A 280,505-nucleotide genomic window follows, 5' to 3' on the forward strand; every position below is an offset into this window, starting at 1 on the left:
TGGGTGCAACATCTCTCCTTGCTCCGAAGCAAGGAACCCTCTGTGCCCCATCACAGGCTGCTGCTGGGGGGCACGTCAGGGGTCCAGGGCCCCGCAGACCCCCTGCCTGCTCCGGGCCATGCAGAGGGGATGGGGACAGCTTGGGGTCCCCGGGCATGCATTGCTGCGGGGGCACCCACGGGAGGAGGATTTGGGGTGCAGACCCCCCCTGGGGACCTCTCCTCCCTCCCCAGGGGTCCTGCAGGGCCCTGCTCCTCCCGGAACCGAAGCTGGCAGGGAGAAGCCGGCAGGGAGAAGCCGGCAGGGCGAGGGGAGCTGGGGGCCCTGCCCCATGTGCAAACAGCCACGGCCACGTGCTGCCTGCGCAGGGTGCTCCCGGGATGGGCTCGGGACAGGCACCGGCACAACCCGAGCCCGGCTCATTTTTATTTTAAACGCATCTGCAGGGACAAGTGAGAAAACCCAAGCACAAGCGCAAGCGCTGGGTCGTGCTCGGGGCAGGTGTCCCTCACGTGGGGAGGCTGGGGACGTGCTGCGGGTGGCAGAACCATCTGCAAGCCCAGCAAACGGGCGCGTGGGCGGCAGGACAAGGGTCCCCGGTCGGTTTAACATCAATCTCTATTAGAAATTGCTGGCGGTGGGAGGGAGAGCTGCAGGACAGGCGTGTGGGGAGCTGGGTTTAGGATAGAGGGTCTTTTCTAACTCGTAAAGCTGGTGACTTTTTGGGGCTGGGGTTTGCAGCACTCAGCATAAGCAGGAGCGAGCCAGCTGCAATATCGTTACAGCTAAAGATGCGGCACGACGCGATTTTTTTTAGTAATACCCTGATATGGTAGAAATGTCCCTTTTCTTGATTGCTGCATTTCTCTGTCAGCCCAGAAGTCCTTCTGCTCACACGAGTGTCCGGAGGCGGTGGACGTGCCTGGGAAGGGCCATCCCATGCTTCAGGACAGCTGAGCCCGGTGCCGCGCTGCGGTGCCGTGACGCTTGGGGGGCTGCCGGCGCCGCGGGGAGCTTGGCCGAGCTGCCAGCTCCCAGGTCTGGCTCCCGCTCCGTGCCCTCCCGCGGCTGCCAGGTAGGAAGCTGTGTCTTCCTTAACTTAGCCCTGCCTTGGCCGTGCCCCAAAATAACCGTATGCTCCTTCCCTGCCCTGCGTTGTGCTCCATTAAACAAATGGGCCCTTTTTTATTGGTGCCGCAGCCGAAATCTGGGCTCTGCAGAGTGGCTGTAGCCAGCCTGCAGCCGGCGGAAGGGCTGAAGGCTGGGGATGCCGAGGGCCAGGGCTGCAGGGTGACTCAGAGCGGTCTCGCCTGCTCCTGCCTCGCAGCTCGCCCCGCTCGCCGGGTCCCCGCCAAGCTGCCGGCTCAGCAGCCCGGCCCGGCGCTCCCGCAGCCGCCCTCCACGCCCTGCAGCCCGGCCGGCTCCCATCCAGGAACGCAAACAGGATGGGCTGGTTTTCGGCACGGAGACGGGCTCGGAGATGGCAGGGCTCGGAGGCGGCGCTGCTGAACGTGGCTTCATCCCCGTGGCTGCTTCTCCAGCCAAATCTCTCTGGACAGCCTGGGCAGCAGTGTCAGCGTGGGGCACATTAACAATTGTACCCCGGGGGTTTTCGGTGCCCTACGGACTGTGCCAGTCCAGACTCTGACTGTCCATCTGGTCTGGATACGGGGAGGCGAGTTGGCTTGCTGCAAAGATGTGTCCCCTTTGCATAGTGCGGCTCCAGACTCGGACTTCGGGCAAACCTGCAACTTTGGGATGCTTGAACCCAAAGGCCCAGCCAGCCCCAGCTGCCCACGCTTGCAGGCAGGACACAGGCAGGGGCGCAGGCAGGGCAGGACACAGCCCCAGGCTCCGCTCGCTGTCATGGAAGGCCACGCCGATGGCTTTTCCCTGAAACACCCTAGTTTGCGGGCTGCTTTGGTGCATTTTCTAGGGGATGTTCGCGGGAGCGGTGCAGCGCTGGAGCACCCAGCGCGGCTCCAGCCCGGTCCCTGCAACCGGGGACAGGGACAGGTATCCAGGTTCCCGTGGGAGACCCCACCGGTGTCCCCAAATGCCTCTCAGGGGTGATACAACCCCGCGGCACCTGACCCCCCCCAGCAGCAAAGACCGCGGCTGCGTGTCGGTGGCTCGGAAACTGAGCTGCCCCATTGAAGGCAGCAGGGAAGGCACGGAGGGAATGCGACTCCCGATGCTGGACCTGCTGCTGGGAGCACAGGAACGTGCGGCCACGGGCTGCCCCACGCTTGGCTGCGAGCAGGGTTTAACGTATTCCCCTTCCTGACCTAGTCACGGGGCTGCAGCACGAACCCTTGCCAGCCTAAAAAAAAATACCATGGGCAAAAAAATCGGCATCTTTGCTTTTTTCCAGCCACATCACGGCCCTGATCCGGCTGCTGGTGCAGCGCCGTGGGTGGCTTGCCAGCACAGCGGCAGCGACGGCAGCGCGTGGGAGGCAGCAGCAGGCAGAAAGCGGCCGTGTCGGCTGCAGCCGAGCTGGGAACCTGCCCGTGGAAGCAGGAGGCAGTTTTAGCTAGCAGGGAGGAGCAGTTTTCTGCCCAGACAGTTACAGGCCGGCACAGCGGGTTTCACTTTGGCACGTCCCAGTCTTCCCAGTGCTGCTGCGCACGGCTGCTGTTGGCCGTTTCGCTAAGGCACCTTCGTTTTATCCCACTCTAATTTCTCCCAGTAATAACCCTGGGAAGAGCTGCCGTGGGTGCTGGCAGCGGCAGCCGGAGCTGCTCGGCGAGGGCCGGAGGGCTCGGTGCCCAGCTTGGGCTGAGCTCTTCGGTGCAGCGTTGCTGACCGCATCATTTAACCGGTGACGGGTGCTGGGGCGCAGAGGCTGCCCTCGGTCCCGCAGCACCCAGATCCCGGCGTCCCTGCGCTCTGCTGAGCCTTTTGGGAAGGGGAAACATTTTTTCCTCCCCTTTTCTTTCTCTGTCTTTTTGGATGAGGAAGGCTGCAAAGCCCCCTGTCCTCTGGGGCTGGTCCCGAGGGAGGTATTTGATGGTGGCTCCTTCCACAGCACCAGGGAGCCCCGGGGAAGGGGTGGGTAAAGGAGAGCCCACAGAAATAAACCACGCCGAGGCGATAAAAGCAGTGTTTGGTGTACCCGACCTTCTGCTTTGTAAAGTTCCAGCGCTGGTTTTCTCGGCTAAAAATACCTTTTACCTTGACTGCTGTTAAGGAAGAACGCTCACTTGGCAGGTTCTTTAAGGATTCAGGGGAAGAAAGTTCAGGCAGAGCTCAATTAGTCGGGCTTAATTTCCAAGCGAAGTTCTGTGTCGGCATGATTTGCTCCACTCGTCTGTTGCGCATTTTAATGCACAGAGCAGTACCGGGCTTTTTTATTTTTCAATGCACGTACCTAATGTAGAAACACTGTTGTTATTCACATGTTTACAGCCCTCCTCATAATGAAACTGCTGGGTTTTCTGCTATGAAAAAAAAAATAATCTAGTGCTGTGCCGAAATGAGCAGAATATGTGGGAGGATAAAGCTGTGTGGTGCAGATCGTGTGTCTTCTCGGGAGCTCTGCCTGACTTCTCCCGGTCGCTCCTGCTGTCCTGCCTAGCGCTGCTTAATTCCAGGAGCTCTTCCCACAAGGGATCCCCGCGCCACGAATGCGCTGATGCCCACAGCTCGGTAACAAGTGCTCTCGCTACCTGCTGTATTCATGGGGACGAGCAAGCCCCGGCAAGCATTAGGTACCGCTTAGCTAATGTACTTTGTTATTGTATTAGTAATGCAAAAACGCTGTTATTATATTAGTAATGCAAAGGAATAGCCAAAGTTACAGGTTTAGGTAGTCTGCTTGCTATCGTGCACTGACTGTCTGCTACTTCAGGCTCCCCAGCAGCGATATTTTTTGCTTATAAAAAGTGCCAGGAATAGGTCATCTGTCACACTTCACTCTGCTGAAGCCGTACGGTGGCTGTACAGCATCTCGGTTTGAAGGGTCGGTATCTCCACGCAGCAAATCAAAAATCCAATGAAAACAATTGCCAGAACAAACTGAGCAAGAAGTTACTAAATTTCTCTGTGGCACGCAACGATTATGTGACACTTGAAATTCTTTTACTGGTCAGAAGTCATGGCCATACTTGATTTTACTCATAAGCAAACATGATTCTTCCTGTACAAGAAATCACTGTATTTTGCATGGCATAGAAAAAGATTAATCCCCCAAAAAAAACCCCAGCACCTCCTCCTTGTCCATATAATGTACATTCCGACAGCAAAGTAACACATGCATACAGAGAAAACCGGCAAAACAGATTTATAAAGGTTCTGAAGTTAAAAATTAGGAAAGATGTTTTGGGAATGAAGCAAGGACCCAAACGAATCCTTCTCCCCCTGCCCTCAACTTGCTGCATTTCCTATTCTTGCTTGATAAGCAGATAACCGACAGCTGCTGGCAAAGCTTGAAAATAGCATAAGCGCGTAGCATGTCAGAAAGCGCTCCGTGCCTCTTTTGGTAAGCAGCGCAGGAGCGGCTCCCAAGGTAGGTTATCTATAGGCCGGCTTCGGCCAAGGAGCGCTGCGTGTCCCAGCCATAAATAGCACCAGCAACCCGCTTCTTCGGGGGGTGGAAATGTTGGTTTTACTCCAGTGCGAAACGATAACACAAGTGTGTGCTCCGCAGGAGAGCTGCATCAGCCTGCCCGGTCTTGGAAGTCTTCTGCGCGTGTTCGATTTAGCCCCGTGCTGTCTGCTAGCGACTAATGACTGCATCAGCAAGCAGCGTTAACAAGATGACCGTCCTGAGACCGACGTGTGCGGTTTCGGTGATTTGGAAGCCATAATATACAAGTTACATCCTTGATTAGAGGCAGAAGCGCCGAGTTAATAGTCCTTGGCTATTTAATTCCCAGGCAATGGTCGTCTGCGGTTCAGACCTCCAGGATTGATTGCAGTTCAGCGTCGCTGAGCGCGCAGGAATGTTTCCCTGGCAGGAAATTTTGCCGACATTCGGAGAGTAGCAAAGCCCCAGACCATGCCATCTGTCCTTCCCTCGTCTGGCTGCAGCGCGATCCGTGTCCTTATCCAGCACGGGCCGGGATGCGAGGAGGTGTGATGGCCCCGCGCAGCAGCCCTGCTAGCCAGGAGCCGGGGCACACGCTGTCCCTGCACAACGGAGAGCTTTGTCCCTAAACCGCATCCACAGTCAGCAGCCTGAGGTGTGGAAAGCCGTTGGAGCCGTTTCTCCCTGAAGCGGTGCACGGGAGGGCTTGGCTGCGGCTGGCTGCGGTTCTCCTGAGCCACCCTGTGTGGTGGCCGGGATGCTGCCCCTGCCAGCCGCGCTGGAGAGCAGAAACCAACCTCGGTGTCAGCAGCACCTCAGCCCAAACCAAACCGTGAAAGACGTTTTCTTCCCTGAGCCCTTTCTCCCCCTGGCCCTTCCTACCTGTAGCTCTGTCCACAAACGCAGTCCCAGTAGAAGACGCATTTTGGCCAAGCTTCCTAAGGAAGCAATGAGTGTGTAAAGCTGACAGCCCCCGCCATCCCCACAGTCACCTTTGGATTTGTTGGCCAGTGTCATTAACAGAGCAACAACAACTAGAAAGGCCTTATCTTCTTGTAAACCTTGTGAAAGGAGGCAGCTGGGTGCAGGGCAAGGACTTAGCTATTCCTCCTCCAGAAGGCAAGGAGGAACAGTGCTCCAGAAGGAAAGCAATGCTCCTCCAGTCTCTGCAAGGTATCGATGAACATGGTGGGACCCACCTGGAGCTCCCCAGGTGTAGGAAGCCAGGCTTTTTGCTCACGCTGCTCATGAAGTTTTGACTTGAACATTTTCTCCTCTTTGTCCCCAGAGAGAAGAGCAGGCTGCAGTCCTGCCGAGGAGTGGGCTGGAGGAACGAGCTGCCACGTCAGTGTTCAGGTTGGGATTCCTGCAAGGCTGCGCCTGCTGAGTGAGGCAAAAGTTATCAATTTGAACATGCCAATTAACGAGTTTGCTTTTCAAACAGGGCTTAAACCCAGGTAACTTCTCCTTTCCTGACCGTGATGGTCCTTTGCGGGACAGGAGAACTACAATGCTCGCGTGGGTACAGCGCTAGGACTCTCCCTCAGTGTAAAGGCTCCCTGTGAGTTTAAAAATTTTAAAACCCCTTTTTTAATGTTATGAATTGAAATGTTGTCTTGTGGCCAGAAGTGCCTGAAAACTGTGAATTATATTCGGCGGGCAACACTGTAATTTGGACCTTTGAACCCACGTGGCTAATTGTCGGGCCTCTTTATTGTAAATGCCAGCGCGCGAGCAGGCGGTGCGTGCCAAAGTGTGCGATGGTCACGAGAAGAGCCGGAGCTTCCTACCACGCACCTGCAACGCCTGGTTCTTGCTATGCAGAAGGAGTAAACCTGGGGTTTTGTGATTGTATCCACACGATGATCAATTTCCCGGTTTATATTAAAATACTTTGAATCCGGTTTGGGTATGTTTAATTCAAGGTGTGAGCCATAACCTATTATGCCATGTCTGCACTTGGAAAATTTTGGAATCCGGACTATACATCAGCTTACAATATAGCACAGGGGAGTTGCATATGCACAATCCTCGCAAAAGCAGCAAGAGAGATGATCTGGCTTCCCTTTGAGCGAATAATCCCAAGCCCCAAAGACAGGAGACTGAGTTTCTGTGAACAAATGCCCTCTTATAAACAAGAAGCCATCCACGCCATCTGGCGAGCAGCGCTCCAGCACTCCAAGTGAGAAACATTTGTATTTTGTTCATAAAAATGTATGCGATGCAGCGTGGCCTCGGTGTGTGCCACGGGACAGGAGGCTGAAATGGGTTCAAGGCTTTTCTTGGAAACATCTGCTATGTAAATACAAAGAGTTTTAATTGTGTGTTTCTTGGTGACGTTTGATTTGTCACAAAAGCAAAAGGCTTGTTTGAGGAAAACACTTTGAGTTCTGAGGATATAATTTACGGTGATGACTTGCCAATAACCCGAGAACAGGGTGAGCTGCTCGCGTGAGCGATGCGGTGCTTCGATCCCCCGCAGCCCCCGCAGTGGTACTGCGGGGAAAGCTGAAGAAGAAGAATAGATACAACCAAAATAATTTTCAGCTATTCTAGAAGCAACTAAACTGTGGACTTACTTTTCAAAACCAGTCGGTTTATGGAGTCTGCAGTTTATGAGCAAGGCACGTTCAAGAAAGAGCTGAGCAAATGTAATGAAATGACTTTCTAAAGCAATTATTTAAAGTGGTCTAACTTCTCGGAACTGGCAAGGCCGATATTAGGAGTATTGTCCTTGCTGAGGACAAACTTAATTATGCTAACAGGTAGCAAAACGTTCTGGCAACTTGTCTAAAGATATAAACTGTGAGCATAGAAAACAGTATTTTAGAAGGATGTGTCAAATCTATGCCAGTTCAATATGTTTTAATGTCTCAATATAACTCCCACTGGCTGTAACTAGAACTATAAAGACTAATTAATACTGCAAACATTTACCATTTTTACTTGATATTGTCTTCTAATTGTGTATATCTGCTAACTGGATGAGTATAAATGTTAATGGAAGAAGGAAATTTTATTATACACCCAAGAAAAAGGAGATACTCGGTACTTTCATGTATTTGTCCATTTACACGGACACATGAAAGCACAAATTCGTGACCAGGTCATGCTTTCATGCAGGCCTATCGGTATGCTCCTAAAGTGTTTTAACAGATAAATAAAAACTGTAACTTTGTTGTGGCCAGCCTGCATTATTTAATCCTTAAACTCTACACATGCCCTGGTGCTTTGTTGCACTTGGGAAATTTGCACTTGGTAGAATTGGTTAAAAAAAAGGAAAAAAGTCTATGGATTTTTTTCCCCTTTTTTTTTTTCCCTCAGCGTACCCTTGAGCTGACCAGTTTCTCCCCGAAGGAGAGCCGGGACGAGCAGGCCGTGCCGCCCCCACAGGCCAGGCGCCCGCCTCCTCCTGAGGAGAACGAGCGGGAACGGCGGCGAATGGCGCCTGCCGACAGGCTTCAGAAAGACGCTTAAAAAAAATACCCCAAACAACCCAGAGTCTCATGGCGTCAGGATTGATGTCACCGCTGCCGGCAAACCCTCTCCAGGGCCCCGGGCACCCCCCGGGCGGCCAGCCGGGGCGGCGGCGATGGCGGCCGCACACAATGGCGGCGCGAGGCATGCCGGGAGTTGTAGTCCGGCGGGCGGGTGCGGGCGGCGGCGGGCGGCGGCCGCCTACTGTTCCCATCGTGCCCCGCGCGGAGGGAGGGGAGGGGGGGGTGTGAGGTGCCCGGATGTGGCCGGCGCCGGAAGAGAAGCGGGTCTCTTCGGGGCCGGCCATCTTGTGCGGCAGCGAGCAGGGCGCGGGGGGCCCGGCAGCATCGGAGGAGGATCCCGCCGACGGGGGCCCATCATGCCCGGACACCTGCAGGAGGGCTTTGGCTGCGTCGTCACCAACCGCTTCGACCAGCTCTTTGATGACGAGTCCGACCCCTTCGAGGTGCTGCGGGCGGCCGAGACCCGGAGGAAAGAGAGCGGCGGCGGCGGCGGGAGCCAGGGGGGCGGCGGGGCCCGCGGCGGCCCGGCGGGCGCCCAGACCAACTCCTCCGGCGGGGCTGGAGGCGGCGGCCCAGGCCAGGCGGGCGCCGGCGGCGGCGTCGGCAGCGCGGCCAAGCAGCTGCGCAGGGAGTCCCAGAAGGAGCGCAAGAACCCGCTGCCCCCCTTCGCTGCCTCCGCCGGGGACCGCCGGGAGGAGGGCAGCGGCCAGCCCGGAGCCCCGCTGCGGAAGGAGGGTGAGCGGGGCGGCGGGGGACGGAGGGGAGGGGGCCGGGGGCCGCCGGGCCCGGCCCCGCCGAGGGGCCGCCCCTCGCCCCGCCGCGCACAAAGGAGGCGGCGGCGGGAAGGCCCCGGGCAGGGCCGAGGCGGCGGTGGCGGCGGCCCCGGGCCTCGCACCCACGTGCGGGAGCGCATGGCGGGAGGAGGCCCCGGGAGGCGGCGGGGCTCCGGGAGGAGCGGCCGCACGTGTCCCCGCCGCCCGGCCCGCGCAAAATGGAGTCGGGCCTGCCCGGGGTGCCCGGGAGCGGCCTCCGGGGGTGTCCGGGGCACGGCGGAGGGAGGGCTGCCCGCCGGAGAGCGGGAACGTGAAATCCCAGCGCCCCAGCCTAAACTGAAATCGTGTTTGGGGCGGCCGGACGGGTCTGACAGGGTGTCGGGCGGTCCCGGGGCTTTTCACAGTTCGCGTGGGTCGTTTTTCAAGGGAACGGTGCTGAGCCCCTGGCCCAGGTTGCCCAGAGAAGCTGTGGCTGCCCCATCCCTGGAGGGGTTCAAGGCCAGGTTGGCCGGGGCTTGGAGCAACCTGGGCTGGTGGGAGGTGTCCCTGCCCAGGGCAGGGGGTTGGAACTAGATGATCTTTAAGGTTTCTTCCAACCCAAACCATTCCGTGATAGGAATCACGTATGTATTTTAATAATAGGTTGTGTGAATTCTCAGCCGCGTTTGTGTAAACCCATAAGACATCCCACATGGGAAACTTTGTTGAAAAAAAGAAATCAAAGTATAAATAGGTGAAACGAATATGCTCTGGGCAAAGTAATTAGTAGGACGCACATGTCGTCCTGTGGCAGGCAGTTGTACCGTGCACGAACTTCAGCACATGTCAAATTGGTCAGAACTCTGATTAAATTGGAATCCTTGAAATGCATCAAAGCGTGGTGACAGCATTTGACTTGCGGGTGAGGGAGTCGCTTGCCAGCTACAGTTTGATTCTGAACGATCTTTTCAGAAACGCGGCCAGTTCCGAAGAGGGCAGTGCTACATGAAAGTGTCTTAATACTTCAGCATTTACTGCAGCGCGTGTTGCAAAATGATTCTCCGCCACGTTTTATGCTTTTTAAGAAAGAAAACGTTTTGCTTTACGGATTTTTTGGACTTTAACGCTTGAGAGCTTTTCCCTTGGTAGAATGCAATAACTTGTCCCAAGTGGCGATTTGTTAAGCCGGTGTCCTCTGGAAATATTAGTCAGAGACAGAATCGTGGTGGTGTCCCTCATGAGGTACGCCTGAAACGTGGGCAGTGTCTTTGGCCAACACAAGAGAACGCGAGGGGTTTTGGTAGGGCTAGCAGTTGTGTTTACCTCCTGATTTTCACATTCGTTTTGAAGAACAAGCACTGCTTGCTATGAAAAAAGTATTTCGTGGCTTATTATAGTAGTGAAACAGAGAAAGGCAGACCTACTTTTATAGCTGTGTGTATGGAGCACTGTAGTAAACAAAGTCACTTTCCACTTTGAAAACATCTATTTTCTTTGGGGGGATGGTATTTCTAACATTGTAAAGGCTTTTGATGCCATGGTATCAATGGGGTTTGTTGGCACATGCATACTATGAATATTGCAGTTTAAAACTATTCCACTACTGTGTAGAAGTGCAAATCATTTGACTGGTGAATTACCAGTTCAAAGCTTTGTGATGCTAAGAAAAAGAAATAACTTGTATTTTTGGTTAGGCTTCACCAGGAACCAGGTTTTTCTGAGCACGAGGTGTTGAACTCGAAATTCAAAAGCTGTGGATTATTCATTCCAGTTCTGCAGCATACCTCCTCTGTCACACTGGCCTGTTTGCTTTACCTCTTAAAACCTCTTTAAAAAAAAAATGGTCGTCCTTACTTTGAGAGTCCTGAGTCCTTTTCAAAGTCAATGTGAGTGAGTTTAACCCCTGTGTTTCCTCAGGGAGTAAGGATTATTTAGCAAGCAATGTATGTCATGCAAACTTCATGTTAAATACAGCTTGTAAGGTAAGGAGACGTTGTTCATTTGGGTGTGTTGGCTTGGATATCATTACAACTGTAGCTTCTTTAGCCCCACCCAAATGTGACATTGCTTGTTAGGCAGGAACTTCTTTTAAAAAAATTCAAAAATTGGCAGCTTTTAATTTAAAAGATAATCCAAATTTTCTTAAGTCAGCTTTAGTGTTTTTTCCCTAAACATTTTGGCAATAAAATAATATAACAAAGGAGTAATGTGTTTATCCAGATCTTTCTAAAGAAGCGTAAATGGGCCCTGTATTTAAGATCCTTAAGATGTCTTATGGAAGAATATAATGCCCGTGTGGAGTTATTATTTAAAAAAAACAACTTTCAGAAGGCATAGAGAGGGCGGGAAGAAGGCCAGCCTGTTCAGTGGCACAGTGTATTCTTAAGCTATTTTAAGTAAGTACACAACGAGGTGAGCCATTGTCAAGGAGCGTGTATTGGACTGGGAGGACTGGTGTGGATGAACACACCGTTTAGTCACTGACCAATAGCTGCCATCCTGGGCTGCCTGCTCATCGGGGTACAGGTGACACCTGCCTGGGTGAGGGTGGCCCCGGGTCGTACTGCTGGCCAAACAAACTTCCCAAGAAGAGCGCGGTGGGATGAAGCATGGTGGCTGTCGTAGGGACTTGGGTCCAGCGTGGTGAGGCTGACTTCGTTTTGGTGTGCATCAAAATAAAAACCACTTGTTTTTAAAGCACCTTTCAGAGAAAAAAAAAAATCTTGCTTACCTTGATCCTTCTTTGAAAGCTGAACCCTGTCATTTTAACATGGATTACTAATGCATTGTGCGGTCTGACAACTTTTGTGTCCTACAGTATTAATGCTGTGTAAAAATGTGAATGAGAATAGTCAAATGATCTACATTGACTTTTGTATAAAAGTATAGTTTCTCAGATTATCTAGTCCCAAGGCTAGAAGAAAAACTTTAATTCCACCTTGCCTTCAATATTGTTTTACGGTGTTAGAGTCAGTATCTCTCCTGGAGCCGCTCCACGTTCCGTTGATTTGTTTTGCCTAATGTTTCAGGGATAAGACGTATTGGCAGGAGGCCTGATCAGCAGCAGCAGCAGCAACAGCAGGGAGAAGGCAAGCCTATTGACAGGAGACCGGAGAGACGACCTCCTCGTGAGCGCCGCTTTGATAAACCTGCTGATGAGAAAGGCGAAGGAGGAGAATTTTCTGTTGACAAGTAAGAATTTTGTCTTGTCTGACAACTTTTCCTAGTTTAGATAGGAAGGGGCTGTTCTGCCTTTTGCTGTTTTTTGTTTGTTTTTTTTTTTTTTAAAAAAGCTGATTGAATCAAAATGAAATTGATTGAATTAAATTGTCAGTCACAAGAATAGTATACGTTGTGCAGAATATAACACTTTTCTTTTTGCGTGATTTTGATTACAAGTTTGACCAGGAGTGATCTAACATGAACAGTTCCATTGGTTTAGCTGAAAATATGGTTTAAATCAGTAAGATATCCACTATATCTCTTGATCCGTAGGAGGTAGCTCAGGAAGGGGACTCAAGTATAGCCATTGCCTGCAGGATGAGGTTTGTTTGCTGTTAGATCTGTTGTTGAAATCCATATAGCTGACTTCAAGCCAATAAAAGTTTGTCCGTGCAGGTGTTTACACCTTGGCTGCAGTGACTTCACATCTGGAAGCGGTGAAGCCATCTTGCACCTAGGCAAGATTTAAAGTGTCTTGAGTATCATGAGGGACCCCGAATTCAAGTGTTCTGGAAGTAATGTTCAAATATTAAAATTTTAGTAGCCAACATTAAAATCCTTTTAAAAGAAGTAAGTTGTGTTATGTAACACAGTCCAAACACTGAATTTTGGAATATAGTGCCAGAAGGTGCAAACAAACATTAGCCCTTCTGAGCATTTGTTTCCAAATTCTAAAATGCAGGCATTATATATGTGGAGTTTTTTCAGTGTAATGGTTTGGCATTGAAATTAGAGCCTTGACACAGTTACAAACACTAGTTATCAAAGGAGAAGTAAGTAAATAAAATTTGCAAAAGAGAAAAAGAAAATCTGAAAAGCCATGCTGTAAATCTTTGGAGGTGAAATATTCAAGTTTGGCTGTTCCATGCTAGACCCATTCTTGACCGACCTATGCGTGGACGTGGTGGACTTGGAAGAGGACGTGGACGCGGCCGTGGAATGGGCAGAGGAGATGGGTTTGACTCCCGTGGCAAACGTGAATTTGACAGACACAGTGGCAGCGATAGATCGTAAGTCTTTAACTTTTTCTATTGTTTTTTGGCTATTCTTTACAATTAATACATGTTTTAAAAATTTGCTTTTGAATTTCTGTATCTGGACACTATAATGTTAACTCAGTTTTGTTAGTTCTGTTTCACATTCACATTTCAGCGGCCTAAAGCATGAGGACAAGCGTGGTGGCAGTGGATCACACAACTGGGGAACCGTCAAAGACGAGCTAACGTTAGTAATCTGTAATTGCTTAGAAAACTATGACTAGCAGAATGTTAATAAATCTTAATTCTTACGGCTTGCAAAATACAAAGATTTAGCTGCCTTTTTTGCCTTTGATTTTTGATAATTTTTGCTATGCTATTAAAGAAGCTTTTGCAGAATTTAGAAAATTAACGATTTCTTGTAGCGTAACAGATGGCTTCACTGTTAAAGACAGAATTTTGGGGAAGTTTGGAATGGGAGGTGGGGTGGGGGGGTTGTGTGTCTTGTTCTGGTTTTTGAACATTAAAAAAATCAATTTAATTTTAACAATTTTGATCAGGTTAAGCATGCTTTTTTAGAAGTATTACACTGAAAACAATATTTTTAATAGCCAAGTCCGTTTTGTGTTGAGGTACAGTGGGACGCTCTTGGAAGGGGTACTAGTGAGCATTGGGGAAACAATGAGGAAGGTGGAAAGCATGGAATTAAAAGGCACAGGGAGCACCAATCCGTAATGAAATGGCTCTTTTTAAAGAAGACTGGGTTGTGTAAATCCACTATAGAACTTAGTCATTCATCTTATGTAGCTTTAAATGGGGATGAACCTTTAAAAAACAAAACTCCAAACATTATGTAATTGCAGTGAATTGGATCAGTCGGCTGTAACTGAGGAAACGCCAGAGGGAGAGGAACATCCGCCTGCTGATTCTGAAAATAAGTGAGTGCCACCCCTCTTCATGTTCTTTGATTGTTCCAGAGGTAGCATGACTTTGCCTTTAACCTCTGATAATTATTCCTACTGCAAACTCAGATTGTATTTTCTTCAGTAGATATGAAATTATCCACAGTGCTGCTGAAAGACTGTCTCTTTAAAAACTCCATGTCTAAAAATTGTTATCTTGAAACCATTCATTAGTGTCGTGCAGGCTCTTAGGTCACTTTCAGATTTAGTTATTAATAATCAGTTCTAATACGCTTAGGGTCTCGGGATTGCAGCTCATAAGTACCAAATCCAAAAGCATCTGTGCTGGTAACTAGGTAGAAACCAACAAACGAAAGGGACAAAATGGTCTTCTGCCAGTGGAAGGTAATTTTTTTCAAATTCTGTTTTTGAAAACAACTCTTGAGACTGTGACTAGCCCGTAGAGGAAGGGTGGTATCTCTCTTGTTCTGCGCCTTCCATGTATGCAGGCAATTTTCAAAGTTAACTTGATTGTTTGGCCACTGTTACAGAAGAAACCAGTGACTGGATAAATGAAATAGAGTAACTAGAGAAGCAGAATGAGCAGTAGTGGTACTCACCGTTGGTGTTAAAACATGATACAAATTTTTATGGTAGAGTAGTAGGATAACGTGTATTTTAAGGAGAAATGTGCTTTATGGTAGATTGAAAAAGTGGCAAATAGATAAGATAGAAATTTGACATACTTGTTTGCATAGGATTTCTAACATGGAGTTTGCTATAGCTTGATTCCTCATTAATAACTTTGGTTAGTGGTAAAGAGGGTACAATTACTGCGTAGAGAATGAAAAATGGATTTAGTTTACCTGAAAAGACTAAGTGCTGTTACTTCTCCAAGGTTAAGGTCATCTTCTATGCAGAAGCAGTGTGAGAATTCAGGAATCACAGCTTGAGCATTGGTCAGAAAATGCAAGCTAGCTGGTCCTTAGAAAAATTGTATGTATTGGAAATCTGGATATATTAAATTTGCTGTGTCTGCAGCATTTCCTGAATTTTTATTAGTCTTTATTATCCGGTGCTTGACCAGATACTGACCTGTCTGTGTGGAGATCAGTTATCTGCAAAATTCTGCAGGCTACTTCTGTTTTTTATCTTCTTCCTCGAATCTGCAGAAATGTGTACTCTTCCCAGTTTCAAGCATAACACATCTGTTGTAATCCGTGAGTTTTATAGAAAAACATCTTTACATGGGTTAGTTTTCAGGTTGGCTAGTTTGGAGTGGATCTTTAACCTAAATGTTTCAGCAGAACTGTAAGATGTTTTACTGCAGTAAAATGTGCAGAATGCCAAAGGGTAATATCTTTGCCTTGAAGGAAAAAAAAAGTGCTTCTGAATATATACCATGTAAAATCATTCTGTCCTACAGAATGAGGGGAAAAAAAAAAAGAAACACGGTAATTTTGGTGTATAACTTCTGCATTATTACATCAAAATTCATGGCTATAAAATGAAGACGTTTTTTCTTAAGTTGAGGCTTTCGTGATCTGTTTGCTGCACATATGTGGCACTATTTTTCTATAAATCAGAAATTTAGTTGCATAAACACACTGAAGAATGACTAAAGGATTGACTGCCTGTGTGGTTGGAACATGATCTGTTACTGAGCACAGTGGTTCTTTACAGTGAGGCGATACATCGCACAAGCAACTCAGTTGTATGCTGTTGTTTTTTCAAGTTAGCCAAAAGTAAAAATTGTTTCAGTTAGCTGGGACACTAATAATTGTCCTTGGTTCAATAAAGGAAGCAGAGTATCCAAAGCTGATTAAATTCTGTTTTTTAAAAAACTAACAAGTTTGAAAATTGTGGTAAGAACAAGCTCTCCTTCACTGCCTTAACTTGAACCTTTGGGAGAGAGGTATCTCAAAAGGTCGGGGGTGGAAGCTCCAAACAAGTCCATTGCAGAAATTAGGCTTTTGTATCTGTAAAAAATGTTGTTAATGTGGAGAATAGACAGCATGGTTCAGTTTTAATCTTAACAGTTTGCTACGCTCAGCTCACCATTTACTTGCTTAAAGGTGTCTGGCTGTGACTTTTTTTGGCTCTCTGGCTAAAGGAGATGAGTTTTCATGTGTACTTTGAGTGGTGGAATTGAGGGGGGTTTTATATATGCCTCTTAACTGCTAAATACTTGACAAACTTTTTTATAATCTGGTGCTGATTAACAACCGTTTCTGAATTTGTTGTATCTAGAATGTGAGTTCTAAGTCATGATCATAATATCCATGAATTTACTACAGAGAGAATGAGGTTGAAGAAGTTAAGGAAGAAGGTCCTAAGGAAATGACCCTGGATGAGTGGAAAGCTATTCAAAGTAAGGATCGTGCAAAAGTCGAGTTCAACATCCGTAAACCAAATGAGGGTGCTGATGGGCAGTGGAAAAAAGGATTTGTTCTTCACAAGTCAAAGAGCGAGGAGGTAAAGTGATTTTCAATACTTGCTGGTATCCAGATTGTATAGGTTTTTCTATTGATATGCATTTCTTGAAGTGGAAGCTCCATTCTTTGAGATGCTGACCTATATCTAAAGATTTATAAAGTGGGAACGTTTCTCTTCATAAAACTGAAGTTATGCAGTAGCATAAGTAGCCATTCTTAACTGTGGTTAGTTGTAGCAGTTGATCTGTACCCTTAGGCTGGTGTATATTTTGATACAATCTAGTCCTGAGCATGGAATACTGCTGCAGCTGGGCAGTAACTTCGTAAGGACTGTCTCTTGGTGAGCATTGCAGAAGTAGTTTGTCAATATCAAATTCATTTCTTTGCTTTTTTAAATAAAGCTTATGTTATTTAGCATCTTTGCTATTCTTGTGCAGGATGCAGATTTATGGTGCTTGCTAAACATGGTGTAAGATTGAAGAAACGTTGGTCGTGCCTCAGACACGTTAATACCTAAGCTGTGTATCTTAAGGTTGTAACATAGGTATCTTCTCATTTTGTAATATTATATAGACAACCATCCTTGAAGCTTTTGAGAAACCAGGTGAAATACATGTGTATGCTTCAGTGATACTCGACATAGTTGCTGTAGAATTATTTTAAAATTGCAGTTTCTCAAGCATACTCACTTCAGTCATTGCAAAAATTTAATTATTCTGTTCCAAGATAGTGATGGTGGCAAGAAGCGACGTACTCTTTCACTTCAGAAGGGAGCAAAGTGCTGAGACCTCTGTTTTCTAATGCAGGGCTGCATTAATCTTGGTTTTTAATCTTGGTTTTTAACACTAATATCTTAAGTGGCCTGCTTGGAGCTATTGGTGGTCTGCAACTTTGTATACCAGATGGTTCTGACACCCTTTGAAGTAACTAGCTAGTATGTAATATTCTGCTTGGTCTTCTAGTATGTATTTCTGCTATTTCACCCCTTGTCAGTGTTTTCTTGTGAGCTGGGGACTTAATACAGATGGGGAGGTGCTAGTCCGTGCTTTCCAATGAAAACTCCGTCTCTAATCTCACTGAACTCAGAATGAGTTTGGCTTTGCCACAGTCATGCTGTTTTCTTTTCTTGCTGTGCAAAGTAGTTCAGTTCTTTAAATGATTGTGTATCTTTTTATTTACCTTAAGCTGTTCAGTGTTTGAAGTGTTCATTAAATACTGTTTTTTCTGGCTTGTGTAGAAAAGGGAAACTGAGTTAATGTTGCTGTATATTAAGAGTATGTTTAAACAGAAGTATTTATGTACTTCACCAAGATTTACTGAACCTGTAGTCCTGAAGGTGTGTCAGCAAATACCCCCAAGCCCTAGTCTCTCCAAAGCAGTTTTATGTGACATATAATCAGATGAAGTTAGTCTTTTTTAAGATATCTGCATGTATGGTAGTATAATAAGATGGTGGTAGTCTTGAGTAATTTAGAATTGCAGGATTGTCTAGGTTGGAAGGGACCTTTCAGATCATCTAGTCCAACCATCAACCTAACACTGGCAAATTTACAAGCTAGAAAGATCCATACTGTATTTTCCACTTGAAAAATTAAATTGGTACTTAACTCAGAAAAAAACAAAACAAAACTAATGACAATAGCTAATCAAATTACTCTTATGGAAGAATGACATAATTAGTAGAATGTTCTATTGGAGAGGTGTTTTCAGTGAACTTCTCTTAAAAGAAATGAGTCAGATATTTTTAACACTATCACATGAAAAGAAGTTAACAGGGCCTTGCCGTATAAGCACAGAAGTGACATACTAACAAAATTGCCTTTAAATGTAGATGCTTTTAGCCTACTTTTATTGTATGTCCAGCAGGTGTCTCTCCCCATTTCACTTACTCATTGTTCACTGATCCCGTGGGAAGCAGCATGGGGTTTTTTGCTAAGTTTTACAGCAGAATAGCCCTATAATAGAGGCGTTAGGAAAGCCTTCACTGCAGCTCCTTTGTTAGCAGGTTTAGAAGGTGGAATATTTAGAAGTTATGAACAAAACCTACTGATCACCTGCTTTTCTTTATCTCGTTATCTTCTTGGACATGCTTGTGAGTCGTGACATGAAGGTTGATGTAAGGTTTTTGTGATTCCTATGGATAAGAAGGGAGTTGATGTGTGGAAGTGACTTGGGTTTGTAGGTAAATTCTGGGTTTTGGTCCTAAATCTTCTGTACTCTTACAGCTGAAAAATCAGAATGTGCCCCGGTAGATTTTCTCAGAAATTTGGATTGAAGCGTTGTGATGACTGCCATCATTCCTGTAGCTTGAAAACTACTGGGAGAATGTCCTAGGAGTCTGTGGGGAAAAGGAGTATGAGGATCTAGTACTGTTCATCTGCCTTAGTCTTATGAAAGAGCTGTCCTCCTCTTCCTCGCGTTCTTCACTGAGGGGTGAAACGCTTGACCCTATCTGAGGTCTTTCCTCTCTTTCACATTTGTTGTGCAATTACTAGGAAGTGGTACATTGTATAAAATGAACTCTTAATACTGTCTCAGATTCTTGCTGGTTTAATCTGAAATCCACGTGTATTGGCAGCCCTCATCTAATGAGACTCTTTCCAGGAGATGGGGTTAGACCATAGAATAGAGATCCTTGTTTTTCCTTCTCTGCAGCTGGTTTAGTGGCTTGAGTCTTTTCAGTTCTGCTGGTGCAGCTGAGCAAAAAATGGGAAGGAGTTGCGTTTTGGAGAGGCCTTAAGATTTGTTTTAAAAGTTGGATGCAAGTCTCCTGGAAAGACTGATGCACCAGTAGATCAGTTCCTACTCCATGTGTCTGCTGTGCTGTGCCGTCCCCCTTTCCTGTGCCTTCAAACTTTCTTGCTAATCTAATCGCTTCCTTAGAGGAGGTTGCAATGGGAGACTTGAGAAATAGGTTTTGGAAAATAATAGTCCATCTTCTCAAAACTTGGAGGAATAACTCTTGAATTGAGGCTATGCAGAAAGCTTTTCTCATTAACAGTAATTTTAAACATCCCACCCTCTTACCTGTCTCGTTCTGTACGCAGTGTGCCTGTGCGAGAGATCAGCTTGCATGCCTGATCTCTGCTAGAGTTTCCAGCAGCGTGCATTAAACTCTTCTGGTATCGATCTGAGATTTCTCTTGTCTCCACGCCTGTGGTATAGTCCATCTTCTAGTCTTTCTGGATGCTTGCACAGCTGTTGATCTCATCCTTTTGCTGCTTCGTGTGCTCAGTGACATCTGTATCTGGCAAGTTCATGTGACCTTATTACCTGTTGTTTCTGTATGTAGTTGAGTCTCATTTCTTCCTTTTGTTTTCTCCCTTTGTTCCTTTTGTCACTTTGGCGTGGACACGCAACTTTCATCAGACAAAGGCGATGACAGAAATGCAGGGGAGTCTGCTGGAGTCAAATGAGGTACTGATCCTTTATATCTAACTGGTAATACCTGTGTTTTGATATGAGCCCCTTCTGAAATGAAGGTCTGGATATTAAGAAGTCACAAAAATAGGGAGTACAAGTAGATACAATCTGGAGCTCTTCTGTCCATGCCTGTTGTCTAACTGTGCACCATATAGGACCCTTCGTAATTAGTACCCTTGCTCCTAACTGAGCTGAATTCAAACCCTATCGTAAATGCTTCTATCATGAGTCTTTATTTTTTGTTGTTGCTGCTGTTTTTCCATATCTTGCTGTCTGCTTTGGCTCCCTTCCTGTTAGTAGCTTGTTCTTAATTTTTGGCAGCCTTCCTCAGGACCCATCAGTGTAGCAATGCCTTCAAGAAGCTCTCCGTTATTAGATCAGAGCATTCTTGAGAGTTGCCAATACATATATATTAAATGCTTCCAAAGGTGATTCAGAATAAGCAATTTGTACCATATGTCTTTGACTCTTGCGATAGAAGAGGATGAGGAGAACATGCCAAGTCTTTTATTTGTATTTTAAATTAGCTTTAGTTACTCTGGATAAAGAAATCATCAGGTTATATATAGAATTTGCTATTTGTTGGGTTTAGTGGTTAAGCCAAAGTTAAGCTGGGAAATACAATGTTTTTGTTAAGACTGTAGTGTTTATTTTTTTTAAGCAATAACAGTGTAGGGAAGGAAATACACAGAATTGTACAAATCCACTTGTTACTACCTCTCAGTAAAGAAAATGCCATTTAGGTACCAGTAAGTTGAAAATACCATCTCAGTAGCTTGCAGTTATCAAAACTGTAGATAAAATATCAAGTAGTAAGAAGGGAATCAAAACCATAACAAAAGGTATTGTGTACTGTTTTACAGATCGTTGGTGTGCTTACATTTCAGTAATGTCAGGCCCGGATGTGAAATGAGTTTTCTCTGAGAACTGTTGAGGTTGCCTTCCCAAGTTTGGAAGAGAGATCTCTGAGGGAAGGGTGTACGATTCAAATCTATAAAATCAAGAGCAGGAGGGGGGCTGGTTGTTACATGGAATACATCCCAGGGAAATAGGTTTGAAATAAAGCAGCGTGGAGGCGTGTTTCTCATTGTGCCTAATTAAATTGCAGTGCCCTCCACTGCAGGACCTCATGGCGGCCAAACATACAGCTGGGCATGACAAAGGGTAATTAAATTACTGGGGGAGAAGGTTCGTTATGGCTCTGGACTTTATGGCGCTTGTGACTGACTCAAGGATTCCCTGAAAGCAGCTCTCAGCCTTTTGACTGCAGACCTCTGTGTATCCATTGCCTGCCTTACAAAGGATCCTCAAACTGTAATTAAAGAGTATAGGGCTTAATTGCACAACATGTTGCCTTTGAAAGTCAGCATATTGTGTAATTATGCCACCAGAAAAGTAAGTTATAGTCAGTAGGCTTAAGCTTGCACATGGCGCTTCTGTAGGAAAAAGCAAGCAAGCTGAAAATTGCTGCGCTAGAAATGAGGGGCTTACAGGAAAAGAAGGCGTTGGATGTCATGTTTCCAAAACGTGATGATTGGGCTGTGGAAGAGGCAGAGTGCTGGACTAGATAAACCCTTAGTCTGATGCAGTAGGGTCAGTTTTACATTTACTTGGGTTTTTTGTGTTCAGTGTGTAGTAATTTGAAATTCTCAGATGCGTGGAATTTATGGTGTTAGGTGTAACTCTTCGGTGCATACCTTGCTCCTGGAGACTCCAGTTTCTCACTGTGAATCCACTGGAAACCAGCTGGCTGTTAGAGAATATTGTATTGTGGCAAAGATGGTGGTGGAGAGTCACATTTTTCAGTGTAATTGGTGAGACTGGTTCTCTGTTTCAGCATTAATGTTTTGGCTACTGCAGTTAAGTTCTGCTTGAACTGTTTATGCCTCATTCGATGTTTGTTATGGCTATTACAAATCAATAAGGGATTGTTACCATCTCCCTTGTTTTAAATATTTACACAGGGCTAAGCAAATGAGAAAGTGTAAAGTACTCATTGAGCAAAATAAAGATGGGTTACCAAGTAAGTATTTGAAAAGAATGAAATGAATCGATAGACGCTGAAGACTTCTCAGGATACAAAGTAAGAAGAGAAATGCTAGAAAATGAGGTTCTGTACTGGCTTGGTGATAGCTTCATCTCAGATAAACCTGACCGTGTTCCTCTGAAGGAACTCCAGAGCTTCCCTGAATTACCTTGGAAATGCAAAATACCTTTGTTTGCTCAAGCCCTTACTTGATTTACCTGTATGTGGTTTTGTCATCTGCACAAGTGGTATAACTTGATTCCTAACAATTTGTGCACTGTCTTTTAACTTGAATCAATCAAGGTAATCGGCCCTCAATTTGGGAATGCATTTGGAGGTAAACACGCATGCTGTGGTGGTAAGAGCGATGAAAAAGATGACGTTTCTTGGGTGACTTTTCTTACTCATGGAGAAATGCTCATTTCAGGCTCACGCTGAGGACTCGGTAATGGATCATCACTTCCGCAAGCCAGCAAATGATATTACATCCCAGCTGGAGATCAACTTTGGAGACCTCGGCCGCCCCGGACGTGGTGGCAGAGGGGGACGGGGTGGCCGAGGACGTGGAGGCAGGGCCAGCCGTGGAGGCAGAACTGACAAGGTGAGCAGCTACAGCTTTCATCTGCGAAGAGGTTTAGTTTCATTTGTTAGGATTTTTATACAGATAGTTTTAGGTGTCGTCCTTATTTCTGGAGGAGTTGCCCTGACAACAAACACCATGTTTTAAAACCAAGTAAAGTGTCTATTCTTACAGATCTCCTTTTAAACGAGGTTACTGTTAGGACAAGGATGAATATTTTAGCGGTGCTCTTATTAAACACAAAAAAGGGAGGGTGGGGAGTAGGTTGGGTTAAAAAAAAGTGTCCATATTTGTATCTAAACCGGAAAAATGACTCTTCAGCGTGGCCAGATCTGAATGTACTGTGAGATGCTTCTGTTTGTGCCAGAGCAAAACCGCAAGTGCTAGAGCGGTTATTTTCAGACACAGTCAGGACAGTGTATCTGCTTTATGACCTGTTGGGGGTGAAAGACTGGTTTTACGGCCGCGTGTTATATCTTGAATTTGAGGAATTTAGGGTTTTCATGTGGAAATAGGACTCTTACTAGGTTGTTTTTTTTCTAATCTGTAGTAATTTTTTTCCTTCTCTAGTCCTAAAGCCCTAAGGAAATACTCAGGAAAAGTACTGAATGGAACTGGGGAGGGAACGTGTAAAGCTGAAGTATCGTAGTATAGCTACAGTAAAGACTTGATTTCATATGGATCACTTATTCCGCTTAAATGCATCGAATCAAATTGTTACTGACTAGAAAATGTGTTCAGTCTGTGTGGTGTGGCTTTCTTCATGTCAACCAGACTTTTGTCTCTTCTAGGACACTGACTTTGTGTTCTCTTTTACACTGGATCACTTTAAGTTTTAGGCTTATTAGTTGGAAAACTCTCTTGATATTAATATAAGAAAATTTTAAGGAATTGAAATTAAATAGCAGTGGTGTTTGCTCTGAGTTGTTTCACTGATGTAGCATCTTGCTTCTTCAAGAATGCTCTCGTAGTTAAAAACTTTTCTGTGGCTTATTTTATGTTGACTTTGTTTCTTTCCTTCCAGTTGGTTAAGGAGTTTGACGTGATCCACACACCCAACCAGGTTGGTGATCTCTGCTGGCACTTGCCTTATCTGTACACAAGGCTCTCCCGTTGCAGGGGCTGTAACTCCCTCCTGCAGCGGTGTGGCTTTTTGGGCTGGCTTTCTGCTTTTGTGTAACGAGCAACTGGAAATACTAAAGCTATAGGCTTAAGACCCTGCTATTACCTTTTAATTCTAGTTTGGGTACTTCTGCAGTGTCTTTGTCTTGCCTGTAGGTGCTGATGCAACTTCTATTGGAATGGTTTAAATACATCTTTTGATAAATGAGTATGTTCACAGGAAATTCCACTATCCTGGCTCTTCCTGCACTACTTCTCTTCCACGTCCCTCATGGACAAAGTGAAGAGTATTTTAAATTACTTCTGCATTTCATTGCAGCATTGGTTTTTAGGTGTGCAGAGCCTTTTAAAAAACGCATTTGGGAATTGCTGGGGAGATTCTTGGTTAACGTATGAATTTCTAGGGCTAGGTTGGCACAAAAATTCTTTTTATCAACAGCTAGTTTGTGACTGGGGAAAAATTAAACGTGTGAAACTTAATTTGTGCTACAAACAGGCCTTTCCTGTAACACTTCAGTTGTGTCCCTCAGTGAGAACTGATGGTTATAGCATAAGCCTGCATGTAGGGATCGCTTTAAGAATGGAAAAAGAGATGTACTTGTTAACCTCATGCTTGAATCATGTGCGAACGTGGTCTTTTTGCCTATAATGCCTCTTCAAATAGCTTTGATTCAATAAGTAGCATAGGAGACTTTCTGGTCCCTGGAATAAAAAAGTGTTGCTTATCATGGTGGGGGGGGAAGTTGCTTTTCTAGTAATTTTTCCAACGCTAGAGTGCTTACTCTGCTGTACTGTGTACCTCATTGAATCCCAGTATTTCCCTGTGGAATAGGGTTGAGGTTAAAGTAGTTTTAAAAAGGAGGAATTCCCACCCGTCTTTGGGGTGCAGGGAGTCCCCCTGCCTGTCCTTGCTCTATGCAAGTGCCACCCCGTCTGTGTGCACGGGGACAGAGGCTTAACCTTGTCCCTGTGACCGCTGGCTGGGTCCCAGCATGTGCCCACTGCCAAGCGGTGCCAACGTCTCACACTGCCCAGCTCTGTTTGCCGGGCGAATGAAGGACTCGGTAATGCGTGAAGAATTAGAAACGCGGTAGGGCTTGGTGCCGCTGGAGGGAAGGAATAACTTTCTGATGTTTCTCTTTCAGTCAAGTGCTTCTGCTCCTGATGTAGATGACCCAGAGGCTTTCCCAGCTCTGTCCTAAACTGGATGTCATAAGCCAACCCTGCCCTCGTCGGGCCTTCCTCTCCGAGGCTTGCATGCTTAAGGATCCTAAACAACTAAGAAATTTAAAAAAAAAAAAAAAAAAAGAGGAGACTGTCATTCATACCATTCACACCTAAAGACTGAATTTTATCTGTTTTGAAAATGAACTTCTCTCGCTACACAGAAGCAACAATATGGTAGTCAGTTTTGTATTTAGAAATGTAATGGTAGCAGGGATGTTTTCATAATTTTTTCAGAGATTATGCATTCTTCATGGATACTTTTTTGTATTGCTGCTTGAAAATATGCGTTTCCAAACTTGAAATATAGGTGTGAACAGTGTGTACCAGTTAAAAGCTTTCACTTCATTTGTGTTTTTTTTTTTTTTATTCAGGATTTTAGACTTTTTCCCCAAACTACAAACAGGGTTTTAATTATTGCAACACTCTTTCCGTTTCCTTAATTCCTGTTTAGCAGATTTTTATCAGCCCATGGTCTTTTGGAATATGTGAAGTTTTAATTTGGCAGACTGTTAGTGCTGTATGGAATACTAACTCCTGGAGTACTTTAGTTTTAATGCTTAATTTCAGACTTGGAAAAACAGTCATTTTTCATCTGTGTTTGGTAGTTTGTTTACACAAAACCTTTATACAAAATTGATGCCAGATACTTGAAAGAGATTCAAAGCACATTGGTTTATAGTTCAATACCTGTGTACTGATCCGGCAGTGATGTGTGGATAATTGGTCTAAGCAGTTTTTTAAAATTAATGTGTTACAACTTTCACTCACCCTTTATACCTTTATTCCCTCCTTCTCCCTTCAACAGAACAAGATGCTTTGTTGGCAAAAAAAAAAAAAAAGGAGATTTTAAATTTACCAATGCTTTTTCTTTGAGAGGGTATCCTGTAGATTGGAGTAACCTTTCCTGTTGCTGGAGCCGGGAGGCTGGGGAAGGCGGTAGCCGCTGCTGCGGAGTCTGGCTGGACTCTGGCTGGGATTTGGAATTGAGCAGCACAGGCTGACAAGAGCACGTCAGTTCCTGATGCATCCGCGGCGCTGCTCTGACAGCGCAGGTCTTCCAAAGAAAGCAACGGCAGGCCTCGGCTGGGTCTGGCAGGAGGGAGTTTTGGTTTACCGTTCCAGACGGGGGACACTGCGGTCTGTGCGCGGTACCACAAAAAGATGCAAAACAAAAACCCCAACACTCAGCCTCCCCGTCAAAGTTTTGTTCTGGATTTGTGCAGTGTTTGAGATCCGATTGCTAGCTGACAAATGAATGTTTTTCAGAGCGCGATTGTAAGAAACCCTTTCTACCCCCGTAGAAATTTGCCGTAGGTTTAATTTAATCCCTGGGAACAGGATTACCACTTCAGGACACAAAAGGAGTTGAGAGAATGACTAAGAAAGAGGGTTTCTTAGGGTTTTTATCTGCAGCATTTGTTAGGAGACTAGAAACAGGTTTCTCATTTTATTTAATGTTTTACACTTTGGACAGCTTATAACATATTTGTAGTTTCTTAACTAGGTAGATAGAAAACAAAAGGTAACGCCCTATTTTTTTAAAAGCTGTACAGGACAGGCAAAAAGTGTTGGAGACCTTTGAATATGAAATATCAAATTCCTTAACTGTGGTGTTTAGCTGGCTTGCTTTATCTGAACTATTTTCTACAAAAGTTTTTGTTGTAAACCACTGTTAATACCATTGGATTAGACTTTTTACTGCACTCACCTATAGTTTAAAGTTCCGGGCTGTGAGAAGGAGGCAAGTTTTCAAACGGCGGATGGTAAAACCTGTTGGTTGATTTCTCTGGACTCGAAGCAGGCCTTACACAGGTGCTCAGTGTGGGGCTGTTGGCGGCCCAGCACCGAGTTCTTCCTCTTCCCTCTCCCTTTGTGGTTTGGTTGACTGTGTTGCAGTTCTAGTGTTAGGGACACCTTGGATAACACCATTAAACAAATGCCTAGATACGCAGAAACACACGGAAAAGCTTTCTCTGTAACATAAGCTTTCCTCCCCTTATCCAAACTGTCTGTTTGCTGTTTCGGTTGCCACTCAGCTTTTTTTCCAGATGACTTCTGGGCCAGCCAGTCAGTTGTTTGGGGCCCTGCTAGCCGGACTTGGTCGGAAGCTTTCCCTTCTCCCGCTTTAGAGCGTAGAGCAGTTTCCCGAATGGCATGTCACGTCCGATTTTTCAAGACAGCTTGTACTTGCAATTGGTCCGTCTGCTGTTCTGATAGATGTAAATTTGCCTCTTTCAGTCCATTTGTGTCAAGAACTAAAACTGTGAACATATATCTTTAATATTGGTGGGTGTTAACTGAAATAAAGGTTTATTTTCATGCTCTTTTAAAAATGTCATGAAAACACATGGAGATGAAACCGCTTAGATTAATAGCGTCTCATCTGGGTTCTGCCCCAAGAGGTCCAGTCTGCCTGTGCCGATGGTGCCCAGGCGTTTCCATTGCCAGGAACGGACTTCGCCTTGGGAAAATGTCTCCCTCCGAGTAGCTTATTTACAATTAATGAGCTTGCTCTTTAGTAACATTTCCTGTCCTCTTGCTTGCTACTTGTGCTGTCACGCCAAATCCAGAGGACTAGACCTTTTAAAATCTGAACAATTTGAAAAAGATGGTCAGCAGAAAACGTTGGAGAGAAACAGAGAGAAGCACGTGGTGCAAATTGGCTTTTGAACGCAACGATGGCAAGGTTTGAGCATGAAAGTTCATCTTTCAGATTGAATGCCGCTGATGCTGGGAGGAAACAAGAGTGATTAATACATGCAAGTGTTAGCCGGGTGGGGAAGGACATAAATTCTTCTGAAACGTCAGAAGTGGGTGTGAATACGTGGTGTTTGCAGTTTGAGGAGCTGAGACTCTTACCTGTAATGACTCTTTGCCCATGGAGATTGGTTTGCGTAGCCACGCCTCTTGTTTTAATAAACGCAGGACATATGCCTAAAGCTGACACTTGCAGCATTTGCTAACCTGCTTCTTTTCTAAAATCACTGCAAGGACCACGCTGCCTTCCTCTTGTGCTCCTGTTCTGGTCTGCCTTCGCCGGGTCACAGCCTGCGCTCGAAAAGCTCGTCGTGTTCTTGCTGGGGGGGGAGTGGTTCATTTGCCCTTACTGGGAGACTTTCGGGTAAAAGTTAGGAGAATTTTAGTCCTTGTCCTACTAATGATGGTGTTTGTCTCTTGGAGTTGGAGTAAGTTTTCATGTCAAGAAGATAAATTGCCACGTGGCAATTTATCTAGAGACCTGAGAAAGGAGAGACTGCGCTCTGGTCTTCTGTTGTCCTTACGTTAAAGATCAATATGCACAAGTAGATGAATGACAAAAGTGTAGTTTTTTTGTCTCTTTTTTTTTTTTTTTTAAGAACAGTCCCTTTCTTTGGCAGTAGGTGTCTGATTTGGTTGTAGGAGGCTGACTTGAGGTACTGATTTGTCTGTGATGCCCAGCCAGAATCCTCTTGTCTGGGTGGTTGCCAGATGGGGTGTGGAGAGCACAAAAATGGAGTTCGCTTCTCTTGGGTGCCTGACCCAAGTCCGAGTGAAACCTTTGTCTTTGGGTGACGTGAGGCCATAGTCCCAGGCAGGAGATATCCGTGTACCAGGCTGGAGACCGAACCTCGGAACCAGCTGCTAGACCCAAAAAGCGAAATGGGGAGAGCTGGTATTTTGCAAAAAAAAAAAAAAATCTTGCAGGCTTTGTGTAGCTGATGGTGCGAGGGGCCCTGTGAGCTGCGCCGGCCTGGCGCCCGTTCAGTGGGAGCTGAAGCTGCTTTGGTTTGTCGGTTCCCTGCCGTAGTGTGTGAACTTGCCCGTAGTTACTGATAAACGTGCTTGAGCTGCTTCATCTTCACCCATGAGAGCTTGCTGCGGAGGTCTGTTGTCACCGAGAGGTGAGGGAGCTCTGTTTCACTTGTGCGTTCTTTACCAGCCAGAGGGAAGGGAGATCAGGTACGGGATCGGTTTTACTGCAGTATTTCACGTCAGCAGTTTGGATTAGCACAGGCCCAGCTGCGTTTGGGATTTGTACTCGACAAACTGCAGGATTTCCATTGTCTGTTGGACAAGGAGACGACTGGCTTCTGGCCTTTCTCCTAAGAAAGCGCCTGAAGGTCTGGCTGGGTGAGATGGCGTGGCACTTGAGGGCAGCAATGCAGAGCAGGAGGGAGGTGTGTCGTGACAAGGTGGCCATTGCTACTTATGTGCTTCTTTGCGCAGCAGTTACCTTCAGTGGTCCCCCACTGTTTACCTCTGTCAGGCTTGGATGAAGATGCCGAAAGGGGCAGCTGCTCTGCAGATCGCTGTGGACTGCTGTGAAAAGCCGTTTTTCAGTGAAAGTGCGTCTTCCCCTGCCGTCCTCAGCTGTGACCGTGAGCGTGGGGGTCCTGGGCCAGTTCAGAGGTGGTGGTGAGGATGCAAACAAGTCCCGGGGTTGAAATACTATCCCAAAATACAACTCAAAACTACGCTTAAGAGTCATAGAATGGTTTGGGTTGGAAGGGACTCTTACAGGCCACCCAGTGGCACCCCCTGCCCTGGGCAGGGACACCTCCCACCAGCCCAGGTTGCTCCAAGCCCCGTCCAACCTGGCCTTGAACCCCTCCAGCCACAGCTTCTCTGGGCAACCTGGGCCAGGGGCTCACCAGCTCAGGGCTGCTGTGCAGCCTCCTTGCCCGTGGTTTTGTTGTGAGCTTGTACATCAAAAAAATCCTGCCAGCTGTGACACCCCTGTTGAGCGTGTGGGTGGAAGGCGGGAGCGTGGATCGCTTGCAGTGGTACTGTAATGTGATGTGTCTTCATGAGTGCGTGCACCTCTCGAGCGAGAGGCTGTCGTGTGTGTTTATGGCACACCTGGGAATTGTTCTTCTTCAGAGCACAACTTCTGCTGTGAATTCCATGAGCTCGTTCATGCCAAGTGGTCGGGCAGTGGGGGTAAGTATTCTCATCCTCCAGCACTGCTGAGTTACCTGGCAGGAAGAATAAGCTCTGCTGCAGCCACGACACGAGAAGGATCCCTTGGCACGTCTGAGCGAGGCGGTGGGCCATGTCCTGCTGCAGAGGAGCCCTCAAGTGCACACCCCGAGATCGCCGGGTGCCCTCAGTGCTGCTCCTCCTGCCGCTCTCCTTCCCCGTGGCGCCATCCCCTCTGCTTGGGGAAAGCAGTTTGACTGTCATCAGCCTCTTGGTTCCTTCTCCCTGAGAAGTGACTTTCAGGTGGCCCCGGCTCCAACTGTGGGCTCCAGCCACTGAACGTGTCTTGGCCGGGGGGTCGTGCGGTGGGAGCTGGCAGCGAGCGGCGTGCTGGGTCCCGCTGGCTGCCGAGCTGCTCTGCCTTCGCCGGGATACGTCTCCTTCCTAGCGATCCCTGCGGCTGTGGGCTAACTACAGCGAAATCGTGGATGGTTTTATTTTGTTTTCAATACGCAGAAGACTGGAAAGCTAAGGCTTGAGAATAGCCAGCACACTTGCCGTCCCTTGTGCCCATCAAAGGGACACGCGCTGGGCATCGCGGGAAGCGCAGAGAGAAGTCACTGAGAGCTGACGACGAGGAGAGCTGGTGCCAGGGCTTGAATTTTGCGTTCCAAAAAAAAAAAGCTTAAAACTTGATGTGCGCATCATATTTTCATGTACTCCTGCCTGTGGCAGAGGTGTTTTCCCGGGGCGGGTGGCGGTGCAGACCCCGGCAAGCCGGGTGACGTGAGTGAGCCCAGCCTGTGGCAGCGGCTCCGTGTGCCGGGTTACGAACAGGCTTGTCCCGCAGTGCCTTGGAACTTGGGAGCGTGAGAGCGTATGGGCTTCCTGAGAGGGGATCCGGAATAAGAACGTGTGGAAAAAGCCAGCAGAGGTATCCCTAATGGCGGCACTTCGGTTTTGCGCTTCGCCTCAAGCGCGACGCAGCGGGGAAGCTGTGGCACTGCGGTGCGTCTGTCGCTGCTGTGGCAGGAGCTTGGCGGGGCTGCCGAGGGCCGTCTCCTCGCCGCGTTGGGCAGCAGCTCTTCGCGGCGGAGCCCCGAGGTGGTGGTTGGTACCACAGGAGGGTTTCATCACCAGCTTAACACCACTGCCCAACAGCTGCGCGTGGAGAGCAGCCGCCTGGTCCTGGGCAGGAGGAGGAGGAGGAGGATGCTCCAGGTAAGTTGAGATCCGGATTACCTCATCTCTGGCAGCAACACTTCAGCTTTTATTTTTTTTAAAGACACTTCATTCTGCCTCTAGCTGCAGTGTAGCGCTTGAGCTTGACGGGAGGAAACAACAGGAAACAAATTTCAGGTTTCCAACACTTTTATTTATCTCTACACACATATAGTAAACAAAGTCATTAAATGTGTAACACATACTTCAGACCTGTAATTAGAATACTTCAATAAATGATTTAAATTCTTCCCACCAGCCTATTTGACTTCACTGCCTCCGTGCGCTGCCGGGTCCTTTGATTTCTGGTGGGGATTTCTCCTCCCCTGACCTGATCCAGGACGACACCCTGGCCCCGGCCGAGCTGCCGGCCCTGTCCCTCGGTGCCCACGCGGGCTGGAGCGCCGGCGTCGCTGGGGACAATGCGACCTGGGGGCTGCAGCGTGGAATGCCACCCGTGAAACTCAGCACCGGTGGCTACTGATGTCCCTGTGCTCTATGGCCAACAGCTGTGCACATCTGGAGGAGCAAAGGCTGCACCCGGGGTCCTGCTGGGGCTGCCACGCCGAGGTCTGACCCTGGAGTAACATCTCGGGTTCCTGGGGTGGACGGAGCCAGGACTGAGGCAGCCCAGGCTGTGTGAAAGCATCCGAGTAACTAATGAACCTCTCCAAAAGGCAGCGCGTTCCTGCGGCCCCGGCATTCCTCATCTTCTGTCTTCAACTCCACCTGGGCGCGCGGGATTGACGAGCTGCTGTGTGGTACAGCACGCTGTGACTCGCGGCGGTGGAAGGCTTGGCCGGTTGGGTGTTTTTTATCTCTTAAAGGTGTCACTGGCTCAACTGAAGCATGCTGAAATACTTCAGGAAAGCGCAAAAAATCAGGCCGGGCTTATGTCGCCCTGTCCCCCTACCTCGTGAAAGAGCCGCGGTTTATTTTCACAGCATCCAGAGTAAGGTTCCCTTCGTAGGAAAGGACGGGCATCAGAAGAGCCATCGGGAAGATGGGGAGCGGATTGCACTCCAGTTCGGGGTGGTCCCCGGCAGTGCCCGGAACCGGTGGTGGGTACGTGGTGATGGGGTTGGCGATGTACTCGGAAACGGTCTGTGCGTGCTCCGTCACCTCCACCGCTATCCTCTGGTAGAGGTCGGGGAGCGGTTGCTCATACGGGTCTCCGTCGGCCGGGCCGGGCAGCGCCTCGTACTCCGGCTCCTGCCCAGAGCCGCTCGCCAGCGGCCAGTGGCTGGTTCCCTGGTGGCCAGTGCTGCCCGAGGGGAGCTGGTCCCCGAGGGCCGGGGGGTCTCTCTTCACAAAGGCTTCCTCTACTTGGCTTGTTTCGGGCTCTTCAAAGCTGGCAGTGCAGGGCGGGAACAGGCTGGAGGGCGAGCTCAGCTCGGCCTGCGGAGGAGACAGCGATAATTAATTATGTGATTGATATCCTGTGACCTCCCGCCCCCGGAAAGCAGGCATCCCTCTATGCTAGTACTGGTGGGAGCGAAAAATCTGTGCGTTTTTCTGGCGTTTAACTTGCTTTATACATCCTACAGTCTAAGAAGATGTGAGAACAGAGCTTATCCTAGCCTAAAATTGTATGAGAACGGGGTTTATCCACTCTCGGAGGCTGCTGGGTTTGCTGCATCAAGAGATGGCTGACTCACGTGGCTCCGGTCGCTTTTTCTGCTGAAAAAGGTGGGATTAGAAGAAAAGGGGAAGGGAAAAAAAAAAAAAAAAAAAAAAGTACAATTTACCTTCACAGACACGTAGTTCTTGGCCCACGTGGCGTTGGCGGGGTCGGGAATGGCTTTGCTCTGCCACTGCGGCACAAGCGCGGAGAGGAGCGAGTGCAACCTGCAGGTGGAATAAACGCTCTGTCAGGCCGTATTGTAACCTCGGTGGGTGTTCTTCTTGTCGTTTTGTCACTTATACTCTGAAACCTGTACTCAGAACAGTCCTCGCCGTTCCCCGAGGTGTCCCGAAAGGACGTGACCGTCCCTTCTGATAACAATTCCGCCTTTTGTTGGAACGTAACGGATGGATCCACTCACGCTTTCCTTGCCGGCGGCGCGGAGCAAACGCAGGCTGAGAGGAGGAAGAAGCTGCAGGTGAGCACAACAGTCAGCCAGTCCCCAGCACCTGAAACACAGAACACCCATCGTTCACCTTCATTTTTTAAAAGAAAAAAAAAAAAAAAAATTTGTTTTTTTATGAGCGGTGTTTGCGCTCATAAAACTGATCAAGAGGTTTGGGTTTAAAATCAGGAATGTGGATGGACTGTTGGGGGTAACGGGACTTTATAACATAAAGACGTTTCTCAGTGTCTCTTGAGATCCAGCCCACAACCCAAACCAGGCAACTGCTGACCTCATCCAGTAGCCAACCAAACACGGGCGAGCTCCCGGGGGGGTGCACGCAGCAGGGAGCCGTTAAGGAGAAAAGGCCTTACAAAATTCAGTGCATCGTTAGTAAACTCTCAGCGACTTGACTGTTTCTCAATGAACACCTTGGCTTTGCAGTGCTCGCGCTTAGTTGCTTGAAATGTAACTGTCGCAAAGCCAGATTTTATACCAGGGAACGTTTTTCTTTTAATGTGCCCGGATTGCTTTAATTTCTTCTCCTGCTCCCCTCCCTGGATTTCTCCCGCAGTCCCGGGGAGGAACCTGCCTCCCACGCCGCGGAGATGGATTTCCTAACGTAGGGGACTCGGGGGCTGACAGCTCATCCAGTGGCACCCCCTGCCCTGGGCAGGGACACCTCCCACCAGCCCAGGTTGCTCCAAGCCCCGGCCAACCTGGCCTTGAACCCCTCCAGGGATGGGGCAGCCACAGCTTCTCTGGGCAACCTGGGCCAGGGGCTCACCCCCCTCACAGCCAACAATTTCTTCCTGATACCTAATCTAAATCTCCCCTCTTGCAGTTTTAAACCATTCCCCCTCATCCCTCCCTGCTCCAGAGTCCCTCCCCAGCTTTCCTGGAGCCCCTTTAGGGCCTGGCAGGGGCTGGAAGGTCTCCCCGGAGCCTTCTCTTCTCCAGGCTGAACCCCCCCAGCTCTCTCAGCCTGTCCTCCCAGCAGAGGGGCTCCAGCCCTCCCAGCATCTCCGGGGCCTCCTCTGGCCCCGCTCCAACAGGCCAAAGCATTCCTGGTCTGTGGAATACAGGGGGGCCAAGGGCTGGGACTTCTCCTGGCCCCCAGCCCGGCAGAGACGCGTACCTTCCAAGCGGAGGAGCTCGCTGTTGCCCCGGGGCCCCTCTCCGGCGGCGGTGGAGGCCGTGCCCCACAGCGTGTAGTCCTGCCCGGGCTGCAGGTGGGCGATGAGCAGCGAGCGCTGGGCGCTGGCGTTGGAGGTGGACATGGCTGGAGGGAAGAGAGGGAGAAGGCAATGAAGCGCCTGGCACCCGTTTTTACTGCATTTAACTGGAATGAAGTGGGTTTCCAGTGCTTGGAGCATGGAGAGGTATCTGTTAATTTAAATTAACTTCCTTTTCCATATTAGTGAATGCCTGGCAGGGCAATAGAAGACCTTACGCTATAGGGGTGACCAGGGCAAAGTTGGGACCCCCAGGGCTGCATAGCCTGTCCCCTGGCCGCTGTTGATGTTTCAATCCAAAGGGAGGTTTGTACGGCGGAACTATGAAACACCCGGTAAAAACTGCGGCGCAACTTCCACCTAAAGTTTAAACAGAAGCGTTCCTTGGGTGGAAGGCCGGGCGGACGGGGTGCGAGAGGGCTGGGGCAGGAAAAGCGTTGGGGACGCAGTGGGTGCTGCCTGCCCGGCGCGTCTCTGTCGTGCAGGGCATGCCTTTGGTGGCCGGGGCTTTAGAAAGGTGGTTATTTTACCCCGCCGAGAGTTCTAAGGGCCTTGAAGTGGTTACGACTTCAGAAAAGAACTAGAAGAAAAAAAAAAAAAAAAAAAAAAAAAAAAACCGAAAACGGGGAAAAAATCTGATAGTTCCACATTCAAAATAAGTTTGCGTCATCTGGCCCGAAGCTGGAAGCCCTGAACGCGTGGTGCTGGTGATGGGCAGCTGTGGCAGAGGGACCTGGCTCTGAATCTTGCTGTGGACCCTCCCGACAGACCGGCTGCCGGGGCTCCCTGACGGCATCTCTCCCTCCCGCCCTCGGCCCTCCACACGCACGTCACCTCGGTCTCCACCAGCTACCCACCGTAGACGGCTGGGGCTCCCTCCCTCTCCTTGTCCTGCAGGTATATACGGTACCCCGTGATGCAGCCCCTTTGGTGGCGGGCAGGGATCGCCTCCCATGAAACCAAGATGCCGTTTGCCCGCGGTGTGGCGTACACCTGGGGCCCAGCCGACGGCGCTGCAAAACGTAAGGCTGGCTGTTAAAGCTGAGCTTAAGTCGGCTTAAAAATATCTGGAAGAGCCTTGCCGTGGTTTACCTTCTGCTCTTGAGTCTCCCCTAACGGATGCCCCTTGTCCAGCTCTGCCCCGATAGAGAGCAAACACGCTGATCTGGTAGCACACGTTATCTTTTATGTGCTCTAAAGGAAGAGATTAAAAGAGGGGGATAGTTACGGGTGGAAGTATTTACAGTCATGGCTAAGGTGTTTACATTAGCTGCTTAGATCTCAGATGAATATGCTGATTATTAACACATCTTTCAAAAAGAAGGAAAAAAAATGCTTCTCTGATCTCCTCTTCAGCTTGGCAGAGCCTTACTGTGCGTTAAGCAAGTGATGTTTGCACTCAGAAGGGGGAAATCCTTCATTTCCTCATGAAGCAACAGCTGCCGGCGGTTCCGTTCCCTTCCCGGGGAAACAGGGGACCACGGTGTGCTCCAGGGGAGGGCAGGAGGGGAATAGCCGTGACCCAGCTCATTGCAGGGATCACAGCATGGTTTGGGTTGGAAGGGACCTTAAAGCCCACCCAGTGTCACCCCCTGCCCTGGGCAGGGACACCTCCCACCAGCCCAGGTTGCTCCAAGCCCCGTCCAACCTGGCCTTGAACCCCTCCAGGGATGGGGCAGCCACAGCTTCTCTGGGCAACCTCCTATCCAGAAAGCTCTAAAAGCCGTCTTTTCTTACTAGTAAAAACTAGAATCTGACTTGTTCCTTAAAAAGCTTTCAAAACGAAACGGTGCCCCGAGGTGGCGGTTACCTGCGATGACCGTGGACAGGTTGGACGGCGGCAGCTTCACCCAGGCGGGACGGGGCTCCCGGTGCCCGTCCCTCCCCGGCTCTGCCCACTCCACCACGTACCCCCCGAGCGACGCCGACGCCGGGCCCGCGGGCGGCTTCCAGCTGACCAGGATGCTGCTGTTCCCCATGGCCACGGCGGAGACCTCCTGAGGAGCAGGTAGATCTTACAGGGGAGAAAGGGAAAAGACACCATCAGCACAAACTTGCCTTAACCTCCAGTGCGCTGGGGGAGGTTGATATAGGGCTTTTACTGTGCCTCATCCCGTTTGGCGTCGTGGAATGTTATAAAAATAAGCTGCCATTGAAAGAGGAGGCCTTTACACAAAGGTGATGTCTCTGCTGATGGGAAGAGCGCCGCGTTCTCGGCTTGTCTCGTGGTGCAGGAGTTTGAACACGCACGGTTTTGCTTGTTCATACCGTCCCCGAGCCCTGAGAAGCCGCTGTCACGGCACCTACCAGTGCTGGTGACAGAGCCACCAGCACGCGTCGGGTCCACAAGACCAAAGCTCTTGCTTTCACAGCTAGGGCTTCTTGCGGGAGAAAACGTTGGGAAAGTCACCAAATTTCCTTTGGTGGTATAAAAACACCGCCTTTACTGAGGGGTTTTGCCGACCAATACAACTGAACTGAGCCCAGCAAGCCGTTGGTGTCCTGCTGCCTCCAGATCAGACACCAGTGGTATCTCTGCACCAATCCTGTCTCTACCTAACGAAGGGCTCTCGTAACGAAGGCCGTCCGCAAGCCGAGGAGCCGCAGCCGAAGGAGGAGAGCATCCCGCTGGTGTGGGATGCAGCACTGGGAAAAACTGGGAAGAACCGGGGAAAAAAACATCGCTGGTTTGCTGAAGTTACAGCAGGACAAGGGCAAATAAAAAAACTGCCTCTTTGAGCAAAGCACCCGAGACCACGCGGCTCCGTCGTGGCTGGTACCGGCACAGAAAATTCGGGGAACTCTCGTTAATTTTGCCGCGTGGGTACAACAGATGGCAATGTCACAGGAGATAAAGCTTGCGTGACTTCCTCTCACCAACACCTTCCCTTCAGTCCTGCCACTTCTCTCGTGCAAAAAAAAAAAGAAAAAAAAAAAAAAAACCAACCAAACCCAAAACGCTTCTTTTTTTGGCACGGTTCATTTTCTGCTGTGTCAGGTGCCTGGGCAGTGGGCAGCGTGGCTCACGCCGGCCTCGGCAGAAGGGGCTGAGGTGAAGATGCAGCAGCACTAATGTGGGACAACTTAAGGTGTCATGAAACGGCACCCCTGCCCACATGGAAAACTGGACCTGCAGGTCCCTGAAGGTTCCTTGAGATGGACCTCGATGAGCAACAAGGTGGTGGGACCTCCGCACCTCCGTGGTGTGTAGCACAATGTAGAGCACTGGTGTTATCCCCAGTGGTCCAGAGCTATCACAGAATCCCAGACTGGCAGAGGTTGGAAGGGCCCTCTGGAGATCACCCAGTCCCACCCCTGCCAGAGCAGGGTCACCCAGAGCAGGTGGCACAGGAACGCGTCCAGGCGGGTTTGGGATGTCTCCAGAGACGGAGACTCCACCACCTCTCTGGGCAGCCTGTGCCAGGGCTCTGCCGCCCTCAAAGGAAAGAAGTTCCTCCTCGTGTTGAGGTGGAACCTTGTATGGTCAAGTTTGTGCCCGTTACCCCTTGTCCTGTCCCCGGGCACCACTGAGAAGAGCCTGGCCCCATCCTCCTGACACCCACCCTTGAAGTATTTATAAGTGTTGATAAGGTCCCCCCTCAGCCGTCTTTTTTCCAGACTGAAGAGACCCAAGTCCCTCAGCCTTTCTTCATAAGAGAGGTGTTCCAGTCCCCTCAGCACCTTGGCAGCCCTTTGCTGCACCCTCTCCAGCAGTTCCCCGTCCTTCTTGAACGGGGGAGCCCAGCGCTGGACACAGAAGCCCTTACCCTGGGTGTCCAGGTTGGTCACGATGGATGTGGGGGGGGACCTGCCCCTTGAGTTCTCAGCGGTGACCGTGATCTTGTAGCCCACCCTCGGCGTGACTCGGGCGTAGCTGGTTTGGTGGGTGAGGTGGGCTTCTGCCGGGGGGCTCCGCTGGCCCAGGGCTTCGAAGGTCACTCTGTACCGGAGGATTTTCCCTCTCGCCTCCGACTTGTTCAAAGCCTGCGAGGAAAGTCCATTCGTTATTCTCTGCCTCATCTGCTGAGCGAAGCCCGCGGAAAGCTGGTGGCACCGCGCCGGAGCCTGGCAGCCGGGGACGGCTTTTGGAGCATCCCCCTCACCCGGGCGCTCAACCCGCCCCGTTTAAGCGAGCAGCTTTCACTCAAAGGTAATTTTTTTTCTCTTCCTTTTCTGTTCTAATAATAAAGAGGGTTTGTTTTTTTTTTTTTTTAAATTAACTTGAGATCTGTTGGCCCGAAGCACAGCTAACGCGCGGTGAACGTGGCATAGTTTCCACACGGGTGCCAACCTAAGAATACACGCTCGTAAGCGAACACGCGCTTTTATTGCTAAAAATAAAACCTTTTTTCCTAAAGGAAGCCTAGTGTCCTGGCTGCAGAATTTCCCTTTTCCACCATGATTTGTGTAAAACCTCTACCAGCTAACCGCCTACTCTGATTGTTGCTGCTGCCCGGCCCTGTGATCCATGCGCTCCCTTCCCAAGCCTTATCCCAGCTCCATCACTGCTCTGCTCCGGAGAACCCGGGGCATCCAGCCGCACGAAATGCCTTCATTCCCTAACGGTAGGGCCAAGAGCGTGTGTTCACCCGAGAGTGTCTCTTAAGGCCGCGTATCTTTATTTCTTATTTATTTTTCCTCTTTAATTCCAGTTTAGTGGAGCCCTTTTGCTGGGAGCTGCCGGTTTTCGGAGCAGCGGCATAACGGCCGCTGCCTTGAGTCTGGATTCGAGCCGTGCTTTTAAAAAGGCGGTGTGGGGGGTGGAACAAAAGCGTATTAACTGCACACCTGGATGTGTAAAAATGAGCGATTTTTTGAGTTGGTGGGGGGGGGAAAAATCCGGATTTTTACCTAAAGCCGTGGAAACGAATTATTTAAATTCAAGGACGTAGACGCCGCGTCGTCTCGGAGGCGTGAGGCTGGGCTGTCCCCTCGAACGCCTCTGGCTGGTTTTTCCAGGCAGTTCCGATATACCCAGCCCCTTTTGTTTGGCGGGTAGGTTTTGTCATAACAAAACCCTTTCCCCCCGTCAAAAAAAAAAAAAAAAAACAAAAAGGAAGATGGGGGGAGGGTGAAAACTACTTTTAAAAATCGTAAAATATGTGCAGTTTCTCGGGACAAACCCTGGAAGCCTGCTGGAATTAAACTGGCGATGCTTTCTTTGAGGATTAGCGTGAAAATACGACAACAAGCGGCGGCAGGGCGTCGTGCTGAGTCTGAGGCTTTTGCTTTGTCGCTGTTGTGAAAACTCAAAAAAAAAAAAAAAAAAAAAAAAAAAAAAGGCGGCGTGTTGCCCCCGTTCTATGAATGGTGCCGCAGGAAGTCCGCTTCGATACAGAGAGCGTCGCCCGTTCGCTGCCGTAAGGTAAAGGGCTTCAAGTTAAATGTTTTAAAGCCGCAAGCGCTGGAGTCGCGTAACGACAGGAGAGTTTCTGCTTTCACTCGCAGCCTGTCGGTGTGGGGAGAAGACAGAGCAGTAACGGGAACGTCAGCGAGAGATCGCAGGCTGGAAGTCAGAGATAATTCATGCTTCAAAAATAAAAATTAAAAAAAAAAAAAAAATCTTAAAAAAAAAAAAATTAAATAATCTTATTGGCTTCAAAATAAAACCACTCCAGCGAAACGCCCCACAATCCAAAAAAAAAATTCCTCTCGGACCTGGCTTTAAGGGTTGATCCGGTAATACTGGGGAAGGCTGGCACCAGTAGCGGGGCTCGGTTTCACTGGGGATGCTGGGATAGCAGACCTGGCGTAAGGCTTCTCCCCTCAGCGGGGGGGTAACGTGGCATTTTTACCCTACGGCCGGGTTTTAATCGGAATTCTCTTTGAAATTTCCCTGGCAGGGTCTCAGCTCGCAGGAGCCGTTGCTCAGCAGACCCAAACAACCGAACGTTTGTCGACTATGAGTTTGCCCGGTTTGAGGTCTGCGGATTTGCTGTTGGCAAACCCTTTTGCCTGCGCTTTACCCACCCCCTGCTCCACACCCGGAGAGAAAACCAATTCCTTCCTGCGCTGCGGTGTGACAAGAGCCTCGTCCCACCGTCCAGCCCCACAGCAGGGACATGGGCAGGACCCTTCCCGTTGCCCAATCTACGTCCAGCTCTTCAGTTTTTGAGAGTTTGGTCACCTTGAAGGACTATGACAATAAATTGCCTCTTCTGCCTCCCTGATTCTTCATCTCTCTGTCCTTCACATAAGCAAAGCAGAGCAGAACCACCCCTGAAGGAAGCTCATATCCAAAGCAGGCACAGAAGGTACGTGCGTATGGAGAACGTGGGCCGCGGTGTCCTCCTAGCCTCCCAGAACTCCTCTCCTGACCGCCTGTGGCAACCACGGCAAGCAGCAGTGAGGCAGGGAACCAGGAGAGGGAGATATTAATTAGAAAACAAATTAGGAAGTCCATAAGGTTGTTATCTTTAGAGGTATCACCAGGGACATAGTTCTCCTAGTGGAAAGGAGGAGGGAAGGTGATGTGATGTGCTGGGAAAGTGAAGGTGACGGGATGTGCTGGGAACTTGTTATGTTTCCAGCACAACAACATTTGGGGAACGGCAAGAGGGAAATTGTAGGTAGAAAAGAGCTGCTGACTCTCCCAGGGGAGACAAGCCTTGGGTAGCAGAGCTGGTCCACGTCCCCGTCACCGGGCGCTGGTAAAGCCCTGTGCTCTCCTTGGGTTTGGTCCTTTCCTGCCGACGCAGAAACCAGAGCTCCTCCTCACCTGCTCAGGGTTCACCTAAACAACTTACCTTCCAAAAAAGAGAGATGTTCTGCCTCTGGGAGTCCACGTCCTGCTGCCGGTACCAGATGTCCAGGAGCCCGGTGGGTGCTGGTGTGGAAGGAAAAGGTGAGTGGAATTAATGGCTGTGTTTTGAAGCAAACAAACAAGACGTTGAATAAGCGGAGGAGGTAAAAATCCTGAGACAGTGAAAACTTAAGGTTTAAAAAGCCTCTGAAATGGTGCAGGATGTAACAGCCTGTATTTGCTGGTGTAGCTGGAGTTCAGCTGGGTGGATGGTGGAGCTTACGAAGAGAACATGCCAAAAACCCAAGAGAAGGTTTTGCTCTGTTGGTGATTTTATCCTGCCCTCGGGAATCGGGATGGCTCCCAAGGAAGCCTACACAGTATTAGCTCTCGTCTTTCATAGAAGTTGAGTCTAATTAAGGTCCTTGGGGTTGGCTACATCAATCCTAAAACAAGGGGCAGCCTCAGGTAACAGGGTTTGTTGGATCTGTAGGATTTTGCTCCCTGGCCCTAGGCAATCAATGTCTTCAACAGGTAGCCGGGTAGGACCTTGTCAGAGGGAGCTTAAAACCCTCGTTCTTACCACGATTCTCCTTACAGTCACAGAGTGACTGGACACCCTTGATGTTTTGAATAAACCTCCCAAAATAACATTAAAGCAAAGTTCTGGCTGCAGAAAGGAGTGAACAATGTGCTCCAGCAGTTCGGAATCACAGGCACGTAAAGAAAGCCGATGTGACAAAAAGGGAACAAAGCTTGGTTCCTCAAGGTTCCCGACCAAAATAAACCCATCAAATTCAAATAATAATTGATTCTAATAACCTGAGCAGCAGGCAGCTGTTGGACAAACCCAGCGGAATGGGGCTGCCTGCTATTTGCTAAGTTCAAAGGGAGAAACAATCCTTGGTGCCAGCAATGTTAGGAGCTATTTGTCCTGTATTTAACTGCAAATAGTGACTGTAAAAGAAACAAGAAGCGGGACCCACAGAAGCAATAAAACCAGGGCCCACTCGCTGGGAGGGAGGGAGGGAGGAAGGGGGCCAGCTCAAAGCAGGAAAAAATAAAATATAGGACTGCATCTGTTGGACTCCAGCCCGGATTTTAAAGTTCATTTCACACCTGAATCACACAAATTGGCTGGGGGAAGGAAAAAAAAAAACAACAAAAGCTCACGTATGAACAGTGCTTGCATAAAGCAAGTTTTGTGGCAGGTCAGGCTTAGAGAAACAGGAAAAGCGTTATCTCATTGAAGAGGTGAGCTCCTGAACGTGCAAAAGGCCAAACTCATCTGTAGAATCATAGAATCACAGCATGGTTTGGGTTGGAAGGGACCTTAAAGCCCACCCAGTGGCACCCCCTGCCCTGGGCAGGGACACCTCCCACCAGCCCAGGTTGCTCCAAGCCCCGTCCAACCTGGCCTTGAACCCCTCCAGGGATGGGGCAGCCACAGCTTCTCTGGGCAACCTGGGCCAGGGGCTCACCACCCTCAGAGTGAAAAATTTCTTCCTGAGATCTTATCTAAATCTCCCCTCTACAGTTTGAAGCCATTACCCCTTGTCCTATTGCTACATGCTCTTGTAAAAAATCCCTCTCCAGCTTTCTTGTAGGCCCTGTTCAGATACCACAAAGCTGTTCTAAGGTCCCCCTGGAGCCTTCTCTTCCCCAGGCTGAACCCCCCCAGCTCTCTCAGCCTGTCCTCCCAGCAGAGGGGCTCCAGCCCTCCCAGCAGCTCCGGGGCCTCCTCTGGAAGCTGGAACTTCAGCTGCTTCAAAGAAGACCAGCCGTGGTGTACCCAGAGCTTCTCGTTTGCAACCTCCCCTTGCTGTCACCATTCTGGGGACAGAAAATGCTCCTTGGTTATCTGAAAAGATTCTCATTTTATAGCAGCGGCTGTGGAGAGGGGTGGTGACCACAAATGCCGTAGCAAGCCAGGGTGCAGCGAGAAGGTTGAGAAAACTGTTGAGAGGAAGGTGGGGGAGGGAAGGAAAAGTTCACACCTTTTGCATCAATCAATGCTTCTTACAGAAACTGATGCTGTCAGTAGTGGTAAATAGCATGAGTAATAACGGCACCAGCCTGAAGAGCTTATAGTAATTCACAAAAAAGAGCAATGAAAGCCAAGTAGGAGATGAAAGGAGGGGATGCCAGAGCAGCTGACACATCTTTGTTGAAACACAAACTTCTGAGAAGCTTTCTTCTCTCGTAAGAGCTGCAACTTTTGCAGCATGTGAGTTTGTGCAGCTCAGGGTGAAGGCAGGCAGGCAGGTCCGGCCAAGGCAGCCAAAATGAACGGTGGCAGGAGCTAAATGGGATTGCCCTCAGGTTGCTGCCGCGTGTCCTTAGAGTCTGCTCTTTGCTCACCAAATTCCTGGTGGGAATCTCTCTCTCCCGAACGCCTGGCCGGGTTGTGCTCTGCTGCGGCTTCCCAGGTCTCCAGCCGCTCCACAGCATGGTGGAGGCGTCACCGAGGGAGACAATTTCTCTACTTGGGAAAAGATGACTTGGCAAAATTAAACTCTTTTGTTAAAACCTGCCAGCGTCAGCAGAACGGAGAGAGTCCAGGCAGTTTCCTGGCCAATTCACCCAACTTCTCAGCAAATTTTTGGGCGAGCTCAAGGACCCACAGCTTCTCACCCAAGCCGTGGTTTATCAGCACCAAAGGGTGAGGTGGCAGCCGTCCCAACCTGAGCATGGGGTTGTTGCAGGAATGCAGTAAAATGCTTAGATATGAACCAATACAGAAGGTTTTTCTTCCCCTGGCTGAGCTGCACAAACCCTCTCTGCCTTCTCCATCTGTGCCACGATGCGGCAGGCCACTACGGCTCCAGGCAACATGGGAAAAATTCCCCCAACCTTCAACATCAAAAAAAAAAAAAAAAAAAAATCCTTCAGACCTTCTCAGTGAACTCTCGAAATTCCTGTTTTACAAGAAACTTGGGCAGCTTCAGTTTTTTTTCATTAAAACGGCAATCCTCTTCCAGAAGTTACTCGCCCTTTGGCTCTGCGTCTGGATCTACGGAGACGCTGCAAACCGACCGGCAAATACCCGGCAGCGTTTTAACTTCGTCAGCCGAAGTTTCCCCTGGTAGGCAAAGGTTAGACACAGGGTTAGTGCAGGAGGTACCTGCTTCTGGAGTCCGGGTCTGGTAGGTCCGCCAGTTGCTCCACAGTCCTCGCTCGGGGTGAATTTTACAGCTGACCTGGAACTCGTAGGCTGTGTGAGGCTTCAGACCATGAAGAGCGCATTTCTCACTGCTTAAGCTTTCAACCTTTAGCGAAGGAAAAGGACATATGATGTTAAACTCACGAGGAAATAGAGGTTGAAGGCAGCGACAGGCTGAATCGCTAATGCCCAAAGGAAGCCCGGCCAGCCAAAACGCATCTTTAAAAACCAACGAGGAAACCCCTCACCCGGGGCAACTTTAATAACTCGAAGAACGACGCAACGAATCGTCAGGCTCGCGGTTCTTCCGCAGAAAAATCCCTCGTTGAATTATGTGACGATAACAGATTTTTCCGTTCACGCGTTTTACTCAACTTCAAGCCACACATTTCTTTTACCATTTAAAATAAGAGCGAAGATTTCCAATAGGCACGGGGGAAGGCACAAACATACGGAAATTCTAGCCTGGAGCCACAGGCTACAATGGGCAGGTACGCCCATATTCCAATAAAGTGGTGGGTCAAGCAGAACCTCTGATCCTTCAGTACATCACACAGACACTTGATGTAAGGGGAAATATCCACGCACGTGCGTTTTTACAGGATGAGCGTGTTACCTTCGTTCAGTTTTAGACCAATGGTCCGTTTTGACCAGTGGGCAATAGTTTTCCTTAAATGTGGTGTTAAAGAGCAGAGAAAGGCAAATTTGGACAACGGTGATTCTAGTAAGAAATAAGGATATTAAAGCAACCTCCAGGGATGGAAACTGCTCAGAAGAGGGTTACCGTGCTCCAGCTGTGCCTGCTGAGCGGGCGGTATCTCAGCCTGCAGTGCTGCGCCCCAGCTTCGGCGTCCCAGAAAAGGGTGCAGTTGGTCGCCGAATCTCCAAATGCCACCGAAAAGTTGGGAGGATGTGGTTTCACTAGCAGAAAAAAAAAAAACAACCAACCAAAAAGAAGCAAACAACGCTCAGATACGCAGAACAGCTCGGAACTGGGCGGTGGTTACGTGGAAAATAGAATTACTGGGTTAGACTTGGTGGATGCTTTTCCCGAGAGGTTTAACCCAGAAAGCGCTCAAAAGGTTTTCACCTCTTTCTAAAGGGCTGGGACTAACTGAAAGGCGGTAAGTCGTGCATTTACCTATGTCTATTAACATGAACACGAGCGGTTGCGAGAAAGCACTTCCTAGTTTGTTGGAGGCGGCAACCACAAGGGTGTAAGTAGAGTCAAAATTCAGCTTGCTCAGAGCCAACGAGCCAAACCCCTTACTCAAACCTTCTTCTGAAACACAGAAGACATCCGTCCCATTCGATAGCCTGGAACAGAAGGAAAATTCTTGGTTAGTAGTCTCCTCTACACCAAGAAACATAAACCCTGGGTGCGTCGGGACGTGGCTCAGGTCCCCGTACGCTCGTGCTCCTCCAGGTCCCTCGGGGGCTCTTCCAGCATCTCCCCTGCAGGTTGGCTTTAGCTTTCAAGGGAGGACGGCTGCACTGAAAGCCAGGCAGGTCATCTGCTCCTTGAAAGATCTGCTTAAATATGACTGTGGTAGGAAATAATCCTCTAGTCAATTTGGTAGTGAAGGTGTTACACTGCTTTTTCATAGAATTATAGAATCATAGAATTCTCTGGTTTGGAAAGGACCTTGCAGATCATCAAGTCCAACCATCAACCCAGCTCTGACAAGTCCACCATTACCCCACGTCCCTCAGCACCACGTCTGCCCGGCTTTTCAATCCCTCCAGGGATGGCGACTCCACCACTGCCCTGGGCAGCCTGGTCCAAGGCTTGACAGCCCTTTCCGTGAAGAAATTCTCCCCAATATCCATCCTAAACCTCCCCTGGCGCAACTTGAGGCCGTTTCCTCTTGTCCTAGCTCTTGTTACGTGGTTGTTCATAAACCACCTCCTTTGTGTGCTTTGATATGCATAAATATTCAAGAAATGGGATAAAAATTAAAAAAAAAAATAACTTGAAGATAGAATTATATGTATTAAAGAACCTGCTTTCCTGCGTTACTTACTGTATTACATACGTAGTGCTGATGTGGGTGAGCCTTCCTTTATCCCAGGTGCAGGTGGGATGGCCGTCTGTCCCATGCTGGATACACGACACATTTCTTGGCTCATCTGGAGGAACTTAAACAGATACCTTTATCAGTTTCTTCCTTTTCTTTTTTTTTTTTTTTTTTTTTTTTTTTTTTAAGAAATGCTAGGTTTGGCTTTTTGATTGTTTTGGGGTTTTTTTAAGAATTTCTAGGCAAAATATTCCAGCTAATACTTTTCATATAGGAAAACAGCTGGGTCTGTGATCTCTGCAGCCTGCTGAGACCTCTGAGGCCTGAGCGAAACTCCGGTGACTTCACAAGGGTGTCAGACCAATACAAGTGCTTAACAGCTCTCCAGATGGGCACCGCAAGCTCGGCTTGAAGCGATCAACCATTATTCTTATTAAAAATAAAAAGAAAAAAGCCAGCACTGCTGCAGCAGATGACCACTGCAACAGCGTCAGCTCATCGGGCTGGAAGAAAATCTAAAATTTAGAATTTTTCTTGCAAGTCCCCAGTGTCCTGGAGAGACTGGTGGGTGTCAGGAGCAGAGCAGGAGAGTATGATATTTGCTCTGAGCAGGCAGTTCTACTTAGCATCAATAACAGAGATGCACAGTCCCAGCCAGGAGTATTTTAAATACAAAGAGCCATTAGAAGACAGCACCCTTCCTGGAAAAGGCCACCCACTGCTAGTTTCTGACACACTTCTCGGAGGTACCGGAGGAAACGCCGAAGAACAAGAAATAATTGAATTCTCCTTACTTCCAGATTCTATCTCGATTCCACAAATGAGTTTTATCCCGGATTCACAAACTGTTTTGCACGTAAACGTGTGTTTGCCGTATGTCTGGACTAGAAACTCGGTGCTTACTGCGCTGCCGTAACTCTTAATTAGCTCAGAGCTGTTAAAGAAAATAGCTGTCCTGCAGTGCTGGGCTTTGAGATGGCAGGAGAGGGTGATGCTGGTTCCCCGCCGGACGGGAGAAGCCGGGTTAGCCGTCATGTTCCCTTTGTCACATATTTCTGCAGTGCCACGGGGAAGTTCGCGAGCCGTCACGTTGCCTTTAATGCACTCTTCTGCAAGAGAACGGGAAAACCTTTAATCCGGATACATCATGGTTGTACGACACGCTGTGCTGGAGGAAGAGTCTCCCCAAGGTCACAGCACAAGAGTTCCTGCCTCTGGCTGGCAACTCATGGGGTATTGCCGTGCCTGGTCTTCACCCATGCGATAACTGGGGCCAGAAACCACGGGCTGGCTACTGGGCATCATACAAAAAAGCAGAACCCCAGGCAAAACCAGTCAGAACTCCTTTTTTCATTGTGGTTTAAGGGAACAGCTGTGTCTCGGTGAGGCAGGGGCAGGCATGGCTCTACTGAAGAGACAAGCGAGATTTTCTCTGACTTGCAGAGACCTCCCCTTGCTCGTTACTCTCTTTTCCAAGTGGCACAGGACAGGCAGGGACAGGAGATCCTGCGCTCAGCGAAGGAGAGCAGACGCTCGCTGGCAGACTCCAGGACACCTGTGCGCTGGGCAAACAAGCTGAGCAACGGCAGAAGATATGGGAGAATGATGGAGCACCATTTCTGCTGACATGTGAGTTCTGACAGTCTTTGTGGAACGTAACTGTAGGGGTGGTTTCTCATGTGTCACAGGATGGTTTGGGTTGGAAGGGACCTTAAAGGCCACCCAGTGGCACCCCCTGCCCTGGGCAGGGACACCTCCCACCAGCCCAGGTTGCTCCAAGCCCCGGCCAACCTGGCCTTGAACCCCTCCAGGGATGGGGCAGCCACAGCTTCTCTGGGCAACCTGGGCCAGGGCCTCACCCCCCTCACAGCAAACAATTTCTGCCTCACATCTTATCTCAATCTCCCCTCTTGCAGTGTAAAACCCTTCCCCCTCGTCCCATGGCTCCCCTCCCTGCTCCAGAGTCCCTCCCCAGCTTTCCTGGAGCCCCTTTAGGGCCTGGCAGGGGCTGGAAGGTCTCCCCGGAGCCTTCTCTTCTCCAGGCTGAACCCCCCCAGCTCTCTCAGCCTGTCCCCACAGCAGAGGGGCTCCAGCCCTCCCAGCAGCTCCGGGGCCTCCTCTGGCCCCGCTCCAACAGCTCCGTGTCCTTCTGCTGTTGGTGCCCCAGGGCTGGAGGCAGCGCTGCAGGGGGGTCTCCCAGAGCGGAGCAGAGGGGCAGAATCCCCCCCTCGCCCTGCTGCCCACGCTGCTGGGGATGCAGCCCAGGCTGCGGGGGTTTCTGGGCTGACAGCGCACGTTGCCGGGGCGTGTGGAGCTTTTCACCCACCAACATCCCCAAGTCACCCCCATGAAACCGACAGCTCTACCTCGAGCTAAACCGAATAACCTCCCTGCGTGACGCAGCAGCAGCTGTTTGCTATACCCCGCCTTGAGCACACAAAGGGAAGAGGCTCGTGGTGCTGGTTGTGCACAGGCGGAGATGGGGCTGTGCCGAGGGCCGATGCCGTGCCCTGCCCGCGGTCCCTCCCGGAGCCCTGCCAGCCTGCCCAGGGCCATGGCGTGGGGACGAGCAGGACACTCGGCACCAGCAGCAGATCAAGGCGTTCTGACAGAAATCACAGCATAAACCTGATCGAGCATCAGATTTTGCTCTCCCTAATAAGAAAGATGTCTACTGGCACACCACACAGAAGCTGAAAAAAACCCAACTAATTAGCCCGAGTGCTTCTTTTAAGTGATAATTGCCATGTAGGAAAAAAAATTGTCTTACCTGCTGTGAAGTGCACCAACAACCAGAGTACTGTAGGCACAATCCATGCAAAGAGCATTTTTCTCCCTATAGAGAAACGAACACCTTTTACCAGTTCCTGAAAAGTAGGAAAATAATTTACACATGTTCGTATTTTACAACCTCAGAAAATCCAAACTCCTTATTTCATGAGACTTCTAGGATTAATATTCTCTGCTAACGCTGCTGAGTTGTGACTCTTGAGCCCCTGTACGAAGCAGCGGCTGATTTTTAGCTGGTTCTCCCTCGGGACAGGCAGAGGAGCCGGGGGAATGGCAGGGTGCTTTAAAACTCCCTGCTTTAAAACCAGACAATTCTGTGCTTTTAGGAAAATAAATATTTCCTCCCTTCCCTCCCAAATCCCAGAACCAAAGACCTTTCTGTGAAGAAGAACAAACCCTCAGTACCCCTCGTGCTCTTTCTTTCTCCTCAAGCCATGGTTTCTCCCCAAGCTCTAGTTTCTCCCCAAGCCATGGTTTCTCCCAAGCCATGGTTTCTCCCCAAGCTGTGGTTCCTCCTCAGGCTATGGTTTCTCCCCAAGCCGTGGTTTCTCCCCTGGCCATAGTTTCTCCCCAAGCCGTGGTTCCTCCCCAGGCCGTGGTTTCCCCCCAAGCCATGGTTTCTCCCCCGGCCATAGTTTCTCCCCAAGCTGTGGTTTCTCCCCAGGCCGTGGTTTCTCCCCAGGCTCTGGTTTCTATGCCCGGCTTTGGCACAGCCCACACGCTCCCAAAATCCCGCACCCTCTTTGGGCTGGAGCAGCCCCATTCCTGCCCCCCGAGAGCAGCCTCGTGTGCTCTTCATCAGGTCTGTGCTCCCACTTTGTCCAAGTGACCCCAAATCCAAACGAACTGTCCTCATCTCAGATGACTAATGCAGTCTCATGATTCCCAGACCTGAGCATCACACACAAAATCTTGGATAAGACTTTGGGAACTGGCAACCTTACAATTTCTTTCGACTGCTTTCCAAAAGGAACGCCATCCCACACAGCTTATTTCCGACTAATTAACTCTACCCTGACGGACGAAGCTGCGGTAAGCGCACTGTTAACGGCGCAACCAAACAAACCAGCTTTGAAATGTTTTAAACTCCACGGGATCGCTCGGAAATTCTGTTCGAATGGGAACCTATGCCATGTCTAGACTTACTAGGTAAAACCCACCCCCCGGTACTGGAAGCGATGAGTACGAAATTTCACACAAGTTATTCAAGCTCAGCCTGAACTAAGCTAAATATTTTCCCATACATTTTACAACCGGCATTAACAACTATTTCCTTTTTTTTTTTTACCCTTCCCCTGAAGAACTACAGGAGCTCTAAGAATATCTTTGATGCTTCAGAAGCGAACACAGCGACAATATTGTCTATAACTCCTGACCTGCCACAAATACCAGCTATTTTAATAACTTGGTGCCGTATTGGAAACGAACTGCTGTAAAGTGAAACTTTAAATCCGGATTATTTTTTTGTGCCGTCTTGGATGGAGGGACACTTTTATGGGGACGCATTGCACAATATCGTCTGTGCTGCAAGTATATTAATTTAACAACATCAAAGAAAGTTATTTCAGGTTGGTTTTATATATCAAGGTGGGATCCGTTGCATGTTTTTCAAGTGAAATGATATCCGAGGTGAATATGGAATACATAAGATTTGCCAAAATGCGTATTAACACCTTGTTTTATTTAAATCTAGATGGTTTTCAGCCCGAAATGTGAAGCCGTGCTGCAATGCCTCCGCTTTACACAAGACGCTTCACGCGGTGCCTTCCGTAGGTGATTAGTAACTGAAGGATGAGCAATCACAGCACCAAGGTTCTTCAAGTAAATGCTCTGCCTTCCAATAAACTGAAATTGCCTGGTGACGGCGTAAACATCCTTCAGACAGCTTGCTTTCTGACAGCAAAACTCGACCCAAAATACTTGAGTCAACGGACAAAAATAGTCTCCCTTCAAATAACTTCAATCGGTGGTTTACTTCGGTACGTGCTAGACAATTCCTGCAGCATCGTACGAGCGCAGCAGAGCATGAAAATAGTGACCAGAGTAAAATAAGAGAAAAGAATGAGAAATAACTTTCAGCTCAGAGCAAAGGCACGTGGGGAAAAAACAAAAATTTAAGAAGAAAAAATCCTCCAGATTGCACATCAATGAGGGAAAACGGCATCGCTGTGCGAGGGTTAAAGAAAATGAAAAGGACATTGTCCGGGTAAGTACGAGGGAGGGGAAGTACAGAAGGTGTTCACCGAGAGGAGACGGTGCATGTTTGTGCACACTTATCTCTCTGAAATCTCAGTTGAAAACACAGGGGCGACAGACCCTAGGTTTTGTTGGCCTATGGATTCGCCACCATGGCATCGGCTCAAGCTCTTAAATGAAATCCCTTGTAAAGCAGTAAAGCTCAGTAGCTCACTTTTAACCACTTCTTAACCAACTTTGATGCCCTTGCCCCCACTTCTCCCTAAACAAGCTCCCTGCGAAGCAACTGTCCGTTCTGAGGGAACACGGAAGCGGCAGGAACACCCGACCGAACGCCGGTGGAAAGAGGAACATTTCTCACTGTTACATTTCGCCCAGAAAAAAAAAAACCCACACTCTTTCTGCCTGAGCTGCGCTGTTGCTTACGTATCGCCAATAACACCAGCTGCATTTTTAGGGAAACTTCCCACTGTCAGCGTGCTCCTGGGGGCTGCTCCAGCTGCCACAGGCCCGGTGAGGACAGTGGCACCTACTCGGGCTGGGGAACCCCGGCTTGATGCCATCCCGCCCCAGGTCAGCAACTCTGCACCAGAGCTACCGAGCGCGAGGTGTTTAATGAGACCTCACCGTACGAAGGAAAGGGACGGCGGTATTTCTAGAGGCCCTTCAGCGCTGCGCTCCCTTAGGCAGCTCCATCCCAGTGTGCAGCGAGCATCCCAGGGCAGCAGGTATCCCAAGGCAGGCAGCATCCCGGGACACTGAGCACCCCGGGGCAGGGAGCATCCCAATGCAGGCAACATCTCAAAGCTGGCAGCATCCCAAGGCAGGCAGCATCCTGGGGCAGCGAGCATCCCGAGGCAGGGAGCATTCCAAAGCAGGGTGCATCCTGAGACAGGGAGCGTCCCAGGGCAGGGAGCACCCCGGGGAAGGTAGCATCCCAAGGCAGGCAGCATGTCAAGGAAGGGAGCATCCCGAGGTAGTGGGCATCCCACGGCAGCAAACATTCCAAAGCAGGGAACATCCCAAGGCAGGAAGCATTCTGGGGCAGGGAGCATCCCGAGGCCTGGAGCATCCCGAGGTAGCGGGCATCCCACGGCAGCAAACATTCCAAAGCAGGGAACATCCCAAGGCAGGAAGCATTCTGGGGCAGGGAGCATCCCGAGGCTTGGAGCACCCGAAGGCAGAGAGAACCCCGAGGCAGGGAGCATCCTGAGATAGTGGGCATCCCAGGGCAGCAAGCATCCCAGGGCAGGGAGCATCCCAAGGCAGGCAGCATCCTAGGGCAGAGAGCATCCCAAGGCAGGCAGCATCCCAGGGCAGAGAGCATTCCAGGGCAGGGAGCATCCCAAGCCAGGCAGCATCCCAGGGCAGGCAGCATCCCGAGGCAAGGAGTAACCCGGGGCAGGCAGCATCCCAATCAGGCAGCATCCCAAACCAGGGAGCCTCCCGGGACGCCCACCCGCCGGCTGATGCCTCTCCCCCAGCCCGCTCCGCTGCTGCCCGCGCCGCCAGCGCCCCGGCATCGCCGCTCAGCGCCCAAAAGCCGCGGTGTGTGAGCGTGGGGCGGGGGGATGCCCGTCCCCGCCGCCCCCCCGTCCCGAGCGGCAGGCGGAAGGCAGCCCCGGCTCCACCGACCACCCCACCACACCGTCCCCCGAGCCGGGGTTACTCACCCCGGAGCCCCGGCCGGCCGGGAGCTGCGAGCGGCGGCGGCTCCCGCCCGCCCCGGCCCGGCCCGCCCCCGCCGGCCCCGCTCCGCCGCTAGCCAGGGGCCACCGCGGAAGGGCAAGCCGGGCGGGCGGCAGCAGAAAGGCGACAGGGACATGGCTCCGGTCCCGCGTCCCCAGCCTCCGCCCTTCCTCCCCGGGAAGGTAAAGCAGGGGAAATTTCAGCGACATAAAGCTGAGAAAAAGATGATATTACCAGGAAAAAAAAAAAAAAAAAAGTGTGTGAAAGTCCAATCCTCACTACCTGCGTGGTGCCTCTTCGCCTGGGAAGGACAAGAAGCGCAATTAGAATAAAATAAGCGCCAACCTCCCCTATTAGCAGAAAGGGGCTTGTCCTGAGAGGCATCCACTCTGGCTTTTGTCATCTCTTTAATGGGATTCTTGCATCTCTTTAATGGGATTCTTGCTTTCTCTCATTTTCTTTCAGCCCTCCGACAAACTACCGCCATATTTAAAAGCTCTTTTAATGAAAAGGTCTCTTGTTACTAGCGTTGCTTCTCTTTTCTGGCCCCTTTTCTGCTTCTCTTTTTAGCACCTTATCGATAAGATAAACTCTGTTTTCCTGACAGCATCTCCCTGACGTGATTAGCTTTTCCCGGCTTGAAAATGTCTTTTAATTTTTTTTATTTTTTTTTTCGAAAATGTGAAATCGTTTGAAAATGTCAAAAATAGAACTTTTTCTTTCAATTTCCAGCAAAGCTATTTTGGGGGCCAGACATTCAAACAAACGCGTAGAGGGATCACCAGGTTTGCAGCCCCCAAGAATCCGGAGTTTTACCTTTGACCCTCCAGTCCACTCCGTCTCTCTTCCAAAGCCCAGCGTGACGTTTGTTCTTCTCTCTAGAGAGCTGACAAAGTTCATTGACAAATGTGTGAACCGTGCGAGTCTGTTCCCTACAAAACTCCGAATATCAACAGTTTCTTTTTAAGTATATGCCTTGTTTCCCCTCTGTCTTCGTTTAGTTCACGCTCCATTTTCACTTTTCACGACACCGCTTCCCAGCACTGGCTTGATTTACACGCTGCAAAACCAGGATGCATGGAAGTTTAAACCAGGACGCCGTTAGGAATTTATGTGGAATCTTATCTCCTGGTTCTTACTGAGCCTCGTTCATTGCTGCCCCTCGCTGAGAGTATTTTCTGCTCCTCCTAGGAAAAGGTACGGCGGCAGCCGTTACGCGATGTGCTCAACTGGCATTAGTGAAACCTGAGTGGTGTTTTAGTCATCGATGATACATTTAAGAGAAGATGCCCGTTGGGCGGCCCAAGTGATCAGAGTCTTCTGTTGTGGCGACAGAAAGCTAAGTTGAAAATCACTGATCCAGTACCTCTCATAAAGTGCAGTTTCTTTCTTCTTTTCTTTCTTTTTTCTTTTTTCTTTTCCTTTTTCTTTATTTCTCTTCTTTTTTCTTTTTTCTTTTTCTTCTTTTTTCTTTTTCTCTTTTTCTCTTTTTTCTTTTTTCTCTTTTCTTTTTTCTTTCCTCTTTTTCCTTTTTTTTTTGTTTTTCCTTTTCCCTTTTTTTCTTTTCTTTTTGCTTAACTTTTAGCACCAAAATCTGCTTCTCTATATGATCCTTTCTTCATTGACTTGTGTTAAGCACAAAGCTCCAGGAGAAAGCATGCGGTACTTACAACTCACGGAGGACACAGCGTGTTCCCTGCAGTCGGGTGTCCCACCAGAACCTCTGCCCCGTGCTGGTCTGCAACAGAAGAGCCGAAGCAGAAGGTCCTGCTGCAAACGGAGCTGCCAGTGCTGAGAGGACGTTGTGCCAACCTCCCTGCTCCACCGGGCAGGGGATGATGTCAAGGAAAGTACGGAGTCATCAGTTCTCTGAGAGGAGGGGGTGTCTGCAGTTCTGAAAATGAACCTCGGGAAAGCACCAGCAGCAGTTGACATGAGAACGTGTGATGTTTGCTGGTGACGGTGGTGACTGCTCCCGAGGAGCTCTTGTAGTGAAGCAGAGGAGAGCAATGGTGGAGGCTGTAACCGAATGCCCTCCGTGGGGGTAGCGTAACCCCATACCCCTCAGGAGAAGCTGAGCTGCCTGAGACCCGCGCCTGCCTGGTGCAAGCAGAAGATACTCTCTTCTGGTAGCCTGGCTTTCACAGGGTGAAGTCAATATGATCAAACTGAGCACATGCCAACGCGTAGATGGAAATGCAAGACCCAAGTGCACCTTGAGCGCGCATTCAGGGAATACCAGTCACCTGGAGTGGAGCTTGCTGCGGGAGGAGGACTATAGACCGTCTCCTCGCAGAGCTTTTCTGCCCAGAGCAGATGATGGTGGTTACAGCAAGGGAGGCGGGGAACGCTGCTCTCGCCCGTGGGACACAATGTACCAGTGCCTGCTGTTACCTCGCCGCCTTGTTTCTGCTGAGCTTCCAGGGAGACAAATCTGGAAGGAATCTCCACTGGAAGAGGCACTCAACATATGGAGGTCAAGACGCTTTCTGCTTCAACCCGCCCTCGTAACGCCATGAATGCTGGAATAAGGAAAAAGAGTCGAGAACATGGACTTAGAGATAGTGAAAATAAAGCGTGCAAATGATGTAATGAAATTTGAATGTACGCTATTGTGGCAGTTCATACTCACCTTCTGGAAATGAATTACAAAATATTTCATCTGGGGTGAAAAGTGGACATAAAAGGAGACTTCTAGAGCAAAACAAACCAAAAGAGAAGACCAGTAATGGCTTATTCAGCCATTGGGTTCATTTGCTTTGTAAAGAAAAAAAAAAGCTAAAAATGGAAGAAGTTTCAAATGCTGCAAAGCTGCCTTGTGTCCAACTATATGAACGGGAACCAGAGAAAGTTAAAGCTGATGATGGAAGAAGGCTGGAGCCCAGTCAGAAAATAGGCAAGAGCTAATGTTTAAAATATTACTGGAGGAAACACGATTCAAAGGCAATTCAAACTCAAAAGTGAAATCAGCAGGTGCAGCCCTTACACTCTCTGGTTGTGTCAGGTTGTAGGTCTGGAAATAACCTTGAGAAAGAAGACTTGTGAAGGAATGGTGGTGAGTCATCAGCGTTGAAGTAAGAGTGACAGAGCACTGGGAGTTAACTATTGGGCGCTTAAAAGCCCATGCAGGAGAATGTGAGTATATCCAAAAACCCTGGCGTGGTTGTCATCCGTGGTCAGTCAGGAAGGAGCAATGTTTGTTTATTTAATGTATTTCCTCCATGATATTCTCTGGAGTTCTTGATTTTACCACGTTGTCTAGGCCAGTTAGGAAGAGCTGTTGTGATGGTGTTTGCATCCCCACTCTTTCAAAGGCGTGCCGTGATTTTTTTGTCATCAGTTTGGGTTCAACATCATTCCATTTTCTTGTGTCAGCAAAGACAATTGTTAAAAAAAACCCCAAATATATTTTCTGCCTGCTTGAAGACCTCAGGCGTTCACAGACCGCTTTCAGACTGGCATCTCTTACCCTGGAGGAGGGTCACTCCTTCGGGCCTGCTCTTTTTTTTAAAATTTCTCTGAATATCTGGTGGTTTCTCGCTTTTTTTGGGTGACGAGGTTCCAGAAGACAGTACAGTTTCTAGATCTGATTGTACCAAGGACCACACAGGCAAGGCTGTACAGCAGCGCTGCACTAAATGAGCGGTCTCTGGCCATGCTGTGAGCACTGGTTGATCTTACTGTCAAACGGCAGTTACATTTTGTTGAAATTTCATATTTTGTCTGTGTTTTTTTGCAGTGCTGCCAACGCTCCGTCATCGGCCGCTCTCCCTGTGGTCGAGAAGGTCTCCAGTTCTTCAGTGTTGAGCTTTAGCTGCTGATTTCAACGGCTGGTAACCAGGGCAGCAAGGAAGAGCCTTCTCAACAGCAGGGCCACCGCGGACTGAGGACAGGGACTTCTGGAGCAGACAGAGCCAGCAACACCAACACGTGGCACACCAACCCCCTGCGGTCACCAACCCAGCGTGCAGCACCAACACCAAAGCCATCGTAACACTTGAGAAGCTGAAAGAAGGTAACATTAACTCAGTGTTGAATATAGGAATAAACAAAACCAAATCACAGATATTTTTATTTGGAATTATGATCAGTCCTTTGATCCAATTAGCTGCACAGGACCGTGACTCATGTCAGTGCCATGGAAGAGGTGGGACCACTAGACGTGGTTGAGGGAACACGACTGCTCAGGCTGCTGAATGTCAAACCACAGCCCAAGCAGATGCGGCTCGGCTTCCAGGAACCGAGCTTGTTCTGCTCATTCCTGCTGCCTTCCTTGCTGCCATGGCTTCAGCTGCTTTCAGCTGCTCGGATGTTCTGTTCCTTGCAACCCAGGCCGTGGAGTTTTGGTAACTGCTACAGCAATAGAATAGCCAATAATTCATGGCATAGAATCACAGAATGGTTTGGGCTGGAAGGGACCTTAAAGGCCACCCAGTGGCACCCCCTGCCCTGGGCAGGGACACCTCCCACCAGCCCAGGTTGCTCCAAGCCCCGTCCAACCTGGCCTTGAACCCCTCCAGGGATGGGGCAGCCACAGCTTCTCTGGGCAACCTGGGTCAGAGGCTCACCAGTTTTTGTTGAGCTTCTTGTCCACCAACACTCCCGAGTCCTTCTCCTCAGGGCTGCTCCCAATTCATTCTCCACCCAGCTTGGGTTTCCCTGACCCACGTGCAGGATCTTGCACTTGACCTGGTTGAACTTCATGGGATTCGCAAGGGCCCACCTCTCCAGCCTATCCAGGTCTCTCTGGAAGGCATCCCTTCCCTCCAGCATGTCGACCGCTCCACACAGCTTGGTGTTGTCAGCAAACTTGCTGAGGGTGCACTCGATCCCACTGTCCATGTCGCCAACAAAGATGTTAAACAGCTCCGGTCCCAGTACTGACCCCTGAGGAACACCACTTGTTATCGGGCACCATTTGGACATTGAGCCGTTGACCATCACTCTTGGAGTGTGACCATCCAGCCAATTCCTTATCCACCAGGTGGTCCATCCATCAAATCCATGTCTCTCCAATCTAGAGACAAGGATGTCATGCGGGACAGTGTCAAATGCTTTTCACAAGTCCGGGTTGCATGTTTGTTGGTCTTCAATATCACAGGCAGTCCGTGCGCTGGTTCCGTTAGTGTTACAGCCGCTGTGCCAGCGATTCTCACGGAATTTGCCTCAACCCAGCAGGATGAAATCGGTTATTTTGTTCGGTAAACGCAATTGTTCTGCCTCCTCTGGAGTGCGTAACCGAGCCGAGGAAGGCTGAATTCACGGGGAGGGCATGGCTCCAACCGTGCCAGTCTAGAAAATCATACAGCCGAGGTGCGAGGCACAGCATCACCCTGCATCCTTTGAGAGGTTAAGGATTGTGGGTTTTTCCAGTATTCTTGTGGCAAGATTAATTCCCCTCCCTTAAGGAAGGACTTGGCCGGTTTGGTAAGCAGCACTCCTGAAATCTCCTTTAATAGATCAATTCTATAGTTTGTTTTCTATCCATCGTGCTCAACGCTTGCTTTGGTCTTTTATCCGAACCCTGCTCCCGTTGCTTCACCAGTGGTATTTTCATGGGATTTGGCTCTGTGAAGCTGACGCTCAGTGAAGCCAGTCCTGACACAAACCACAGCCTCGCTGCTCACATCCTCTTCTACGAAATGCAGCTTTGGTTTCAGTCGCTGCCGCTGTGCTCAGCCCTTCTGCCCTGCGGGTACCTCCTCATCTGCCCTCTCAGAGAGTTAATCCTCCCGAAGGCTACGGAGTGTAAGAGGCTGTACCGAATAGCAGAATTTTTAGCGAATATTCCTACTTTGGTCGTGTGGCCGTTGCATCGGCTGTCATTTCTCCGTTGCGGCGTTTTCAGGCGGCTTTTGCTGATCCAGGCATTTATTCGCAGCTTTGCTCGCAAGTGTTGGTCACAACCTGGGCTTTGATCTTTTGCTTCTGCATTCAGAAATCCCCGGAGGCCTGCTGTTGTTATTTAGCTTTGTGAACCGTTAAAGTTTTTAATCCAATTTTAGTCTCTGCAGCATATTTATCTGCCGCTAAATCTCCTCCACAATTTACTGACAAACAAATGCTTGCAAACCTTTCAGCGTGGAGCAGCCCAGGAAGTGCCTGGGCAGAATGAAAACGAGCAGCGCAAGATTACTCGGAAAACATTTCTATTATCTTCATGATCTTGTGCTGTTCCTGTTCCCAAACGTTATACGGTGCTTTTGGACTTTAGGTGCGGAGGCTTTACCAGAGGTCGCAATTGTTATATCCAGATGCTGTGGATAAGGACCTTGGTGGAGGTCACGGGGCCGGTCCATGACTAAACAGAGAGTAAATCCCAGCTCTCCCCTGCTTCAAACACTAAACCAGAATGAATTCTGTGTCCTCCTGCAGAAGGCACGGTCACGGTGGCAGAGCAGCAGCATAAGGGGTTTAAAATTGGAGCTATTCATGCATAATCTATGATCTGTTAAGTTTTTTTCTTATGTATTTATTATGCGTTTTGTTTAATTAATTTTCAAGCCTCCTTTCTGAAGGGGGACGGTAGGCACCCAGACCCGCAGCGTCCCCGGCTGATCTGCACCGCGCTGATGGTAACTCCTCCAGCCCCGGCACGATGACGATCTCACACCTCATCCACCCCATCGTGCTGCAGTGGAAGGAAGAGACGGGCTCTGCTGCTCTGAAGACACCACGCCCCAGTTCTTATTTCTTTTTAATTTGTTCTCTCCTTCCATTTGTATAAAAAGACCCCTTTTGCTGAGGTTGTGTTAGACCCATTGCACACAGCAATGGGACACTGTCATGGTGCGTCTCGGTGGGTCATGAGCTGCCTGCTTTGCTGTTTAATGCCATTACCAGTAGATGAGTGGGTGGCTGCTGGCTTGCACCAGTGCTCCTCTCGCTGAGCTCCTCCTCAGGCTGGTGGGGACGTCTCTGAGGGCCCCCGGCTGTCTCCGTCAGGGACATCAAGCTCATGGGACATGGGGTCACCACTCCTTAACACCAAGGGACATGGGGTCACCACCCCTGTACATCAAGGGACATGGGGTCACCACCCCTTTACATCAAGGGAGATGGAATCACCACTCCTTTACGTGAAGGAACATGGAATCACCACTCCTTTACATCAAGGGAGGTGGAATCACCACTCCTTTACATCAAGGAACGTAGGGTCACCACTCCTTTACATCAAGGGAGATGGAGTCACCACTCCTTTACATTAAGGGACATGGGGTCACCACCCCTTTGCATCAAGGGAGGTGGATTCACCACTCCTTTACATCAAGGGACACGGCATCGCCACTTCTACACACCAAAAAAGCATCCCTTGTGCAAAGACCCCCACACTATAACTTCGACAGCAGCCACCTTCTCCGCATTACGCATTCGGCCTGAAAAAAGAAAATGTCTTGTCATAAAATTATTACGTACAGCTTTCACTGCGATAACGTACAGCTGGGTTTGCAATCCTGCGCAGGTGGAGGGAGAGGCACACGGGAGCTCAGTGCCTTTTGGTGCGCGTCTGTAGGTATAGACATTACTCAGCGTACACTTCCTTTACGTGCCTCCAAGGTGTACAACCGCATGGTGCAGTGAAGCTGAACAGCCCACGAAACTCATTGCCAAACTGATAAGTAACCTGTGGAAACTGCCGGCGCGAGATATGGCTGCCAAGAGTATAACCAAACTTAGCAAAAGTTTAGAAAACACTAATACCAAGAATTAGAGAGCATGTAGTATTTGAGGGAGGGAGAATAAAATGGCTTTGTGATTTGATTCAAAGCACTGGGCCGTCGACATGTTCAAGGGCTGCCCATGGGAGGATCTCGGTGGTGGGCCTGCACGCCTGTCGCTCAGTTCCCATCTCCCAGGTGGCTGGTTGACATCCCTGAACACCGCGCCTGGTGGAAGGCCGGCAGAGGCGGGATGCCAAGGGCTTTCCAAGGGCCCAGCAGCCAAAGACGGACAGCAGAGCGAAAAGCACATCTGAGAAGTAAAAATCTGAAACCGAGGACATGATGTGGCATCGGGATATTGGACTAGTATCAAAAATTCCTGCTGTCTTCACGCACCGGTTGATTTACCCATGGATGCGTTCGTTGCCAGAGGTAAGCATCACAGGTGTCCACCCCAGACCAAGCCTCTCACCTCTTTTAAACCATTGGTAGGTACAAACGCTGTCCAAATGGGTTAGAAGGGAGGGAGAGGGTTAACTGAGCTATATATTAGAATAGAATAGTTCAACCGGGGGGGGGGGAAATATATATACACATATGTATTTGTGCCCCTCTCCTTCCATTTGCCCTGGTAACGAGTCCGTATTTACCAGATGCATCCATGCGCAGGAGAATTATTTCCCTTGCCCCCCAGGAAACCAGCGGGAGCTTTGCCCGGTGAGAGCGGGGCAATGCTTCGCCCCGCGGGGCCGGGGGCTGAGAGCTGCTGAACGGGAGAGGAGCTGGGCAGGTCTCCGCGCGGGAGTGGGTTAGCGGGGCTGGAAATCCAACCAGCAGGCACCTGAAGCGTAAAACCAGGCTTTCAGCCTTGTTTTCTGACAAGACGAGCACTTTCACCCCCGGGGTTTGGTAGTTTCAGGCGATAGCAGCAGCACAAGTCTCAGGATGTGGACATTGAAAAAAAAAATACCTTCCCCATCTCACATTTGGGCTGCTGACAGTATGTGGCTGTTCTTTTACAATTTCCTTCCTGCACAGGCAGCAATCACTAATTTTAGACTCGCTTACATGTAAAAGTCACATTTCTGGCTTGGAAACGGTTTGCTGCTTCTAAAGAATAATCCTACTCCGTCTTGCCAGGTAACTACTACTGGGTACATTTAAGCGACACGTCTCTGGGGCTGGTAAAAGGCAACAAGTAGAGCACACAGCTGTGTTGGTTTCAAGGCGTCCATGAGGAAACGACAAAATTAATCCTTTTGTGCAACAGAAAGGCATACGGTGCCTAGCAAAAATTGAAAGAAAGATTAAAATATCCAGGTTTAGTGGTTCTACTGCAAAAAGTGGTTTCATAATAATAAAGTGGATAACTCCAGATAGGTAATTACATATAGGTTAGCATCTACATTAGCTTTGTAACTTTGAGGTCTTGCAAAAATTTGTCAGGTCTTGCTCTCGCTATTTTACAGGTTTTGGTTTGGCAGTGCCCAGCCAGACGATCGTTTTGCCTTTTAACATGCCGGTGTTAACGTCCTTCTCACCGGACACGTTCCCTGTGCTCAGCCCAGCCCCCAGACCCCACGCGCGGGGGGATCGGAGGCTCTTTGTGCTACTTATTGTAAATGCAGATTCAGAGCCGTGCATGAGCGGGATGGGACTCTTGCGAGCATGGGTGTCCATGGGTGTCCATGGGTGTGCATGATTGTCCATGGGTGTGCATGGGTGTCCATGGGCATGCATGAGTGTCCATGGGCATGCATGAATGTCCATGGGTGTCCATGGGTGTCCATGGGCATGCATGGGCGTGCATAAATGTCCATGGGCGTGCATGATTGTCCATGGGTGTGCATGGGTGTCCATGGGCGCGCATGATTGTCCATGGGTGTGCATGGGTGTCCACGGGCATGCATGAGTGTCCATGGGTGTGCATGGTTGTCCATGGGTGTCCATGGGCGTGCATGAGTGTCCATGGGTGTGCATGGGTGTCCATGGGTGTCCATGGGCGTGCATGAGTGTCCATGAGTGTGCATGGGTGTCCATGGGCACGCATGATTGTCCATGGATGTGCATGGCCATGCATGGGTGTCCATGGGCATGCATGGTTGTCCATGGCTGTCCGTGGGTGTGCATGGTTGTCCATGGCTGTCTGTGGGTGTGCACGGGTGTGCATGGGCACATGGCTCTGGCACCAGCACCCGTGCCCACCCCAGCCACACGCAGTGTCACCTCCGACGGCTGCAGCTCCAGATCAAAACCAGTCCCTGCTGGGACACAAGAGGTAGGAGAAGAGGAGCAGGAGACCAAACGTCGCTGAGAGCGCTGGCTGGTCAGGCATTTTAGAGGGTGTTGTAAACTTCTTTTATGCTTGTATTCCTTAAAAGCATTTGGAGTGTTTCCTTAAAAAGCTTTGGGTGATCGGCAAGTAGATAATCCAAACTCTCACATTTCCAGGGATTTTGTGGTTGCTCTAGGAGCATTTTGCAAGACCGCTTCTGAAGTCCCGGGCAAACTTGTAAATGATTTCACGACCCCTCAGTGGGAAGGGGACTCCTGTAGCTCATTTTCTGGATGTCAGAAGATCCAAATTCCCTGTCACGTGCCGAATAAACACCATTTCGCTGTACCACATTGTGCTTCACGCAGGATGGCAAGGCTGAGGCAGCGGCAAGCTGCTGGGAGATGATAAATCCCTCACTCAAAATGAAGAGTCTGCCCAGTGACCAATTCAGAGAGATTTTAAAGCAGCCTGGCAGATGGTGAAGGCTCGTTCCTACCTGAAGTAGTTTTTATTATTGAACGGGAGGGAAAATGAAATTGGGTTATTCCATCATACAGAAAAGATTTCCTGTTCCTGGTACCCGTGTCTGCTGTACGATATAGAAATCCTCCTCGGTGCCGTGGCTCTTCCTTAGGAGTGATCCCAAGGCATTTTTACATAATTCAGTCAGGATGTTTGAGGCATCGTTTTATCCATTTTAACTGCAATCAGCTCCAGGGATGAAATGCTCCAAACGAGAGAATTTAATACTTAACAAGAGAATGATTTTGAATAATAATTGAAGCGTATCGTGTCCTGCAAAAATCACCTGCTCTGTATTTCAGTTCTTAGGGGAATCCACTGCTTGTGACAGTGTGAGGTAAGTTTAAAACTGTGATTTACTGGCCGAAGCCTTCCAGGCAGCCACAAATATTTGTAGTCAATTAAAAAGGTGAATTTTCAGAGTTTTGCTCCAGTTCTGCTGTTTGCAGCCTCAAAGGCTGATATGTGCCATGGCCATCCCTTCGGGTTTTTTTAATCACAACTGCAATCCCTTTCAAAATAATCCTCCGATGCTTTGCGGGAAGCGGGTCTTCACATCCCCCGACTCCCCGTTCATGGCTCTCAGGCAGGAGACCAGCTCGTCTGGGACCAGCGTTTGCTCTTGGACATCGCCGGCCAGCGCGTGTCCCCAGGGGTTCTCCAGGAAGGAGCCGTGTCCCCCCTGGGCCGAGCTGAACACCTGGCTCTGCCCGCTCCGGCTGGTGTTTAAGATGAGGTTGATCTTCTCCAGCAGACAGACCTGGTGCCCCCCTGCCTCCCCGTCCCACAGCTGGGGAACGGGGCTCGTGTAGTCTCTGAAGAAGATGTTCGTCTCCAGTTCTGGGAGGGCTGCGGGGGGCTGTAGTTGGTAGAAGTTGGCAGCTACATACCCCAGCGCGTTCCCGTCGGATACCTGAGGTTTGTAGTCACAGATCTGCTCGGGGGCCGTGGTGCTGGTTGGGGCCATGCTGCCCGGGTGCTCCCTGTCCTCGGGCACCTCTCTGCTGGGCTTCCTTCTGGTGGCCACATTCTTGTACTTCTCGTGTACTGGCACCTCCTCAATTTCCATAACTGCGGGGTCACTGGTGTCCAAGAATGGCTCATGGAAACTGTTCCCTGTGAGATCGCTCTTGTCCTGGAAAAAAATTATGAGTGTAGTAACAAACTGGCACATTTTACCAACGAGACAGATATCACTAGAGCATCCCAAGGAAGAAATAGGTCAATGACTTGTCTTCATCTCCTCCTCCTTTCCACCTCATGTCATGAAAGAGACCACGGGGAGGTGGACAGAAGAAGACAGGGGAGCAGCTGTGCCTGTCTCCATGCTTCTGCACGCATTTCAAGGGTGGCTTGAGTCAACTGTGGCCACTTAATAAAGTGTATATTGAGGCAACTTTTAAAGACCTCAGCTCAGCTGGGCTCCCATCACCTTGCAACTGCATGGGAAATGATTCCTGACCAGTTCCTGGTCCCTTAGAGCTTAATCCCCTTCCCACACGTGTTTCTCACAGCTCTGGAGCAAGCTTTAATCTAAGGGGAGACAGGTGAAGAAAAGCTGGGAGATAATGGTGCCATTACCTGGAGTGACTTTACCACGTTGCTGTTTTCCATGTGGGGGAAGTCTTCAAACAGCCATTTGGGCAAGAGCGACACAATGGTGGCCTTAATTCTTTACCAAAAAGAAAAAATAAACCCCAAAATGTTAGTCCATTTTATTAGTGACTTGGTCGTGCTGGGTGAAGTTGTCTCCTGGCTGGAGGGGAAGACCCAAAGGGTGTCCATCCTTCATGGATGGCTTGGAAGCCCCAGGTTTACCCCGTATGGGTGGGTTTCCCTGTTTGAGCTCTATCTCTTCGTCTTTCAACCTTATTCCTCTGAGTTTGATTCTGGAAGCTAAATTACTCTAGTTAAATCCCTTGTGAAAAATTTGTCTGTACTTGAAAACGTTGCTAAACTGGGGGGTGGGGGGAGAACCAAACTATGGGCATGACCCTGAGGAGCCATGTGTGTCCTGAAGTGATGACATTGAACACACGGCAGTAACAAAAGCTGATTTTCCGACAGCCAAAGCTGCTGCAGAAACGAAAATCATTCACAATTTCGCTGAGCTTTGCTGTCGTTCCGGTGCATTGCTGTGCTCCTGGGAAAACACTCAGTGCCTGTTGCTGCTGAAACGCCCGTGTTTCACAATGACTTCGAGAGCAGAAGGATTAGGCCGGATTCAGGAACCGAAAGAGGCAGCCCCTCGACACCCGCGAGCCCCAGGTCTCCTCTCCCCTATTTCTAGGTTTGTCGGGAGGATCCAGCTGGGAGCTCTGAGCCACCGGGTTCACCCACTCCCATGGGATTGTGCCAACAGTGCCTGGACGGCTGGACATCCCTAAACGGCAGACTGGGACAGAAGGAGCGCTGGTTTGCCAGGGTGCCTAGCAAACGGCAGTCAGTGTTAAAAACCAGTATTAAGATTCTCCCCACTGAGTTTTTCCGCTGTTGTACTCTCCGGTGTCTCCTGTCCCCCGGCGTGAGGGGCCTCAGCATCCCCTCCTCGCTCAAAACTGGGAGCAGCAACTCCTCGGACAAAACTTACCCACAGAGGCTGTGTTTTCTCCTCTCTTTTTCTACCCCTGACGGCTGTGTAATAAGATATCACACGTCCCTAAGTCTGGCCTTGACAGAGGGGTCGTTTTTTACTATTTTTTGTTGGTGTCTGCCTTACTGTAGAGGGCATAGGTGTCTTTTCATACAGCATTATGATCAACGGGAGAAGCTGTCCTTAGTAAGAGCAGGTTTCTGTAGTTAATTTTAAACCATTCTGGAAGAAAGGCGGGAGGTGGAAATAAGGGGAAAAATTGTGAAGAAAGAAATACCTTTTTCTGGCTGACTTTTTAAACATCAGAATTAAAAAAACAACAGATAATACGATCACGCTGACGCCCAGTCCCAGGAAAACTCCAACGTCATCGTCTGGAAAAGGATAGAGAGGAAAAAGGTCAATGGGGTGGCCCTGCTCCACCGCCCCATCTGGAGCTGGCTGACAGAAAGGGCAGATCTTTGGCAAAGCAGCCTTCAGCATTTCTCTCGCCCTTTTGCTCCCCGCTGAACGAAGCGAAGCCACAACAAGAGCAAAACCAAAACTACTGTCCCATCCGCGTTCTCCTGTGACCGGAGCATCGCGGGCGATGGCCACGGACAGGGTGTTCGATCAAGTAATTCGAAGAAGTGTGGTCACTGTGTTTAACCATTTCCTACTCAGACTTGCCTTCCAGAAATGCTGAAGTGACTTCTTCAGCTTACGCTGGTTTTGCTTTTGGTTTAAGTACTGCAACAGATCATTAACGTAACCTTTACCAGAAGATGTGCGAACCAGAAGCACGACCGAAGTTACGTAAAATGGATGGGAAATGCTTAAATCATTCTCCGGTTCAAACTGCAAGGTCGAAACAGTCTATCACTGTTATGCTATACGTTAATGTTATCTTATATTTTTCTGGGCTTCTTATCTCTTATTTGCTGGAATGTACGTTATATTATAAGTCTCATAAGAAAGCAAAACTTAAGGGATGCGTTACGTAGGTGCTACTGAGCCATGAGAGCACTGCAGCCTTTCCTGCCATGCAGCTCACATCGCCACCAAGGGAAAAGTTGCTTTTCTGGCCTTGGTCTCTCCCAAGGGTAAGGGAAGCTCTCGTTTCCCCATCAGCAGATGCTGCAGGCGCTGCTCGGGCTATAATTTCCACTTCTGGTCAAGGAGAAAGTCTGGCTTACCAAGTCTGAGCTACTGTCCTCTTACCGTGGGAGATCTCGCTGTAGGTGCTGCCTGGGAGCAGGTCATCTGAAGGGACTTAAACAGAGAGCAGAGAAAAATGTCTGTAACTTCATTTAGAGAACAGCTGGTAACATGGAAGCGATGGCTTTTTGCAGTTTGTTAATATTATTTAGAAAAATAAATAATGGTATGGCGAGTAAAAGAAAGCCTCCTGAAGTAATCAGTAACTCCAGCTCTGGCCAGACTCTACACAATCTCCTGTTTCTCAGAGATCCAATTCGACGAGATGCTGATGAACACACAACACCAACGACAAAACGTCTTCCACGCACATCGCTCCCCTCAGTACCTGAAACACCAGTTTAGTCTTCCTGAGGAATTGTCCGTCATTTTTCATGAGCACCTACAGATTATTTCTCAAAGTGCCTGAACGCCCTGGGACTGAATTTTCGGACAATATCTGTTTGTGTGATGGGCTGTGCGGTGAGGGAAGACCTGCAGCCAAAGAGCCTGACACGGCAAGAAGCGTTTTTTTGCTAAAAGAAGCAGCAAGCTTTCTTCCCGGCCGTGTGGAGCAATTCCCTTGGGATCTCTTCTCCTTAACAAATGTGTGGTGATGTTGCTGCTACAGAAAAAGGGTGAAGGTCCAGGCCAAGGGCGAGCCCACCACTCGGCTGGGTGTTGGACTGCATCTGTAGCCTGGACCAGAACCACAGCTATGTGGTCAGGACAAGCCACCAACCTCATCTTCCCGGGGTCACCTCCCTGCACAGGGGCCTGGGCCACCACCCCAGGCCAGGCGTGAGCAGCGTGGTCCCCTGGAGAGGGAAGGAACCACCATGCCCTGCAGTCAGCCCTCAGCTGGAGTCATCTGCTGGGGTCGGGGCCACCCGGCAAGAAAAAGGGTCTCTCCTGGGACACGCACGGTATGCATGCCCGTCCTTGGGAGAACCTGCCCCACCAGAGCACCCCGGGCAGAGTATGCAGTGGGGTGGCAAATGAGCAACGCTACAAGGACAAGGATGGTAGTTGTCCCCTTTTCACCACGAGGAGGACAAGAGTCATCATCTTAAACTGCAGCAGTTAAAGCACAGGTCATGAAGGAGGACAACTGCTCTAGCAGCAAGGCTGAGGAGCACCAGGGCAGGTTGCTGTCATGGTTTCAGCTGGAATAGAATTGACTTTCTTGCTAGCAGCTGGTGAAGTGCTGTGTTTTGGATTTGGGAGGAGAGATGCTGTTGATAGCACACTGGTGGGTTTGGTTGCTGCTGAGCTCTCAAGGCCTTTTCTGCCCCTCACCCCAGCAGCGAGCAGGCTGGTGGGGCACAAGGAGCTGGGAGGGGACATGGCTGGGACAGCTGACTCCAACTGCCCAAAGGGATATTCCATGCCATAGGATGCCATGCTCAGTGTGTAAAGCTGGGGAAGAAGAAGGAAGGGAGGGACGTTTGGAGTGATGGCATTTGTCTTCACAATTAACAGTTACACGTGATGGAGCCCTGCTCTCCTGGGGATGGCTGAACCCCTGCCTGTGACGGGAAGCAGGGAATGAATTCCTTGTTTTGCTCTGCTTGGGTGCGCGGCTTTTGCTTTACTTATTAAACTGTTTCTATCTCAACCCACGAGTTTTCTCACTTTTACTCTTCTGATTCTCTTCCCCATCCCAACCCGGGGGAGTGAGCGGGCGGCTGCGTGGTCCCAGCTGCCGGCTGGGGTGAAACCACAGCAGCTGCCTTTTCCTGGAAATGCAAGAGCAGTTTTACCCAACGTCTGTCAGGAATGGAAGCCGTACAGCTGATCTTCCCTTGGGAACAGGTAGCCATCCTTCCCAGCCCTGCTCCCTGTGATTTTCCCATGTCTTTCAATCGCAGTGAATATTGCTGATGGTGTGGTTGTGGGTCTGTGTTGTGTTTGAAGGAAGGGAAATGCCCCCAGAGCTGCTGAAAATATAACGGGCCCCTTTTGCAGAGTCATCCGCACAAGCACAGCTCCCGCTGGCTGCAGGATTTTCCCAAGACAACAAATTGCCAATAGTGGGAAATTCAGGAAGGGCAAGACTCACAAGTGCATCTTTAGAAGTGCCAGGATCCAGGTGCTTTACGAAACCCCTCATTTGCACATCTGAAAAGCCCTCTGTACCCTTCAGCTGGCTGACTGCTTCAGGAAAAATCCCGCTGCTCCCCATGTTTGCCTCTCCATCCCCAAAGCCAGCTGTCCCAGCAGGGCAGGGACGAGGGGCCACCTCCTCCACAGAGTGGGACCTATGCAACCGCTAAGGACGAAGTCTCTATTTTCAAACATTTGACACATTTCTAAGCTGTTTGCTGGTGCAAAGGTTAGAGCATCCTCCTTTTGACACCCAGCTCTTCCCTTTTCCATGCAGATGGAGACCTGCTGCCGAAGTTTAAGCCCCACTTGAGGATCAGGATGCTGGAAGTTCATGTCACCAGAGCTGGTCACCAAACCCTGACCTGCCCAGAGACGAAGGCTGTCAGTGTGTCCGTAAGGATAACAGTTAATAGTCGGGGCTAGCAGCCGTGAACAGCCCAGGATGAACCAGCCGTGAATATTTGTTTCCATTTCTTGGGAAAAAATGGAATAACTGCTGTTCTCAAAGCCATGGGAGGTGCCAACCAGAAACACAGGGCTGGATCGTCGTAGGGAAAGTATCTGAGCAGCTTCGAATAATGCATCTAAAATTGTGTTACAGCGTGAGTCGGTGAACTGCTGACATTCCAAGGTGTTACCGTTGCATGTGGCTACAGCTGGATCCATGAGGACAATCAGGTCTTAATGGCCCTGACCAGCCCCACCTGGGACCTCCGCCCACAGCCCCTGCCCATGGGGCTATTTAAGTTCAGCCCTGGGCTATGAGCTATGCTGTAGGATCTCTGGAGGTTCTGACTTAGACCCATGGGCTGACTTCGTGACTTGACCTTGACTTGATTTCATCTCATCCCATCCCTCCCTTGTCTCTGTGGTCCTACACAGCTACTACTGGACACTGTGTGTAGTGTCCTTAAATGCAGATGTTTTGTCTGTGCTGTGGTGTCCATAGAGCAGGTATGGTGGTGCTGGGAGGTCTCCTCAGTGCTCAGATGCTGAGCTGTGCATGGCTTCTCCTGGCTCACCTGGGTGAGGACCAGCTCTTGAGGACAACCAGAGCCAACACAGACAGTAGTGGAGATGATGCACAGCCGGTCCTTACTTTCCTTTGTCAATCAGCCCATGCTTCGTCCTGTCTAAAAGTCTCCAGAACTGAAGCCCACCTGCTTCCAGCTCCAGGTAAGGAAGGGTGGGCTGCAGCTGGACCAGTTGGTTTCAGTAAGTTGTTTTCTTTGTTCTGGTTTCTCTATAACATTTGACTGTCCAATGTGCAAAGCAGCAACCTCATCTTTTCTGTCACAAAACAGGGACAATGAATCCATTGGTGTATCTTGCAGGGTAAGATGTGGTTCTCGTGTGCATTGGAGATGTGCAAGCAGGAGCAACGATCAGCTAGAGAAGGTCTTCATGCAGACGCATTGATAAAAATCTCTGTTTTCATGACCTGCAGCCAATGGGTTTCCAACAAGAGCCCTGTTTTCCTCTGGTCAGTGGGAGGGTTTTACATCTCATTTCTAAAAACTAAGTAATTCTGCAAAACTGGCCGATTGTGGGAATATGAAGCATGAAATAGCAAGCTGAGGTCTGTAGCCCCATTGCAGCAAGCAGTGACTTCTCCACCCAACTAGGCCTACCTTGGTTGGAGCTTGGTTTGCTGACTCCATCGGGGTAGACGGCGTACACTGACACGCTGATGTGACCTCCTGCTGCTGCCTCTTCTGGAAAGAAGTAAGATTTGCCTTGAAAATGTATTTATAGGCTGCTGTGAAAGCTCTAGGTTTGCTCAAGGGCTTGTTACTGAGTGGTGGAAGTAGATGGAGGTGCGGGGGGTCCCCAGCTCTAAGCCCACTTTCACCCTGGGGAAAGCCACCGCATGAGTGGCTCCCAGAAACACATGGGGAAGAGCAAAAGCCTGGTCAGGCAACTGGCTAGGGAGTACCCAAAAACCCAATAAGCACCAGAATTAATGGGGGAAGCAGGAATGGAGTGGGATGGGTCCTGAGGTGTTCCTGCTGCTGGGCTCAGGCCATGTTGGTGAGGACCCGCCGGCCTGTCTCTCTGGGCATGGCAGGGAGGAGAGGTGCTAAAGCAGCAACCATGGTGCATCAAATGTTGTGCCTTCTCCCTCTACTTCCTCTAAACACCTCCTGCGCTTGGGCAGGCCTCCATGTGTTCCCCCATGGCTTCCCTGCCTGCCAGCTCGCTTGTCACCTCTTCCCCTGTGCCCTTCACCTGGGGGACACGTTCCTGTGTAACCTGCTCTGGGTGACCCTGCTCTGGCAGGGAGGTTGGACTAGGTGATCTCCAGAGGTGCCTTCCAACCCTATGATTCTATGACCAAATCCCACCCACTGCCCTCATGTCTCCTATGGCTTCTCTCCTCCTCCTCCCTGAGGGCCCTCCACAGTCCCACTCTCCAAAACCAAGTGGGCAGGGGGCTCGATTTCAAAAACACCTCTGCCTTTCCTAATATATTTTGGCTTTACAACATCCTGGTGTAGGACGTTATAGCATCCTAGTAGCATCCGAGCACCAAGTAGCAGAAATCTCACCTGGGATGTACGTGTGTGTTTCCTCATAGGGGACTTTCTTCCAGAAATACTGATCCTCCTGGGCGGTGGAAACCCACTCCACTATGAACCAGAGCGGGGACCTCCTGCTGCGGCGGGGGCGCTGCCAGGCCACCGAGACCCTGCTCCCGTTCTCGGACTTGACCTCCACGGCCGCCGGCGCCGGGAACTCTGCGGAGAGAGGTGGCGAGGGGACTGTCACCTCCAGAGGCCGGGGGGGCTGGGAAGGGGCAGCTAAGCCCAGGAAAAATGTGGCTTTCCTGAAAGTTTTTAAGGACTGAAGAGGGAGCAAGAAATTCTAGAATGTGGTGGGGTTTTAAATATATATATATATATACATATAAAACCATATATTTTATATATAATATGTATATTTTTATATATATCTAAAAAATGTTTTTATCTATGTAGATATGTATGTGCTTATACACGTGTCACAAAAGCACATCTTTCAGCTTCATCATGTCTCATCTGAAATGCTTTACCTGTCATTTCTTATAAGAAAGGCGTGTGATTCTGATAAGTACGTGAGATTAGAGAATTTTTTCCGCCTTCTTTCTCTTTAGTTTCTTCTTAGTCATATATTTGTCCTCAATTTGAATGGGACTTTCCCCTCCTGTTGCTCATTAAAAAAGACGTCTTTCAAAAATAGGAAAGCGTGGTTGTGGGGAAAACCACAACTTGTGGCGCAGGGGACCTAAAGTGCCCTGGAAAGGATGGGTTTGTGTTTTTTTTTTTTTTTTTTTTTTCCCCTTCCTTTCTATTTGCAAGGACCGAACTCCCAGCAGGGACAGTCTCCCTGACCAGAGCTATTTTTGGGAGCACCGCTGCGCCGAGCCAATGCGGGCAGGATAAACTTATTTTTAAGCTTGTTGCTGTAAGCCCAAGGGCTGAGATAGGCAGCTGCGGAGCATCTCCATCCCTGGCGGATGCTGGCCTTGCCTGGAGGACGCCCTGTTCCTCGGCAGAGTGAGGTTTTTCCCTTGTTTTAGCATTTTTTTCCCTGCAATCCTGATAAAATCCAGGCTGCGGTTGGTGTGTGTGAGATCCCACCTTCCTGGCTGTTGGTGCCCCCGCTGAGGGCGATGCTGGCAGGGCTGGACGCCCCCTTGGAGTTGTGAGCGGTGACGTGGAGGACGTGGGTTCCCTGGGGCACTAGGACGGTGCAGGCAGTGCTGGAGGTGTTGCAGAGGAGCAGCTCTCCCCTGGGGCTCTCGGCAACCACGGCATAGCCCAGGATCCTCCCGCGGGCATCCCGCGGCAGCAGGGGCTGCGGACGGACAGACAGACAGCACTGTGGGGACGGGTGTGGGGTCCGGCACTGGGCAGCCTCAGTGCAGGACGGATGTCCCCTCAGTTGGGTGATTTTGCAAGGATGGAGAGATTTTGCCCCAAGGACACGTTGAGGTCTCCTCTTCCTCCCCCCCATCTCTTCGGTCAAGGGGCTCTTAAGGAAGAGCATCACATTGGGCAGGGACTCTGGAGCAGGGAGGGGAGCCATGGGACGAGGGGGAAGGGTTTTAAACTGGAAGAGGGGAGATTGAGATGAGATGTGAGGCAGAAATTGTTGGCTGTGAGGGGGGTGAGCCCCTGGCCCAGGTTGCCCAGAGAAGCTGTGGCTGCCCCATCCCTGGAGGGGTTCAAGGCCAGGTTGGCCGGGGCTTGGAGCAACCTGGGCTGGTGGGAGGTGTCCCTGCCCAGGGCAGGGGGTGCCACTGGGTGGGTTTTGAGATCCCTTCCAACCCAAACCAGTCTGTGATTCCCCTGCCTCTTGGCCGCTGCTGTTCTCGGGGAGGAGCTGAGAATTCGAAAACTTCACAGGAGCCGCCAAAAAAACCAGCCCTTACCTTGATCAAGACCGTCACCTCGTGGCTGCCGTTCGGGAAGGACGGGCCCAGGCGCCGCCAGACGTCGGGTGGCACGGCCGGGGCTGTGGGAGGAAGCGTGGGAGGTGGCAGGGGCTCCCAAAGGGCAACCAGCCGGGGCTCCCACCCAGGCGTGGGACTCCCACCCAGGCTCTGCAGAACATGCCACTTGGTTGGTGACTCCATGCCGGGACATCAGGCTGGTTCCCACGCGTCAGGCTCGCTGCTGCACGGCTCTGCCGCCGCGGGGAGGAAACAGCCCAGACTGCAAACAGCAGCAAACGCTGCTTTTTAGGACAAGAGCGTCCCCAGCTTCCTCGCTGCAACCGGGACCTAAAGGAAGGCATCGCTCCTCAGGCGTCTCAGCCCACTGCCGGCCGAGGTAACTGAGCCTCCATGCCTGAGCTCATCCTGGTGTCCATAACTGGGATGCAAAGCGGGGAAGCTGACCCAAGGTGACAGCTAGTTGTGGCTGGTGGGACACCTCGGCTGATGTGGCTTTTCCGCCTAGGCAAGAGGTGCTCCCGGCCGTCGGGGCTACCAAAGATGGATAATCACGTCCCATCCCTCTTTCTGCACAGAAAACCACATGCCCGCAAAGCCCCCCAGGTTTCTCTCCGGCTCCCGCCATACCGCAGCAGCCTCGGGAGTCTGCTAAAATCACCATGACCTGCAGCCTGCCGCGGGGTTTGGCGCTTGGAGGGCGTGAGATGAGCTGCCGGCTCCTGACAGCGCTCAGCCCTCGGCTGCGGCGTGGGCATGGTGGTGATGCCTCCCGGGCCTCCACAGCGTCATGCCCGATGTCTCTCAAAAGCGGTCTCCAGCAGCGTGAGGACATGCAGGCTCCTGTGCCATGTGCTTGCCGCGTGCATGCCACTGGCTAACCTTGGCTTGCCCAGCAGCCGGAGTTTGGGCCAGGTCCCTGCCGAGCATCTGAAGGAGCTGAGCTTACCTGCCTCGGGGGTGGTGTAGAGAAAGGGGGTGCTCCAGGCGCTCCAGGGGCTGCTGGGGGAGCTGAGCCGGCACCGGACCTGGAACACGTACTGGGTGTCACTCTGCAGGTTGTGCCGCGAGCGGGGCCCGTCCTGCGCCGTGCCGTCCCATGCCTCCACCTGCAAGGGAAGCAGGTGCTAGGGGGGAGTGGGACCCAGCCGCCCCCCCACTGGACCCCCTTCGTCATCTGCATGGATGGGGACAGCCACGGTCCTCTATGCGGATGGCTAAGCCTTGGGGCACAGCTACGGGGGTCCCCACCACCCCTCCCGTGGGGCTCCAGCGTGTTTTTTTGGGGTTGATGCCGTTGCAAGACACGGTGCCAACACATCCAATGTACTGGGCAAGCTGGGGGCGTGCAGTGAGAGCCCCCAGCCCACCCCCACACTGGGCTTCTGGCAGTTTCGGGGGCTCCCATGGGTGCTGGGATCCATCCTCAGCCCCTGCCAGCACCGGGAAGGTTTCCGAAACGGAGCCAGGGGGAGCTGCCCCGGGAGTCATTGTGTCTGCGAGCGTGCGGGGGGGCTCAGCAGCCCTAGAGGCTGCTTTGCCTTGCCCTTGTAGAGCCAGATAACCTTTGGAAATATTTATGATTTTGCCCTTTTTCTTAAAAAACGGAGATAACCCTGCCTGGCCTCAGCTGTCCTGCCCCAGTGGAGGTGGGGGGCTGCCCATGGCCGGGGTTGTGTGCCCCCCGCCAGTGCCAAGGCAAAGGGTAAGTGGGTGTTGAATGACCCCAGATGCTCCCGTTGCCCCTGGCTGCGCGGGGGGTCTCCGGCAGGACCAGGACTGGCCCGTCTCCTAAGTGGGGGGGCAGCTCGTGCCCATGGCTCTGCGTGGGGGGAGGTTTGGGGGGGTCCCAGGCTGTCTCACATGCCATGCCGGGGCGCCCGTGGCTTTGTGTCGTTCCTCGCAGCGCACGTTCTCCTGCAGCGTCTGTCTCCTCCAGTGGACGGTGGTGGTGGGAGGCGACGTCTCCGTCGTCTCGGCGCCGGTGACCAGGGGCAGAGCGGGCACCACTGTGGGGACAGCCGGGAAAGCGGGGGGCTGGCATGTCAAGGGGGGCTGCGTGTCCCAAAAGTGACGCCTTTAGGCACAGCCCCATCACGCGGTGCAGCGCACGGACGGATGGTCGGACAGACAAGACGTACCGAGCTCCTGCAGGTCGAGGCGCCGGGGGGCCGAGCGGGCCGTGCCCAGCGCGTTGGTGGCCTGCACCCACGCCGAGTAGCGGCTCCCACCGCGCAGCGCGCTCAGCAGCACCGGCGAGCCCGCGGGGAAGACCTCTTCCTCCTCCTTCTCATCATCCTCGGCATCCGTCGCCGTTCCCACGCTGGGAAGCAGAAGGCAGCCCCAGTCAGAGCCCCGGTCCCAGCATCACGCACCCGCTGGAAAGGCAACCCCAGCTCTCCAGGGGTCACAGCTGGCGGCGGGGGCACAGTCATCTCTGAAACCAGAGTTTGTCACTCTTGCAGCGCACTAGAAAGTAATCGCCTTCGCTTCTTGGCATTTCTGTAGGGCATTCGCGTTTTCGCTGCGGGAAGGCAACTTTCTCAGTCCTTTCTGGCTGCACGGTTCAAAGTTTGAACCCGAGCAAATTTAGGCAGGCGGTTAATCACGTCTCTTCACAAAGCCTATCTGTGATGGGATTTGAGGCGTTTACTTTAATAGCTGAGTCAGATTAACTTTGAAAGCCTGCCAGTCTTGTGTCGCGGGGGCTTCGGAGTCAGCCGTGGCAGGGAGCGTCCCGGGCCGGGTCGGAAGGGCTGCAACACGCCTCAGGTTCAAACTTTAGTACCCTGCGGGGGTTTCGGTTTCGGGGTTTGGGCAGCGTTAGGTGCACACCACCAGCTGCACCCTTTATCTTAGGGAGAATCGATGCCTCTGTGAGAAATGCACGGCTGTGACGGGCTGCAGCGTGATGCTGGGGGCACCGACGGCACGGGGTGGGGGGGTGTGCGGGGTCCCACCCTGCAGGATCAAACCCCCCCCTTTCATGTGAGGTTTGCAAGGAGGGGAGCGGGGAGACGTGCGCTTTAGGAAGTGTAACTGGGGCACCGGCAGCCCTGGTGTCACCCGGGTTTGTGGCCGCCGTGCCCCGACCACCGTGTGCCAGCTGTGCCGATTACTGCGCACCCCCCCAGCCCCCGTCCGGCTCCGTGCATCGCCCCGCAGCCCCCCCCGTCCCGCGGGGGCTTACCTGCGCAGGTGGAGGGTGTAGCGGGTGCTGAGGTGGGTGGGCTGCCCCGTGTCCCACGTGCACGCCAGGCGCCCCGAGTGCTCGCCGATGGAGCAGGTCAGGTTGCTGGGGGGGTCCGGAGGGTCTGCGGGGGCAAGGGCAGGCAGAGCATGCAGACAAACCCCGCCGCCAAGCAATGCAAAGCCCAGGATGCTGCGACTCCCCCCAACCCCCACCACCCCGGTGCTGGTGGCTTAAGAAAAGCCACGGAAACCCCAGAGGGATGGAGGACTCACAGCCGGCCAGGATGTCGGTGCCGCACACCAGCTCCAGCTTTCGGATGCCGGAACACTTGGCGAGGCAGAGGACGGGCCCCAAGGGCATCCGGAAATCCTGCAGCTGGAGCTGGAAGGTGGTGCTGTTGAGGGGACGCAGGGGACCGTCCACGCGGTTGTTGTTGAGGAAGATGAATAACTCGTCCCAGTTGCAGCCGAGGGTGGGGAGGCAGTTGATGGAGATGTTGGAGCCCATCCGCACCACCGGCGCGGGCTCGATCCAGACGTGCCCCAAGCACTTGATGTTTGCCGCAGCTGCGCCGACACCCACCGGGTCAGGATGGCTCCGGCTGGGTGTCCCATGGGGGAGGATGATGCCCATCGCTCCGCGCGGGCGGCTGCTTTGCTGGGATGCAGGCAGCAGCATGGCAGGACCCCACCTCGCTCCCCCCCTGGGGTGGGGATAAACCCCCCTGCCTTCAGCAGCGACCCAGCACCCGGTGACTCATCCCCTCAGGTCGAAAACAGCTAGTTTCACCAATTTTAGGTTTTGCTCTAAGGCTTAGATGACTGCAGGGAAATAACCCGCAGCCTTGAGAGCTCTGATCCCCCGAGATTAGGGCGGCAGCCCCCGCGCAGAGGCACGCTGCCCTGCGCTATCAGATGAGGGCTCTGCACCAGCCCCAGCAAACCCGTCTCGCAGCCGGTATCGGGCTCGATCTGGCCTTCCTGGAAAGGGCGCAGCTGCTTGCGGAGGCAGGATCACGCCGCTTCTCACAGCCGCTGAAACGCCAGCACCCTTCAGCGCCGCTGGATGCAGGCCCGCTCCCGGGATGCGGGAGGAGAGGGTGCTGCGGGGCGCGGGACACCCCCCACAATGCTACCAGAGCGCTGCCCCCAAAATCCATAGCGGTGGCATCGTAGTTTCCTCCCTCCGGCTCCAGTTCCCTGGCAGGGATGGGATGTTTGCTCTGGTGGTCCATGAGGGTGATGCTGCGGTGGCTGTGCTGAGCCGTGCCAAGCCGTACCGAGCCACGTCAAGCCATACCGAGACCGTGCCAAGCCATATCGAGCCATGCCAAGCCGTGCCGAGCCATGCTGAGCCGTGCCAAGCCTTATCAAGCCGTGTCAAGCCGTACCGAGCTGTGTCAAGCTGTGCCATGAGGCCACTTACCTCCACACAGGCAGCAGAGCAGGACGTGGAGCACCAAAGCCTCACCGGACCCCATGGCCTGGGCTGCGGCCGCTGCCCGCGCGTGGCTTAGTCTGGGGGGAGGAAAGGTGCGAGGTGTTCCCCCAGCCCCGTCGCTGCCCCACACCGCCGGGTCTGCCCTCGCCCGGCAGTGCTCAGGGACCAGGGGTGTCAGTGGGGATGGACGGCGAGGCTTTCGTGGGGATTTGGGGTCAGGGTGGGTCGTGCCAGCGGCGGGAGCACGGGGAGACGGGCCAGCGGGCACACGGGGCTTAGCATTTCAGGTCGCCCATCAGCAGATCCCGGTGCCCAGCCCCATCTAGTTTGGACTAGGTGACCTCCAGATGTCCCTTCCAACCCCTACCGTTCTGCGAGCAGCCCCGAGGCCACTTTCCCCGAGCCTCCACCTTGGGTGACATTTCTCTGAGTTTCCACATCTGCGAAATGTCCCCGATCCTTTCCTTACACGGGCGCGTATGCTCGTGCAGGTTTTGGCACCCCACAGGCGGGACAGGTGATGGAGCAAACCCTCCTGGAAATCGTTTGCCAGCACAGGCGGGAGGACCAGGAGGCGATGGGAGCGGGCAGCGCGGGTTCGCAAAAGGGAAATCACGCCCGAGCAGCCCGAGAGCCTTCCCCCGTGAGAGGACTGGCACGGTGGGCGAGGGGAGCGCGGGGGATGCTGCGCGTCTTCATCCTGCCCCTCTGCTCAGCCCCGGGGAGACCCATCTGGAGCGCTGGGTCCAGGGCTGGGCTCCCGCCGGGACAGGAGAGACAGGGACAGATCGGAGCGAGTCCAGCGAAGGCCGCAAAGATGCCGGAGGGTCCGGAGCAGCTGAGGTGTGAGGGAGGGCTGGGAGAGCCTGGAGAGGAGAGGGCTCAGGGGGTCTCGTCCCTGGGTAGAGATGTCTGATGAGGGAGTAGAGAGGAGGGAGCCAGAGCTCTCTCAGCGGTGCCCCGGGACAGGGCAGGAGGTGACGGGCTCACGTGGAAAATCAGGAAATTCCAGTTAAACACCAGAAAACGCACTCTAAGGGTGACCAAGCGTGGGGCCGGCTCCCCCGAGGGGTTGCCCTGGAGTCTCCATCCCCGGAGATGCTCAGACTCAACCGGACAGGGATTCCTGGGACAGAAACTTCCCCTGGTTCCGTAACGCCTTTCCCACCCTCGTGCGGCGGCGGGTCCTGCCCGAGCCGAGCAATGGCTCCTCCTGGCAGCGCTCCCCCCGCGACAGCCCCGCAATCCCGGGTAAAAGCTTCCCCTCCCTCTCCCTCCTCGTCTCCGCATCCCACAGGCCTGCCCGAATTTTTCCCCGCTCGCTCCACCTTCCTCCCCAGCCCCTTTGCTTCCCCCCCCTCTCCCCGGCCACCCCCGCCATGGGGAGGTGGGCGCTGAGCAGACCCTTACGCCCCCCCTCACCTGCTGAGAACCGAGCAAAGCCCCGGGGCCCCCGTAATTTTCTTTGTAAGCCAGAATAATTAAAATAACCCGACACGAAACGTGATGTTAGAAATGACAACTTGTCCTCGAGGGAGACGCTGAACCGGAGTCTGCTGTAAAAGCTTCAAAATGAGGTTTTTCAGCCCAAAGCAGGGTGCTAGCTACAGCTAATGCTTCTGTACTCCTCCTGCTGTGGGGGCTGACCTCGTTAGTTTTAAGGGCTGCTCAAGCTCATAATGAGTCAAACTTCAAGCGCCTTTGTCTTACCTGACCCACTAAGGGAACCTGAAGGCCTCCCGGTTGCCTGCGAACCTTCCGCAAGTTAAAACAAATGGAAAACAACAACAAAAAAACCCCTCACGGTCTGTGAAAAGAGCTGAAAATATAAGAATTCTGCCCAGCGGACGGCTCTAAAACAAGACCGTGAGTTCTGCCTCCTCCGGGGATCACTCGCGGTCGCATTTTTATTCCAACTTACAGGCGTTTGCAAACTCCAAAGCCAGGAGGAACGAGACGTTCCCCTCGTCGAGAGACACTGGGCTTTGATCTCACCCCTGTTAAAAAGTCGCCTCCTACATAATTGCTAAAAAAAATGCGAAGCAAATGAAGAAGGAAAAAGTCATCCCGGTTGTGCAAGCCCAAACCCTGCGAAATCTTTACCGGCAACATGTGTCAGAAGCGGATAACGCACACGAGCAGCAGCCGAAAAACATGAGATGGGATTTTTGGGGGGCTTTAAATCCAGGTGGGAGCTTGGGGTGGCGGGGGGGGTGTCCTCCTTACCTTGCCAGTCCTCAGGACATGTGGTGCCGGGGCCCCTCTTGCTGCCGCTGTGGCCGGGGCTGCCGAGCGCGGCGAGGAGCATCAGCAAGCGTCGGGGAGGCTGACCTAGATATCTGCGCCGAGAAAAACTGAGAGTTTCCAGTCTGAGTCAGTCCATGGGAAAACCCAGCATCCCTTAAACGAACAGCCTCGGGGGATGGGGGGGCTGAGGGTGCGGGGTTGGGGGGGGCGGAGGGGGGGCCGTGTTGTCTTCTTAGTCTTTAAGTTGGTAGAGGATTTGGAGTCGCCCCAGGAAATTCGAGTTCATCCCCAATGGATTTCGCTTGACGCCCCGCGTGGCTGCGCGGGGGGCGAGAGGAGCCCAGCGAGGGGGGGTCCTGGGGGAGCCGGGCTCAGCTCCAACAGCCAAAAAGCATTTTTTTTCTACCGACCCCAGGAGCCTGCAATAAAAAACTCCTGAAGGACTGAGGTTGTTTTCACCCGTACCGAGCGTCACCCCCTCTGCTTGTGCCCGTCCCTGGGATGCTATGGGGCAGCGGACCCCCAGGGCCGGGGGGCAGAAGGGGCTGAGGTCCCGGGGCTCCCCATCCCACTTTCCCCCCCCCGCTGCAGAGCCCGTGCCTTCCTTTTTCGTGTCGGTTGAAGAGTTAACCTCAATAACAGTGTTAACCTCATCAGAACGCTGCAACCACAGGAAATACCGCACCGCTCCCCCGCCTCTGCCCTCCCCAAAATCGGTGGGGAACATCATTTCCCAGGGCGGGGTGGGGGGGGGGGTGGGGGTGGCGGACAAGACAGATCCTTCCTCTGCCAGCGAGCCCCCCCTCCGCTCTGGGTTTTGACCGATCCAGGTTTTTGGTTTTTTTTTTGGTGAAAGTGAAGGGTGGGTGAAAGCAAGAGCATCAGCCTGGAGGGGGCGAGGCGGGGGGGGGGGGGGGGAAAGGCTCGCTGCAGGCTGAAACTATAGCGTGCAGTTACAGTAACATATCTCATACATGTAGTTAGACCCAGAAAAAGTGAGATCGGCAGGGTTTTGGTAAAAATACAGGTTTCAGCACATTGTAGTGTCTTTAATGTATTATTTAATGAAAGTATTTCTATTAATCGGGGGGGCTCTTGCCTTGCGGGCGGGCTTTGCTGCACCTCAGGGGTCCCGGAGTGGAGGGGAGCGAGTGAGGAGGGTCCTGGGGGAACCTCAGCCCCTTCTGTGGGGCTGACGGGGGCTGGGGGGGGGCCATCTGGCTACGGTGACAGAGCTGGGGCTGAGCGAGAAACGTGGGGTGGGACCTGCTGCGGGGCACACATCTGGGGCTGCACTCCTGGGGCCGGGCAGCCCTGCGGGCAGGGGTGCACATCTGGGGCAGGGGGTGCACATCTGGGGCCGGGGCAGCACCATGGGCCTTCACGTTTGGCGCGGGGCAGCAGGGCAAGCGTGCACACCTAGAGCCAAGCCCCGGCACCTGGATCCGGGGCAGCACTGCGGGCGTGCACATCTGGATCCGGGGCAGCACCGAGGGCAGGCACATCTGGGCCCCAGGCAGTACATCTGGAGCCAGGGCAGCGATACTGGGACACACATCTGGAGCCAGGGCAGCACATCTGGAGCCGGCACAGCACCTCTGGGTGCGGCGCACCGTGCCCCCAGCCCCGGCGCGTCGTGGCTGCTCCCCAGCACCCAGCCAGCCTCGGCTCCTCCCCGGGACGGGGGGCGCAGCCCCTCCGAGCTACTGGGCTCTGTAGTTCCCAAACCATCAGCTTTTTCTGGTGCCTGATAAACCCGTGTCTTCTCTCCTCCTGTGCAACCACCTCGGTGTCCGGCTGCAGCCAGCCCGGGGGCCGGAGGGGAGCAGCAGGAGCGCTCATGCCTGGCTCTTCCCCACTGCTTGTTCTTTGCCGTGCTCAGAACTCCCGGTAGCTTTGGCTTTCCTCCGAGGCCGGGTGTGCCCCCCAGCCTTTCCCAACCCCATCCTGCCTTCGGGGCTCTCTGTGATTTTCTTAGCTTTTTCCTTACAGCCCGATGTCCGGAGGTGGAAACACCTTGCCAGCATTTTGCTGCCACGGAGAGGGTCCCTCCAGAGGCTGGCATGGGGTGGCATGGCACGGCACGGCACGGTGTGGCGTGGCATGGCGTGGCATGGCGTGGCGTGGCGTGGCATGGCATGGCTTCTCCCGGTGCTCCCCAGGAGCACGCGGTGCCTGTTTCCCTTGGGACCCAGGGTGCTCCCCAGCCTTTTTCCAGCCCATCGTCTCCGTGTCACGCTCGCTGTGCCCAGCCCAGGGCTGGGGTCAGTCACCCCCTTCCCCGCCAGCGCTCTCTCCCGACCCCCAACCTGCCTCGGTCGCACCGAGCGCTTGCACCCCTTCTCCGCCGGCAGCACCCATGTTTTGGGGGGCCACCCGTCACCCTGAATTCAAGCAGCCAAGAAGGCGCCTGGGGGAGCGCGGGGGCCCCGCTCCTGCCTCTGCTCTAGCGTGACTTTCCCGGCCACCCCCGCGCAGGCGATTGCATCTCGCAGAGACTTCCTCGCTGGCTGCCGAGAACTGCCCCCCACCCGCCGCCCCCGCCGGATGCTGCCGGGTCCTGCCACCTCCTCCCAACCCCACCGACCTCCCGTCAGCCCTCCTCCCCTGGGGGTTGCCGGGGGGCAGGGGGGGAACAATCCTCTGCAAAACCTTTTCCCCCCGCCGCCCGGGATGTGCGCGCCGCCCCGGAGTCATCGCCAGTTTGGCACTGGGGAGAAACCTCTGGCTAAACTGGCGGCTAAATGAGATTAAGATTAAACCGGATTAATTGAACTTTTGTTATCTTTGGTGGGCTCGCTGCTGGTCAGGCACAGGAAAATTACTGCGGTGAGTCAGAGCCTTAGTTTAGCAGGAAGGAAAGGTCGGGTCAGAACGGGCTTTGGTGCCAAAAGCCAAGCACTTGTGTCATACCCAGAGCTGTGCTTGGCACGGGGGACACGGGGGACACGGGGGACACGGCCACCCCAAGCACATGGTCCTGCGGCAGACACCAGGCGTGTCCCCTTCTTGCCATGCCTGCAGCGCCGCAGCCGCACATTCCGCTGCCGACAAAACCCGTTCACCCACAGGGTACAAATATTTGGCCTTAAAACCGCGTGGTGGCATTTGTGCCACAGCAGCCGACAGGAGAACGGGGGGTGGGGGGGGTCCGCAGGGGTTCCCCAAGCGCCAGCAGGTCTGTCCATCACCGCGGGGTCACCGGTGCCACCGGGGGGGACACGGACGTGCCGGTGGGAGGGCAGGCCTGGGAATCGGGGCCGCTTGCGTCAATCCCGCTGGCACCAGAGCCCGGGCAGGATTAGGTTCCTTTCTGCTGTCGGAGGAGTAAATATTTCCAGGTCCAAGCCCGCACTTCGGCCTGATAAGGATGGACAGGACTTAGCGCAGGAACAAGGAAGGTGATGCCAGCGCGACAGCTTTTTTGATTGTGGGTTTTGGCCAGGCTAAAAGGGCATCCGAGATATGGGAAAGTCGCTCCCAGGTTTTACAGTCGGTCTGTCCTTCCTGCAGCGGGTGTGAGCCATGTCGGGGGACGGCCCCCGCTCCTCCTGTGCCCCTTCGGTGGGAGTGGGGGAGCGGCGGCGACATAAATCGGCCAGGGGGGAAAAAAAAAGGAAAGTTTGGGCAAAGAGTTTGCTTCTCCCCTGCAAGGCGGCGGGGGTGAGGGCGAGCGTGCCGGGGCGAGCAGCAGCTCGTGCCCGCGGGGCCACAACACCCTGTTTGACGCTGGAGGCTGCAGGGGTTTGGCTGTGCCCAGGCAGGTCTGGATGTGGCAGGGACATAATCGGGGATAAAGCTCTCAGAAAGGGGCCGCTTCCCCTGCAAAAACCCACCGTGGCCACGGGTAACAAACACCCCGCAGCTGCTTTATCTCCTCCTGCTGGGAATGACCCCAGAATGCTGCGGTGGCCAAGCTGGGGCTCATCCCTCCCAGCACCCAGCCTGCGAGACCCCCTGCCCACCCTCCATCTCCCCCCCCGCCGCCGCCACCCCCTGGGTGCAGCATCATCCATGCTGGCTCTGCCCCCCAGCCCTCTGCTGTCCCCGGCTCCCCCAGCTCCGAGGGGGCTGCAGGACAGGGACCCCCCCCCGCAGCAGGCACCCCATCCGGGTGGGAACGGGCTCCCCGGCCGGGAGCGGGATGCGTGGGTGATGGAAAGCAGATACCAGGGCAGTGAGTGCTCGAGGTGTATGTGTTAATTCTTGTCTTCCAGCGAAATCCTTAATAACGCTATTTTTTCTGATGTAACCTATAGCAGGGTGTGGTTTTTTTTTTTTTCTCTCCGAGCTGCTTTATTTGGGGATTTTTCCACTTGGCAGAAGGTGGCCCTGAGGGGAAGATTTAATCTCTGGAAGGGAAAGGCCCGGTGCCAAAATCCCGCCCGCAGGGTCACCCAAGGGCGACACCCCACCGGTGACAGTGGTGACAGTGTGGGTCTGCCCCCCCCGCCTGCGCCCCCCCGCCCCCGGTCCTGCTGCTGGGGCACCGCCATGCCCCCACCCGGAAAAAAACACGTGCCACAGTGTGTTTGGAGTCTGTGTCCCCTTGTCCCTGCCATGCCCCCCACCCAGTGCCATGCCCCACTGCCCTCCCCATGCAATGTCCCCCCCATTACTCCCCCATACCAGGCCCCTGCGCGATGCCCACATGCCAGGCCCCCCCGCACACTGCCCCCCCATGCCCTCACCCCACGAAATTCCCCCCACGCCACTCCTCTGTGCGATGCCCCCCATGCCAGACCCCTGTGCCATGCCTTGTGTGATGCCCCCCCCCCCTTTCCAGACCCCTCTGCCATCCCCTCGTGCAACGCCCCCCCCCACCAGACCCCTGTGCGTTGCCCCCCTACTCCACACCCCTGTGCAATGCCTTGCCCCCCCCAACAGTCCCCTGTGTGATGCCCCCCGAGAATGCCCCCCCACTCCAGACCCCTGTGCAATGCCGTGCCCCCTCCACCCCCCCGGCTCACCCCTGTGTGATGCCTTATTGCTCCACCAGACCCCTGTATGATCCCCCCACCGTGCAATGCCCCCCCACTCCAGACCCCCGTACAATGCCCCCCCAAGCCAGACCCCTGTGCGATCTCCCCCATGCAATGCCCCCCCCGCCAGACCCCTGTGTGATGCCCCTCCGTGTAATGCCCCCCCACTCCAGACCCCCGTGCAATGGCCCCCCCCGCCCGGTCCCTGTGCGATTCCCCCCGTGCAATGCCCCCCCCCCACGCTAGACCCCCGTGCAATGCCTTGCCCCCTCACCCCCGCCAGACCCCTGTATAATGCCTTGCCCCCCCATGCCCGACCCCTGTGCGATGCCCCCCGTGCAATGCCGTCCCCCCCGCCAGATCCCTCTGTGATGCCCCTCCGTGCAACGCCCCCCCACGCCAGACCCCCGTGCAATGTCCCCCCCCAGCCAGACCCCTGTGCGATGCCCCCCCGTGCAATGCCCCCCCCCTCCAGACCCCTGTGCCGTTCCCCCCCGATGCAATGTCTCCCCCGCCAGACCCCTGTACGATCCCCCCCCGTGCAATGCCCCCCCCTCCAGACCCCTGTGCGACCCCCCCCGTGCAACGCCCCTCCCTCCAGACCCCTGTGCCGTTCCCCCCCGATGCAATGTCCCCCCCGCCAGACCCCTATGCGATGCCCCCCCGTGCAATGCCCCCCCCCTCCAGACCCCTGTGCGATGTCCCCCGCTCCAGACCCCCGTGCAACGCCCGCCCCCCCCGCCAGACCCCTGTGTGATGCCCCTCCGTGCAGTGTCCCCCCCCGCCAGACCCTTGTGCGACCCCCCCCCCGTGCAATGCCCCCCCCCCAGACCCCTGTGCGATGTCCCCCACTCCAGACCCCCGCGCAATGCCCCCCCCTCCCCTCCAGACCCCTATGCGGTGCCCCCCGTGCGATGTCCCCCCCTGCGGCAGACCCCTGTCACCGCCCCCGTCACCGCCCCGCGGCTGTGCCCGCCCCCGGCCCCGCCCGGGCCCGCCCCCGCAGCCATGTCGTCTTCAGCGGCGGCGCGCAGCCGCCGGGCCGGGGCCGAGGGGGGAGCCCCCGCCGGAGCCCCCGCGCCCGGCGATGCGGAGCGGGGTATGGCGGCGCCGGGCCTTTCGCTCTGCCTCAAGCTGTTGGCGGCGGCCTTCTACGGGCTCAGCTCCTTCCTCATCGTCGTCGTCAACAAGAGCGTCCTCACCACCTACGGGTACGGCCTGCCGCGGCCTGCCGCCCTGGGCCTCACCGCCCCCCGAGCCGGGGCGGGGGGCTCTCGGCACCGCGGGCCCTCGGTGTGTCCCCCCCCGGCACCCCTCCCTTGGGCGCTGTGAGCCTGCACCTCCACGCCCAACCTCCCCCCGTGCATGCACCCCCACCCTTGGGTGCCATGCATGAGCCCCCCCCCCCCATCCCGGGGGCCAGGCACCCCTATGCATGCCCCCCCCCGCCTTGGGAGCCCATTGCACCCCCCTGCTGTGGGGCTGGGTCCCCCCCTCTATGCACACCCCTCTTTCTTCCCCCCACCCCCCCGCGAGGAGTGCTGCCAGCCCCCCGTGGGTGCTCCCCTCTTCCCTTGGGTGCTGTGTCCCCCCCCTCCCCCGTGCATGGACCCTCACCTTTGGGTGCTGTGTGCTAGCAGGCACACCCCCCCCCCCGTACCCCCCTATCCTTGGGGGCCAGGCACCCCTATGAATGCCCCCCCCTCCCTTGGGGGCCCTTTACAGCCCTCGGCACCTCTCTGCTGTGGGGCTGGGCACCCCCCTTATGCACACCCCCCCCCTCCTTCTGCTGCCAGCCCCCCATCCCGTGGTGGCTCTGCAGGTTTGGGGGGCTGGGGGCCGCCGCTGTCCCCCTCCCCGTGCTCACAGCGGGGGGGTGCGCGGCTGCTGGGCTCCCCCTGCCCCGCGCTATGGGTGCCCCCGCTGATCTCTGCTCTCTGCCCGCAGGTTCCCCTCCTCGCTGTGCGTGGGGCTGGGCCAGGTGAGTGGGGTCGCCATCCTGTTCCCCCCGACCCACCCCCCATGCCGGGGGGGGGGCTGTCGGGTTGACCCCCGCTTCCCTCTCTGCTCTCTTGTAGATGCTGGCGACGGTGGCGGTGCTCTGGGCGGGCAAGGCGCTGCGGGTGGTCAAGTTCCCCGACCTCGACCGGCACGTCCCCCGGCGGGTAAGCCCCCCTCCCCGTGGCCACTAAGCCCCCCTCCCCGTGGCCACCGGGGGCTGTTCGGCAGGGGGATGCCCATCCCGGTTGCCCCGGGAGTGGGGAGCCTGTGGCCACGGAGCCGCTCCAGGCTGAGGAGCTGGGACACGTGCGCATGGGACCGTTTCCGTGTCGGGGTGGAAATAGTTTCATTTATATCTATAAAATGGGGGTGCTGCTGGGGGGGCTCCCTGGCTTTCCCCGGTCACTCACCTGCTGCGTTATCCTCCTTATAATTTTCCAGACCTTTCCTCTACCTCTCCTGTATTTCGGGAACCAGATCACAGGACTGTTCAGCACAAAGAAACTGAAGTACGGATGGCTTTTCTCTACCGGGGGGTCCTTGGGGGGGCTGGGCTGGGGGTGTCCGGTGTTCATGGGGAGCTACTGATGGGCTCTGAGGCTTTGCGGGGGGGTGGGTGACCCGGGCAGGAGCTGCTCGGGGCGATGCGGTTCATCCTCCGCCCACGCCAAAACCAGCCACGTGCGTGTTTCCCAACGCTTTTCCCCCCGAAGTGGGGAGGGAGGGACGGGGGTCTGGCCCTCGCCCACTGTGGGTGAGGGTCTGAGGGTGTCCCCGGGTCCCCCACCCTGACACAAATGATTAATTTTCGGGTGTGGGGGCGATGCCATTCCCATAAGGAAACGAGCCAGCTCGCCCGTGGCTCTGTTCTCCGAGCTCTTATCCCGGGGGTGCCGCTCTGCGGGTGGCCACCGAGCCGGGGCGGGAGGAAGCCCTTCCACCCCGCTCAGCCTCCCTCCCCTCGCAGCCTGCCGATGTTCACCGTCCTGCGGAGGTTTTCCATCCTCTTCACGATGTTTGCCGAAGGATTCTTGCTCAAGTGAGTCTTCCCCGCGCCTTTTCCGCAGGGTGATACCGGTTAGAGTCGGGAATGGCTGAAGGGCTCGGGATGCCGCACGGCGTCGGGGTTTCGGTGTGTGTCGGAGTCCCCCTGTGGTCTGGGGGGGGCTTTGGGTCCCCCTTGTGATCCAGGGGCGCCTTTGGGTCCGGTCCCCTTGTTGTCCGGGGGCCTTTGGGTCTCATCCCCCCCCTTGTGGCCCGGGGGCTGGGGCAGGGGGGGCTTCTTTGGGTCTGGGTCCCCCCTTGTGGCCTGGAGCAGGGGGGGCTTTTGGGTCACTGGTCCCCTTGTGGCCAGGGGCAGGGGGGGGCTTTTGGGTCACTGGTCCCCTTGTGGCCCGTGTGGGGGGCTTTTGGGTCAGTGGTCCCCTTGTGGAGGGGGTGGGCTTTTGGGTCGGGTCCCCTTTGTGACCTGGGGGGGGCTTTGGGTTCCCTGTGGCCTGGGGGCTTTGGCTGTCGCTGGGTTTAGGAGGAGGTGAGAGTGCAGCAGCGTGTTGCGTATTCCCGTGCCGTGTTGCGTATTCCCGTGCCGTGCCCTGCGGAGCCGGTTCCCCGCTGCGTGCCCGGAGGAGCGGGGTGAGCCGAGGTGCCATGCCCGGCGGGGGGGGATGGATGGATGTGCTCTGTCTCCACTTGCCCAGCCATGCAGCGCAGTTTTGGCAGCGGAGGGGGCTGTGCCCTCTCTGTCCCTGACTCCCCTCCCTGTGAGGGCTTTTGGACCCCAAAACCACCCCTGCTGTGTGCCCGCAGCCCCCTCCCCAGGGCTGGCACCGCGGCGCTGCGCTGGTCCCATGGCTGCCCCGTGTCCAGCCGAACCCTCCGCCGCAACAGGCGGAATTACAGCACCCCATGAACTCGCACCTCATCGATGCCAAGCTGGGGTTTTTGGGGGCTTTTTTGTCTTGTGGTTTGTTTTTTGTTTTTTTTTTTTTTTTTGTTTTTTTTTAACTCAGAGATAATTGTCTGAAAACATCTTGCTTTTACTTGCTGCTTCCGCACGGGTGGGTTTGCTGGGGGTTTTCTCCCCCACCCGGTACGTGCTGGGAGGAAAGCGCCGCGGTGCTTCAGAGGAGATGCGGCGGTGGGTGACGGCGTGTCCTCCCGCCTCTCTTTGCAGGAAGAAGTTTTCCTGGAGCGTTCAGATGACGGTGTTCGCTATGATCATCGGTGCCTTCGTGGCTGCTAGGTGAGCTCCTGCTTTGCCGGGCCCTCTCCCCCGTCTCCAGGGTCCCAGCGAAGGTGAATCGAGTACCACGGCACATCCCAAGAAGAGAGTAAATGCTGAGTTTTTACCCTCAGACATGCTCTCTAGTAGGAAAGAATGTTTTGCCGGCCCAGTCCTTCCTCCCATGAGTAACTTTTTCTGACAACTTACTGGCTAAATGGACGCTGGAAGGAATCTCTGCACAGCTCGGAGCTTTAACTTACGGCTTGGTTTGTTGGTTTTTTTTTTTTTTTTCCCAGTGCCGACTTGGCGTTCGATCTGGAAGGATATATTTTTATCCTTATTAACGATGCCTTAACAGCTGCAAACGGTGCCTATGTGAAACAGAAGCTGGATTCTAAGGTAGGCTGAGCCGTCGGCGTCCTCCTGGCCATCGCAGCGTTGCGCCTGGTTGGGCATCTGAGGGGGCAAAGCAGAGATAGGTAGATAGATATAAAAAAATAAAATTAGAAATATATACATTTTCATATTATATATAAAAAATAGAAATATATACATTTTCATATTTTTTATATATATAAAAAAATAATAAACCCAAACCTTTCAACTCTTCTGTCTCTGCGAATCCCACAAGGATTTAGCTCGCACAGCCGGCCCTCAGTAGCAAGATGAATAAGGTTTTCTGTCCCCGTTCGGAAGCAGCCGAAGTACACAGACGTTTTTTATTTCTAGGAGCTGGGAAAATACGGTCTGCTCTATTACAATGCACTGTTCATGATCCTGCCCACCTTGACCATCGCCTACTTCACCGGAGACGCGCAGAAGGTAGGATTCCTGCCCCCAAAAGCCAAATCTTTTGGGGCACGGTACCTTGTGGGCGAAACGGGTTGCGTAGAAGAGCATTTTATTGTTATAATGCACTTTTCTGTAATGCTGAAGATGGGAAGCTATAAAGTAGTTCGTTATCCCCGGTTCGCAAGTACGAAGTGCGCGGGTCTGAGGGAAGAGGCTGGGGCGAAGGATGGGGTGAGGCCGGGTTTTGGGGGCAGGGAGCAGCAGAAAGTAACTGTAAGTCTTAACATTGGACTCTAAACCCACAGAATTGCTCCATTCGAGCGTTTTTGTAATGCTGGAGGAACAGGGAAGTGCGAGAGCGAGAAATAAGCGAAACCAATTATTATTTAAAACCAAGAAATCGAGTATTTTTAGAATAAATGGACTTCTTCAGACTTCTCTCCCTCCTTCCCTCTTGCCGAATTGCTCCGGAGGTCGCTTTGCCCCTGCTGCCCCATCAGGGCACCATCTGATTTACATGCGGCTCCGTCTACTTAAACTTTTATATTATTATTATTTATTCTTATGAGACTCACTTATGTGCAGCTCTGTACTGGGTTAACGCACCTCTCATCCCTCTCCGTGGGCAGGGAAGGCAAATGGTGAAGGTGTTGCCCACCCCGTGGGTGACAGCTGAGGGTGCTGGTGGCCCAGCAGACACCCCCGTCCCCTCCTGTCCCCCCCCAAGCCGTGCCCAGGCAGGGAGAACCTGCTGGGTTGGTGGTTTTTTTTTTTTTTTTTCCTCATTAGGGGCTTAATTCCCTATAAGCAGTCGCTAAGATAATGAGCTGCGATTAGCGAGGAGAAGCGATTGCGCGGGGTGAGGGGAGCTCAGACCCTGCCCTTCATAAAGGGCGACTCAGTGGGATGTATTTGGGGATAAAGTGCTCATTTAGAAGCAGGAGCTGGCGCATGGGGAGCAAAATGTTGCTCTGTTCAGCCCGTGAAGAAAATGGCTTTTTTTTTTTTTTTTTTTTGGTTGTGCGGTGGTGTTTTTTTGGTGGTTTGGGTTGTGTTGTTTTTTTTTTTTTTTTTTTTTTACCCCTGAATAAACTTCTTTTTCCCTGGCCGAGCTCCTGGCAGCCGGAGGCGGACAAGGATGCGCTGTGTTGGGGCCGCTGCCAGGAAATGCCACGTTTGCAGCCTGATGAAAAAGCCCCTTGTGCAGGGCGTGCAGCTGAACGCGCCTGGCGCGGGGACCGGGGGGGGGTCCGGGATGGGGCGAGGGGGGTTGCATAGGAAACCCTCCCACCCCGCTCCTGCATGTGGATGTGTTAAAGCTTGTAGCTCGTTAACAAGCATCAAAGGTAACGATGGTGCCTTGTCATGCCAGGCTTTGCCGGAGGCAGACATGGGTGTGCTGATGGCGGCGGGCGAAGCCCTGCGGAGAATTCCTGGGGCTGAAGGGGATGAACACGAGGAAAAACTACTGTGAGGGTGGCAGAGCCCTGGCGCAGGCTGGCACAGGTGGAGTCTCCGTCTCTGGAGATATTCCAAACCCACCTGCACGCGTTCCTGTCCAGCCTGCTCTGGGTGACCCTGCTCTGGGTGATGATCTCCAGAGGTGCCTTCTAACCCCCACCATTCTGTGGCCGCCTGCAGGAGGGTCCCCCCCAGGCTGGCAGTCCGTGTCCCTGGGGAAAGGCACCATCCCGGCTGCCTGGCGGGATCCCCGGGTGCTTGGCAGCTCTTCTCTCCCCTGCGCTGGTCACTGCCGGGCTGGGAGGGGAGGTGGGGGGACCGGCCGTCACCTTCTGCCCTCACCTCCTCACTGCACCACGGACTGGCTGGGGCTGGCAGGACCTCTGGAGCTCCTCTGGCCCAGCCCCTGGAGCAGGTGGCCCAGGACCGCGTCTGGTTGGGCTCCGGGTATCTCCAAGGATGGAGAGTCCACCACCCCCCTGGGCAACCTGTGCCAGCGCTCGGTTGCCCTCACAGGGAGGAGCATTCCCTGATGTCCAGGGACCTCCTGTGTGTCAGTTCATGCCCGTGGCCTCTGGTCCTGTCCCCGGGCACCCAGGACAAGCCCATCTCGGCCCCCTCCCTGCGGGGTCTGTGCCAGGGGTGAGACCCCCGAGCCTGCCCTGCTCCAGGAGCAGCCCCCGCTCGCCCGGCCTCTCCTCACGGGAGATGCTCCAGGCCCTTCGGAGCCCTGGTGGCCCTTCCTGGACTCCCCCCAGTCCGTCCATGTCTCTTTGCATTGGGGAGCCCAGCACTGACCCAGCACCCCGGGGGTGGCCTTGCCAGTGCTGAGCAGAAGCGAAGGATCCCCTCCCTCCACCTGCTGGTGGCATGTTGCTGGCTTATGGTCACCCTGGTGTCCCCCAGGACCCTGGGGGTGTTCTGCAGAGCTGCTTCCCAGTGGGGTGCCCCAGCATGTCCTGGGGCAGGGGGATGTTCCTCCCCAGGGACAGGACTTTGCGCATCTCCTTGCTGAGCTGTGTGAGGTTCCATCTGACCAGTGTCCCCAGCCTGGCCAGCAGCACCGCCCGCTGCAAACCATCTCCTGCTGCTGGAGCTTTGTCCTCGGAGTCATCCCTGGAGCTGCAGCTGGCACAAGCGTGGGTTCAGCTGTGTGGAGCGTAACTTTAAAACAAACAAAAAGCCCAGAAGAAGCCCTACTGTGAAATGCAGACTTCCTTTAGCCGTTTTGTCGGCACCGTCCCCAGAGGTTAAATCCCCCCAGGATGTGCTGTCTAAGCCTCGTGGTTTGCAATGGAGGAACTGCCAGGAGAGCAAACAGCCGGGTGGGTTCTGGTTCTTCCCACTTATAGAATCACAGCATGGTTTGGGTTGGAAGGGACCTTAGAGACCACCCAGTGGCACCCCCTGCCCTGGGCAGGGACACCTCCCACCAGCCCAGGTTGCTCCAAGCCCCGGCCAACCTGGCCTTGAACCCCTCCAGGGATGGGGCAGCCACAGCTTCTCTGGGCAACCTGGGCCAGGGGCTCACCGCCCTCACAGCCAACAATTTCTGCCTCACATCTCATCTCAGTCTCCCCTCTTGCAGTGTAAAACTGTTCCCCTCATCCCATGGCTCCCTCCCTGCTCCAGAGTCCCTCCCCAGCTTTCCCGGAGCCCCTTGAGGGCCTGGCAGGGGCTGGAAGGTCTCCCCGGAGCCTTCTCTTCTCCAGGCTGAACCCCCCCAGCTCTCTCAGCCTGTCCTCCCAGCAGAGGGGCTCCAGCCCTCCCGGTATCTTCCTGGCCCTCCTAGGGGCCACTTGTAGGACTGTTATTTCCCATTTTTTCCAGGATTGGTGCTGGCTGCTTCTGCGGGTTGGAAGTGATGCCACCATGGGCAGCCTTGCTTCCCCAGCCCCAGGGTGTCACGCTGCGGGGTGGGTTTTGGTTTGTTTTTTCCTGCTGTGACATGAAAGCCGGCATCGGGGGTTTGTTTCTTGTCTTGCTGTGAATTACTGCGTTTCCTCCCCTGAGGGCCGGGCTGTGTTTCTTGCAGGCGATGGCGTACCAGGGCTGGGCGGACACGCTCTTCATCGTGCAGTTCACGCTGTCGTGTGTCATGGGGTAAGGACGCACGGTGCTGCGGCGGGTGCTGCCCGTCTCCCGGGGCTGGGGACAGCCGTGAAGCTGGTGGTGGGGTGCTGGGGACGTGTCCCTGTTCCAGAACTAGTCCCTTTTGGTGGCCTGAGCCATTCTGGCTTAAAAAAAAATAAATATATAAATCTTTAGACCTGATGGGAACACCGTTTCAGGGAGTTGTGGCGTATGGAAATAACTTCTTACCCTGCTCCAGTGCAGGTTTAGCCAAAAAAAGTGGTATAAGTACTGCTCTAGAGAAAAGGGGGAGAGACGCTGGGATGAATGGCAGCACACGAAGCGTGTCCGGGAGCCTGACGTTGGACTCTTCCTCCTGCAGGTTTATTTTGATGTACTCCACGGTTCTTTGCACTCAGTATAATTCTGCGCTTACAACTACAATAGTTGGCTGCATTAAGGTAGGTGGTTTCTCTGCTCCCAGGGCCCGGCATCGCGGTGGCCGTCGCTTGGGGCTCGTATGAAGCTTCGGCTGTTGGCAGGGGGGCTCTGAGCACTCGGGACGTGCCTGGCACCACGGCTCTCCCCAGTTCCACGTGGCCGGAGTCATCTCGTACCCGGGATGTGCGGCTGGTGCTGCTGCCGGCAGGAGTTATTCCAGCAAAAGCCATGAACAGCTTCGGGGCATCCACAGCCTCCCTGCATCCCTCCTGGTGCCGGTCCGGATCCCCAGCTCTGCCCACACCGGCAGCGCTGTTGGCTCGGCAGCAGCACGGGAAGGGCTGGACGGAGGTTCCGGGGATTTTGCTGTGCTCTGCAATGGCTTGTTTTTTTTTTTAATTTAATATTTTTTTTTTGCTACTGTCTGGAGTAGAGAGAGACTTACAGAATACAATCACAGCATGGTTTGGGCTGGAAGGGACCTTAAAGGCCACCCAGTGGCACCCCCTGCCCTGGGCAGGGACACCTCCCACCAGCCCAGGTTGCTCCAAGCCCCGGCCAACCTGGCCTTGAACCCCTCCAGGGATGGGGCAGCCACAGCTTCTCTGGGCAACCTGGGCCAGGGGCTCACCGCCCTCACAGCCAACAATTTCTGCCTCACATCTCATCTCAGTCTCCCCTCTTCCAGTGTAAAACCCTTCCCCCTCGTCCCATGGCTCCCCTCCCTGCTCCAGAGTCCCTCCCCAGCTTTCCTGGAGCCCCTTGAGGGCCTGGCAGGGGCTGGAAGGTCTCCCCGGAGCCTTCTCTTCTCCAGGCTGAACCCCCCCAGCTCTCTCAGCCTGTCCTCCCAGCAGAGGGGCTCCAGCCCTCCCAGCAGCTCCGGGGCCTCCTCTGGCCCCGCTCCAGCAGCTCCATGTCCCTCTGCTGTGCGTGTCCCAGGGCAGTCACAGCGAGCAGCCGTGCGTGGCTGATTGCTGTCCCTGTATTTATCTTCCCTGGGGCTCATGATGTGCACAGTGCCCGGGAACAGCCGTGATCCTCTGGGTCACCTCGGCCCAGTGACCCCGTTGCAAAAAAAAAAAAAAAAAAAAAAAAAAAAAAAAAAAATAATAAGACGAGCGCTCCTGGGTGTTACTCTGGGTTTAGTGCTGGGCTGGAGAGGAGGGAGAGCATGGCAGCCCGGCGGTGGCACTGCCCCAGCAGCCGGAGTCGCCGTCCAGGTGTTCCTCAGCAGCTCTGAACCCCGAGTCCAGCATTTCCACCACTTGCCCATTCCACGCTCGCTGCGTCCGGGGTTTCCGTCTCTGTGGTGCTTCAATGCACAGAGCAGACGTTCATACATTGTCTCGGGCGTTATAGAAACTTATGCTCTTGTTCCTCGAATCCTGTTCCTTTGCAGAATATTTTAATAACCTATATTGGGATGTTTTTCGGAGGAGACTATATTTTTACATGGACGAACTTCATTGGTCTAAATATCAGGTAAGAACGTGGGGCACTTGCAGCCCTTATTTATGATTTACAAGTGAAAATTGCCGTGAAGCTGAGATGGTTTGACCGGGTACATGCTGCTTTCAAAAAAAACCCCTGTGGAATTGGTATTTCTGACACAGCAGAGGAGCGACACTGACCTGCATCTCGCAGCCGCTCACTCCCTGCGAACAGCCCGGGCCGTGGGGAGCTCCCAGACGGACGCGGGTTGTTTTAAAGCCGGGAGAACAAGCGAGCGTGTTCTAGCAGCAAACGTAGGTTGTTCTCACTATTGCATATCTGAATGGTGGAATCGCAGCCTGGTTAGAGTTGGAAGGGACCTTAAAGGCCACCCAGTGGCACCCCCTGCCCTGGGCAGGGACACCTCCCACCAGCCCAGGTTGCTCCAAGCCCCGGCCAACCTGGCCTTGAACCCCTCCAGGGATGGGGCAGCCACAGCTTCTCTGGGCAACCTGGGCCAGGGGCTCACCGCCCTCACAGCCAACAATTTCTGCCTCACATCTCATCTCAGTCTCCCCTCTTGCAGTGTAAAACCCTTCCCCCTCGTCCCATGGCTCCCCTCCCTGCTCCAGAGTCCCTCCCCAGCTTTCCTGGAGCCCCTTGAGGGCCTGGCAGGGGCTGGAAGGTCTCCGCGGAGCCTTCTCTTCTCCAGGCTGAACCCCCCCAGCTCTCTCAGCCTGTCCCCACAGCAGAGGGGCTCCAGCCCTCCCAGCAGCTCCGGGGCCTCCTCTGGCCCCGCTCCAACAGCTCCGTGTCCTTCTGCTGTTGGTGCCCCAGGGCTGGAGGCAGCGCTGCAGAGCTTGGCGGGGGGGCAGGTCTCACAAATCCTATAATTAAGGTAGCCAAAGAAGTATATTTTCATTTGTTTCTTTCACCTGGTATTTTAGCACAGCTTTTGGAAAAGTCTCCTCTCTGGTCTGGGGTGTATTTCAGTATCGTGAAAAGTCTCTGCTCTCCCCCTGTCCTTCAGTGGGATCCTCCAGTGGTGGAGCAGGTCCAGCATGATGCTAGGGACTCGGGCTCGTAAGCGCTTGGGCAGGAATTAAACAAAATATCTGTTTTTTGGGAGGAAAACAGAGAATTTTCTTGCGAACTGATGCTTGCAGTGGATCCTGGACCATTGGCATCCCTATTTTTTTTTTTTGACTTTCTTTCAGCCCGTGGTGGTTGCTGCTGCCCGGGGCAGGGCTGTGGGACCAGGAACGGTGGTTGGTGTCAGGGCAGTGTCTCCTCCGGGCTGCTGGTGGCAGGTTTGCCCTGTGCGGTGACAGTGACACTGACACTGGGCCTGAATGAGCTCCAAGTGAGCCATCGCTGAGCTGGGATGTCTCATTCCTCCTTCTCCCTCCTCTTTTGCAGTATTGCTGGAAGCCTGGTGTATTCCTACATCACTTTCACGGAGGAGCAGATGAGCAAGCAGTCCGACGCCGGCCTCAAGCTGGATATTAAAGGAAAAAGCTCTGTGTGATCCGGGAAAGGTGATTTTCTTGGAATCAACCGATTCCTGTTCAGCTGATCACGGGCAGAATGCGGGAAGGAATCCGGAGCGTCTGCCACGGAGTAACGGCGATGCTCTTAATTTGCACAATCTAGATTGCTGCCTTCACAAATTATCGGGAAGATAACTGACCGCGCGGTGAAGAATCCCTCTTAATTAAGTCCAATCGTGAGGAATTAATGGGTTTCTAATCACGCTGAGATTAGAAACCGTGGCGGACCCCCCTCTCGCAGGGGAGCGGAGCGAGGCGGGGGAGCACCTTGTAGCCCCCCCAGCAAAGCTGCTCCTGCAGGATGCTCCTGGTTTGGGCCAAAACCCTGTTGATGAACGTTCAGTGCTCCCTGAACTTACATTTGTTAGTGTTGGGGTGTGGTTTTTTTGTTGTTTTAACCCGCTTTTAAAGCTGGGTTTGCCCTCCTTGGTTTCTAAGAGCCCTGCAAGCATTCACCCCCCTCCCTCCTGCCCGAGGGCACTTCCCCAAGGCTCAGGGACCTTCCCAAGGGGAAGGTGTTACCCAGCACCGTGAGCTCAGCAGGGCCGGCAGCCTCCCTCCAACCACCATGGGGCCGGAATCCCTTGGATTTGGGCAAGCTGTGGCCGTGCCAGGGCTGGTCCCGGTGGAGGGATCCAAGGGGGGGTCGCCGTGGGGTTGGCAGGGGAGCTGGTGTCCCACCCAGCACGCGGAGCCCCTCTGTGCGGGCCATGGGCTGCCGCTCCCTCAGGCCCCTTCCACCCCTCCGCACCGGCCACCGGGGCCCGAATCCCGGTGTTTTGGCAAGCGGCTGGGGAACTGGTGGGGCGGGTGGCTTGTCCCCGCAGCACCGAGGGCACGTGGCGTGTCCCGCGCTGTAGCACCAAGGCCTCTCCCGCGGGTCTCTGATGTAACGTCAGCTTGGGGTTGTGACTTGTTAAAAACAAAACAAAAACGGGATTTTTAATATGTCAGGCAGTGCTAACTGATTTTTTTTTTTTTTAAAGGTTGTCTTACACAGCACTTCTTTCTACATCTCTTTGGATTGTCTCTTGATTTAAAAAGAATTGTTTATAATTTTGGTTAAAAAAAAAAAATAATTTGGTAAAACTCTTGAGGTTTTTGTATACGTTCCTTTGGTAAGCAGGACAATAGCTTCTCTCGCCAGTGGCATTTCTTTCTGGAAGATATTCGTTAAAAAAAAATCTAAAACTGCTGTTTGGCGAAGCTGCGTTTATTGAAGTGCTTAACGTTGGAAGTTTTTATATTGTGACGGTGAATTTTTCTGTAACGGTGCTGCAAAAGCCCCATGTGCTGGCAAACCTGCCATTCCCTGCGCTGCCGCCCGCTCCGGAATCCCGTCGGAGTTACTGGTGCCCGTACTGGTTCCCAGCAGCCGGACGGTGCTGGTCCCAGCAGCTCCCCCCTCCTTCAGCCGCACCTGGGCGCTCGCTTGAACAGAAATATTTGCAAATCACTTTTCCGCCACGTTTGCTCGGAACTGGGCCGTGCCGAGGCGTCGGCAGTCGGGATGTCCATTCTGTCACAAGTTTTGATTTTTTTTTTTGTTTGGGTTGTTTTTTGGTTTTTTGTTTTGTTTTTTTTTTTTTTTTTGAATCTACTGGTTAGATTTGTCGGCCAAAAGGTAAAATATTTTTAAAGCTTATTTCGTTTGTAACTGGGCCCCCCTCAGTGCCAGGGTCTGGATGGTGTTGTATACACTGGGAAAGCACAGAGCTCCTACAACAGTATTTTCTATGCTATTAATTGACTAAAAGTTTGTTTTCTATATAGAATCTATCTACAAAATGACCATTTTAGTGATTAAAAGGGTGACCGTTTTAGTTGAATGTATGGCAGGCTTTCTATGTCGGTCAGTGATGATAGCAAAAAAAAGGATTTTATGTGCCTATGTATTTTTGTACTGGCTTCCAATAAACCAATGACCTTCCCTCCTCCTCTTCCTCCCTCGCCTGCTCTTCCTCTCCCGCAGCCAGCCCCGGAGTACTGGGGCCATCAAGGCTGATGGGGAATAAAACTGGGGTGCAGTCTTGTGCCTTACCGGGCTTTCGATTTAAGAAATAGAAATGACCCCGCAGGTAACCCACCGCCCTGCCTCCTCCCCTCCGTCCTCCGTGGCAGCGCTGCCGGGAGCGACCCGGTTTTAGAAAGAAACGGTTCAAAGTTGAATCAGAAAAAGGGTATTTTGTTGCTGGGGGTTTTCCCCGCAGCAGCTCGAGTCGCGGCCGCGCTGCCAGCAGGGGTTGGGGTGTTGGCAGCGATGCTCTGCCCCCTCTTTTCATCGAGAAACTCAGGACATTTTTTTTTATGCAGACAGTTCTGTTTAAAAAAAAAATAAAAATATTTTAATATTTTAATAAGCTTTTTCAGAATTGCAGACAGGGAGCGGGGATAAGAGAAGGGAATGACTAACAGTGCAAAATTACTATGTGTGGAAAGAAAAAACGTATAAAACTAATTTGTAGATTTTGTGTGTGTAGCTGTTTGTTGGTTGTCTCTTTCTTTCTTTTTTTTTTTTTTTAATACCACGGCTAATCCTTCAGAGAGCCCAGCAAGGATTTGTTCTGTTGAACTGGGTTCTCCGTTCAGGCCGTTAAAGCACGGGATGAATCCAGGAGAGCCCGCTCCGGCTGAGCCTGTCACCACAGTGCTTGGAAAAACACCCCCGGTGTCACACGCGAGTTGGGATCTTGTCTTTTTTTTTTTTTTTTGAACCACATTCCAACACTTCCGGGCTCCAAACTGTACTGAAAGCTCTTTAAAATGAAATCAAAGTTACTCTATTTCTAGGATTTTTAAATAGCTTTAGTAGTGCAATGACTTATCACGTTATAGTGGCTGCATTTTGAAGAACATGAACAAAGTATTGTATAAAACACCAGCATAAACAAAATGTAAATTATAATTAAATATTCTTAAAGTCTAGCTGAGCATTACATAGGTGTTGATTATGGAATGTCAGGTCTCTTCTACCTATCACCAAAAAAAAAAAAAAAAGGTAAGATTAAAAAAAACCAAAGCAACATTCCTGAAAAATATACACAGTGCTGTATTTCACACACAAGCCTGAGACAATTTTACTTAGGAATTTTCTTATAAAGTTTTGGAAGTATTTCCAACTCGCAAACAAAAGATGCACAAAAAAATAAAACTGAAAATAGGACTCGCAGAAGAACTGCACCACCCTCAGCCCGGAACCGTCTCGAGACCATCCTTGATAAAAGGCTGCGATACTTTGGGTTTCCGTTAACAAACCAGATTGTAAAATTAACAGCAGCCTCTTCCTAATCAATTAATTAATTGATTAACGCAGGCCATACGTTAACAAACCTCGCTGATGTGCCTCTCCAGGTAAATTGCTGTCTAATTCTAGGCAGACGGCAGCTGAGCCCGGTAGAACGGATCATTCCCAACATTTCTGGGAACAGCAGGTTCACAGGCTCCAGTAACTCATCACCGTGATGGAGCCGGGCCGGATCCAGAGGATTTGGCTCATTAATGACCATAAAGTCCACGTACACGAAGAAAACAAACCAAAGAAACCCCTTAGCAGTTGGGTTTTTTTAGGTTGCGACATCAGTTTCAAAACGTAGGACCGTACATTTAAAATGGGAATCGTGAAGACTCAGAAAAACTTGGAAGTAAAAATACCCAATTAAAAATTAACACCACACCTGTAAGCCACAGGAGGAGGGGATAAGGTTATAAATTATACAAATGAACAATTTTTCCTATTTTTAATTGAGTAGATGTGTAGCTGTGGCTTAAAAATAAAATAAACCAAAAGACTTTCTATTTCATGGATGTAAACCCTACTTCAGCAACGTTCAAATTACGCTAGTGGGACCGTGAGCATCGCCCCCTCACACACATTTATAAAGAATTTTTGTTTCTCGCACTTAAAATAGTTCTCCGTACCCACTCTCGCTTCTTACACACATGAATGTCTCTACGTGTGTGGGCTCCACCACGCACGCGCGTGTGATGGTCCTGCTCCCACTGAAAGTCCCATCCATAGACATTCTGCTAATTTTCAGAAATTCAAGATCAGGCACCAGGTTTCCGGCTGCACGTCTGGGACGGCCCAGAATCACTTGCCCCAATTCCTGCACCCGGGGAAATGCGGAAGATGAGAGACTGAAAAGAAAGCCCTGGATAAGCTATCACCCGATCCTGGCGAACGAGGTTCAGTAAAAACTTAAGCATTTGGCTGACGTGAAATTTAGCCGAGCTCAAAATATAAAGAGAAAAATGGATAATGAGAGAGAAAAAAAATTGTGCAACGCAAGCTTCGTGTTTAACACGTTTTTAGCATCACTATTTGCCATAAAACAGAAGGAAGAAAACTCACGTTTTCAAAATCAAATTACTTCTAACCATTCTCGAGGTTAACTGTTTTCTGAGAAGAAAATAACGTGTTGGTGACTAATAAGCATTTTTTTTAAGTAAAAGTTGATTGATTTGGTTCGGGGTTTTTTTTTTTTGTTGGTTTTTTTTTTTTAGAAAAGACTTCAGCAAAATAAAATGAAGCTGACATTAGACTCAGGATATCAATTTTCTCATAAAAGTTTACCAACTGTACAAGTTAAGAAAATTATACAAGCTTTCGTTTTAAGAAAGGACAGTTCAATCAAGACATAAGTACTGTAAAAATCTTTCAAAGGCTACAAAGAAATCTGGAAAAATACAGAATGTATTTCTTTAGCCCAGATAAAGAATATGGAAAGACATCATTGATGTCAACAATTTTACATATACAAACCTGACCTGGTTTATTTACCTTTTAAAACTTCTATATATAAAAATAGTTGTGCTCATAACTTTCAGGATTCATAAGGGTTCCTTAGCAATGGGACGACACTTTCCTCTCGCCAGCGTGAGTGGGGGGGTCTCTGTGCCTACTCTGATGCGCGTCTTGCCGTTCTGTATTTCATTTGACCTTCCTGCAGCGTCTGAACCAGCCCCCTGCTTCAAATAGGATGCTTTGTTCACTTGTACAATGCTTAGATGGCGCAGAAATTCCTTTAACGTATTAGGCTGGGAGTATTTTTGCGGAAACTCACTGATTTGTTTCTCAACTATTTTTAAGAGCCTTAAGAGTTCCCAGAACTGCAGTTGCCAGCTCTGAGAAACGGAATATTCTCCTACTGCTTTTCAGCACTGAAAAAAAAAACCAACCCAAATAATCAGATCGTAAGAGCCAACTAGAAGGTATTAGGAAAAAAAAAAAAATCTCAGCAGATTGTTTTTACGGAACTGGATTTTGTAAGGTAACCCATCAACCCTGAAAATTTTAGACACCCAAAATTACTCCAAGGAATAAAATCAGCTCCTAGTATTCAGTCATCCAAAGTTTCTAGTTCATCAAGCTTCCCGTGTGAGTTTGCTTCTTGGAAGAATTCTGAAGAACCCGGACTCTCTTTTCCATTGCTGTTAATTCTTCTTCTTTTTAGAGGTCTTTCGTTTTTTTCTTCAAAATCATTTTCGTTTCTTGAAGCTGAATGAGCAAGTTTTGGGTCAATGGAAAGGTTTTCAGTTTCATACCCATTTGTATCCAGATCCGTGTGAGGCGTTTTCTTGCCGCTGGTAGGTCCATTGACATGCAATCCTTCCATTTTTGCTTCATCTTTATTTGGTATCTCGCCTGGCCCATTAGCAGACACCCCTGCGACGCAGAGACAGACCGTAAGAAAGGGAACAGAAGCGTAAGCAGTAACAGAACAATCTGCGACAGCTCAATAAAGCACAAGTCTAACTACTCCCACTGAGCTAAAAAGCCAATACAGTTCTTCGCATCCTCGCTGTGCGATGAACGAGTGATTTGTTTGCATACAGATGACAGACTTATCACGACGGAGTTTATGGAAGCCCTCACAAGCAACAGACATGTCCTGGAATCCCCTAACTGTACAGGCTGCAGGGGACTCTCCTCACCCACGACGGAATTTATGGAAGCCCTCACAAGCAACGGAAGCCAAGAAAATGTCCTGGAATCCCCTAACTGTACCGGCTGCGGTGGACTCTCCTCCCCTGGGGAGCTTCTGTAGCTTCCACTCGATTTCCACACTCTGATTCAGCCCTCTGATCAGCCCAAGCTTCTCCCTCCTCTCACTACTGCCTTCACTTCAGCTCCTGCGGAACGGCCGTCCCTTGCTTTTGAGGTTTTCTTCCTTCACGAGTGATCGTGCCCCGGCTCTTCTCCCATTCCTAACTGCCCTTCGGCGCCCCACCTCTGGTAAGAGCAGCTAACGGTGCTCCTGTGACCAGCACCGGAGAAGCACTGGTGCGTGTGATATCCCAGTTCCATCTCAGTTGTTTTAAGAACCCCGCACGGGACTGCTCACAAAGTCAGCCGAGTCAGCGTTACACTCCTACGCAGCACGGGGAAGACCATCATGGACTTCATGATCTTAAAGGTCTTTTCCAACCTAAACAATCCTATGATTCTACGATCCTATAACAGGTTGTTTACATTTAAAAGGAAGATTCTAGCGGAGATTTATCTTCCATATGTGACCACTGGCTGAATGCAAACATGTAGCTGCTAATGCCTTGGAAATTAATATTTCGTACTCAAATAGACTTGTTTTTAGAGGAGCGAGCGGAACTTCTCATTTGGCTTGTCACCTGCGACAATTCGGCAGGGCAGGGCACGCACTTACCGTTCTGATTGCTGCTGCTGGTTGTGCTGTCCTCCCTTTCTGACTGGCTGGTGCTGCTGTTGGAAGTCGTAGGAGGAGGGGACGGAGCTCTACTGGAAGTAGCACTTTCACTTTCATCCAGGAGACGGTCCATATAATCTCTACGCAACAGAAAGAGCACATTCAGCGCTGTCCTCGCCATGTAAAGTATTGGCGTCATTTGTACAAAAATATTCCCTGCGTGTACCGCACGAGTGACTCATTCCCATTTTACACCTTTTGAACCGCACGGACTTATCTTGCAAAATTAAGAACTTTTAAGATCTCCTGTGGCAACTGGCCCACGTATGGTTTGTCCACAGCAACTACAGATTTGTTGACCAGTCACTGCATCCAGCTTACACAAATGAACCCGTGCTTGTGGCGAGTCCCACAAGATCGCACACAAGCAGACATGTCGGTACGCTGGGATGCTGCACACTGGGTTTTCAGGGTGATGCTCTCAGGCAGGTTCCTACTAAGCTCTTAGAATTTGCTGCGGCAGCAATAACATACCATTAAAGTAAATAACTTTTGTGAACATACAACTCCCAAAAGGGATAAAGTTAAAAGCAAATTAAAAACTTCAGACTTGAAGACATTTCCATATCTGAAATCTATCACAGACCTACAATTCAGGTCACTAACAGTAAATCTCTTATGAAAGATTTAAACAAAGCTGGTTGGCAAAGCCCTTGTACGTGTGGTATTAGTCTGGATTAAATCCAGAAACAGCACATCCTCGCACACAATTATTCTGGAACCGGTGCTGCACCCTGAATTCCCCCAGCTATCTGCAGAACGGTGGGACTAGATGATCTGAAAGGTCCCTTCCAACCTGGGCAATTCTCTGATTCTAAAAGCGTTCGAGTATAGACAAGTACAATTCTTCTCATCACCATATGCAGTCAACTGCAAAAGAACCGGAAAACGTTTTAACTGATTAACAACCAAAAACGTCTGCTAATTTGGGCAAAAATGGAAAAAAAAACCAAACCAGAAGGAAGAAGAGGGGGAGACAGACATTCCCTGGTAAGTGGTTAAGAAAACGCAGCGGCTCTGGGTGCCCCTCTGTGACAAAAAGCCACAGATGGCAACCCTTAGTGCCATCCAAGTTCACTTCAGTGGTCCAACACACAGTTCTAAAACGTTTAAAAAACCAAAAATATTAAAAAGAAGGATGAACAGAGAAGCCAGGAAAAAAAACGAGAAGAAAAAAAAATATGGAGAAAGCAAGCAGAAAGAGAGGGACACTAAAATCACAGCACTGGAATGGAGGGCAGAAGACTATGTTGGCTCAGTTGCTCAGATTTTAGGGAGGAAAACTCAACGGCTATGCACAGACATTTCCCTTTTTGCTTAGCAGAGACGTGTCTGGAGGAAGAGTGACAGCACCCACAAAAGCCCTAGTGTAGGGTACCTTGTTGGCCAGAATTCTTCCCAAACAACACATTTCAAAAATATACTACAGCACGTACCACAAATCCCACCTGAAACATGTGACTAATGCCTTTGTATAAAACATGTATTTAAAGTAAAACAAGAATTTTAAACATTCCACATATTTTCAGAAACGTGAACATTAAACCAAACTAAATTAAATAGCGGTTATTGGCCTTCTAACAGTTGTCCTTATTCCAAATAAATGCATTTTAGAAATTACATTAAACACACCAGTAAGCTTTTCTTACACCTTGGCTGTTTTCCTGCTGCAAATTGGGACTATGGAATCCCTCGCTTGTCATACCACTTCAGATTAAGTGCAGTATAAAATAAAGATTTAGATCCAACATGTAAAAGCACATAAAAATAATGCACGTCTTACGTTACACCAGGATGAAGATTGTATTTCTTCTTTCCAAACCGGGTCTGCTGCGCAAAGAAATCATAACGCTCTGATTTCTTCCACATGTAATAAAATGCTACACACTCACCAACTGATCTTGTTCGTACCTAGGAAATATGTGCCAGGCGAATTTTGATGAATTTCAATACAGTTTCGGCAAAAAGCTACCATTTAAATCAAAAGGTGTGAAACTCAAAAGTCAATGCTTCTTTATACAACAGAGGAAATTGCGGAAACTATTGGCTTAAAATTTCAGAGGCCCAGAAATGGAAATGCAAAGTTTAATAGCGCTTCTAAGGACAGCGAAGGTATCGTGAGGTGCTGTAAGCAACAGCTTCAGGAGAAATATTCCAGTCTGTTTCAGCGGTCTATTCAAGGCCAGAATAAGACTGGAGGGAAGCAGACCTTCCCACGTGTGGGCACGGCAGGATTTTTGCACTTTTCTGAACTTTGGGTTCATAGCCACAGTTACAGAAGATTCTGGACTTTGGGCATCCATGTAGTAAAAATCAGAAGTAAATACGGTAATTTGTGAAGGAAATTGAGGATAAGAATTTATTTACAATTACACTGTTTTTAAAAAAATGTGAGAACACTTTAAAAATCAGCGTTTACCTTATTTGCCTGAATCACATGAAAATCCTTGCCATAGACTTTCAGTCCTTGTTCAAAGTTCCTACATTCCTCTTCTGTCCAAACGGATAATTCTTCTGTAGCAAGGAAACACAATTAAAAAAAACCCAAACTTAACAAAAAAGCATGTGGCCAATAAAAGAAAACTGAAGTGACAGAAAACATACGCGGCATTCAAATTTCTTACGCCATCTGCTGACTAAATGAGAACCACCTCCAGAAATTTCACTTATCAGTGCAAAAAATGAAAAGTCTCCCTGCCAGTGAGTAGGTGGGAAATTTGGCTGCCGTAAGTCGGTAGGGACTGTTATAAACGGTCTGTAATTCCAGCCCTACCGCACGGGGGAATATTAAAAGGGGGAATAAACCCCTGCCGCTCCGATAGTTAGGGAGCAGAAAGAGGGAAAAGGGCTTAGAAACCTGGTCTCACCATTCTGCCCCTAGAACCGTAGGAAACAGGTATCCTCCAAGCCAGGACACAGCACAAAGTTCATGCCCTGGATTCAAACTGGTTTCTAGTCTTTGGAAGATGCAGGGGAAGAGGAATGAGATCTTCTTTACTGCTGGCAAGAGCAGTAGGCGGTTAATCCCAGTAAGTAGAATAAGAAACTGCTGCCCCCAGTATTGGGTGGGAAACCGTGGCCCCACCTAAGCCAGAATAAACCCCTAATAACTTTCAGCCACATTTCTAAGAACTTAATATAATTTGGCTTTATTGATTCTTAAGGTCACAAAATAAATAAGGGTTATAATAGCGGGAGAAGAAACTAAGCTTCTCTTTTTGATCATTCTCACCTCGTGATTTGCACAGCAAACTCTGGAGAAGCCACAGGTTTGAAAGAAAAACCAACAGATCAATGTGCAAGGGAAAGAACTCGTGCCTTCTCTTAGTTTCTTGTTCCTTTGAGTATAAAGATCAACACCAAAACAGAAAATGCTTAAGACCCCACTAAAAAGGGTCTTTTTAGTGTTCTACTTTGTTAAAGAAAAGGTTTAGACGCGCATTCTCCTTTATTGAGAATTGTGAATTATTTCATTTTATATTTCATGCTTGTTCCATTGACTCTGATGACTGAAAAGGTCTAGGAGAATTGAGAAGAAAATGCCCAAGAAATGCCCAATTCAGTTGCTAAGAAGTAATTTTAAATTTTAACTTGTTATTAAAGTCGCAGATAGAAATATCAAGCTCCATTGACAGGAAGCTGATTTACACGCCCTCTTTGAGCATGTACCTCTTTATTCTGCATCTAATTTCATTCTCTCAGAGAACAATACGAGATTCCCTGAAGGCTGCATTCAAACGGGCACTGATGTGTTCGGCTTACACGCAGTCAAGCTCTAATAAAATTTCTCAGCCTGCTGGCAGCAAAACCCAACACCTGCGTAACAAATAAAACGAGAGTTCAACCATATAAACTTAACTTTCCCTGGATGCTCACCTCTGGCTGCTTTTACGTTAAATCTCAGCCTTCGTAATGATTCTTCAGTATCAAAATTGCACTTCACCAGTTCATACAAAGCCTGGAAAGATGAAAAGACACACATTTAACATTCTAGATACCACTCGATTTATGTTGTGCCACAGAAGAATACTTAGTAAATCGCTAATACCTATTAAGAAAAGATTAAAAAAGCCCTCTTTGAATAACTGTAATATAATTTAAGACAGCACAAAGTCATATTTCCTGTTTAAATTTCCAAATCTATAATTACATAGCCAAGAATATATACAGGCAAAGTATTTTAACATTGTCATCCACTGCATACATTTGTAAAATAGATGGGGTTTTTCTGTATGAAGAAAAAAATAAATATGCATTCATATAGCTTTAAAAAAATCTGTAACTGAAAGAACAGAACTCATTCATACAGAATTATTTACATATAAAAAATAATACACTCATGCATAAAGGAACGTTAAGCCCAAGTTAATAGTTTAATATTTGTTGAGAGGTAAACACCCATCACACTTCTGTTTCCAGAAGGAATAATAAAGCTGTTTCGAACACAATTTGAATTCTCGGGAGTAAAATAAACTAAAGGCATAATTCATTCTGTAATATGAAACTACAAATCCTAATTATTCTTCTATACCTGCTCGTTGTCTTTAATATGTGATCCTTCAGGAATTGCATCTAGGCCTTTCTCATCACCCGTACGCCTCGACGCTTCAGTGAGGAACTCGATCACTTTGTCTTCAGGTAAGAAGTCAGGATTCCACAGCAGCTGGTCATCGTTTTCATACACTGAATTAACCACAGGAAAAAGACAAGCAAGTTGAACCAACGATACAGAAGTTTATTCTCTCTTATGAAGCTAGCGATTATGAAACCTTGGAAGATCATCAGAGCACCAACATTACTCCAGAACAGACATCAGGACAGGTAAAAGACGGTCTCACTAACGCAGTGATCCAAGTGACTGGGATACTCTACCTTACATCGTCTTCGAATCTCTGGCACAATCCATGCTCTGGATTCTAGGACCCACTTATGAATCTCCAGAAATTCCATCTTCCCCATCCTCCTCCTGCAACCACTCAAACCTCGAGGCAGCAGCACGGCTCGACGCGGTCCCTGAACGATCCCTCCAGCCTTTTCCCCAAGCAGCAGAGTTTTGCTGACGGCAGCCAGCAGGCATGGGAAACTTATTTCAGAAACTAATTGTATCTGTTTTCTTTGCACGACGATTAGCAGCATTGGTCATATAAAACCAAAAAGCACACCACCAAAAATGATGCTAAAAACACTACCAGGTGTCTGGACCACTAAATATAAAAGTCTCAGCAAACACGGCTGGCGAAAGCCAATAACAAGGTCCACGGCTTCTCCAGGGAAGATGACACTCAGGTGCCAGACATTCTGAAATCAAACACCTCCTGAAAGGAAACATCGCTATGACCTTCCCTACTACTTCCAAGAAATACTTTCTCAAACAAATTGTTCGGGTAAAGCTAGATGGATTTTAATACTGCCAAATCTCTGCTGTTTTTTTCAGAGCTTTTGCACGAGCTGCCAGAGCAGGGAAGCCACAGTAAACTGAAATTCACGGGAGAAACGTGGCCAAATGATATATCCTCTGAATTATCTCCCATTTTTATTTTTGAAGAGCCTACAAGCTCTGCAGGATTAAAATACTAGCACAGCAAAACAAAGTAAAATTCAGGTCATTAAAAAACTAGAACCAGGAAAGTACCGAGACCTGGCTTGCGGCCCAGTCTTCAATGAAAGATAACATTACAAAAATCAGCGAGAAAGTAACTTGAACACGGATTCCATGAGCTCGGTGAGCACCCCTGAGAAGAGAAAGGAGCGATCCCTTGGGAAAGCACGGTCAGCACAGGGAGGGGACACAGAGTAGCATTCCGTGCCGGCGGAAAGGTCGAGTGGCAGCTGGATGCACCTCTACTTGAAAACAACGATTTCTAACAGGAAAGTAGACTACAAATAAAAACATCAAAACTGGTAAGGAAAATTATTGAGCAGTTAATTTCACGAATGACACGCTCTTTGGAAACAGCTCCCAAGAATTTTACGGCAGCTTTTTCTTCCCAAAGACTACTCCTAATCCGATGTTTGGTTGCTCATTTAAGAAAAAGATTCGAGGTATCTTGGGATACAAACCCCAGCAGAAGCAACGAGACTTTTCAGGAGAGAACTGATAATGGGTTCTAAGCCACCCTTAATGCCGCAAGCTAAGAACACTGCCATGTCTATGAACGACGCGGTCAGCGAGGCTCCGAGCAGCTCCGGCACCTTTCGTGTTCCAGAGCTATCCTTGATTTTCAAGGCCAAGCCTTCTGAAAACAGATCTTTTAATTTTGTAGATTTTTCATAACTTGAAATTGTTTAGTAGCAGCTAATTTGGTCTCCGGGCATAATTCTCAGAGAGCCAGTCCACCGTAATTAGCTTAGTGCAGATTACACGGTCGTTCTGTCCTCCCCGCAGCACGGCAGAACTCATTCTGAAAAGCAGCGTGGTTATTCTTAAAAGTTCTGGCTTTTGCTTACAGGGTTTTGCTTTTGCTCTGGTTTGTGCTCTTGCTTACAGGACTGGATATGAAAGGAGTCGCCTTCTTAGTGCTTGGCAATTTTACAATTAAAATTTCCCCTTGATTAGAGAACAACTGAGACGATAGGATATGTACATGAAAGTACTAAATACATAGTCTCACAAATTCATTTTTCGACTTTTTAGGCTTCATTAGCATTCCAGCTGGAGTCCTGTCAATGATTACATCCAAAGCACAGCAAAAAAGAAAGAACTGACGGAAGATATACAACCCTACTGGTATATAAAACTAGAATAGCCCTGGCATAATTAGTGAAAATTTAACTTTTCCTCATTGGTTTTTGCCCATGGCGTAGTTCTCTGTTCTGCAAAGAGTAGTTCGCAAGACTATGAAAAACTCGTTTTATATAGGCTACTGCAATGCATAAAGCAGCTATATCTTCTTTATTATTGGAGGCCAGAAGCCATTTAGAGCTGAGTAAATACCAGGAAAAGCAGGTGACCAGTAAAGCATAATTTACTGCATCTCAGGCAAATACATAGTTCAAGCTCTATTTTTAGATAGAAGCAGGACAGCGTGCAAAGAGCAACTTCTTCACCGCTAAAAAGCAGATGGTTTTTGGTTTGCCATTTTCTCTTTTTCATGGAAGCTCCTGACTTCTCACATAGTTTTAAATTACATCCTCTTCAACCTCTCGGGCTGCGAAGTCCAGAGCTGCGGGAAAGCGTCAGTGTGAGCCTGCTCTAAGTCAACAGTGGGACTGACGCTCTTTTTTCGGTGATTTCTAGCTAGAGCGGAGCTACCACAACCTGGAGCTCGAAGCAAGACAACTGCTACTACTCGAGTATATACTTGGATTCTAGGAAGGCAGTGAGTTTTGTGCTGGTTAGTTTAAAAACTAACTTATATAAAACTACAAAAGCCGCAGTCTCAAATTGACCTGGAGTGTAAACGAATTCTTAGTAATGGGCTGGATGAGCAGGAAAATTTGCTTTTAAGCTCACAGCTGGCTTTAAGCTGGCTCTACCTTTCCTGACTTGATTATATTGACAGCACACGGCCAAAGGCTCTGGTTGTGAGGGGGAAGAGTTCCTGGAAAAAAACCCCAGAAGTAGAACACGAGGTTCTTTAATACTGATTGAAGAGTTATAAAATGTGAAAATCAGAGCTGCTGGTACATTTTGCCGCCTTTAAGATGTTAATCCAATTCCAGCAATTCAATTTCTTTATTATCTACTTTGTCTTACATAAACTAAATATACTAGGTGAAGTAGTTAGCATAAGCTACGTGGAAAGCCTGGGTACATTACCACATTAGAATATAAGGGTTCAACAGGCAACAGGCCAGCAATATAACCTCTCTTTTCCCCTCCCGAGACTCAAGCTCTGATGGTGAAGTACAGGATGAACTACAGTTTGAGATAATGGTTCTATTTTTCACTTGAAGGAGCTCTTTTATTTTGCAAGACACATGGCATCAATCAAATCTTTTCTTTCTCCCCATTAGAAAATAATCTCAAACATAGTGATAATAGTAATAGTGCCAAGTCTCACCTTTTTCATTCTCTTTGTATTTGCATGTGCCGGCTGGAATTTCAGCTTGAAACATAGAGCCCACCATGATTTCCTGTTTTGAAATAACAGAAACCAGAAGTTAAGCAACCACAGCCGTGATGGTTTTTGTTAGCAAACAAGAGGATGACCACATCTTTTTCTACCCCTTGAAACTTTCATTGTTCAAAATCTAAAAATACAGTTAACAGGCACCATATGGAAATGGATTTTTGACTACTTGGAGAGGTCTTTGGCACTTCTTACTAGCAAAACTCTTACGTTTATGGGGAAAAACTGGAGAGGATTTGGGTGATCTATAGAGCTCACAGTTACTAGGTACCAGATCAACCCCTTACCCATGAACTACAGGCTTTTTAACAGCCCTTAGTATTTACCTTTTTCCAGTCTTCTGAGGGAATATAATCTTCATCTTCTTCAGACTCCTCTTCTATTTCACTATCTGCAAGAAATGGTTCAAACACACAGAACGAGCTGTGACGGGGCCTGTGGACGCCAACGCCAGCTCCCAGCAAAGCAGGCTGAGCGAGGGGACCGGGACGTGACACCAGCTCCCAGGTGACAGGAGCCCAGCCTCCCATCCCACCAGCCTCCAGCCCCTCACTGCCGCCTTATCTAACACCACACAAGTGCGAATGGCACTTTTAGTGACAATAGGAGATGTTTCAGTATTGACAGCTTTAAAAAACGACCCCCCCGATGTTCACATTTAGAATGGCTCAGATACGCAACAGGCTCCTCAAAGGTAAGGCACAAATGAACACATCCATCAATTTTACTGCTACCTCATTAAAATGCCTTTCCCCTCACCCAGCTGTGAAGCAGCTGAGATGATCCACATCCAAATTTACAACAAACAGTTACTTTCCCAAAGTATTTTTATGCGGATGCTCAGCATCCATTTGGGTTTCAACCCCCTTTTCAATGAGCTCCTCAGCTTAGCTACTGCTGTTCTTTTTCCCTTACAGCAAGTGTCGCTGAATTTAAGGTGGACTTAAAGGTGCAAGAAATCTGCAACGGTGCTTTTCTCAGTCTTACTGGGATTTAGTAGGCTTGGATGGACTGCTCAGAGATGCAAAGCAGCGTTTAAAATAGATTATTTCGGATAAGGACTGACCAAAATTGTAAGCTCTTTATGATACAGGCTACTTGCCTTTCACAATGCACTGAAAGCAACTGCAGTTATCTGGCTTATGTACAGCATGTGACAGTATCAGCACTCAAATTATTTATACATTAAATTACATTCTATACACAGCTGAACATTGCAAAAAAACCCCAAACCTAATGCAATCCACTTGCATTATGCTAATGCTGTGTTTAAAAAACAGAGTTTAAGATACTTGCAATCCTCTGCACAGCGACATGCTGAGGCTCTTTGGCAGTTTTGGATTAAATAAACCACAGATTAGAAAATGGCTTTTCTGCAATGTCATGGCTAGTAAGTATCAAGTATAAGGTATCATAAGGAACCTTTGCCTTCCCTTTTGTTTGTTAAAACATAGAACAGTAGGAATTCAAACATCGGCGACAGTCACTTCCATCAAAGAAAGATAAAAGATCTGTTGTCCAAATGGCCCTGCTGATAGCTCAGTACCAAAAGGTTCGGATCCCATTGAGTAAGATTGCCACAGAAGTAAGAGTTTTCTGAAGGGATAGCTACATAATACTAGCTCAACAGTCTCAAACGGATGCAAACTCAATTTTTAAACAAAACAAGAGAGAAAATAATCAGTCCACAATGCTGGCAACAGTACCAGATGTGGAATTCTTGAAGCACTTTTCTTCCCGTCATTATCTCTCCCTTCATTATTTCAGGTTTAACAATCTACTGGCCTTTTTCAGATTTCATTGCTTTTGTTTCCTGTATCAGCGATCTTGAAGAAATCTGGAGTTCTATTTCTACTAAATTTCAGTTTTTCCTTTTTCCTTCAATTGGACTCTCACTTTCTTTGACAGAGTACATAAACTGCTGCCACCGCGCCTTGTCGTGACAATCACACACTAGTTGGAAGAGCGCGTGTCCTGCTTGCAAATATTTTTACCTCTGTCCTTAGCGTGAACTGGCAGCTGAAACTACTGCACCCGGACTCCACACACAAGGAAATTTTTCTGAAGGGCACACCTATACAAACCAGTTTGCAGGATCGTAAACTGGACCGTTACAACACTCGGAGTAGCGTCATGAAAGGATTTACACCGTCTCAGAGCCTGCTTTTTCAAAAGTGTAGGAATGTAAATGTTTCCACAAATTTAATCCTTTCTTTTAAGAAGAGATAATATCTACTGTCCTTATACAGTCCCTTATCTGCAGAGAGGATTTAGCGTTCGGCTAAAAACAGGACTTTTTTTTTGCCTATTAATTCGAGCATAATGATAATCAAGAGCAGTGTTAGGAAAGAGAACAACCAAATGTTTACAGGTATCAACACGCATATTTCAGAAACAGAACACTACGTTAACTAGAGCGGTTCTTAACCAAAGATCAATCATACTGAGATTACTGTGCTTAGTACTAAACTATACATACTTGTATCAAAATATTTACATCGGCGAGGGCGAATTATCTCCTGTGGGTCTTGAGAAGCAACAGACGGTGCTGGGTCATCATTAGAGGACTGTGTCTCGTCTTCCTGACCCGATGAATCTTTTATGGTCTCCTCCTTAAATACAAAAAAGCAAACAGGAGATCAGCTATCCCTTGTATGTCACAAACATTATTTTTGGCAATATTTTTTCCAAAATTGTCAGTATGTCAAACCCAAATATCTTTTATCTGACTTGAAGTGACTGTATAGATTGTGGCCTGTCCAGACTGAGCCACAACAAATATGTAAATACACCATATTATTTATTGACCAGGATTTTAAGCAGATCAATTTATCACTCAGACTCTAACACACAAATCAGAAATATGAACCACAATTAAATATCACACCTAGGTTTTTTTTTTTAGGCAGTCAAGCAAATCCTTGCGGTTTTCATTTAATCTCATTTAACTTTAAATTTTACTTTGGTCTTTAAAACCCTTCCTTGTGAATTTTCAATAAAAAGGGGAGGAATTATTTACTGGCTATACTTTTCTCAATAAAATGAAAATGGTACCTTCCATAAAAATTAACGTCAACAGCGTGGTTCAACCCCACAGGAATAGCACATCAGCAGAATTGAGTATGTACATTGAGTTATTAAAAGATCAAAAATCAGAATGAGTTTATTAGAAGATAAACCACAACAGCTATGGGAATTATTACAATTAAGGGAAATTGTTATGATAAAGGTTAAAAAAAATCTATTAGTGTTTTCTACTGCGATGCATGTTGTCGATATCTTTTATGTGTTTTATGACTACGCTGTAAGCACTCATACTCGCTAGTTCTAACACAGAAGCATTAGGCACAGCACATGTTTATGTGTACCTTTACCAGCAACCGGAGTATTAGCATGTGCAGCTTAAAGCAGCTTAAAAATAGAAAATAGCTAAGTGCGGTATAGCTAAATAAGCTGTAGAAAGATGAGCACTCGCAGAGAAAGCCTGAATGATTTATAAAATTATTCCACCCCCACAGATGTATTTTACTGCCTCTCTGCTAAGAGCACGCAAGCGTTTCAGAGCTCTCGTTCTCCTGCCCCGAGGCAAACCATCATAACATCAGCTCGCTCTCTGGGCACCCACTCCTCCCCACCACCGCTCTTCCAACCCCATCCAAACTGGGGTAGCACAGGGGAAATTCCAGTTCAACGCCGGGGCCCAGCCTGCAGGGGCTGCGCTCACTGTGCCAGGCTGCGCTCGCGGCTGCGATGGGCAGGGGGATGCGCAGGGACACGCTGTCTTCTGCAGCATCTACCCAGTGCTGGTGTCCCACAGAGGGACACAGGGGACTCCTCTGGCTGCTCACAGCAGTGGCAGCCACTGGGATTTTACCCATTGAGAGAAAAGGCAGGCAGTACCTTAAATCAGCTAGTAACAGAACCGCAGAACTACAGGGAAGACAGAAGATGGAAGTTGTGTCAAGAAGTAATTAAGAAGCAAGGACGCAAGAAGAAAGTGAGACTTCAGGAACACCACCAAGCACAACAAAAGAAACCACTTTTCTGTTCTATTTTAATTTTGCGTACTTTATGTTGTGTAAGTGTCTCCCCCTCTCCAGCTTCTTGAACATTTTCCGATGTAATAAAACTATATATCTTTATTTCTTTCTGAACTAGGAAACCCATACAAACAGCAATCTTTTACAGCATCTGCCAAGGGAGTCTGTAAATCCCAAGAACTTCATTTTCTGAATCAGATATGTCATTCCTCATCTCTGTGTCGCATTCCAGAGCTTCTAAAATGGGTAAGATATCAAAGAACAAAATGCATCCTTTTTAAAGCCAGATTAGGTAATGCAACTTCCATTAATGCCTAAGCCTTTTTTTTTTTCGTTACTGACAACACAAAGGGTTTGCTATTTTAATGGAATTCAGGATGCAACTCTGAATGCCACCAGTAATGGAGACGTTACGGCTGTGCCCATGGCACGACAGGATTGTTACAAATATGTATGACACACAAAAGTAGAAAAGACTCTTCTGAAATCAGAAAATTCATTTTAAGAGCACACAAACCAGGATTTTAAAGATGCTAAGTTCAAAACTATACACTTTGCAAAGATATTTGAAGCATTAGATTCAGTTAACGATTTAAGTGCAACCAGGGCTTGCCAGGCTGAAAAAATACCGTCTAAAATGCTAGAAAACTTGCAGTGATCTCCCACACTCAGAGACACATCTAATTCAATTCTACACTTCACTGTTCAGTTTCAGTAGGTCGGCTTTTCATCTCGAAACAAGTATTCAGACATATCTATAAAGGTGCCTTCAGGCATTTAAAACCTCAGTTTTGACGTCAGACTATTTCTGAAGGACAATTACAATCCCTTCTTACGTGATGCTATCTGTATGCACGTACTCTAGTTTGCCACAGGAAGCGTTTGGAATGATACAGATGAAATTAAGAGCAATGAAGAGAAATACAGATAGGTAATTAAGAAAAAACATTAGAGTTCGGTACACAAAGCATCTGAAATCAACTGTATTATGAATTACTTCTGCCATGATCTGGCATCTTCAGCGGTTGTCTAGGACAGAACGGCTGTATGAAAATCAGTTTCAAATTAGTGTAAACACTTACTTTGTTTTCACCACTACAGCCACTGTTGTCATCATTATCGACGTCATCATCATCTTCTCCCTCCTCCTCTTCTTCTTCATCATCTTCATCATCATCATCTTCTTGGAGTGGAATGGTACCATCATAGCCATAACGGCTAAGGAGCTCCTGGATTGGCATATCGCTTTCCTGATAAACAGCCAAACAAAGTTTGAGATTTTAACAAAAATATTTCACATCCCCCATCTGCTCTACAGCTTCAAGGTGTGCACTTTAAACATAACACAATAAAAACAGATGATGAACACGTACACCAGGAATGGCCACTCCAAGATGACTGGACAGTCAAAATTAGAAGTTTCGGCTCCTAAGAAAAATGCATAGGTTTTTATGCAGGAGGACTTTTTATTTCCCGGTCCTTTATAAATTTACAGCAGACCTTGTGTGCCAACAATCTCTCAAAGGGGCCATGAAGCTCATTAAAAGGGCACCAAAGGGCAGTTTGCCCCATCCCTCCCTTGGTACTTGTCTACTACTGTTTTACCAAAAGACAAGCAATTCCGTGTGGCAGGTGACGTCTCGTTCCATCATAACCCTTCAGCGCACAGGGCCAAGACACTCCTTACTGGAATAAATTGTAGTATTTACAACAGAACTTTTTAAAGCGGGGAATTAATATTTTACTGACACAGGACTGTGATCTTAATCAAAACCTGACATGCAGCTATCAAAAAAATCCTTTTCATAATTACCCAAACAGATGTCCTCCAGTACATTTTGGATTTCATTAAGCACTCCTCACCGCTACCCCATGACTGAGAATTTAAAAAGAACTTTTACTGCAATTCGTAAGTTTGTGTGAACTATCTAACATGCGTATTTCTTACTATATGTTACCTAGGAAAGTGGTATTGTACTTATAGCATTTTTCTTAGGTAGAGCCTCTTAACTTCAAAAAGTCCATTACAATTCAAAAAGCTCCAAGAGCCAGCAGCTCTCCACGATAAAATACAAATCGTGATTTCTGTACTGCTTCAGGATATTGCAAAAATAGAAAAGGTTAAAAAAAAGTAACAAGGATTATCAAAGACACAGAAATTTCTTATGTGGAAGATGCTTATTAACAAGAAATGGATTGTTAACTCATGCGACTGGAGTAGAGGTAAGTGAGGGGGAGTGCTGTAACAGAGAACTGAATCATAAGCAGCACAGAGAAGGTAAATATAAATGATGGTACGCTCTTCTAATTGATATAAATGACGGTACGCTCTTCTAATTGAAGAGCTCATGGGCAACCACTGAAATGAACACAGAGAAGGTCTGAACAACCAAACATGTTTCTCACACTGAATGAACTGGCCAACGTTGCCACATGCCTCGTGGACATTAAGCTTACAGAGGCTAAAAATCGAACGGACAAATCCACAGGAGGAGGAAAAACAAGACTGACAGGCGTTACAGACAAAGAGGGAACATCTTTTTCATACGTGCCTGAACTGCACCCTGCTAGAGGCTGGAAGAGTATTTGGGAGAAACACGGCATGCTTCCAGGCACGGTTCTCTCATGTGAAAAGAAGAGGATGCTGGTGCATAACCCTAAGAAAGCCCAAGAGCCCTCCCTGAAAAGGGGGACCCCAAAAGGAGAAACCAAGTGATTCCATGGAACAACAAATGGAAAAAGGAAGGGAGTCAAAGGCTTAAAAAGCTGTAAGCGATGCAGGGAGGCAGCACACACCGCACACCGGCAATGCTCACCACCTCCCGGAGGCAGCCAGCGACACAACCCCGCCGTGCTCTGCCCACGACGCGGCAGCACGAAGGTGAGGAACTTGGCCTCGTCAAACCTCCCAGGTCACACTCCCTCCCTCCGGCTGATGCTCTGTACTCTCGGCTTAGCTAGGACTCGGAGGAAGCTGAGCTTCTGCAACCTGATGGGGTCTGCCCATTTATTATTCCCAAGCCAGAACGAGAATGCAGTTTCCTACTACCAAAATTATGTGCTGCGCATTTCCTGCGTTTTGGAAAACCGCAGCATCCGTGTATGCCCAGGGTGCCTCATCCCAGGCACACCTTCCTGAGTGCTGTCTTGGGGCTGCTGAAGGAGCAATACTGGTTAGCCAGGACTTTGGTCAGATCTGTATTACTAATTATTAATCTATGAATGTGTATTATATGTATTACTATTATTAATCAAACAGTATAACTGAGTACGTGTCTCATATGATCAAGGGCCTTGTGCTGCACCACCTCGCAGGTCGCTTTCCTGCCCAAGAAAAACTCTTTGCCTTTCAAGAAATATCACCGAGAACCACCAAAATCCAATACTTCTGATTCCCTTTGGGTACTGCTTTGCTCTCTGGAAACCGTATTTTTCCCTATGCCAGAGCAGCACAGAGGGTGCCATTTAGACAAAAATATACAGACGTACTTGCACAGACAACCACAGGATGCTGCTCAGCCTCAAGTCCTAACGCATCACAGATCCACCAGAGTTCCAGCCAATAAGTAGTGAAGATCCTCACCCTCAGAGGAAGGTGTGATTTTTACGACAGTCAGGAGTTAAATCATTACAGTTCAAAAATTCTTTTGCAAAACCTGACTGCCGTCTCGTCTCTGGAGGAGCTGAACAAGTAGATCAGGCATATTCACAGCCTGGGGGAAATCTGAAATAATACCTATAAGTATCGGGGGAAAGAAAAAGACAGGATAGCACTTGTCTTGACAATAGTTTTGAGATTTAGATTGCCTATCATCCATGACTACAAAAAAAGAGATAAAAGTAAGCCTTGCTGTGAGGTCTGCTGTCCCACAACCAGAAGCAGCCAACAGTCTCCAGCAAGATCCTGCTGGCGTGGAAGCTCCTGAAGTTGGTAAATAAAGACCCGCAACACACGTAGGAACCGACGGTGAGACTCTCTGCTGGCCTGCAAAAGCATCCCGCGGAGGATGCAGCACACGCAGCCCCGTGAATCTACGTGCCAGCGTCGCTCGCCGTCCTGATCACAAAAGAGCTGGCAGGAGAAATTATAAACCTGCAGCCCCAACAACCAAGATATGAGGGAATAAACTGATGGCTGAAATACAGTGAGAAATGAAGCACTGTCATGTGGTGACAGAATTACACAACCAGATGCTGACTCTTCACAAAATATGAGAGGGGGAAAAAAACATATTTTCAACTTAAAACCCACATGACATACACATGGAGCTCCATTTCTCATTTAATCTAGATGAAGCATATTTCACAACCTATTTATTTATCTTTATGTTTACCATTTAATATCAAACCTGAAATTACCAGAAAGAAATTACCATTTACACCCAAATTGTAGTTTAAATGAGCTAAATTAATTCAAAGTCATATTGGCATAGTTACTTATACTAAACAGGATTTGTACATCGAATACGCATCTGAGAATCATTAACGATCTGTTCTGGAAGCCTTTTCAGCCAATGAGGCCACAGCCAGTACCTAAATTACTCTGCATTTATAATCAACCTAGTTTGCAATTTAAGAATATTATTCCTGCCTGAGAAGTCATTTAAGACAATACATAAGTGACAGCGTAACGTCAAAAGGCCAAATAAATCTTATATGCAATTATTTCAGAAGATACGCATTTTAAGATTTATTTATCAGTTAACAATAACTGTGAGTTCTGATCCCAGCTCTGCTGACAACTCTTTGCATCCGCATCTCTCCTTCCTCTACCTTAAAAATGAAGAGACACCTCTATGCTCCACTAAAGAATTATACCAACGTTTGTATAAAAATGCAAAAAAATGTAAGATTATGGGATTTTTTTTAAAAAATAAAAATCTACATGGACTAATGAAGTGCAAGTGCTGTAGAAAACAACAACACTGGAATATACAAGTTTAGTCAGAGCGTACTTTAACTTATATTAGCTTTAAAATGCAAATCCTCTACCAGCACATATATGCAAAAAGAAACTAAACAAGCACAGCGTTACACATTATTAAATATTTATGTACCAGTTTCCTTTTCCCACCTTTTGAGAACTGCAAATTTATCTCGGCCCCTTTCCCCCATCTATGTTATTTGTCTATTAGTGGTTTAGGGATTATTTTTTTTTTAATTCCAAATATAAGGGAAAAAACCTGCGTACGTTTTGCGTGAGACTGTGGGCTGTGGTTATGTTTTATGACTACTTAAGGCTACCTACCCTGTTAAGATCCTCTATTTCAGAACTGAAGTTTGTCTCTCCTTCCATCATTTCCTCCTCTTCTAATGTCCGTTCATCATCAAAGTCATGCACCAGCATATCAGCTGATGGATCAAATTCATGGTCATCAGATGTTGCTGAACCTCCTGATAGAAAACATTTTAAAGAATGTTTTTAGTTAGATCATGGCCTCACAGAGTTTAGTATGGTTTTTTAATATTTTGGTGACATTTTAATACTAGCATTATACTGAGAAATTAAAACATCTTCAAGATCCCTCAATCATTTATCTTCGGGAAAGCCAATCTCATTATTCATTATGTCCTTTGGGTGCTAAGAAATCACGGAAAAAAGAACCAGGAGATACCGTTTAACCAGCCAGTTCTCAAAGTACTATATATCTGGACATCGGGCCCCTAGTTAAATGTTTGTAAAATGTTCAGTTTTTGAAGACTTAATTCCTAAATAATCCTAAACCTGTCTGAATCAAGAATTCTACTGGGAGCAGAAATACTCATAAAATAGAATCTCAGGGCTGCTGCTTCCTTGATACTTTGCAAGATTCCTTGTTTATAACTACACAGACCCTCTAATGACTTTTCCAAAATTTAAAGTAAGCTTCACAGTTAGGCAGACTTTATTTATGATGCAAAATCCTTAGTTATTTTTTCCCCCATGCGGTTTTTTCACTGTTCTTTGTAAAGAAGTCTGGTTATATTTTATGACAACGAAAAATAAATGAATGGATGAATGGTTTGGTAGATGCAGCATTTTTCTGTAATTCCGCAACACCTGGTTTCTAATTCTAACTCTGCTAACATTTTTCCACTTGTCTCCATAGACAATTTAAATTTCCTTTTCCAAAGCCTGAAGAGTTTACCCATGCTAAGGGTGCAAGAGGGAGGGGTTGACTATAAGGGTTAAAGTTAACTATATGTTGTAGTTTGAAGCGTTAAAGCAATTGATTATTTCTCTGAAAGAAATAAGAGCTCAAGAGACAACGGCAGTCCAGCTAAAGTAACTAGCAGGACGCCAAAACCCTTGGAAATTAATAACAGTAAGTACGGTGGTACAAAAGTGAACACCCACTCCCCCACCAAATATTCATAATTTACACTTAGGCTGACTACTTGATAGCCAGTAATCCTGGGATTCTGGAATATCAGAAAGCAACCAGCTCTAAAAAACAGAAGTAATGAAACTCCTCAATTTTAATAATTCAGTGAGGTAAAAAAATACTGCTTTTCTTGATGCGTTTGTTCTTGATGCTATTACACAGTAAAACATACAGTGCCTTAACTTTGGACGCTGTATTTAATTCCAGCACCGCCGGGCAGTGCGTCGCAGTTCGGTCCTGCAGCTTTTGCAAAGGCAAGAATCCCATTTCCCCAGTGTATTTGACCATTTAGAAACTCGTGCTGGTACAGGCTGGAAGAAAGCAGTGACCGTTTAAACCAGTACCGCCACCAACCTGTTCATCAAATTATATCCTTAGATTACTAACAAAGAGACCAGCAAAAATATTTGTTCAAGGGTGCCCTCTTCCCTCGCAAGCTTAGAAAATATCAAAAATATTTACCTGGGCTTGAAGACTCAACAGAAGGCTAAAAAAGAAAACAAAGGAAATTATTTTTTCTATGTTGAACCATAGAAACTCCATCCAATAATTCATCTGATACAAAGCAAGTCACTGCAAATAATATATCCACAAATAAAGCACCACAAACACACTGAAGCGACTGAAGATAAATAGCATTCACTTCTCCTTTATGTATCAATATCGCTGCGCTATTTCAGCATGAATAATTGGAAGAAGTGCCCGTTTTGTGATGCAATAATTGAGCTGATGAAGGTATAAAATAAAGCAAAGCAATGCATTCCGAAAACAGTACACCAGTTCCACAATCAGCTTCGCATGGCACAAACCGGTGCTGTTGCCAGATGGGGCAACGCTACTTCCTCTCCGTCTCTGCTCATTTCCGATTCTTCCTTCGTGCCGACACAAAACTGAAAATTCCATGCACTAAATCCCCTTTTCCCCAACCAAAGCATGTACCAGATTGCACTAACAGCGGCAGCACAGTTTAAGAGAAATTACTCTTCCTATTCGAAACTGCGTGCTATGCAATGCATAAATTTAAATTAAGGTACACACTTTTAAAAGGTTATCACAAATCACAATGAGAACTCCCGGAAAAAGCAATTTAATCTTAATCCCTAACCCAGCTGTGAGAAAAAAAACCTAATTATTTTGCAAGCCAGACTTTCTTCTCAAGTACGTTTATAACACAGATTAATATGATCACAGACTACAAAACAAATATATTTTTTGAAATACAGAAAAAAACGAGACTTCCACAAAAATCTTAATCTAACAGAGACATCCCTTGGCCTACCGTATTTGGTAACCTTACATTTATAATCGGAATAAACATCTTTCATAAAATTCTGCTTTCCCTTGCTTATAACTTCGCCAGTCTTTAACCTCCCGGGGTGATATTTGCATGTCAGACATGCAAACCTCATTTGTTTTGAAAATTCAAGCAAATGTTTCAACTATTTTCAGGAACGGAGCTAATGAAGTGGGTTTTTTCAAAGTTAGGAAGACTTGACTTGTTATTTCAGAGAGCTGCTGTGCCCCTTTCCCTGCCACCTTCTGGAAACAGAGATATTGTCCGGTATCACGGATATTGTTACATTACAGAACAGACAACGCTTCTTCATGAAAAACTGCCTGCGTTTGGCACAGAAATAATTTGGAAAACGTCAATTTGCACATTCACGATAGATACTTGTGTGTATGCGTAATAGTGTATCTAGACTGTACTCCTACTTGAACTGCAAAATCTGCAAACACAGAATTATATGCAAAATTAAACCAAGATATTATGTTAGAAACTGGTAAATTTAAATTCAAGTGAAAACCTGTACTACTATTCCAAGATTTTCTAACGCATTTTCCAACTCCTTGACTTCATCTCATACGGCCAAGCAGTCACTTGCACAAGCCACTTCCACCCAAAACACCCAGCCTAGCTATGTAGCAAAGCGAAAACTAAAATTTAAAACATTCCGTGTCATTATAAAGTTCTTTTATATTAGCAGTTCTTCCAAGAGAGAAGAAATACACCTTCTTCGCAATCAATGACCAAAATTCACTTATATGTCTGCCTATATTTTAGGAGAGTTTACAACATACAAAGGAAAACTCAAAATATATTTAACTGTGCCAAGCAGAAAGCAGTATGTAGAGGTAAAACCACATCTCATATAGAGGTAAATACACATCTTGAATATTTGCCTGAAGGGCAGACAGAATATATGATAGACAAGAAGTTTTTTGCTCTCCTAACATTGTATATAGAATATGTACGCGGTCTTCAGGTGGAGGCACTACAGCCTATTTTTCCCATCCTTACCAACATCCAAATACGTTTTTAGTTTACATGCAGTTTCACTGCTGACTTGCAAGAAATAGCTTTTTAGGCAGCATTAGCTTTAGAAGGCAGTACTGCACAAAAAAGCCAAGAGAAACCCTATCTGCACAATTAAGTAGACTAAAAACATTTTTGCAAATGTTGCACAATGCCACAGGAAGTTTCACTAATGACAAGAGTTTAAAAATCTTTCTTTGCAAAGATTATCTTACCAAATTCTAGTGTATAGCGCCACCAGCGTATACTGAACTAAAGCTGAGTATCAAGATCAGCCAGCAATGACCAATATCTAGTTGGTATGTTTTGTTTGACTGATAAACTTGCAAAACTGGGTAATTCATAATATGCAATACATAATTAGTAGCGCAAATTAACAAAGTTGTACAAACCGGCCTCAAGTTGCGCCAGGGGAGGTTTAGGATGGATATTGGGAAAAAATTCCTTCACTGAAAGGGCTGTCAAGCCTTGGAACAGGCTGCCCAGGGCAGTGGTGGAGTCGCCATCCCTGGAGGTGTTTAAAAGCCGGGCAGACATGGTGCTGAGGGACACGGGGTAGTGGGGGTTTGGGCAGTGCTGGGCTGATGGTTGGACTCGATGACCTTAAAGGCCCCTTCCAACGCAGACAATTCTATGAGGACGGGAAAGCTGCACCCTGACTTCTGTACAACCCCAGCCTCCACGCTGCCCTGGGGAACAGCTTCCCCAAGCTGCTCTGTTTGGAGAAGAGCCCGACCCCCCCTGGCTGCCCCCTCCTTTCGGGGAGCTGTAGAGAGCCAGAAGGTCTCCCCTCAGCCCCCTTCTCTCCAGGCTGAACACCCCCAGCTCCCTCAGCCGCTCCTCACAAGGCTTGTGCTCCAGACCCCTCACCAGCTCCGTCGCCCTTCTCTGGACACGCTCCAGCCCCTCAATGTCTTTCCTGGAGTGAGGGGCCCAAAACTGGACACAGCCCTCGAGGTGGGGCCTCGCCAGTGCTTGTCCCACAGCAGCCTCTGCCCGGGCGTGAAGTCAAATACATCCAGCCTCGGCCGAGCCCAGAAGCCAGCTGCGAGAGCCTGTCCTCCGCAGGGCTCCCCTTTAACCAAGCACTGGCCTGGTACAGCAGCGTCGGTGAACTCAGCATCCAAACCGTGACTCATCGTTACAACACAGGCTGCTCTCGCCAAAACCAACTGACTCGAATACCCAGTTCCTCTGAGACGGCAAGAGGAAAGCAGAAGGTGGGCTGGCAAAGAGAAGAAGGGAAAAAAGTATCCCCATGACTTATGACGAAAGATTATCCCAGAAATGAGTGCCCTCGTAGGAACAGGGAGCTGGATTTAATGTCCTAGAAAGCCCTGAAGATAATCTCTTCTGAGGGATAAAACCTGTTACTTAGTAAACAATAAATTCTGCAAATGCCATCTTAAAACTGTTCTTTCAGCCCAACCATTACAACATGTTGTTACTGGAAGGCTTTTACACAAACTAACACTCCTACTGACAAAAAAAAAACCTCTTCCCAAGATACAACCTGCACTTACTCATGGCCAGTTTCTTGATAACCCAGTACAAGCGCTACTGTCAAGGCTAAATAACCGCTCCTCACTTCCCCGGTTAGTTTTTGATGTAACGGAGGCATTTCAAGGTGGGGCTCAGCTGGGAAACAATTTCTGTGTTTACAGATCATCATAGAATCACAGAATGGTTTGGGCTGGAAGGGACCTTAAAGGCCACCCAGTGGCACCCCCTGCCCTGGGCAGGGACACCTCCCACCAGCCCAGGTTGCTCCAAGCCCCGGCCAACCTGGCCTTGAACCCCTCCAGGGATGGGGCAGCCACAGCTTCTCTGGGCAACCTGGGCCAGGGGCTCACCCCCCTCACAGCCAACAATTTCTGCCTCACATCTCATCTCAGTCTCCCCTCTTGCAGTGTAAAACCCTTCCCCCTCGTCCCATGGCTCCCCTCCCTGCTCCAGAGTCCCTCCCCAGCTTTCCTGGAGCCCCTTGAGGGCCTGGCAGGGGCTGGAAGGTCTCCCCGGAGCCTTCTCTTCTCCAGGCTGAACCCCCCCAGCTCTCTCAGCCTGTCCTCCCAGCAGAGGGGCTCCAGCCCTCCCAGCAGCTCCGGGGCCTCCTCTGGCCCCGCTCCGACAGCTCCGTGTCCTTCTGCTGTTGGTGCCCCAGGGCTGGAGGCAGCGCTGCAGGGGGGTCTCCCAGAGCGGAGCAGAGGGGCAGAATCCCCCCCTCGCCCTGCTGCCCACGCTGCTGGGGATGCAGCCCAGGCTGCGGGGGGGTTCTGGGTTGACAGCGCACATTGCCGGCTCATGTTGAGCTTCTCAATGGACTGGTAGCGCTTCATCTCAGCTTTGCAGTGATAATCCACCGGGGAATTCTGGCTGGCATGGGGCAGGTGGAGCCTCTCCTTGCCGATTCACCTGCTTTGCCCAAGTCCAGGCCAGGAAGGAAAGTTCTGGGGAAAGGCCTCAATCCAGAAAGAAAGGAAGGGAGAAAAAAGAGCACATAAAGTAGGGATAACAGGAGCATCAGGGAGCGGTGCCCCCAAAGCTGAAAAAATGAGGATGCTCAGTGAGAAGACGGGATGATTATGCTTGTGTCTGGAAAAATAACTGTGGCTAAAAGCATGAGAGTACTCATGGAAAAGCAAAAATAGCTGAGACTCTGCTTTCTTTACTGCACCACCAGATAGGGTAGGGCTTCTGAGGGAAAGGTCCCAGTCACTTTACCATGAATTAAGGATAGCATTAGTTGGAGCAAACAGAATCTCACATGGTGTAACAGAAGCAGCTCTGGGGGGGGTGGGGGTGAAAAACCCCAACCCCAAAAGCACAGCTTTGCTTTCAGCCAGTGGCAAGGATTTGCCAGCAGCCATAGAGACCTGTAGGAGGCCTCCTGGCCCATGAGCCTTGTGTCAAGGGGAACAACCAGCTCCCCATCTCCATTTGGAAGAGCAGGTTTCCTATGCTGGAATCCCCAACAAGGAGAACAGGGTTCGCTCTAACTTCTGCCCCGAAGCCATGCAGCATCCTTCTGGTTCATAAATACTTTGCATGGTTTTATGCATATGTGCATAGATTTTTATGTGATTTATGTATAAATGTTGGAGCCTGTTGTCTGAGCCCCACTTGAAGTTTCTGTCAACGTTTACAAGTTTTCAGGATGGAAAAGACGCATCATTCCCATCTTCAAGGACACGGATCCAGAGAACTGCAGGCTGGATAGCCTTACCCCCAGCCCCAGGCAGGTGATGGAGCAAACACAAAGGAGGACCAGGAGGTGATGGGAGCTGTCAGCACAGATTTACAAAACGGAAATCATGCCTGAGCAGCCCGAGAGCCTCCATCAATGAAAGGACTGGCATGGTGGGTGAGGGGGGCGCAGGGGACACTGCTTGTCTTCACTTAAGACTTTCCACACTAAACCAGAAAAATTTACAAAATCCAATCACCTCCAGAAACATTAAGTCCATTTCATGCTACCTCACAGAATGGATACAGCCCTTGAGAGGTCCTAGTTCATTCTTTGCCACAGACTTCATAGGCAGCTTTTAGGAGAACAGCCACTGGGTCTCTCTTCCTTTCTCCTTAGCTTTGCCTACCATATCTACCTAGTCTGTCCTAGTTTGTGGATTATCATTTCTGCATTTCATACGCTTCTAGTCTAACTGATGCACTGTCAATCATTTTCTGCCTTCTATTTCCAGCTAGATGCAGTGTCACGTTACATCTCATCTATATTAATGGCCAGCTGCTGCCAAAAGTAGTAGCCTGACCTCTTCCCACCACTCCTTGTGCTTCTGCCACTTGTGCCAGGTCCCGCAATCAGGAAGCTGCAGCACGCACTGGTTCCGCAAACCAACCTCAAAGAAAACTAACACGAGTTTCCCACCCTACCAGCGAGCCAAACTACTTCATCTTGGGCTTTTGCAATCGCCAGACACGCTGCAAACTATCTAGAGCACAAGTCTGAAGGTAGACACATGGGGAAGGGTGTGTGGCAGGAGATCAGGAGTAGCCCTTTCAGTATCTGTCAGCTTCACACCTAAACATACTATGATTAAAGAGTTGTTTCAAGACAATTACTGCAACGCTTGATTATTCAGTCCTTTTTCCTTGCCTTCAAGTGATCCTGACTCTGGCCAGGGTAGAACAGATGGCTCTGAGGGCATTAGCTTATGAAAATTTCCTGGCAGTAGTTAAAGATCATATGGTTACATTGGTATCATCAGATCTTAAGTCCTAAGCTATGGTATGTGAATATAACAGCAATTCCTGTGAAAAAGGATACCCCTGTTCTTCAGTGGCTTTTCATTTTCTGCTGCGGCAATTCAGAGAAGTACAAAGCACTTTTTTGCCTCAAGGGCACTCATGGGAACAAAGAGCTGCTACCTATAAAAAGATGATGGCATCCAAGGCCCAGTAGAGAAAAACTATGGGATATTTACAATATATGGGCTGACGCACTCAAATTGTTCTATGCATAGCACCGTCAGAAAAGATAACGGGTTCAAAACAATGAAAAATCATTCCGGAACTCCTAACTCAGGGACAACAAGGAAAAACTCAAGTGACCAAGGGAGCGCTGACATATGGATACAACGTTGAACACATTCATTAATGCTCCAGTTGAGCAACCCGAAGAAAATAGCAGTTCTGAAATATGAAGAATGCGAACCTTATGGTAAAGAGAAAAAGGAAAAACACTGAGCAACAAAACATCAGGCTTGGGTGACACTAAAAGAATCTGTCACTGTTTTTATTCCATGTGTATTTTTAGGAGTCTCGGGAAAGCCATGCAGAGTAGGTGCTTCCAGAAGGTTAGTGAGACTTGCAGCAACAACTGAGCCGCCAAAAGATCACATCCAATACATTCTCCAGCGTGTGGATACGGGAATAAGTGGAACTGAAGCTGGACAGTCTTTCAGACACCTTTGGACTGTCAAGTGATGAATGTGGCAGATATATCAGACACAGAAAAATACAGTGTTACTCTGACAACAAAAACTCAATGGACTTTGCCATGTCTGTATTACTGTAATTTGTGATGGAAGTCAAATGGTAAAAGTCAAACTGAACTGGCATCACAACCCGTTTATTTAATGCAAACAGCGTTCTGAAGACATCAGTTTTATACAGCTTATTTTTGAACACACTACTTCAGAAGCAGAGGTATGCTTCCAGGCAATGCCCATTTCTGCAGGCTGGCAGGAGATTTTCGTGTCTTATTCCAATGCTTCATAGCTGCTTGGACTGCAATGGGACACTCCAAGACGTGAAAGCTGTGGAAGTGATGCACTGAGTTTTCTCTCTTTACATTTCTCCTACAGCCTGCAAAGGAACACCTGAACAGAACTGACAGGACACTACACAGTTCCACTTCTACCTACAAAACTCTTGTTGTAATTGCTAATGTGTTTCATGCTGTTTAATATAATGGATTAATAACAGAACACCTTAAAATTAGCAGTATGTGCAGCCTCTACAAGACAATGACAAATACACCTCCTGTTCAAATTTACCCAGTTATCTTTAATAGCTCTTTAAGTGTTACATAAAACAGTTAAAAACTAAAATTAAATTTTGTCCATATTGATAGCAATAAGCCTGACAAATTCATCAAGTAGATGCTCAGGTCTTTTAAACTCTGCTACAGGGAAATACCAAAGTTAACTTCTGGATTGCAGTGGCTCGCTTTAGCATCATTTGGGGCACAGAAAACTTTAATATTAAACTGGTAAGCAAATATTAAAATACAGCAGCATTACCTACTACATAACACCAAAAAGAATGAAGCATGAGCAGTGGGTAGCGGGCGCATGTAATTACCTCGCAAGTACACGTGGCTTCAACATCTCTAAAGCTACATTTCACTAAGCAGACTAATTAAAAGTAAATTACTGATCTGCAATTAGTAATACGCATTCTGTTCATAACAACTCACATTTATTCCCAAAATGCAGCTATACAGTTACAGGAATAACATTCAAAGACTGCCTGAAAACTGTGTTTGAATACACGCAGTTTAGGCACTAACCTTGCAGTTCAAATTGAGAGCAGGAGCTTGTCAGATAAAAAAAAAAAAGCAAGCAAGACCCATGCCTGAACTGTTGAAGTCTTAAGAAGTGACTGTGGCAGCCATTTAAGAAACTCTCCAGTGAGCCAAGCTACATGATGGCCTGAAGAAAACGACTAGTTAAAATGGCGAAGAACATCCTTTACTCAAGAGAGCACGCGTCCCCTTTCATAAACAGGTATTTCAGTGGAAGGCTCACAGTTCCAGCCTGTCCCTCTCTCCCTGTGTTGTATATCAAAATAACCTAAGTGTCAGAGAATGGTTTGCCTCATTTTTACCTTAGGGAAAAAAGCAGCAACATATAAAAGCAAGAAAAAACCAACCAAACCTGCGGCCCCTCATTGAACAGTTTTACATGTGAACACTTCCAGAGCCAAAACTAAAATGACATCCAAGCCTTTCTGCACATGTAACGGAAGCCTTTATATACATGGATTTTTAGTTTGGTTCTTAAACGAGAAAATTCTTGTACTTCCAGAACACAAAGATCAAGTGCAATGTTTTAACTCCCCGATCTCAAATGTGTACATTTAAGCCTTGAAACTACCACCTTAGCAAAGGTCTCCTGACTTGGCCATTCCCTTCCTAGACTTGGTTCACTTAAGAGTTTATAAAGATTACTTTTTCCCCCATGGGGGCAGCCAAGCATTAGACCAGGCTGCCCAGGCTTGAAAACCTCTTTCCTTGGAGGTTTTCAAGACCAGACTGGAGACAGCCCTGAGCAAGTTGGTCAGACCTCAGAGCAGACCCCGCTGTGAGCAGAGGGTTGGAACAGAGACCTCCTGAGGTTCCTTCCACCCCAAATTATCTCATAATCCTGAGGTTTGAGATTTTGCAGGTAGCTCTGAAAAACTACTTATTTGTTCACTTCCCTCTCCCTGCCTGCTTCTTCTGAGAATAATGTTGGGTAATGTTTGGTTCAGTTTATTACTACATAATAAAATTTAAAAAAAAAAAAAAGAAAAAGAATTTAAAAAATTCAGCCTCAGTTTTCTGGAGAAACTGCCTGATTGACTTCAGAGCACTTAACTGGCAAGAACCAGGGCTTGGGCTTTAATGCAGCTGACTCAGTCCTGTATCCATATACCTAAATCCCTTCACCAGGAAAAGACTGGAAAGGGGAAGCGGATGATACACAGTATTTCACAGGGGATATTGTTACTGTGGATCTTTCAGACATTTGATTTGCAACATCACCCCCTAAATCTGCAGTGGCTCAGCTGAGGGAAAGCAAACTGCTGCCTTTCTAAGTAGCCCTTTAAAGTCAGTTTTGCCAGTGAAGTCACTGAATCAACCCGGGGACGTCTTCAATATTGTATATGCTAGTGAAAATTCTGAAACAGAAAGGTATTTCAACTGCACCTTTAACAAAAGTAGCAGATGCTACTTTAAAAAAAAAAAAAAAAAGGCAGTGTTTTCGGGGGAGCGCAGAAGGCTGAAGGATATCGGGTGAGAACTCTCCCTGGGGAGATTTCCTGTTCTCCAGCCTGCTATCTGCTCCACGCCTCTGCCAGAGGTTATCATCCCACAGCAGGAGCAACAAAGCGAAGGTGCACCCAACGCCAATCTGGACAAACTTACAGGCTTCCCAAGAGTGACTGCCACGCTTTCCTTTCCGCCACGCTTGCTGTAGAAGGAGTAGCCTCCAGCAAGAGGAAACAGCACCGTGGAAGTCCGGAGGGACAACACGGCAGGATAGACGACAATGACGCTGAGACTGTCAGGGAGGATTCTCATCACCCCGTAGATCTCTGAACCAGAGGGACTAACTACCTCCCCAGCCTGAATGCTCATACCCAAGGTGAGCACAGACCTCTGCGAGAAGCACCAAAGAGCAGATGTAGCTACATTTTTGAGGGCTCCAAGTCAAAAGAAGAGATAGCACACTTGAGGGAGCTTCTGTCCAATGGCTCATGGCCATGCTGCTGCTGAAATCACCCACTAATTCAATGTATTTACAATAAAGCAGAACTGACTCTCATTCTCCTTCAAGCAGAGGAGATGGCTGGAACCAGGAACCACCAGTTGTAGCCCAGGGTGGTCACCCCTGCTGAAGAACCGCTGTGCAGCGAGTTACCTGCAGGACTGAGTCATCAGAAAAACCAGACGAGCGCTGATGCGCTATGGGTAAGCGAGGAAGGCTGCTAGACAGAGGAAGCTGCAGCCCAAGGGGAACGCCTTGGTTAACACGACATTACACTCATTACAGCTTCACCGAGAGAACTTCCATTTTCAAGGAGTATTACGAAGCACGACCAGAACACCATCTCTGTCTTATCTCAAGCATACACTTTCACCCGCACATTTTCCACCTATTTATTGTTCATTTCCATTGCAAAGTACAGCTTCAGTCTCAACTTCTTGTAATATCCTGAAATTTCTTGCTAAGAAAAACTGAAGTCTACAGAGTGATCATGTCCTGCCCTAGGATTTCAGATGAAACCAGATACAGTCATATGCCAAGCACCACAGGAAAACATTCTTATGCACAATTTGTGACATGAATGGATTAGCAGTGAAATCTTAATACAGACTGGGGCTTCTGGCCAGAAAAGAGCTCAAAAAGAAACTGAACTTCTCAACAAGTCCACTGTCCACCTAAAATCCCTCCACTGTATTAGAAAGAACTCTAAGTCCCAAGCAGTAAGTCCATAAACATCAATATTCTATCACACACAAAAAGAGTCCACAAAACTCTTCTATTGTGACAGAAAAAAACCCAATCTCTTTTCCAAGATTAGAAATGCAGAATGCTAAATGCCATTGTTTTCCCTTCAATAGCTTGTCAGAACAACCGAGGAAATAGAATCCATGACTATAACCGACCACTTTGGAGTTTATACTCTCACCAAGGAAGTGAGAAAACTGAATTCCCAGACCTACATTAGGTTCATAGATACCTCTGCAAAGTATTCTATAAAAACTGCTCCAAAATGAAAAGAAAAAGAAAAAGACAACAATTAGTTAAAGCTAAGATCAAATGAGGAAAAAAAAAAGAATTGGGCTCAACAGGATGGACTGATGTGAATCACCAATTTTAATCATGATTTACATCAGTCAGCAGGAAACCCTGATTTAATCTATTTTGACCTTATTTTGTATCCAAGCGTTACTCAAAAGCTCTGTCCTCCCTGACTGTTAAAACGTCTCAATTTGCAACCACATTAGTGATGGTGTTAACTTTACTACTGCTTCCTACAGGGGAGGCTATTACACATTTACGCATATTGTTTTAAAGTAATAGCATAGCTTAATAAAAATACAAAGATTAAGAATGTAAAAAAAGGGTATTAGGAATGGTTATTAGATCATGTATTTCTTAAACGTTATGTCCCGAAGTTGTTTTAAGCTGCAAATGGAGACTAGAATTTGGTTACATTCACAAAGTTTGAAACTCTTCAACTGAAAGAAATGTAACATTCAAAAAAAAGGAGAAGTTTACCAGGCATTATGAGTTTAAAGATGACTCAATGAAGCACTGGCACACAATGTTAATAAACTGATTTTCTGGTCAAAAGCAATTAAACTTTCAGAAATCCAAACATCATTAAAGAGCACTCAAAGAAATCAGGCTGAGTCAGTGTAAACCTCCACTGACACCAGAAGAGAAGTGCTCCTGCTTCTTTCCCTACTTGCCTGACACCCTAGGACACCAATTCAAATTTTTAACCCCACAGGCGCTGGAATAAAGGCGGTCAACTGCCTGCTCAAGAGTTGGGAAGAACAGGACCGTGTTTCTCAGCAAGAGTGAACAGTGGGAGCTGCACACAGCAAAGCGACTGGCTGAGGAGAAGCTGAGTCAATCTCATGGCTTGACATCGTTGGAAGGAGGAAAACAACATCCTCCTGCTAATCCCCACGACTGGTTCTGCTGCCCCACGCCATCCCTCACACCGGCTCTAGTCTCTGCTGGATCTTTCCATGAGCTGATACAACTGGTTACCCAGCAGGGAGCTTTTCACTTCTTTCTGAGATGGCGAGCTGAAGCAACCCACGGTGGGAGTTCAGGGGGCATCTAGGCAAAAGCAGCAGAAGGAGCAGGATCTCCCCTTTCGGTGAGCTGTTAGACCGCCTCAGCTGCTGTCCATTCCCCCTCAGCCCATAATTAAAATCAGCTTCAAATTTAAACCAAGCTATGCTAATCAGAATCAGGGATACTACGTCCCTACCTCTCCTACCCCACCTCTGACCAGACATGACCACTCTCCTTCCCACGCAGCAGCCCTGGTACTTCTCTTATTCTTCAGAGAGTTAGTTAAAAAAAAAAAAAAAAAAAAACAAACAAACAAACCCAAAAAAACCACTACCACAAATGCTCATCATTTTCCCATTAGTTTTGCCCATTCAGTATCCTGGCAAGTGCCTGCAGCAACCTGACCAGTGCATCCTATCACGGAACAAAATAGAGTAACAGAGCAGGGACTCGGCACTTTTGGGAATTACAGGAGGTATTTAGGTACCTGTCTCTTCAACACAAAAGTCTGACCCCAGCTCTTCAAGTTTTTGGAATCAGAAGATCTCATTCTCACGTACATTTTATTCAAACATTATAATGGCTGAATAAACAAAAGCCATTCTCTTTCAACTACCAATCAAGCTTTTCAGTCAAAAATCTTTTCTTCTCAATAAGCATTAAAATACTCCTATTTGGAAAAAATATCTACAGATCAGCATTCATTCCACCACAAAGACTAAATAAGCAGCTTAAGGCATGATATGGTAATATTCACAAAGCTTGAGCTCATCTTCAGTTAGAGATGTTTTCTTTCCAATTTATGACTAGAACAATCTTCTAACGTGTCAGAATATAAGGACTCAAAGCAATCACGTGAGCATGCTTCAAAGTAAAATGAAAACCTAACACAGGTTATTAATCCCAAATCTAAAACCAGTTTAATATATATTCAAAATTACTTTTTTTTTTGTGTGTGTCTGTTCCCTATTCAAACTGGTAAGCTTCTACAAAAGTGAAACAGCATTTTTTGTTAATTTAGTTTCACTTTCTGGACTCACTTACTTACTAAAGCTCAGAGCTCCTGCCTGAAGCGCTTTCCTGTCAAATTCAAAACGTTTCATATTTATATTCTTTATTTTTTGAGGTTTATATCCCTAGTGTTAAAGCCTGGCTGATTCTCTAGAACGCAACATTTTAGGAGCTTTGCTGACTGAAGGATGAGTTCCTGCGCATTCCTTCCTAAGAGTCAGCACAAGATTTTCCACCGGGGAGGGACAGGGAAGAGAGGAAGGGGCAGCCCTACTTCCCACCCCCATTTTCAAACCCAGGCTGGTCCCAGGCCCCTCGTCTGCCACGACAGGCAGGTCCTAAGGCTGCCTCAATTATTGGCCTTCCCTTGCTCTCTCTCAACACAGTATTATGCGGCACGTTACTTTCCTAACACAGCCCTCCTCCAGCATACCCTGCACACCACCACGTAGTGGCAGTCGGCTTCAGTTCCTCTAGGCACATACCAGAGCTTCGGTGGTGATGCTGTGCTAAGACGACTTCCCATCCTATCCCCTACATATTCCCTAAATTGTGCTAGGAACTATATTCAGGACATCGCTCCTAGCTTAAAATCGCTGAAAGCAAATACTATTTTTTTTTAAATTCTGGTTGTTTTCTGATCCAGAACGCGGTGCAGCCATGCAAACAATCGTCTGCCCAATTCAACGGCTACGAGCGAACGTCAGCCAAGCTGACATTGCTGCTGCCTCCCCTCTGCCACTGAACTCATCCCACAGGTGGATCAAAGCTTTCACGGCCCCTTTATGCTGCTCCTGCCCCTTAACCTGAAATAAAGAAGCCAAAATAGGACAAAGAATTCATCTTAGCTTTTCTTCAAAAAAAGCAAAATGCTGAGGGGAAAAAAAACCCTCTTCCTTTCTCAGTAAAAGAGAGACCAATAGGTAATAGAAGCCTTACTCATTGGAACAACGTCCATAGAGGGAAAAACAAAGCCTGCCTGACCTCCATACCCCATTGACTTTTTATTGCTCTCTGCAGCACGAATCCCCTACAACTCTCAATGCTATCACTGCTGTAACGTCAATATAAGTACGTGACAATACAGAATAGGAAGTAATTCGCTGTACTGCCTGTGGCTCTTTAGCAATATGGCGAACTTCAGCTCCCACCAGAAGAGAGCTAGTGTGAATATTTCACAATAATGCTGTGTTTAATTAACCAAAGTTGTAAGTAATTGGAGAAACTTGGGACAGAGATCCTGAATACTGTGATGCCTCAGATCAGCTTGTGCCCCAGTATGTTCCTCCAACTTTACAGATGACAGGAGCCACATTTTTTCAGCCAAGAAATTACTCTGGGATCAGACCTGTGATTCTCTGCCCCTCAACATACAGGAAAAAAACCAGACACGCAGATTCTTTTAACTTCTAAGATTAAATTAGTGCATTTTGTAGCAATTACAGGAAGAATGCTTCGTTACAGTTTTCATTTGGGAAGCAAAGATAAAATTAAATTTAAGTAACAATTCACACATATTCAGGAATTTCAAGGGAAGAGGGAACAAATCTCATCTGTAAAATGGTCTAAACCAGATAACTCCAACCACCACCCCCCCAAAGTCTGGCTGTACGAAACGCCTGTTCCACATCGGAGATAATTTTTTTTTAATAGCATACCTTTCAAATAAGCATTTCCAATTCATTTGTCAACACTGTTGAAGCAGCAAATTACCTTAAGATTGGAATCTTAGGATAATTTGAAGAAAACTTCACGAAATATCTATTCATCTGTCCTAACTTGCCTCCTAAGAAGCGAAAGAGCTGCTCCCCCAGGTCCTGTGGGGATGGACAAACCCACACCTCCATAACCCAACGCCTATCTCCCGCTGCCTCCCACAGAAGGGAAGAGCTCAACCAGCCTTTCCCCATTTCCTGCAACTCTTTCGGGAGAAAGCTCTCCCTCCCAAGAGGCTGGAAAGGCTGCCCTTCTGTCTATAAAGGCATCTCCCCTTTGTCTTAACGACTACAAAAAGACATTTAAAGAAAATAAATATATGTTTTATCCTCCAGCAACGGTGCTCCGATCAAAGCCCGGGAGAAACGGTCCTTCCACGCTGGGACAGACGGTAGGAACTGGTAAGAGGCGCATCCCTGTCCCCCCGCGAAGGAATCACACCGCGCCAAGCCACGGCAAGCGAAGCCCCCCCACCTTCCCCCCCCCCCCCCAGCCGAACCCCGTCCCACGGCGGGCCCGGGCCCCGCTCCCCGGCGACTCCTCTCCAGAATCCCCCCCGAGGGCTGCTACCGGTAGAGCCCTGGCTCCCCGGAAGAGGCACCGACCCCTGCCCGCCGCCGACCACCTCCCCAAGGGGCGGGAGGCGCCGCTTCCACCTCCCCGGCCCGCCCGCGCCCCGCCGCCGCCGAGGCGGGCCCGGCCCCCCGGGGCGAGGCTCCCCCGTCCCGGGGCAGCAGGGCCCGCAAGGGAGCGGGACGGGGACGGGGGGGGTCGCTGGGGTGGCGGGGCGCGGCCTCCCCTGGGCCCCACAAGTAACTTGCGGGACGCTCCGCCCGGCCGCGGCCCCGCGCAACAAGTTCCCGGGGCAGGCCCCCGCCCCGCCGCCGCGCTCTCACCTCCGCCATGTTCGCTGCGCGGGCGGGCGGGCCGGCGGCGGGGCGGGGAGGGAGGGCGGGCCGGGGAGTGCTCACATCGCCGCCGCGGCGGAGGGAGCGGCGCCGGCGGGTCACGGTCTGCGCGGCGGCGGCGGCCGGGGAGCGGCGGGAGGGGGCGGGCGGGCGGGCGGAGGGGAGGGGTCACGCCGCGCACGACGTCAGCGCGCACGGCTCCTCGCGGCGAGCGGGAAGCCTGCTGGGCGCGCCCCCTGCCTGTCACTCAGGGTGCAAGCCCCGCCTCCCCGCCCGTCACTCAGGGAGAGAGCCCCGTCCACCGCCCGTCACTCAGGGAGAGAGCCCCGCCCCCAGCCCACCACTCAGGGCTCAGGCCCCGCCCCCCTGCCATCACTCAGGGCGCAGGACCCACCTGTCACTCAGGGTGCAGGCTCCACCCCCTCCACCCACCACTCCCGGCACAGGCTCCGCCTGTTACTCAACGCTAGGCCCTGCCCCTGGCCATCACTCAGGACGCAGGCTCTGCCCCCTGCCTGTCACTCAGGATGAGGACCCCACCTGTCACTCAACATTAGGCTCCGCCCCCTGCCTGTCACTCAGCACACAAGCTCCACCCCCCGCCTATCACTCAGAGCACAGGCTCCGCCCCCAGCCTGTCACTCAACCGCGGGCCCCGCCACCGTTCTGTCATTCGGGGCACAGGCTCCGCCCCCTGCCTCTAACTCAGGGCAGGGACCCCTCCCATCACTCAACACTGGGCCCTGCCCCCGGCTGTCACTCAACGCTGGGCCACGCCCCCGGCCTGTCACTCAACGCTGGGCCACGCCCCCGGCCCGTCACTCCGAGCACAGGCCCCGCCCTGTCAGCGCTGAGGCGCCGGGCTCGGCTCCGCTCCCCCGCCCACCCCGGCCCCTGACGGCCCCGGCAGCGGCCGCCCGTCGACCCCGGCGCCGCGGCCTCCCCCCTGACTCCCGGCCCGGCAGTCGTACTCACGCGGGGAAGCTGTCTCGGCGACGGCGAAGCACACAGCGGGGTCCTCAGGGACCAGCTCTGGGCCCGCTCCTGCCGTGCGTGACACTCTGGGTGGGAGAACACCAACAACGCTAGGTAAAGGAAGGAAAAAAAAACATCCCACAAAACAGACGCCCAGTCCTAATTCTGCCTCTTTTTCCCTAAAACCTTCCCGGGCTGTGTCACACGCCCAGCCTCAGCGCTGCCCTAAGGGTGGCGGAGGGGCAGGCACAGCCCTGCACGGCGAAGGGGAGAGCTCCTCATCCGCACCTCTGCCGTTATAATTGCTCTTAAAAGTGAGGATATACATACAGCCCGTTAAACACCGGGGGACAGCCCGCCTGCCCCCTCCCTCTGGCCCGGGCCGGGCAGGGAGGCCGCTCGCCCCCCTCTCAGAGCTCATTTGCGACCCTTTTTCCCAACGAAACGCGTTCTACACCCTCGGCAACGCTCCCCCTGGGGCGATGCTGGAAGGAAAGCACCCACGCATGCAACTTCGCTGACTGAAAAAAAACAAACCCAAAACCCTAAAATTCCCCCACCACCACAAAAAAAAAAAAAAAAAAAAAAAAAAGGGCCCAGACCTGCCCCGATCCCCGCCACCGGGGCCCGAGTTTTACGGCGGGGCGGAGGGAGCTGCCGCCTCCCCGGGCCGCTCAGGACCTTTGTGCTTCGGTGACAAAGGGGGAGCGGGGGCTGCCGCGGCCCTGAGGGCAGGGGAGGAGCCCCGGGCTGGGCAGGGGGCGGGCGCCCCGGGGTAGCTGCAGGGCGAGGCGGGCGCTGGGCGGCCGGACCCCGCCGGGCGCGGAGAGGGGCCCGGGGACGGGGAGGCCGCGGCCCCGCGGTGAGGCGCGGGGGTCCCTCCTCAGGCGGGCGGGGGCCTATCGGCGGCGCCGTCCTTGCCAGCCAATCGCTGCGCCGCGTCTTGGGGCGCGCTGCCATGGTTACCGTGAGACGCCTCGCTCCCCCTCCTCGGCCCCCAGCGCTGCCGCCATGCAGGGCCCCGCCGGCGGCCGGCGGCCTCCCCCGTGAGTGGCCGGGGTCCCGGCAAGGGCTGCCCCGGCTCGGGGGCTGCCCCGCGGGTCTCCCTCAGGCGGGCAGGACGGGAGGGAGGCGCGGGGAGGGGTCCCGCCGGTGTGCCGGTCGGAGGGGTCACAGCATCTCTTGTCCTTTTATTGTCACATCAGTTCCCCTTTGAAAGCTTCGCCACTGAAAACCGAATAGCAGTAAAATGTCTTTTAGGCTTTCATTTTACAGAAGGCATTGCCCCCACCCCTGTCCATCTCACTCCCCCTCGTCACGGCTTAAGAATCACAGAATGGTCTGTGTTTGAAGCGACCTTAAAGGCCACCCAGTGGCACCCCCTGCCCTGGGCAGGGACACCTCCCACCAGCCCAGGTTGCTCCAAGCCCCGGCCAACCTGGCCTTGAACCCCTCCAGGGATGGGGCAGCCACAGCTTCTCTGGGCAACCTGGGCCAGGGGCTCACCGCCCTCACAGCCAACAATTTCTGCCTCACATCTCATCTCAGTCTCCCCTCTTGCAGTGTAAAACCCTTCCCCCTCGTCCCATGGCTCCCCTCCCTGCTCCAGAGTCCCTCCCCAGCTTTCCCGGAGCCCCTTTAGGGCCTGGCAAGGGCTGGAAGGTCTCCCCGGAGCCTTCTCTTCTCCAGGCTGAACCCCCCCAGCTCTCTCAGCCTGTCCTCCCAGCAGAGGGGCTCCAGCCCTCCCAGCAGCTCCGGGGCCTCCTCTGGCCCCGCTCCAACAGCTCCGTGTCCTTCTTGTGCTGAGGACTCCAGAGCTGGACAGAGTACTCCAGGTGGGGTCTCACGAGAGCAGAGCAGAAGGGTAGAGGTCTCAAAGAAAGAAAGCCTCCTTAGAAGCAGAACAGAGATTTCTGAAGGAATTACACTGTTTCAGGATTCTCATCCTGAATGGTTTAAATAACTCATTAAAGTTACGGGATAAGTAATATGGTGATTGTATTTGGTTGGTTGTATTTTGCTGATTGAAATAGAGCGTCTACGGCTGATTTCAGGGTAAGGCAAGGATCAAGAGGAAGTTCTGGTAGCCGAAGACGAGTGAGCATCCTAAGTGGCATCTCTGCAAACAGAGCAGCGAGTTACAGAAGCCAATCCACCACTTCTGATGGCAGAACTGTGGACAGGGGGTCCCTCGTGAGTAACAAGTACGCCATATGGGTGAGAAGCCATTTACGCTATTCCTAAAAAGTTTTAAATGTGAGTTATTGCGGATGTTAAAACTTTTCAGAAAGGAAGTGGGAGAGGGAGGAGGAAAGAACAGGCATGTCTGAAGTTGAAGAGCTGTGGAGTAAGAAAATGATCCAAGAGCTTAATCCATTTTGAAATGAAGACTATTAGTATCCAAAAACAATCAGCAAGAATAAAAAAAAACCCTAAATTAGAGTAACAGTTCTCCTCCTAATCTGAGAACTACTTGCTTTCAAATCTAGGTGAGATATGTTGACTGTAGCACCTGTATGTCTTTTAGGTAAAGAACAGAAGATTCTTGTAAAATAATCTGAGAGTTGTTTTAAAGACCTTACTGAATACCTTCTTACAATAAAGTATTTTGAGCAGTATAATAAAAAATTATGCATAATTGTTTCTCTCATTGCTTTTGCAGTACTGTTAATTTGCCATGAATAGTCACAGTCAATAAGCCACTCTTGGTAGTCATTATAGAATAAATGAGCCAGAAAAGACAACAAGGTTGACCAAGGAGAAGTGTCTGATAGTGAGACAAATGTAGTTTTTCCAGACATTTTGCAGCCAAAGAAGTCCCAGGCAAAGGTGACAGCCTTCTCAAGGCTGAACCCTAAAAGGGAAAGCAGGAATGCAACCCGCCTCACCCCCGTCCTGGTGCGTATTGGGCATCATTTGCAGAGAGGGGTTACCTATCTGTTCTGTCAGGTTCCTGCCTGGATCAGGGTCTTCTTTTTCTTCCAGGTAAGATAAAATATTGCAAGTGTCATCACTGTCGCTTGTTTTGGGAATGCAGTGAAACTATTATAATTACTTAAATATTTCTTCAGGTTTTTGATGATGAAGGAAAGGATGTGACGCCCCATCCACTCTTCCATTCGGATCCAAAGGCTGTCGTACCCAGGCAGGGCAAGCTCTTAGCATCCAGTGCGCACTTTGGGGGCACAGGATCTGGGTTTCTCTCTTCTTTTTTCACGCGTCGGACATCAGCAGAGAATGCTAGTTTAGGTTTCTTCTCAAGGTATGTCAATATACTGTGTCTTAAATCGTGTCTCACAGGGTTCCTACCCTGCAGCAGCCACACATCTGCTCTTCAGAGCTGGAGTAATTGTGCAGGGCTAATAATTATATTCTGTCATCAAAATAAAGAAACTTGCTGGTCATAGTCATCATTTAAAATCTGAGGAATAGTAACAAATAGTATTAACTGAATTTGTCAGTACTTGTGACTGAGTACGTCAGAACTACTGCTGAAATGCTGATAAATACAGGTGAAAGCAGACTGCAGCACACACTGCTGTGATATTTCTAATTTTATTCTAATTCTCCTTCCTAAAACACACTTTTTAATGTAACGTGCCAGAATGAACCATTTTTAGAGATGGTGATGAGTAGCCCACAGTTCAACAATGCATCCAAACTGCAGGTTGCGTAGCGGTTAGGCCCGCATACAAAGTTACGATGGAACCTCCACACAGATTTGTGCCAAAACACTGCCTTAAAGGCAGAGGAGGTGGTGTTCTGCTTGTCTGAGCAAGGCTGTACAGCTGAGAAGGCGCATTTGCAGCTTGTTAATATACTCCCTTTAGCTACTTCAGATGCTTTCTGCCTTCCCCAAGCTTGTTTTCTTTTCAAAAACTGGAATACATCAATACCTGCTGAGCTGTGGGTACGGAAAAATGCTTGGGAAACAAAAGGCCTGGTTTCACTGAAAAGTTACAAATTTATTTTAAAGTATTTTGTTTGTTTTAATGATACTTACTAAGTACAGACAACCCTTTTTACCAACTTGACTCTTTCAGTTCAAGTATCAAAATACCATTAACATAATCCTTTCATTTCAACTAATTAAAGCAAGTTACCTCTGTGTGATTATGTGCATCCATCTCAAGAAATGTTCTTATACAAAAACTTTTGAGTTAAAACTGCTAAATCACGTGTTTCACTACTTATGAGCTTTCATTTACAAACCTTCGGTACGGGGGAATAATCAAAGTCAATGGACTTGAGCCATTTTATCTTCGGTCTGACAAATTCAGTTAAGTCATGCACAAGAAGGTAAATAAGTATTTGTGTTTAAAATGAAAAATAATGAACGACAGCAGATCAAATAGTGTGTGCACATTCAAATTGTATGGAGAGGAGATGTTATTTATTTACTCAAAGGCACTAAAAGACTAGTAAAGTCAGCACTGGAAAAAAATACAAGAAAAACATTACTGTTTTCTTTAGAAAAGTTAATGCCATTGTGATTTCTGAGAAGAGATTTCTCTTTGAGAACTATCTTTTTGTCATGTTTCCTAGGCTGGCTACTATAAAGGATAATCTCAGAGGTAGGATATAACCAGGAGCAAATATACACACACAAGAGACTTATAAATACAAAATATCTCCTGAAAATTAAACACATCCTTTTTGGAGACAAGAACTCTTCATTTAAAAGACAAAATTAAATTATTTAACTTTAGTTTTAAATACAAATCATATTAACTGTCTTTTTCAAATGCCTTTGGTATGTTTATATCTGCTCTCACTTAGCTTTTGAGGAAGAGAAAATCGGCCGACAAACCTCCCAACTGTATCTGAGTTTTACTTGTAGTTATCAATCACAGCTATCCCCTCTATGAGCATTACCTTTTTTTTTTTTTAACAACCTAATCCCTTCAAATGAGTTTCTTGTGCATTTCAAAGACATTTCAGCAGATGCAAAGCACCAAAGGATCTAAACTCTGGTTGAGAACAGTGCTATCTGTGGGTATGCCTTATCACACAGTAGGTAGCCAACACTTTGCGTTATTATATGCTAAGAGTGAATCTGAGAGCTCAATAGCTTCTTTTCCATCAGCTATTTAATGCCTCGGGATATGCTGTCAGAGGAATTCTTCCTTTTTAAGTCTTTTTCAAACCATTTCATTATTTTCTTTCCTAAGCCTTTATGACTTCTTTTACAATGCAAGCATCACTGTATGTGCTCTTACAGTCTTCTGTGGTTTATCCTGATAACACCACCGCTATTTTTGTAGTGCTTTGCTAACCGACATCTGGACTCTCACATACTATTTCTGCTTATTTCTTTGTTACCGAAGGACATATGGAAGCAGCAGCACTTCTATATCAAACACATCAACAACTGAGTCCATCCTAGATGAAACGGTAGAACCTGGCTCTCGGCGAGACACAACTGTTAGCTTGTCTGGTAAAGAACATCCACTGTATAATTATAGATTTAAACTGTTCTTCGGAGCACTGTGATTTGTGAGACACTGAGTCAGTGGATGCGAGATGCCCAGCACTTCAAAGGAACTCAGTGCTTCACAAGTTTTGGCTCCTGATCATTACAATGCTTTTAGAATTAATTTGTCTTCTTTTAAATTTAGAGCAGAAAAGGTCTCGCTTGTTAACCTCAGATAATTTTACAGATGTGCAGGGGAGACAAGAGGAGATAGAAGAACTACTGACAAACGACGACTTAGACAGGAGCGTGGATATTTACCTCACAGAGACAGAAACTATCTGGATATTGGATATGCCATCTGTGGTGGTGTCAGTAGAATCAGAAGATGCTGGAAGAATTCAGTATGTATATTGGTAGTTGTGGACATGTGTGTAGTGTGCTCAGCACACCCAGTTTCTGCTGATCACAAAGTCCTGAACAGGCTGCTCACACACAGGTTCAGTGTTCTCACTACTACAATTTGCCATTTCACCTTCGTTTAAAGCCATATTGGGCTTGAGTCTCTCTTTTGACAAGATAGCCTAAATTCCTTACAGCTCCATCCAGTTCATCAAATTCATACTCTCTTTTACTGATAAATTAAGGCAGATTAGCAAAAGCAGGGGACGGTGACAAGAGAACACACAGGGGCTGGTGTGTACATGAATTATACGATCTAATTTTAATGAAAACAGTAAGAAATTGCGAACCTCTGCATTGATTCTTGTCTGTAGCTTTACAGCTAATAATTTGTTAATACCAAAGATATAAACAAGCTAGGCAGGCCTTGGCTTCCTCCAAAGTTCTTCTTAGTGCTTCAAGCTAGAAGAAACCTCACCCCCCTGCACGTAACCTTGCCTGCTAAAATATTGTGTCTCCCCTTAGTTGCGTCTCGTGTTTCCACTTCAGAGTCTCCTCCCTGGACTACCATGAACTTTGGTAGGGAGTTAACCCAGAACACACAGTTTTTGGCTGATTCCCAGGAGCCGACTGGGACAGAGTGCAGCAAAGTTCTCTCCATGATGGATGTCAGACTTGTCACACAGCTTTTGTGGACGAAAGCCCCAAAGCCTAAGATACTGCAGCTGGCAAGTCAAACGACATAGATAAGTGAGTTTTTTCTGCTAGTATAGCCACCAAGTTCATGGTAGGACTCCAGCCCCCACCGTCTGTGAATCACGCTGGTGTGATTTTTGGGAAGAAGGAAGAGGAAGAGCATCCTATGAATCAGACTTAGCTGGTGTACCCAGCACGTATTGCCAACTGTATAGGAACAGACAGTGACTCTTCCTGAGCACAGCAACCTGTCGGTGGACTAAGATTGGGTATAATCTACGTCTGCTGCTAGAAGCAAAATCAAAATAATAGAAAAATTTTCACAATTCCCACTGATCATTCCTACAGAATCTGAGGGCTGGAGGAAATAGAAATGTACTGGTTTCATTTTTGTCTCTTGGATGCACTGCCTTTCACTCCCCAGTGATAAGAGCTCCATATTTCTGAATTCTACTAAAGTTCAAAGGTAGCTGGAGTAGGGATTTTTGCTGATGCCTACCTCTACAGGCCATTTCTGCTTTAGAACAACATCAGAAGGTCAGAAACAGCTGCTGAAAGACGGTAGGTAGAGCGAAATAAAATCCAACAATCCAAAAAATCCTGAGCAGTAAATTTATGACATGGACCTCTCCTGTTCAACTTGTGGTTAAATACACTGAGAATTTGAATGCAAAAGTTTTTCAGAAAGTCAATACACACTTTTTTTTTTTTTCCAAGAGAGCGGAATAGGATTTATGCTGACATTTGCAAAAATAGACCTGGTAATGATCGCTTTGTAGAAAAAATGATGCAAACCATTAACGGAGCTGCAAAGAACAAGGAAGTGCAATGTGACCAAATCATCATGGAAGATAAAGGTAAACTCTCGGAGTACCATAGAGGAAAGGGTATTTAATAAGAACAGGCTCTCGTTTACTACATTGTACCCTTGGCAGTTGGGTTTATTATTGCATTTAATTTACATATTAAATATTTATTTGGGAAAACTCTAGCATACAGCTAGATCATGGGATGTCAGAAGACTCCACACACACAGGTAGGATACTGAGGAAAGTTTTTTTCTTTCATCTCTAAGCATAAGAAGAGGTTTCCTCAACTTTCACTTCCAGAGCTTTAAGTTCCGACAGGCTACTGTGATTTGTGGTGGCCTTTTCTGCCCCTCCTAATACTTGAACCTTGGGACTGGTACTCTGTATCCATTGCAATAAAATAGTCATCAACTAGCTGAGAGCTGCGGTGTCCTGCCTGCCTCAGCACTTTGCAAGCAGATAGTGCTTCTTAGGAGGCAGAACATCACTTCGCTACGCTCTTGAAACTTGAAAGCCCACAGTTCCCTTTTTTCCCCTGAAGTTTTCAGTGATGCTGGTTTCTGTTTCTATTTGCCATAAAGCAAAGAAGAGAACCTCTGTTAGGAGATTTAAAAACTTGGGGAAAGCAGAAAATCTCAGCAGTCACAAGCTAGATGCAATTTTACAAAATGTTAGCCTCAATGTTAAAAAAAAAAAAAAACAATAGAGGAATATCTAGGTTTTAGAGGTGCGTGCCGAGCTTTGGGCATTTCTATTGTGTAGGAGGCCAAAGAAAACTATGGGGAATGCTGTTCCAAACATTTTTCCTTTGTGTTCATTAGCGTATGTAAAATGAGTGAAAAAAAATATGTCAAAAGGAGAAGTAAAATAGATATTAATCTGATTTGAAAACATATCGTCCCCTTTTTTGTATGCCTCGAGCATCAGCAGGGCTCATTCTGGCCCATGTTTGAAAAGCTGAGCACACAAGGCAAGGTTACGGAGCCTGGCTTCACTGGGAGCTGGCGCTGCTGAAGGGAAATCACACACCCAGGAGACCCCGATGCAGCCGCTGCAATCCAACACCAGCTGTTGCTACAGCCTTTTCCGACCTCGGCTTCAAAGCCCCTCTGCCAAAGAGCTAGGGGTGTTGTATAAAAAGTAAATCTTTGCTTAGCTGTACGTAGTGCTTTATAATAATGTACCAAAACAAGAGACCTGTGTAATACAGTGTAATCCATTTCTAGGGACGACGGTCACTTCCTGGGACTTGTACAATTCATTTAATGTATTGAAAATAAAACCTACATCAAAAGCAGAAGGTAGCGGAGCCACAGCTGGGAGAAGCAGCAAACCTCATACAACTAAAGAGCACGATCAGACTATGTCTGTCTCTTCTGACAGAGGTAACGTTTTTCCACGTTTGCATTTCTGCCATGTTTTCATCCTTCTAAACCGTGCATACCACTGTGTTGTGGGGCGAAAATGAAGAAACACTTGGCCTGCCTGTCTGGCACCTGAGATTTTCCTAAAGAATTGCGGACAGGTCTGCACTGAGACCTTTTCTGTACAATACCATCATAAATGATCTTAAATAAAGATAAACAGTCAGTGACAAAGTCCACTGGTACTAACTTACTTAAGACAGTACAAGCAAAACACCAATTGTGAAAACCTCCAGAAGTATCTCATCATACTGAGTATTTGAGCAATAAAAGAAAATAAAATTAAAGCAAGAAAAAATCAATAGTGAAAGTATTTTTTGATGATGATAGACTCTTCTATACTTTTTGCGGGTGAAAGAGGAGGAGATGACTTATCCCCTCAGCTTTTGTGTGCAAAGTATTATTATGTTAAAAGTGGTTTTTTTTCCCATATTATCTGTTGTTAGGCAGCACATCTTCTTCTACAATGATTTCGGGAAGTTCTGTTCTTGCCAGAAACCATGAAGAGGAAGAATACCATTCAGAAGTTATATTAACATCGGAAAAATTTCAGCAGGATTTATTTTTCATGGAGAGGATTCTAATGGAGAATATTTTTCAACCCAAACTCGCAGCTTATCGGCAGTTTCCTGTCCTTATAGGTTTGTTTCTTATTGTTACCCTGGTCCCAGCATGAGGCTTTGCAAGCTTTTGGAAGTCATGGAGTTGTGTCCCTCACTGAATGTCTTTACAGGCAACATGTCTATTTAAGAAATAGACAAAGCAAAGAGAGCTATGAGATGTCAACATGAACTTTGCAGTTTTACACTCACTTTAACAGACATCCCTACCACTCGGTGGAAGAACTGAATAAATGAGTTCTGAGCTGGCTCATCTCCCCTTCACAACAAACTGAGATTTACTCAAAATAGGAGTCAAACTTGTTTCCTGACAGTTAAGATACAGATTAATTCTGCTCCCAACCATTTTTTGCATTGGAATGCCTTTTACAGTTATTATTTATTTATTTTATAAGGAGTCTGATGGTAAACAGAAGTTTTAGCCTGATAGATGTTCAGTGTCTAACATGAAGTACATTCATTGCAGCCTGTAAGAGGCATTACCTGGACCCAAGTGCTAAGGAATATTTTACCTTTAAAGGAGTTCCAAGTTAACACAGGGATTTAAAAAAAAAAAAAGGCAGATTCCCACTGTTTTTACTGTATTGTACATCTTCATGTCAGAGAGAGTTTCAGTTTCTGAGGGAATGAGCCTGTTACATTCTGTCACTCTTCAGGAGGTAGCTACAGCTGGAGCACAGTACTGGCCAGGAAGACTCTTGTTCTGACAATCTGGCAATTATTGTGTTACTTTTTTAACAGCGACCTGAGATCAATTTATGAGTTGCACATTACATAAAATAAAGGGGGTGAGTAAACAAAAAAATGCTTAGGAAATGCAGTCTAAACATATGCTCTACACTTCCGTTTCCCAGACAGTGAGCAACTTATTACAGCCTCATGTATCTTAGCTACGGCGGTACAGCATCAATGCTTAAGCGTGGCTCTTTAAAGTTTGGCACCTAACTTGAAAAAAAATCTCAGTTTAAACAAACTTTGAAATATGAGAGATTAGAAACATTCCTGGTGGGGGGTGGATATAAATTCATAACTTGTTGCTGAGTGGCTAAATCCACTCGTTAAACACCTGGAGCGTAACCGGCACACTACGGCCTGATCTGGCCATCTTTTATGTCCCATCAACATTTTAGCAATGCTTTTAGAAGTTAGGATGTCTTAATTCCTCAATCTCCATTTAATTTTTTTTTTTCTGCAAAGTATTTCCTGAAAGGGCAAATTTTTCTTCTGATGTGAATGACTGGAGTTACATACGTGAAATGTTACGAGTTAGACTTTGCCATATTTGTGCATTTTAGATCCCGATGTTACATCAGACACTAGTCGTACAGTAGCAGCCGTGAAAGAAGCTAAAGAGAAAGAGCATGGGAAGGAAAAGAAGGATAAGGAAGAGCAGAAGGAAGCGTTCATTGACCCATCAATTCTGTCAGACGTAAATAAAATCCTAGAAGAAATTGTACCTCCCAGTTTGGAACGACTGTGGTCATACGCATGTCATTTAACCAATGGTCACAGCGTGAGCAGTATGGCTTGGAGCAAAGTAAACCCAGTGAGTTCACAAATTGCTGCTTCTAAGCTGTTTAAATAATGGTTTAAGCAATTGTTAGTGTAGAAAAACTCATGATTTTGATGTTCTTTGTTGTGAGAGATCTCAGAGAGAGGGATTCATCCCTACAGTCAGGTAGGTTGTCTTCACATGCCTCTCTGTCCTTCCGTACAAGAATACTGCTACATTATTCTACAGGTTGGACAGCTGCACTAGGCTTTTCTACGTATGGATCACAACAGCTTTAATTGGTCCAGAATAGGTCAATTTATCATGGGCGGTCACCTGAACAACAATGTTAAGATAATAGACTCGGTCTGTTATAGAATTGGAAGTTGAAATTTAAACCCCTACTACTAAACTTTACCATCATTGATATTGATGATAGTTTAGATACCATTTAGACAGCTTCTAACAGTAACCTCCCAAGAAAGAAGCATTCATCAAACTTTAAGGATAAGACGCGCGATAACAGGCACAGAATCCCGAGCATCTGGCCCAAGTTTATTTCATTCAGCTTCAGCGGAGGTGAGAATGACTCAGACATCTCCACTTTCAGAGTAATGTAAGGCTCAGTTTTTCCAACAGAGCTCTCTTATGGCCACACAAAAATAATGAATGGAAGGAAGGTAAAAAGCAGGTGAGGATGAGAAACATAAAACCAGTAAGATTGCCCCAAGGGAAAAAACAAGGGAGAAAATAAAGACCATTTCATGTTAGTACACCAGATCCCAGATATTGTCAAGTTGGACGCATATATAGACTTCAGTTGTAGAATTACAGGGCAAACAAATACCTACTTTTAAATTCTTAGTTTCACAAACAAGTTGTTTTGTGTAGGAAGAAAAAAAAAATAAAGGAGTTTAAAACTTAAAATTTTGCTGCTGTTTCTTACTTCTGCTTATGGAAAGGAATGAACAGAATTCATTGGACACCACTGTAGAGAGCTAAAAGCTAGGAGTTTGAGGTGGTCACTGAAGCTCCTTTTACAGCTAACATCGAGAGAGAAAAGCAGTATTATTACGTGTTCCATTAAATGCTGCACATTAAAATATGGTTATAGAAGAATGTATATTCATTTCCGGAAAGGAACATATTTTATTGATGGCCAGGGCAGGGAGACTGCAAACGCAACTGACAGTGACCATGAATGCACTTTTAGTTGAACCAGTGTCCAATATTCTAGAAATTCTGTTCTTGTGTGTTATTCTACTTGCGTATGACATAAGCATTATTTTTCCAGACTTTGCACTGAGAGTCACTGTTAACAGAAAGTTGCCTTTTAGAAATATACAACTGAACTTCAAGTTAACTGAGATATATCTCTTAATCTGCGCTTTTAGGATCTTCTAGCTGTTGGTTATGGAGCGTTTGATTTTAAAGAGCAGAAGAAAGGCTTGGCTTGCTGTTGGTCATTGAAGAACCCCATGGTAACAAACAGCCAGTTTGGTTTTGTTTTTTTTTTCCTTTAATGCATTTTTCTGCTATGCTATTTCTGCTTTATTTATTTCCCTCTTCCTATTTCAAAAAGCAAGCCCTAGCCAGTGAGGTTGAATTTGCTAGCCCAAACCAGGCACTTCTGGAGAATTGATTGCAACTCAGTACCTAGCAACGTGCTTAAATCTCGACCCCAAAAAAAATGCCTGTAGGAAGCAGTTTAGTTTCTGTGCCTGTCCGTCGTCTCAACTGACCCTTCCACCAGAGGTGCTGGCTGTACTGGTTGCTCGGTAACACGGATGCCTGTTCACGGGAACTAAACTCTGCACACAGGCCACCAAGCAACTACCAGGTGGCTACAACTGTCAGGTAGTACCAGTCTACGCTGGGCAACTCAGCGATGCCCATCTCTGTATCCCATTTCCAATCCTGAGGGTGACCTACCCCAGACTCTAAATCTGTTTCGTTATTACTGTGAGTAGACCCGGTTGCATAGAAATTATTTTTGGACTGGAAAAAAGTCTTGAGCACAGCAAATGTGAAAATAAATCCGTTTACCTTTTGTTTTTCAAAAATCTATGGACCATTCGTTCAATACTTCCAAACTCTGATTATAGAGAACACCAGTAATTTAAATTTAAGGATTATCCTTACCAACCCATTTTCTGTTGTACCATGAAATTTGTTTAGGATGAAGATCAAAAATAAAACGTATATAATTACAGATAATTATCTAATCTAATTTCTCATAATACTGTCAAAAAGACAGTAGACTTCATAGATGTAACATTTACATCTTTACACATCCATCTGAAAAGTGATCCTTTTTAAACTAGCCATTTCAAAAAAAACCATCTTGGAAATCTCGGTTGCAAAGCGACACAGTAAAAATCACCTGATTGCTGTCAAATTACACAACCTTAGGGTTTTTTGTTCTACAAACTTCGCTTCCCCAAAATTGTGTATTAGACTAATTTAAATCATGCTGAGTCAAGTCTTTGACGCATATTTATCATGTCAACAACAATCAAATACTCTTGTGGTTCCCTGATGTCACCATAGTCCTCAAGTCCCTAACAATCAGAAATAAGGTCTGGCATGCACGCTGAAATACAGTTCTTTGCAAACTCACTCTGCTGTTTCCCATTTGAAGAGCTCGGTGCAGTGACTTTAAGGATTTAATCATATAACAGAGCTGAATTAATTCTTTGGTTACACAGAGAAATGACACGAAAATAGGGGTTTACAGATTACCTGAAGTACGTTAGATGGCATTTTATCTTCAGCTAAGTTTCTGTAATTGGAAAGGTACTTCACATTACAAGACAGAAAACAACTGGAGAAATTCTCCAAAATGCTCAGTTTGTTTTAAAAAGAAAAATAACAAATCAAGCAAACAAAGCCCTCACACCGTACTCACAAAGCTGAATCCTAGGGAATTTGATTTTTAGGTATTTGGGTTGGAGTAGGCCCATCTAACTTATTTTACAGTGTTGTATTTCTGCATAGTCTTTATTTTTTCCTAATTTTATTAGTTGTAGCAAGAAAGAAACTGAACCATTTAGAATGTAATACCTAATTTTCTGTCTAGAGCAGGCCACTATGGTCATCAGCTTGTGAATTTCCCAGCAGAGCCTGGCAATTCAGTACCCAGTGTTGAGAAAACCAAGGCAAATTCAGAAACTAACTTAAAATGTTCTTGTATTTTTCTACTGATCAGTGGCCAGAGCGTATTTTCCGGTGCGAGCATGGCGTTACCGCTTTGGATTTCTCTGTGGCAAGCCCCAGTCTTTTAGCAGTTGGAATGTACAACGGTTCTGTCGCAATCTATAATGTACGCAGTTGTAACAACGCTGCACTTTTGGACAGCAGGTAAGGCTATGATTTCCCATCTCCTCCCACCTTGGTCACGTCTTAGCAAATAAGAAATAAAAGAATATCCACAACTGAGAAGCTGAGGGAATAGTGCCAGTCACGGTAAGTAAGGCTTGGGATAGCTCAGGGACGCTGCACAATAATTTCATTTCCAACTTTTGTCAGTATCTTCCAGTTTGGACTGGAAATGCCTACACAAACACTCAATACCCTCAAATACTAGAAGTTTCTGAAGCAAAATTGCAAACACAAAAAATTATGGTAATGCATAAACGCCTGGAAGGGGCCGGGGGGGCCAACCAGGCTTTTCCCATCCACCTCTTTACGCGGATACAGCCAAATCCTCAGACACTGCTGTTCTCCCCCTGCACTGCCATCATCCTCTGTTCTTATTTCTGCCCATAAATGCTTACATTGCTTTAACACCACTGGTCCTTATTTGGGTTAAGAAACTCTCTGTGACGTTGCCGTGCACACAAAGGGAGTTGGAAAGGCGAAACAAATGAGTACTATGCTCTGACTTGTTAAGAAAATACAGCAAGTTACCACCACGTATCATTTTATACTCCATGTACTACCTACCTAGGATGATCTTCCCCCAAATAATAAATCCTCATGGGAGACTACTGGTAGCTTTTGGTGTTTTCTCACTGATTCCACTTGCCAAAAATGGAGAGAACATCAGAATAGGTGAGGGATAAGCAGAATTAAGAAGAAAATGAGAGGGGGGGTGATCAGGGAGACATTTGCAGCTCCCCAGGTCTAGGGTACTCTCCTCCAAGGTGCATATTGATTTCATGATTCAGGTATCAGCGAAAGGTGTGTCAGCACATAAACAGTGCCCTGGAACTAAATATCCAGCATGTTTGATAAAAGAAAAATTTTCCTGAAGAAAACAGCCAATATTCAGATTATCTTTTTTTTTTTAAAAAAAAAAGAAAAGCTAAACAACATTTCTGTTGTAAGACTTGACGTTCATTACAAAGTGAAAGGCTAATTATTTTTCAAATATATTGCCTTGCCTTCGTTCATATGTGATTTATCATGTGCATCTTTTGTTCCAGTGAATCTTCAAATAAACATACAGGTCCTGTATGGCAACTGAGGTGGGTGGAACAGGACAGAAGTGCAACGGGAGACAGCAAAACAGAGAGATTAATCTGTATCTCAGCAGATGGCCGAATAACTGAGTGGCTCGTACACAAAAGACTAGATTGCACTGGTAAGCATTTTCCCCTGCAGCTTTTCTGCAGAGGGATAATACCTGAAATTTCAATTGCTTCATTTTATTTCAGGTGACATTCTTTACACCAGTTATCATAGACAAAACATTTAAGAGCTGTTGAGCATTCCAAAGAAGCACGACTTATTCATAGCACTGTCACATACCCGTTTGACAAAAACTCTTGCCATTTGCACAGATCTGATGAAAATAAAGCGAACAGAAAGCAAGAAGAAAAAATTACCGGATGAGAAAGAAAGGAAAAGTGAAGCTCTGATATCTCAACAGGCAGCTGGAATGTGCTTTGACTTCCATCCAAAGGTAGGCTCAGGAAGTCCATCCTGGCTAAAGTATTATCCAGGAGAACTGTGCAACAGGGGTGAGGTCCTCAGCTGGAGCTACTTTAATATGCACCAGCCTGGGACTTGGCACTGGTATTTAAAACATATTTAGTTCTGAAACAAATTGCTTCTTAGCTAATAAGTTTTACCCAGAATGGATGAGACGGTAAACCAAACAAATAATCCCTGTACGTGAACAACTCCATCATTTCAGCCGTGTTACTCACGTTTGCTTTGGGCCAGATCCTAGGGTAGCTCTCTTCTGCGTGTTGGTCAACTTGGCGAGAATTTGACCGTTCAAACTCTCCCGAGTCTAGGACTTCGATGGCTGTGCTTCTCCTCTTTATCCAGCTGAGTATTTTGCCCTCAGAGCATTTGAAAAATTCATGTGTTTGCCCATGTGGATCACAGAAAGTCTGAGATTTTTAGAAGTCAAAAATCACAGCATACTTTCTGCATAGATGCAGAACACACATAGCGAATCTGATACTTTCCGGCACCGCTGTATCTACTGCACGTGCTCCTCTGCAGCACACACACAAGCAGCCCAACACACACCAGCCTGGCAACTCCACCCCAGCTCTTCAGAGCACTGTCACTGCCAAACTCATCCAGTCCTTTATAGAGTTTTGGGTGAGTGATAAATAGGTTAAATCCAACTTAAGCTACTTTTACTTTTCTTTCAGGATACTAATTTTTACCTTGCTGGAACAGAAGAGGGTCATATCCACAAGTGTTCTTGTTCATCCAGGGAGCAGTTTCTAAAGACATACAGAGGCCATAAGGTGAGGGATACATACAAAGAGTAACGACAGCAGAAACTGTTCAATTAAGTTCACAAATGCAATAGTTTCCTTGCTTATATTTACTAAACCAAACATCTGCAACAAAAGAAACCTAAACTTATTTTCTTGTATTAGGAATGAACGCCCACAGTTAAAGCATCACAGTCTTACAGGATTACTTTCTACACTATTTTTTAAAGTAATTTATTAAAACTTGTCCCATAAACTGTTTTAAAGTTTAAGTTCTGACTTTATTTTAAGAAAACAATCGGTAATCTGATTGTCCTGCAAACCACAGTTAAGCAGTCTTACCTCTGAAAGATGGCAGAACTTCAACAGCACCTCTTTTTTCTAAAGTCTCTGCTTCATCCAAGAAGCTGCCCTTTCAGCACCAGCTTCTCCTAACAACTGGTGAAGGGGCAGAAGCAGCTGAATGCTTTTTATTCCGAAGATCTCTCCTGCCTTGTCACACCTGCTGCATCCTAATTTCCTATGGGTGCACACAACACAATGCTGGGTTTGCTATTAAGGTCAGAGGACAGGGATTTCCATGAAAGGTCACTATTAAAAACCACCCTGTGAGGCTATAGCTCTAGAATAACACAAAGTTCTTCTTTGTTTCTTCCCAAATGCCAAAGGGTCCTGTCTACAAAGTCGCTTGGAATCCCTTCAGCACTGACATGTTCCTAAGCTGCTCTGCGGACTGGAGCATTATTTTATGGCACCAGGATTCACAGACGCCCCTGTTAACTTTCAGTTCCACCACTGCTGTTGTTCATGACGTTACGTGGTCTCCAAAATCAGCCTTCGTATTTGCCGCAGCAAAAGAAAGCAGAGTCGAAATTTGGGATCTTAGTGTCAGCATGTAAGTAATCACTTTTCTCAAAGAAGATTCTGAAACTTAATGGCACAAAGGCTACACGTTATTGCCTAATCAGTATTGTTATCAGATCATGACAGCTCCATGGCATTTGCTTGCTGAGTTATTGAAAGCATTGCATTTTGCAATACTCATTTTGTAAAAGCAGACGGTAGTTACCAGAGAATTGGGATTATAAGAGAAGGAGCTGGATGCCTCATGGAACTGATAAAGGGTAAAAGTGCTTTTTTGCTGCAGAAGTCATAGATTCTACCACTCCTATAGTTAAAAGTGAAAAATAACAAAACTGAGCTACTTTGGACCTTTTCTAAAACTAAGATGGTCAGAAGTTCAGATACGTCTCACTTTTTCCCACTACTGTAAAACAGGTTCACATCTCATGTGCAGCTTCGTTAATCTGTGGCCTTCTACTGCTGCTCTGCACTTTCTGGTGTTAATGACAGCATGAAGCCAGCGGTGGAGTAGGAGGCCTGCCAAATCTTGCAGTAGCAAAAAGCAAATTATTCATCTAATAAAAATACTAACACCCCCCACGCCCACCCCCCATATTAGGCAATAGGACAGATTTTAGGCTATTCAGTTAATGGCAACTTGGATTTTTCTTCTGGTTGAGACCAAACAAAACACTGCCTCGCTTCTTAGTTTTTGAGTTAATCTAGACCATAGTAAGTAAAACACACAACATCTATCAGGCCTGCATTACTGCTAGACTTTACACTCCAGGCAAGTGCCGTTTTCCCTTTGTCATCATTAATATTTGCCTTTGCTGGGTTGCAGCTTGGACCCCGTGATCTCTTACTTTGCCAGCCCAAGAGAGAAATTCACATCTGTACTCTTTGCTACGAACACCGACTGCCTCCTGGTAGGAGACAGCAACGGAGAAGTCGGTGTGTTTGAGCTGCAGAACCTGGCTGCTCTCAACAGTAATAAGGTACAACTCACTAGGAAAAGGTGGTGGACCTCAGAGGTTCACCTCAAGGTGCACTCTTGTCTGGTACTTCATTCCTCAGAAAGGGCTTTCTGTTAAAGATCTAGCTAATAAATATTGAAATAGGTGTAATCAGATAGAATCTGATAACCAGATTAAAACCTGAGGAGGTTTCTGCTCTTCTGCATGCCATACCACTAGAAACCTCAGGAATAGGTTAAGTTAACAGGTAAGAAACTTGAGGTTTCACTTGATCACAAATCCAGCAGTTCCTCACAGGTGGATGGCAAGGGCAGGAAAGCGGAGCCTCCTCTAAATGCAGTCTGTAGGTGACTGCATTTGGCAGAGTGCCCTCACCTGCTGACAATGCAGGAAGGACGTGCCCTCTCCTGGCCACCACCAAGGTAGTCTCACTTTGTTGGTGTCAGCAAACCCGTTAGCCCTCTGTCTCTGCATTGCCTTCACTCCTTTAGAAGCCACTCCTTATCCCAGTGAGGGCTTTTCTGTCCTAGATGAGATGGGAGAATTTGACTAGGTTCGTTTCCAATCATACCATTGCACGGATTTTGTGTCAGCAGCAGCGTCAAAGCTGAGTGGTGTCAACTGTGAATCCCGTCTCTTCACTTTTGCATAAATCGGTGCCGATTTATACCAAAGCCCCTCCTCGTCTGCTCCATGGTACAAAATCCTGATGCCACCCTGGGTGCTCCAGCCCCAGGTGATCCCTCCTCCGGGCAGCCTGATACTGAACTGAACTGCTCCCTTCGTCCTTTCAGCTTTGAGCAAGTGCCTTTGGCTTACTGGACTCGGGTTCCCAGTTTGTAAAGTGGGACTGGTACTTTTTAAAATCCCTTCTGAGTTACATGGTGCAAAACATTAAACTTAAGTTGGAGAGAACGAAAATGCTGATGTTAACCTAACCTTCATTCTTAGGGTATGAAGGATTAATAATTCACAATTGTCAGCACTGCATTTAGAAATTCTGGTAATTACCAGCTCTATTTGCTAAGTTCTGTAAACCACAGAGCAAAAAAGAGGTTTCCTTAAAAACTAAAGGTGAGGCCATTGTTGTCAAACTTAGAAAATAAATTATTGGGTCTTTTTTTTCCTACAAATTATCACGAAGCAGCCCAAGTCCTCTGAGCAAAGAAGCTCGTCAGTTAATAAGAGTATAGGGACAATGTTCTGGGTATGTCACCAGAACAGAACTAAAAATATCAGTGCTTAATTTCACAGGCTTTGGGCATGTGGTGTAACTGGTCACTGAGTCACCGAGCCTCATTAGCCAGAGGGAGCCACACTTGCCAGCACCACCCATTTCTTTCACTCCCCTTTCTGCTAACACCAGGCTTGGGTGTGTGCCAGGCTCAGCACGACAGGGTCCGTGCTACAACTAACGCTAAAGGGAGATACCTGCTTCAGGGGCAGTCACATCTAAGCGCAGCTACCATACGTGCATCATCTTGAAAATTAATTGCCTTTATAAACAAGATATATGTTTGTATGCTGCTAAGTCTGATGCTACAAATACAATCCAAACAGGCCTGCCAAACAGTGCTATTTTCAAGGAGCGCTGTTAGAGGCAAGCATAGCATTAGCAGAATTCCAAAGACGAATTAGGTGACAGAACATGAACTACTTTAGCCTGCTTTCTGGAGGCTCACTGCACAACCAAGTCTGTTCTTGGTTCATAAACAGGAATTTTGGATCACTGCATGTCTTGTACTGCAATTACACTGTCATACAGCTCTTTTTTCCCTCTTGTTTTACAGGTTGATACCTTACATGACGTAATTGGTCCTGCTGTAGCGATTTAACAGTAGCTAAACGATACCACTTCTCAGTTGGTAAATAGCAAGAAAGACATATTGTAGTATTAACACAAACTGTTTATTCTTTTCCAATCATTAAATTTCTCTTTGAAACCATACTGGTTAGAAACTTCTTTCAAATGCTCTAAATTTTCCCCTGGAAGCCCCCCTCATTAGACAAACAGCATTAATACACAGACGGCCTTCCCTCTAATACAGATAAGGTAACAGAAAGGTCTCGGTCATCTTTCCTCCTTGTGTTTTTTCTCCTTGGTTTTTCCCTCCAAGGTCTTTTCTCCTTGGGTTACTCAAAAGGAAAAATGCCAAAAATCACCTCCTGTATAGGACACTCCATGATAAAGCCCAAAGTCCTCACCAGATGTAGTCTGTATCTTCCCTGTGAAATCACCCAGTAAAAGCGCAGACTTTTCATCAGAGACACCTCGTCTGCCATCCCATGAACCACCACTGAGGGTGAAAGCTGAGCTTTGAGTGGCATCGGGTGCTCCTGCGAGCTGCAGATCATCCCACACCAGGCAAAAGCAGAGACCAACTTTTCAAGCCCTGACAAATAAGGATCATGTAAAATCACCCTTTAAATTCCCCCAGTCCCACACTGACACTTCCCTGAAGGCTCCTCCCACGGGGGAACAGCGTGCTCCTGGAGCAAGGGTTGACTTTGGCAGCTCTGGAAGTGGTGAGCCCCTGGCCCAGGTTGCCCAGAGAAGCTGTGGCTGCCCCATCCCTGGAGGGGTTCAAGGCCAGGTTGGCCGGGGCTTGGAGCAACCTGGGCTGGTGGGAGGTGTCCCTGCCCAGGGCAGGGGGTGCCACTGGGTGGCCTTTAAGGTCCCTTCCAGCCCAAACCATGCTGTGATCTATGATCTGTGTTTTCTGAGATCTCACCACTTCCCCTCACCCAGCCCAGCAGCCGGAGAGCCGAGACCTGCTGGGAAGACTTGCTCGGGCCCGCCTTGCTGGCTGGAAGCAGGCAGCGTTTGCCTGTCTAGGCTGTCTTTTTTGGGGACAGATCGGAAGAAAGAGAAACAAGCACCCAGCGAGCCACCAGCTGGACCGTGGAGTCAGAGGATTTTCAGAGACTGCTCACAGAAAATATGGAGCATTTCTACAAGTGAGTAATTAAGAGTGAGATCCAGGCTACAGCCTGGCAGCAAAGCGCCCTGCCTACCAGCTGACGGAGGCAGGAGCTGCCTGCTCTCAACAGCGTTCTGTAGCCAGACATCTCTTTTATAGATTCAGAACGTTCAGATTCTCTCATTAGCCTGACAATAAACGTCCGGCATTTAAACACATCACTGAAGTTAAAGATCATTTGCGATGCATTAACATCCACTTCCTTCTGCACATTTTACAGTGCCCAGCCAAGCTTACCCTTGACATAAAATTAATCGTCGTGCATTTCAAAGAAAGACACCCATTAAGGTGAATCATGTGTTAATCATTATTACAAATCTGAACAAAATACACCATATATTTTCCATCGGTGGTCATGACTGTTTACTTACTGATGCTACTGGTAAAAACGAGCTTTCTGTCAAGGCTGTAACACCTCGTAATTCACCCTGCACGTTACTGTAAACTAATGCACTGTAACATCATGGTGCTGGAAAACACTTCCGGTGCTAGGAAGTGCTAAAGATCTCCGAAGTTCCTTATGTATTTTGTTCGTAAATATGGGATTTCTGACCTCGTAATTCACAAATTGTCTCTTTAAGGCATTTTATTGCAAGAATTTTTTATGGAAGCTTACAACAGCTGCAGCCAACACCACCCCTGTCAGCGTAACCAACCTGCTAACCCCTGCTCCCAGGGCACAGAACACTGCTCCGTGCTGCTTTAGTGAACCCACTTTTCTCTTTCAGATATTACCAGAATGAAAAGGATGGTCAGGACACCGATCTGTAGCTATTCTGTGCTTCGGTTAGAGCCTCTCCCTCTCTTTTCTGTGCCTTTTTGGACAAGGGCCGCATCTACAGGCCTCGCTGCAGAGACTGGTGAGCCGTGCAGCTGCAGCAGAGCTACTTCCCTGCATCCAGGTACCTGCCGGGCAAATCACAGAATGGTTTGGGTCTGTGTTTGAAAGGACCTTAAAGGCCACCCAGTGGCACCCCCTGCCCTGGGCAGGGACACCTCCCACCAGCCCAGGTTGCTCCAAGCCCCGGCCAACCTGGCCTTGAACCCCTCCAGGGATGGGGCAGCCACAGCTTCTCTGGGCAACCTGGGCCAGGGGCTCACCACCCTCACAGCCAACAATTTCTGCCTCACATCTCATCTCAATCTCCCCTCTTGCAGTGTAAAACCCTTCCCCCTCGTCCTACATGGCTCCCCTCCCTGCTCCAGAGTCCCTCCCCAGCTTTCCTGGAGCCCCTTTTGGGCCTGGCAGGGGCTGGAAGTTCTCCCCGGAGCCTTCTCCAGGCTGAACCCCCCCCAGTTCTCTCAGCCTGCCTTCATAGGACACAAGCTGTCAAACAACTCCACCGCTCTGCACAGTTCATTACAGCCAGTGCACTGTGCTCAAATGCTCTGCATGCAGCAGGACCACATCCGATCACATAGCACGCCAGGAATCGTAACAAGACACGTGCAGCCTACATTTACCACAATAACCCTCAGTACATGATTTTGTCACCAGTAACTGCCCGGTACTGGGAGATTCCTCTGAAGCATCCGCAGTTGCTGGCTGGACAAGAGGATGCCTGCCAAGAGAAGAGGGCAGGGGTAACAAAGAGGTTCGCAACTGCAGACGTCACTGGAAGTTGGTAACTCCCTTTTAGTTTGGGATCACTAACAGAAGACCCGGTGTTGCTTACACTGTGGTAACAGGCACAGCTGGGCAACAGGCTGCGTGGGAAACACACCGAGACAGAACCCATTATCTACAAATCATGTAATAAACACCCTTTCATTTTTTCAGAACATACACATTAATGGTATTGACCTAAGCCTGTACCCTATAAATATGTTATACTACATGTGTTCCTATAGTAAAGCAGTTACAGTCTTAAGAAGTCTTTAATACCTGACCGAAATCCCAGCACAAATCCCGAAGCACTTAAAACATTACCGGAAACAAGCGATTAACTTGGTTTTAGCAAACATTAAGTCATCCTCAGAACAAGCCACTCAGTGGAGCGGATGGGCCATTGGTATAAATGTGAGGGCTTCAGCAGAACTCCCCACCTCGTCCTGCAGCTCCCTCACACCCTGCAAGAGCACGGCATCCGCAGAATGAGGGGCACGGTGGTGGCGCTGGCCTTGCTGGCTCTCCTGCTGGTGGCACGGGAAGGACGTGGGGAAGGGAACACCATCAGGCTCTGCGGAAGAGACTTCGTCAGAGCTGTCGTCTTCACCTGCGGCGGCTCTCGCTGGAAAAGGCATTTGACTGATTATCACTACCTGTTTGGTAAGTACTAATTAATGCTCTTCACCCCCTGCAAAGATTTGGAAGACCCAAACCACCTGCAGGCTGCAGCTCAGGGCAGAGCTGCCCCCTCGGCTTCTGCTGCTCCCCTCCAGAGCTGCACCTCAACCATGGTCAGCACTGGCTTTGCTGGGAGACAGCAAGAGGAGCGGTGCCACTTCATGCTTTTTGGCTTAGCTTAGAGTGCTATTTTGCCAAATAAATAACATTTAGATCAAGATTTTCCATGTCAACCTGAGGAATGACAAGTTAAGCCCAAGGCTATCCCTGAAAATCTGTCAGAGACAAGCTTCGCTGCAGCTAATGCACGTGTTTTACTGCTGTCTTCAGTAGGATACACCACTTTCCCCACTAGAAACCAGGAACTTTATTACAACTTAAAAATATTATAATAAAGTATGTTGGATATATACTCTGCAACCTAAGTATCTTCACATGGTGGTGTATGCATTTATAGGCAATTCAGCCATTACATGCACTGCTAGAAATTTGTACCCTGACAGGTTAAAAGAGCTAGAAAAAAGAAAATAAATGAGGCAGATGACAGGAACAGTGGCTTCCTATGCTTTTCATGCAGTAACATCTGCCTTTTTTTAAAATTCTGTTGTAGCAGCAGCTTTAAACAAACATAAAAAGCAATGCCACGTGCAACACCCTACCCAAGGGACTGTTAAAGGAGAAGAAACCCCCACCGCTAAACCAAGCGAGATAACTACTGTACCTTTATAAACTCCACAAGGCGGTGCCCAGTTGTACTGTGGTATTTAAAATGCACATGGATCGCAAGCGTAATTTAAGTGGGAACATCCAGGAACGTTGAAATTGTGAGGTGCCTTCACATCATATCTGTGTTTTAGGAAACCCACAACATGCTGGTCAAGGGGCACTGACACATCAAATCATGGTTTTACCCTTCGAACCAAACACATAGGTGGACGACTGACACAGCAACTATTCCTACAAAAAACACTCTTCAATATGAATCCCTAAATTACTGGGTTTTTTTAACATGTTAATCACAGAATGTGTACCTCGCACATCTATTTTAATACTGCCCTGGTGAGAAGTCAGTGATCTGGTAGATCTTGGTTGCTCACGTCAGAGACACGGAGAACAATACTTTCAGCTCCCTGGCTCTAGGCTGCTCTGTCTTTCTAGCAAAGATATAAACTACTCATGACTCCATGACTTTTAATTTTTAGCTTTGAATTTTGATGCAGCAGAGAGTGAAAATCCCGTGCCTTTCTCACAAGAGAACAACGGTTATGCCGATTCCTCGACACACACAGACCTGGAGACTGACAGCGAAGAAATCCCCAACACCCAGCCCGAGACAGAGCGAGATTTGCAGCACACCAGGAAAACATCCACCCTAAAAAAGCGCGAAGCCGCCAAACTGCTGACCACATCCTGCTGCAGCATCGGCTGCAGCGAGAGAGAGATCAGTTCCCTGTGCTGAAACGCAGCAGACGCCGACGAGGTTCAATGTGACAGCTTTGTATTAAAATAATCATGACATAAACCACAATTATTTCAGTTGTCTTCTTTAATTGTCAATTCATTCTTTGCAGTACGCTAGGGAGTAAAGCCTGAATGTTAAATGTAGTGCAAACCAGCAAACGGCTGCAGGCTGGGCTGTGTGGATTCCACAAAGTGTTTGCAGTGGTTCAGAGTTAAACTTTTAGTCACGAGTACAAAGAGTTCTTCCCATCTAACTACTGTTCTAGTTTCAGCTTTGCACATAGAATGCGATAAAATAAGTAATTTGTTATATGCTTGTTCTCCTACTTATGAAAATGCAACAGCAGGTTTCAGCTGTAAAATATGGGTAGCAAAAAGTCTGTTTTCAGGCTCAGAATAAAGCCAAGGCCACAGCACACGAGACCTGGGATGGGTCAGCTCTAGCCCCGGAGCTGGGCAGGAGCGGCTGTGGGTTATTTCCTATTCCAGCTGCTTCCAGTAAACATCCTCCCAGGGTCCTACCTATTGGACAGTTAATCTGCAACCAGGGAGACTGGAAATACATAGCTGAGCTCAGAGGGCTGTACTCCCCCTCTTGGCTATAGCCAGGTATCAGCTGAGAGCCCCAATTCAACGTTTTTTCTTGCTAGATTCGATCACCGTCAACAGAAGGGCCCAGACATGTTAGATCTATATATTCTAAACATGATACTACTTGAAGACACTTTTCACTTCATTTCAAGCACTGTGGGACAGAGCTAGTCTTCCCCAAGCAGAACTAACCACTTTCTCTGGACCACCTTTGGCCTTTCTCGGGGCTCTGGGGCAGCCCCCGGCAAGCAAAGCTCCCGACTCTCTTGCTCCCTGCGGCCCCTCCACCACAGAGCCCCCCTGACCCAGGACACCCCTGGGCCCGGCAAGAAGGTCTGGAGAGATCCCTCCATCATTCCCCAGGCAGGGCAGGGGGAACAACAGCACCGAGCTACTGCAGCTCGATGGCACACAGCGCCTGCAATACAGCACGTGCACGGAGTGGCCCCATGCTTAACTGCCCACGAGCACTGTTTAACGGAGATAATTTTAAAATGCCTTTGTTTTGCTTTCCAAAAATGCATTTTCTACTCGGGGATCATGTAGTGAGGGCAAATTCAGGGAGAAAAAAAGTATTACAGGGATAGCTGGTTCTGAAAGCTGCTAGAATCAGGTGTGAAACAGCACACCACAGAGAATCGCTTCCCAGAGAAAGCTCTGGGAAATGCAATTATTACGTTCCCCACCAAAAGGCTCACAGTAACCACATTTCAAAACAGGTGAAAGTTGCCTCGGTCCTTCACAACCGTTTTCAACAACAGAAACAGGAACAGTTAGGCTGAATGTTCATTACTCTTGCTGTGAAACGCAACTACCTCCTTACTCAAAATAGACAGCGTAGACATTGGCAAGAGCAAACAGTGAAGTGTTCTTGAACACGTACGACGAAAACGTATCGCTCGCAGGATCCCACAGGCACCGGCTTCCGATTTGCATGCTCTGCTCATTCAGCTGCCCAATGTGTGTCACCACAATGATCTTGTACCTCGGTATCTTAAGGTCTTTTACCCGAGCTTTAATAACCTGCAAGAGACAAACACATTCAGACACAGGTGGTGAGCTCTCATTGCAGGGGATGCTCCGGGGTTTGGTTTTCTGGGACAGACAACTGCAAGCATCGCACTGTGGAGCCCTTGCAACAATCCTGACGACAATCTTTGAGCTGCAGCATTTGAAATGTGTATTGCAAACGCCCCCAGCTCCGCGGGCAGGTGGCGTGTACGCTGCCGAGGTCCTTTCACAGGAGAAGCAACACTTCCACCTGCTAAAAACAGGCACACCTTCCTGCTGGGCTACAGAAATGCAGGCACAGATGTCCAGTAAGGAGTTACGGTATGTGATCACCCTCTTCTCCTCCGTATGTGTTCACAGTTACCTGCTGATTACAGGGGGGAAAGGAAGAGCTGACAGTACCGCTTTTTTTTAATGCTCTTCTGGACCAAATTAGCTGAACTAAAGGGTCAGGACAGTCTTTTCTCAGCAGCAATACTGGATTTAACCGAGGAGCTTGCACTCGTGTCACTGTGCAGAATTCAGCTACTACCATAACTGGAAGGAAAGGTCTGATACATACTTAAAACTTATTAATGGCATTTCTGGCCACGGCAACCACAACATGGAGTTTTTGCTGAAGCACACGCTTGGCCAGAGCCACTGCTACTCGAACACACCTCATCGTGAACTCATATAAGCCTCCACCCGCCTCAGACCAACCCTTGATGCATCCTGACGGCCTCCTCCAGCACTTGTTTTACACTTGATATTTACATTTGGGGACCTCCCCGCCCCGACGGCCACCTCCCTCACACCCCGTCGAGGTGTGAGGACAAAATGGCCGCCTGGAGCGCAGCGATACCTCAGCGATGTCCTTCGCCATGTCCCTGCAGCGGGCCGGCTCGTAGGGCTGCTCCCTCAGGTAGCTCCCCACCACATCCTTCAGGATATCATCCACCGCCGCCACCGGGAAGCGCCGGGGGGGACCTGAGGGGAGAGGTTAAGCTCGGGTTTCTGAGGGAAGACCCACCCCGCTGAAGCCGCAGGAAGGCGCCTGGTTCCGCCCCGAAGCTGCCAGCCCTGGCACCTACCCGACCGGGGGTCGCTGCCGGCCGCGCCGCCATGCATCCCCGCACCGCTGCTGAGGGGAGGCGGAAGGGCGGGAAGGAGGCGACCAGCACCGCCCCGCCGGCTCCCCGCGGCCGCGGGGTGGTGCTGGGCCGCCGCCTGCCCGGCAGCCCCAGGCGGTGGCGCCGGCACAGGCCGCCATGTCGCGTTGCGCCCCCCCCGCCCGCCTCCGTGGCTCCGCAGCTCCGCAGCTTCCATGGGTCCTGCGTGTCCCCACGGCCTCCACAGGTCCCCATGTACAGCTAAAGGCCCCAGGTGTCCCCATGGCTTCCACACGTCCCCACATGTCCTCACAGCCTTCACGGGTCCCTGCAAGTCCCCGTGGGCCTCCATGTGTCCCCAGAAGTCCCCATGGCCTCCATGGGTCTTCAAGTGTCCCTACAGCCTTTGTGGACCCTGCAAGTCCCCGTGGGCCCCTGTGGTCTCTACACGTCCCCACAGTCCCTGTGTGTCCACACAGCCCCCTTATGTCCCCATGGCCCCAGGGGTTTGCACGGTCCCCACATGTCTCCATGGCCCCTATGGGTCCCCTGGGCCCCCATGGCCTCCACAGGTCCCCACGTCTGCCTACAGCCCCCACGGGTCCCTATAGCCCCCCGTGGGTTCCAATGACCTCCACAGGTCCCTACAGCCCAGACAGGTCCCCATGACCCCTGTGGATCCCCATGGACCCCACAGATCCCTACAGCCGCTATGGGTGTCCATAGCCCCCACATGTCGTCATGGCCTCCCACGTGTATCTACAACCCCCGCGTGTGTCTATGGCCGCCACAGGTCCCCACATGTCCCTGTAGGCCACACGGGTCCCCATGACCCCTGTGTATCTCCGTGGACCCCACAGATCCCCATGTGTTCCTACAGCCCTGACATGTCACCATGGCCTCCATGCGTCCCCTCAACCCCACACGCACCCACAGCTGACCTCTAAAGAACAAAGTTAAAAGTTTATCAAGAAGTGTCAGCTGGGACATGGTTGAGACATCACAGAAAGTACTTAACCTTGAATAGGATGTGAACAAAACAGTGTCTCATCTGTTCTTTTCCAGGTGCTGACTTAGACATAAGATAGCAAAAAATATAACTTCTGAACCAGTCAAGCCATGAGTGTATCCCAAACTAAACTTGGGCAATTATAATGCTAAAATCATACCCCTTTGTGAATAATAAGCGTGCTAATCAGGTAACCTCCCTAAATGTTTTAAACATGAATTTAGATGCATGTGTATAGCTAGAAGTGGTGAATGAATGATTATTAACCAATCAGCTGTATTTTATTGTTATAAATATTGGGCGGTTTGAAACCTGTGGTGTGTGCTGGCTGTTGTTAAATGCCCGGCACCTGATTCTGCAGAACGGAAATAAAACCGAATATCTCGACACTGAGTTGATTGATTGGCTCTCGCACCCCAGGTGAAGAACCCTAATTTAGGGACAACACAATCCCTCATGTCCCCACAGCCCCCATGAATTCCTCTCAAGCTCCACCCGTCCCCACGGTCCCCATGGGTCCCTGTATGTCCCCAGATGCTGACACTGACCTGTCCCCAAGCCGGGAAGCAGTGCATAGCTCCAGCAGTAATCATATTTTGGGCTGGGGACAAGGCACCCCTGATAACTCTGCCCAGCTCCCCCGCGTTCTCCTGCACGCGCAAGCAAAACTCACTCAGAAAAAGTAGGGTTTTATGGTTTCTGTTTATTTTCAAGGGAAAAAAAAAAATCACATTTAAATTGCAACTCAATAGGGTATTTAACGTGGTTCTTATGTATAGAATTAATAAACTTTGTTCTCACGTGGGGATTTATTTGTTGCAACATTATGCATGGTAAATAATTGCATATTCAAGATTTTGTGAAATGGGTGACGGGGAGAATGGAGGAGAGACATTTATAAAAAACATTATTTACAAAAATGATATCCACATAGTCGTCTTCTAATCTATAAGGCAAGTAACATTTAAAATATGTTGTTTCATGATTATCTTCAACAAGTCAATACAACACATTCATATTACCAGTGGTCAAATACAAAGCTTTGCTGCTGCGATAGTCCGTGTGCAACAAACCTGTACGTCTTTTACAGTTTTTTTTCTCTGAGAACAGTAGGTAAGCAGCAAAGTTTTCATCACAGACTAAGCAGTACCTAGGCCATCGTAGACTAAAGGTATAATATATCTCATTGCACGTTTAGGCAAAAAAGGCCAGCCATTAATTAACTTATTTAACTTAAATCTTAAAAATAGACCTGTGTATCTTAATCCACAAATATTTATAAACATTTTATACACGAGGGAGTTCATAAAATGATACAGGGCGATACCCTGGGAAACCCGATTCACTTCTGGGGCTTCCTCTGGGTTCAGAGGTGTCACGGCGAGGTTCTCCTGCGCCCGGAGCCCTCCACCCCCAGCCCGTGGCCGCAGGACCGGAGCTTCGATCCACAACGCAACCCGATTCCTCTCTCACACCATGACTAACATCTCCATATGTTTTATCCCATCAAAGCAACCGAGTGATTTCATCAACCTTAGAGCGTTTTGGAGTGGAAAACCCCTCCTGCATGGATTACGAACCCAACAGCAGGAGGGCCTGGCTGCAGCCATTCGCCCCGTGTCCAGAAAGAGAGAGATTTCTACCGGAGGAATAAGATATTCTGAACGCCTCGCGAAAACCTGGTGTGTTTTATCCCATTCTGCTTGGCCTGCAGTGACGCCCTGCTTGTGTGCAAACCTTTGAAGAGCATCGCCGCGCTAACGCTTGCCATTTTAAGACCAGTTGTCAGCAGCATTATCTGCAGCCCCTCCTGGAGTGACAGGGGGGTCATGCAGGAGGTGAGGGGTATTTCTGCAGATCCTTTTCTAGCCTTACAGTGGCATAAGGATTAAAATACTGATGATCATAAAAACTCCCCGGCTCTGCGAGAGTTACTTTCCTTGGGAAATTGTGAGAAAAAGAAGAAAAGAATTCTGGCTATGAAATGAAATCTTTGAGACAGTAATTTCTTACTGTCAAAGTACAATGTCATGATGTTACGTAGGTTGGTCAGGGTAAACATAAAAATTGTTTTTTGACTAAGACATTTTCACATAAAAACAGCAATAAGCAGGGGAAAAAAATCACTTCATATTCAGTGTATTGAAGTGGCTTTCTCAAGTAGATGTTGGATGTTTGGGTAACACACCTGTGGCCCATATTTCCAAAAAAAAAAAGGTGAAACGGAGCAGAATTCCTCTGCGAGGCAGAACTGCACCACGTGCCCGGTGGGCACAGGAGCTGCACTGCTGCCGAAGGAGACGGGCAACTGAGGGAGAGGTCCGAGGAGGGCTGAGTGTTTTTAATAAAAGGTGTTTGACTCTCTCTTAGGTCATTTGAAAATGTGTCCCCTTTTCGTTGCAGTCCAGCCACTTAAAAATGCTTCTGGTGGGAGAAAGTGAAGCGGCGATTCTTTACGCGATGCTCGCGCTGCAGGAATCTCTGCGGCGGCGGTTCAACAGAGTGCCACTGCCGCCTGGTTTGAATCATCCAGAATCAGGTAAACGAACACAAGTATGATTTGTGGCGGCGTGGGCAGCACGGCAAGGTCTCGGCAGGGACTCGGTGGGAAAATAATCACCCGTGCAAGAGCCGACCAATTTTTACAAGTGGGCACTAAACGATCACATTAAAAGGAGAAGTCAGGCAGGTCTCACCTGCAGGTGTGCATGGCTTCAAAATCATAAGTTTTGTAAGTCTAAGAAGGATATTTCTCTGTTTTTTCCCCCCGCAGCCCAAACGCCGGGCACTGCCATGAGAGATACCCCGACGGCATCCCGCAGCGAGGGCGCGACAGTGCCCGCAGCCTGCCCGGGAAACTGCCTCCCTCCCCATCCCCTCCCTGCCTGGCTGGAACGGGATGCCATTTTAACATAAACCTTTCTTTTTTTCCCCCCCGTCTATATTTTAAAAAACCTCTAATAGGTAAATCCTGAAAAGGCATACTGAAGACAAAATTAATTTAACTGAAATACCCATTAACAGCACTACCACCTTTAAGCCCGGCCTGTGTCGGGAGGAGCGTGCAGTTGTGTGACCCCCTCGGTACAAGACCGCGCTCGTGTGACAAAGCTTTTGCGAGTGAAGCCACACACGTACACGCTGAGACCTCACACTGCCTGGGGCAGGAGTTTAATGGACAGTGGCCTTACGGCAGAAATAAGAAACTTTATAACGGGGGAGTGATGTTTAAGAACACATGCAAACACCAAACGAAATGCGTACTAATCTGGTAGCGTTTGGTTCTATTGGGCAATTTCATCGTTATTAAGAAATATTGTTGAAGTAGAAAATTGGTCTGAAACGCCTCCTGTGAGGAGCACCCTAAGCTGGCTGAGAACTGTGAATATGTGCAACAAACAGAAGAAGAAAAGTGGCAAAAAAAAAAAAAAAAAAAAAGTCTTTCTGGTCCTAACATCTAAAGACCCAAGTCTGCAGGTGTCTGTGGGGAAAAACGCTCCCTCTCTCGCTGCTGGCAGCTCCCGGGATCCCGGAGGAAAACCCCTCAGGGGAGCGGTGGCTGAGGACACACTCTAAAGGGAAAGGTCCGCGCAAGTAACCAAGCTAAAGCCTTTCTGTGCATGCGTCACACCTATTTATTATTTGAATGCCTCCTTTATTTAAGCCTTTTTTTTTTTTTTTTTTTTAACTCAGGTGGTTAGACCTGAGTGCTGCTGTGCTAAGGGGGGGCCACGCTGGAGGGCTGAGCCCCCTTTTCAGCCTCAGCCAGACTTGGCAGAAGGCCCGCTGGCCCACGCGCTCGGGAGCAAAGCGCCGACGCCAAGCCCCAGAAATGCAGGTGACTTACAGGCTGCTGCCTTTTCTACTCCCTGCTGACGTGTCTGCTCTCTGCTAGCAGGCAGGGAGCACCAGACGGATGCATTCCCTGAAGATACACGTTTTTCCTGCCTAAAAGCGGAGGTGAAGCCTGCAGAGCTTGAGTGACCTGAATGCAACAGGGCAACGCATCCCCCTGTGGCCTCTCGCCACTACTACAGAAGCGGGAATTGGGGATAAACATCCCTATCTGGTGCTCTAAATTTAAATCTGATACATCCCCAGCTGCTGCCCATAATCTTTTTCCTGCTGCTGCCTTCTCAAAGCCAAGCGGAACGAAGACCAGCCTCCTGCTCTTCAGACTTAGAAACACAACTGGTCCGTTTCCCCTCCCCACGCGGGGTAATGCTGGGGTGCCATGCTCATACGGCACGTCGGAAGACAAACACCGGACAAAATAAGCATCCCTGGGGCACTCTGCCACTCTGCCTCTCTGCTCAGACCTCAAACAGGGTCAAAAAATCCAAAGCATCAACGCGGAGCCACATCTCCTCGCAAAGGAGCGCGGAGGGGCGGTCGTGCTGGGAGAGAAGGCAGAGCCGTGCAGTTCAACGCGCCTACGCAAACGCCTAGCGAACCAAAACGTTACGCAAAGAAATTGGCAAAAGCAGCATGCAAAAATCCTGTCCCAAACCACCGGTTTCTGTCCCAGGATTGTGGGCGGGGAATAGATGTTTTCTGTCACCTGGAGGGGGACCGTGTCCCCCGGCTGCAAGCGTGCCGGCACATCGAATTCGGGTCTGCCAGGCACTTCATCCCAGAAAGGCTGCAGGACTTTCCCATCGCTCCAGCCAGGCCGCGGGGGCTGCACCCCGAAAGAGCCACCGCCGTTTTGGGGGACAGCAGAAAAGCTTGGGAGCTTTGGGTTATGGGTTTTTTTTGTTTTTGTTTAAAAAGCATTTAAAAACCCAATGCTAATGTAAACACGTCGTCTTTCAAATGAAATATAAAGTAAAATATCTATGTTCTGGTAATATTTACATTATAAAATCCTTATTTTCAGGACTATGACATAGATCTCTTTTGGAAGCATGAGTTTATAACAATTGTACACAGCATGAACCAATTATGCAAAAACTGATTCTTCGATTTTGCCCTGTATCGCTGGCAGCAAGGGGTAGTTTACACAGTTTGTACATATTTCTGTTGCAGGGGGAAAAATTATTAGTGGAGTTGAACGCTCCATCCAGGAGTACTGGCAAGTTTACTTCCAAAAACTGCAAGGATGTAGGAAGCTGTATAACTGAATTGTGCTTAACTTCTGTGTTGATACCTTTTGTGAGCATGCACACAACCCAGCCGCCCTGTCGTACACGTCTCAGCCTGGGAGTCACCTCAGGACTGAAATAGCTCCAGATTGCCTAATTTTCTTTTAAGACGGGCACGGATTTCTGTTTTCTTACGTCACGCCGAACTGCTCTGTAAGCAAGCGCTTCCCAACGTGCACAACCGAAGTTTTCCAACGCAGACGCACAAGCCTAATCCTGGCAACATTTGTGACTGTGAAATTAATCACGCTTTGTCATCGTACCCATTTCTCAAGTGCCCAGCACCCCGTTCAGCGGATGCTCCTCTGCTTCTCCGTGCACCTGAACAGCATTTAAGTTCAGAAAGATCCCCTCTTTTTTTCCCCATATCTCTGAATTCTCCCATGACAACAAGCTCTTCACCTTGGCAGATGCCGCCCCATCGACGCCGTGTTGCCAGCGGGAGGCTGAGACTAACGTCAACTAGAAACCAAACGCTGCACAGGCCGTGCACAGAGAGGCGCCGGCTCAGGGAAAACATGAGGGACAGTTTTGCCCCCCCCCCAGCCTCCAGTTTGACACTTTAATGCATTTTCCCATCTCCACGATGGCGAGCTCCTGCCCCACGGGCTTTCGGCAGCCCCCTCGCTGCTCCTGCTCCGCCGGCACCGACACTGGGTGTCCCACCAAAGGTCAGGCTTGGGCTGCGTTTGTTCTCCAATGTCTAAATATAATACATATATATATAGGCTTTCCTGCCTAAGTGGTAAAATGGAAAGGCATGGGGGGGCTGCACATCTTTAAAGCATTTGCTAAACCCACGGGGCTTTCAAAAATGGGGGGCGGGGGCGGAACCCAGAAAAAGCAAGCAAAGTGATATAGAAATGCGACCCATAATCTGGAGACTGCTCGGAAAACGCGTCCTTAAAACCAGCAATAACGTTTCCAGACAGTGCTGTAAGCTCAGGTTTCCCACCCAGCCTCTTTGCCTGCTTCTCGCCTTATCTGCATCTCTGCAAAATGTGAGGACGTGGGGCAAAGAGACGCGCTCGCTGCCTGTGCACGCACCGCCGGGGCTCCTGACCCATCGTCTGCGGCTCTAGGAGAACACGGGCACATTCACGGAGGCTCCTCGCAATGGAAATTTGACGTAAATACTCTTTAAGAAGTGTCAATTTTTTCCGCTTTTTCCTGGGAGACTGTATGAAGAACCTCCACGTTTACAGCAATATTTTTCTGGAGTTAAACCAGCTAAACCTGAAGATAGAGCTTTTTATTCATGGCCGTGAGACAGGCTAAGGACTGAAGAAAAAGTAAATCAGCATGTCCGTTCTACTTCACTCTCTCTTTATGAGGCACCCCCTTCGTAACAGCTATCAGTATTGTATTTAAATCGTATAATATTGACAAAATGTAATCTACCTCTGTAAGCGTTGTGCCATTCGACAGTACTACTATTAAATTTATATACCACAGTTTAAATTACATCCATTTCATGAATGGTAAAATGCTAAAACTCAAGTGTCTAACTGCCAAAATACAGCCTTACTGGAATGAGTACAATTTACAAATACAATAATTACATTTTAAAACCATTAACAATGTTACATCTAGAAGTAAATACTGTAGGACTGGTCAAGACGGTGTTTTCCAAGGAAAAAAATGCTGAAAGTTGTCGACACTTCCAACAGAAATGTCCCGAGTGCAGGATTTAGTTCTTTTTCCTTAAACTGTAATTAAAACCCGTTCCACGCACAGCAGTCCTTGGGTATTTTCCATACTATTTTCCATAGACTTGCATAAGCTTCCATCAGTTATCGGCCAAGTATTTACCTAGAAATGGGACCAGAAATCAGGTGCGGGGAGGGAGCAGCCCCGATTCCCGGGGGATGGTCGCCCGCCTCCCCTGGCCCCCGCACCCTCGGCTGCGCTGCTGCCACGCACCCGCACAACACGGGAAAATACTTGTTTTTTCTATCCAGCAATGGGGCAAAATGAAAAATAGTTGTCTTTGTCTGCCGCAATGGGGCAAAAGCTCTTCCTGGACGTCCCCAGACCTTGCCTTTCATGCAGGACCCATGAGCAGGAAAAAGCCCGTGAAATTCAAGGCTCTCGTAAGCAGCAGCAGGTTTATTTCATGCGAGGGATCTTCTGCCCCTCTGCCCCTTGCCCGCCGTGCTGCGGTGGCACCTCTGGGCTCAAACGGTCAACAACTATAGAGCAAGGACAGTCCCAGCATGGCCGGAGGGGACCGTCAAGGAACACTGTCATCCCAAGAGGAGCCGCCGGTGAGGCACTTACCTGCCGCAAACCTCTTCTTGATGAGGGAGAAGCGGTAGCCGGCGCCGACGAGCTCGATGTCGCAGCTGGAGAGCGTGCTCCCCTCGCTGGTGAACTGCACGGCCAGGGGGGCCGGGGTGCTCGGCCCCTCCGAGAGCTGGAATCGGGCCAGCAGAGAGCCCACACCTGCGATTTAAAAGCCCCGCAGGGGACCCTTACAAGCCCGGAGAGACACGTCGCGCACCCCAGGGCCGGGTTGGCCAGCAAAGGCTAGGAGATGCTCAACGCGCTGCAAGTGAAACCCACCCCCACCGTGGTACCCAACCCAGCAGCACCCCCTGGGGGGGGGCGGGGAAGGCAAACCCCCTCATCCTCCCGGCAGATTTTAACTGTTCAGGCACCCCAGCGGCAGGAAGCAGCTGAGCTGCGTGGGTGATAGGTGGAGAAGCGACCCGTGGGAGGCTGCGGTCCCCACAATGGGGATGCAACTTGGGGCCTCAGCCTTCAAATGAAGAGGGTCAATGGAGGAGGGGACTTGGCAAACAACCGCGTCCAAACCCCGTGTGTTCATACCCTCCGTGATGCCAAGGCGACTGGCAAAACAGTGCCAGTGGCACGTATGCCCGCTTTTCAAAGCTCCTAGCCTTAAATAGCATCCTCCCCCCGGCAAGCGTCAGCAGGAATCTGTGTGTCCGGACTTGTGTGCAGGAACAATAAACAGGTCAGTGTCTGATTTAAGTGTTCAGAGTTAATAACATGCACGTTTGCTGGATTACCTCCGTTTTCTGACTTCTGAGAGATATCGGGGATCTTCCACAATATCCTTTGCTGTTCGGCATTCCTAAAAATGACATGAAGAAGAGCATTTCTGTAGGAAACAAAGACTTGTGAAGGAGACATCTGAGTTTTGCTAATGGCTGTGTGGGGAGCAGCTCTGGAGCCGCTTTCCAGAGCTGCAATTCTGGGAGTTTGGCTTTGGGTTTGACCCTGGCAGGAAAATGCCTTTCTTGGATTGCAGGGCCGTGCCATGCTCTGCTTCCCCGCTGCGAACGTCTGTGCCCATGCCTACGGCAGCGATGGCCATGCATCCCTCTGGGCCTGGGATAAAAGCCGCCAAAACATGAAATAAGGGTTGTTGTTCCGCCGCCTGCGCACATGTTTGCTTGTGGGAATGGCAAGAAAAAAAATTGCAGCGGGGTTGCACGCTTCCTCCTGCAAGAGGAGGACAGTTTTGGGTCCCCATCGTGTCCCCAGCTCCCGCCCGCAGTCACCTCCCCGGGGTGATCCCGCTCCGTCCGGGCTGGTTTAGGCAAGGACACGGCAGAGACAGCAAAGGAGCTCTTTGTCGGGTGAGCGGTTCCTACCAGACAGCAGGAGGAAGCACAGCTTGGAGTTTGGTTACTCCTCCGTCGACGGGGACGAGGAACTGGACGTTGTTTAGAGCTACCGGAGTGGTCATTGCCTCTGTATTGTATTTGTAGTCAATGCGGAGGTCAGTGCTTGCAGGGTCACACCGCCAGCTCACTGCAAGGTTTAATGGAGTAGACTGAATACCCTGGGCAGATACCTTCCAAAATGACAGAAAAAACATTTAGTTTCCATAGGGGTGAAGGGAGAAATCCCATTTTACAGCCACGGTAATCGCATTTGGTTTCAGAGGAGACAATACCTTGTATTCTCATAGCAAGTTTGTACTGGGCTCAAAATCAGGCAATCTAGTGACATACAGAAGGGACTAGCGGGAAAGTATGCCCTCAACTCACGTCATCTCCACTCTGCACTAGGGAAATACCGTCTTTTACGTCTATAAGTTCAGCACGCATTTTTGGCACGGTTTTATCTTACAAAAAAACCCCTACCTGGTATTTGAGCATATCCACATTGTAATAGGTGGCTTGCGGTTTCTGTTCCGATACCTTCTTTAGGTGAGTCATCAGATTTGGCATGTTGACCCAGAACTCCTTCGTGTTGGCATCACTCTGCGTGTTGTCACTGCACAGAGGGAGAATTAACCCTTCGTGTGACCCGCCTCAGCGGAAAAAAGCTTTTCTACAAAGCAGTCAGGGCAGCAGCGCCGGCCGCCAGCCGGGACCGCGTTTAATCCCACGTTTCGTGGTATCTTGCCTCCCTCCCGCACATCTCTGGCTCATCCTCAGATACCTCCGGGGAGGCACAGCAGAGGCAAGCTGGAGGTCATCTCGTTTTGCAAAGAGGAGGTCTAATGAGCAGAGCGAGGCACAAAACGAGCAAACCCCATCAAAGCGCTTGCTCCTCTCTGCCGATGCTCTTCTGCCTGGCAAAGGGGCTGCTCTCAGAGGCAAATATTGAGGGGCTTGAGTGTTTCCTTCCCCACATCAGGGCAGGTTTCCAAGGAAGATACTTGGGGCCGTGTGTTTTTGCAAAGCACCCTGTTTTTCTGGAAACTTTCCTCTGGGATGCTGGCGAGTGGGGCGCTTACCAGCAGAGGAGCTGGGGGTTTGGCAGGACGTGCTCCAGCCTGTTGTAGTTCAGCACGCGGAAGGTGAGCACCGCCGGGGCCGGGTTGTTGGCAAAGTGTCGGGTGATGCCCGCTGGAAACGACAGCACCATCTCCCCCGTGATCTTCACGATACACCTGCAGCGCCGGACACAGAGATCGAGGGGGGGAGGAAACGGGGGGGCTCAAAACGCAGCAGGAGGGGAGTGTTTGCCCCAGGGGCGGGGTGGTGACAGCCCCCCGCTTCCCACCCGACGTGCTGGGGGAATGTGGTCCTAAACCACAGCGAGCTGAAACAGCAGCAGAGGCTGGCAGCCCGCTAGGGATGGGGACCGATGCTCGTGGGGACACCCCAGGAGCATCCTGAGCCTGACACAGTGCGCTGACACCCCACCAGGTGTGCACCGAGCCCAGAGCACCTCCCTTCGTACCATCAGAGAATGGTTTGGGTTGGAAAGGACCTTAAAGGTCATCTAGTTCCAATCCCCTGCCCTGGGCAGGGACACCTCCCACTAGACCAGGTTGCTTTCCTCCCTCCCCATCCCTCGAGATGCTCACCAAAGCCTCAACACCCCCCCTTCCAAGCCTGTTCCAACCCCAGGACCCCCCTGTACCGACACCCGGACCCCATCGGTCGGCACCTACTTGTTGGGGTCAGCCCCTTTGAAGTACGCGTTGACGGTCTCCGTGAAGGCGGCGGCGACGGGCAGGGTGTCCTGTGCCCCCATGGTGAGGGGGCTGGGTCCCCGCGATGAGCCTGCAACAGAGCAAAACCCTCCACTTCTTACCTGCAGAGAGAAATGGCACCGCTCCCCCCCCCCCCCCCCCCCGGGCTGGGGCGAGGGGTCGCTCCCCAAGACCCCCCAGCCTTGCTTTTGGGGCAAATATTAAGGAAAAACTCCCCCAGGCTTTGGATGAGGCTTTGAAAACATTTGAAAATTGTTTATCCCCTCCACCCCCCCAGAAAAAAAAAATGCAAGCAAAGAAAATAAGGGAGGAGCCCCAGCCATAAGCAGCATGCGGGGCAGCGGTGCCCCCCCCGGCACGGCTCCGGGGGGGCTGCCACACGGCAGGCTTTGCATGACAGTTTTTGCAGTAGGTTTCTGGGCCCCGGCAAGAGGGGCTGGGGGGGTTCCCTCAGCCAGAGAGCTCGGGCTGCCCGCCGGAACGCGGGATTGTTGGCAATGTCCACATCCATCCCCCCTCCCCAACCCCGACGCTGCCTGAACTCCTGCCTGCAGGAACCCCCACCTGCGGGGACCCCTGGGACCAATCCACGATTTATTTAGACAATTAAAAAAAAAAAAGGGGGAGGGGGGGAAGTTGGTTTCGGTCGTGCCGCGCGCCCGTGGACGCCAGCCATGCTCTAAAATAATCCAGCCCTCCGTGCTCAGGCGCAGGTTCACCTTTGCTGGCCAGGAATGCCCGTCTCTGAAAAACATTTAAGGATGAAAGCATGGCTGCAAGCGTGCGCCAGAAGCCCCGGGTGTGCTGGAAACCCTGCCGGGGGGACAATGTCCTCTGCCCGCCATGGGAGGAGTGCGAACAGGGGTCGTTGGCACGGCAAAGCTCTTGCGTCTCCCCTGGGGAAACCGCCCAGAGATCAGCCCGGGGTTGGCGTCTGCTCACCCACCCGACATACAAGGTGCTGGTACCCCGGGCACCCAGAAAAGTCCTCAAGAAGTCACCACCCCCTGCCCTGCCACCGCCAGTTCAGCCTCATCTATTTTTTCTGCACCACATCATTTTAGAACCTTTTTTATATTTTTGATATCACAGCCTGACCGTCGGGTTAAGCACAAGGGTTATTTTGCCCCCGAACCAGCTAAAATAGAATGGCAAAGGCGTCCGGAGGGACAGCCTCTCCAGGGATCCTGACACTCTCTTACCTTCATTTACAGGGTCTGGATCGGGGAGGTGAAACGGGCTCTTAATTCATCCCGGGGTTTTATTGGGAGCGCACAAGCGCGTGCCAGCTCCAGCCGCAGCCCATTCGATGCCTCCGCAGCGCAGGGGGGCCGGGGAAAAAGCAAAGCGACCGAGCAAAACGCGGCCTGTTCCCGGGGAGCTCCCGCTTTTCTGCTTGGACTAGCTTCAAAAATAATTCCCTCTCTTCTTTATCCCACCGCTCCCCACCGCCGGCCCGCTGCCGGTTGCTTTTTGGGTGGGATCGAAGCAATCCGCGGTGGCTTTTGTGTGACACGCAACGAGGTCCCGGCTTTCCTGCTGCAAATGTTCTGCGAGCAAATAATGGAGTTTGGGTGCAGGAAATCCAGATTCGCAACGTCCCCCCCCCACCCAGGAAAGCACTCCTCTTGCTTAAATCACACTTTGAGCTTTGAGATATTAATTGTGAAAAAAATAAATGTGGCATTCGCAGCTGAAGGATCCTCGTGCCTTACAAAAGCCCCCGTGCAGGCAGTGTGTTAATGTATAAAACCAAAGCTGCTCCCTCCTAGAGGCACAGACGAGCCTCTCCGGTGCCGGGATTTTCCCTTCAAAAGTCTAATGTAGCCTAAAAGGATGTAAAAAAGTAATGTAGCCACGCGTCTCCCTCTTGGTCATACATCTTAAGAAACTCAGGGGAATGAGTGATTTCAGCCCGGAATAACGATGCTCAGTAAGTGCAGTGCGTCCGTCTGTCCCAGCGCAGGGGACGGACAGGCCGAGCACGGCACCCGCACGCGACAGACCCGTCGCCACGCACGCGTTAATTATCCTAACGAGTGCGGGGAGGCAGCGTGCGGCTCCCCAGGCCGCCTGGGTCTGAGGCCGCAGCCCCGAGCTCCGCGCCGGGGACCGGGCAAACAACCCGGCAGAGAGCGGCGACGCGAAGGCACAGGCGGCTCCCCAAAGCCACGCTGCCATATGTGACAAGAGGGGACATGCGGGGCCAGGGGGCAGCCCCGCGGACCGGTAGGGTAAGATTTTTTTTTTTTCATAAATTCTTTGCGTAGACACCAGTGCTGGGATATCGGAGAGCGCATCCTGCCTCCCCGCACCCAGAGCGGCCGCCCCGCAGCGCGTCGAACCCGGCTTTGGGATATTCTCATCGTATCTGCCCAGAGATACGGGTGAGATTCAAAAACATCAAGGCAGAACGGCTAGAGAGGGGGGAAAAGTGGAGGTACCACCCGGCAGAGGAACACCAGGCTTCTCCTGGCAGGGCAGGGGAGCCGACCAGCAGCAGAAACCCGCGATTCTTGGCAATAGATTCATTATTCTTTAGGACAGGAGAAAAAACCACCCATCTTCCAAACATACACGCTCCGACTGCAGCCGGGTTTAGCCTAGACCCTGCACCGCACCATCAAAGGAGGGGTCGGCGCCTCATACCACCGTGCCTTTTCCCTGATTTGCGATCTCTCATTGCCCTGATTTGCAATCTCTCGTTTCTTCCGCCGTTTCTCTGTACGGATAGGAGGTTTCTTCGCTCTCCAGAATGAAAACCCACACGTACAAGGATAAACCGGCTCGTCCCACGAGTCTCTATGACCAGGCTCAGCTGGCCTTTGAAAATCTGAGTTAATCCCAACCGCAACAAAACATCCTCCGCATTTCTAATCTAAGTTTGAATAAAAATCGTACGCATGTAATCGGCATTCAGGGTTCTCGGTTCCCTCCACTCTTCCCCCATGAATCTGTATATTCTTCTCTTAATGGCTTCAGAGACTAAACAGCTTTTTTAATAAAAACCTTCATGTAAAAAGAAGAGTATACTCTCTCTATTTAAAGCCCTAAAATCCTTTTCCAGAAACTTGAGAGACATGTCTAGTTCAAGCACATGCTGTGGCACGCCTCCACCAAAAATCTGGCTTGTCGGTGACTGCTTCAGAAGTCATTTTTAGAAACTTTTCATTTTGGCAAAATGACCCGATAATGCTGGAGGAGGAAAGAAAAAAAAAAAAAAAAAATCCCCTTTATGGAGTTCGGATCCAGCCATAAGCAGTGCACCGGGTTCATTTCCCTTACTTTTCCCTACACAAAGGTGGGAAATCCAGGTGTGGAGGAAGGACGGCGGAGTACGGGAGATCCTGCCCGGGTACCCGGCAGAGCATCACCAAAGCTGCACCCCGGCTTTGCGCACACGAACCGACTACCTCGCGTTCCACCGACACAGGGATCTTCGCCAAAAAAAGAGAAAAAAACCCAACTCGGAAAGAAAAGATAATTTCTCTTCTGGCACTTCATGCCCTGAGCTACAGGTGCCAAACCCAGCAGATCTCCTTTCACCTCCCTAGGGATGAGTGTTGAAATTTAGCTTTTCTTTTTTTTTTTTTTTTAAAGTTGGGCTCAAAGATTTACGGATAGATCAGGAAATAAAGCGTGTGAAAGCAAAATAGCTCCTTCCCGGGCTGTGTGACGAGCCTGGAGCCGGTGCCAGGCTGCTGCAGCCCCGTTGCCGTGCCGGCCAGCGCGTCCCACGCTGCCGGAGGGCTCAGGCAGGGAGCAGGGGACAAACCCCTCCTGCTCTGGACCAGTCACACCGCCAGAACAAAGTCCAAGAATTCAAATATACCCTTCAAAAACATTAACAATGCAAAAAAAAACCAAAACAAACCCAAGAAACCCCCCCCAATGCTCGCTGTGCTCGCAGTGCTGGTGCTGGACCGAGGCGGGGGGGGGAACGACACTGAGCAGGGGGTCCGTGGGGATGCGCAGTGCCACGGGGACATGTACGGAGGGACAACGCTTCGCCCCGGCACAGCCCTCGCCCTGCCCTGCCCCGCTCTTCCCCAGCCTCCCGGGAAGGATTTTTTTTTTGCTGGAAACAGCAAAACTGCGCTGCGGGTCAGGAGGAAGCAGCTCCCCCCTGGCCCCCTCACAGGTCTGAGCCACTGGAGTGGGGACCAGCAGAGGAGGGACCATCGGAGCGGGGACCTCGGGGCTCGGGAGCTGCGGCCGATTAAAAGGCAAGAAGGAGGAAAAGAAGAAACCAGCCCCCTGGTCACCACCACCTCCATCCTTGCTGTCCTGGTTTGAGCGACACAGGACTAATTTCTCTTGTAATGCTGGGGAAAACCGCACTTTTAGCAGACTCCAGCGTCGGAACTTGTGCCAGTGTTTCCTTTACAGCCGGCTCTGGGGTGCGGGTTTCAAGGTCTCAGTGTTTCCAGCTCCCCAGGTGCGGGGACGAGGAGGAGCGAGACCCGGGCGCTGGCCCCAAGCTGCCAACGGGATTATTTCACACCGTGAACGGCACATCCCACAGAAATGAGACAGTTTGCTGAGGAGTTCTCTCTCTCTCTTTCTCTAATGGCTGCCACCCTGAGCACTCCTCGCCCCGGTGCCGGAGCCCTGAGCCCTTCCCTTCCTCCCGCAGCCGCAGCGCTCGCAGGGTCCCACGTTGGCTGTCCCTGCGGGGAGTGCCCGGCTCCCTGTGGGGGAATGGGCTGGGGACGGTCCTTGTCTATGTTATATTGCTGTCGGGATCAACACTGGTTCTTTACTGTTATTGGTGTTAATTATTTAGTCTTCATCTATTAAATCTGTTTATATTCCAACCCTCGGGTTTCCTTTCCCCTTCCCATGTGGGGAGGGGTCATCGGGTGAGAGAATAATTGTCTAAACAACAATAAATTGCTGTGGGTTCCTCAAACCGTGACACTTGCCTTCTGCTGCTACCACGGCACCACGCTCACCAAAGCAGGGTTCACTCCACAAGCACGAGCCGCCCGAGCTCGGTGGCCAGGCGGCACGGTCCCGGCCACTCGGCTGTTTGCTGGAGGTGTCAGGTTTTATGGATCACAGACCCGGAGAGCGAGACCCCCCGGAACCCCCGTGCCAGCAGCATCCCCAGCCCAGCTCTGCCTGCCAGCGCCACGGCGGCTCCACCGCGCTTCCTTCGGCTTGTAAAGCACCTACTCCACCTGCCAGCAAACCTCCCCGCGTTGCTTCTTTTTATTTTTTTAAGAAAAACATAGGCATGGTATCTGAGGCAAGGCTTCCTCCGAAGCCTCGGGGCTTTCGGAGCAGGGCTGGCCGCCCGTCACCCGTGTCTCTGGCCTCTCCGAGACGTGCTGCTGCCCAGAGGAGCTGCCGTCCGTCCCGAAACAAGCTCTCCCCCAGCACCGCATCCTCCCCTTCTCGTCAACCCCCAAACCCGCAGCGCCTCCGACCGCCGCACCCGCTGGCACCTCGGCTATAACGCTGGCAGTGCCGGCACGCTGCCGGCCCCTCGCTGCCGAAAAATCCACCGGGAGATGGGGAAGGACGCCCCGGCTTGGCAGAGAACCTGTCACCCTCCGGTTTTTAATTAAGCGCCCTGCGCCACAGCCCGCTCGGGGTAACGAGCAGCTCGCGAGGGAGAGTAGAAAGAAGCCCTGGTTGACAGAGTCAAGTTCCTCGGCAGTGCAAGCGGGTTCGCTCTCTGGTTTTCACCGCAGTCTCGGTACAAGAATATTCTTTTGGGATTTGGTTTGGTTGACGTTTTGGGGGATTTTTTTTTTTTTTTTTTTTTTTAAACAAATAAACAGGGAAACGGATCATCGGGACAAATGGCACAAATCAAATCAAAATCATTCTGGTTGAACTTGCCACGTCATCTAAGTAGCCATAGCATTTCGCAGGGAAAGGCGGACTGGAGCCTTTGGAGGAAACCCCGGGAGTCAGAGAGCAAGAGCAAGGGGAGCGAGTCGTTACCGGGTTTGCTATGCGCTACTTACCTTCGAAAGTCAAATAAAACTTTCCTCTGTCAAACCAAACGAGGGAAGGCTGTTCATTCTCTGTATGGCCAGGAGTTGAAGCGGGATGGGAAAGGTTAAGGAGAGGGAGAGAGAAGGACACAGTGTGAGTCACAGAGCAGGTCATTTATCTCGCTACGGGGAGGGGACGAGGCGCTGCAAGCCGTTCACGTGCAAGGAAAGGGGGGGGCTTTTAAACGCTGGTTTTGGCTTAGGAAACAGAAAGCAGAAAGCAAAGCTATGGAAGCCCAGATGGAAGAGTACTTTTGCCCGCTTGGTAAGGATTTTGGGGGGTTTTTTTTCCTCTTTTTTTTTTTTTTCTTGTTTTTGTCTAGAGTAGAAGAGGCTCCTGGGGCCACGCACTCCATCAGCACATTCTAACTGCGCTGACTGGGGCAAACACGCCTTGTCCTCGTCGCCCCCCGGCGCCGTCTCTGCCGCCCCGCCACAGCGGCAGCGAGCGTGTCCCCGGTGGGATGCTGCCACCGCATGCCACGCCGGCGCACAAAATCAGCCACAGCGACCCGCGTCTCAGGACACACAACTTGCGGATAAACAGACACACGCACACAGAGCAGGAGATGCCTGGCCGGAATTTGTCCCTTTCCCAGTACGACCACCAGCTGCCTGCGCTCACACCGCCTCGAAAGCCGCCTTAGACACCAGGCACCGCGGAAATAACTCAGGGCAGGGGTGGGGGGTGGGGGTGGGGGAAAACCTGACTTTTTTGAGCTGTCGAATTGACCCTTTTTGGATTCGGGAGGTGATAAGCCCTTTCACCTCGCGGTCCCTTTTTGCCACTGAGAAACTGTCATGCAAGGTGCTGCGGGCGGCGGGGGCCGGGGCCGGGGCACCCGCGGCCACCCAAAGCCACGTGTCTGGGAAGCGCCCTGCGAGTACAGTACCTGCAGGCGTCTCACAGCGCCTTTCAAACGCGGGCAGTTTGTCAATAAAAGCATCATCTTCTGATAACACAAAGCAGAAGAAACGCAAAGGAAAGGAGAAAGAAAAAAAAAACAAAAAACAAAAAACAAAGAATGAAAACACCACTCCCAAACGAAACCAAGCAGCGCGCTGTGTCAACGAAAAAACAAGACGGAGAAGGATTTGAACGAGAAAAATAACGGAAGGGGCGCTGACACAGAAATAACAGCTTCTTTCCTTACAGTAAGTCCTTCAGACTGCACATGCAACCACAACGACAGCGAACCACAGCAGCACGGACGACAAAGAAACGAAACCACTTTTCCACACGCTCTTGGACAAACTCCATCGGACTTTGCCACGGGAGACACGAGACGGGGAGCGTGGTGGAGCCGGACCCGGCTTGGTGGGGGTGTCCCAGCCCCGTGCTAGTCCCACGGGACTCCCCCGGTGGTCCCCGACCCGCTGCCGTGCCCCCGGCCCTGCCCCCGGCCCCCTCTCTGCCCTGCACGCCTTTCCCTCTGCCTGCAGGACAAACCCAGGGATTAGAAATATTCCCTCCTCCGCTGGGGGGTTGCAGCCCGGTGGGTGCTCGCCCAGCACAGGTGGCCACCATCACCCCGGCCACCTTGGCGGCGACAACGGGGAGATGCTTGGGCTTTCCCAAACCCCTGCCTGCCCCTGCCTGTCCCCCCCTCCGCCGGCTTTTCCCAGGCCAAATCCTGGCAGCACGGCACTCGCCGCTTGGTTTGCATGGAGCTGGAAGTGCAAAGCCCACAATCTCTACAAAACCCCGTTTCCCCTGCCCCGGAGCGACCCGAGAGCCCTGGTTTTGTCTCTCTCTCAAGGAAAGCCCCCATGGAGGGGTGGGAGCCGCTGGGGAGCCAGTGGGCACAGCTCCTCACTCCCCCCACCCCCAGCCGCCTCAGCCCCCGCTGCTCAGGGTGGGCAGGTCATTAAAAACATCAAGCAGCAATTTTTGTTCACGAAAATATACGTGTTAGAGAGGGAAAAAAAAAAAAAAAATTAAATTTAAAACGAGAGCCTAAGGGAGCCATCGCCTGCTCAGCCTACAGGACCGGCACGCAGCCCCCGTTTCATAGTCACCTGGAGCCCCCACCACCGCCCCGTCCTCAGCCTGGCTGCTCCCCTCCACCGAAATCCTGTTTACCACCGTGGGCCCAGGCGCCCCGTGGCCACCGTGCCTGCGGGCACCGGCTGAGGCCACCGCCGGCCCCAGGGAGTGGCTGCGGGACAGCGGGCACAGACAGGAGCGCCAGCCGACACACCGGCGACGCTCGGGGCTGGCCGGCCCCGTGCGCGAGATGCATTTTTGTTTTCCAGCAGCATGCTGTGACGGTGACCGACAGCCGGCGAACAGGTACAAGCATCTACGACACCTCGAGAGTGAAGCAAACAACAGGACGGAGACGCAGGTCGGAGACTCCGGCAAACCTACGGGGAGGGCTCGGGTGGGCACGGGCAGCCACCGGCACCACGGGTAGGGCACCCGCCGCACGGCTCCGGCCATCCCATCCTCTTCCAGCCATCCAAGATGGCGCTGGGGTGGCGATGCTGCCGGTCCCCAGGGCGACAGCCAGGAGGGCGGCTGAGCAGGCAGGAACGCCAGCCAGGTTCGGTTTTTCGGAGGGTTGGTGTTTCGGTTCCCTCCGCAGAGCCCGTCTGCCAGCTCTACGGCAGCCAAAGCTCCTTCCCCACCACGCAAACCAGGCGTGCGCATCCCCCCCGCCCCCCCCCCCAAAAAAAAAAAAACATGGGAAAGGAAAGAAAAAAAAACCAAAAAACCAAAAAGGAGGAGGGATGTTCCTGGTAGAAGATGGAGCTGCGGGAAGCATGGGGCAGTGGGGCCGGCAGCTGGGTGGGATGGCAGGGAGGGATGGAGGGAGCGCCGGCAGCCGGGACGGAGGGGACGGAGGAGGGAGGCACGGGGAGGACCCAGCGCGCGGAGCCTGGGAGCTGCCAGCCAGACTTTATTTGCGTTTCTTGTCTCAGGCCCTGGGCTGGGGGCGGGGGGGGAGGTTGGCAAACCCCATGTTTTTCAGGACATTCCTCCAAAAGAAAACTGCAGCACTTTGTTCTGGTCCAGGCCACGTTAAGCTAACGGTTTGGAAGAGCCTCTTTCAAGACCTAGTTTCCCGCTACCGCTTTAAGGGGAAGGATGAATTTAAGACATTCGAGTAGATTTAATATGAGTTGTCTCCTGGATCCCAAGGTCTGGCTCCCAGCCCCCCTCCCCTCCAGGGTACAAGCATCCCTCGCAAAAAAAGCTTATTTTGACTGAGTTTACGGACCATAAGCACGTTTTATGTTATATTTCGCTTGGTGATAACCTCTACCTTCACCAAACATTCGCCGTTCACAACATTTCCAGCTGCCACGAAGAAAGCTCCCCTAGCAGCATCACGTTCGTGATCCGTCACACACCCCACCCCCCCCAAACCCCTTTTTTGCGTTTAAAAACCTGATGAAAATTAACGAACGTGAACCCGAAGAACAATCTAGCAAACGACAAGGTTTCAGGAATCTTTTCCGGACGTTCAGAGGTAGGAAAGGTGAAAGAACAGCAGTGCTGTATGTTTTTACCAACGGTGGGAGTGGTGGCTGCGCTCAGGGAATTGGTGGAAGATATGGAAGAAGTACTTTCAGCACGGGCTAAAGGTGCTATCGGAGGAGGGCTGGATGAGTGAATAGGAGGGCTAAAAGGCCTGGACTGTAGAAAAACATAAAATAACAAAAGGTTAAAGAAAATACGCACAGCGACATTTGCATCAAACACGCAGAAGCTTCTGCCTGAAGCCGTAACTCCCTGTACCTCCAGGCCAGCGGAGCCAGCGTCCGGGGGCAGCCCCGCTGCCTTGGGGCAAAACTGAACCATTTTAGTTCTTTTGGTGCCCATAGCATTTTAGTCTGGACTGAGACATATGGCAGACCGTTCCCACCATCTTGAAGGTCTGGGTGTTTGACATCCCCATCCCCACTGAGGACAGGAGCTCCAGGGGCTGCGGGGTGGATTTAATGCACCCGGCATCGGGAAGGGATTGGTGGCCACCAGGCACCAGCTCACCCGATAGCAGCTCACTGGGTCCTTACAGATCCTTTAAGGATATATATGGATCCTTTTGGGAAAACAGGCTGCCCAGAGAAGCTGTGGCTGCCCCATCCCTGGAGGGGTTCAAGGCCAGGTTGGCCGGGGCTTGGAGCAACCTGGGCTGGTGGGAGGTGTCCCTGCCCAGGGCAGGGGGTGCCACTGGGTGGGCTTTAAAAGTCCATCCCAGCCCAAATTCCATGATTCTTTAATTTTATATCCTTAACATCAATCCAAAAATTCTCCACAACTTACCTGAAGCAGCCCGGGGTGGTGGGGCAGAGCCCGGCATCCCGGCCGGTGCGGTACCGAGGATCACCGGGCACCCCCCCAGCCCGACACCCTTCCCGGGACGGCCAGACCCGCAGTGCCTTACCCCCGGGTGGCCGGGCACGGCAGGACCCTTCGACCCTTTTCACACCCATTTTCTGCCTTTACCGTAACCACAACCCACCGCTCGCCATTTTTCCACGCGCAATTTGTGAACAAACTATGGAAAACTCCAACCCGCCCAGGCAGCACCCGCCGGTTACTTGCCCCGCTCCATTAATCCGTCCCACCGGACTGCACAAATGCAGCCCCCCCTCGGCCATGCACAGACCCCCCCAGCGCGCCACGCTCCTGCTCACGGCATTGGACGTACCACGTCGGCGACTGTGGGCTTGCCGGGGGGCAGCTTGGGCCGGGAGGGGGGCCGGGGGGGCGGCGGCGGCGGGGTGCCGCAAGCTGCCAGCGGCGTGCCGGGACGAGCCGGGGACGAGGAACCTGCAACAAACGGGAGCCGTCAGCACGACGCAGGGGGTCCCCACGGCTGCCCCCTCCCCAGACCCCCATCTCAAAGCAAAGTCCTCTCCCCCAGGAACCGGCGTGGTGCCCACCCACGCCCTGCGCAAGGTCTCCCTGGCCATTGCTCCACAGCAGGCGCGGGAGAAGAGTTTTTCGGGATTGCTGCTGCCGACGAATTCCTTCCTGGTGCTGCCCCAACTGCGCCGGGCACCCGGCCCCCTCGGCAAAGTTATTATTGGAGAAATCTTACAGTTTTACCTAAAACCCAGCAATACAGGCAGGTGAAAAACGCTGTGCTGAGAAGGCGTTTAACCCTCGCAGTGGCTGGGGCCGGTGCCACAGCTCCCCGAGCATCACGGCCGGCGAGGGGGGTCGGTGCCCACCACGGGAACGAGGGGTTCCGGGAAGAGGGGCAGAGCTGTGTCCGAGGGAGGCAGAGGAAGGACGGAAGAGCAAGGTTATCCGGTTTGCTGGGAGCACAAAGCATTTCCCAGCCCTCTGGAAGGGTTTCGGAGAACTTCCCTTGAGGTTCGTGCATCCCCAGCAGCTGCTGCCTTGCTGCAAGAGGGGGACGTTTTGCAATTAAATAGAAATTTTAACAGATACTTCAGAGGATAACCCAGCAGACTATTTTCCTCCACGTACAGAAATTCCTTCCGGGGTAAGCTGAGCTGGCCTTTGCTCCCAGCCTCCGTGGAGCACAGCAGCGTGTTCTGGTCTACAGAGCGGCGTGTTTTGCTCCTAGTGACCATAAGGTGATGTCTTCAGCTTTACTTTTCCCACTCACAAGAGAATCAGTTACCTAAGTTTGGTGGGTGGTAGCTCAGGCTATGGAGATTCCAACGCTACATCTACAGAAACGAGAGGGAGAGGTAAACGCCAGAAGGCTGAGGCGAGAGATGGGCTTGTCCAAAGAGAGCAAATCCTGGCCCTTCACTTGAACAACTCAAAACTTCAAGCCATTTTAATTTAGAAGCCTAACTCGGGAACTAAAGTTTGAATTTTTCCTTCCGTATCCCACTAAAAGCCTGACAAAATAGGAATTATTCAGGGAAAGTAACCTAACAGCACTGAACGAGCATCACAAGATGGAGACTTGGAGGGTGCGTTTTGCCCCGGCTCAGGAGTGGCCACCAGGTAGCCAAAGCCCTGCCAGATGTCAGCTTTCATCCGGGGAGGTTTGTTCTTCAGGTGTCTGAGGTGCCTGGGAGACTGATGTACCTCTAGATATTTTCTACAGCGAAAAACTGTGGCAGCGTGTTGTAGACCGGCATGAAATCAGGAGCCTGCTGGGATGCTGGTCCCCAGCCCTGCCTCGGTGGCACCCAGGAGCCCGGGCTCCCGTGACATGCGATGACAGGAGGGTATCCCGGGATGGCTCTGCCCCACAGCATCCCAAAACCGGACATCGCCAGGGCCAGATGCAGCAGTGGGGACATCGGAACGGTGCAGAGGGCAGGAGCGGGAAGGGTGTAGGATCGGCACCGCGCCCCCAGAGCGGCTGCCGGGGGACACGCATGACATTTGTGTGCGTATTTCAACGCTCTGCCTTTTTACAGCTCCCCGTCCCGCACGGGGCTGGGTAAGGCTGAGGTGTCAGGGGGCTGCAATGCACACCAAGCAGAGATGGGAGGTAATTTCTGGGGAAGAACTGCAGATCTTCCCCGGCACGCAGCACTGCCACGGGACCCTGGCTCCATCCAGCCCCCGACTCCTCTCGGTGGGGTTTCTCCATCAATCCACACGTGGAGCCGCCGGCACATCCCCATCCTGCGGATCTCCGCTCACACAAGGCAGTTGCTCAGTTGGCATCGGGGTGGAGAGGAATGTAGGAACAAATGTGATGTTTCCTGCTGCCGGTGTCCTGGAGAAGTCCCAGCTCCGACCAGTGCCACCAGGATGCGGATGCCACAGCCCCCAGCAGCCGGCCCTGCATGGACCCCAACCCACCCACCCCACAGCTGCACGGAAAAGCCACCACCACTAAAGCAAAGCCACACTTACAGCGACAGCCACGCTCGGGGGGACGTCCCCAGCAGACCCACACGCTCCCCCCTGGAGGCGGCCAACCCCCAAAGCAGATGGCACGGCTCTCAAGCTCACATAAGGCTGGTGACAGGGGTCCCGCCGCACCCGTCACCTCCCTGCAGGGGTGGAGGTGCCTGCAGGGCTCCGCGGGGGTGATCATCTCAAAAATAATCCCTCGTGGCTGCGGGACGGCAGCACGGCGGCTGGTGGGGATGAGGATTTGCGCGTCGTGGCTGCACCGGTACAGTACGTGCCTCGGGGTCAGCCCCTAAAATAACGCGATGGGGTTGCACCTTCTCCAGCACTATGGGAGAGCTCGCGTAAGCTGGCCTCTGACGAGCTCGTTTGCCCTAATGGGCACGCCGACATTTATAATTAAGCAGGTGAAGCCAGGCAGCCAGCACCTGCCAGACAAACCTATCGGGTTCCACCCTAGTGAGAGGTTTCTCCAGACCCATCTGGGCATCCACGCTCTCACAGCCCAAAGGGCTGTGCCAGACCCGTGCCACCGCTGAGCTGCGAGTTATTTGGTCTTGGCACTCCTGGGGTGACAGTATGCAGTGACCTGTCTGTCTGCGACAGCTTGAAACCCCCCTGGTTCTCAGGCTTCCTCAGATTATTTGCCTGAAATGTTTCCACCTGTGTTCACTCTGAAGCCTACTGAGGAGGGAGGTGCCGCAATGGCAATCCTACGGCAAATCTTGTGGTGGGGCTTATGTGCGTAGAGGCGGGAAGGGCGGCTCACAGGAGCTTTGGGGGAAGGCTGTCAGACCCATCCGACCACCAGACACGCAGCAGGGAGCGGGGGAGAGGACACAGGAGGCTGAGGGCAGACGCTGGACGTGGAAGCACGAGACGCGGGCGCCGGGCACAGGCACAACCAGGCGGGAGGGGACGGTGGATGCGGTCACGGCCACACCGAAGCACACCCAACGCCGCAGGACATACCGCTGGTGCTTCCCGTGCCGCTGCTGGCGCCCGGTCCGGGTGAGGAGACCACCGTGCGGTAGGTGGGCGGTGGAGGGGGAGGCGGGGTGGCTCTTTGTCCCAGCCCAAAATCTTTGGGAGAGGCGACCGGCTCCACGTTATCATCCTTAAGGTGGGGCTGCTCAGAAACCTTCTTGTGTACCTCTTCCAGGTGGAGCGGCGAGGGGAGCGGGCGGGAGGGCTCGGCCGCCGGAGCATCGGCCGCCGCCGGCGGGGACCCCGCTTTTTCCCGGGTTGTCAACTCCGGAGTGGTGTTTTCCGGGGACTGATCGGAAAAATTGACCCACTTGTCTTCTGCATTAGCAGCAGCAGACTTGGGGGAGAGCACGGGGCCAAAAATGCTGTCCAAGTCATTGATGGACGGGAGTTTGTCACGTTTGAGCTCTGCTGCGGGCTGGTCCCCTCCTGTGGTCAAAGCAGTTTATTTTACACTTAGCATCAACCGAGAGAGCGGCAGTCGCGCTATTCTCTACGGGGCTCTACCTCAGCTACTTTCTAGAGGAGATGCTTTAAAAACACGTTTCCTTATAAGCTGCCGGGGAATATAATTCATGTGCGAGAAGGTTTCTACGCCAGGTCACGTGCAATGTGTATGATGAACCGCGCCGGGTTGAAATACATACACGGCGTGAGAGAGCGCGTGCACCACGAGCCAGGCGCGGCTCCTCCTCCATCATTTCGTACACTAAGGGTCCCGTATCCTCCTCCCCCAGCTCACACCTGGCTCCCAGCCTTCGTCACAGATTGTCAAAATAACATCACCACATCATCATCATCACTCTGGAGTCATCAGCAGATAATAAACATCTGGGCTCAGCCTGGTGACCTAAAGCTCTCTTGCACGCTCCGCTATATATATATATTTAAATATGAGTAAATATATATGTATTTAAATACATGTAAATATATATATTTATACACGTGTAAAAATATATATATATATATTTAAAGATGCTGGTTTGGCACTCACAGGCTGGCGCCGGGCCTGCAGTGGAGGAGAGCAGCCAGGGTGTATGTATTTCAGTTGCGAGCAGCAGCAGGGGATGATAAAAGCCGTTCGGGGCTCTACTCACTGAGCTAACACACCCCCCAACGTTCATATCCGACCCCATAACCAGCACGGAGAGAGGATTCGCCAGCAAAACGTTACACACCCAGAGGAGGGAGATCCTCCATCCTTCCTTTCCTGCATTTCTCTCTGGCCCTTCTCTCCCCAAGGGCTAAAAATACTGCTAAAAGGTGTGTCCTGCTAAAACCAACGCGCCCCCCAGGATCCGCGCGTCAGCATCCCACCCCTGCTCCTGCATTTGGGGGAGCCATCTGTGCTGCTGCAGTCAGGGAGTAAAATAGAGTTTTGCTAAAGCAGGGAAAAAAAAAAAAAAAATTATAATAGACCTCTGCCACTGGCTTTACTCGACGCAGAGGCTGAAGCGCGCAGCGAGGCAGAGCCCAGCAGATAAAAGCCATCCCACGTGGCTGGGCATTGCCTTGGCTCGTGGGGATGAATCTGCGCGTGTCGGTAGACACTCTGCCAGTCTGGCTGCTTGGATAAATAGCAAAAAAAAAAAAAAAAAAAATTAAAAAAAAAAATCACAATATGGGAGCATGAATGAGATACTGATGTATAGAGCAGTAGAAGCTCAGGGCGGGGGATTTCTCCGTGGCGACGTTCGTAACGCCCCAAGGCGCTGTGTGTGCGCGTGTGTCCATGCAGTGCCCTGCCCGAAGTCAGGGACTGTCCGTTCTGTCCCCAAATCCCGCGCCTGCAGCAGACAGCACCCCGCCAGCAACATGAATTATATGCTTATAAGCACTGTACGGCCTCTGGCTGCGTTCAACGCCCTCTCTCAGTCCCTTCCTTCGGGCTGTCCCCTACTCCAGGCACCGTCCCGTTCTCCCTCCCCTCCGCACCCCCAGCTGCGGGACCGGGGAGGGCGGGGGGGGCTTTTCCCACCCTCCCACGCCAGCAGCAGGAATCGGGGAGGGCAGGAGCCGCCCCCCCAACACAGCCGGGCACCACGTACCCCCCTGATTTCACAAGCGGCGCCGCTCCAAGCACTAACAGCGCTCTAATTAATCCCAACTTCGAGCAGGACTTTAAGGTTAGCATCGCTTTTCATTTCTAAACGTGACCGATCCCAAAGTGTGGGGGGGAGGAGAGAGCATTAATTTCACCAGGGCGACGCTGGCTCGGGAGTCAAAGGCACCTTTGCACCGCTCCCAAAAGCGTCGCCCTGACTGCAGCATCCGCCGAAGCGCCGCGAATGCGAAGGGAAGAGGATGCACAAGGGCCAGACCCGCGTCCGAAATGCAGCCACGGGGACCCGAACCCCCCACCACCACCAGCGCAGCCCCCGTGGGCTCCGATCGCTCTACCGGGGCTGGGCGAGGGGACGCGGCGCCGAGATTGTACCTATTGCCACCGTCAGAGGGGAGCCGGTGCGCGGCGGCGTGGCCGGGATGTTTTTCGGTGGGAGCGGCGGAGGGGCTGCGAGAAGAGCAGAGGGGGGGGGAAAAAGAAAAAAAAAAAAAATTCAGTGGCGGTGCATCAGGAAACCCGCACGGTTTGCCAGGAAAATGGGATGCGGCAGCGTGTGGCTGAGGTGGGAAGCGTGCAGCGGCACCGGGATCACTGCTGGGCCAGGAGCATCCCCGCAGCCCAGGGGCCCGTGGTGCTTCGCCAGAACAAGCGATCCCCAGTGGCCTTTTTTATTGGGTTGTATATGGGGGTTTTGGTGTTGTTTATTTGTTTGGTTTTTGGGTTTGGGGTTTTTTTTGTGTGTTTTTTGTTGGTTTTTTTTTTTTTTTTTTTTTTTTTGATTTTTGAACCTGACTTTGTCCTCATGTTCTAAAAACCTGAATTAGCATTTTAATTAAAACCTGTAGCCTCTGAGGCGCGTATATCTGCCTCCGCATTTCTCATGTGCCCATCCCGCACGGATCCGGGAGGCACATACGGGAGGGAGGAGGAGTGCTGTTGGTTAATTAACCCAGCGCTGCTTTACGGGGGCTTTTTTTCAAAGCCGATAAAAATAGCATCCGAGGCCGAACCTCCTGGAGGAGCAGCCCGGGAGGCACGGTGGCACCATGTTAATCACGAGTGTCACCACCCCTTCGCAAGCTCCTGATGTGGCCAGAGGTTGCCTCGACCTTGGGACATCGGCACAGGCAACGGACCGGCATCGGACATCATCGGCAGCTCCAGGGCTGGGGGTGGGTTTGGCCTGAAGTGGGTTGTGCTAATGGCTAGTGAGGGGGAAAAGGAGCCGGGGAACCAGGAAAGAATGACACTGTCACTAGGGAGGAGGGAAGGCTGCGGTTCCCCAGCTGCCCCGGGCAATGGGGAAAGCTGTAAGGAAAACCAGGGATTCGGGGCTGCATTGCCATTCCTTACGTTAGCCTGGAGAAACCAGTGCTTCCAACCTTTCCAGCCAAATAACCGCATCATTAACGTGAGAGATCAGGGACTCCTCACCCCCAGGGGCAGGCGGGTTTAACCACTGGCTCCACGCGAGCCCTTTGCCCCGGCCGGAGATATTTCACCTTGCAAACCCAGCACACGCCGGCAGAAGCGTGTTTCTCCAGGGAAGATGAGCATCGTCTCTCCCACCCTAGGTACCATCCATCCCGCCCCCTTATCAGCCCCTGGGTACCACCTGTCCCATCCCTTATCGGCCCTTGGGTACCATCCCTCCCATCCCTTGTCAGTCCCTAGGTACCATCCATCCCATCCCTTGTCAGTCCCTAGGTACCATCCATCCCATCCCTTGTCAGCCCCTGTCCTTCCTCCACCCCTAGAGTCAAGCCAGGGGAAGAAAACCCCTCTAACTCACTATACAATTAAAACGTTACAGATTTTCACAGTACCAGGGATCTGGATGAGGAAAAGGGAAAGGTTTGATTTGATTTCACTATATATTTCATTTCTTCTCAATGATAACCTGCATGGTTCACTTACTTCCAGTTGGAAAAGGTCTCGGTAGCTTTGGGGACTCTACGCTCGCGTTGACGGGCTGGACCGAACCCCATATCTCAGGCTGATCTAGAGTCGCTGAAAATAATCAAAAAATAAATAAGTACACATGCAAGGGCATCGATAAAACTATTTTCTGACAAATACCGAAACACACAGATGAGACGCATTCATCTGAGGCTTGTAAAGAGAGGAAACGAAATAGTGACAGAAACCTCTCATTAATTAAGGACGGGGGGGTTTCCTGTAACGTTGGGTAATTACAAGCTTCCCTGATTTTTTAAACAGGACACGCAATTAGTTTGACACTCATGCCGCTTGACAAACAAGACAATGCCGTTTATGTATTTGGAGGCTTATTAAATTAAGTGAAACGTTGCATTAATTGCAAAAATCGTCTGGAATTTGAGGATACACAGAAAAAACACCCAGGTAATAAAATGAAGAGATCCAATTATATTCACAGAAGTCCCTCCTCTATATCTCATTGCAATTTTTTGCCTTTTTTGTTTGTTTATTTGGTTTTTTGGGTTTTTTTGTGGGGTTTTTTTGGGCTATGTGTAGAAAACTGCATGCAAACATGGTTTTGATTAAAAGAATTAACCAGAGTCATTAATTACAAGGCGTAACGAGGGTACAAGCGGCAGCGGCCATTTCGCGCTAGCCCAGCGGAGCCGGGAGGAGGAGGAGGAGGAGGAGACCTCCCCGGGAACAAACCGCTCCCGCGGGTGAATGGGGTTTTTCTTCGGGAAGAACAAGCCTTGTGAGATCGCTGAGCTTCGGGAAAGCTGCAGAGAAGAGACTTGAGGGGGAGAAAAACATCTCCTTTTATACTCCTGTCTCCTGTTACACTCATGTCCAGGGGAATGCCATTTCTGGGGGAAAAAAATGCCATTACTGAGATGGCATCTTCACGGGGACCTGTAAAGCGCTGCCAGACATCTCTCTTCTTATCTTGCTGCAATTAAATTAGCGTGATGCCGAAACGCTGCCGTGGTGTCGGAAGCTAATGACGGCCGCTGCTAAACACAGACTAGTTGGGAGCTTGGTAAACAGGCCCAGCCGGGGTTTCATTTGAAAGTCAATATTTTTAATATTGGTTAGCTGCTCTCTTTCGGGATCTGTCTCAAGGCCACGTAATTAACTAATTGACTTGAACACTTGCTCTGTTTCCGCATAACCCGTATAAAACTCCAACCTGACACTGCCTGTAACGCAACTTCACGTTCTGCTTTAATTGCCTTTTTTCCCCTCCTTTGAGCGCAGGGCTGGGGGTTGGTGACAGAGCCCCCCCGGGTGCTGGCGGAGCTGGGTGCCACGGGCTGTCCCCAAGGGATGATCTGCCAGGAGATGCCACCACCCCCGTCCCCCCGCCCCGACCCACCGTCCAGCTTCTGCTCCTCGAACGCCGACTCCAGCGGGGGCCCGAAGAGCGGTGCCAGCGCGGCGGCGTCCTCCCCGGATTTCTTGCTGTGGGACGAGACAAGGGCCGGGGAACACCACGAGGGTCAGGTTTGTACTCAAACCCCGGCATTTGAGTACCCACACGTGTATTTTCAGGGGTGTTTTTGTTCTAGACTAAGCGACACCTGGCAAAACACGGGGTTTCAGGCGGAGAAAAAGGGGAGGAAAGCGGCGGCACCGGCCGAAGCACTACGGTGCGAACCCTGCAGTGCCCAAGCAGCCGGGGATTGCTTCAGGATTAGTCAGAGCTACCCCAGACCGCAGGGAAAAGCAGGGAAAAAAAAAAAAAAGGACAAGGTTTGGACCACTCTCAGGTCCAACCCAGCTCGAGTCAAGCCCCGCCGCTGCACAGGGCACGATCCTTAGCAGGATTTGGCTTCGCTCCGTATCAACTAGTCTGTCCGCTCCCCTCAACCAATACGGACCCGCAGCAGACGCTTGCCAGCTCTCCCCATCGACCGGGCTCGAGGCGGCTTCCAGCAGCGGACGTCCGTGGGACACCGACTATGGATGCCGTGCATCCGAAACCAGGGGTGCCGCTGCTACCAACGCCTCGATTCTGCGTGGTTGTGTCCGGCCAGGCTCGGGGGGGAGCGGGGGCATCCACCATCACCGTCCGGGCACCTCCCGGCACCTCCCCTCCTTTCTTATTTACTCACACAGCACCTGAGCAAAGCGCCCGTGGGCCCAAAGCCCCCAGTGCCTCTCGCATCCCGCGGCACGCAGCGTTGACCCGGCTTATTTAAATGCCAAACGCAAACATTTGGCTGTCCCACGAGCCTAAAAAGTTATAAAAGCGATGTTTCCGCCAGGTTCGGGTAGCTCAGGTAGGTGATGGGTTGGCAATATTTGTACAGCAGTAAAAAAAAAAAGAACACCCAGGGCTTTTGCTGCGTTAATTCTGAGTTTGACTTGCCCACTTATACATGAAACGAAAGGTCAAAATCCAGAGGTGAGAACAGATGCTTCCCATTGAGCAACGGTGCAAACCTGCAATTGCCCACCGGAACGTTTAAAAGCCACGTCAGGGTGACGTGCCTGGGTTGGGTAATTATACCGCGGAGTCCGCACTGACCTGGCGGGGTCCGGCGTGGGTGTGGAGCGCCGGGGCCGTGCGATCTCCTCACCTGCGGCACAGGAGGGGCAGCGCGGGGTTAGAGCCGTGGACCACCCCCATCCCCCCGAGCATCACCCCCGGCCCACCCCAGCCCGCGCTGGCAGGAGGGCTGACGCCAGGCGTGCCACCGGCACAGCACGCGTCCCGTCCCACTGCCGTCCCACGCCTGCGATGGAGACGCTGGCACAAAAAGGTCTGTACTATTAATTCAGACTTTATTTCTGTAGAGAGCTGGATTAGGGAGCTGCACTGTTTCTGTAGGCTTCCCCAAGGGTGTCCCCCATGGCCATCTCTAAGGAAGACATTTGGCTGCCATCATTTCTGCCAGGACAACTTTAAAGCAAAACTAACCCCCTCCCACCCCCCGCACCCCCCCAAAATACCACCATCACCGCCCTGCTGTAACTACTGCTCTTGGAGGCTGTAGAAAATACTTACTGGATAAATTCCTTTTAATCGTCCCCTGGAATTAGAAACACAGGAGGTAAGCGGGATGCACAGGGACATGGGAGCATGGCAACTGTCACCCGAGGAGGGACACCGCGGGAGCAAAACAGCCCAGCAGAGGTTGGGCGATATTTACCCTACAGTGTCCCAGCTGCACGCGTGCGTTGGGAAATCCCGTTTGCTCCCACCGAGAGGGTTTTGAGCCGCTTAAAGCCACCACCCGGCAGTGCCGCCTTCGCAGCCACCCTGGCGGCCGGTGGCTTGTGGGGGTCACCGACACCCTCACCCCATTAGAAATCACGTAAAACCAAACCCCTCACGTTTGATGGCTGCAAATCCATCTATGCCAAATGATGTGCTTTTACGCAATGGAAATACCTTGCTCTTGCCAGACAACGCACATGTGCCCGTGCACAGCAATAGCCAACTCCCCCCTTGCTCAAAGTCCCGGCAGAGAGGGGAGCGGGGGTACCCGGGGACAACCAGCGGGGTCCCCAGGGGGATTGCAAGGATGCAGGTCGAGCTGTGGGGGATGCCCACCATCAGGAACCCCTTTGCATCAGCCAGGGGGAGGGAAAGGTCCCACCACGACCTGGGGTCACACAACGGGGCAGCTAATGGCAGCGTCACCCCGCTCCTCTTCCCCTGCGCAGGCTCAGACCCCCCCAGCACCCCCAGCCCCGCGGCGGAGGGGCGGCAGCAGCAGGCGCGGGTGCTTACCGGGCTGCGCCGCTGCGGTCAGCGAGAAGGAAGAGAGAAGAGACACCTGGTCAGAGAGCGACAGGTCAGCGCCCCGAGTCCCCCAGCGCCCATCGCACCCCTCCAGTGCTGGGGGGGTCCTCCTCCACCGCCCCCAGCCCCGGCACCCACCAGCAGGAGCACAGCACCCTGCACCCACAGGCTGGTGCGTCCCCCTGGGCACCGGGAGAGCAGCGTCCGGAGGGACCCCAAACCCCATGGAATGGGTGGATTCCCCCATTTTGGGCTCAGAAGAGTCTGAAGCCCAGTCCTCCCGGGGAAGCCATCGCACGCAGTGACACACATTGACCACCGGTGGGTTTTTCTGCCTTCTCGTACCTTCTGATGTGCCACGAGGTACCTAAAACGCGCCCAGATGGAACCGCGCCCTTACACTTCTTGTCCAAAAACCACCAGGTCTTTCACCCAAACTACACCCCCAGACTGCGCACATTCAAGGCAAAAGACAGCCCAGCTCTATTTTAAAACGCTCTAAGTCAAATCAAGGGAGAAGGAAAATAATAAACCTCGTGCCTTCCAAAATGGGCTTGTTATTTGCATTTTACATTCCAGCTCTAGAGACATGCAAAACAGGGACCGTGCAAACAAGAAAACACAGGACTGCGTTAAAAAAAATTATAAGAGTTAAAAAACAGTATTTCTTACCGGACTTTTCCTCTAAAAGAATGCGGAAAAATAAAAGAAGAAAGTGAGAATATAAGATGTTTTCTATAAAGGGATAACACAGAAATAAAAGATTCGTGTTATGACCGGAAGCATCAGGCGTGTAACTGTTAAACGTACAGCAAAGCGGAGTCGTGCGCGCACCCAGCCGGGCTCTCATTCACTCGGACGGGAGGTTGGAGGGAGACAGAGCGTCTAGAAATGAAAACCTGCATCCGCGCCATCTCACGGGAAGGATTCACGTGCTTTGATGTTAGCGGGCCCTGCTAATTATAGACAAAGGCCATTTCCCAGCCTGTTCCGTTTCTTGGAAGGGTCCGTATGAGAGGAATGTCCAAAGCATGATTTTACCCCTAAGTGCTTAAATTTAAGGCTATTCCTCGTCAGCTTTGCCCAGTGACTGGTTTTTTTCAGACCGTGACAAAGCCCCTGCTCCTGGGGCTGAGTTTTCGTGGTGCGGAGAGCGAAGCGGGCAGGAGCTGCCGGAAGGACGGAGCAGGGAAGAGGGTGGGAGGTCTGGAGACGCCGGGCTGGTGCTGGTCCGGTTGGTGGCACCACCTGCACGCTTCTCCTCAAGAAATGAGACCTCAGCTACTGGGCTTCAGGCAGGGGATGCAGCTGACACCAGCGGACACCAGTATCTCCAGTTTTCTTCTTGTTTTCAAGCGAAGGCACCATAACATACACCCCAAAGGGTGTAATTGCCTATGGACATGGCATGTCCCATCCCATCCAGGAGAGGCCGGTGCACAGGAGGGACGGAGCAGCGCTTTGCAGCTGGTTTTGGAGAGGAGACGAGCCCAGGACAAGGGCAGGGACCCGGACAGCAAAGCATGGAACTCCCATGGACGCAAAACTCCTCCAGACAGCTCCTGCCCCGGGCGCTGGTGCTTTCCTGGACACTGGTACCACTTGCCAGGAACCCGGCGGTGGCACCGCAAACCTCCCCATCTGCGCCCTTTGGCTCCGTACGCCGCAGTTTGGCTCCCGACCTGGGAAAGCAGCACGGCTCCTTCTGTTCAGCCTGGCACGGGGATTTTGCCTGAGCCCTTCGGGTTGAGCAGAGCATGTTGGCGGTGCTTTATAGGGAGCTCTAACCCCAGCCGTGCTCTGCTGGCGGTGGCAGCGGGGACACAGATTTTCCCCAGGGAAAGCACGGAGCATCCCAACCCAACGCCCAAAAGGCAGGATCCAGACCGCACCAGGCTGACACACACAGTTGTGCTCACCAGGGGCTAAATCCTTCCTAACCGATGGCACAACTCCCCCCAGCCTCAGCAGGAAAAAACACCACGGAGAAGAGGAGACACAGGATGGTTTGGGCTGGAAGGGACCTTAAAGCCCACCCAGCGGCACCCCCTGCCCTGGGCAGGGACACCTCCCACCAGCCCAGGTTGCTCCAAGCCCCATCCAACCTGGCCTGGAACCCCTCCAGGGATGGGATCATGTCTAGCAAAACGCACGTTTTGGGGGTTTTGTTTCCCTGGAAAAGGTGAGGTGCAGAAGAACTGCTGGCCACAGCAGCCTAATCCTTGTGTACCAGTGCAAAACTCTTCAAGTATTTCATCATAGAGTCATCTAGGTTGGAAGGGACCTTTCAGGTCGAGTCCAACCATCAACCTACCGCTGACAAAAACCATCAGTAAGACTAAAAATAACCAAGGAACTTCAGACTGCTGGGAGCTGAGTGTAACCGTTTGATAATGTCTTGATGGATCTTTATTGCTAGAGGCAACATTGCTTCACGTTTTTTGGCTAGATTCTCTGTGATCCCCACGCCGCAGTACAGAACTGATGAGTGGCTACTCCCCAGCTCTGCCAGGGCCACCAGCTGCACCCCGGGACGGGCGAGTGCCCTGTGGTGTCCGGGGGACCTGCTGCCACCAAGGGATGCAGAGATAAAAGCCAGGAGGGAAGGAGAACGCACCAAATATAGGCTTGGCCCCTTAAATAAGTTCTTATGCCTTCCCTATCCTATTTTTAAAGCATTGCACTCTCTCCTCTCAAAATAATGCTGTCTCCTACGTTACGCACGTGTGTGCGCCAAACTGCTGGGGCCATCACTTCGCAAGACCAAAATTAGCTTCGGTTCGCAATAAGAAATTCTGTTTGAGGTTTTTTGTTTTTTTTTCTTCTCCTGATCAAAATTATCCACCTATTTGGCAAATGGTTGCCAGTCTCCAACACTCCCCCATCCTTCATTTGCTTATTTGCTTAATTTTGATGAGGGTTTTCGGTTGTTGATTTTTGGGGTTTTTTTTCCCCCCTGTTTTCCCCTGGTCACAGAGCAAAAAGCAGCCAGAAGTGCACGTCCCTAAAGGGAGCCGTGCCGGAGGGACTCGGTATTTCCAAGGACAGTGATGTGTCCCAGAAGCTTTCATTTAAATTGGCGATGTTGCGTTGATTTGCAAAGAAGAAATAAACCGCTGTTATTTTATTTCCTCTTCACTTAGAGTTTGAAGATTCATTCACACTTCAGATACAGGCTAATTATAAACCATCGAAAGCTTCATCTGCAAAGACAGTGTAGCCCACACTAAAGCCCACTGAAAGACAAAAATCAAATCTTTTCACGGCTGAACAGATTGGGATGAGACGACAGAAATCTTGACAAGCCTTGGGAAAACCAGAGGGTGACGGTATTTTTACTAGGAGGGACTCAGGAGACAAGACCTTTCCTTCCAGAATCCCGGATTCACCCTCAAGGTAAGAAGTGTCCCTCTAACGTCCCAGAGCAGCGGTGTGTAAAACCCCACAGGTTCTTTCCCTGTCCCAGGAAAGACCCATCCAATTTATGTCTTCAATGATGACCACATTGAAAAATGAGGAAAAAAGGTAAAAATAAGAATCACAGAACTGCCTAGGTTGGAAGGGACCTTTCAGATCATCGAGTCCAACCATCAACCTAACTGTGACAAAAGCCATCACTAAACCATATCTCTAAGCAGTGTGTCTGCCCGGCTTTTAAAAACCTCCAGGTGACTCCACCACTGCCCTGGGCAGCCTGGGCCAAGGCTTGACAACCCTTTCCGTGAAGAAATTTCTCCTAATCATAGAATCAATCATAGAATCACAGAATCTTCATGATTGGAAGGGACCTTTGAGATCATCAAGTCCAACCAAACCCCTACAATCTCTGCCACTAGAGCATGCCCTGAAGTGCCACATCCAGACGTTTCTTAAACACCTCTAGGGATGGTGGCTCAACCCCCTCCCTGGGCAGGCTGTTCCAGGGCCTGACCACTCTTGCAGTAAAGTCATTCCTCCTAATGTCTAACCTAAACCTCCCCTGCCGCAGCTTCAGACCATTTCCTCTGGTCCTGTCATTCTTCACCTGGGAGAAGAGGCCAACACCCCCCTCTCTCCACCCTCCTTTCAGGGAGTTGTAGAGGGCCATGAGGTCTCCCCTCAGCCTCCTCTTCTCCAGGCTAAACATGCCCAGCTCCCTCAGCCTCTCCTCATAATAATATCCATAATATCCATCCTAAACCTCCCCTGGCGCAACTTGAGGCTGTTTGCTCTCGTCCCATTGCCGGTTCCTTGGGAGAAGTAAGGGAATAGTAGCTTCTGACCTCAGTTGCCCTGTTTTATGAGCAGAAAAGGGAATTTTTAAGACATTTTGACCTGGAAATGCCACCACAATACAGCTGAGATCTCCTTGCAGTCACATTATTGCCTCTCTAGAGAGACTAGACCCTATAAATAAGGACACAAAAGCAAACGTGGCACCTAAGGCAGAGCCCCCCGCTCCCTTGGGATGAGCCCTGCGGAGCATCACCACTTTTACAACCAGGGGAAGAGGTGGAAACACCGAGGACTCACCACGGGGGATGGAGAAAGTGCAATGTTGCCTATAGATGCCTTCAGCTCGTCCACCGTCGCCGCGCTCTTCAGGATGTCTTTAGCCTGCAAAGGCTTGATCTTAATGTTGAACTTCTTGTGCGCCTCCTCTTCCTCTTCGGATTCACTGGAGGAGTAGAAGTGCTTTCCTTTGGTAGGTAGAGCACAGTTAAAGAAGGTTTCCTTCTGCTGCCAGGGCAGAGCCATGGCGTTCAAAGGCTCAAGCCTCCCCGAAGAGTGTGGGGGCAAATCCTCCCGCCGTGCCCATCACTGCTGCTTTACCCCGGTGCGGGCAGAGGACACGGGGACGGTGCTCGCAGACATAAAGCCAGCCCAGGTTTAGCCCAGCAGCGATTTGCATCGCTGCCCGGGTTTCCTCCCCATCGGGACCGTCCTGGCCCATCGCCCGCAGACAGACAGCATTTCTCAGTGGCAGCAGAGGAAGAAATCCTGCTTTTTCCAGTGAGCCTCCTCCAGCTGCGTGGAGGCGGCTGAAAACCTGCTGCCAGCCCAAGAGGTGGGCACCTGCACAGGCTGCGGCTGGCAGCATCTCCTCGCCCCTCAGCGGGGCGCATTAGTGGAGCTGCAAATTCATCTTTGCTCATCTTAACTGCCACGCAGATTGTTTCTGCCCCAAAACAGCATCAGCGGTGACGAAGCACCGCACACGGCCAGCACCCGCACGCAGCCCCGCAGATGGGATGGGACACCGGGGTCTCCATGGGGCACTCCACCGGGATGCTGCCTGCGCCGCTCACGCCTCCTCCTCATTTCATAGCACCGGATCAAAGGCAATTAAAAATCCCCTTCTGCTCCGCTGCCTCAGGTCATTCCCCCCGGGAGCCAGTGTTAGCTGCCGAGTGACAGCTCAAAAGGAAAATAAAAGGGGGAAAATAAATTATGATTATAAATAAAAATAATAAAAGTAGTCAGTGGCCCGCCCGTGAACCCCAGCTCATCTTATGGTCTGTAACCTGAAGAGTCAAGTCCAACAACAAAGGATATATCCTGGTTCCTCAGGTCGGATGCTGTATCCCTCCTCATCAAGCTCAGGTGAGTTCTGAATAGGGCACACACACAAAAAAAAAAAAACAAAGCCAAAAGAATTAGGAAGCATATAGATTTTCCCAGGTAAGATTTTACAATGCTCAATTTTTGCAGTAAAATTTTCTGCAATACTTGGTTGCAACGGAGGTTTTTCTCCACGTAACTGCGATGTCCTGCAGGGACGGGCAGCGCCCTCCTCACCTGCAGGGCATCAGGCATTGGGACCACCCAGTTTCTGGGTGGTTTTAGCTATTTAATTAACACACAGATAAAAAAAAAATATGTATCTTGACACAACTACCACCTGGCCATCACCCAAAACAGCCACCCAGAAAGCCGAAACGGCAGCATGACAGTGCAGCCCAGGTTCCCCATCAGGAGGTGGATGGAGGGAGGGGGCTCCGTGTGACACTTACGTATCTGTCCCAGTCGATCTCCGCATAAAATCCATTCGGGGCTCCATTTGTTTTCTTCTGCAACACATCAGAAAAGAAAATTTCCAAGTTTTAAATTAAGGACGCAAGGACACACCATACCTCCCAGGCGTGCCGGGATGCCTGGGCATCGCTGCGGCTGCCCATGCCGGCGCGACGGGGAGCTGCTCTGCCCGCGCACACCAGCAGCTCCCGTTTCTGGAAGATCTTCCAGACCAGAGAGCTAAAAGACTTTTTTTTTTTAAAAAAAAACCCATTCATTAGCTGAACATATAGCATTTCTTAAGGAAGAGAAATGAAACGTCCTTTTCTCCACCTGCCGGGGTGTTCCCGCCCATGGGGAGAGCTGGGGGCAGCGGGGGCTCCCCATGCCCGCCGAGCACCCCTATTTACTGGGGATAAGCACCTTCCCCAGAACACGCTGAAAGAGGGGTTGGGTTTCTGTGACCGGGCGGCAGAGCACGCCGGGCGCCATCGCTTCACAGCGGGTAGCAGCGGTGAGATGGGTCCGGGATGTGGTGTTAGTGCACGTCACGACACACCGACAACACACACACAGGTTATTGCTGCTTCGGACTAAGCAGGGCCTGGTTTGGAAAGAGGCTTTGGGCATCCATCGCCTACGGGACCCTTTGCTGGTCTGCTCCGGGCATCCAGAAAAATGCCCAAAGCTCCCACTGGCCAACGCAGCCAGGGACTGGAGTTTGGCTGGGTTGTCAACTTTGGGCACCTAAATTTGATAATAGTCCAGTTCCCTGCCAGTGGTAGCCCCCCCAGCCCAACACCCCTGCCAAGGGTCTAACACACTGTCCCGGGGGGACGGCAGCACGGGGGCTGGATCAGGCCACCAGCACCCTCGTCCTCCCCATTTCACAGGATGGTTTGGGTTGGAAGGGACCTTGAAGATCACCTCGTTCCAACCCTCCTGCCATGGGCACGGACACCTCCCACTAGACCAGGTTGACCTCATTCCAAGGTCCTTTCAAAGCGCAACCCAGTTACGGCTTTTGCCGTTGATACCTTCCAAGAAAAGACACCTTCTCACCCCCTGGGCGAGGGCTGGCCACCCCCTCCTCTGGGGCTTCTCCCTCGTTCCAGCCCCATAGCAGGGACACCTCCCACCAGCCCAGGTTGCTCCGAGCCCCGTCCAACCTGGCCTTGAACCCCTCCAGGGATGGGGCAGCCGCAGCTTCTCTGGGCCAGTGTCTCACTACTGGATGGTTTCACCCAATGGTCCTCATGATGCTGCCCAAGGACTGAGCACCCTCGTCAGAAGGGTGAAAAAAACAGACTCCGACTGCAGTTATGTGAGACTTCTGCTTTTCCCCCAGTCCATCGGTATTCAAGCCCATTTCTATTCAATTCACATACAGCCACCTGACCCCACCTAAGTGGTGTTTTCCTATATTCTGGATTTCAAGCCAAAAATTACTCACTGGTTTCAAACAACCCTTTCGTAGCTGTCAACCGAGCTCTGTTTTCCTTACCGCGTTTTTTTTTCCTCCTTCACGCGCACTCTCGGGTTTGCTATTGCAAGGTGGCTCATTGGGATGAGGGCTGGGCGGCTGGAAGGGATTGGGGTTTGGCAGAAAAAGGGTTAAAGTATTGGGTGGATTTGGATTTTCTTTTTTTTTTTTTTTTTTTTAAAAAAAAAAAAAAACAAACACAAAAATAAGTCACAAGGAACTAGCAAACACACTGCACGGTTTTAGAAGAAAAGGAGGGCTCAGCTGCGGCTCCATTAGGAGTAAGCGTGGTTTTTACCGGGGGCAGGTAACGGGGCTCTATTCAGCAGTCAGAGGGTTCCCCGTCTCACCTCCTGCTGCAAACGTCACGGTGAGAACATCTTGCAGGAGGAAGAGTTAGACTAAATGTCTCCAGCCCCCGGTTCCCCTGCCTCCAACACATTCAGTGGCTTCGTTATACCTGCCCCCCCCCAAAAAAAAAATATCGTATTCCTGCATCCTTCAGCTCGCTGGAGCACTGGAGACCCCGTCCTGCCCTGCACCGAGCTCAGACAGCAAGCCACCCGGAAAAACCAGGAAGAGGAGCCCAATTGGGAGGGCACCCAAGGTCCCTGCACCCACGCTGGGCAAGGAAAGGCTGCCCACAGCACTTCTGCTGGTGGAGGGAACGGCCCCGGGCTGCTCCTCGCATTTTATTTATTTATTACTGCTGAATAGAGCCTTGGTTCAAGCGCTACCTGAGCTGCAGGCTCTTTTTTTTAATTGCTGTTTCTTAAAGAGTGGCTTACGAACGCAGGGCGAGCCCAAAGCCAAGGATCTTGGGTCAGATGCAGAGGGGAAAAAAAAAACAAAAAAAAAAAAAAAAACAAAACCACACAAAACAGTTTAGATCTCTCTAAAGATCGCTCTTTAGATCTCTCTAAAGGAGAATTTGGCACCCCGGCTTTTGTATAGCTTTGTAAAAGACACCCCAGCACTGCTCTCCCTGCCGAGCCTCCCGAGGGTCTCCGTTTTTATTTTAAGGGGAGCTTGGAACGCCTGAATTTGCTCAAGAAATAACGACCAGCACAGTCCCAGTCTGAACCCAACATGCTTATTGGCAAAATTGGAATTAAACAGCTGAAGGAGACGTGGTCCCTCTACTGCCCAGGTCTAGCGGGGGCGTTTCTACTTGACGCCACAAACAAAAGCAGCAATAATTCAAAAACAAGTAACCTCCTTATTTTCGGTTTAACATAGAAAATAAAGATAAGTATGGGAAACAGCTGTTCCGGCAATTTTCCCCTGAAGTCATGGCACAGCAAATCTGGCCCAAGCCAATTAGCGGGAGCAGAAACGAGGATGCGGAGCCGGGGTTTTAGCAGGACACCCGGTCCCTCTGCCCACGGCGCTCGTCAGGCCTTTCTGCATTGGTATTTTCTTTCTGTTAACTTGGTAGAAAGCCTGGAATATGCCCTTATTTTAAACAGATAGCTTCTTACTGGAGTTTATTTTCTATATTAACCAGAAAGGAAGAGATGGATCACAAAGTGCCGATGGTGGCGGATGGAGGAATTTGCATTTCAGGGGCCGCAGCGGGAGAGAGAAGCGGGACCGGGGTCCGTGCAATACTTACGATGCCGTCCCTGTCTGGCGACCCTCTGCAAAGAAAGAAAGGCAGCCGCGTTAGCTCCCAGACATCTTACTGCTGCCCGATTAACCGTGGAAATGGTTTTCTTAACGAATCCACAGCAGCAACAGGTTTAACTGTGAAATTGTCAGCAAATCTGAATTACCTGCCCCGCGCTCCTTGTGAAACCCACACAAGGGTCCTGGTGCCAGTGATCTTGTGCTACCAGATGCCAAGTTTTATGAATAAATAAAATGTTCCTGCTGAAGATCACACTTTCCTGTCTCTTCCTTGCATCCATCCCATGGCCACAGCCCTGCCCCGGGTGTGCATCGTCTTGCAGAAGACAATGAAAATTGCATTTAGAGATTATTTTTTTTTTCTTCTGCCAGAAGCACAGTCACTTCTCTTTCGAATGGATTTGAGAATTGATGAGACACCTCAGGGATCCTAATCCCCAGCCACTTATGGGATTGCGACCTTGGTCACAGCAAGTGGCATGGCCGGCTCAGCAGTATTTAAACCCTGTCTAAGGATCCTAAGTTATTTAATGAAAAGACAGATATGTTTATGAAAAACAGACGGGCTCCTCCACCTCCCACACGCTCCCGAGTTTTATGCGTTGCCAGGGATTTGCCACAAATTAACGTCTGACTCAGGGCATCATCAAAAGCCTGCAGGGAGCTGCTGCCCATCCAGCTCTGGTTTAACAGAGAATAACGTCTTTGAACTTCACTAATTCATACGCGTCTGCCTCCCATCTCTCTTATCTTGTGCTTAATCTCTTCGCACAAATGTCTCCGAATTTTTTTTGGAAGTAGCAAAGATCTCCTCTGCTTCCATATTTCATAGAATCACAGAATGGTTTGGGCTGGAAGGGACCTTAAAGGCCACCCAGTGGCACCCCCTGCCCTGGGCAGGGACACCTCCCACCAGCCCAGGTTGCTCCAAGCCCCGGCCAACCTGGCCTTGAACCCCTCCAGGGATGGGGCAGCCACAGCTTCTCTGGGCAACCTGGGCCAGGGGCTCACCGCCCTCACAGCCAACAATTTCTGCCTCACATCTCATCTCAGTCTCCCCTCTTGCAGTGTAAAACCCTTCCCCCTCGTCCCGTGGCTCCCCTCCCTGCTCCAGAGTCCCTCCCCAGCTTTCCTGGAGCCCCTTTAGGGCCTGGCAGGGGCTGGAAGGTCTCCCCGGAGCCTTCTCTTCTCCAGGCTGAACCCCCCCAGCTCTCTCAGCCTGTCCCCACAGCAGAGGGGCTCCAGCCCTCCCAGCAGCTCCGGGGCCTCCTCTGGCCCCGCTCCAACAGCTCCGTGTCCTTCTGCTGTTGGTGCCCCAGGGCTGGAGGCAGCGCTGCAGGGGGGTCTCCCCGGAGCAGAGGGGCAGAATTTCCCCTACACACACGGAGTGTCACCTCCCACTCATCTCCCCAAAGTCCGACCAGAAAAAGCTGTGGAGACCCTCGGCCAATGGAGGGAGGGGGTGGCAGGTCCTTTGCCACCATGCTGCAGTGCCAACGCACCCCACGTCTCCCCAGCAGCAGCCCTGAAGGTTCCACTTCACGGTTCCCACCACCCAGACCAGGGGCTGTGGTGGCCCAGCCATGGCAGGGGGTGACCAGAGGGTCTGTCTGAGCCCACCACCCCTCACCGCTCCCGCAGCCCCGCGCCGGCTGCTGACGGGGGATTTGGAGAATGCTCAAAGCCATTCAGGGCAATGACCGCGATGCAACCCTGCGACGCGCTAATCACTGCTGCTTGCTAATTGCAGCATCTCCCCCACAGTGGCCTTTCCGTGAGCTTGTTACCATCACAAACGGCCCAGGATTCGTTATCTCCATGTGCCACCGGCTTCCCCAGCCTTTAGGAAGAGCAAGCTGCTGCAAGCACACGTGGAAATCACGGTGCTGGCTAAAGGCAGGACTTAGACCTGATTTTCCATGATTTCCATTGATTTTCCATGAGCAGAAGATGCAAAGCAGCCCGTTTCCTCCCCATCCTTCTGATAAATTATAAACGAAACCATACAAGGCTGGAGCAGGAGCTCCTGGCTGTCCCGCAGCCTGCCTGGCTGGTCACCATTCCTGGTGACAAGCCCCCCTCTGCCAGCAGGGCAACAGCTCAGTGCCATACAGCCCTTTTGGGATACGCTCCACGTCCCCCTGGATTTTTGGGCTCCCTTTTGCAGCAGGCAAACCCCTGCAGGGGCCAGTCCAGCTGGGCTCGCTGTGGCCCCGGGATTGTGGCCAGACCTGCAGCAGCTGCCCCATCGCACAGGAAACCTCACCCACCACCGCTGAGATGTGAAACAGCTCGGGAAAACAATTTAAAGAAAAGAAAGAGCCCATAGGGTTTCTGCTGTGCCAGACACTGAGCACCTGGAGGATGCCGTAGGTGCGGGAGCGGGGGTCCCTGCTGCCTTTCCCCGGCTCCGTCCCCAGCACACGGGGTGCACAGGCTCCTTTGCCACGTTGTTTTGGGACATCTACCCCAAAACCGCGTCAGTGGCAGCCGAGAGCCCTCCCTGGGCTGGGCTCAGCGCCCTGCCAGTGGTTCTGCACCCGTGCACGGCATCCCCTGCCACACGTGCCGAGAACCCCTGCCAGATGCGGGGGGAAACCCCCACCAGATGTTTTCCCAGGAAGCAAAAGCATCTCTCGCAGCAAAGCCAAAGGAGCGCGGGCTCCACCAGCCCCGTGCGTCCTTCCCCGTCCCGAGCCTGCCCCAACCGCGCAGCCCTTCGCTCCACGGCCGGCCTCGCTGCCTGCACAGGCATCCCTTTAAATTGCATTTGCATCTAAAAAGATCTCAGCAGACGGGCAAATCAGTAGTTTGGGCAGAGATTAATCTGCTGAAACTCTCAGAGGAGTAATTTTCTTCTGATCACCGCTAACTGTCACCGTAAATTGCAAACACGTGGACAACCGGCTTTATTATCTCTGCAGAGCCACCAAGAAAATACCTTATTTGTTGGCCACTGGCTGTACAAGGGGAAACAGCTTAAACATATCTGTTATTACAAGATTTGATCCAAGGATGACAAATGCCTGCCATGCACCGACTTCCTTCCTGTCCTGGCACACCGGCATCAACTTCTCCCCAGCATCATTATATATTAATGCGGGTTATGTCTCATTGACTTACGTGGAATCAGTATCCTTTTCTTTCTTGCGTATACCAAAGGCCTTCCTTGTACGTTTTTTCAATCCTGTGGACAGAAGGAACATAAGTAAGAATGCAATATTAATATTATGCTTCAAAGAAGTCCTCCAAGAGGTTCCTTATTCCCTTACGTCAGCTGTAGTTCATAAATAAGGTTAAAAAAAAAGACCCAAACCCAAGAAACTACCAGCAGGACTTTGCAGGTAGTGTGTACATTTGCTTATGCCTTTTATTTGTTCACTTAACACTCATTAACTTGATCTCAGCATGTGTGACTACATGTTTCACAGTTAATATTTCTAAGCTTACTGTCTTAATTATACGCTCCTTTGCCGTGCTCCAGGTAGGCACTAACGCACGGTGGGGAAACCCCTCTTGGGTGTAAAAAAACCCAAAAAAACCCCAGTTTAAACCATGAAATTGGTTATCTTTTGCACCGATTCTCGATCTGCACAGCACTGAAAACCATGCCTGGTACCCACGATGCTGGAGCCGGTTGGGAAGCCCAGGGAGCCCCACAAGCCACAAACCCCACCAGGGCAGTGGCCACCACCACACCACTTCTAAAAGAGATGGAGGAGAGCGGGTTTCTGCGAGTTTCTTCCTCTTTTCCAGCCTAAGGGCTATCCAGGAGAGGGTTTTTTCAATAACCACTTGCAGCAGGCACACCAAGGCAGGGATTTTGGAGCATTTTAAACCCCATTTCACTTGGCTGGCTGGTTTTCATGCAGATGATCCTCCGCTGGCGGTGGCCGTCCAGCCCGACCGCTGAGACCTGGCTGCGGCTGCAAGCTGCCGGACACCCTTGTCGTGCTATCACTGCCCATGGCACCGTAGCAATTAACTTCAGTCACAGCATAATTTAGAGGTCCTGGTGGCCACGGAAGCTAATATAAACCACTGACCTTGAGTCTAGAACTGCTATTTCTGGCTTCTTTTGGAGCTCCTGCGGGGTTTTGCCTTGGTAGGCAGTCACACAAACATGACGTGCTGTGAGTCTGGGACACAGCTCAAGCAACACACGCTATACCTGAAGCCCAAAGCTATGCTTGGGCTAAAACCTGCTTTCTTGAAAAATACAGTTTAGGATTCAACGAAAACCATCAAGCTTCTACCTCAAGTGACGTGCTGAAAGAGCCAAGTCTCCTGTAGTTCCCCTGAAATCAGCTCTGGACACCCCAAGAACACGGAAGCACTCCTCCCAGGAGCTCTGTGCCCTGGCACATTCATTCAATGGATGCTTTCTGGGGAAAACTGGGTTTCTTTGGTCTGCCTCCTGATTTGAACATGCCCTTCAACTGAAATTATTTTCCATTTTCCCAGGAACATCCCAATTTTCTGGGCATTGACTGAAACAGGCAACAAGCACTAGAAATGCTAGGTTTCTGCAGCACATCAAAAAAACATGGGAATTAAATATTATCAAAATACAAGGGGTGCTTCTGGCTCTTGATACCTCGTGGTTGGGTGGGTTTGGGGCCAACACTAGGACCAAAGCAGCCAGCGCGGGACCAGGAGAGGCTCCAGCAGGTCTCCTTGGTGTTGCTCATGGAGCTTTGGGTTGGCCATTTCCTCCGTGAAATGAGAAACAAAGGTACTGCTTGTGAAAAAAAAAAAATCACGCCCAGTGCACTTCCCTCCTCTGCCCAGAGCAAGCAATACATGGTCAGGGATGAAGGAATTCCTTATGGGATCCCATAGACACCCAGCCTATAGGATCCATATGCACCCAGCTGCTAAGGGCAGCAGAAGCAGCAGGGAGCAATGCTGAACCCCACGGGCTCATCCCTCAAACCTCGCATGGCCAGCTTTTTTTTTTACTACGTCTTGCCTTTCAGCTTTCCCACAATTTCTTCAAGGCTCCAGCAAGTTATTAATAACTGGGGAAGATTTCCATTGATCTCACCCCTTAGAATAACTTCATCCTCCAAACTCAGAGTAGAACGGGGAGGGCCAAAAACCCCAGAAATGAGTTGTTGTTTAGTCTTATCTGAAGCAGCACCCAGTTTGGCTAAATTCTGCAATGAAGCCTTCTGCTCAGTTATATAATAGGCCCACCATCTGCTTAAAATGGTCATGGTGGAGGGGAAAGAGGGATACTTAGGAAAGGCAGAATAGAAATGAAAGCCTTCTTTGGAGATGGTTGTCAAGAGCCAGTGGGAGCAGGTCCCCTGCTGAAACCCACCACCCGTGCTGGGGTGCTGGTCCCCTGACAGTGACACCAGAGAGGTCCATGGTTTGGTGAGGGACAACGCGGTGATTTTCCAGGACAGCTCTGCAGCTCAGAGAAGCTCATGTCTCCCTTGACATGGTCAAGCCCAGCCCAGAGGGCTGTGAAAAATACCTCGTTTGATGGTGCAGGGGCAGAGCTGAGGGTTGTGCATGGAAGGGAGCTACACTTTCTGGTCCTCAAGTCTCATTTCAGTTGGTTTTAGAACCTGAAGTGCCATTAAAGCCAGTCCTGGCAAGAGTCATCCTTATAAAATAATAAGACGACCTTGTCCACAGAGGGAATGCTACATGGAAACGCTATGGGTTCAGGGAACCTCACAGGACAAGGCAGACTTACTGCTGGAAGAGAAAAGGTGAGAGAGTAGGTGGGAGAGAAAGCAGAGAAGGATCAGTGAGGTGGCAGAAAGACAGGCACGAAAGAAGAAAATAGAGCATATCCGTATGGGGCATCAAGGGATGGCTCAGAGCAGGGAGGAGATGAAACCACCACTTGGGTGACGCTCTCTAAAGCAGTGGCTAACACGGAGACCAAATCTCACCTTTCCCCATCAAGGAGCACTGGGTGCCGGATCCAAACCACTCTCCAGGGGGAAGACCCGGAGAGCCGCATGGCCCTGTGATGGCAGTGACACAGCCCCCTCCGTCAGCTGTCCCCACTCTCCACCCAGCACCTCCAGGGGCACCTGGGCAAGACACCCAGCTTCTCCTCGCCCCTCCGGACCTGTCCCCTTGCAGGTCTCTGGCTGGGGCTGGTCGCCTGCTTGCTGCGGGGCCTGGGAAGGATTTCCTAAAGCCCCAAGGTACCCCACCTCGCTGCATAGGTCGTACAGGGCACGTTGGGAACACGTCTCCTCTGATGCATGGCCTTCAGCCACAGAAATTCCATCCATCAGCTGCAGGGCTGCCAGAGGTGTCAGAAAACCAGGAACAAGGTCCCAGGCCACTGTAAGTGCCAGTAGGTACCCAGCTAATGGCAGCATCAGGGGGAAGGATTTAAATCCCTGCAGCTATCGCCATCCTAGCCCTCTCCCCACACATTCACCCCAGGGACTTCCTACCTTACTCATAGGAGGAACATAAATGCTCTCAAATATGGACCATTAACAGTTACACAAGTCCCTACCTACATTCCCAAAGCCCTGTCTCTTTTGTCACATTCAGACTACAAGGGAAGACCCACCTCGTCAGCCAGCCCAGCACGTCTCCATTTTAATCTCAGCCTAAAACCACACTTTGAGTCGGACAAAGGTCCGGACAAAGCTCGAGCTTTGCTGCTGGTTTCATAGCATCGGAGAAGAAGGGAAGGCATGAAATCTGCCTTCCCACCAACAGCTACTGCACTGCTCGCTGCTGTTTTGAAGATTAGTGGCTGATTTTGTTCTGCACAGTTATTACGTGGCTAAAGCAGAGGCGGGCGCCCCTGGTCTCCAAGCAGGAAAGGCCATATGTTACCCTCAGCAGTGGTTTAGTCTATGCTCTTTGAAGGGGCACAGTGACCCCAGTAAGAGCCCCCACCACGCCAGGCATGAGCTGGAGAAAACACCAGCGATGGCAGCACTGAACACTGCACTCGCGCGTCCCGCCCAAGGACCGGCGGGACATCCTTCCAGGTTAGACTCAAAACTCCGCGGACGGTGTATTTGACATTTCTGCTCTCTCCTTCGGCAGGTTTTCCTCAACGAGCCACACGCACAACGAGCCAGAGTCATTCACGTGCTCTTACCTCCACAGCAGCAAGAATGTCTGAAACCACGTCAGCGGCCTCAAAACCAGCCTTGTCCGCAGAGGCCAGACACGGGGAAAGGCACCGGCCCCTCCGAGGTACGACAACTTCACGTGCCGCAATTACTCCTCAGGCCAAAAGGCTTCTTACTCAAAGACTCAGAGTAGCCACAAGCCAAGGCTGAACCAACCGTTGTGCGCCAGGGATCCCATTGCAAACACAAACAATGCTCTGAACCGGGGGGCATTATTCACCTCTTATTTACTATTATCCCTTTTTCCTAGTACACTTAAGAATTGGCATCTGAGAAACGTGAATGAGTATTTAACACTATGGAGCTTTCTGAACCCTATTCTTAAAAAACTACCAACATCTTATATTCTACACTGAAAACTTAACGCCTCTAGAAGAGGGATAACCCTGTTCTCCCAACCCCCATCCTTCACCCTCTGTCCCCAGATGGTGGGAGCAGCTCCTGCTCCTGGACCCCCAAATACCGAGGGGGGGGGGTCCCTGGAGGAAGAGCTGCTCGCTTGGAAGGACGGGCCTCGTGAAAGCAACACACCTCCCACATAGGAGAGACATCAGTGAGAGAAATTTTGGTCTTAAGCTCTCTTTTGTGATGACTAAAGAAAGGAAAAAATATGATTGAAATTAGTTCTACTCAGTCTGTGCACGAAGATAAACATTATCTACTGCCATGCCAGAGACTCAAGACCAAAGTACCTGCAGGGAGAAGGAAGAAAGGGGAGAAATAAGGGGGAAATAAGAAATAATCGCTAATCGGTTTGTTTTTTCTTTGTTTCAGTTGTGTGGATTTTTTTGCACGTAGCTTAAGGCTGATTGGAGCGCCCTGCTTTCCCCGCTGCACACAAACCCGTGCGCTTTGGATTACTTTGCTGGAGCCAAAGACGTGGAAACCTGCTGCTGTTTCGTAGCCAAAGGACTTTGCGTTTGGTGTTGGCTGCCTTTACCAAAGAAATAATAATCCTCCCTTTGCTCCGCAAAACAAAACCAAAGGCGAGACAAAACTACTGAATTCTCCGAGTCGTATCCAGAGGCGAAAGTCAAATGGTAAATTAAGGTTTAAGAAGCGAGGGTGTAACCACATCAAGCCCCAGCTAAATAACCCGAACGGCAGCATCCCAAACCCTCTCTGCAGGTCAGCCCAGAAGCTTCCCCTGGTTTGACTTTTGGGCCCAGCTACTGCAACAATAACAATATTTTACATGAAAATGGGCATGTTCGGTCCATTGCAAAAACCCAGCGTTCCCAACCACCACGGCCAAGGTAGCAGCAAAGTCAAGTCTCGGTAACTGCGCTGTTCCAGTCCATGATATTTTTGGCTTTGCCCACCTCATATGTAATTAAATTAGCATACAACCTCATAACATTAAAAATGCTTTACCTAAACCAACCTTTGCACTAAAGCTCGTTACCAGCCTTTCAGCAGGCTTAACAAGGCGGCGAGGAACTGAGCCTCGATACAGCCATTAATATTTTAACCGCCTTCATTTACAAGTCTAATTGCAGCCGTTGCTCCGGAGAAGAGAGGATGGGCCATCAGCGAGCGGCGGTCGGGCAGCCATGGCACCCTTCGTGTCGGCAGCCCAAGGGACTCCTTCTGCAGCCACCTGGCCCCGCAGAGCACGGCCAGGGGTGACAAGCCGAGTCCTTCACGAGACAAGGTCTTCTGCTGCTCCCCGCCACCTGCCGTGGTGTCCCTGCAGGCTCCGGCCATGATCCCATCACCACTGAAGGTCACGACAGGCAATTAATAACGTACCGTTGCCTCCACCCTTACCTGGTTCCTTTCCTAATTTGAAGTGCTGCGTCTCGGCTGCCTCTGCAGAGCGAGTTTTAGTGAGGATTCACTCTTTTGACCAGCAGCACCTGTATTTCCCAGCCTCGCGCCAGCCCCCAGCCTGTGGGCTTCGCCAGGCTCTGCAAATAGCTGTGCGTTTGCTCCGCTGCCGTCTCCCTCTGTTTTCCCCCCCATTTCGAGGGTATTTATTTCTGGCATTAGCCTCCCATCCTCTGTGCAAAGTGACATAAATAATGCACGCCAGGTCTTTTTGTCAAATGTCTGTCTTCTCAGTCAATAAATGACCCTTCTTATCCCCTCGAGGAAATAATATTAAAACTTCGCTCTATTTCAAGTTGACCGGTTGTTCACTCCCCCCCACCCCAATTCTCAGGGTTTCCTTTTCCCCAGCAGGGCTACATTACCCTATTTTACACTTTCTGACAACACCCTCCAAGCTCCCTGTCCCAGCAAGCGCCGGGGTTCACCATTCCCCCCAGCCTCTCCTGGGGGTCTGCTGGGACCATTCCCCTCAAGCACTTTGCTCCACCAGCCAAGACGTCCCATACAGGGACGCCCTCCAGGACCATAACTCCCAGGAAACACGCAATGAGGTCACTCCTACCAATCTAACCAAAAAAAAAGGGCATTTCTTACAGCTCAGCTCCTCCGGTATCAAAAAAAAAAAAAAAAGAAATAATGCAGAACGCCTTTCCAAAGAGAATCATAGAATCACTTCGGTTGGAAAAGACCTTTAAGATCATTGAGTTCAACCGCAAACCTAACACTGCCAAGTCCACCACTAAACCATGTCCCTAAGTGACACATCTACCCCTCTGGCATCCCGAGGCCAGATGAGAGTATTTTGCATCAAATCAACTACAACCACCGCACATTCACACCTGGACAAAGCCCCCATGAAGGAGGACGGTGCCATGGCAGCGGCTCAGGGCGCAGGAACAGCCCCTGTGCTTTAGTAGCACCAGGTTCGGTAGTTTTTGTCTCAAGGTCCACCAATGGAAACCACCACCCTGCCCTTGGCCAAGGGACCACAACGGGACCCTTGGAGATGGGCCCAAGGGACCAGCAAGAACACAAATCCCCAGGGGGATGCACATTTGACCCGTCAACAAGCCTTGGTTTCAAATGATAAGGTTTACCTAGAACTGAAAAATTTTGATGATGATAATGGTGATTGATATCTGAGTGGTGGGTGTCCAGGAACCAGCTGCTCCCCAGGGTAAGGGCCAGACGTAGTACTCTCCCCACACAAGCAAAGTCTACGTTTTAACCAGACAGGAAATTTGTTTTTCTGAAAATTTACTGGAAAACCCCTTCAAAAAGCCCGGGGGAGTCACCTGCAGGAGCTTACTTGCTTTGCTACCTCAAAATACATAAAAAGGGATTTTTAAAACAAGCAGCTGATGTCCCTTCTGACGGGGCGCAGTGCTGTACGCACATCCAGCTCTGCCCGGCGGCCCTGTGATCTCGCTGTACTTAACATTTCATCCCAGTAAACCCATTGTTTCCAGCGCAAACTGCCGCTAAACCACTACATTTCACTTCGCCACGGGGGGCTAACAAAGCCATCTTTGATAGCAAGCTAGCCAGGCACTAAAGGTCCTTACGTACGTGAATTTACTCTACCCTGTTACACTTACAGCTATTGAAAAAAAAAAAATTATCTGGCTAGCAAAGTCACACAGACACATATCACAATCTTCACATGCTTACAACAGTTTCTCCCTATCAGAAAATGAAGAAAAAAAAAAAAAAATGGGGAAAAAGGGATGGCGGCCACACCGCCACTTCTGTTGCTCTCTGCAGGAGCAGAACACTGTTGGCTTCTCGCCTGTGGCTTTGGAAAGGAGATACTTGAAAACAAAAGTGAGCAACAACCGTTGCGGATTTGGTTTTTGTTGTGGGGTTTGGGGTTTTTTTTTTATGTGTTTGTTGTTGTTGTTAAGGAGAAATTTGCTCCTTATCAGAAATTTCAGTTGGAAGACATGAAGGACTACTGGTGTTTGAGAGCCTACATAGATCGCGAATAAGTCTGAATAGAATAAAACATCACAAGTTACTGCTCTGGGGTCATTTTCTCCTACAGTAGGAGTGGTCACTCCTGGCTCCAGGCCCCAGGCTGTTGACCCATGTAAATAGTGCTGTTCGGAGACGTGGTGCACGCCACCTTCCACTGGAGGGGTCCAGTGGTGGTGCTCTTGGTCACCACTGAGGAGATCAAGAGTTTTGCGGTAAAAACAAGCCCCACCTTCAAGCAGGGACATGGCAAAGAGGAGCAGAGAGGTGGCATCACACCTGGGCTCGGTCCTGCCCAGCTGCTGTGCCCGAGCCCAGCACCCAACGCTTCTGGGGGGACCCCAGAGCTGGCACACGGCCGATGGGAGAGCAACCAGGGCGGCTGAAAGGCTGGAGGAGCAGGAGATGGGCACCTGCAGGAGCTTCGCCTGTTCAGCACAGCACCAAAACCGCGTCGGAAGAGGCTGCGCCGGGGTCCAAGCACCCGCCCAAGGAATGGAAACGTGGTGATGAAGGGATCTAGAAGACCCTGCAGCTGATTCAGAAATACAGTCACGTTTTCAACCATGAGGGTAATTAAGTCTCTGAACAGGTTGTGGTGAACTCTGCCTAAGGAGGTTTTGAATTAGCATTCGGCACCTTTCTAAAAATACGGATCCTATTCCAGCTACTAGACATGAAGAATAACTTCGAGAAAGCCCTGTGGCCAAGTGTCCACCTCTGGGTTTGTGGCTGCTGACACACACGTCCTGCTTGCCCTAGAGCTGCATCCCCCGTGCCCTGGAGCAGCGAGCATCCATCCCTGTGTCCCTGGAGGGGTTTGGGCTCCCGGGACCTTGCACGTCTTTCCCCTTCTCTTTGGTCTGTGCCTTTTTTCCCCCCCTTCGCAAACTGCCCAAATACTCATCGCAGCAGTCAGAGCCCGGAGTTCAAAGGGCTGGGGAATGGCACTCGTTACGGCAAGGGAGGACGCGCCGCCTTATGTAAATATACCCGAGATTAAACCTGTGTCTGGGCGTCAGCGTGGCCCCTTTGCTTTGCAGGCACAACGCAGCTCAGATAACCTGCGCCCGCAGCGCGGGGTGAGACCCCAGCCCTTAACTGCGGCCCCAGCATGCGGGAATAAACCCTGAGCCGTGCAAATAGATTTATAATCCATATATATATCTATATATGTTATATAGCAATACAATGTATTAATGTGTCGTATTAATGTGTCGTATTAATGTGTCGTATTAATGTGTCGTATTAATGTGTCGTATTAATGTGTCGTATTAATGTGTCGTATTAATGTGTCGTATTAATGTGTCGTATTAATGTGTCGTATTAATGTGTCGTATTAATGTGTCGTATTAATGTGTCGTATTAATGTGTCGTATTAATGTGTCGTATTAATGTGTCGTATTAATGTGTCGTATTAATGTGTCGTATTAATGTGTCGTATTAATGTGTCGTATTAATGTGTCGTATTAATGTGTCGTATTAATGTGTCGTATTAATGTGTCGTATTAATGTGTCGTATTAATGTGTCGTATTAATGTGTCGTATTAATGTGTCGTATTAATGTGTCGTATTAATGTGTCGTATTAATGTGTCGTATTAATTATGTCGATATTATAGTATATATTAATATAATTATCTCTTAAGTGTATATTAATATATTTTATACTATTATAAATTATATTATTACTACATTCACACTATATATTTTAATATTATTACTATATAATTATATATTATTATATATAATATATCCGATATACTCCTATATTTATATTCCATATTATTATCCCATATCCATTATCCTATATTATATTGCATATACATTTACATTTTGCATTATATATATAAATTTATATTCCATGCAAACATAGGTCCGGGCTCTCCCCATGGCAAGACCCGGTACAACAACGAGCAGGGCTGGAGGGGGGTGCAGCCAGGAGCCCGAACGTTTCCGTCTCATCGCAGGGATGCTCAGCGGACGCGCGCGCCCAGCCCTCCTCCCATGCCATGGGGCCGCCCAGCTCAGAGCCAGCCCAAAGCAAAGCCCGGGGACGAGACTGTCCTTAAAATAAAGGGCAGCATCAGCAGGGCACGTCACAACACACAAGACTCCAGTTCTTTTTCCCCTCTGCAACGGAGCTGAGCATTTAAGGACTATTTAACAGCGGAAGGATGCAAATCGTTGCTCATAGGTTATTCCCCAACCTCAGTAAAGCAGCTGCAGGAATTATTCACCGCCTGCTTTCCCCAGAGATTTGATTTTTTTTTTTTTTTTTTTAATACCAACTTTCAGAGACCCCAGGCGTGCGGCAACCGAGGGATGTGGGACACAAACGCCTCCGCCAATATTGTCGGTAAATTAAATCTGGGTACAGTTGTGGCTTTCATTCACAGCTGGCACACGCACAAAAACACCAGATGCATTTCTAAAGGTTGCTGTGCTATTTAAGAAGTTGCCCAGGACAGGCTCTCCCTCCCAAAAGACACTCAGATTTCTATTTTTAGGGGGTTTGGGGTTTTTTGGTTTGTTCGGAACGGGAGACGACGGCGCTCTCAGACGCCAGCCCTGGCACCAAGCAGCTGCAGGAGGGCACTGGGCTCGCTGGTGGGACACAGCGCGTCCAGGGGACACCCAAGCACGTTATATCCCCCATGCTGGTATTCCACCCCCCAAAAAAACAACCAAAAACCCCACCGCAAACTTCTCCTTTTCTTTGCAAGGCTTTCCTGTTGCGCCTGCTCCTCAGCTGATGCCACAGCCGACAGCGGGTCCCATCTCACAGCCCTCTTTCAAAGGGCATCTCCTTAAAACCCATCACCTCCACATGCACCACAGACTCCCAGCAACTATTTTGACAATATTCTATGAAATACCACACCAATTTTACAGTCGTACTGTGTACACAGAATATAAGGACTTATTAAAACCCACCAAAATCCTTGCCTGGGCATGACACCAAGAAACAGCCTTCCGTGACTTAGCCATCACGGCCACGCCGCTGCGGCCAACATCTGTGTGACCCTCCAGGAGCTCCTGATGTCCCCAGGGGAGAAGAGGACACCTGGCCCTCTGGCAAGGGTGGGTTTGTCACCTGCACGACACGGGAGCCGCCTCCTTGGGGACAAGGTACAACTCCGGGCGAGCTGCCAGGGAAAAGCGTCACTTGCTCTCAATTTGGTCATCCAAAAAAACAAAAAAAACCACCAAAAAAACCCCAAAAACCAACCCAACTAAAACTGCAATATTTACATTTACATACGATGAAAACTCAGGCCCAAAATAAAAGGTGACGAGACACTTTTTCCCAGTTCCTCTAACCATCCTGGTTCCTCCCACGGTCTGCTGTCAAATGAATACCTTAATTTTAAAGCAGTGATTAACCGTGGCAATAGCGTAACTAAAAATAAAGAGCAGGAGACCTGACCCAAAGAAAGGCTTCAGTTCCAGGCAGCATTTAGCAAAACCGACGGAGCTTCCCCCACCCATCTGTCTCCCCGCAGAGGAGCCATGCGGCGTGAAGGAGCTCGAGGTCCCCAGGTGAAAGGAGCCAGGTAAACGTGAGGATAAATGACCTCATTATTAATAACTTGGACAGGCTGCTTTTGCATCTTCTGCACCAGCGCCAAAACCAGGCCAAACCCCTGCAAAACTCCAACAAGCCATCTTAAAATTTAAGTCCTCCTTTGACATGTGGAAGGGCACCTTATGAGGGACCTAAAAGCGCCCCAGATGAGCTCGTTGTCAGGTGTATTTACCAACGCCACCAGCTCCAAGCAAACCCCACCAGTAACAAGGTGGCTACAGGAGTGCTTTCAGCAGCATTGCATTTATCAATTTCATAGAATCATAAGAGTTGTGAGGGTTGGAAGGGACCTTAAAGATCATCTCATTCCACCCCCCTGCCCTGGGCAGGGACACCTCCCACCAGCCCAGGTTGCTCCAAGCCCCGGCCAACCTGGCCTTGAACCCCTCCAGGGATGGGGCAGCCACAGCTTCTCTGGGCAACCTGCGCCAGGGGCTCACCGCCCTCATGGTGAAGAGCTTCTTCCTAACGTCCAGTTTGAATCCACCCATCTCTAGTTTTAATTTCTTTGCTGACAGCAAAATACTGGGGGAAAACTATTTTTATTTTTAATTTTGCTGCTTCCAGCAGTAGTGAATCCAAAAAACAGCCCCTCAAGAGCTGGGTCTGCATCCATCCATGGACCACACAGACCCTGCTCATGGGGAGGTGGTTCAGGGAAGGTTCTGATACAGATTTTTTTCGTACTGCCTCATACTACCCAAGTTTTTTTTTTTTTTTTTCAGCTGATACAAAAGCTTCTAGTGGGAGGTGTCCCTGCCCAGGGCAGGGGGTTGGAACAAGATGATCTTTAAGGTCCCTTCCAACCCAAACCATTCCGTCATTCTGGTTATAATCCACCACAAATCCTCATCCGAGCTGATGTTTTAGACACGAGTTTGTTCTTGAAGCCGATGGTGCCTGTGACAGGAGCGGGGCAGGGGATGCAACCCCTCTCCCTGCACCCCCCAGCCCCAGGTGCGACGCCGGGCGGTATTTTAAGGAAAGCCCAAAATAACCACATGGCCACCGACACGCGTGCCTGCGCTGAAAAGCCTGGTACCCATTTATTATTTATTGCCTCTAATAACCAAGGTGCATCTTTAATGATTTCTACGGACCCGACTGGAGAAAACCCATATATTTGCGGGGCTGTATGAAATCCCGCGGGAGCCCGCAGCATCCCTGCTCCTCCCGGCTTCCTCGCCTCACCCTATCCCAAACCTCCCCGCCGGATTATTTCCACACATCCCACACGTGATGACATTAATCTCAAGTTGGCGTTTGAAATTCCCTGCAACATGTAGGTGGAGGATTTTAAGAGATATGTTTTTTTAATCAATAACTCTCCTTAAAAAAAAAAAAAAAAAAAAACAAACCATGAAACCAACACAAAAAACCAAACCAACCAACCAAAAGAAAAAAACCCAAACACAAAAAAAAGTCATAACTAAAGTGGAAAGACAGACTTCCCAAAGCCTTAGGTGCTTTTCCAAGGCTGGGATGCATAAGGAACAGCTCCCAGATTATACAAGATGCAAAGTATGATTTTTCCAGTCCTGGTACCTCTCTGGTTTCAAGCACCATTATCACTGTCAGCACGATTCCAGTGGAAATAAGGACGTGGGAGGGAATTGCCCCTTCCCACCTCTCGTGCTGCAGCCCACTGGAGGGCAGGGTAGGAGCTCCGTGCCTGTTCCCGAAGGACAGCCCCGAAATCCCATTCCTCCTGCTCCCAGGAAAGTACGTACACCCCAGGCAGCCGCGTGAGCATCTATGAAATTTTAAAAATACCAAAAAACCAAACTGGAAATTATAATAAATCATTCTGCGAGGCTGTAAGTGCCAAAAAAACCGTAGCTGTAACCACTGCAAGCCTCACTCCTCTCGCGTTCACACAGATAAAGCAAAAAGCCTTCAAAAGCCCCCAGAAACACCAGCCTGCAACTGAACTTCTATTAAAAATAAAGAGCGGAGGCTGTTGAATGGCTGGCAAGGCAAACAGGGCCTCACTGTGTGCTGCTGCACGTGAACCTCCTTCCTACTGGACCCGTAGACACTCCAATATACCGTCTTCTTGAAGTAAAACGAGCAAAAAAAATGGCTATCTTGGACCAGCACAGAAAGTGGGGACGCTACCGCGCGTAAGGTTTGCTCGCAACCCGAGCGGGGAAGCAGCCAGCACCACACCCCCCTCCGCTTCCCAAAGGCGGATGGATCTTTGGTGGCTTTGAAAGGCTCTCCAACCAACTAGGCCAAATTTTGGACGTCCAAATAGTTAGTGTTGCTGGTTTGGGGAGGAGCTCTGCTTTCCCTGCCCCTCCTTTCCACTTTTCTTCCTCTCAAATCCAAGCCGTGGGTCGGGATCCCAGGCACAAGTGTTGGGTAAATCACACTTCATGGCACCCACGGCTTCGCAGCCTCAACACCGGCTTTTAGGGAAGGGCATTTCCACACACAACCACGTTTTTCCGCCTTTAGCTGCTTAAGATCCTGCGATGAAGGTTCAAGGAGAACAGAAACCTGGTTTAACCTGTAATTTTTTTGTAAAGCGTCTTCACAATTTCAACAAGGCCAACGAATCGTGCTGGAAGTTTCTGCCTTGGCAGAGAAACGCAAATTGCTGCATCTGGACTCGAGATGCCCAAGGGCTCGCTTTCAATTGAGACGTAGTCCAAGGAGGCATTTTGCAGACCTGCATCACATGCAGCTGTTGAGTTTTGCCATATTTTCTATCCTTTCTACCCCCCCAAAAAGACCCTGTTTGGGTTTTGCTTCAGCCGCCACATCCCATGGACCATTTTATGCGGGAGGCAAACGGCAGGTTTTGCTGCCTCGCCTGTATTTCCGTTTGAACCCTCAACGCCACCACTTCGGCACCATGTGGGTTTTAACTGGCAAGTGCCACCAGCCCCAATCCAAAGCATTTCCCAAATTCCCAGTGTTTGGATAAGGCCTTTTCCTTGGTGGTTGTTGGTTTTGAGCTAGAGCCATTTATGCCTTCCCTCCCTTAGCATGGAGGGACACGCTGCCAGTGGACTAGAGCTGGGAAAACCCAAACCAGCTCAGCGGGAAGGGTTTGGATACATGCAAAAAGGGATTTTTAATTTTTTTTCCCCTCTCCCCATAGACTAGAGGTTGCTACTGCAACCTGTTCAGCTGCCTGACCTCGGGACTGCTGAGCAAGTTCATTCAAAATTGATGGGGATACTCTTTGGGTCCAGTTTTGCCAGCCCAGCTCCAACCCGGAGTGCACGAGATGTCACTGGAAGCACCACGATGCAGCGTGGGACCATTTCATGCTCCCCAGAGCAGGTCTGGACCGGACACACTAACCACATCCCCTGCTTTTGAACCCACAAAACTGAGAGCTAAAGAGCTCCTTGCCCTTTGCTTTGCTCCCCAAACCCCCATTTTTCACAAGCTTCATCTTCAGCAGCTCCAAAGGTCAGTCTTCCCGCGCAGGCAGTGCCCGTGGGGAGCATCAACACTCCAAACACACCCCAAAAAGGCTTTATGTATGTCTTTGAAGTCAAGAAGTGGTGAAATGTCCCCAGCCCTGTGCCCACCCTGGGCTACACGGGGAGCCAAGCCGCTGGCTCAGGGACAACATCACCCAACAGAAGGGGCAAACGTTATCTTCTCTTGTGTCCATGCAAAAAAATAGTTCCCCCACCAGTGTCAGGCCTGTCGGTTAGGCAGCAGCTCCAGCAGGTCTCAAAAAGCCCCCCTTGAATCTCAGGACGTGGCCGGAGATGCTCCTGCAAGCCCAAGCCCTGAGCCTCTTTGCAAGCCCAAGCTCAAACAACAGATTGGAAAATCCGGGGCCTAGCTTGGTGTTATGGTCCTCACGTATTTTCTGGGATGGTTTTTCCATCCGTGCCTGAATTTATGTTAATTGCCTCAAACCTGCTATTGGCTTTCTCAATTAAAAACCACATGTTTCTACCAGGTCATTTCATGCCGAGTCACACAGCCAACTTAAGCACATTGAGATAACACCTTTTACTGAAACGAGACCACCTAAAACATAATAAAGCTGATTTTCTTGCCTAACCAAGAAAAAAAAGCTTTTTTGTGTGCCATTAGGTGCCTCTGGTCCCAGTACTACCTGTTCAGCACGATGAAAACATGAGGCTTGGAGACAACCATTGCTAAAAGATGAAGTAAGACTTTTTTTGCCATTTCGGATGCAACCAGTCATCCATGGAAGTTCCCAGAGTGATCAAACTCTCCAGAAAAAGGTGCAAAAAAGCCTGGAGAAGCAAGGCACGAGAAATTTCCACTCTGTGAAAGCTTCTCCCCATCAAACATCTGGTTTGGGCTCTGGAAAAAACGCAGGTACCATCTCCCACAGAAGAAGGAACGACCTTCTCTAACGTAGCCACGGCTGCTCCCGTCAGCCAAACGGTCGTCTAATCTTCCCGAACATCGCCGAGCTTCTGGCTCGCGTGCCACGTTGCAGCAGCGATTTCAAAACCTAATTAAGCCGTACAAAATACCTTCAGTACATCGGAGATGCAACAGACGGATGAAACAAAAGCAGATAAACTTGTTCTTGTGCACGGATGTTTACCTTAACGACATGCCCAGCGCATTTCTGAGCGCTGGCGACTTATTTTACAATCAGAGGGAACATCTAAATACCTCTCACATCTACTGCCACGCACACGGAGACCTTTCCAGCATGTGGTGGGCCCTTTCCAGCGGCGCTTTGGGTCCCGGACCTAATGCTGACATACAACACAGTTTTGCCGCAGGTTATTTTTATCATTTCAAAGCTGGGGGGAGGGGTTTAGCCCCCATCCCCAACTCTTAATTTCCACTTGCACGAGGGAGGCCACGTGCGACAAAACCATCCCCAACACGGATGGTGATCAACGGCAACGCTTGTGCCCACCTCACCCCAGAGGACCATGCCCTGCTGGTGGTTGAGACACCGTATGGCACGTCTTCAGCTCTCCCAGCGAGGACTGGTTTCTTGAGACAGCGTTCACGGTTAGTTTTTTTAAGATACTGTGATTTTTAAGCACACAGTGAAAATCGTGCACTTTTTCTCCCCTTCGACCGTGAGAAAACTCCATACTGGGTTCAGCACAAACTAGCGCAAATTGCACATCCTCCATCATTCCCAAGGAGCCAAATTCTCCTGTTTCCACAGAAGATGATGCGAAACCATCAACAGAGCCAGGTCCATCCCGCCGGCCGTGGGTGATGCCGGGTGGCCCCGTGTTCTGCATCCCGGGGGAGCCACAGCCCAGCTCCTCCCCGGGCTCCACCCTCGGCTTCCAGCACAGCCTCCAACCTCTTGGCGAGACGAGGGATTTAAGTCATTACAATACTAATAAAAACCCTTCAGCAGTTTTACTGCAGGGAGCTATAGGCATCTTGTGCAGGTTTAAAAGTTTCAGATCAAATTAAGCTAGGCACATTTGCAAGCGTTCTCATATTAAAACGAAGCATCTCTGCAAGGTGCCAGTAGGATATCGGTCACAAAAGTTTCACTACTCCACCCATAGAGCCAGTTTCCAACTGTTTGAAAAAATTAATCAAAACCACTAATTATTTCCCCTAATGCTATTTTCCCGCTTCCATTCCAGGTTCCTGTACGCATTAGCTAGCTGGGGAACACGTTAAGGAGTTTAATATCACAGGTAATGGGGAAACTTTTTGTGGCTGGTATTATTTTTTTTTTTTTTTTTTTTTAAACGCCAGACTGGTTCATGAGAAGTGATTCCGCGTCCGCCAGAGCCCGAGGAACCGGCTGCCTGGGTCTTGGCCGACCTCCCCATTCCAGGGCCGGGGCCCCCCTGCCTGCATCCCCCCGCCCGGGCCAGGGCGGCCAAGGATCCCGCTCCGTGGCAAACCCCGGGCATTTCACAAGCAAGGCAAAAATCCTTAAGGATTTTACCCCAAACAGTAAAAAAAACCAGCCCACACAAACAAAAAACCCAACCACCTTCCCCCTCAACCAGCCTCAAAGACTAGTTAAGTAACCCAAACCAGGAATTACAGCAGGCCAGCTTCAATTTATCTACATTAATTCCTCTGCTTTTCAGGGGAACCGTGTTGTTAACGACATCTTCACTAAAATTACCCGTCCTCGCACAGGCCGCGTGCCTGGTTCCCAACGTGTCACGTATGCGAGCACGCTGGGATGAGTTCGATGTCACGGCCTAAAATTAAACCTCTTTCGCTTCAGACTTTATCGTCAGTAATCGAGAAGACACTGAAGGCATTTCCTCATACCAAGGGACGACGACGCTTATTCCCTTAACACCAAGGAGTCAAAAAAAATAAAAATAAAAATAAGTGACAAGCAGCAATTCCTGCGTGTTCCCACACGGCCTTTACAGCACCGGAATTGCCGAGGTTAGGCAAATATTTTAAGTCAATACAAGACGTCTCGGTTACGCGGAGCCCGACGCCTTTCCAGGTGAATTTGGGCAAGGCGGCAGACCGGGATTCACAGGGAGACGCCGGGAGGCAGCCCAATTTCTGCCTGTCATCTCACGAGGCCGGGGAGCCGCTGGTGAACATGCCGGCAGCGCCGCGAGCCCAGCGCTGGATGCGGCTCTGCCTCCACCAAAGGGCCATAAAAAAAAAAAAAAAACAAAAAAAAACAAACCAAAAAAAACACACCACAAAAAAACCCACCCCAGAATATTTTGGTCTTGTTGGCCCTGAAGTATGTATTCTGCTAAAAAAAAAAAAAAAAAAAATTAAAGAGTTTTCCTTTCCCTGCATATTACTCCAGAAGGCATTAAAAGAAAAAAAAAAAAAAAAAAGCGCTTTACATACAGCTGAGACAAACGACCCGGGTTAAAATTTCTTTAAGAAATGCCCAGGGGCTTTTCCCACACACGATCAGACGCACAGTCTCGCAACGCTGCCTGAAGTATCTGGTGCCCGGAGCCCATATTTCCTTCTCATTTCCTTTTTTATTCCAATAAGCCTCAACCCAGCATCCCCCCCACCCCTCCTCCCCGGAGCCTGCATCTTCAAACCAGGGGCACCAACATGGCAAAAATTGCCTTAAACTCAAATATCCTCGTTTCCCACCGAGAAGCTGCTCATCCCTACAGCTAACACTGGAAAACCACAGAATCCCATCTGTCACGGACAGGCTTCGCAGCCCCCGGTCTGTGCGTGCAGATAACACTTCAACTCATCCCCTGTGCATCACGGCAGGCTGGGGAAGCGCGTTTCCGAGCGGGGGGTAAAATAACGCTTAAAAGACCTCAATGGCGAGGCCTGGGCTCCCTCTCCCTGCCCAGGCTGCCGCTCGCCAGCCGGAGGGGCCGGGGGGTCGCATCCCCCCAGCTGCCCGCACAGGGCTGGGCATGGAACCGCAAAGAAGCCGACGGGCTGGATATTATTATAACACCATCACCATCCGCCGGCAGGGTGCTTCGGTTCGATTGGGATGAGGGGGAGGGGAGGATTTTATTTTTATTTTTTTTTTATATTATTTTATGTTGGTTTTTTTTTTAAAAAAAAAAGAAGGATTCACACGCACAGGTTCAGAGCATCCTCCTTCCTCCACCATTGCTTTAAAAACTCCAGCGAGCCAGAAAGACATGCTCAGATCATCACCTACCTTCCATCATGGTGGCAGACTTGCATTCCTCAATTTCCAAGGAGCCTGAAAAAAATAAAAAAATAAAAAAAAAATAAAAAAAATACAGGAGAACACGATCCCGGTTACCAGATGCTTAACGCAAGCCCTCAAATCAAACGCTTCTGATCCCCGGCTGGCTTAGGCGCAGGAATAACAAGGAGGGGAGGGGGGGTGGGGGGAAAAAGCCACCCCCGAGTGCCGAGGCTACGGGCAGGCCATGGATGCTGCTGTGCCTGTATCACCTCCAGGATCACTGGAGGATGCTGAGAGAAAGGGAGGACGAGCCCCGGCGCTGGCAGCAGCGCAGCCGCTCCCTCCCACCCCGCACCTCCTCACATGCGCGCTCGCTCCCGACACAACCCCCCCTCCCCGGGAACACACCAACCTATTTCCCTTTTTTTTTTTTTTCTTTTTTTTTTTTTTAATTATTATTTATTTATTTATCATTTCCCCCTCCACCACTTTCACCAAAAGCATAACCCCCTCTTCGTACCTCGTGACGCACTTCCCCTCCCTCTAATCCTATCGCAGCGGCTGGGGGAGCCAGATTAATTACCGGGCGCTGTCAGATTAGGAGCGTGAGGGGAGACCGGCTGGGAATGATGAAGGTGGGGGGTAAAAAAGGATAAATCCAGCCTGGATAAGGTGGCAGAGCTCGCTCCGTCAGCGGCGGGTGCGAGCCCCGGCGCGCTCGGCTGCGAGCTTGGGCGCACATCGGCGGGCGGCCGGCCCTCCTCGCCTCTCCCGCAGCCATTCAAGAGAGAAATCCATGGGGCTGACGTCACATCGCCAGCAATTAGCCCCGAAAGGATGATGCGGGGAAGAAAAAAAAAAAAAAATTTCTCCCCGACCGCCTTCCGAGAGCGCCTGGGAATTCGTGTCACCCGAAGAGCGGCCGAAGCATCGCCAGAGCGGGGAACAAAAGAGGCTGGGGAGGGAAGGGGGGGGCTGCAAGAGCTGAGCCCCAGCATCTGGGGACCCCCCCGTGTCCCACCGCCAGCATCCTACAAGCTGGATGGTACGAGCCTGTCCCAGCAAACCGCCACGTCCCCCCATTTCTCCCTGGCAGCCCCGGCATGCGGCCCCCCCGGTACCCCCCCCAACCAAGGGGGTGTGCGACCCTCGCCAGCTGGAAAAGCACCTCTCAGAGCTGCTCCAAGGAGGTGACAGGCAACGCCAACGCTGGAGGGACGCGGGACACTGCTAGAATTACCCCAATAAATACGCGAGACACAAAATAGGCAAAAATGGCTTTAACCAGCTCCAAAAGCTCACTTAGATAATTTTTTCGCTGGCAGGAAAGATGCTGCAGGACCACTTGCACTGATTTATCCCCCAGGCACGGCTGCGAGAAGGGGAGCCGTGTCCTGGGGTCACCTGAAACAGCCCCCACGGCTGCAAGGGACAGTGGGGACAGCCCCACCCCGGGGGCTGGGGACGCAGGTGGGTTTGTCACCAAGGCCACGGCCGCAGCTCGGCACCCAAAGACGGGGATTACAACCACCAGCACCAACAACCCAACCCATTTTTTTTCCCCCCATTTAAAAAAAAAACAAACAAACAAACAAAAAAAAACCAAAATACACCAAACACATTTCCCCCCATTGAAAAACATAAAAATCCCATTTTTTTCCCCCATTGAAAAACATAAAAATCCCATTTTTTTCCCCCATTGAAAAACATAGAAATCCCATTTTTTTCCCCCATTGAAAAACATAAAAAATCTCTTTCTTCCTCATTTAAAAAAAAAAAAAAATCCCATTTAATCCCATTTTTTTCCCCATTAAAAAAAAAAAAATCCAAAGGCCAAGCACCTCTGATGGTTTGGATACACCAGTGGGGAAATGAGCTTTGACGCCACAACAGGGTCTCTGGCACAGAGTGTCCCCGGCCCCAAAGTGTCCCCGGCCACAGCCCTCACCCACCCCAGCCGGCGCGAAACGCCGCCGCAGCCCGGGCGGAGGGACGGGATTATTTAACAGATGGTTGATTTAATCCCCGCAAGGAGATCCTGCGCCCTGCGCTTTCAGCGGGGAGGGTGCCCGGCGCCTCCGGGAAATCCGCCTGTAATCCCCGGGCGAGCGCAACGCGCCCAACGCCGCTCCGCTGCCCCGGACCAGCCCCGAAACCTGCCGAGGCACCGGGCTGGCACAGGTGGCCGGATGCCCAGGTGATGGGCACACACCTGCCGCGTCCGCAGTAAAATAACACCTTTCCACTAAATAACACTTTTTTTTTTGCCGCAGCCGTCCCGCATCCCAGCGGCTCTGCTTCCAGCCGGGACAGACGCAGCAGCCCACCTCCCACGCTTGTCGGGGTGCTCCTCGACAGGGGTTATATTCCTTAAATAAGGGAGAAGAGCTGTAACTTCCCCTGCAAACCCTCTCCCAAGCTGGGCAATGGATAAATAAGTTATCTTCCCCAAATTCCTCCATTTCCGCACTGATTTATGGCAGCCTCCACGTTGCACCATCAGCACAGGTGGAAAACTCCTGGGTTATCGCTACCCACAGCCCAGCTCCAGCTTTGGGGGGCTCTGCAGGATGCCTCCACCTTATCAAACAATTCCTGCCACGTGCTGAGACCGAAACCTCATCTTCCTGAGGGCAAAATTAACCCGGCGCTAACGACATCAGGAACCTGCTCCCTGCACGGGCTCTTCCCAAAGGCCGGGTCATCGCTGGAGGACACCCGTCTCCCCGGGGAGGGCAGCGCCGGCAAACCCCTCTCATTTCCAGGTAAAATTGGCATTTACGGATTTCCAAGCGATTTCCAACCCCTCCAGCTGACACACGGACGTTTCTCAGCAAAAAACCCTGGAAATATCAGGCAGCTCCTGAAGGATACGCGGTAGGAAGCTGCAAGTAAACATCAACCGACGAAGTCAATGGATTTTAAAAAAAAAAAAAAAAAAAAAAAAGCACAAAAAGGCAGAAAATGAGTCACCGGAGTGCATTACTCATCTCCAAGCAGAGTCATGCTGTAGGTCCATGTGACGGGCACCAGGAGCGGAGGAGCCGGGTGCCCCGGGGCGCAGCGCGACCGGGGATTTGCTAAATAAAGCCCCAATCCGGCAACCTCAGCCCCGCGCTGGGCCCGGCCCCGGCAAATCCCCCAGCATTAACGGCAGCGACGGGCAGCCGGTGGATTGTTTACATCTCCGCGTACGTGGCTCTGCGACCCTTTCGCTAAACCATAATTAAACCTTTACTAAAAATAAGCTCATCCCTTTATCCGTCCCAGGTGGAAGGGCGGTGGATGGCCGAGGGCGGACGCCCCGGCAGCCCCATCGCCGGGAGCTCCCATCACCGCGGGTTTCTCCCCCATCACCTGCAAAACAGACTTTCTAACTAAGTTCAACTGTTTTTCCCCCTATAAAACTAGTTTTCTCCGTGCCGGGCGCTGGAGCTCGGTGCGCGTTTGCCGGAGGTTGTAAATCCTGGGATGCAGGAGAACACGGATGTTTGTGCTTTGCTGTGGAACAGCTGAAGACAAACCCAAACCCTTGCACAGGCTGCTATTTGCGCTCTAATAAAGCGACATTTTTACAAGAATACTTGTTTTAAGGGTTTCTCCCTACCAGGGAATGAGGCTGGGAGACACAGGGCCCCGCCAGGAGTATCTCACCCAAGCCTTCAACGGGCCCAGGAGGCTGCGGAGGTGGATCAGCCCATCGGCCTGGTCCGGAGCACCAGAAGGGCTCGCACAACCTTCTTGGAAACGCCGCCACCTGCCAACCCCAACCGAAAACGGTTGTGCCCCGAGATGCTACCGCTCTCCACCGCCCTGCATCGTGTTTTGCGCGGCCAGAGCATTCCACGTGCATCCCCCGGGATGGGGCAGGGCTGGACCAGCCCGAGGAGCTCGCAGCAACGAGCGCTGCCAGCCGCCGGGCCCCGGCTTGTCCCTTCCTGCCCGTCACCAGGAGCTCGTTGTCACCCCCCCGGAGCGAGCACCGGGGGCCGCGGGGGCACCCTGGCCTGCCAGGGGGAGAGGAGCAGCCCCCGCACCCCCGCGCACGGGGCCCCTGTTGGGACGCAGCTGCTCCTCGCTCCACAATGAAGCCCGTTACCTTCTGCTCTATTAGGTTTTTTTTTTTTGCTCTATTCATCCCCGGTTTTCCCACGCGCAATAAAGCCGCCGAGCCCTTTCCATCTCACTGAGCCGCTCCGAGGAGAGACGCGAGGGATGCGGGAGCGAGCCGGGACCCCCGCGAGCGAGCCCTCGCCCACGGGACGCTCGCTTGGAGAGGGAGGAGAACCCCGACGGGGTGCCAAAAGCACCGGGGAAAATCTGCTTATCCCGCATTTAAAGGCGGACTCTACGCACCAGGCTCCTCAGAGAAGAGGAAAAACTTGAGCGTGGAAGAAGCTCGCCGGGGAAGCGACAGGAGCACAGGCATGCCCTGGACCCCCGCTCCCCCCCCCAGCACACAGGGAACAGCCCTGGGGGCACAAAACCATGGCTCGCACCCAAGCGGCGCCCCGTTGAACACGCTCTATAGTGCCAAGCGCCCCCCGCAAAGCGCCCAGCCCGGGCTGAGGACCAGCACAGCAGCATCCCGCCGGACCCCAAACCGTCCTCGGCGCGAGCAACTCCCCCCGGTCACCACCGCGGCACAAGTCACCACAGGGTTGGGAAGGGGCAGTGGTTCCCCTCAAACCGAGCGCGGCGCCTGGTGGGACCGACCGCCTCCATCGCGGGGGACGAGCGGGACACGGTGGGCGGCCGGCACCCACGCGCCGGAGCCGGCAACCCTGCTCCGTACCCCCAAAAAAAATCACATTTTTCCAAGCGGGGCCCTCGCACCAAGCAGCAGCTGGGTGCCCCCGTGGCACGGGGGCGTTGGCAGAGCGGAGGCACAAAGTGCACGCTCGAGGAGAGATTTAACGCTGCCGGAGCCAACTCTGCCATATTTAATAGCTGTCATATAAGCGGAGGTAATTAGGGTAGGCCCTGGGGCGCAAGGGCAGGATGGGAACCCCACGCACGCCCGGCGCTGGGATTCCTGCTCCGCCTCGCCGCAAATCGCTCTGCGAAGAGGCGCCGAGCTCCCAAATTCCCTTTTACCGGCACCGCTGGTGGAGCAGCCACCGAAACCCACCTCTGCCCGGCCAGGATGGACACCTTCTCTACAGACCTTCCTCCACAGCCTCCTCTTCCTCTCAGCCGTCTCCCCTGCAACAGGAGCTCCTCCCAGCCCCCACCCACACCCCTGCTAATCAGGGGCTAATCAGGTTAATCACCTGCCCCAGCCCCACGCCCCAGGGGCCGAGGCGCAGCTGAGGGCCGTCCAGGGGATGCTCCAGCCCTTCGCGGTGGGGACCCTGTCCCCCCCGAGCCCCCCCGGGCTGTCCCCATTGCTGGGCCTGAAAGGGACAAACCGCCCAACTCCACAGAAAAGAGTCAGCAGAGGGAACATTGTTAATTACTTTTTTTTTTTTTTTTTTTTTGGCTGGAAAGAAGGCATTCAGGACCCCCGGCGAAGTCCCCGTGCGCCCCACAGGCCATGGGGGTTTGCGGCCAGCAGCCCCCACCTCACACCGCGCGCCTGGCCCGGGAGATTATTCGTCACAGACCATTTTGGATTTGATCCCGAAGGGCTTCGGCCTCGGACATGCTGCCAGGGTGGGGATGGGGCTCCCCATGTGCCCCCGGGCACCCCACCGCCCGCAGCATCCCCGTCGGGTGCGGGGATGGGGCAGCAGGGATGAGCCCCCCCGTCTCCGGGAAGGCCGGGCAGGATCTGGCCCCTGGGCACACACACGCAGGGGAGCCCCAAAACCACCATTTCTTCCAATTCTGCCCAGAAAGCCCTTCGTTTCCCTTGAAACGCTGCACCCCAAGGGTGCAAAGGAGGCTCAGCAGCGTGCCGGGGGCGGGGGGGGCGTTGAAGAAGGCATCAGCTTCCAAATGTCAAATAAACTCGCTCGGAACAGTGTCGGCTGTGGGTATTTCAAAGAAATTTCACACGTTTGGACACTGTCCCCTCGTCAGACGTTAGCACCAAGAAACGCAGGCTCCGAGCTCCCGCGCTCTTCCCCTCTTCCCTGTAGTTCAAGCATCGGCTTAATTAGACCATCAATTAGCAAGGGGGAAAAAAGAAAATTCAAAGAAAAAGACTGGGATTACCTGTGATCCGCAGCAAAACAAGATAAAGTGAGGCGGAGAGGCACGTGGTTTCTGCTCCGGCGCCGGCTCTGGGGGGGCTTCTGGGGGAGCACAGCCCCAGGTATCCCGCAGTTCTGGGCTGGGAAGCTCCAGTGGAAGATAAACCGGGAATTTTTGCACTGCTCGAAATCCAACAATACTTCAAACGTGTTTTTCCCTCTAGGGGCGATGGTTTATAAACTTTAAATAGTTTAAAAAAAAAAAAACCCGACAGCCCTGACCTCGCAGGAGCAAACCCTGGGAGCCGAATCGGCACAAACCCGTGCGGCTCCGGCAGAACCCAGGGCGGGGGCGACCCCGTTCTCTGCGCGGGGCGCGTCTGGCGTGGGCACCCTCGGGGACATCGCCCCACACCCCAGCCGGGCACCACCCGGCCCCGCGGCCACCTTCCGACAGGTGCCCCCCTTGGGCTGGTTTTTTCTGGGCGCGGGAAGGTTTCACCCAAACAGCTCAGCTGAGAAGGAGGTTAGGGAAAAAATATGCTGGTTTAAGGCAGAAAACATTCTTACCGCTGTTCTGCTGCAAATTCTTCCTACCTCCAGCTCTGGAGCCCTCAGCACTGGAGAGACACGGAGGTGTTGGAGCGGGGCCAGAGGAGGCCCCGGAGCTGCTGGGAGGGCTGGAGCCCCTCTGCTGGGAGGACAGGCTGAGAGAGCTGGGGGGGTTCAGCCTGGAGAAGAGAAGGCTCCGGGGAGACCTTCCAGCCCCTGCCAGGCCCTAAAGGGGCTCCAGGAAAGCTGGGGAGGGACTCTGGAGCAGGGAGGGGAGCCATGGGACGAGGGGGAAGGGTTTTACACTGCAAGAGGGGAGACTGAGATGAGATGTGAGGCAGAAATTGTTGGCTGTGAGGGCGGTGAGCCCCTGGCCCAGGTTGCCCAGAGAAGCTGTGGCTGCCCCATCCCTGGAGGGGTTCAAGGCCAGGTTGGCCGGGGCTTGGAGCAACCTGGGCTGGTGGGAGGTGTCCCTGCCCAGGGCAGGGGGTGCCACCGGGTGGGCTTTAAGGTCCCTTCCAACCCAAACCATCCTGTGATTCTATGACACCTCTGATCCCAGGGCGCGTTCCCCCAGCCCTAAGACTGTGCTTTGGGGTTGCTGCGAGGATTTACCTGTATTTTGCTGCAGACAGGGTGGTTGCTCGTGCACCTATGGGTGATAACAGCCGTCGCACCCACCCTTCCCGAGAGCCCAGCGCGGGGTCTGCAGGGGCAGCCCTGGGGCAGAGGGTGCTGTTAACGAAGACCCGCGGTGCCCTGGGCAGGCAGGAGGGAAAGCGTTTGCTCCCACCGGTTTCCAAAGCCCTGAGGAGATGCTCTCCAACCCCCTGGAAAGGGCACAGTCCTTCCCGGTGTCTCTTTCACCCTTCGAGTGTGTTTCCAGACACGTGCTGTGGGCTGGGTGGGAGCGCGCTTCGTGGAGAGATGATGCCAGCCTAGTTAAAGGCAAATGGAAGTCAAACACTCGGTTTTATTGCTGCTGTGGCGTGTAACCTCAAGCCTTGTGACTCCCCACATTTGATGTCGTGGCAATGTCACGTTGGTCGAGCACCCACGAATGCCCTCCCTTCACGTGTTTGCCTCCCCCAGCCACCGACAATATGGCTCACACGGCCGGGGAAGAAACATTCATCCCTTTCTTGTAAAAAAATGAATTTTCTGCAAGACCCATATAGTAAGACTCTGCAAAAAAAATGTGTGGGAGCTGAAGGTGGTGTTTTAGATGGGAGGAAGGGAAGGTGGGAGACAAAAGAAGCTGGGCCCTGGCTGGGTGATGGGTCAGACAGGTCGGTTTGGATCCCACCGGCTGCACTTGCACATCAGCACAGGGAATGTGAAACCGTGAGCTGCTGTGGAGCAGGAGGGAATGGTGCCGATGCAGGAGGGAATGGTGCTGGAGCAGGAGGGAATGGTGCTGGGGCAGGAGGGAGCAGTGCTGGGGCAGGAGGGAGAGGTGCTGGAGCAGGAGGGAATGGTGCTGGAGCAGGAGGGAATGGTGCTGGGGCAGGAGGGAATGGTGCTGGAGAAGGAGGGAGCAGTGCTGGGGCAGGGGGGAATGGTGCCGGAGCAGGAGGGAATGGTGCCGGAGCAGGAGGGAGAGGTGCCGGGGCAGGAGGGAGCGGTGCTGGGGCAGGAGGGAATGGTGCCAGAGCAGGAGGGAGCGGTGCTGGGGCAGGAGGGAATGATGCTGGAGCAGGGGGGAATGGTGCTGGAGAAGGAGGGAATGGTGCTGGAGCAGGAGGGAATGGTGCTGGAGAAGGAGGGAATGGTGCTGGAGCAGGAGGGAATGGTGCTGGGGCAGGAGGGAATGGTGCTGGAGCAGAGAGAGGGCAGGGGCTCGGGCTCGGGCTCGGGCTGGGGCCGGGAAACACCCGTGCAAGCTGGCAGAAAAGGCAGAGACCCCCAAAGGCGAGCACCCCAAAGCAAGCCTGGACCCACTGCTTCCAGCTGTGCGGGGTTCCAGCTGTGTGGGTCCAGCTGTGCAGTTATCCAGCTGTGCAGTTGTGTGGCTGTGTATGGATCCAGCTGTGCATGGATCCTGCTTTGTGAGTATCCAGCTGTGCTCACGCACCAGCTGTGCTCAGTCTCCAGCTGTGCAGGGCTCCAGCTGTGAGCTGCGCCAGCTGTGTGAGCCCCCCCCAGCCGTGCACCCCTCCAGCACTACGCGGTCCCAGCTGTGCGCCGCTCCAGCTGTGCACGGCCCCGGCTGTGTGGGGCCACAGCTGGACATGTCTCCAGCTGTTCGGGATCCCACCATGAACCGCTCCAGCTGCCTGGGGCTCCAGCTGTGCATGGCTCCAGCTGTGCTGGCCCCCGACTGCGCGTGTCCCTGCAGTGCGTGTCCCTGCCGTGCGTCCCCGAGCTGTGGCCCCCCCCGCAGTGGACACCCCCGCCGTGCACGTCCCGGCTGCGCAGTGTCGCAGGGCGCGCTGCGCTGTGCAGTGGTCTGGGACCTCGGCAGATGGAGCTGTGCAGCTGTGCAGGCAGCTGTGTGCGGGCAGGATGGGGCTGTGCAGATGTGCAGGCAGCTATGTGAGGGCAGGATGGAGCTGGCAGCTGTGTGCAGGCAGCTGTGTGCAGGCAGGATGGGGCTGTGCAGATGTGCAGGCAGCTGTGTGCAGGCAGGATGGGGCCGTGCAGATGTGCAGGCAGGATGGAGCTGTGCAGATGTGCAGGCAGCTGTGTGCAGGCAGGATGGGGCTGTGCAGATGTGCAGGCAGGATGGGAGCTGTGCAGATGTGCAGGCAGCTGTGTGCAGGCAGGATGGGGCTGTGCAGATGTGCAGGCAGCTGTGTGCAGGCAGGATGGGGCTGTGCAGATGTGCAGGCAGGATGGAGCTGTGCAGATGTGCAGGCAGATGTGTGCAGGCAGGATGGGGCTGTGCAGATGTGCAGGCAGCTGTGTGCTGGCAGGATGGGGCTGTACAGATGTGTGCCGGCAGGGTTGGGGCTGTGCAGATGTGCAGGCAGCTGTGTGCAGGCAGGATGGGGCCGTGCAGATGTGCAGGCAGGATGGAGCTGTGCAGATGTGCAGGCAGCTGTGTGCTGGCAGGATGGGGCTGTACAGATGTGTGCCGGCAGGGTTGGGGCTGTGCAGATGTGCAGGCAGCTGTGTGCAGGCAGGATGGGGCTGTGCAGATGTGCAGGCAGGATGGAGCTGTGCAGATGTGCAGGCAGCTGTGTGCAGGCAGGATGGGGCTGTGCAGATGTGCAGGCAGGATGGGGCTGTGCAGATGTGTGCTGGCAGGGTTGGGGCTGTGCAGCTGTGCAGGCAGCTGTGTGCAGGCAGGATGGGGCTGTGCAGATGTGCAGGCAGCTGTGTGCAGGCAGGATGGGGCTGGCAGCGGGCGCTGCAGCGGGCTGAGTCCCTCGCCACGGGGACCCGCGCTCTCTGGGGTCGGCTCCCTGGCCCTGCCGTTGTGGCAGCCTGAAATCTGGCCGCAGCGTGGCGGTGACCCCCTCGGTCAGGCCCGAAATGCCGCATGGTGCACCCTGAGGTGCACCCCAAAGCGCAGCCCGGGGCGCAGGGCTGCGCACGGGGCCCACCCCAGGCGGCAGGGCGGGAGGGCGGCAAAGGAGGAAATAAACCAGAAATAAACTATTTCACCCAACCAAAATCCTCTGCTTGGCCCCATCTGAAGGTGCCTCAAACACCAGGAACGGGGGTGGGGGGGACCCAGGGAAGCTGGGGACCCCGTGTGGGACCCGCAGCAGGACGCGCTGCCAACAACGACCCCCTCCTGCGGGTAAATCTCTCCTGCAATATATGTATTTTTTTAATTGCAGCAACCTTCCCTCTGCAATGAGAAGCTTGCCGTGGGGATGAGGATGTCCCCAGCCTGGTCCCGCTGTCCCCTGTGGGTCAGCCCTTCACCAGCCCCCCACAACGGTGCCAAACCACAGCCGCCCCGAGCAAAGGCAGCGTTTGACCCCCCACCCCCGCCACCCCTGCGCGGAACCGTGCCACCAGCACACGCTGTCCCCAGCTCAGGGCGCGTGAATCGAGGGCTCCCACCAGTGAGTTGCGGGGTGGGGAACCCCGTGAGGGGAACGGGTGTCCCCAGAGGACCTGCTGCGGGCGGGTAAGGGGGGCTGCAGAGCTGCCCCCCACAACAGGGGCGCATCCCACTGCCCCATGCGGGCCAGAGCTTCGCTGTCCCCAACCTCCCACAGCGCTGCAATGACAGGAGTGGTGATGGCATCTGACTGGGACGGCAGAAATACCCTCCAATAGACCAGAAATAGTGCAGCGAGAGCAGGGACGGGGACGCCCTCGGGGACGGGAGCCCTCGGGGATGGGGAGCTCTTGGGGACGGGAGCCCTCGGGGATGGGGAGCCCTTGGGGACAGGGAGACCTTGAGGACGGGCTCCTCGTGTCACCCCAAAAGTGACGTTTGGGAGAGCTGGAACACCTAAACACATCTGATATCGCATCAGCTGGGCCACAAGCAGCCCTGTCCTTCCCGGCCAGCGCTGGGATCCCAGCCAGCGTCCCCGCTGCTAGACCGGGAGACCCACCTCCCCTTCGCGTGGGGCTACCGGGGCCATGAGCCCTCGGGCTCCGTTCCAGCGCCACAGACTTGATAAAATCTGTGCTTTGTGCACCAGCCCCCAGCTCCTTCCTGTTTTTGACTACGAAACTGTCAACGCTTCGGGTTTTCATTTCTTTTTTTTTCTTCCGTAGGACTTTTAGGTGAACTCTAAGCCAGTGGCGCCTAAATCTTCTTGGCTAGCAAACCGCTTCCAGCACTTTGCACATCCTTACGGTTGGACTGTAACCTGGGAAATGCTCCATCCCGCTGGCTGGCGCACAGAGGGACACGGGGACACGGACCGTGGTGTGCTCGGGGACATGGGGCATCCCCCGCGTGACCGTGGTGGACGTGAAGCAAACCTTGGTGCGGGCAAAACACGAGCAGACACATTCGGCTCCCAGGCACCGAGCACCCGTGGCAATAAAAGCACATTTCTGAAGGTGTTTTTGCTACTTACACCAAGCGGAGGTGACTGCTGTGGCTGCAGCCATCCCCACGTTCCGTGTCTGGTGGGACCCGTGTCCCTGTCCCCAGCCAGGCCCGTGGTGAGGGGCATGGGACACCCCCAAGTGCCAGCCCGATGCCTTGGCACAAAGCTGCCGCTGCGTGTCATTATTCAGATGAGAAATCCGCGTTCTTGGAAGAAACCCAAGACTTCTTCAACACTTTTCGCTGGTGGAGAACACCACGAGGGGCTCGGGCCACGGCAGGGACCGCTGGTGGCTGCACCGTGCCGTGCGGCGCGAACTCCTACGGATGAGAGGGGAAAAAAAGAACATGGAAAACCGTCCCCACACCCAGGAGAGCAGGCACAGCGCCCGTGCGCCATGGGAAAGAGCAACAGAGCTGGTTTATTATTTTATTTCTTTGCATCATGGTTTCTATTAACAACGCCGACCTCGGGGTCAGAAGTTTCCTGGCAGCGGCAGGGGCTCGCGGGACCCTTGTCCCTGCGCAGCCGGTGATGTACTTTCTGCCGAGCGACCAGCGGCTTGTCCCCAGGATTGATGCCTGCGGCGGGTTTGCAGCTGGTGGAAATCCCCCCTGAAACCCCAGCTCTGTGGCCTCAGCGGGAAACTATGTCCTCGAGGACGGCTGCCACTCGGCCACCGCTGAAGCCGGGGCTGTTGGTAACATCCATCACCAGGGCTGGCAGCGAGGAGGGGGCGGCGTGAGCTCCCCCCGGTCCTGCAGCCCCGAGGCCGGAGGTCCTGAGCCCCTCGGCTGGGCTGGGGTCCTGTGCCATCGACCCTGCACATGTCCCAGCCTTGTCCCCTCCTGGACCCAGCCCCGGTGACCCTGCCCAGCAAACCCCAGTTGCACAGCTGGTTGCACAGCTGGTTGCACACCCCAGTTGCAATCCTGGGAGCCGCCCCTCCTCCGGAAAGACACGCTTTCTGCACCCTGTTTTGCTGCAGGTTTCGTTTTTCACCCTGTTTTTCCCCCCGGTATCCGAGGAGCAGCGATTCCCAGCCCCTCTGGGTGCAGCCAGGATCTGCCGGGGGGTCGCTGGAGGCAGCACGGCTGCACCCGCGGGGGGAGCCCCGGGGAGGGGGAGCAGAGACCCATCAGCACCCTCCATCGGGGCCGCTAACGAGCGAGGAGGAAGCACCGTGTCGCTGCCTGCACGCGGACGCGCTTCCGATGCTGAGGGAAACCACAAACCCCACGGGGTGCTCGGGGCCAGCAGGAGTTTTGGACGGGAGGACGGTAAAGCAGAGCCAAGACGCGTCCTTGTCCCTTGAGGAAAGGAGGGAAAGTGAGCCAGCAAACCGCCCCGCACCTGAACTGGGATCTCCCACCCCAAAAATGGAAGGAAAACAGGAGGGACTGGGGTTAGTTTTGCAAGGTGGCTGCCATGGGAGCGTTGTCTCTGCTGCTGCCGAGAAGGAGAAGTGAAAGGAGGTTGTTATTTCAGTGCCGGAGCAGCACCGCCGTGTTTGCCTGTGCTGACGACGAAGGCGTTGCCTGGCAGAACTAGGTCATTGGAAGGGAACGAGATAAAGCAAGCGAGGGCTGGCGGCGCGGGGGGGCCAGGGCAGAGCACCCCGCGCCTGTCTCGGCCCCGCACCCCGGCACAGCGCCTCCCCCTCACACCTCCGCTGGCTGCGGGCCGGGGGGTCACCTGCGACTTCAGCTCTTTGCTGTCCGTCCTACTTGGCCGCTTGCTCCACCCAGGGCTGCGGAGGTTTTTCCAGCCCGGTAACTCGTTTTCCATCTCTGCGCGTCCCCGGGAGCCGTGGGCACGGCCGGGCGCAGCCACCGCAGCAGCGGCGCACGTAGACGATGCGCAGGGGTGAATTCACTGGAAAAGAGAAATTGGTGTCAGCACCGCCAAGAGGCTTCCACCAGCGGTTCAAACGCCGGCGAGGCGCTGTGTGGAACACCCCGTTGTGTCGCTGGTGGGCACAGGGGGTGTCCCCACATCCGGTCCCGGTGCCTGCGGCCAAGCCCGGGGTCAGCCGAGGTTGGAGCCCCCTTCCAGCCGGAGCGGAGGAGATTGCATGGAGGTGGGATGGGAGGGCAGGGTGGGACTGGGGATCCGCACTTCCGCACTTTCACCTGGCATCGTTTCGGAGCCAGCGAGTCTGGGGAAAGCCTGCGGAGACCCTCGCGGCGCTACAGCAGATCCACCTCTGGCTACCACCGGCTCTCCCGGCATCACCCGCAGCGAGGGCGGCCCAGGGGGAGTCCCCAGTGGCGCAGGGTCCCCTCAGTCCCCTCACCCCCCCACCGCCTGCCGGCAGGATGTTTTTTTTACTGGAAAGTCAGTTGTTTTGGGTCAGGCCAGGACATGAAAGCATCCCGCGAGCCGGCCCCGGTGCCGCCCCGCGCCAGGCGAAGGCTGCGCTGCCGGCTGTGGCCATCGCCTTCCTGTCTGCACCGCCTTCCTGTCGCCGCTGCCATCGGCACCGGCCCCACTCCCCCACCGGCGGCCGCTCAGGAAGGCAAAGGTCTCGCAGCCGGCACGAGGGAGAGGGCGGCCGTGCCCTCTGGCCGCAGGAACCCTTCTCTTCCCGTTCGTAAGACAAGGGCTCTGCGTGTCCGACAGGTTGGGTTTTGCTTTGCCGGGTGCCAGCCGCCTTCGCCCCGGACACTGCCCACGCCGACCTGCGGAAAAAAGCAGCACAAAGAGCCACAGGCAGGGTCATGCTTTCATTTATTCACTTCATATAAAAATCTCTTTAAGAATGCATCTGAACACAATATATAATACTATAACATACATTGTGTGAAACTTTTGGAAACAATAAAATAACCACCTGGAACAATGCAGTGTTCAACAGACATACAAACCCATTGATCATGCACAACTGTGCTATTTTCATTAACTAGTTAGTCACAAGTTGGACCAAAAGCTTGAAACATATTTTACAAACTGAGATTGACACCGCTCACGATGCCGGACAAGCTTTGTCAGAAGAAGTTTCACAGCACAATTATTACATCAGTTCACATTTTTGTCATAGAAATTCACATTGGGTTGTTCAGAAATTGGAACGTGACATTTAAAAGCCGGCCCGTTCGCAGGGGTTTCTTTTTTTTTTTTTTTTTTTTTTTTTTCAGTTCCCCCCCACCCCTCTAGGTTTTCGGCACTTCCAACCCCTCGCCCGCTGCCCCGGGGGGGGGGGGTCCGGTCCGTCCCCCCGGCCCAGGCTCGCCGTGAAGACAAGCCCCCCGCGGGCGGCTGCCACCCGAATGCCCTTCCTGGGTTGCGTCTGTCTCTTCAGCTATGTTCAGGTTCTTGTATTTTATGCAATACAAAAGGTTACGAGAAAAAAAGGCAACTCTTATTCCGAGTTTTCTACACAATTAACATCGCCGCCGACAGGCAATGTTAATTCATATAAATTAATAACTTACAAAACATTACAGTATATACATTACGTAATAAATACACTGTTATAAACAGTAATGGAGGTGTTAGAGCTCAAGGCAGTGCAGGAGGATGGTGGACCTAAACCTAGGAAACGTGAACCATGGGCGAGAGAAACACAAACACCCGAGCGTGCAACTTCCACTGAGCCAAGGAGCTGCCGAGGGGGAACGCGCGTCACACGCTGCCTCATCACGCTCACTGCTATAGGTACTGCGCTGTGCCAGGGAAACAAACTACCCTCTGTCCCGCGCACGACAAAAATAAAACCCCGTTGAGGAAAAAATACTGTTATTCCTAGCGAGCGAACAGAGATGGCGCGCGATGGCATGAAGCGACTTTAAAGGGGTCACCTGGGGTATTAAGAAAACGATTAAAGGTGCAGTAACGCAAAACAGAGGGTTTCCCTTCCGTTTAGTCTGTAAAAGTGATTAACCGCAGTAAAGTGACAGGTATTGCCCATGAGAAAAGGAAGACTGCTCTTGTAACAGGAAGAATCAAAAAAGTATCCGTCAATTTTGAAACACTTTGTGTCGCTTTTTATACTAAACTCCGTGTATTTAATTAATAGACTCTTGAAAAGACATGAAAGTGTTTACAAAGAAGGCACACAGGTCTGCAGACAGGTGGTCAGGTGGACAGGTTTTATATGGAGAGTTATTAATCAGTAGTTTCTATCAGTCTAACTGGTATAAATTCCAAAACTAACAGTATAAAATCTCTCAGTTGTGTGTCATTTACTCTTCAGTCACGACCCAAGCCAGCTCCAGGACAACACGATGCTCTTGGCTGACAAGGCTGGAACCACAACGTAAATCACCTGTTAATTTCCTGAGCAATCATTCACTACACGATCTTTAACCCTGACTCCAATCTCAAGTAGCTGGGAAGATCTTTCAGCCAATGTTGGACACAGGCCTCAGACCCAGGCTGCAGGCTAGTCCGTGAGACTGCCTGCATGCTCCTTAAGTGTTTAAAATCCACTCACACGGGTACAGGACATTATGTGTCGACGGGAGACGTATCTTCTGTCACAATTTCTATGTTCGCCTCCCTCTGTGAATCCTCTTCCCCCGGGTCGGCCACGCAGAGTGTCTTTGTATTGCTGAAGTAGCCGATGCTCTCGCCGTCCTTCTCCGGTCCATCCGAATCCTCCTCCTCCAGCGTCAGTTCAAACTGGAACTTCTCCATCAGGCTCTGACAGTCCCTGCCCCGCTCCTCCAGCGGAGGAGAGGGGCTCTGAGGTATCATGCTCTGGTACCAGTTCCTGTTGTCCTCCAGCGTGTCCAGGATGTCCTGGGCATCGGGCTGCACCAGGTCAGCCCACGTCTCCCAGAGCGGATGGACGATGTAGTCAATGAATCCCACCTGAGAAAGACAGGAACATGCACGCTTAGGGGAAGGCAACGGCTGGGAGCAGATGGGTGACTAAAAAGCTCAAATGCTGTTAATACATGATTTTTACAGGCAAAATACCCGCCCCAGAGCAAGTCCCCAGACCAGCCCAGTCCAGTTGCAGACACAACCACCCGATACCCAAAGGCGCACCTACAGCGTTGGACTAGCTTGACATCTCGTCCAAAATCAAACCTCGGGTGAGAGTTTAACTGAAAGTAGGAGTCTCCGGGAAATCCAGCGATGGAGCTGCCAGTCCCACCCCTGGTCGCACGCGTGATTTTAAATACCCCCGTCGATGTCCCTTCCTGACTAGCGGCTCAGGCCCTGCCCCGCGGGAGTCGGGGTACGCCATCTCTTTGAAGACAGAACACCCCACCGAGGGATGCCTCTCACCAGCTGTTAGTGCAGAGAGGCATTTTCGATGATTGTCGCCTCTGCCCTAAGCACGGAGAAAGTTCGCTGTCTCTCTGACAGGATTCCCTGGTGACTGTGGACAAGGGCGGTGCGTTTACGGCAGCTCTGCCGTTACCCCCGGGTATGCACGCGGCTGGCGGCTGTGAAAACGCCAGCGCTCCGGGGGCGAGCAGCCGGCCTTACGCCGAATGTCACTGCTCGTATGGACTGAAGTTTGGCCTCTAGGTGTGTTTTACTACGGGGTGTAGTTTGTACCTATTCTGAACTGTTTTGTGGTGCTGCATCTTTAAACATTTCCGCATTTCTCCTCTACTCCGCCAAAGCAGCCACCGTGTTTCTCTGCGGAGCCCGCCCTGGTAGAGCTTTCCTTTCCTTCCCTTTCATGCCGTTTTGGGCAGAGCGCAGAAAGCAGGTCAGCTCATCCCAAGAATTACTCCTCCTGCTCGAAGGCGGACAGACCGCTGGTGCCCGACTCCCATGGAGTGACGTGCCAGCGGTGGAAACAGTGAGGGTTGCGGCCGAGTCCGTCAGTCCTTCCGCCGGCCGGCGCGTAAGCTCTGAGCTAAATCGTTTTTCAATTGTCTGACTAAGAGGACGTACGTCCAGGATGGAGAAAACTGAATGGCCATAAAGAGGATTGAAATTCTTCCGTCTTGGCAGAATGTGTCACTTCTCTCCTCACTCCGCTGGACAACATTTCTGTGCAGCAGGAAAATGGCTCTCAGAGGGGCCAGGCTCAACGTGCAGATGTTTGCTTTGGAAATCGCACATGCCTCCTTCAGACACAACAGGATGTCAATAGAACCATTAACGTTCAATTGTAACATACTGTTGAGGCAGCTTAAACAAAAAGGTGATGAAAATTTCCTGCAGCACATGTTCCGGAGCACTTTTAAAGTGAAAAAAAAAAATAAAAAAAAAATCGTTCTGTAGGGTTAGCTGATGGCTTCACCGCCACCCAAAACGCTCAAGGGCTGTATGGCACTAATGGCTACAGACCGGTCACTTCGTCACCAGGTCATTGTTTCTTTAAACAAAGGTCCCTAATCATGGAACAGCTGGCCAAATGGCTGAGCACCGGTCCTCAAATCTTTTGATGCAAAGAGGTACCATCTAGAGCTTCGAAACACTTGCGCACTATTTTCCCATCAGTTCCCTGTTTCACACCAGAAGGGACATGCCACCTCCCTTTCTCCTTTGCCGCTAGTTGGGATTTCAGTGGTAGCCATTTTGTGTAATTCCTGTTCTTTTTACATAGCAAAAATGCCATTTTGAAACCTCTGTGAAGTGCGTATGTGAAACAAAAAATTAATTGGAGCTCACATGCAGAGCACATGGGCATTTTCTGGCCAAGCCTGGCTGAAGGATTCATTTCTTGTTAGGTTAACAAATAAGACAGATTTTTCCAACAAAATCACCATGCGGTTGAGTGAATAATTTTGAAACCACTTGGCTTAGCCCAAGAGGACATTTGGAAATAATTATCATCAATTTTGTTACTTATTCAAGCTGAAAAACCTCGATGATGACTTGCTCAAGTCATTTAAAAACAACAACCAAGACACCATTATATAAAGACTGGAATATGTTTAGGCAAACATAAATTACCGGCTTCATTACAGACTAACCGGGTGAAATTTTACAGCCTGTGCTACACAGGTCAGAACAAAATCTGACCTCGAAACCGTTTAATCTATGAATCAGAACTAGGCATGAGCCAGTTAATCTCAAAAAACAAGACACATCCAGCTCCTTTTAAGGTTTGTACTGACATAAATAAATATTTCTTTGACTTCACCCGGCACACAGCAGCTCCCTCAGACCTCTAACTTAACCGGCCAGATCACGCACTGCAAAACTGCTCTGCACGAGGCTGAATGATGACCGACACCCAGACCTTCCCAGTGTCCTGAAGTGGATTTCAGCTGGGAGAAGCTCCGAACCCTGCAGTGCGACGGGGCTGGCATTGCTATAAACGTCTAACACGGGGTACGACACCAGTAGGTCTAGGAGGTGCTAATTAAGGAGGCCGGAGGGCGTGAAGGCAGAAGAGACGTGGCAGAAGGAAGGGGAGATCAGAATTGCACTTTTCAAGCCTGGGGAACCAACTCACTCTGGAAACGAGGACGCAAACAGGGCAAGATGAACACGCATTTGGAAATGAGGAGACGCCAAGGGGTACCTAAAGGACTCTGAACAGCCTCGCCAGCCCGTATGAGCTTCAGGCACAGCTGGATGTCAGGGTCAATCAGAACCAACCCTCTGAACAGCTGGCTGTTTGCCTAATTGTGCTAGAGAAAGCAGATGAATTTTGTCTCTGCTTTAAAAATACAAGCTTAGGCAGTATAAAAATGCAGCTCACAGCCAATTACCTGTGATTTTTCCACTGACGCTGTATGTTTGTCGCACATCGGACTGATTTCCATTCCTCTTTCTCGCTCTTTGTCTCCCTGCTGGAAGAACTCCTCCATGATCCTGTCCGTCCACTGCCGGTACAGCTCCAGAGACTTTGTGGGATTACTCAAGTCCGCACAATGTACCATATTTCGGAGAACCTGCAATTACATTAATCAGAAAACTCATAAAATCAAATGGAAAAAGAGGACGGTTTCAAGCTGTATCTGCTTGCTTCATTCAGAACATTTAACCACAAGACTCTTCGATTATGCAACAGCCTATAAAAATACTAACATCGAAACATCTCTGTATATAAGACGACCTGCTACGGTCCGCCTCTAAAGTAAAACGTGCTCTATGTTTTTCAGACAACTCGACGCTTAACGTAGTGTTCATTACATCATACAGGTTTGGTTTTGAATGCAGGTGCTTCCCACCATTCAAAATTTATGTCCACGCTCTCAGATGGTTAAATGCCCCTACTTTATTAACTGAGTAATGTCCCTTCCACGCACACAAACAAAGTGCCTGACTAACCGTGGCCACAAGGATTTAGACGGCAACGGAGTGACCTGTTTTAACATCAGCAGTCTTAAACAAAAAAATAAAGGTAAGGAGAGTTTTCCCATGGGGCTGTTCTTAAGAAGTTGGCCATCAAAGTGGAGGGAAGATCAGGATGGATCTTGTCCTGCTGACTACGTGACCCCGTTCCAGTACTGCTTTGTCATTTCGGTAAATCAAGGATTACATTACTTAGGGAACAGATTGTACCTCACTAATTTCAGCTCAGTGCAAGTTGCTTTAGGTATGGAGTTACAAATTAAATCCTTGCCATCTTGCAATGCTATAGCAATCTCGCTATACTTTTTCAACTGGAGAAACAAATGGAAAAAAGCAGCAAGGAAATTCGGGAGCTCTCAAAACCTCAGCCATATAGATGAACTTCAGAAGAATATGCATGTTCGCAGTTCCATGCTTTAAATCTTTAAAACATATGGGACCACCTGGTACCTCTCTGTGGTGCGGAACAGAAGAAAACGATTGCTGAAAATTTAGGTCAGTCAGTAGCTGTATGGTCCATTGAAAAGCCACAGGAGAAAGAGGAGCGTGATTTCTTCAGTTCTGGTCAAAATACACAAAATCCAGGAAACCTGGCTGACGTACCTGTATTCTGTCTGTGTAGTTGTCCAGAAGGAGGACTCCTGAACTGGTCACTTTCTTAGTTTCCACCATAGTCTTCAGATCAGCTAAGAGACTCATATGCTTGGACATATCTGTCGCCAACACCTTTACAGAAGTGAAAACAGGACCTCAGTAAGGGCAACCATACAAAGCAGCCAGTTTTTTGTTTAAGAAGAGGAGCAGCGCGTGCATAGCTCATACCATGTCGATCACCATCTTCCTGAGCGTCTGACGCTGTTTCTTGGTCAGGTTCTGGAAGATGTCACAGTGCTCCTCTTGAAGCAGTTTGAAACCCACAGCAAGATGGTGGTTCTCCAAGACGGATTCGTCGTTGTACATCAGGGCTAGTTCGGAATCTAGCGAAACAACACAAATATGTGACTCCGGCATGTGAAATGTGTGATTTCAAACAGCAAATGCTTGTCCTGGGTACTGAAATGTTTATCTGTATGCAATAAATCGCGAAAAGTTTTCTTTTTCGCTTCATGTGTGCCAAGAGCATGCGGTTTTCTAATCCGAGCACATATGTATATAATATAAACAGCCCTTTGCTTGCTCCTAATGAACAAAATAGTACTCGGTTGACTTAGTTACGGGCTTCAGAATCACTGACAACAGAAAGCACGAATCCCGCACACACGCCTTCCAAAAAAGAACAATACCCATATTTTGTAATCAAGATACATGCTTAGCCTGTTGCAGACACAGCATGAACCACAATATTTAGCTTTATTGTTGTCAATAGCAATAGCATTACTTATCTTATATTAACGATAAAATTTGCACTCAGAACTGGAAGAATTATTATGCGTTAGCACGTAGTAATATCCGCAAGATTCAAGGGCACTTTGCAAATTGCACTACAATAGCTTCCTTTGTTAGGAATTTCATTTTAATTACTGATTTATTTCAAAACTTCTAACTAGTTTACTGCACAATATTTTGAGAAAGCAATGCAGTCTGAAAGCCATAATCTGTGACCTCGCTGTAATGGAAAACTCACTTGTATTAATAAGAAATTGATTGGAGACCCCGGGGTGATCCACATCATGAATTGCAGCGGCAAAAATTGCAGCAAGGATTTCCAAATCAGTGAAGACAGCCTAGGAAGGAGAAAAGGAATTTGTCAGAAATTTGTCCTTATGTTTCATCTCTCAACAGTTTGGGAAGCTCCTTTAGAGAAACAAATTGTGCTTTTTAAATGAGTTTTCTGAGGACGAGACATTTACTCAGAAGAAAGGTCTACAAGCAGCATATGCTCTTTAAGATGAAAAAGGGCTTCCAGGCAAAGCTGCTGCTGAAATTCCTTAATGGTGATTTCCCTGGCAATAAACTGAGCCCTCAGAGGAGCAGGCAGCACGCCGCTTTTTGCAAGTCTGAGTGCTACTGGTGATTGAATCAGCTTCAGGTTTTTCTCCCGTGTTCACATAGGCAGCGTGATGTTTTTAAGCCGCCACCCCACATTACAACACGAGGATTGCCCACCACAAAGCACTTAGCTCAACCGAGGTAACTCACATCCAGCGCAGGGGTAGAGAGCAGGACATGCGTGGACTGGGCAACATCGGCAGCGTGGAGGCTGTTGTGGTAAGCTACGTCCGAATGGTAGTGGTCTTCTAGCGTCATCATGTACGTTACAAAAGTGTCCGACGAGATCTTGAATGTTTTTAGCAGATCTCGCTCCTGTATAAGAAATGGTACAAGCACACATGCATATATCAAATAAGGATGTCATATTGTAGAAGGTGACAAAACAGAAAGTGATTAGAAACTAAAATAGCGTTGCAAAAGAACTGCAAATTTGATCAGAAAATCACGAACCTGAAATATAGCGTACATGATGCAGGTGAGCGGCCTGTTGTGGGAATACCTTGCAACATTGAATATGTTGAGACCCCACTTATTCAGATCTTCCAGTTCCTTTTGAAAGGACAAAAAGAGAATGGTTACAATATTTTTCAAGACAATTCTGCATTTATCATTTGGATTTTCCAAAAGTTTAAAAAGATGCAAATTCAATCTTCGTTATGGTAATCATGTAAATGCACGAACACGCGTACTTAATAAAGTACACGAACACAGAGTAACAAAGCACTTGTCCAAGGAGACGACATCTCTCTGTGTGGCAGGAGAGTTAATTTGCGATGTGTGTTTCCAGGTAGCAAGAAGAAATGCCCTGACAGAGACAAAGGCCCCGCAGCCAGTTTGCTGGGCGTAGCGTTGTTACACGTTCCTGTGTTTGATAATTGCTCTCCTCAGCTTTCATCACATTTTTTAAATTATTTTAGGGGTATTTTCAAGGGATTTATGATCACAGAATATGCTGTAAGGGCCTGGTACCATTAATTACAGCATTTGTAATGGCCACATGACACCAGGGATACCCATTCCAGTTTTACGAGGTGGGGGGGGTGGGGGGGTGTCCATCCAGCCAGTCCATCCCCAGCTTCCAGATAATACTGCAAGAATCTGTCGTACCTTGGCCAGATGGTCTTCCTTTTCTGTTTTCACACCAAATCGTGAAATGCTGGTGTTATTTAAGCTTGAACTATGCATTAATTTTTTCACTCCACTGATCTGCGTCATGAGCTGCTGTTTTTTCTTCTTCTCTCTGTCTTTCTGGGTGGGAGAAGGAATCTCCACATCATTCTGCTTGTCTGTAACAAATAAAGGTGAAACGAGTCAACATCGTTTGCAGCGTGAGCACCCATCACTCCCCCCAAAATCAACCCTTAGCTTTGCTGATTAAGTGGCTCCACACACCAGTTCCAAACCTGCTGTGGGGCCTTCTCTAATTTTGGGACCGAACTGAACCAAAATCAAAGTCAAATAGTCACAGAACCTCTGTTTGCCCTCTGCAAGACTGAACCTTCCCAGGGAGCCCATGAAGGGCCGCTTTCATCGTAGCCATTTTCAAGCTGCATCCCTTGGGGACACAGGCAATGTCCAGGGGACAGCTCTCCACAACTGAAGGGCACCAGCTTCTGCTTATGACTAGATCTCAATTAGTTTTTATTAACTGTTTTCAGGAAAATAAAGCGTATATATTCAAACAACACGTTTTCCTCAATAAAGTACATAAGCATATATTTTCACATTCACTCTACTGGTACTTATTAGGGCCAAACCCTTCTCCATACGCCCTGCTCTTAAAACACCAACAAATTGGCGTCACTGATTTGTTAACAGTTTGCCCTTTACAAATACGTATAGAATAACACACAGCGCACAGGCCACACTTCTCTTGTCATGCTCAGAGACAGTAACAATATTCGTACGCATTAAGTAGGCACCTAGTGGGGCACAAACTTGGCGGTGGGGGTGTGTTTAGCAAATAAATCTATCCACATATCCTGCTTACTGCCTTTACAACTGATTTATTTGCTGCATTAAAACGGAGATACAGTGGCTCATTACTTCCATACTAACCATTTTTTCATGAACTTTTAGAAAAGGCTGCTATAACCTCTTTGTGCCTTTGCATCTCTGAGGACCTCTGAAGGGACTAGACATTTAGGCATTAGTTACTTTTGCTTTGGCTTAATTAAAACGCTCCGAAATAAGAACTACCAGTGTGTCTGCAACACTGCAATTAAGAAGGAAGCCATTATTCACAGCAACAGTCGGGCTGACATCAGTGGGTGTTCCCCTTGTGTGTTTTTGCTGAACAACAGAAGGACTTTCCTCTATGTAATCTCCTTAGCAATGACTAACGCTAAGGCAGCGTAAAATGGACATTCTTGAACAGAAATCTCTAATTTGTTGAATCGTGTCCCCACGGTGGTGGCGGCAGCAACACCCCTCGCCCCTTAGGAAAGGGAATGTGCTGGAAGGCCATCGTGATCTTCCCTGTTTATGGGACGTGGCCAATGAGAAAACCACCGTTTCTCATCTTCGTCCTTCATAGGGACCTAAAGCTGGCGTCCTCGCTCTCACTGACCAGACGCTGGCTGCAGGACTGGCCCCTCTGCAGAGGACATTGCTTCTTGGTGCTTCCTCAGCTCATTTACTAAAGCCAAGAGACTGAATGAAGTCACGTGATCTGGTTTTAATATCTGTAATTTATCCCCATCTAACAAACACTGTGTGGATGTAAAGGAATGTCCTATTCACATATTACTTTTTTTTGTTTGTTCAGCTTCCTCAGTTGTAGACTCTTGTGATTTTGTGTGTTCGCTTCATTTTGAACCAAATTTTAGGGGAGAAATACGTAATTCATAAAAATGTAACAGCATGACTTCCTAAAAAAGCTTGAAGATCCTTTTAAAAGCTTTACTCGTTTATTTTTAAGATGAGCAATCAAGTTGCAATCTGGCCCAATCTGGAGAGCCTGCACCACTCGGCGTTAAGACGGCCCTGAGTGGCTGAGTGGCCCTCACACTGCCGCAAAACGGCCAGCACGTCACCGTGACACAGTATGTGAGAAGCAGCAGAGCAGGAATGAACAAGACCATTGGCAAGACCTGCAAAGGGAAATGCAGTTACCTGACCCAGCCTGAGTACGGGGAATAACACAGCTTCAGCTAATTAGCCCCTGCTGAGATATAGACTCCGCTAGCTTGAGTGTACGTGTGGTTTATTGGGTTAATATTAGGTCCACGGTATCAAGCCACATTGGGTCTTTCTGCTGCAGCACATCCTGCTCCAGATGCCCGCTGGCAAGAGCTGATGAACAACAAACTCCCTGAAAATGCCATGGTGGTCATGCTCCCCGGCATGCTGTGTATGCCCCAGGCTCTCCAGCTGAAGAAGCGGCCGCTGGCTGGCAGCTAGAAGTCTTGCTTCTCCTCCCTGTATTAATTCATGTTCTGGATGTCATGATTAAGCTGAGTGATAAGACAGGGCCAATGGATTCCCACAAAGCAGCTCCAGACTTATATGGATTATTAATGATGTGCTGTGTCCTAAATGCACGCAGCAGTTCCAGTTGCAACTGGCTATTGAAATCACTTGAAAATCTCTTAATGGAAATAATTGTGTGTCATACAGTGAATGCGTTCCGGGCCGTCTTAACCGCAGGGCGTGAGTCCCCCACGAGCTCCGGCATCCCACATATATGCAGCATTTGAAGCCTTTGGACTCAGAGGTACATATATGAGGGTCCTGTGCTGAGCTTCGTTTTATATGCAAATGGTCACAAATTCCAAAGCTACTTGAAAACACAGAAAAGGATATTTTTCATAACAAGTATGTTTTGTAAACACAGAGGATTAATTCATACCAGTAGCTTTATGAGCTCCAACAAAACTAATGATAAGCAAAATATTCTCTTTGCTCTTTATTCTGACTTTCAGTGCAAAGTGAAATATATATATATATATAAAAATATATATATATTGTGTATATGATATATAAAATGTCTGGGCTCAGCCTATTTGTCTGAACCCTGTCTCTGAAGGGGGAAGCTGCAGTATGAGGCAGTAGTTGCAAAGAGTATGCAGTTGGGCTTGTGTGACTTTGTCCTTTCCGTAAGGTCAACACAAAAATCAAATATATTGCATAACGCAGCTATCAATAGCTTAATTCAATCTGACCAGAAAAATCTTTTGATTTGCAGAGGGAATTCTTTTGTGGATAGATTTATTCAAACACCGTATTATTTTCCTCCCCATATCCACTTTGAAAGTGAAAAATCAAAACATTTAAATAATGCTCTGCCCCAAAGGAGAACTGGGCACAAGTATCGACTGCTGGCTATTAGGCTGCCATTAATCATTATCTTTGAGTCACCCAAAAGCTTGGGATGTGACGCCTTACCCAGGAAAGTGTTGGAGATGTACTCAGACACCTGGTTGCCGGAGCGGCTCATCTCGGAAAGGTGTGTCAGCTCCCGGTTCAGCATCCTCTTGAACTGGGAGGGGAAGAGCACAAACACAAAGATGGCATTTTTCTGAATGCTTCCCCAAATTAATACAGCTTTATCACAAGCAAGCCGCCAAACAAGATGTTAAAAGCAAAATTCTGGAGATATTTGGAACGGAGTCAGCAACATATGGTTTCATTTAGATACTGTTCAGCATCGTCATGACTAGATATTTCTTTTCAGTACACTAAACTACAAAATGGGTTTCCTCCAAAGATGCATATTAGTTTTTTTTCTGTAACAAACGAGACGATAACGTCTCAGGTAATCTCTCTGAAAGAGAAAATGCTTGTACTGGTTTTAAATTTCACATCCTATAACCTTCTTTTGTTCTGAATCTTATAAGTTTGCTCCATTTTGAATTATGCAAATAAAAGACAACTGCATATCTTCAGAACGTAACAGAGGAGAAATATGCCATAAATCTGAAGATCTGCTTGGATCACTATAGTAAAACGTAAGATTCAAGCATTTGTTCCCCCAGATACACACATTATGATCCTCCTAACCTTCTAATCACACATTTTCATTGCTGCATCATTTTATCCCTCAACACTGAATTCCCAAAGGAGAAAAAAAATCTACATACATGTACGCCGCATGCACAGCACACACAGTTTATCTCTTGCCATACAGTACACAGAAATAACCATTTTAAAAGCACGTTTTCCTTACAGAGGTTTTATCCAAGCAATACAGCACAAAGAGTCGTTTATAAGCCTTTAGGATTGAAACCCACCTTAATATAACCCCAAGATACAGATAACAAATAGTTTGCTTCAGGCATTTTGGAAAACTCCACGCCACCGTCCACAAATCCTCACGGAGAAATCGCCGGTCGGAGAGGAGAGGAGAGGAGAGGAGAGGAGAGGAGAGGAGAGGAGAGGAGAGGAGAGGAGAGGAGAGGAGAGGAGAGGAGAGGAGAGGAGAGGAGAGGAGAGGAGAGGAGAGGAGAGGAGAGGAGAGGAGAGGAGAGGAGAGGAGAGGAGAGGAGAGGAGAGGAGAGGAGAGGAGAGGAGAGAGCTCCTCGGGCACACCGACACCCCCCTTCCCCAATCAATAAAAAAAGATCAGCGTTCAGCCAAGCCCGAGATCCCCCAAAGCCCGGCAGTTGCTAATCCCAGACAAAGCCAAGGCTGGCATAGCATCTTTGCAGCGGGCTGAACGTGGGTGTATTTGCTCGCAGGAGAGAATAATGAAATCAGGGATTGCACGAAGAAACGAGAACTAATCCAAATGTATTCAGCTGGATGGCTGGAAGCACTTATGAATTATGAATCGTCCTGGTTGCTTAGTTGGCTGAAGGGGGTCCCCACTCCACATTAGCCTTGCTCAGCTGAACTGTACGACAAAAAAATGATGCTGGTTTCTGAGGGGTTGCCAGCTTTAGTAACACAGCCATCTTTTTATAAGGAAGATTAAAATGGAGGAAGCTCTGTGCATATTTAAATAAGTCAAAAGTAGGCAGCATTCTCTTCTCCGTTTCTGCTTTGTTTTAATCCTCTTCATTACAGAGACCGAGGATTTTCAAAGCAAGTACTCACATATGGATTTTTAGCCACATAATTTTTCGCATTTTCAGTGTGATCATACCTTTTTTTTCCCTTACGCGGTAAAGGGCAAAATGTAGCAATGTAGCAAAATTGCACCTTTACAAACTGGAAATATTTTTCAGGTAAAAGGTATAAATTAATAATAACCTTAAATCTATAACGTCAGTCTGCAATTAATGAATTCTTTCTTACCAGAATATATTCACAATCTGAATTTCAAGATTTAGTCATTACTTTCATTTTTATTTTCAAGTGAAAGGCAATGGCTTTATTAGGAAGCCGTAGCTGTCCTTTCGCATCAGATCAAAAGGGAAGCACACTGTACTGTGTACGTGAGGCAGAGCGCGGCGAGGAAGCACCGCTGATGTGCAGCACTCACACTGCTTCAGGACGTCCTTGGTGATTGCTGGCCGTAATACGCCGCACGGCAGCGGCCAGGATTCCTAAAATAAAAGTGCAATCTTTGGTCTAAAATTATTTCATTTCTCCAACTGCCTTCATTAAAGGTTATCGTCATGGCATGACGTCAGGAGGCTCCCTCGAGTGCTGGGGGAGACACAGGGCATGGGGGCAGCCCGTGCGGCATCGCGCCCTGGTCCCCGCTGCCAGAGCCGCCGGGCAGGGAAATGCAGAGCCCGCGCACGGCCCGCGGCTCCCAGCTCGCCCAGGCCACCGGACCAGCACTGAGCACCATGAAAATCACACCTTGCTGGCCAGGCACGGCTCCAGCCGCTGCTCAGCACCGTCCAGATGGGACTCCCGCTCAGCCTTCTGGCCGTAAGAACCACATAGAGCAAATGAAGTCGTGAAGCCACCTTCTCCTCTCATTAAATTCACGATTATCAGAGGTGGAAAACCGATGCCACCTCCCTTTTACCACGCAGACCAAAGATGGGGTGCTATCTGCTCAGACGCTGCCACCACCACCTCTGCTGTCTTTTCCTGCAGCAACCTGCCTTGCCCTGCCAGAGTGAATGTCACACAGCGGGGCCTCGCTGTCCGGGTTACTCAACCGGTTTAAATACTGTCTCATGGGATAGGGGCAGGAGTGGGATGCGAAGGATGTCAACTCATCGGATACAGGCAGGAGTGGGACGTGAAGGATGTCATCTCACGGGACACGGGCAGGAGTGGGACGTGAAGGATGTCATTTCATGGGATACGGGCAGCAGTGGGATGTGAAGGATGCTGGCTGCCCAGGAGGGCATCCCACAGTGCTGGGTCATGGGCATGGGCTTTGGTTTACAGGGTCTCCACTAAACTTCATGCCAACCAAGAGAGACAAAAGCCTTTTTGAAACTCCTAAGAGAAACCTTAGCGACGGGGAACGAGCGGCAGCAAGAATGCAACCCAAGTAAGAGAAAGCCCGTGGGAGGAGAGGAGAGCTCTGACCCCGTCATTCTTCACAGTGACGTATTTTCGCCGGTCACAAGCACCAGCCACCAACACGTGAGCACTCCCACAGACTTGCAGCGAAGCACGTGCTGAAACATTTCTCTGGATCGAGGCCTTTATCTTTCCAAGGAAAACGCCAGAATCAGATGATCACACAAACAACTTTTAAGCAACATTGAATCAGTCGGGATTTCTATACAATCGTCCCTTTCAGATAAATAATCCCCAAGTGGTGGACAAACATCTGAAATAAATGCCTTTACCTCACAATTGGCTTCATAAAGCACAAAGGGTAGCTGCTGCCTTCTCACAGAGGCACAAAGCAATTAAATGGCATCCACAAGGTCACCCAAGCCATCTGCACCAGAGATGAGGACAGATAAAAGACCTTGGGATTCTCATATCTGATCTTTAACCAGCAATCTGTCCCCTTCATCTCCTCCAACAGCCTTAATCTTGCTCACTTTTCCAGACTTTTAATCAGCAACCTTTTATAAACGCAGACAGCAGTATTACAGCACTGCTAAAAAGACTATCGGGGCCAAACCCCGCCGAGACACCCACAGTGCTATGAGAGTACCCACATGCTTTGCAAAGTTTATTGCAATTTACCATCTGAATGATGCCGGCACCTAAGCAGGATTTATTTAATAACATGATACCCTTTTAAAAACAACACAGCTCAGCATGGACCGAGGCAAGCTGATGGTGCACTCACTAATCACAATGTCTTCATGGCTCATGGTGGGGTATTTGGGATTTTTCCTGAGCTTCCCTTGATGTTGGGATGCTCTGGAGCGACAGTGCTTCCTCTGAACTGCTTTGCCATTTCCCCGCGGCGCCTGCGGGGAGAAGGCACGTTGCTGCCTCTCTGCACAGATCAATGACTGATGTCATGTGCAAACCTCTGTAACGATCCCTTCGTTAAATCGATTTGACAGCAAAGGGTAAAACAAACAGATTGCAGGCTAGCAATGAGAAAATACCAACTGCTCTGCCATTAAGCAAACAGAAGCGTTGCTGCTTTAAAGAGCTCATGCATGAGCGCAGCATGGCCCTCAGCTCGGCAATTACGATAATGCCTATCAGCAACAGGTGGACGTGTGCTGTTATTTTCATAATTAATAATCATCTTGGTGCCTTTTACAAAGAAAATAAGCACTGATAACCTCGCTGTAGAGATGGGAACTGAGGCACACATAAGAACACACGTGTGCGCACACGAGGATGTACATGGGAGGGGTTTTCTCTTAAAAAGAGGCAGAATCAGGAAACACGCTTGGGGCTCCCTCCTCTCTACCCCAAACTCCGAGCACAGGACCATGCAATTAACACATTCAACTGATGAAAAGAGAGCAGAAAATGTAAATAAGATGAAGCCCCGACTGCAATTTTTAATAACCAAATACACATGGCGGTACAGCTGACCTTCCCAGCAAGTCACAGAGGTCTAAAACCATCTGGAGGGTTGTGTGAGAAAAAGCCACCGCATCGCGTGGAGTTTTCCTGTTTTGCATGCTCTGAAGTAACTGCAGAAGTCATCTGAAGCAAATTAAGTCTCCCAGAAATTGAATCATTCTTTGATTACCAGCAGTGACCCTTTTTCATGTATTCTCTGGTAGAGGGAATCACAGTTTCTTTCCAGCTTTCCAGTCGTGCATGCGTGCGGTAATTTCCTTGATTACCATTGGGAAAGCTCACTCCCAGTTCCCCTCTTGGCTGCCCACACCGCACCCTCGCTGCTCACGTTCTCTCCACACCGGCACTTGTACTATTTGCTTTTGCTTCTCCAGCTGCAGCGTGGGGCTGAGCGCTGGCCCCTGCGCAAGGCTCTGCAAGGACACGACCACGGGCATGTGGGAGGGCGGTGGCACCGGCACCGAGGCCATGGCGGCTCCTTCAACCACTCGGCAGCTAGTCCTTCACCCCATCCTAACCAACCGCTCTGCGAGCAAAGCTTGCTTGCCTTCATTTTTGTGCAGAGGAAGAAAATTTGGCCTAATTGATGATTGGGTTTGCCAGATTTAGGAGCCAAAGCATGCTGGCTCCAGGGCCACCATGTGCGATACAGGGTGGAGGCCAGGGCACCATCCAGCCACACGTGGGAAATCTCCCCAGTGCTTCAGTGTGGAATATCCCACCTTCCTGGCTCTTTATGGAAGAAACAACTCTCTCCCTTTCCTAGAAGGATAGGGAGAGCCATGCAGAGGCGCACGCAGTTCTCAGCCTTTCCAGCTCCTTGCCGGCTCTGGCGATAGTCCTGTTGTTATTCCTGTTCCTATTCCCCTTTGGAGAACAGAGGTGTTCCTGGTGCTTTACAGGGAGAATAAAGACAGGAGGATGTATCTGCTGCTGATGTAAATCCTTTGAAGTCGATTTATACCAGCTGGGGTTCCCTGGGGCCAAGAGTCCTTATGCAAAGAGGCTGCTTAAAAAAGTTTTTAGTCATTTGCAGGAGCTGAGAGCAACTTCAAGATAAAAGAGCTGCTCAGATGCTGCGGGGCTCCGTACCTAGGGAGAGTGGGGTCCCACCCCGCACTTTGATGGAGGAATCTCGGTGCAGATCTCCAGTGTGTAAAAATGTTTATAAACTCTGTTCCCGGCGACCCACCCTTCTGACGCAAACATCACATCCCTCGCTCTTCCACCGCTCCTAGAAATCCTTAGAACAAAAGGATTTGTGGTCCGAGGGTTACTTTCGCCTTTGATTTCTGCGCAAAGGCAGCTGGGCTGAATCCTTCTCAGCTTAATTGCCCAGGTAAATCACTTCAGTTTCAGAGGCGCAATTAAACTTTGGTGGAACTCCATTCATTTCAACAGCTCGTCTCCAGGGAAGAATTGGACGCCCAGCACCAGGAGCTGGGAAGAGCCGGCAGTCACCTGCCCCTGTGACGGAGCGGGAACAAGAGTCCAGCCGGAAATTATTTACACGCAGGAGGGAAATTACTCGTGTGTGTATACGGCAACCAGGTGACACAGCAAATGTGTAATGCTTTTGTCTGGACCTCTGGTCGCTCAAGGGAATGGATGTGACGCTCATGTAGTACTGCAGATTTTTAAAAAACCAAGAGTAATCTTGATGCCTGTGCTTGAGAAGCTGGAAGAAATATTTGTAAATTTGTAAATAATTTGTAAACACCTAGCTCTCCCTTCCTGACATGGATACCTTGTTCCCGTGTCACACAGAGACACCTAACCCTTAGGCAGCCAGAACTCCCGGGGTCAGGATTGTGCCTGAGCAGAGCAAGGCTCGGGGGGTGCGACCCCGGGTACCAAACCTGGACACCCCCTGCTCGCTCCTGAGACGGGCAGGGAAGCAGATCTCCGGCACGCGAGCACCTTGTCACTCTCTGAAGGCAATTTTTCACTACTCTATTTTTTTCCCCAAACTACATTTGGAAAACCTGCTGATTCTGGAGTGCTGGAGCATTGCTTTTGTTCTTTCTTAAAAAGTTTGCAGGTCAAAAGAGTTAAAATTCTTCAATTTATTGGAGCAATAACCCAATCCTTTATCTGTGCTTTCCTGATGTTACATCACTTACAGAAAGGACTGCGTCAAACAAATTTGCAGCTGTCCTTGTTACTTCATAATTTCTATCGATTTTCCTTTTTAAGCACTCAGATCAAGGATGATGGGAAGGTGCATTTAAACCTTTTAAGAACAAACGAGTCCGCTTCACACCAATCGGTACTAAAGGAGAAAGTTTGCAGACATATTTCTGTGCCCGAAGAAAAGTGGAATGGTTGCAGTCAACTATCAGTCATTAAAAAAAATCAAATGCTTTTGCAGCTCTTTCTAGTTCTTGTTTCCTAAAACAATATAGTTTTTAATGTGCTAGAAACTATTTTTAATGAGATACAAAGTACTATTTGTTTTGGGGTTTTTTTTTGTTTTCCCTTCAGCTTATTTTTTAAACCAAAAAGTAAACACACGGTTATGAAATATCCAATTTCACATCAAAGGGGAGTTGATTTATATATATGTTCAAAGGAAGACTTTAAAGGAGTAACATCATGACCAACTTGTTGGCCTTATGTTATTAGAATAATTTAAAAATCCACAATGTAAATGTTGATAAATAAATAGCATGTTGCCATAAATCAGCATGTGGCTGCTCATGAAAGCAATAACATATATCTGATGTAGACAGAACAATATTCAGATTTTACCCATGAAGTTTAGCATTTCTGAAAGCGGCAGAACCTCCCTTGGGTGGGACGTATTTACGCAACACGGGGCTTAAAAAGTGATGAAGTGGAACCTGAAGCAGGAGTGTTATCACCGGTACATTTCCAGCTCATTTCCAGACAAATGAGACTTGAAATATGCAAATTGCATTAAAATGCCGGAAAGGAAAGACTCCCTATAGGATCCTGCCCAAGGAAAGCACTGTGAATTAGCACGGCTTAGCAACGATACTGAATTTCCTTATTTAAAAGCAGGCTCGGGGCATGTTACTCACTTGCTGGGAACTGGTAAGGCAGAAGAAAAACCCCCTCCACCCGCTGCTGGGGAATTGGTAAGGTCATGGAGAAACCACCCCGTTTACTTTCCTGAAAATGAATTCGTCATGTGTTTATAAGGTGTGCCTGCCTGAGTTTTTGTTGGCACATGGAGAAAATGCCTGCCATACCCTGCAGGGCCAAATCTGCTACCACCTCCTCGGTCGGGGCAGTCCTGCGGCATCTACTGCCGATGAATTCAAGTCTCGGTGTACCCAGTACCATTGCGTTTGGTACCCAACAGCCCTTGGTTTAGATTTACGTTTGTTTGGATTGATATGAAATACCAGGACTGAGAGAGTCTATGATTTCCCGTTGTGTGGTGTGACAGGGCACATACCGTGTGACTCCGTGGGCAGAAAAACCGCGGCAGCGGGGTACGGCCCACTCTACAGCTTGAACTGAGTCTTTGGGTTCCTTTGGAAGAGGCTCAGGTTGGTTTCTGCTTCACCCAAAATGTTCTTCCTATACTTAAGAATAGGTGTCTTCTAGGCAATTAATACATGCAACCGTATCTGGAGTCTACACGTCAGCTTATTCTATTTTGTATGAATTTCCTCACCAGTAAGTACCGAACCACACACGGCAAGAGCTCTCAACCAGACAGAAACTCAGCAGCGATCCCCTGGGAACTGCACTCTCTCTCCATCCCTGAAAGGTGCATCTTATACAGTAAAAAAATTGCACTGTAAGGAAGAAGGATGACACAAATGGCGCGTTACAGGAAAGGGTAACTCCCAAGACTAGTACCAACTCTTCTAGAGCAGCTGAGCGCAGCGTGGTGAGCGTTCATACCACTTTTTCACCCCTGTGCTGCTTTTATTTTTCCCTCCAACGAGAGGCGGGTCAATAAAACCAGAAACAAGCAAAACCACTTGATCTGCGAAATCATTTTTTATGGTATTTTACCAGGTGGAAAAATGTTTGTTAACTGCAAAAGGAAAATCAGGAAGGAGAGACGATGAGTACCAGCCTGAGCTGAAGGCTAGGAAGCAACAGCAAAATTAAAACCTACAGCAGCTTGTTTGTTGACATAAAGTTGATTAAAGAAAAACCCGATGCGGCTGACAACATCTGTGGCCTGGAGAGCAGATAGTGCTCCAGAAGGCTGCAGATCTCGGACCAAAATCTTCTGTCAGTCACACCCATGCAAACCACAGTGCTGATGCCCGGAGTGCCAAAGGAAGCCAAGCGACTGCGTAAAGAGAGCCCACAAACCAGAGCCTCCCCGGCCGCGCGGCCCGGGGCACAGGCAGGGAGCAGGCAGAGGCACCCCTGCTCCCGCGGGGCTCGGGGGCGAACCAGACGGAGATGCTGGACATTCAGGTGAAATGTGCCTGGATTACACTCTCGATCTTCAGCTAAAGAAAAAAAAAAACAAACAAAAACCCAAAAAACCCCCGAACAACTGAGAGGGAAGCGCATTTGTCATTGAACAATACAATTAAACATGGGATTTTGTTAATCGTATGAAGCAGCAATTTAAATTTAATTTAAATTTGAGTCGGGCTCTGGAGTCATCATTTAGGCAAATCCAGCTGGGGTTTTACCCGAGTAGGAGAACAGGCTTTGGAAAATTCAAATAACTTTGTGCCCTGAGATGACTCTTCCAAGATGCCCGTAACGAGAAAAACTCTGGCAACTTTTAACCGACAAAAGTCTGTTTGCTTCAGAAAAACACAGGATAAAGAAAGGGTATAAATCCTGTGGAAGAAGTCAGTGTAGCTCTAGAATACAGTATCCCCCCCCAAAAAAACCATGGCAGTTGGTCCTGCCAAAATGAAAATGAGCCTAACGCAAGCACCAAAACCATATAGAATGCACTAATTAATGTAAATATATTTAAATGAAAAATCCTTCTCACATAGAGATAGGCAAATGATCTGCAGAGTAATTTTTATGTAGCATTTGCCCAGCTGTGCTAAACCAGCAGCAAGGTGAGGCACTTCTCGTTTGTTTGCTTTAAACACAGAGCAAAGGCTTTAATCAGAGGAATCTCTCCCTCTAAGAGCTCTGACGGATGAGCCTTCAAACCAATACATCTCCACAACATGTTTTGGCTTTGATAACACAACATCTTTCAATTAAGTTTCACTTAGTGCAAATATTTTGATCACCAGCTGCCCCACCGAAAGCAGTTGCTCTGCACCTGGGTAAAAAACAAGGAGTTTCTGGAGTCAGGCTGTGGAAATTGGCCTGGTCCGCAAAATCGGGGTCGGGATTAGGACTGCTCCGAGAATTAAATCCTACTTTGAAATCCTTCACAGCCCGCTCCCATCCTAAGTGATGCTTCTCCTCTGAGGTTTCACGCGTCTCCAGTATCCTCACTTCACTTCCAGAGAGGTCACTGCTCCGAACAGTTAGTCACTCTCTAGTCCTGCCCTCAAATCATGATTCATTTTGAACCTGCCTTTGAGCTAGTATTTATTTAGGCCCCACCCTAATGTGTTATAACGTAAAAGTCTGAGAATGCAGAACTTTAAAACCCATCACATCCAAGTACAAGCAGAAATGTTTAAAGGACAGGCCTGAAGGTTCTGGGTACCGTTTTGTCCCGGAGGATGGCAGCTCCCCAGAAAGGCTCCTGGGAAGATGGATTCGAACAAAAATTCCAGCCCCAAAGCCTCCATCTCTGCTGTGGCTATCTGCGTGTGCGCCAGCAGCACGGATAGTGTGTGGCCGTGGGATTGTGGGCTTTTCCCACTCATTTACCAGTACAGTCCAAGAGGATGAGAAAGCATCTGCCACTCAATGTCACTTTGCCCTAGGAGGGCATTAACAACAGTGGCACTGGCTCCCCATTCTGTACCAGCCGGCATTTTTCACAGACAGCATTTCACTCTCCAATATTTCTTCTTTTAAATATTTGAATCAGTTCAACAAAGATATCTGGAACTGACAGCCCAGAGGGCTTGCAAGACACAAATATTAGATTGTTAAATAAGCCAGCCCACATACGGCCCCACTGTTCCACCCCACTCTTATGACATATTTGATATAATCAGAATGATTTATTTTAGAGGCCAAAGAGCAAGGGAGGAGGAATAGGATGGATACAGAGCCAGCTACCCTAAAATTCCGTCTATGACAGCGATGAGAACTAACACACAGGAGATGACTCGGCCCCAGCTCCCCAAGTCTTAAACAACCATGAGGAGCTTTGAGGGGTTTCAGAGTCTGGGGCAGAGCCACCGTCCCACTATCAAGGTCTCTGTTAAAAAACCTGGCTCCCGCATCACGCGTAGCTTTGCCTTAAGAAATACAGTGCCCTGTCCTCTAGAACAAGGACATCCTCAACACAAATAACATGCCATCAGATAAAAGAAAGATCGAGTGAATATTCCCAACCTCAGGTATAAGCAGCTCCTACCGCAGTTCTCATCGAGCATAATGGTCGTCTACTGTCCTGCTCTGCAGACTGCAGCTGTACATCTAGGAAACAGTTAACCGGCGTGGAGCACACCGACGTCAAACCTGACACGGCAACGAGCGCGTTAGGGCTCTGCAGGGACTGCTGTGGAGAAGTGGCCCGCTGTGCTCAGGAGAGCTCTCCCAGGCGCTCGGTCGTGGATCCCTGTTTCCGTAATGCAATTCCCCGGGCGAGGGGAATACCGGTGTGCGGCTGGGGATCCGCGTGCGGAGCTCAGTGATTCATCCCGGCTTGTAAAAACAGGAGACGTGGAAGTCTCTTTGTTTCGCTGGCTGCTGCATAAGCGAACAAGCCTCTCTTTGTGCAGCGCTCGGCTATTTTAAAGCATATTAAACAAAGGAAGTTACAGCAAAAGCAAGTGAAAGACTAAACAGCTCGGCACCACTTAAGGGAAACATCACGTACAAAGAGGAGAAGACTTGGGGCTGACGGCCTGGCAGAAGAGAGGCGAGCGAGCGCGGAGGCTGTGCAGCCCGGCACATACGCTGCTGGCACCTGGCCCCGCGCCGCGCTCGACCTCCACCGCAGACCTCAGGAGTTTACATTAGTGTCCAGATGTTTATTTAAGCCACTGTCTCCTGAAAGCTAGGTGCGGCCTTGCTCCTCTTTTCTGACCGAAATGCCCTTTGAAATACACACAAAATGAAATCAGTCATGTTTATCTTAGTGGCTTCTGGCTCACGTGCAACCGAGATAGGAGTGTGGAGCCCCGCCGCGCTGCTGCCCTGAGCCGCTGGCTGAAAATGGCCTTGGGTGGCAAGGCTGGAGTTGCGTTATTCAGTACTTGGGAGTAACGGAGACGTCTTTAAGAGTTGAAATAAGACAGTTTAAGGATTTACTCTGCAGTGTTTGTAGCTGCACGGGTAGCACTGGAGAGCAACGGTCTGTGGAGAGAAGCGGGTACGGAAAGCTGCAAGAGCACAAGGCAGGCACCCTGACGACAACAGCTCTGTCTACTCAAAATTAAAATATCTCCACAGACTGCAAATTATGTTATCTGTCCATTCATTCAAGCGACTGCAAAAAGCTCTAAATAAGACTGGTCCTATTTAAGGAGACAGCAAGGTGCTGCTTAGTGCTTAGTTCCATTCAGATATTGCCATTTTACATTTGATCCGGGCTGTATCCTGCACGGACAGGCAGGTAGCTCTTGAGAAATAATACATTTTCTCCATCCCTCATTTCTGTATTATGGCCCCATGAAAACCTGGAGCTGTCAAGATCAGCATTGCAGCTGGAAAAAAATATGTGCCCCTTTTTATGATTGGGAGGATGCACTGAGCACATCCTCCCCCAAATCCCAAATGCTATATTAGGTAATAGAGCTGAGGGGGTCCTGCGCTTCCGTCTGCAGGAGAAGCAAGGCTGCGGACAGCTGCCTAATGCCAAACGCAACATTACAGGGTGGCCACCAAGAGAGAAAATACCCCTTCTTTATCAGCAGGCCCATGACTCACAAATCCTTCTGAGACACAGCAGTAGCCTTAACTGGAAGCTGAACAGGGTGATAAATGCAGAAAAAAAAATATATATACGTTACAATAATGTAAATATGTGTGGTCTGCTTCTACAGGCAGCACAAAGTGCCTACAGAACTTCACAGGCAATTTTTTTTCACTGCAAAGCTGCAGTGCCATACTCTGCTCACAGCAAAACATTAGTCTATTGTTAGGAAAATAAATTCCTTTCACGTTGGTGCATTCTCTGCAAACAGGTAGTTTTCCAGGTAGTTTTTTTCACTAATTTAGAAAGTTACGGGCACTGTGCATAGTAAGTTGTTCTTTAGCAGAAGCTTGCAGCTGGAGCAATATAAGGGGCTCAGGCCGGTTTGTGGATCAGGCACGGCTCTGGAAATGCATCAGGACCCACGGACACCAACGACAGCACACCCGGGGAACAGAATTCCCCTCTTTGCCAGTTTTATGTCGACCCCCCGCTCACAGGACTGCAGGGTCCCACTGTGCGAGCAGCACTGCTCTCTTGGCTCGCATTGATGTCGGTGCAATCAGGCTCGTTAGCTCACAGTAAGATTAGTTACTCATTTCCTCACTTCTCCTGTAATTAACTCACATCTTTAAAAAGTATACGCACATGTTTTAACTGACGTTTTCCGAAAACCATCAGCTTATAGCCAGGATGCCGTCCTGCATGGCGTTTCCCCCCAGCGATCTCTTTTTGGTGCAGGACTTCTGAGAATCGCCCTGCGAACACGTATGCCGAGATCCTCCCTCTCTGCCTGCTGTTGTTGCAACTCTGGGTTTTCTAAACTACGTCTGTCAGGAAGGAGACAGGAAATTCGAGTCACACTTGCAACAGCTGTGCCATGCCTACTATCAGTCTCAAATGACGTAGTTTGGCTTGGGTGGCGCGGGGCCAGGAACTCGGCGAGAGCGGAGGTCAGGAAGATAGGTCACTGTTTATACTGCTCTTGCACTTGGGAGCATGCTGAGTCTATTTGCTTTCTTCCTATCTATACTGTTTCTCTTTCCGTTTTTCTTTAATAATGTGGAGCCCAAGCATCCTGTTTTCAAAACATCTGACTGTTTTGCTATTTACCGGTGACAAATTTAAATGCCTTTGACTGAAGCAGGCTGTTGAGTGGGATCCTTGGTGAAGGGAAAAAGCTGCCCAATTAAGGACCGTTGCAGCCTCCTCCTGAAGATGCACGTTTTCGACCCAACGGCTGCTCTAACTGTAAGATCGCTCTGCAGATTGTATGTCTGCTACCAAAACCCAAAAGCCACAATCCCCCAAACTGACATGGGTCGATATTTACCACTGATGAGGAAAGGAAACTGAGGTGTGAGGCCATTTTATGCTTTTCTTTCACAGATGCAAACGATACTGGAAGTTCACCAAAAAGTGCAGACGTTTCAGAAACTGCTTATGAAAGAACAAAGTTTTGCGAACTTTTTGCTCGACCCAGCTGTAAGCCATTTGCATACAGAGGGATCATAACTTTAAATTACTATAATAGGCAATTTAGTTAGTCTTTCACCTTTACGAGTCCAGATTTGGCACCCAGTGAAAATAACCTCAAAATGAAGGGCATCAACGTCCACACTGGAGGTGCAGCTTTCTTTGCAGCCTAAACCCTTCTCAACTTTCACCCTGGCTTGCCTCAACACAAACTCAAAAAAAAAATAATATTCCTTTCTTGAAAGCTTGGTCTATAAAACTTTTATTGCTTCCTTTGCCCCTGCACGTCGTGGTAATCACTAACAGAGGAGGAAGCTGAAATAACATGGGATTTCTTTGCTCAACTTTTTCCATAAAATCAGTTTATGATTCAGCATTTCTGATTTCATTTATTTTCAATTAGGAACAAAAAATAATAACATCGGGTTCGTGCAGTGCAACTCAGAACTGTGTTTAACCATGGCAACTGTTCAAAAGCACGGATGCAGCGGACGGAGCGAGCCGGTCTGTGGGACTGTATGACCTGCTCCATCGGACAACGCAGGGACAAAAACACTGCTTAAAAGCCTGGGTGCGGAAACTGCGCTTGGCAAACGCCAGGGAGGGGAGATGGGGAGCAGCCAGCCTGTCCCGGGGGTGCGAAGGCTCCGCTGGCAGCCGAGCGCTGCCCCGGGCAGCGGCTGGGATCAGAGCCGGGAGGCGGCCCCGGCCCCGGGGGAGGGAGCGCCTCCCATCCTCCGCCTGCCACCCCGGCAAACTCAGCTCTGACTTGGGGAGATGCTGAAGCGAAATTCGTCCTGCGATGCTGTGGCTCGGCAGGACAGAGCTGGGGAGCCCGGCCCCAGCACGGGGCGGGGGGGGATGAAGAACATCAACAGCCAAAAGTTGCACAAAGGCGTTCAGACCTCGCGTTTCGCTGGCTTTCCTCTCTGCTGCTTCTCAGGGTACTCCTGGGGCTCCGCTCGCCCTGCTGCTTCTCTGGCTTTTAGTACAGCTTACTTTTCTTGCTTTATTTTAGCACCTGACTCCTCGCAGAAAAAGTCAAAACTCCCTTTTGCCGTTAAAAGCTTAAAAAAAAAATAATAAAAAAGGTGCCGGGCGGCGGAGAGCGGCTCCTCTCCCAGCTCATTCCCTGTGCACAATCTTTTTGACTTCGCACCCTCATCATGTGCTGGCAAGCGGTGCCGAGCCAGCCCACCACATTAAAAACAAAATTAAACGCTTACCGAAAGACAAAACAGCAATAAAATAACGTACCACAATGTTTAGAGTTTGCCATTATTACGGACAGACAACAATGAAGATAATTGACTTTTGAAGTGATAATTTGTTAAACGCGGGCGTTTTCACAGTGTTTCTGGTAATATCGGTTCCGAAGGGACCGGCGCTAATTGAAACCTCTTTTACTTCTCGTAAGTGAGCCCGGCGGTCAGGACCGCGCTCCCCACGCCGGCCCGCCGCGGCATCGCCAGTTTTTCCTGGCCGTGCCTCTGCGGGGGAAACCCGCACCTCCTTCCCCGGGAGGAACTTGGAGTTGTTCTTCTTTACAGAGCTGCAGACCGACCGGGCATCAGGCTGCCGTGCCCCGCGCCGCTCCGCATCCCCCCTCCGCATCCCCGGCTCGGCATCGCCCCTCCGCATCGCCCCGCTCCGCATCGCCCCGCTCCGCATCCCGCCGCCGCTCGGCTCACCTTGTTAGATGCCATCTCGCTGACGGAGCGGTAGGTCTGAATGGTCTCCAGCTGATCCAGGCACCAGTCGAGCTCCTCCAGCGTCTCCATGGCCAACTTCTGGTAGGGTTCGTCTGCGAAGAGGCAGACGGACATGTAGTCGGGCTGGCGCGGCGGCAGCCTCTCCATGGCGGGGCCGCCCGACCCGCCGCCAGCGCCGCCGGAGGTGCCGCACCGCTCCCTCATCATGCGGCCGCCGCTGCGCTCCCCTCGCCGCCGGCGAGCAAATCCCCGCCCGCCGCTGGCACCCGGCACGGCCCCGGCCCCGGACGCCCGCCCCGGCCCGCCCCGGCCCGCCCCGGCCCCGCAGCCCGCCCTGCCCCCGCGGGACGGGGAACCGGGCGCCCCCCGGGCAGGGCAGGGCAGGGCAGGGCCGGGCCGGGCCGGGCTGCGGCTCCGAGGGAGCCGGCACTGCCCGATGTCGTCCCCCCAGAGCTGCTGCGGGGGCCCGGGCCGCCCCCCCGGCTCGGCGCTGCCCGCGCCCGGGATGCCGGTCCTGCGCCAGCTCCGCTCCCCGGCCGGCCGGGCCCCTGCGCCCTGACAGAGCCGGCTCCCCAAAAGCCCCGAGCCCCAAGAGCCCTGCGCCCCAAAAGCCCTACACCCCAACCTGCCTGGTCCTGCTCCCCAACCCTGCCTGGTTCTGCTCCCCAACAGCCCTGTGCCCCAGCCCTGCCTGGTCCTGCCCCCCAAATCCACCAGCCCTGCTCCCCAAATCCACCAGCCCTGCTCCCCAACAGCCCTGCGCCCCAGCCCCAACAGCCTTAACTCTCCGACCCCACCTGGTCCTGTTCCCCAAACCCAACAGCCCTGCTCCCCAACCTCACCAGCTCTACTCTCCAACCCCACCTGGTCTTGTTCCCCAAGCCCACCAGCCCTGCTCCCCAATCCCACCCACGCTGATCTTCAATCCTACCAGCCTTGTTCCCCAACCCCGCCGGCCCTGCTCCCTGCCACCCCCGGTCTCCCAGCCCCACCCGGTCCCACTCCCCAGTCCCACCTGCGCTGCTCTCCAGTCCCACCAGCCCCCACAGCCCCGCGCCCCAACCCTGCCTGGTCCTGCTCCCCACCAGCCCTGCTCTCCAGCCCCACCAGCCCTGCTCCCCCATCCCACCTGGTCCTGCTTCCTAACCCAGCCAGCCCCTGCTCCTTGCCAGACCCTGCCCCCCAACCCCCCCAGCCCTGCTCCCCAACCCAGCCGTCCCTGCTCCCTGTTGGTTCTGGCTCCCCAACTCTGCTGGCCTTGTTCCCTACCAGCCTTGTCCATCAACTCCACCAGCCCCACACCCTGCTGGTCCCACTCCCCAGTGCCATCCTGTGCTCCCCAGCAGGCCCTGCACCCCAAGCCTTGCCAGCCCTACTCCCCAACCCCGTCGCCCCCTGCTCCCACCAAGATCTGCTCCTTGACCCTGCCAGAAGGACAATGTGCTCCCGAGCGGCTCTCAGCGCAAAAGTTGAGGTTTACATAAGCGGATACAGTGAATCATAAAATCTCCCCATGAATGTAACTGCTTCACATAATACCAGTGACATCTGCTTACCCCATAAATCTGTCAAAGTTAATGGATTCAGCATTTCTAATGGCACTGGCTGAGCAGGTAAGAGTGACATCAGAGGTCAGGATTGCTATGAGATACACTCAGCAAAGTATCTGCCATTCAGAGCATATGCTGTATGCACATATGCCCCATACATATGTGTGCCACTGCCCTCCCCATCGAAGGCTGGCTGGGAGGGACTGCACAGGGTGCGCTCCCCGCAGGGCTGCCACCCTCTGCGCCCCCCATGTCCCCAGGGAAGGGACTGCACCTCGGGACGGTGTCTGCCTTCGTAAGGATAGGTCCTCTTAATTCACCATATCCATAACGCAATTAACTTCATTAATAATTGTTGTATAGAGACCGTATGTTCAACGTTTGAAGTTACGTGGCAGAAAATAAATGATGCCAAAGAGTAATTCAGCAATGAACTTGCAGGGTGCGCCTGGCACAGGCACATTTTAAAGATTCGGTAAATTTGAGTCTTCGTGGCATTGAAAGTTCATGTTTTTTCTGTGTTCACAGAGCTCCAAACATGGCAAGTAATCTCATTCTTGCATACTTCTGTGATACATATATCAAAAAGCAGGTGGAAATAGCCAAAACACACAGAACTTGGGCGTATTTTCCTTTCTAACATGCATATTCTCTATCAACTACTTTATCATGTAAATTAGTTGACCTGGAAGGGCTCAAATTCCTTGTAATAGAAAATGTTTGCATTGATAAAACTCACACAAGCTAAATCATGATTTTAGGAATAGGAAAAAAATCATCTCCTCAGACAAACTAAAGCAGAGCTGACCAAATGTTTAAATAACGAACTGCACTGTTATTGTAACCCGTTCCCGTGCTCTCAGACTCCTCGGTGAGCAGGACCACGGCCCACAGCCACGGCGCCAGCTGCGAGTGCATTCCTGTAGCAGGAGAAGGAATCGGCTCCCTGTGGCACTGGACCCTAATATAAGTCATTTGGGGATTCCCAGCCTTGCCCAGGGCCGGGGCTGCAGGACCTGCTGCCCCCCTCGCTACACGTCAAGTCTTCACCTCCCCATCAGGGCAATGCAAGATCGAGAGCGGAAATCTTTCTCTAGGTGACCCTGCTCTGGCAGGGGGCTGGACTAGACGATCTCCAGAGGTCCCTTCCAACCCTGTGATTCTATGATCTGCACTTGATATTGAATGATGTATTTTCCCCAGAGATGAGAAAAGGTCCAGGCTATTCCCTTACTTTGTCATCTGAGTTTTACGTAATAAAAGAAAAAAAAAAAACAAAACCGAAAGAAAAATACTACATATTAAGGAGAACAATGCAAATTAGAAAACTTCAGGGCTTAGATATAGAGTAAGAGGGGTTTGGTACCAGCCTACTAACAGCAGTAAATTCTTTAAAATTTTATTTTTATTTCTTAGAAGGTGAGATAAAAATACAATGAGTATTTTATGCATTCTAAATGTTTTTTAGAATTTTTAGCAGAGTATATCTGGAGAGTTGTGCAAAATGATTCTTCCTTCCCACTGGTTTCTTCCATGCTGCCTTTCTGCTTCATTTCAGAGAGGGCACCTGAAGGAAGGCTGTGAACAGTGGGGATCCCTTCCGGCTGAAGCCTGGTTTACTCATGTAAAAATATGTGCATCCTCACTTACTTTGGCCTTTTCAACAAAAACATTTAGAGGACAATAGATTAATGATCTAAATGCAGACGTTTTGAAAACTGCCACTTAAAGTATCTCTAGTTATTTCAACGGTACAGATACAATAAAGTGATAGTAAACAGTTCTTGCTAAATATCATTTTAAGGACAAAAAAGGTGAGTTCTGCTTCTGTTCAAAAGCTGTTTAGTGCCCAGTCTAGAAGAAGTGTATTTCCACATAAAAGCACTGTTAACGTTTCTTTCAGAACTTACTTTTTCCGACACCAAGCCTGCACATTTCCTCTGGCCTGCCCACAGCTCTATCTGGGTCTTCACAGTCAGGGAGAGATACACCACCTGCATCCTTGGGCAGCTCTTCTTAAATTCTTACGTGTCTTTTGGTCTTGACTAATGTAAATTTGTTTTCACTCCTGCGAAATGCGGCTCTGGTGGTGTGCCTCCCTCCAGGTGTCTGCGCGTCTTTCAGCTTCTCCACCCTCCCTGCCCTCCTTCCGCAGTCATTTCTGAACCTGCTGCTGAGTTTTAGCTCAATGTGCTCACACAGTAAGTACGTCAAAGATACCACATTCCTACGAGTTTCGAGAAATTAGACAGTCAAGTAGAAGAAAAGACACTATCCTCCTCGACAGATGACAGCCCGAGCTCAACCCTTCTTAGAAACGCGGTAACCTAAGCCACTTTCTAAGTGATCCAGTCTGAGACCAATCAACCCGGAAACCACAATTCAGATCAAACCATCCCTCCTTGGGTATGTGCAACTCTGCTAACTCCCAGTTTGTTAACTTGTTGTGACTATTTACAAATAAATTGTGAAAGCACTGGCTAAATTTGCACCAGGTGTTTTCGAAAAACAGCATGTAAAATTAAAATACATACTCCAAGTCCCTAAGGAAATGTTGCAAGATTCACAGCTGTCCAAAAACAATAGGCAGATTTAAAGCTGATTAGAAGTCGCTCTTCTACGAATGTAATAACTTTCTGTGGGAGTGATGTTAAAAGGGAATAACAGATTTTCTAACTTTCTTAATAGTCATTATTCATGGATATATACCACATTAATTACATCCGAATATTTTAAAATTAACAGTATGTTTTGATACTGATACTTTATAGCAGAACCCAACACAGACCCTCCGAGACAGCGCTGCCTGTCTGCTTCTGCAGAGGTGGCCGTGTGGGGCACAGGAGGGGACTGGAAGCGATGGCGGGGTTAAAATGCAAGCGTGAGAACAGAGGAACCCTACAAAAGCAGGGGGAGAGGAGGAGAAAGATGAAGTGCATCGGGATTTTCTCGCTGAGTGGTGTCCAGTGTCACTACCAGGATCCAAATAAACAGTAAACAGAAGTTTAGATGCTACATGACACGTTCTTTCCCTGAAGCCACGCTGAGTGTCCCACTGACATCAGGACTGCAACAACCTCTGCCAGAAACATTCGTAAACCTTCCCAGCTCACAGACTTCGATAATCTTCCTGGTACAGCTGATGCACATGGTCACTTACGGAAGCAGTCCTACGATTTCTGGATACGGTCTCCTGGAATACTATATGACGTGGCCTCAACTGTATCATGTTTCAGTTTATATTTGGGTGTTGCATAACCAAGCCCTTACCCGTAAAATTATAACTGGCATTTCCGTCATTTTTTCTAGTGCCCTACGTGAAATAATTTCCGAGACAGAACAAAGAACTAATTAATGAAAGAAGTTTCAGTTTTCAAATATTATACAGTATTTGTGCATGACTTTTGATGCTGGTGGCAATTTAGCAGGAACGGAGGTGAGGTTTCGTCACAAGACCTGATCTGCTGCCAGTCCACCAGAAAACAGACTGGCTGAGACTTCAGAAGCAGCTCACCATTTAATATTTTTCCACTGGCACTTGGAATGCTCTAGCGTATTTAAATGTGCCAGTATTTTGGAACAACTGCATTTTTGGTATTTTTTGCCATCTATTTCTTTTTCATCTCTATAAGGTGATGGAACACAGAATCATAGAATGATAGACTCTATCACCAGAGAAGTGACTTAGCAGCCCATTTTTAGAAGCTTCTTCCCATTTACTGACTTGGGCCATATATATTAGCTGAGAGCTGCTAATGAATATGGACTTGAGGCTTTTTTTCTTCTTGAATACTTGAAAAGTGAAAGATCATAGAACCATAGAACGGTTAGAGTTGGAATGGACCTTAAAGATCCGTTCCACCCCCTGCCCTGGGCAGGGACACCTCCCACCAGCCCAAGTTGCTCCAAGCCCCGGCCAACCTGGCCTTGAACCCCTCCAGGGATGGGGCAGCCACAGCTTCTCTGGGCAACCTGGGCCAGGGGCTCACCACCCTCACAGCCAACAATTTCTTCCTGATACCTAATCTAAATCTCCCCTCTTGCAGTTTTAAACCATTCCCCCTCATCCCTCCCTGCTCCAGAGTCCCTCCCCAGCTTTCCCGGAGCCCCTTTAGGGCCTGGCAGGGGCTGGAAGGTCTCCCCGGAGCCTTCTCTTCTCCAGGCTGAACCCCCCCAGCTCTCTCAGCCTGTCCTCCCAGCAGAGGGGCTCCAGCCCTCCCAGCATCTCCGGGGCCTCCTCTGGACCTGTTCCAAAAGGTCCATGGATTTTGGAGATCATCCTCCTTTCTGGGAGTGGTTCAGCATAAGGGCACATATGCACTTCATCAGAAGGCCTATGATGTGTGGCAGATGAAAAGAGGGCTTAATATGATGAACTCTTGCCCGACGCTCCCCCACCAACCCCGCCTATACCACGCTTCCCCGCAGTACAGAGCTACAGCCCCTCGCCGCTGGCCGGGATATCTTTGAGCACGAGGCCAATGTTATCTGCCGCTGCAGCCACGCTGTCTGGTTCCTCTCAAAACCCACAAACTTGCTGTCCCCATCCTGTTATCCGAATGCACTGAGCCCCAGCAGGCAGCAAGGCGGAATGGTGGGGCAGAGACCCTGGTCCCCATGGTGCAGGAGTGAATGGGAGCTTTGCCCTCGGCTGAGACGGGAGATGAACAAAGTTAGGAAACATTTTGAAACTAGATCCAAATGCCAGAATTGCAAGTGAGGTTTTCTCTCTCCTGATTCCCTCACGATTCTCTCTCACCACCCTAGTCCCCCTTAAATAAGTACATTAAGACATAGCATGTCTTCCTTCTGGCAGAAAGTGTAAAAGCGAAGAAGTTTTAAGAGTGGCCAAAATACCAGATCCCAAACAGGTCGGTTTAAAAAAAGGAGTTGCAGTTCTCCTCTTTGCTCAGTAGAATATCGCAGGTGCCAAATAACTAAGTTTTCCATGATCTAGCAGGCTAATATTACCAACTGGTTTCTATCTTGTGAACAGATTCTCCAATTTGGAAGGCGAGAAACGCTGAATACAAATATTTGCGGACACCTTTACAAACTCATCTCTCCTCAACTCTTAAAGATCAAATTATGGACTGACTGTACTGGTAAAAGATTTAATTTCTAATTCTGTGAAGAAAATAAATAGTTACTTCTAATGGATTGTAACTTCGCTCGTAAACCTTAGGCATGTAGAGTTTAAGACTCAAAAAACCCCCTAATAGTCTCTATCAAAAAGGGCTGCCAAAAAATACTAAGAAAAACTTTTACAATGAAGGTTAAAAAGCAAGGCGTCGCAGCTTACAGTACTCTTCCCGACTCTAACACAGTATATCCTATTCCACATGCAACGCCACTTGTTTACAGTGCCAGTAAGACATCTTCTGGGTTATTTACTTTTAATTGCATCCTGGCTGCAATAAATTGCAGCTATTTATAATTATAAACTTCTTCAACATTTGAGGCCGTCCCTTCCGC

The 280,505-nt window shown here is 50.2% G+C and overlaps 10 protein-coding genes across 21 annotated transcripts in view; 4 read left to right on the forward strand and 6 right to left on the reverse strand.

Moving 5' to 3' along the window:
- Positions 1 to 8,252: 8,252 nt before the first annotated feature.
- Positions 8,253 to 27,641, forward strand: SERBP1 (SERPINE1 mRNA binding protein 1). Of its 5 annotated transcripts, none has more exons than XM_063345185.1 (10): positions 8,253 to 8,766; positions 11,813 to 11,975; positions 12,878 to 13,015; positions 13,134 to 13,229; positions 13,846 to 13,920; positions 16,182 to 16,359; positions 19,689 to 19,736; positions 22,196 to 22,369; positions 23,373 to 23,411; positions 24,616 to 27,641. In XM_063345185.1, the coding sequence occupies exons 1-10, from the start codon at positions 8,388 to 8,390 to the stop codon at positions 24,670 to 24,672; spliced, it is 1,347 nt and encodes a 448-aa protein (XP_063201255.1). In that variant the 5' UTR covers positions 8,253 to 8,387; the 3' UTR covers positions 24,673 to 27,641. The 5 variants fall into 5 exon arrangements, with proteins under 5 accessions (XP_063201255.1, XP_063201256.1, XP_063201257.1 ...); XM_063345186.1 differs by having other exon boundaries at positions 13,158 to 13,229; XM_063345187.1 differs by lacking the exon at positions 19,689 to 19,736.
- A 3,009-nt stretch (positions 27,642 to 30,650) lies between these two features.
- Positions 30,651 to 54,090, reverse strand: IL12RB2 (interleukin 12 receptor subunit beta 2). Of its 2 annotated transcripts, none has more exons than XM_063345183.1 (16): positions 53,536 to 54,090; positions 48,815 to 48,880; positions 46,839 to 47,153; positions 46,051 to 46,165; positions 45,168 to 45,343; positions 44,811 to 44,947; positions 43,988 to 44,132; positions 40,868 to 40,947; positions 37,889 to 38,105; positions 35,932 to 36,135; positions 35,214 to 35,315; positions 34,979 to 35,134; positions 34,025 to 34,168; positions 32,863 to 32,950; positions 32,566 to 32,665; positions 30,651 to 32,215 (listed from the first exon to the last, which is right to left on the reverse strand). In XM_063345183.1, the coding sequence occupies exons 2-16, from the start codon at positions 48,870 to 48,872 to the stop codon at positions 31,727 to 31,729; spliced, it is 2,526 nt and encodes an 841-aa protein (XP_063201253.1). In that variant the 5' UTR covers positions 48,873 to 48,880; positions 53,536 to 54,090; the 3' UTR covers positions 30,651 to 31,726. The 2 variants fall into 2 exon arrangements, with proteins under 2 accessions (XP_063201253.1, XP_063201254.1); XM_063345184.1 differs by lacking the exon at positions 53,536 to 54,090 and adding an exon at positions 52,704 to 52,765.
- An 8,263-nt stretch (positions 54,091 to 62,353) lies between these two features.
- IL23R (interleukin 23 receptor) lies at positions 62,354 to 80,437 on the reverse strand. The gene is made up of 15 exons (XM_063344040.1): positions 80,353 to 80,437; positions 78,112 to 78,203; positions 76,959 to 77,252; positions 76,684 to 76,807; positions 75,635 to 75,816; positions 75,357 to 75,502; positions 74,443 to 74,602; positions 73,473 to 73,555; positions 72,679 to 72,895; positions 71,608 to 71,796; positions 70,690 to 70,773; positions 66,974 to 67,024; positions 66,051 to 66,147; positions 64,762 to 64,852; positions 62,354 to 64,315 (listed from the first exon to the last, which is right to left on the reverse strand). Exons 2-15 carry the CDS (start codon positions 78,164 to 78,166, stop codon positions 63,695 to 63,697), a joined length of 2,394 nt encoding a protein of 797 aa, XP_063200110.1. The 5' UTR covers positions 78,167 to 78,203; positions 80,353 to 80,437; the 3' UTR covers positions 62,354 to 63,694.
- A 5,919-nt stretch (positions 80,438 to 86,356) lies between these two features.
- SLC35D1 (solute carrier family 35 member D1) lies at positions 86,357 to 99,807 on the forward strand. Of its 2 annotated transcripts, XM_063345195.1 has the most exons (13): positions 86,357 to 86,566; positions 87,303 to 87,336; positions 87,434 to 87,520; positions 87,798 to 87,865; positions 88,324 to 88,395; positions 89,530 to 89,598; positions 89,877 to 89,979; positions 90,310 to 90,402; positions 93,869 to 93,936; positions 94,289 to 94,367; positions 95,747 to 95,829; positions 97,198 to 97,316; positions 98,315 to 99,807. In XM_063345195.1, exons 1-12 carry the CDS (start codon positions 86,364 to 86,366, stop codon positions 97,304 to 97,306), a joined length of 1,068 nt encoding a protein of 355 aa, XP_063201265.1. In that variant the 5' UTR covers positions 86,357 to 86,363; the 3' UTR covers positions 97,307 to 97,316; positions 98,315 to 99,807. The 2 variants fall into 2 exon arrangements, with proteins under 2 accessions (XP_063201265.1, XP_063201264.1); XM_063345194.1 differs by having other exon boundaries at positions 97,198 to 99,807.
- A 573-nt stretch (positions 99,808 to 100,380) lies between these two features.
- Positions 100,381 to 140,387, reverse strand: MIER1 (MIER1 transcriptional regulator). Of its 2 annotated transcripts, XM_063345192.1 has the most exons (14): positions 140,097 to 140,387; positions 139,495 to 139,580; positions 122,990 to 123,014; positions 121,411 to 121,556; positions 117,245 to 117,412; positions 114,602 to 114,734; positions 112,449 to 112,513; positions 112,054 to 112,126; positions 108,582 to 108,733; positions 107,927 to 108,008; positions 106,470 to 106,564; positions 105,834 to 105,961; positions 103,991 to 104,130; positions 100,381 to 102,993 (listed from the first exon to the last, which is right to left on the reverse strand). In XM_063345192.1, the coding sequence occupies exons 4-14, from the start codon at positions 121,507 to 121,509 to the stop codon at positions 102,668 to 102,670; spliced, it is 1,461 nt and encodes a 486-aa protein (XP_063201262.1). In that variant the 5' UTR covers positions 121,510 to 121,556; positions 122,990 to 123,014; positions 139,495 to 139,580; positions 140,097 to 140,387; the 3' UTR covers positions 100,381 to 102,667. The 2 variants fall into 2 exon arrangements, with proteins under 2 accessions (XP_063201262.1, XP_063201263.1); XM_063345193.1 differs by lacking the exons at positions 139,495 to 139,580; positions 140,097 to 140,387 and adding an exon at positions 138,508 to 138,551.
- Positions 140,388 to 140,490: 103 nt separating this feature from the next.
- On the forward strand, positions 140,491 to 159,739 carry DNAI4 (dynein axonemal intermediate chain 4). The gene is made up of 17 exons (XM_063345190.1): positions 140,491 to 140,540; positions 141,549 to 141,711; positions 142,566 to 142,756; positions 144,822 to 144,931; positions 145,155 to 145,311; positions 146,723 to 146,862; positions 148,041 to 148,199; positions 148,685 to 148,879; positions 150,154 to 150,404; positions 151,745 to 151,831; positions 153,559 to 153,710; positions 154,778 to 154,935; positions 155,135 to 155,256; positions 155,963 to 156,061; positions 156,700 to 156,926; positions 157,719 to 157,872; positions 159,642 to 159,739. The coding sequence occupies exons 1-17, from the start codon at positions 140,506 to 140,508 to the stop codon at positions 159,684 to 159,686; spliced, it is 2,445 nt and encodes an 814-aa protein (XP_063201260.1). The 5' UTR covers positions 140,491 to 140,505; the 3' UTR covers positions 159,687 to 159,739.
- A 3,187-nt stretch (positions 159,740 to 162,926) lies between these two features.
- INSL5 (insulin like 5) lies at positions 162,927 to 164,578 on the forward strand. The gene is made up of 2 exons (XM_063343978.1): positions 162,927 to 163,101; positions 164,343 to 164,578. Exons 1-2 carry the CDS (start codon positions 162,927 to 162,929, stop codon positions 164,576 to 164,578), a joined length of 411 nt encoding a protein of 136 aa, XP_063200048.1.
- A 23-nt stretch (positions 164,579 to 164,601) lies between these two features.
- Positions 164,602 to 167,311, reverse strand: DYNLT5 (dynein light chain Tctex-type family member 5). The gene is made up of 3 exons (XM_063343979.1): positions 167,256 to 167,311; positions 167,027 to 167,151; positions 164,602 to 166,194 (listed from the first exon to the last, which is right to left on the reverse strand). Exons 1-3 carry the CDS (start codon positions 167,290 to 167,292, stop codon positions 165,991 to 165,993), a joined length of 366 nt encoding a protein of 121 aa, XP_063200049.1. The 5' UTR covers positions 167,293 to 167,311; the 3' UTR covers positions 164,602 to 165,990.
- Positions 167,312 to 171,667: 4,356 nt separating this feature from the next.
- On the reverse strand, positions 171,668 to 232,403 carry SGIP1 (SH3GL interacting endocytic adaptor 1). The gene is made up of 26 exons (XM_063343123.1): positions 232,132 to 232,403; positions 231,618 to 231,662; positions 212,638 to 212,701; positions 209,501 to 209,525; positions 206,402 to 206,458; positions 205,944 to 205,998; positions 204,921 to 205,096; positions 201,081 to 201,092; positions 200,397 to 200,408; positions 199,668 to 199,692; positions 199,188 to 199,239; positions 198,033 to 198,118; positions 196,634 to 196,726; positions 195,089 to 195,163; positions 192,637 to 193,080; positions 189,518 to 189,639; positions 188,373 to 188,499; positions 185,750 to 185,809; positions 184,827 to 184,886; positions 178,807 to 178,918; positions 178,144 to 178,299; positions 177,545 to 177,677; positions 177,050 to 177,252; positions 176,462 to 176,526; positions 175,707 to 175,871; positions 171,668 to 175,238 (listed from the first exon to the last, which is right to left on the reverse strand). Exons 2-26 carry the CDS (start codon positions 231,625 to 231,627, stop codon positions 175,216 to 175,218), a joined length of 2,412 nt encoding a protein of 803 aa, XP_063199193.1. The 5' UTR covers positions 231,628 to 231,662; positions 232,132 to 232,403; the 3' UTR covers positions 171,668 to 175,215.
- A 13,577-nt stretch (positions 232,404 to 245,980) lies between these two features.
- The window catches only part of PDE4B (phosphodiesterase 4B), a 219,516-nt gene continuing 184,991 nt past the window's right edge, over positions 245,981 to 280,505 (reverse strand). For 4 of the 5 annotated variants that reach the window (XM_063342708.1, XM_063342709.1, XM_063342710.1 and 1 more), the window contains 10 exons: positions 273,460 to 273,572; positions 257,863 to 257,956; positions 254,584 to 254,762; positions 253,927 to 254,025; positions 253,624 to 253,788; positions 253,109 to 253,208; positions 252,307 to 252,461; positions 252,088 to 252,210; positions 250,899 to 251,081; positions 245,981 to 248,082 (listed from right to left, as the gene is read on the reverse strand). In XM_063342708.1, the coding sequence (XP_063198778.1) occupies positions 247,717 to 248,082; positions 250,899 to 251,081; positions 252,088 to 252,210; positions 252,307 to 252,461; positions 253,109 to 253,208; positions 253,624 to 253,788; positions 253,927 to 254,025; positions 254,584 to 254,762; positions 257,863 to 257,956; positions 273,460 to 273,572 (1,577 nt within the window). In that variant the 3' untranslated portion in view covers positions 245,981 to 247,716. Of the gene's footprint in view, positions 248,083 to 250,898; positions 251,082 to 252,087; positions 252,211 to 252,306; positions 252,462 to 253,108; positions 253,209 to 253,623; positions 253,789 to 253,926; positions 254,026 to 254,583; positions 254,763 to 257,862; positions 257,957 to 258,707; positions 258,843 to 273,459; positions 273,573 to 280,505 lie in introns of those variants that run through there. The other variant, XM_063342712.1, reaches the window with a different exon arrangement.

This window comes from Chroicocephalus ridibundus, chromosome 8 (genome assembly GCF_963924245.1).
Source record: "Chroicocephalus ridibundus chromosome 8, bChrRid1.1, whole genome shotgun sequence".
Lineage (NCBI taxonomy): Eukaryota > Metazoa > Chordata > Aves > Charadriiformes > Laridae > Chroicocephalus > Chroicocephalus ridibundus.

What these genes read in the sequence shown, in the direction of transcription:
- SERBP1 (XM_063345185.1), top strand. Translation starts at nt 8,388, where the DNA reads ATGCCCGGACACCTGCAGGAGGGCTTTGGCTGCGTCGTCACCAACCGC. An exon ending in ACCGTCAAAGACGAGCTAAC is followed by an intron (nt 13,230 to 13,845) that starts GTTAGTAATCTG and finishes ATGTAATTGCAG; the next exon opens with TGAATTGGATCAGTCGGCTG. An exon ending in GTCTGCTGGAGTCAAATGAG is followed by an intron (nt 19,737 to 22,195) that starts GTACTGATCCTT and finishes TGCTCATTTCAG; the next exon opens with GCTCACGCTGAGGACTCGGT.
- IL12RB2 (XM_063345183.1), bottom strand. Translation starts at nt 48,872, where the DNA reads ATGCTCTTTGCATGGATTGTGCCTACAGTACTCTGGTTGTTGGTGCAC. An exon ending in GGGAGCCCCAGCCGTCTACG is followed by an intron (nt 34,169 to 34,978) that starts GTGGGTAGCTGG and finishes TCTTCCCTCCAG; the next exon opens with CCATGTCCACCTCCAACGCC. An exon ending in GCGCCGCCGGCAAGGAAAGC is followed by an intron (nt 32,666 to 32,862) that starts GTGAGTGGATCC and finishes TTCCACCTGCAG; the next exon opens with GTTGCACTCGCTCCTCTCCG.
- IL23R (XM_063344040.1), bottom strand. Translation starts at nt 78,166, where the DNA reads ATGGGGTCCGGTGAGGCTTTGGTGCTCCACGTCCTGCTCTGCTGCCTG. An exon ending in CTACAGCGAGATCTCCCACG is followed by an intron (nt 66,148 to 66,973) that starts GTAAGAGGACAG and finishes ATCCTTTTCCAG; the next exon opens with ACGATGACGTTGGAGTTTTC. An exon ending in ACGTGGTAAAGTCACTCCAG is followed by an intron (nt 64,316 to 64,761) that starts GTAATGGCACCA and finishes ATTTTTTTCCAG; the next exon opens with GACAAGAGCGATCTCACAGG.
- SLC35D1 (XM_063345194.1), top strand. Translation starts at nt 86,364, where the DNA reads ATGTCGTCTTCAGCGGCGGCGCGCAGCCGCCGGGCCGGGGCCGAGGGG. An exon ending in GCCGAAGGATTCTTGCTCAA is followed by an intron (nt 88,396 to 89,529) that starts GTGAGTCTTCCC and finishes CTCTCTTTGCAG; the next exon opens with GAAGAAGTTTTCCTGGAGCG. An exon ending in CAATAGTTGGCTGCATTAAG is followed by an intron (nt 94,368 to 95,746) that starts GTAGGTGGTTTC and finishes GTTCCTTTGCAG; the next exon opens with AATATTTTAATAACCTATAT.
- MIER1 (XM_063345193.1), bottom strand. An exon ending in CCTCAGAAGACTGGAAAAAG is followed by an intron (nt 112,127 to 112,448) that starts GTAAATACTAAG and finishes ATTTCAAAACAG; the next exon opens with GAAATCATGGTGGGCTCTAT. An exon ending in ATGTGATTCAGGCAAATAAG is followed by an intron (nt 105,962 to 106,469) that starts GTAAACGCTGAT and finishes CATATTTCCTAG; the next exon opens with GTACGAACAAGATCAGTTGG.
- DNAI4 (XM_063345190.1), top strand. Translation starts at nt 140,506, where the DNA reads ATGCAGGGCCCCGCCGGCGGCCGGCGGCCTCCCCC. An exon ending in GTCTGTCTCTTCTGACAGAG is followed by an intron (nt 148,200 to 148,684) that starts GTAACGTTTTTC and finishes ATCTGTTGTTAG; the next exon opens with GCAGCACATCTTCTTCTACA. An exon ending in CTTGGAGCAAAGTAAACCCA is followed by an intron (nt 150,405 to 151,744) that starts GTGAGTTCACAA and finishes CTGCGCTTTTAG; the next exon opens with GATCTTCTAGCTGTTGGTTA.
- INSL5 (XM_063343978.1), top strand. Translation starts at nt 162,927, where the DNA reads ATGAGGGGCACGGTGGTGGCGCTGGCCTTGCTGGCTCTCCTGCTGGTG. An exon ending in TGATTATCACTACCTGTTTG is followed by an intron (nt 163,102 to 164,342) that starts GTAAGTACTAAT and finishes TTGATGCAGCAG; the next exon opens with AGAGTGAAAATCCCGTGCCT.
- DYNLT5 (XM_063343979.1), bottom strand. Translation starts at nt 167,292, where the DNA reads ATGCATGGCGGCGCGGCCGGCAGCGACCCCCGGTCGG. An exon ending in CGGCAGCGACCCCCGGTCGG is followed by an intron (nt 167,152 to 167,255) that starts GTAGGTGCCAGG and finishes CTCTCCCCTCAG; the next exon opens with GTCCCCCCCGGCGCTTCCCG. An exon ending in TGGCGAAGGACATCGCTGAG is followed by an intron (nt 166,195 to 167,026) that starts GTATCGCTGCGC and finishes TGTCTCTTGCAG; the next exon opens with GTTATTAAAGCTCGGGTAAA.
- SGIP1 (XM_063343123.1), bottom strand. An exon ending in GAGACCTTTTCCAACTGGAA is followed by an intron (nt 195,164 to 196,633) that starts GTAAGTGAACCA and finishes CTCTTCTCGCAG; the next exon opens with CCCCTCCGCCGCTCCCACCG. An exon ending in CGGCACGGGAAGCACCAGCG is followed by an intron (nt 189,640 to 192,636) that starts GTATGTCCTGCG and finishes CGTTTGTTGCAG; the next exon opens with GTTCCTCGTCCCCGGCTCGT.